We start from the raw sequence: 219,114 nt of genomic DNA on the forward strand, positions 1-219,114 counted from the left end.
ATGTAGTCACATTTCTATTGTAACCAGTCCTTTCATTAGTTGTCTAAATTTGGAGTGTTTCATTTTAAAAATTGCACATCTGCTTACTGACCATCTTGCTTGAAGAATCATGAGCAAGCGTTGCTGACTGGAAGGGAGGGAGGAGCCTGCCCTCTTCCAATGGGAGATTAATAGATGGCCAGGAGCTGGGAGCGGAAGGTGAAGAGTCCTCAGATATGGAGGAAATTGAAATGGGAAAAAAGAATCACTTGAGGTCTGCAAAGAGGAACTGATGGAGACAGAGGGAGTGGGACCAAGTCAATCAACATGAGATGAGAAAAGGGGAGTGTAGCAACAGGAATAAAAAGATCCAAAATAAGAACTAAAAAATATGTACAGACAGGATTGATTCGTACGATTCACTGTTATCCTTTTAATCCAGGTACCTTCACAACTGTTACAAATTCTTTTAATATTAAACCTGTTTTGCTAGATAGTGAAATTAGTTTTAGCAGACAGCAATTATGAAATTTTTGGGGAATTAGTTTAGAATTGCCCTTCAAATACAAAACTGATGCTACCAGCCCGGACTGGAAATTTGAGTTATTTTCTACAGCTCATTTGGTGATGAACTGTGATGCCTGAGCCACCGACACGCCCTTTCACGGTGCCCACTGTGACTAACTGCAAGCTTTTGAAGATAATTAGCTAAAGTTCAGAGTAGCGGATGTGATGATGGAACAGCTTTTAATGTGAAAAATGTTAGCGTATAGCAGCATTAAACTATAATGTCAACTCATATTCTTTAAAAAAGTGTACAAACTCTCAAAAACTGAATTCATTGGGGCAATATCCCAGGATATAAAAAAAGCCAAATGCCCAAAGTAGTGAGGCCTCAGGAAGTAGATTAGTGATGAGTCTGGGGAAGCTGAGCCGAATGGCCTCTTCAAAGCTGTCCTTATAACAGCTACCCTCCTGAAGCTGAATTACTTTGTCAAGTCTTTTCTCTTCACTCTCTGTTCAGTTTACATTAAGCATTTCTCTTTAAGGTGTTGAGAAGGGACAAAACATGGGCTGTGGTGTTGGGCAGCCCTGGGCTGGGATCCGGCTTCTGCCTGGCTCTGGGATCTTCTCAAAGTCACTATGAAATGTGAATAAAGACATCTACTTCCCAGGGCTGTTGGGGAAGGACTGGATGAAACAGCCCATGAAAAGACCATTGTCGAGTGCCTGGTACTCCACGGGTGTGATTTGTTTCCTGTGGATGAGTACAGCAGAATACTTCCAATACTCTGTGATTTATCATGATACCATCAGGCCTACCCAAAGCACTAAGTTGCCAGAAGACTTCCACTTCTCGTATTCTGGCTTAAAAAAAAAAAAAAGATTTTTATTGATTTCAGAGAGGTAGGGAGATAGAAACATCGATGAGAGAGAATCATTGATTGGCTGCCTCCTGCATGCCCCCTACTGGGGATCGAGTCTGCAATCCGGGCCTGTGGCCTCAACCGGAATCGAACCCAGGACCCTTTAGTTGCAGGCTGATGAGCTATCCACTGAGTCAAACCAACGAGGGCTGCTTTTTAAAAAAATGTCATATTGCATTTGAGTAGTAAGCATGTATGTGGGTACCACGGAATGTAGACACGTGAGGAGACAGCAATGTATCGATGAATAACACGCAATATGACGCTGTGACACACACCGATGGAAGAGCTGCTTAGCTGCATAAAAGAAGTAACATTAAAACATTAAAAAGAGACTTAACATAGGAACAAGCTATTTTAATCAAGCAAAAACAAATTTATATTCATTATTTCTAAAAATAAAATTAGACTTTTTCCAACCCTTAACATCTGCATTTAATAATATCTTCTAAACAAAATACAGATGCTAAACAGCAAATTACAATATATCTTGTACAGCATACAGTATGTTCACTGTTCACACTCACTTGAATTCTAGTTGGTCGTTATGTACTCAATGCATACTTGAACATCACTCAAAATAATGTTTTCACAATTAACAAAAAATGTGACAAGGCTGTCTTAAAACGGCTCTGCTATAAATTGTGTAGAATATACAGAATTACAAAGTCAAGTATTTTTTATCAAAATATACACCCCTCCCTGAAACTAACACAAGCGGTCAACGTTTTAAACGAATAATACAATTATAGAAAATATTTGCAAAATTATTTTTTTCATGTATAAATATTCTGCCATATTTACTTTGGTCTAGAATTATCAGCATACAAGTCCACTTAAAAAATATCCACATGTAAGGGCTGGGAGACATCACTACATGGAATAACTTCTTATTTGGAGTTACCTCAAATCAAAATGACTAAAATACACAATTATTTTTCTTGATTCATAATCCTAATTGGTAAAACAAATCAGTAGATCACAGGATTGCTTATTCAATATTCTAATTATTAATTCTTCAGCCCTTTGTGACTATCTTTTTAACAAAACCCAAATGAATAGTGCAGGTATACATATATACAATGTGTAAAATAAAGTTGAATTTGCTAGCATTTTTTCCATTTTCCTCTATTATATAATACTGTATGTAACTGAATGTGTTTGAACAAAAGATAAATGCAGATACAATATTGGGGTTACTTAACAGCAAAGTACTACAGTATTACAAGGTCAGCGTTGATCATGTCCTTTTCTGGGTGTTTAAATGCTCTCTTGCCCACCCAAATCCGTATTCATTCTTCTTCATGAAGACATCCCCTTTGGAGAGAGAAACTGGAGTCTTTGAGCTACTTCTTCGTAATGGTAACTCTGCAACCTTGGGTAGCCTTGGGTTTCCATCTATCAAATTCCATGAACATGAATGGCTGCAGGTCACCCTTGAGCCGATTTCCAGATTCTGCTCATACTGGTGATCAAAGGATAGGAATGCTTTCTCTCTGCCTCCTATGATGGCAGTTTAAAAAGTAAGAATCATGAGTTCCAGCTTCCTGGGACCTAGTCCAGATGATGGACCACCTGTGGGGCAATTAGACTTTGAAGGCAATGTTGATGGTGTGGGTCAACATAAAAGAACACTAAAAAATGTGGGCTTTTTTAGCAAGGGGCTAGAGGTCTGTAAACATGAAGACAAGGCATCTGACTTTGTGAATATATTTCTGAGTCACATAAGTGATCGAATCTTATCACCCCATATTCTACCTCCCTCACCACCCCCAAACAAAGCTACTGTTTGAGGCAAGGAAGGTCCGCCCTTCCTGTGGCCCACTCAAGTCTGTAACGGGTGGGGCGGAGTGTGTGTTTCTGTTGTCCTTTTGTTTTATACTAGTATCTGCTTGTGGGCTGCATACTCTCCAAGAAAACTATCATTGTAGGGATTAGGCTTTCTGTCCCTTCCCAGTGCTGGGCCCTCACCACTGCATGCATGCTTTGCGTTACATTTCCTAGACACTCCTTCAGTGGAACGGGAGGTGTCAGGTTTGGTTGATCCCTTGAGACGGGGGAAGTCTGTCTGGAACAGACCTCCACATGTATGGCCTTGTGATGGATGGGTGACTGCAGGGAGTTTCAGAAGAATGTGGACCTTCTTCATTTTCTGAGGTGAGGCCATTGGAAAGTAATACACAGCACAGGCAACCACAGATAAATCCTGGGAAGGCTTTCCCCATAGATAAGGCAGGACCTATGTTTTCTCTGACTTGAATAGGCCAGTTCGAATAACAGCTCAGCCATAACCTCGAGAGAACAGCATTCCATCTAAAAGCATAGACATGCTCTTTTAAGTCATATTCAAAATGCTTTCTACTGGTTTTTACACCAGTCCTCATTCTTTGCAGATCTATTGCTCATCGTTATAACTCTCTACAGGGGACATGGACAGTTAAAAGTTAGGGTGATTTATATATGTATTTTACAAGGTTTGTGTTGCAGAAAAGTAGTTCTGATATATGCATGTCCTACTTAGGTTACTCATTTCACACATAGTTTTTAGCTATATTAAGTATTTAATATGTATCCATTGAATTTAAACAATTTTCAATAGTGCAGAAGCTGAATGGGAATGACTGTCAGAGCCCATTGACCTTTGAACTTGCTTATGCAGTTGACATTTTCATGATGTCTGACCCTTTTCTCCAGTGACTAAAGACAGTTTAGCAGCCAGTTCCTAACAGCACTAACCAGAAAGTTTTAAATTAGGCTAAAGTTAAACTCTTTTCCCCCCACTGGCAGAAATACCACAGCTAAGAACTTCATAAACTTTCACACGATACTTGGGATATTGGCGGAGTCAGCTATTTCATTTTTGCGCACTTTGTAAGACGTTAACGCTAAAACCCAAAGTAGATATTGGGATCCTTTTTTTCTGAAATTTTCACAAATGAGATTTTCTTTTTTACAATTCACTCCTTCATGACTGTTAGGTGAACAAAACAAAACTAAACTTAAAACACACACACACACACACACACACACACACAACAGCTAACTAAAAAAACAAACAAAAAACCCCCACCAATTTATATTTTGAAGACTTTTTTTTCTGTGTCATCACTCAAAGGACATTTCCAACAATGGTTTGTAGATGATCCTTTTGGTCATTGTCTTCTGAATCCATGAAATGTGGATTCTCCAGCGGATTTGAGTTTTCGTGGTACATATCACCTTCTATTTTCTCCTGCTGACTCGGGCTTCTGAACAAGTGTTTCTTCTGGTGCATTCCAAGGGCAGCCGCTGTTTTGCAAATTTTGGGGCACTGGAAGCAGGCAAAGCCCTTCCCGTTGTGCTCCCGAATGTGCCTCTGCTCATGATTCCTTTTCGTGGAGAGGTACAAGAAACTCTGGAAGCAGAACTGACAGTGGTAGCGCTTCTCGCCAGTGTGAATTCTCTCGTGGATTTTGAGGGTCTCATTCAGCGTGAACGCCTTGTTGCAATACTGGCAGATGAACTCCTTGACGCCCAGGTGGATGCGTTCGTGTTTCTGTAAGTTTCCTTGCACCGAAAAGCACCGTCCACAGGTCTTGCACGGGTACGGCTTCTCTCCGGTGTGACACCTCATGTGCATCTTGAGCGTGGAAGGGTTCTGGAACTGCTTGGCGCAGAACTCGCAGGCGTATGGCCTGGCGGTGAGATGCCGGTGGGGCCTTCCTAGGTTCCCAGCCCCCAAGGCCTTGTCTCCGTCGCAGAGCTCACACTGCAACTTGGGCATCTCTTTATTTTCTTCTTCCTCGAAGGCCTTCTCCGGAGGAGCCTTGCCCACGGCACAGTCCAGTTCTGCCGGGTACTTATACTTGGTGCCTGGGCTCCTACTCCCATGCTCTTTCCTCCAGTGGGCTTTCCTCATTTTCCTCAACTGTCTCGATTTCTTTTTGGGTTTGTAGTTGTAGTAAGGGCGCCACGGCTTGTCCGTGGAGTCCTGGTCACTTGCGTCATCGAACATCTCACTCATTTCCATGCACTCGGACTGGCAGAGCTCGAGCGGGCTGTCGCCCTTGGGGTCCAGCTCACTCTCTTGTGGCAAAGCCTCCTCCTGCGCTTCGTACTTGGGTCTTCTCCCTCTTTTGTAGAACAGCTTGGACCCTAGGATATGCCTTTTCACAATGGCTTCATTCCCGATTTTGACAGTTATTTGGCAAAGGGGCGCGACGTTGCTGTTTGTGGAGGTGCCGGGGAGAGCAGGCTTCGCGATGTAGGTTTCGATTTTACTGGTTTCTTTACTGGCATTCGTGGTTTTGCTCAGCGACCCTCCAGGATCCGCAGCGTATCCTGATTCCTCTGGTGCCTCTCCCCTGTCACAGGGGATGGTTTTCTTTTTCTCTTTAATGCCTCTGTGTCTGCTGACCACTCTCCCCACCTTGTCCGGCTCGGGTTTGCTGTCCTCTTTCACGGCCTGACCGACAGCGGGGCCTGGAGGGGCTCTGTGGTTGTTGCTGGGCAGGGCAGCCACCGTGCCGCTGTGCACGATCACCGACGAAAACTGGCTGCTGTGCACAATGACCGAGGGCGCTGAGCCGCCGTAGCTGATCACAGATGCTGAGTTCTCACTGCCATGACTCAAAGACAAAGCAGGCACCCCCCCGGCCGGGAGGTCGGAGCTGACGGCGTTTCCAGAGAAGGAAAGGGACAACTCCTTTGAATAGAAGTTATTGTCAAGGTCAACTTTCAACGACTCCTCTCCCCATTTGGACCCCTCTGCGTTTGGAACGTTGGCAGAAGTGGGTCTGTTCTGACCTGTGGCCGCTTCCAGCGGGACAGCTGGACTGTGGGTCACGGTGTGCACGCCCTCGGGGAAATTCAGAGCCGGTAACTCAGAGCCGCGTGGATTCTGAACAACATAGGGACCAGCTGCAGGCTCATTCACCTGCCTGTTCTCCCGAGCATTTTCATAGGAAGCACTTCGGTAGCTCTTATAAGGGGCCCTCTTGCATTTCATGGGCAGTAGCCTGTACAGTTTATATGGATAGACACTAGGTTTCAGGCCTCCGTTTGCCGTTTTTTTACTGATGGAAAGTCTGTGGTCAATGGCATGGAAAGACTTCTGGTGGTTTTTGAGTATATAGTAGGTCATGAACGTTTCCAGGCAGAAAATGCACTGATACCGCCTCTCTCCCGTGTGCCAGATTTCGTGTCTGGTCCTGTACTCGGCCAGTGCGAACACTTTGTTGCAGTAATGGCAAGGGTATGTTCTTCTCCAGGAGTGGACGTTTGCATGTCGGCGGAGGCTGGATAAAGTCACATAACTGCGCTTACATACGGTACAGCTGTAGAGCATCTGCCCGTTAACCAATTTAACCAGGTGGTCCATCTCTGGCAAGGTACTTCCGGGACTGGAAAATTCACCAATCCTGTTTCCAGATAATAAAGACTCTGGGCCTGGGAAGGAACCTCTGTTTTGTCCAATGGTAGGATAGTTTTCTAAAAAGCACTGATTTCCTCCTGGAACGGGTATGTGGCTGGACCGCATGCAGATCTGCTCGTGCCGGTCCAGCCTGTTCGGGGTGCTGAACTCTTTGTTGCAGTACTTGCACACCAGGGGCTGCTGGGTGGGCTTGTGCAGCTGCATGTGGGCACCGAGCAAAGTGCTGCTTTCAAAGGACTTGGAGCAGGAGCTGCAATTGTAAACGAGAGGCGGGACCTCCGCTGCTGGCGGCCCAGGGACCTCAGAGGATACGTTTTCATCTTCCCTGGGGAGACGGACATCTCCTTCAGTGTTGGGAGATTTTGAGCCAGAAAGAACTGCGGCTGGCTGTGGGCTCCTTTCTTGATTAGCCTCCACGGTGGCTGCTGGAGGAGGTGGTGGTGTCTTTTCAGTGGCTGGTTCGGAATCCTGGGGTACGGAGAGTGCCTTCGGCTTCCGGCATGCGGTCGGCTTTTCGGCCACAGCTTCCCCGTTTTCTTCACGTGTCTTAGCAGGCGGGCTGCTGGCAGGCTCGCCTGCGGGCTGGGGCTGACTCCGGTAGGCCTCAGCCACGGAGGAGACGGCGTAGGAGTGCTCGGCCAGGGTCCGCACGGGCTCCGCCTCGTGACAGACATCAGTCCTCTCTAGGCAGAGGCTGGCGGTTCTCATGGAGTCGGAGACCTTTTTGAAACTCGCCCTCAAGTCCAGTGGAGAAAACATGTTATTGCTATTTTCCGTCTCGATGATGGAAAACGCATTTGTGATCCTTGGCCCGTTCGTGATGGCTGGTTCTTCATGCTGTCTCTTTTCGTTTTTTTCTTCTTTAACCACTCCCTTTTCAGTAATGCAGTACACATAGGGCCCGGGGGAAGTGGAGAAGTTGCGATTGGTCAGATCTTCCAAGAAGGATATTCCCAGCTTTTTCCCTGCAGCTGCCAGATCAGTGACCGTTTCCTGCCTCTTGACGACGACCGTGGAGCTGTAGATGTAATTAAGGATTTCGGTAAACACTTCGGCTTTGAGATCATCCAGCTCCAGGACGTGGCTGGAAATGCAGATGGTATGGCTCCAGAAGATATTTTTGAAATAAAGGCTTGAAGCAGCCAGGACATTGCTGTGGGCTTTAAATTTGGTGTCTTCCACAATGATAGTGACATCACACAAAATGCCTCGAATGCGCTGCTCGTTTAAAATGGAGAGCACCGTGTCACTGTGAAAGTCGTCCTTGAAGTCCCTGGAAAGGGACATGACTGTCATCTGAAATAAGAGGAGAGAAATGGTCAAAGACCCTTCCACAAGGACCTTCTTTGTGTCTATTTTCAACCTCTTTGAAAAAAATTTTTTTTGCATGAAAAGACAGGTTTTTATGTCATTCTGTTGTTCCTTCCAAGACTTGGAGTCAATAGGAGAAGCTAAATCTTTATCCCGCCCCAGCCTGTTTCTCAGACCATTGCTAAGAGTTGCATAGTTGGAAATCCTCTCGGATCTCTTTCTCTGAAGTTGCAGCTACATATACATGTCCAAAGTGGGGGGAGCAGGGTTCCCTCCCAAAATGTTAAGGGTCTCATCATCACTCCAGCCTGCTGCGTGGAATGATGGGCAATGCCATGGTCCTGCCACAAGCCTCCTATCATTTTCAAAGATGGCCTGATGATCTGATCCAAACAGAGTTCATGAAGTAGGACAATGATTTTTCTTTAAGTTTCCCCTAAGTAATCAGTGCCTGTACGTAAAGGTATCATTACCTACTCCGAGAAGAAGCAAGATCTGGGTCTCCCAATGAAGTGACAGCCTGCATGACCACATCTGACCATCAGGGGCGCCCTGCCCCTCTGTGGGACCCACCCGGTTCCTTCTCTCATTTCCCTTTCATTATTACAGCCAAAGGAGAGTAGGGTTTTCAAATAGAACTCTGTGAGGTACTGAAGACAAACAAAAAAATATGAAACCAGGAAAGTATGTTTCTGAGCCCACAATACTGAGTCTAATCACAGGCTCCTAAATTAGCACAATTTAAAGGCACAGTGGCTCTGGCCTGAGGATCCCAGCTCTGCTTTTCCCAGAGACGAGTGCTTGTTATTCTCCACACGTGTTCTATAATCAGCCTGGAATGGCCAGGGCCTGCCAACTAGTACCCTCGTGAGGGGCAGTCAAAAGCAATGGCGTTCGTATTGACCTACAATAACTACATGACACATCAGTGATCCAAGACACAAATGAAATTAAAACGTGACCCTTACTGTGTGTGACGCAGCCTGTTCTGTTCTATTATCTTTAATTATAAAATGCCAACAGCAACTCACTAAACTAACTGCACTGTACAATAAGATATCATCCCTGCAGTTAAAAAAAACTCCACAAAACCCCCCTCTGGTCCACAGGATACACTAACCAGCCATTCATTCAGTCCTCTATCCCTTGTCAAGTGACATCCAGAGAGCCACGGAGTTTGATGTATTTCTTTATCTCCCAGTGGCAATGGAGTCTTACAGTTGGCTCACGGCGCTGATTCAGTTGGAAAGGCCAGATGGCCACATAAACAATCTCTTTTTACCCTTTTGTAGAGCTGATACAAGCTGTGCCCATTATGTTACTCAACATCCTTTATGTAAGGGTCCATTTGATAATTTTTTAACCATTTGTACGCCATAAATGTACATTTAAATTCAAAATATCGTGGCGGTTAACTGGTTAAATTTCATTCAGCCAGAAGAAAAAGTACACTTCTACCAACAACTTCTTCAATTCAGATCATGAGAACAGTATATTCCCCATGTTTCTCTTAATTCTTCAGACAAGTTAGAATTAAGCTTTATCATCAGTTGTGGTAGCCACTGTGAGCCTGGGTTCCTGGTGTGACAACTGTCTGTCTCACTGTCTTTATTTAATGTTGGTTCTACTCTTGCTTACCCTGCCTTTACTTTTCATCTCCCATGAATCTTTTCTAGAACTCTGGGGGGAGGAGGGGTGTTAAATCTATAAATAAAAATGAAATGAAATCTTTATGGCTTCCTCTGTGCCCCCGAACAGATCACAGGAGTGTGTCCTTCACATTTACTAGGTTGTAAACCAATAACACACTCTGTCGATGTTTCTTTTGCCTTCGTTGGGGTCTCTCTGTTCTGGGCCCTGTAGGGTCTACTTTCTCTCCTGACTCATATATTCTTATGCAGTTTGGTTTCTGTAAGGCCCATACATTATTTCAATTCTTTTTATTTTTTTTAATTTTTCTTTCTTTTATTATTTCAATTCTTTATCCAGCCTGACTGGCTAGTCTCAGATCTGGTGAAACTCCTGCTATGTGATTAAAAAAGCTGCCTTCCATCTTGGCTTAGTTCTATGCTGTGTCATCTATTTTGTCCTTTCACCTCAAAATTACTGCTTGTTCCCAAACACCCCACTTCTCAGCACTCTGAACCTCCCACAAGGCTCTGCCTTCATCTGGGGAATACGGTATTTCACGTCGAGCTCCAGGGTGTCAGATTATAAGCCCCACTGACTTCTGTGGGATTGTCTGATCCTTCTCTTAGACTGTTCAGTTAGAATGGTTAGCAAAAGGCCAACTGTTAACATTGCATAAGATCTTAGTCTCACTTATACGTAGAATAACATATATAACTAGAGGTCCGGTGCATGGATTCGTGCACTGGTGGGGTCCCTCAGGCTGGCTTGCACCCTCTCACAATCCAGGACCCCTCAGGGGATGTTGGATAGCGGGTTTCGGCCTGATCCCCACAGGCCCGATCCAGACAGGAGGGAGCCTGATTCTGTGCGTTGAGTGTCTGTCCCCTGGTGGTCAGTGAGTGTCATAGCAACCGGTCGACTGGTTGGTTTGTTTAGGCTTTTATATATATAGATAGAAAGCATCATTATGTTTGTCATTGAAACATCCTCATAACTTTGGAAAATCCAAGTATGACATCTTTCATGGGACTATCTACCATTGTGTGGCAGAACCCTTTAATAAACTAGCACTTATCGAGTTTTAGTGTGGTATCAAAGAATGTCCACAAGTAACTGAAAAGATTATTAAAAAAACTCCTCCCTTGTCCAATTACCTATTCCTGTATGGCTGGATTTTCTTTACATACTTTGACTAAAATAATATATTGCAACTGAATCCAGAAGCAGATATGAAAATCCAGCTGCGAAAATGTAAGACAATACCACTTTTCCCACTATAAGTTTTGTGCTTTAGAAAGTAGTTATTTTTTTAAATAAAATGTTATTTTGTCAGACACCTGGTTTTATCATAGTATTTTTTCAGAAGTTAATAATTTTTTAACTCTCATTTTAAACTCTGAATATGGTAAATACTGACAGCTATAACTCAGATAAACAAAGCTCTTTGGACCTCATGATTTATAAGAATATAAGGGAGTTCTGGGACCAAAAAAAATTGAGAACTGCTGCTGTAGTCTATGAGAAAATGGTCAGAATACCTTTAAAAGAAATTATTTGAAAAGTATTTTACTCAATAAAATAAATCATATATACTAGTAAGACCAAAAGAACTGAAGACAAAGCGAATGCAAGTGTGGTAAAAAGGCAGAAACCCTCAGGAGACAGGAGAGACCAAGGACAGAGAAACACAGATGGATACACCCAGTCACATAGATACACACGCTAATGTTCCAGGTCCGAAGTATCACAGTAAAGTCCTCACTAACTCTCCAGAGCTCTTGCCAGCAAACACTGGAGGCCTTTTCAGAACAGGAGGGAATTCTAGGACCTTCAACCAAACTTGAGCTCCTGCCCCTTCAAGCTGCTCTCCTGACCTCCACCATCTCACTGCCCGTGAAAGCATAAGTCTGTCCCGACCACTATGGCCTTCCCACCTGCTTTTTCTCTGCCTCCCTCACTGACCTCCTTGCTGTTTCTTGAAGAAGCTTGGCATGCCCCACCTCAGGACCTTTGCATGTGCTATTCCTTCTCCTTGAATGCATGTTCTTACTAGATACCCACAGGGCTCCCTCAGCTGCCCTGCATCATCATGCATCACCTCCATGGTGAGGCCCACCATGCCCACCTTATTTTAAATTGCTCAGTGGATAGAGTATTGGCCTGTGGATTGAAGGGTCCTGGGTGCGATTGTGGACAAGGGCACGTACCTTGGTTGCAGGCTCCATCCCCCACCCCGGCTGGGCATGTGCAGGAGGCAACCAACTAATGTGTCCCTCTCACATTGATGTTTTTCTCTCTCTCCCCACCTCCCTTCTAATCTCTCTAAAAAAATAAATGGAAAAATGTCCTCGGTAAGGATTAACAACAACAAAATAATAAATAATAAGATAATAAAATTGCAACTCCTCAGCCCAGCACTTAATGTCATCGATAGGTTCTTGAAAACTGCAATTTTAAACAAGATGACATATAAGGAAAACAATTTTACCCTAGGCTAACGGATATAAACAAGAGTTAAGTTCCTCCAGCTTATTTCTGGTCACAAAAACATCACCGAGCTTCTAAATAGAGACCCAAGACACTTCTAATATTAATCATTAAAGTAAATGTGAGCTACACATACATTTTAAAGAGATTTATAAAAAATAGTAAGATCATTCTTTTCCAACCCACTTGCTTCAGTCCAGGGTGTCGGGTGACCAAGGCCTCTCCCTGCAGCTTAGGGCACAAGGCGGGACCCACACTGGACAGGATGTCCTTCCACAGCAGGGCGCTCCCACACCCACCCACGTTCAGGCGGGGACAATGTGGACACTTCACGTCACGTGCACATCTTCAGGATGTGGGCGGAAACCGGATCCCCGGAGAAAACCCACACAGACATGGGAGAATGTGCAAGCTCCACACAGACAGTGGCCCTAGCCAGGAATCGGATTTTTTCCCCGTCAGTGTTATAATGGAACCTTATTCGAGGACTTGCTGCACTTGAACTTGAGCATGGCTGAAAAGCCAGGTGGACAGACAGTCCTTTCCACACTGCACGCGGGTGCAGACTGTTCCTTGATTTGCAGGGCCGCTGCCCATATTCTGTTTGCGCCATCTATCACGGCTTGCGCCCTTGCCTCCATCTCTAAGATTAGCTTGATCGCAGCATTGTTTGCCTAAATGATTCTTTTTTTAAAAAAATCTTTATTGTTGAAAGCATTACATAAGTCATCCTTTTCCCCCCCATCAATCTCCCCTAGCCCACTCCTGTCCCTCCCACCCCCAGGCTGCACTCATCTATTAAGTTAGCCTTCTCCCCAGTATATCTATACTGCTTTTAGTACTCTGGGATTGAACTTGAAAACAAAAGAAACAAAGATTGTGGGTTCAATTCCCAGCCAGGGCACATACCTAGGTTGTGGGTTCGATCCCTGATTGGGGCGCACATAGGAGGCAACTGTTCAATGTTTCTCTCTCACATCGATGCTTCGTGCTCTCTCTCTCTCTCTCTCTCCCTTCCTCTCTTTCTAAAATAAATTTTAAAAAATATCCTTGAGTGAGAATTAAAACAAATTTTTGGCAATGATCTGACCAATTAAAGTCCAGAATTTCCAGCTTAATTAAATCTTCCTGCCGAAACCGGTTTGGCTCAGTGGATAGAACGTCGGCCTGTGGACTGAAAGGTCCCAGGTTCGATTCCGGTCAAGGGCATGTACCTGGGTTGTGGGCACTTCCCCAGTGGGGGATGTGCAGGAAGCAGCTGATCGATGTTTCTCTCTCATCGATGTTTCTAACTCTCTATCTCTCTCCCTTCCTCTCTGTAAAAAATCAATAAAATATATTTAAAAAAAAAAAATAAAAATAAATCTTCCTTCCCCCAATTACTCAAGGCAACTTTATTAGATACGCAGATGTAAAAAACCTTAAAACGATAGTTTTTATATAAATTCTAATTCTCATCATGCAAAAAAAACACACACACACAAAAACCAATCTTGAAAAACCTCTTTAAGTTGTTAACCAACATATCTACTATGTAGAACTTCACAGGGCTTGTTAATAAAATTTGGTGTACTTTCATTAGTACATTTTTTAAGACATGGCAGATAGAGAGTGAAGTAACCCTATCCCGTACGCATTCTTAGTGAGAACCAGAAGTCACTCATTTGAGGCCACGCTCCTGGGCCAGACTGAACCCCATTTTTCTGAAGCTTCTGATCAGAGGGAAAGGCCGAGAGTTCCGCAGCACCCTGGCCGCTCAATCCCTTATGCACGTACGTTCGTGCTAATAAAACTGCACAGACAGAGCAACTTTCTCCTCTCTCTCCGGCGAGTCCTTTTCTATAAAAAGAAACTTAGAAATAAAACCCAACTAAAAAAAGAACACGCTGCATTAGGATACTGACCTGGAGTCCTGCAAAAGTCAAACCCACAGTCCATTTCGGGCCTGTGCGAGGCCCATGTCGCAATGGAATCTACCGCCTGGGTCTGCTGTCCCCTGTGGAAAGTTCCTGACAACGGACACTGAGTGCTTCAGTGGCCCGGCTCCGCCTTCCCACACATCCTTGCAGGACATTTTCTCATAGTCATGTCGGGTGCCTGCGTCAGACCGCCCCACGTGACGGGGTGTTAGAAACACACGCATCAGATCTCGCAAACAGATTACAAAACAGAAGCCCTTTATAGAATTCAGCTGTGTCTAGGAAAAGGCAAATCCTCTCGGTTGGCCCTCTCCGGGCAGCCCACAAGGGGCCGAGAAGAGCTGCGTTTATCAGACCTCGATGCACTTAAGCTATCAGATTCAAGAAGGCGTAGTATGACAAGGGAATTTTGTTTTTCAACTGAAACCTGGGCCCTTCAAAAGGCTAAAACCAGGAAGCTGCTGGAGTGCATTCAACAGAGAGGGAAGCTGGCTCGAACGGCCTTACCTGAATATATTATTTTGAAAAGGTAAACATTCGCTCTCTGGACTTGTAGTTGTGTGCATATGGATTGTGAGAACGAGTATTTCCAGATTCATGAACGATGCAACGCGTCCAGCTAAATATTCAGGCTGCTTGCTGGAAAGAGGAAAAGGGGAGGGAAGTCCTTGGTTTCCTTTTTCTTTTGGAAAACACGGCAGTATTTCGGGGCGGCCTGTGTACCGTGGGTTCACCTCAGGATCCAGCTTGCCCGGACTCTGCTTGCTTAAGAAACCTGGCAAACAGGCTTCGAGCTTTTCTCCGAAGCCCTGGAGAGATGTAACTGTTTCTTGTCTCAACCAAATTCCACTGGCACTCCAGTCCCTGATGAAGGCATTTTCACTCTGAATACGGGAGGGACCGCGTTACCAAAATGGCCAGGACCGGATTCCTGACCCTTGGGACTTTTCATTTTAGGGGTGAGACCTAAACCAACAAGAATTGGTTTCAAGAGCCAAACACCACTTTCTTATGAACCGAAAGGGGGCCTGTTCCCCTCAGTTGCCCGCTACTTCGCAGGGAGGTGGAGGGAAGAACTGCTGTACGTTTTGGCTTCTGCACAGGAATGAACCTCCCTCCAGCTAGTGGCAAGGACGGGCTATCCTAAAGTGGACCAAGCACCAACTGCTTCATTTGTGTCAAACTATCTACATCCACCTCCCACTGCACCCTCCTTCCCCACCCACAACCCACTCTGCACCCTGGCTTTCTGGGGACTCCCGCAAGGCAACGAATCCACTTTAGCTGGGCTCTTCGTGATGTACCAGAAACTGGGCAGAGAGGAGTGACTGGGAGAAAGGTCACTACAAGCACACAGCACAGTGCTGGACACATAGTAAGGGTCCAGTGAATGTCGGCTGGAATCAACTCGAGAACCGACTGTCCGGCTCAGCGGGTGGCCCTGGAGAGAACCCTATGCAGGGTGCTCTTTTAAAAACACAAAGGAGGTCAAATTCCCCTGACGTTAGGGTAAAACCCAAACCCTTCACTGTGGACGGCAAGGCTTGCACCGTCCACGTGTCCTGTCCACTCTCTGCGCTCGCCACATAGGCCTCCCTGCACGTGCTCCACTTGTTCTACTTGCCAGGCTCCAGCGGCTCTGGTCCTTCAAACACTGGTCCCAGCACCGCCTGTGGCGGCCTCACTCTCCTGCTTCAGGCCCAGCTCAAACGTCACCTGAGGGACCACCCCAACTGTTTGCTCCGGCCTGGCCTCTACTTGCCCTCACACTGTCTGACTTATTTCCTCTGTACTACTTAGCCTCAACCTGCAATTATCACGTGGGTTTGTCTGCATGCTCACTGTCTACTCTGCCCACCAGAAAGGAAATTCCAGGAGGAAAAGGGCCTTAGCCGCCCTGTTTACCGCTGCACCACCAGGCCGCGGCATGGGGCAGGCACTCAGGAAATAGTTGTTGGATGAATACATGGCGTGGCTATGCACATAAAACACAAAAGCAGCCTGCTCCCACCTTGCACTCCTGATCCCCTGACCCTGCTCTGCTTTTGCCTCTCCCAAAGCACTCACAACGTTCCAGTAGATTATTTATTGTCCAGCTATCTGCCAGAATGAAGCCCTACAGGGCAGTAACGTATCTGCCCTGATGTATCGGCACGCTCTAGAACAGGCCTGACACATAGCAGGCCCCCAGTACACGTTCATTTCCTAAATGAACAATCTGTACTGCAAATAGAGATGGTTTTGTCAATGAGCATTCTACATGGATAGGCACCATAAATATTGCCGTTGCCATTTTCCTCTGACAGAATTTCTCCACTCCCCATATTACTTCATTGAATCCCCTTCACAATCCTGCAGGCATATAATATGGAGAAAGACTGCGTATTCACAGGGTTAAATGAATTACCGGAGTCCAAGCCCCACACACGCACGCACGCACAGAAGCTGACCTTATCCCACCCCCAGGGAAGTGCCTGGCTGGCGGCAGAGCCGTGCCTTCTGACGGCAGCGCCCTGCTCTGTGCCCTGCTCATCCCCCACCTCACGTGCACCTGCACATGCAGCAGCAGTGAAGTCAGAGCAGCTGACCTGCTCCATCCGGCGCACAACGGCCTTGCGCGAAGGCCAGCTCCAGGCTCACTGGGCAGGGTCAGGACTGCGGAAGCCCGCAGCAGGAATAGACCCAGGCTGAGTGAGATTCATGAGCTAGCACTGCTGGGGCAGCCAGCCTGGGTCACATGCCAGGAAGCCACTGAGAAATGCTGCCTGTTGTGAGCAGAATGTTCCAGAGAGGCCCCCAAGAAGGGCAGCTGAGGGTCAGAGTTAAGTAAGGCAAGCAGACCCCTGACCAGGGGCAGCGGGTACCAGGGCCACCTGAGCGCTGCTGGATGTCGAGCCTTGGGCCTGGGACCCTTTGCGGCTGGTCGGCACAACCGGCATTTTCAAGGTGCCACCTGAACGTGCCGTCAATCATAGCATCATCCACAGCACAGAATTTTCCCAATGCCAAGGCCCTTACACTATACCCATGTGTTGCCAACATAAAATTTTTAGTGTTAAAAAGTTGATATTTAACAGTTTGCTGCCAATTCAGTTCGAGCATTCAGGAGACAGAGGATCAGGATTTGCTAATCAGAAGCGAATTCATGTGCCTCCCCTCCCCACCACGAGTGTTGAACTTTCTCTCTCACTAGAGGCCTGGAGATGATGCAGCAGAGCCCGGACCAGGGGCTCTGCTGGGGACCTGTCAGTCAGGGCACAGAAAGAGGTCCGTGGGCATGAGCTTTGGGTTTGAACCTTCTCTAGGACAGAGGGACGGTCTCCCTGCCAACAGGAAGCCGAGATACAGTCTTCGAGGCTTCTTAAAACCCCAAATGCAAATTCCAGTATCTTTACCAAGGCTTGTGAGATCCTCTGACAAACATGTGCTTTTATCACAGGTACAGACTCTGCGAGGACTGCGACTGTTTACCGCGGCCTCCCTAGCTCCCAGCACCGCACGTGGCACATGCCAGGTGTTAGTTAACAAGCCTTTATTAGATAAAGGCAGCCAAACACTAAGCTTGACCCACCATCCTTGACACTGTCACCGAACTTTCTGGATCCAGTGTTAGGTCAATGCTATTTGTCAACTATGCTAAAAGGGAGGAATATACTCGATGAACATAAAAAAAGTCAAGAAGGCTATTCTGACCTGGTAAAAGGAAAAAGAAACACACACCCCCCCCCACACACACACCAAATCAACACTGCCTAAAGCTGAGCTTGACTAAGACAAGCCAGGGCCGTCCACTATCCCAAAAGTCATTACTCTTCAAACAAGTTAGAACATTGAAACACAACTTAGAAACACGGAAAATGTCTTATTCTCACTGCTTTGGCTCAAAGGAAGGCAGAGAGCAATTCAAGCTTTACTGATATGCTTTGTTCCGTTAAAGACAAGACAACAGGCCCCAAATGGAGTTGCTCAGCTCCTTCCTAAGCCTCCCTCAGGCCATCAAAACAAAACTTAACTTAGCTCTGGCTCTCCCAGAAATGGAGCCTTAGACAAGTCAATCAGAAACGGACTGACCAGCGTTAGTGAGGCCACCTTCCTGCCACACCCCCGCTGTCGCCTATGTGGAAGTAACCTTGCAATAACCAGCCTGCGTTTCGGCTCAGTGTACTTTCCTTGGCTTGCTCCCTTCTGCCTGTAACGTCTCTTGCCTTGTATCTTAGGAGCGCCTTTCAATTAGATTGGATGCTGCCCGATTCATGAGTCACTGAATAAACCCAATAAGACCTGTACATTTTACTCTGTTGAATTTTGTTCTTTACCCTTTAAACTCCAAGGATTTGGCCTTCGTCTCCTGACTGCCTGGAATGAATTGGCAACAGACTTTTTAAAAATCAACTTTTTTTTTTTAATACGAAAAATTCAAAGTTGGGAACACGTGGGTGTGGGGCCTCGGTGTGGGGTGTTTGTGAAGAGCTTCCTTCCCACACGATGTTTTCCCTTCCTGCACCCCAGGGGTCTCCTTCTCTGTACCCGCTTTTCAGGTCCTTCCTACATTTCCCTCACTCAGCCTCCTCTCACAAGCAGCGGATTGGGAGAAGGTGCTGGGCTGAGCGGAGCACCCTGGGCCTGGGCCTGCTTCTGGGTCCCTGACCTTGGGTGCTCGTGCTTCCAAGTGCACTGAAATGTGACCCACTCAAACCCTCTCCCTCCATCAGGCAACCAGCAGTCTGATGAAAAAGACATTATGACGCGCGCCTGTCGTGGCAGTTCTCAGCAGAGCTGCGTGTCAGACTCACTTGTGGAACCACAGAAGGAATAGGAACTAAGGGTCCCCCCAACACTGAGTCGGATTTTGGGAGATAGGGTCTGGGCAGGCGTGCTTTCTGCTGAAAATGACCGAGTCATGCCGTGCAGAAGAGCCGGCCCGTGGCTCCTAACTACACTAGGAAGAAGCAGGCCTAGTGATGGAGCCCCTCTCGGCAGCTTGCCTGAGGGCTGCTGGAGAGTGACACTGACATCCCACCACACTTGCGTCAATGTCCCCAGCGTGACTTACTCAGCTGGCGGGCGGAAGGTCACCTGAATGTGCCAGCCACGCGCCGTGCCTGATACCTAGCAGGCGCGTGCACGTGCCCAGTGCCCAGTGCCACGTACACACTCCAGCCCGTTTAAGCCTCACAGCCACCTCACTTTGCCAGCGAGGACACCGAGACCCAGAGAGGTTGTGTCACTTGACCGAGGTCATGTAGTGACTGTGCGGCAGAGCTGGGGTCCACACCTGACGCTGATTCAAAACCACACTCTCCGTTTCGGGTCAGGGGCGCCAGGAAGTAAACTTGGCTTTTCCACACCTTCTTACTATTGAAGCCTCATCAGCTCATGACCCGGGCCTACTCGCCAGAGTGTGCACGTTTAGTAAACTTGCAGCCTGGCCCTGGCAGGGCTGCCACGCACTGGTGGGCAGGTTATGCCTGTGTGTGCTGTGGGGTGAGGGGAGTGCGGGCAGTGACGTGCCCTGGGGAGGGCTGCATCCCCTGCCAGAAGGGGGCCACTCCTTTGAGATGGACCACCGGTGGCCCTGGGGTGAACATTTAACGGGAAATTGAGAATTTTCTGTAACATTCTCCTCTTATTTTCTTAAAAAATATAAACTTTAAAGTAATGTATAACGTTCCAAAATATTATTTTGATTTTGATCCACTTCCATCTCAAAATCATATTTATTGAATGCCTACCATCCACCAATCAGTGAGTATAACACAGGGGCTACGACCGGACGGAGGTGTAGAAGAGGTGTAATGGGAATACTAAAGCTACTGAACGAGGAGAACTGAGACCCCCAAGGCACTGAATTAGTCCATTCATGGAACAGGGCTCTCCCTACAGGTACTTTAGGGTCAGACGGACCATGTCCAGGCTGCACAGTGGAGAAGAGCCTGAACGTCGTTGTCAGGCGGACCTGGCTCTGCTCTGTCACCTCTGGCTGTGACGTTGGATATGTTTCTTTCTTAAAAAATGTTTTTGTTTGTTTGTTTTTACTGATCTCAGAGGAAGGGAGGGAGGGAGGGAGGGGGAGGGGGGGGAGAGAAGGAGAGAGAGAGAGAGAGAGAGAGAGAGAGAGAGAGAGAGAGAGAGGAACATGGAGATGAAAAAGAAGCACGCCTGTCTGGGGATCGAACTGCAATCTGAGTATGTGCCCTGGCTGGGAATGGAGTCACCACCTTCTCGTGTTCTGGAACCTACTGAGCCACAAAGCTCGGGCTGGATAAGTTTCTTCATCTGCAAAATGGGGCTAATGAAAGAATCTACCAGGGTTAACGTGACAATTAAACAGTCATACTTATAAAGTGTTTGGCATAGTGTCCTGCACAAAATCAAGCTTTAATACATATCAGCTATTATGGGTATTACTGTTACTAATTAATTCTTCTTAGTCGCCTTATCCCAGGCCCCAAATCTAGGGAAAATGCTTTACTTCTGTGGGTCCCGGGCTCCCACTGCCCCACAGTGCTTCACACCCCGAGGGGCTCACTGCGTTCCTCCCTGATGCAGAGGACGGTGACATCTGAGACTCAGCTCATATTTGGGCATTTCATTACAGTTATCATCAACCCTCTGGGAAACAGAGCAACAGACGCCCCGACTAACTGAGCCACCCTGCCAGAGCTATTTAAATTCTTAATGCCTTTTTCTGCATGCAAAGAAGAAATGTTAACAAACAGTGCACTGTTTGTTAACATTTCTTCTTTGCATGCAGAAGGTTGCGGGTTCAATTCCTGGTCAAGGCACATACCTAGATTTATAATTCAATCCCCAGTTGGGACTCATATAGGAGGCAACTGATCTAATTTTCTCTCTCCCATCAATGTTTCTCTCTCTCTCTCTCTCTCTCTCTCTCTCTCTCTCTCTCTCTCTCTCTCTCTATATATATATATATATATATATATATAATCTCCTAGGGCAGTGATGGCGAACCTTTTGAGCTCGGCGTGCCAGCATTTTGAAAAATCCTAACCTAACTCTGGTGCCGTGTCACATATAGAAATTTTTTGATCTTTGCAACCATAGTAAAACAAAGACTTATAATTTTGATATTTATTTTATATATTTAAATGCCATTTAACAAAGAAAAATCAACCAAAAAAATGAGTTCGCATGTCACCTCTGACACGCGTGTCATAGGTTCGCCTTCACAGTCCTAGGGTGAGGATTAAAAAAAGAATTTAAATAAAAAATCATTCAAATTGGTTACTTATTAGTCATTCTGGTAAGAAGCTTGACAGGAAGGAGACCAACATAATTTGTTGAAGACAAATACTTAAATCACTGGTAAAGTTCCATCATGTGTAGTTACTTGTCCCCCTGAGCCAGAAGGCCATTCCAATCTGGCCAGTTAAAACAAGGCTAGGTTACTGTTTATTGGATCATGTGCCTGTTGTATATAGCGTCATCTCCACCTTCATAAAAAAAAAAAAAAGGCTCCTTGGGCCCTGCTTCATCCCCTCTCCCATCTGTTTGCAGATTCCTGGCCGACCACTTGCTCCTCTCCGCTCACATCAAGGGGATTTTTGGAGGGCAAAGCCTTGGGACCTCTTCTCTCTGACTTTAAACCAGGACCTAATAAGATGTCAGTTTGGGTATGATTTCTTTAGTGAATACTGTGTTGTTTTGGTTGTTTATTAAGTCTCAGTTTAATGGATTCAATAGATTGTCGTTTGTTCAGGGAAAAATATGAAAAAAAAAATTTTGGTTCAGTTTGGGGCTTAGCACACTTAGGTGCTTATTTTGGGTTTTGGTTCAGGTTTCCACTGAAGCCCTGGATTAAAATTTCTGACAACTTGCAGAATTGGTCAATAGTTGCAAGCTTTCCTTTTCCTGCTCCACTCCTAGCTGGTTATCTCCGGCCTCGGAGGATAGAGCAGGGCCTCTGCTCACACCCTTCTGGGTTCAAATTCCAGTTCTGCCACTTAGTAGCTAATTACCACCTCAAGACCCATTGTTTTTGGGTTTTTTTCTAATCTATTAAATGGGAGAAAAGTGCAATTTAGTCCTTAATAGGATTAGATAAGACAATACAGACACAATGTAGCATCTCATTCTATTGCTCTTTTTCACCCTGATGATTTTCTATGAAAATTCCAGAAAACAAAACAATAGCTACAACTCTTCTCTAGCCCATCTTATTATGATAATAGCAACCAATTTAATGCTTGTTGGTTGAAAGGGTGTTGGAAGCAGGGGTATTGTGTAAGCGGGGATTTCCCTGCAGCTGAAGTGGAGAATGAGTGGCTTGGAGAGTCTCAAGCTTTGAGGTCTTCAGTGAGCCGGGGCATGCACCTTCAGGAGCCACTGGGCTCAGGCCAGGCTGACCCCAAAAGGAAGTCAGCTAAAACATGCTGGAGGAAAGTAAGTGCAAAAGCAAATATTGGGCCTAGCCGGGCATGGCTCAGTGGTTGAACATCAACCTATGAACCAGGAGGTTCAATTACTGGTCAGGGCACATGCCTGGGTTACAGGCTCGATCCCCAGTGTGGGGCGTGCAAGAGGCAGCTGAACAATGATTCTCTCTCACCATTGATGTTTCTCTCTCTCTCCCCTCTCTAACATGAATAAAAAATATGTTTTAAAAAGTAAATATTTAGCGAAATAAAAGAGTGTGGGTTAATTATAGATATGGTAATGTAATTGGAAGAACATTTACTTTGAAAGAGTAGGTACTTGCATCACGATAATAATATTATGATAAATAAAGCCAATAATTGTGCATTAACAGATACAAAATCAGTAACATATTGTTCCCGGGAATCCTGCATGCCCATTAAAGATGTTGCCTCCCCCCGTCTACCTCCCTGAAGCCCTACTGGGAAGAGTAAGTAGAGAGTAAGAACTCTGAACAGCCAGAGAGCTCCAGTCCCTTCGGTGGTTTCTCCAGGTGCTCCTTCCTGTCTGGGTAGAGGCACCGAGACAGCCCTCACACCATCAGCTTAGCCCCAGGCTGCATTATTACTACGTTTCTTCACACAGAGAAACAACGCAAACGTAGAGTTAGGAGACAAAGCTAGGGAAGGCAAAGCATCGTACAACCCCAGTGTTCTGTTCCCATCACACCTCATTCTGTTCCATCCTCAGCTGGCTGGGAAGGGGGCCTCTAAGCACGTAATCCAAGTTATGCTCTGAGTGGCAATCTATGCCAGCAGGGAGGAGAGAGAGGAGGCAGGGCAGAGGGGTGTCCTGGACCAGGAGAGGTGGGGCTGGAGGCAGGATACGGGCGAGGGAGGCCACGGACAAAGGGTTTGGGACTCCCTCCCTCTGTATTAACGCCCACCCTAATAAACAGAAACCCAATGAACAGAACCCCAGGTGCACGCAACTCATGGGAAGGTCTGGCTTACTGTGTCACCGAGCCTGCCCACTCTGCTCTTCCAGGTGCCATGGGTTAGTCACAGGCAGTTCCTAGCTCCGAGAGTGAGCAGCCCCTCTTAAAAACACGACCTTAGACAGCCTTTCCCTAGCGGAGGCTTTTTCAGGGCTGTGTTTTCCGGTTCCTTTACGTTGGATGGCCACAGCCCATGCCAGTCCCCAGTGCGGTGCCCACATGATGGTGCTGAGCCCACACAAAGAAATGCTCCTGTGTTCCAGGGAGCCGGGAATCCAGCCCCCGGAATCATTCTCCACATGGGCAGATGAGTAAGCGTCACTTCCAAATAAACAGACACCGGCTGTTTTCTATAACAAAGAGCAAAGTGCGTGCTTGTTGGTGGAGCGTGCACTCTAACTCGTCTTGATTTGCCATAAACGGATTCTAGAGATTCTTCAGATCAGGGGTGGGGGCCACTCCACCCAGTGCGGGAATTTCCTCCTGAGAGGAGCAGTATTCACTGGGAACAATCAAGGCGCCCTGAACAGTCACCTCTGCCACACAACACCGCTTTGAACATTTACTCTGTGTATCATACCCTGGGCTACGCACCACACATTCCTTCAACTAGTCCCCGGTAAAAAGAATGTTACTGACAAAAGGAACTTTACAGGATTTTTATTCCAATCCTATCATTTCTGAGATGAGAACATTAAAGCACAGAGAAGTTAAATGACTTGCCTAAGATTCCATGTGTGACCAAAACATGTGTCTAGACTTCTGGTTCCACACGCCTTCCTAGACCCTCCTCCTCCAATGGCTGGATAGCCCTTGTTTTCTTTTTCCTCTTTCACTTCCAGTCTTCCAAGGCTGACATTTTTAACCGAAACTCAAAAACTCCCTTCTTTATTCTGGTTAAATTTTATCTGGTCATTTAGTCCATTATCTCCAGTCTGATGGAAGGTTTACAATGTCAATTCTATCTTAAAATATATCTACTGATTCCTTCGACAGGTTATGCTCATTTCTGCTCTAGAAACTTCCAGGTAAGATTAGGATGGTGATGTCTGTGACAAAAAGGCATGACTGTTCTCTATGCTCACCTCCCACTCAGATCATTATTTCAAGATCAAGACTGTTATACTAATGACAACTTGGAAAATATTTTTAAACCTATTAGAATAAAAAAATAAAGCCTTGGTTTCATCTTTAAAGAGGAAGGGGGTTGAATCCACATTAGCAGGAAGTGACCCTGTGAGGAGCAGCTGGGGCCATGTCAATACATTCATATGTCTGGAATTGAGATGCTGAGACCACAGGGTGAGTGAGCGCTCGCACTGAAACCCAGGAAACGTTAAGAGCTGCTGAAAACAAAAATGATTGGGAATAACCTCAGAGTAAAAGAACAAGATGTCAAGTTCCCGGGAGCTGACCTGTGGTCCTTGGGCTGGTCCTTGAGCTGATCTGTGGTCCTTGGGCTGGTCCTTGGTCACAGGTGACCGGATCTAACCCCTGACGAGTCACATTCTCTCTTATTATTGCTTCAGGAAGCACAGCAAGCCTCTAATTTTCTGACCACTCTTCTCCATCCCTGCATCCTCCCTAACTAGCTCATGCCGTTTGTTTTTCTGGGGCTCTTATCCCAGCATCCTTGTACCCTACCTCAGCAGGGAGTTCAGACAGTCTGCAGTGGCCCAGTGCCCACATCCACGTCCCCAGCTGAACATGACCTTCCCCAAGGCCAATTTCCTGGACCCAAGCACCAAACAAACGCCAGAGTAGCTGTCCTTATTCCTGTTTAACCTTTACCATTTACAAATCCCTTTCATGCTCACTATTGCTTTTCTACCTCATGAAAACCTGTCCTTATTCCTGTTTAACCCTCTACCATTCACAAGTCATTTGCATGCACACCATCCCATTTTCTTTCTCACCCCTATGAACTGCGAAATATTTCCATTTCAAAGATGAAGACATGGAGGCTCAGAGAAATGAAGCCAAACCCCAAACACCACATAGCTTGTCATTGGCAGGGTTGGGTTTTCACCCCCCTGGTCTTGTGACTTTGGGTCACAAACTTTTCCCAGCACACTTAAAGGAGACTACATTTATGTGATTTCACATGTTAGTAGACATAAGTCACCAATCTCACCTTTTGATATGTTTTATGGTTGTGCTTGTTTTATACCAAATTTCATGCCAATAAGTGTATTTGTATTTGCCATTCAAAAAAAACCCCCAAAACACCTATATATCATTATATATATATATATATATATATATATATATATAAAATATATTTTTTTTGAGTTTATATATATATATATATTTTTTTTTACCAATAAAGCCGGTTTTTCCTGGTCAGTCTATTCATCATTAACACGCTGCTGGCTAGGTGACCATCTGCACATCCCACTTTGGGAACTCTGCCGTCCTGAGTTACCTGACTGCACAGCTTGTGCTGAATTCACGCTGTAGAATGGGAATGACTCCTAAGATGATTACTGTCATACTTAGATGAAGCAATGACTATCGAAACTTTAGCTATCGATGTGCAATTGATGATATTACTCACGTACATACATATGACCAGTACAGACTACTACTACCTCTTCATTACATTCATTACAACCAAATACTTTTGTTTTCTTAACAAGTGTCTGATGAGGTATAAGGTAGCAAGGTCCAATAACTCAGAAAAGCAGAAAAACTATTTCATCCCCTTGGCCTGTTTAATTCTTAGTTCTTCCCACATTCAGCAATCTCTGGAGTCCACAGTCCAGGGGAGAAAACAGGCAGGCAGCCTTAACGGCCCCTCCCTAATGACTGAAACGCTGTAGTGCAGTGGTTCTCAACCTGTGGGTCTCGACCCCTTTGGCAGTCAAACGACCCTTTCACAGGGGTCGCCTAAGACCATCCTGCATATCAGATATTTACATGACGATTCATAACAGTAGCAACATTACAGTTATGAAGTAGCAACAAAAATAATTTTATGGTTGGGTCACAACATGAGGAACTGTATTTAAAGGGCCAGAAGGTTGAGAACCACTGCTCTAGCGAGAGTGCCCACTGCTCTGGAGGAGGCAGCTTAACTGAGTTTGGGGAAAGGGTCAGAAAAAAAAGAGGTGGAACTGAGTCTTGAAAGATAGGGAGCATAAGAGAAATAAGTCACACAGAGAAAGAAAAATACCGTATGATTTCACTTATATGTGGAATCTAAAAACAAAATAAACAAACAAAACAAAAACAGACTCATAGAGACAGAGAACAGACTGATGGCTGCCAGATGGGAGAGGGATTGGGGGGTTGGGTGAAAAAGGTGAAGGGATTAAGAAGCGCAAATCGGTAGTTACAAAACAGCCCGGGAGTGTAAAGTATAGCATAGAGAAAATGGTCAATAATATTGTAATAACTTGTATGGTGCCAGGTGCGTACTTGAAATATTGGGGCGATTACTTTGTAAAGTATATGACTGTCTACCCCCTATGCTGTACACCTGAAACTAATACAAAATAATATTGACTGTAAACTGTAATTGAGAAAAAAATTTAGTTTCGTGGTGCCACCCCAGACTGGCTGAATTGGAATAGCCAGGAGTACGGCCCCAGAAAGCCACCTTTAGCAAGTTCCCAGGCGCTTCTGAATCAAGGCTAGGTTTGGACACCGTATCAGTTTCCTGCGGCTGCAATAACACATTGCCATAGACTTGGTGACTCAAAACAACACAAAGTTATTCTTTCACAGTTCTGGAGGCCAGAAGTCCAAAGTCAAGGTGCCTGCAGGGCCGTGCTCTGGTGGAAGGTCTGGGGACAATCCTTCCTTGCCTCTTCCAGCTCCTGGTGGATCCAGGAGTTCCTTGGCTCAAGGCTGCACAACGCCAATCTCTGCCTCCATCTCCACATGGCCTTCTCCTCGTTATGCGTCTTTCCTCTGCGTGTTTCTCACAGGGCCCGTCCCATAATCCAGAATGGACTCATCTCAAGATCCTTAACTAACTTACCTCTGCAAAAGGCTTTTTTTCCAAATAAGGTCCATTCATAGCTTTGGGACCTGTCTTTTGGGATGGCCACCATTCAACCACTGCCTATACCATGGCAGCAGTTCATGTGGATGAGTGTGAGAGGGGATGAGGATGCAGAGGTCCCAGCTAAGCTCCCTGACAGTGGCAGGGAGAGAGGAAGAAAGGGGGAGAGAGCCATTCAGGACTACTCAGACCCACGTCCAAGTCTCAGGGCACATAGAATGTACTACATGTGGGATGCAAAAAATCACCACAACCATAAATTAACAAAATGCTAGACAATGTTACCCTCAAAATATAGGGGAGAGCTTGTTTTCTTTTTTAAAATCCTCACCGGAGGATATTTTTCCCATTGCTTTTCAGAGTAGGAGGGAGGGAGGGAGGGAGGGAGGGAGGGAGGGAGGGAGAAACAGGGACTAGTTGCCTCCTGCACATGCCCCTACTGGAGACAGGGAGTGAACCTGTAACTCAGGTATGCCATTTACCAGGAATTGAACCCTCAACCCTCGGTAAGAGGGGTGACGCTTCAACCCAACCACTGAGCCCCACTGGCCAGGGCTAGGTGAGAGCTTTGAAGGGCTGAAAAGGCTTTTAGTTAATTCACTTTCTAAACTAAATTAATTTTATATGAAGTTAGGATTTCATCCTTAAGATACTGTGGACACTTTCTCCTCACCACCCCAGCAGCTTCCAGTCCAGACAAGTCACTGTGGTAGCAGGGGATTGGCTATTTCTGCCTTTCAAATTGTTTCCTTAGGAGCAGACAATATTTTTGGTCACCAATGTAAAAGAAGGACCCATTACACCTCCCTTCTCACCACCCACTAGGGGCCCCAAATCTTCACTGAGAGTGGATCGCCCCTCATTTTTACATTGATTCATGTGCTACCATTAAAGTCCTACAGTATAATTATTTGTGTCAGTTCCCAGACTTGCAAAGGTCTTCTGTTCTCTCACAAAGGAATTGCCCTGCTTGGCAACAAGGTTTGCAGGCCAGAAGGCCAGTGGCTGGAGGGGAGGGTGGAAAGGAATCAGGTTCTATGTTGAAGTTAAAGTCACAGGCAGGGAACAACAGCTTTCAGAATCAGATTCCTAGTGATTTCATCATATGTCCCTACAGTATAATGTAAAGGGCACACCCCCAACCCCTACCCCATAAGACTGCCCCAAAGCACCCCTTAGCCAGCAATCTGCAGGGACCAGTCTCTAGGCCACTCTGTCTCTGTGTTTGACCACAGCATCCACAGCAGAGCTCCCCAAATATTAACATGCACGAGTCAGCTTGGGATTATAAGTGCATTTTCTGACACAGTGGGTCAGGTATGTGTGGCCCATCTTCATTTATGTCAGGGGGGAGGAAACCAAGGTTCCTTACCTGCTGCTGAAATGATAGCTATAATGGTGATGATGATGCCAATGACAACAAGTGCTAATATTTACTGAACACTTTCCATGTGCTACACCCTGGGTTAAGTGCTTTACAGACATTACGACTCCCTTAGCACCAAGAGAGCTGAGGAAAATGGGAGTGGTTAAAAGATGTTTAGTAGAAAAAAAGGAAACATATTATAAATTCCAGGATGTGCAGGATGTCAATCAAGTGTCAGCAGAGAGAAAGGACGATTCTCACATTGTCCCAGTCCAGGACTAGTTAGGAAGTTCTAAGTGCTTGATATTCCAGAAAGCATCCTTGGGCCAAACAGGTCAATACCACAGACCAGGTATATTAAGATACAAGAGGTCCGGTGCACGAATTTGTGCACCTGTGGGGTCCCTTTGCCTGGCCTGTGGGGATTGGACCAAAACTGGCTCTCTGACATCCCCCAAGGGGTCCCAGGTTGCGAGAGGGTGGTTCTCAGGTGACGCACCGCGAAATCAGGCTCCCTCCTCTCTGGTTCTCGGTGTGTCACCTGAGAACCACAGCTGCCAAGTCACCGCAGCTCAGTAGCTCCTGCATTGTCTGCCCCTTGGTAGTCAGTGTGTGTCATAGCTACTGGTCAGCTGGTCACTTAGGCTTTTATATATATAGATGCCTGCTGTCTTTTGGTGCCATCCAGGTTAACCTCTGTGGGCTTGGCTCCATTCAGCGACCTTGGGAGTGACGTGCCCGCATAGGGAGGGCTTCCTTTGGTGGGCTCCTCTGTTCCATGCTGGGATGGGCACACTCAGCCCTGGGCAGCTTAATCAAGGCTACATCTGATTCTCCCCAGGTGTCCTCCAGATGTCCTTGGACATACATGCTGTGTTCTGCTGCTGACTTGACTGACAAACCACTTTGCCTGGAGGAGATGGACATGGTTTATATCCAAAGTGGCTTCTTTATTTGCTATGACTATTCCTTGGGCAGGGTCTTGGAGATCGTCAGACCCAACACTCTGCAGGAAAAGACTGGGCAGGCTGCCACTGAGGAAATCCAGACTGGTGGAGTGAGTCAGATGGTGTAACTCTGTAACTGTCAACTGCTGACCTGTTTCACTCAGCCCCACATTATTTTTCTAAAATTTCATGCCCTCCAGTTTGCCACAATCTAATCACTCTTCTTACACCCAGCCCACAGTGAACATTCATGTCCCCTTCCTGTCCCTGTATGTATCTGAATTTCAGACCCTAATCTATAATAAAATAAGAATAAATCATTTATAACTTTTGTTCTGCTTGTAACATTTCAATATCTATACAATGATTCATTGTTCCCCTAAAATGTAAATGATGAGGTATAAGTATTCAAGCTTTCAAAACAACCATATAACAGTTCTTCAGGACGCCACCAACTGTTCGTTCCCATGTCAAACATTTCTTAATACATGAATCCTAGGAGGCAGAGGGGCAAATACCAAACTCTTCACTTTGCTTCAAAAGTCACTTTAAGGACAGGGCCAGCTCAAGCTTTGAGAAGGACATGATACTCAACTCCTAATCACCCTCATCCTCTCAGAGGCACCCAGCTCTCATTTTTAAAGGAGGGTTCCATCTTCACTAGCAGGTGACGCAACGAGAAAAGCAGTAATTGCTGAGAATGCGCAGACCTTTCTCAGGAGCTGCTTGCTCGGTCAGAGCATTCCGAGTTGACAGCACGCTCCATCATTGCGACACGCAACAACAATGCCAGAAACTAGATCACAGAATTGGAGCATGGACTACCTGGTAGTTGGGACTTCAAACAATGGGGTCAACACAATAAAATGCATCCACCCAGATTACCAATGTCCTCGGGGAATCTTCCCGAAGGGGACAATGGTGGCCAACCCAAGGAAGTAAATTCTGCTCTAGAGGTGGGGGGGGGGGGGGGGGAGGCGTTGGTAAGAGGGCACACAGCTTGGTATGGAGAGCAGCCTAACATCTCGTGCTGGTGGGGACCCCTTGGAGAAAGGCTGCCTGTTCTGCTTTGTCTCCTCCCCCACGGTCAGCAAACAGCCCCACATTTGCAGCAGCTTCCCACCTGGTTCCAGGTGCACAATGCACAGAGATCATTTCTGTGAGCCTGGGCTCTCCTATACTCACCTGAGTCCTCGTACATACTTCCCTTGCACATTTCCTTCTCCCCTGTTTTCCACCATCCCTCCTCCTGTGTTTTCTATCTCTTCTCTTCCACCTCCCCTTTTTCCAGTTTGAAGCCACTGCTGGCAACACTGCAATCTCTGGAGGGAGGCCAGGCGTGCTTGCGGTTGAGGCAGCCCAGGAATGCGAGACAGCCACCCTGCCTAGGGGTCAGGAGATGCAGGTGACTGGCAGAGCTGTCAGCAGTCCAGGTAGGTCTGACGGACAATTAGAAGCACAACAGCTTTCCTACCGTGGAAATGCTGCAAAAGCTCCGGCTGGCCACACAAATGGATGCACACCAGTGGTTGGTTCTCAACCTTCCTAATGCCGTGACCCTTTAATACAGTTCCTCATGTTGTGGTGACCCCCAACCATAAAATTATTTCCGTTGCTACTTCATAACTGTAATTTTGCTACTGTTGTGAATCGTAATGTAAATGTCTGATATGCAGGATGTATTTTCATTGTTCGCGACCCACAGGTTGAGAACCGCTGGTTTAGACGAATGAAATCGACTGGGATAAGTTGTTGGGCGGGGAGAGGGAAGAATATTAACGTTCCAGTTAGCTTTTGACAACTTTACCCCAAAACAAATGTAATTAAAACGAAATGACGGTTTCTGGCCCTAATCAGGTGTCCAAACAGTTACCCTGTTCACCTGTTTTAGAGTGAAATTATCTGGGGGCAGGAGGACCAGGGAGCAATGACATAATAAGTTGTTTAGATTTTAAAAAGTTAAAAATTCCCCAAACAAACCCAAACCCACTGCAGATAAAAAACACACACAACAGGCTGTTTAGAAAAATTAGGCTTTAAATACACTGACCTGAAAACAATCTAAAGAACAGGCTGTTCTGTAGAACAGCTCGAGTTTCTGCTTGTGCTTTCATTTTAGAAAACAAACACTCAGACGCCACAGTGGGAGGAGCTCCACACGGGGATTCAAACTCACAGAAAATGGCCCCCGGGTCGGAAACTGAACACAACCAACAGGGCACTGGACGGACTCTCTGGGAATACAGGCCACTTACCTTTCACAAGAGTCATTATCTAGGGACAGAGATAACTCCCTCCCCCCAGCAGTAACATAAATCATGGTCTCCAAAGTGTTTGCTGGACACCACAGTGACTAATCACCCCACTTTTGTTCTCCCTGCTCACGGAACCTCCTGGGGGGCAAACAGGTCATTTTAAAAGCAAGGTAGCTGCTGGGTTTGGAGGTAAGACTCCCATTCAAACTAATAAAAGAGAGAAAAAAAAAAGACCTCAAAAAGTATTTTCTAAAGTACAGAGAAGGGCAAATTATCTTATCAGAAACTCATATCGTTAAATAGAGAAGAAAGTATTAAAATAGATCAGTCGGATGTGGCAAAAAGCTCTTGGTTATTTTTAAATGTCAAAATCAAAGACAAATATTAGGAGCATTAAATACACAACAAACAGACCCTGGCCAGGTGACTCAGTTGGTTGAAGCGTCATCCCGTACACCAAAAGGCTGCAGGTTCAATTCCTGGTCAGGGTGCGTACAGGAGGCAACCGATCGATGTATCTCTCCCTCTCCCCCCCTCTCTCTCTCTCTCTCTCTCTCTCTCTCTCTCAAATCAATAAAAAACAAAACAAAAATAAAAACATATCCATGGATAAGGATTAAAAATATATACACATGCAACAAACAGGACGAGTGTAACAGTAATAATTTTCTAGTTTATAAGTTCGTAATTTTAGGGTGAATTTTTAGAGTGACATATTAAGGGGCAGACTGGACCATTTAGGTAGCCACCTCCCTGTGTGCGTGTGTGACATAGATAAACTTACCCCATATTCCTTCTGTACTCCATCCATAGGAATGACGCATGTTACTGATAACCAGCTTGTACTTTGATTAACACTTGTGATGACGTATGTTACTGACAGCCACTTGGACTGTCGTGGGCCAGAACAGACTTAAAAAATGGGTCCCCGAATCAGGCATCGATCAACGTCCCCTATACTCTTACTCAGACAATGAGGAACTCACTTTGTAGTCTATATTCATTTAGGGGGGAAAAAAATGTTCTCTCGGGAAATTTACGGTGCTTCTGTGCAAAAAGTCAACCTACAGCGTGTAAGTGGCTCAAGAAACTCCAGAATTGCTCGACCTTGACTGGAAAAAAATGTTTAACCCAATTTATTAGCATAGCGCTCAGGGTAGGCCAGTTCTCTAATGTGTGAGTAAAACCCCATCCGGGGCTTCACTTCACTGCCACATCATCGCTTTTTCCGTCAATCCTAGTGCCTCTGCTTCCGCAAAATGGTCCTCCCTTCCTCTCCCTTTAAGGCAAAGGTGGAACTCATATAAGTCCAAGCAAAGGGCAGAACACACCACAGGCACCCAGGCTGCAGGGGTGACTGTGGCCACTGTGACACTGCTTCCACCGATGAGCATGAGAGACGGCAGTGAGCCCTCGAGAAACTGCTCTCTGAGTTCATGGCAGGGACTACAGGACCAGATAAACCGGCATGAAGCAGGGACAGACCAGAATGCTGAGTAAGTTTGTAAAAAGGAAATCTCACTTTGGTCTAGGAGCGAATGAATCAGCGTTCCGTTAGAGCTAATCAGAAACCTCCAAGCTTAAAATGAAGATGCACGTAAGCTGGGGGCGCCTGAGATTCGAACGCGGGCCTCTCGTGCCTGGTAAGGTAATACATTCAGCTCTGTGTTTACTGAATTGCTGGCCTTCTGATCTAACCGTAATCAACTCTACAAATAACCAGAAGTTGTTCTGACGCGGGTACAGGAAGAAGAACACAAACAAAACGGGGCCTAGAAACGCTAGTCAACGCACAAAGCAGGAAGTGACAGCTCATCTCCACCTGGCTAGCACACAGCGTGCCTTCACCGCTGCTGAAATGGCCCCAGGATGCCCCTCCAGGAGGTAAACCGTCACTGGATTTCTCACGAAAACGCACAGCGGGCTGAACATGGCTCAAGGCAGTAGACAGCAAACTGGGTTGTGCAAGCTGGGTCTTCTTCCTCACCCTCCCTGAGAATGTGTTTAATTCCTTTCACAATTAAATTAGTGTATGGCTTAGTAATTTTCATTTAAATGAAAGGAAAAATGCTTTAACAAAATAGGAAAGAGCCTTCTGCTGCTCCCAGTTTAAAAAGACATTTTCTTTACCACCTTAAATGGCAGCCATTCCAGAGCTTCAGCGGTTCAGCAGGATGGAAGTCTGCATCGTGGTGTCCACTGTGGCTGCGAGAGGCCCTCTCCAGCGGGACAGGCAGCCCCTCCAAGCTCTCTTGACAGACGGCCACCTCCCACTCTCCTGATAACCTGCCTTAGGACGGGACCTGCCTGTTTCTGCACAGCGTACGGGACTGGGTACAGGACACTGGGTTCTGCTCCCAGTTGCCCACTAACTGTGTGACCTTGAGCAAGTCCTATGACTTCCCGGGACTCCCATTTCCCAATCTGGACTGTGAGGAGGTTGGGCTAGTTTATGTCTCACGTTCTTTGTAGCCATAAAATGTGAAAACCGTGATTCCCCACCTCCCATTTTGCACCCTTTTGATTGACTCCCAGCTAAGTCTGGCTAGTACTAGGGCACCCACGAGGACAGTCAGAGGAAATCTTGAAATGGGGACCACAGAAGGCCTCGGATGTGGATTTTATCTGCTTTTTCTGCCGAAGAGGAAAGAAAATACTGCTGAAAGGAACCTTAGCCATCATTGAGCCAAACCTCTAGTGACAGGTGAGGAAACCACGCCAGCAAAATTCCTCGACTTTCTTTCCCAAGGTTGCAGATCAGGCAAGGGAGCAAGTCCAGGCCTCCCGGCTGCTCTCTCACACAGAGGTCTTTTCACCTCCCTCCGCAGGGCCTCAGAGGGTAATCGACAAACACTTACCCAACAGCTCTGGGCAATACCCCAAGGAACTCTTTTAAACTTTCAACTGGCCTGGCCACTCTGGGAACACTTAGACAGGCATAGGGACAGCAACAGCTCTAGTGAGACACAAGCTGGCTGGTTTTACCAGTGCAGAAATCCGTTAGCCTTCTGACTGAAAGAAAAGCTTGCAGCAGCACCTAGCTGGTAGATAAGGGCCTGTGAGGGAGACAGGAGGCCTCACGAGGGTGGGGTCCTGCCCTGGTACCTGGCACAGAGCGTTGATATTTACTGGACAGATTCAAGTCTGCACGATGCCTCCGCTCCATTTGCTTCTTGTAAAAAAATCTGAGCTTAGAATAACACCGGAGACCAGGGTCTCTAAGCCTCTCACCCAGCGGTTCTCAACCTGTGGGTCGCGACCCCTTTGGGAATCAAACGACCCTTTCACAGGGGTCGCCTAAGACCATCGAAAAACACATATATAATTACATATTGTTTTTGTGATTAATCACTATGCTTTAATTATGTTCAATTTGTAACAATGAAAATACATCCTGCATATCAGATATTTACATTACGATTCATAACAGTAGCAACATTACAGTTATGAAGTAGCAAGGAAAATGATTTTATGGTTGGGGGTCACAACATGAGGAACTGTATTCAAGGGTCGTGGCATTAGGAAGGTTGAGAACCACTGCTCTAACCTAAAAGCAGAAACAATGACCTACTGCATACTCTCAGTCTGTGGCTGGGAAACCACCCGGGGTTGGAGAGAAGAGGCAGGACTCTGGAGTCAGATAAAACCCAGGATGTGAAAATCTCACATTGGCAGCATCACGGAGCCTCTTGGCCTCGAGTCCACCACACCCGGTTACCCCGAGTTTCTAATAAGATGGCCAGGATCATGCACACAAGGTGCAGAGCCGACTCCAGGAAAGTCAGTCTGTCTTCTCCTCTTGGGAACTATGGGTATAAACCCTGTTTCTAGGCCAGGCAAAGCTCCAGGCCACTGGCATCCTCGTCCAAGAGAAGCGACCATCAACGGATGCCAACAACGTTACAAAATGACTCAGTATCGTTCTGATAAATATATTCCCATTAAGTCATTCGATTTTTCAAACACGTACAAGAAGCATAAACACAATTCAATATATACAAGTAAACAGGTTTTACATCCTCCATACATAGCTTAGACAAACATATATGTATGTTTCAACCTTTTCTTGTGAGTAAGCAGAGAGCTAGGACTAGGAGGGAAAAAATTATTTTCTCATCTCACAAAATGAGGTTGGGATAGATGAACCACGTGAACTACTAGCCTCAAAATTACATGATCCCAAGATGCAGAGAATGAGGGAACTACGATATGACAGATGTTTATTGACCAGAAGACACAGACTCAGATAGGTAAATGCACTGAAATGTTTTAATGGCATGACTGTACAATGTTGCTGCCATTATTACTGGTAATAACAGTTACTGTTAAGGGCCGCTGGCAAAAACACTCAGTTTAAATATGTCGGCTGAAACTCAGAGCAAAGGCAGAACCACGCCCTAGGGGGGGAGGGGGCCTAATCAAGAGATTGGGAGGCCACTCAGTTTGATCTTCCCACCCAGTGTTAAGGGGGTGGATCTCATGATGTCGCCAGGAACTCCAGGCCCACCCAGATGTGATGTAGCTTCCTGTTATTCGAGTATAAATAAATCTGCTTGCGGTGCTGATGCTCTCTGCGTCTGTCCCTCCATCAGAGGGCAGATGCCACACCCAGGCCCAGCTTTCACTCTATTTCTGTCTCAGTCTTGTGTTTTTTTCATTTTTCCTTAAACCTCGTTGCATTCTAAACAAGATTCATCAACCCCCACGTTTTCTCTCTCTTCGATGCTTGCGGGAAGAGAGAACCCCCTTCCATAGTTATAGCTACATTGGTTTTGCAAACTCTGAGCATAGGGAGAGGGTCTCACCACCCACTCCATAGGAAAGGAAGCTGATCTGCGGGCTGTGTGTAGCCCAGTGCTGCTACAGGTACAACGCCGACAGGGAAGGTGGGTATGATAATGTCGCCATTCCTTAATTATCTGGGGTCCGATCGTTTTTATCTTATTGCAAATATAATCCATAAACATTATGATACAAATACAGAACTTTTGAGCACAGAAGGTCTCTAATAGAAATTGGAGTTGAAATCAGCATATCAAGTCTCAAGTTTATCCCTTCCTAGCATGTGCACTTGTTAATCTTCATCACAACAGTGATCCTTTAAAATGAAAATTCCCAGGGGCCCCACCCTAAATCGACTGAATCAGAATCTCTGGGCCAGGGGTCTGGAAACCTGCATTTTAGCAAGTTCCTCGGGTTGGTTCTTATCCATATGAAACTGTAAGCCACCTGAACTATCAAGGGTAGATGAGCGATGGTGGGAGGTACGCTCTTTCTATGATAAAACTAACACATTAAAATAAGTCCCAAAGATAAGGCTTTGTGTATAGATGCACATTATGCAGAAATTTGCATACACACAGGAGGTTGTCAAGGGAAGGGAATCAACATTTACTAATTGCCTGCGATAGTATAGCTCTTGACCAAATTACAGTATGTGACTCAATCTTCAAAATAATCCTATTTGAGTTACGGATGAAAAAAATTAAGGCTTAGGCAGAGTAACAAGCCTGGGATAGGGCCCAGCACGGTTGTGAAACTAGATTTATCTGACCCAGTCTTCTCATTCTATTGTATTAAGCTCATATGCCTATGAAAGCACACACACACACACACACACACTCATGTCATAAGATAGCCATTGTTAGGTCGCAGAGAGCCCAGGATCGGATACATGCAGACATGTGACGAGATAATGGACTCCCCCTGGCATTTCTAACAGATCAGCGTGCCAGACACAGATACTGGCTTCTCCACGACCCCCACACAGATACTGACTCCTTCCTGAATACCTTGCTGACCCCCTGCAGCTGAAACTTCCTCAACTGAATACCTCAGCTCATGTCCCCGCCCCTCACCCAACTGCAGTATAAAAAAAGCATCCCCCTCCCTGTTGGCGTGAATCCACGTGCCCTGTCCTTGGGGGTACGTGGGTCTCCCGGGACGCAGAATAAACTTTCCTTCCTTCCTTTTCTGATCAACTCTCTTTATTTCCTTCGCCGCCTCCTGAGCACCTAACCTAATAGTCATATGGTAAGAAGGCATAGGAATTAAATTATTTTTAGAACTTCTTTGCATCAACAGAAATGTAGTTTTAAAGAACTTACAATATCAACGAATATTCTTTGGTCTATCTGCTGACAACAGAATAAAGGGTATGACTACTACCAAAACCACATTTAACAGCCTGAATGTTAGTAACCAGAAGTGTGTTTTGAGGCTTGCAAACTTAATGGCGATTCATGATTTGCTCAAGCTACAAATTTTTGCAAATGAAACATCTTCATATTCATTCTGTAAGCCGTATTACCTTACCAAGCAAAACGCCAACAAACATGGTTTAGCACATGTCAATCCAATGACCATTCCGGGCCCCCCCTGCCCCTCCAGCATCTGACATTCCAGGTCCCCTCCACTGGGAAACTCCCTTCTGCTGGCTCTGGGGTCATGTTCTCCCATGGTTCTTCCTTGCTCTTTTGCCAAAATTCTCTCTAGATCCTGCCTAGGTCCTTCCTTCTTTTCTCATAAGGCTCCATCCTCAACTTCTGCCTCCATATAGTCTTTCTGAAAACAATCTCTTCTCCCACCTCCTGACTTATTTGTATTGCAAGGACTCCCAACCCAGCCCCGGCCTTCCTCTGGAGCACAAAGCCCCCATCTGTCCGGGGGATGCCATAAGCCAACACTTCAAACTCAGCACCTCTAAAACACAGCCTCTCACCTCCCTCCAAGCTTCTTCCGCAGATATCGCTGCTCTGGAAATATGTTGGCGTTAGCTGTTCCTTTTCCACCGAGAGGGCAGATTGTGTCAATCCTTCCTTTTGCATCAGTTCCTTTCCCATTTCACTGCCATCACCCATTTCAGGCTTCCCCCCATCCTTTCTAACTGGTCTTCCTGTCTCTAGTCTCTGTCCTGCCTTTCTTCCCCATGTCCCCACAGCTACCAAAAGGACACACTCCTCATGTGCAGCCATGATACTCCACTGTCCAAATATCTTCAATGTCTTCTACTATTTAATCCACTCATACTTCCTAGCTTGGCATTCAAGACCAGTATCATTTGGTACCAAATGTTCTCCAGTTGTATTTCCCATCAGATGCCTCTATTGACCAGTTCTAACTCAACTGGACTCACTACCTTTCCCTGAATATGCTCCATGCTTTCCTATTCTGCTACTTCTCCTGTCTCAAATGCCTCCTCCTCATCTCTTTGATGGAAACCACAGTCTTCAAGGACTTGCTTAAATGTTGTTGTTTTTTTCCTCAAAAAAGAGTCCCCTGACTCCCAGAGGACCTCTTCCTCTTCAAATCACCAATATACATATGTATTTTTTGGCATTTACCATGCCGTTATTTTTGTGTATTTTATTTCCTCACCTACAAAACTGTCTGACAGGCCAGGCCCCTGTGGCTCAGTGGTTGAGCGTGAACCCATGAATCAGGAGGTCACAGTTCAATTCCCAGTTAGGATACAAGCCCGGGTTTTGGGCTCGATCCCCAGTAGGGAGCGTGCAGGAAGCAGCCAATCAATGATTCTCTCTCATCATTAATGTTTCTATCTCTCTCCCGCTCCCTTTCTCTCTCTGAAATAAAAAAAACACATCAAACACACACAAAAGGTCTGAGAGGGAAGGAACCAGATCTTTTTGATGCTGAATCCTCCGTTCTCTCTAGCACAGTGTCACACTCATAGTAGTTACTCAAGGGGGATTTGCTGCATTACATTTAGAGGACTCCTAAAAGTTTGCAAAGCACATTTACATTCAACATCTCATTTGTTCTATTTGGAGCTTAAGTTTATTACAGGTAGCATTCAAGACTTACAATCTGATTTCTGTTGCTAAATGCAATTATCGGCACTATCTCTAACTTTGTAACTTCATTATTTTTGTTGTTAATCCTCACCTGAGGATATTTTTCCATTGATTTTTAGGGAGAGTGGAAGAGAGAGGGAAAGACAAAGAGAAACATTGTGAGAGAAACATTGATTGGTTGTCTCCACACGAGCCCTGACCAGGGCCTGGGACGGGAGGAGCCAGCAACCAAGGTACGGGCTATGGACCAGAATCAAAGCTGGGATCCTTTGGTCCACAGGCTGACGCTCTATCCACTGAGGCAAACCGAGGCAAACCGGCTAGGACTATAACTTTGTACCTTTAAATGAAAGTATCTCTTACATTGCTTTACTTTGAACACTCATAGTGCCATGTGGCCTCTAAAGCTAAAAAATAGCATTTTGAGTCAAAGAAAGCCTACTTGCCAAACTGGTTTTTCTCTCTGCCTACAGGTTAAGTGCACAAATGAAAGGCCTCTATAAGCAGATGAGAGTAATGGGAAAATCAAAATTTTAAAGAGAAGTAAGAAATTCCTTTCTGAAGATGTTAAGATAAAAAAAAAAAAAGATTTTCCTGTCTATCTAGTTGGAATCTTATTTATGGGTCAGTCTCCAACATTCTTGGAGTTGCTATTCTAGCATATTAACAATAAAAAACCTCTAACTGTTGAACGATGATTCCTTGCTAAGAGACTGAATATGGCTAATAACAATGATGGTCTTGAATACCCAAGTGCCTTGGAGGAGCTCGATTAACATTTGTTGAATGAACAAGTAAATGAATGAATTCAGAGAAGGCCTTCCTATTTATTGTTTGTAAATTGAAAGTGTAAGTTTTCAGAGATGAATGGAAGGACATGTTAAATCTGAAAAAGTGGGGGAAAGTGCAATGAGGGGCAAGAATTGTGATATGTCAACTCTTCTTGTGATGGATCCTACTCTGGCTGCTGGAGAAGCAGGTGAAGGAGGGGCGGATGTCAGGCACTGCCCGTCTGACTAGATCTCTTAGGAGTTTAGGTTGCAAGTTCCTCCAGGGCAAGCACTCTGTGGCCCTAGCACTGTGCTTTGCATATAAAATGTGCACCATAAACGTAGTATGAGATGCAAAGACCTTCATGAGCTGCCTGTGCATGTTGACATTTCAGTCCTTCACATCTATTCTTCCTTACCTCATAGGAATAGTTAAAAATACAACACTTAATCCCGTAACACACACACACACACACACACATGTACTTGACAACTGGTAGTTGTTATCATCATCTTTGAGGCTTTGTATATACCTCAAAGGTAGCATTTACTGGACTGTGTTGTCAGTACTTGTCTGCACAGGTTGCAAGTGTCCTGGGGTAGGCTTTTCATCCTTTTACTAGTACGCTCAGTGCCTAGCACGGTGCTCACTCCACAGCAGGCTCTGAGGCTGGTTGCATGACTAAGCAATCGAGGTCCCGGTTCAAGGCCTGCCTCTATCCCAGCCCACTGGGTCACCTTGAAGAGTCAAACTATCTGGGCCTCAGTGATGTCTGTCGGTCCTTCCAGCCTAGAGAAGCTAGCAATCTATAAGGAGACTTACAGAAGCTCTCATGACAGTCACTGGCAGAACTGAGAGGAGAAACCAGTTCCTGGAGTCTCATTCACTTAGTTCACCCTTCGTCACAGAGGCCTCACACACGTCTCCTTAATAACAATTCGCTTAAATGTCACTGTCACTTAGTGTAATCCCCAACCCTGGTGGATCACTGGCACAAATCACACGCCCCTTGGGAGTCCTTCAGTCCCTTAGAAAAACCATTTCCTCTTTCATGTAGACTTCAGAGACACACAAATTTAGTTACCTCAGGTAGAACGGATCAGCCTTAACAAACTTAGTTTCTTGCGCTTTGGAAGAAATCACTTGGAAATCCTTGGTTCTGAGTCCTCCATCTCTTCCACATCAAGATCTAAAAAAAGAAAAGAAAAGCGCAGTGTCTCAGGATTAGCTGCCAGCATCTGATGTGTCAGCAACAGTAGTCATTACAGTTAGCATTCGCATTGAACACCTACTATAAGTCAGGCACTGAGCAAAGTGATTGACGTACGTGACCTCATATAGTCTTTAGAATACCCCTGAAGATGGTAGGCCTTCCCCACTTTACAGCCATACTGAGAGAGACTCTGAGAGGTCACAGAATATGCTCAAGGTCACACAACTAGGTTCTGTTGATCTGGGACTTAAACCCAGGTTCAACTGATTCCAAAGCCTGGCTTATTAACCTGTAAGTTGGGGTTTTAAAAATTTTTTTGACATGACCCACCGTTTTAAAAAATTATATAAACAAACTCCAAAATGTCAAACATCAAAACAGTGCTTACTCTTACTGTGTGCAATGCATTAAGACTCGATTCTTCTCTATATCTTTTCAAAAATTCCAAGAGTAACCCATTCAACTGATTTCACAATCTTCTAATGGGTCCCTACTCATTAGAAAAACACCTCGCTTAGATACAGCACCTCACTAGTAGTTTCTCTCAAAGCACGCACTAAACCCTCCGATGCTTTTCAACCTTGAGAACCTGACCGAGTAGTTGAGCTTTCTAATTAGGAGAAAAGTCTTTAACCGTTAAAATAGGTATAAGGCACCATAACGCATATCATCTATAACGAATCCTTAAGAACTATATTCAATTAGGGCCAAAGTCCAGAATGGTATTAATCACTTACCTATAGCAGAGTGGAAGTTATAAAGCGGAATCGCAGATGCACTAAAATCTAAGGTGATTAGTATACACTCTGCAAAAAAGTGGCTAACAGCCGGCGGCTGGGTTAGACCAACTGAGCAGACCTAACTCTACTGCAGAAGTAGGAGGCTGGGATTGCACCCCCACTGGGGGGCAGGGCCCTGCCTTTGCATTTTCCATTCAATTAAAGGGTTTTGGTGTTGAACCAGGGAAATCATCAAGTCTCCGTAGGGTCAGGTCCGGGGTCCGAGTCGCAGTCTGGGGGTGGGGAGGTGCGACTGTCAGCGCAGCGCCCGAGCCTGTTGGACCCGCGCCCAGAACGTCCCTTGGGTGCGCATTTCTCCCCGGCCCCCCGCCCCCCGGCACAGCTGCGCAGTTGGGCCGCTAGTTGCAGCGCAACCTGACCGACTCCGCAGCGGAGCCCCCTCACCGGCGGCGCAGGCCCGGAGCCCGGGCACCTGCGGGCGCGCGGTCCCTGCAGCGGCTCAGCTCCCGGCGCCGGCGGAGCCCATAGCCCGCGCCAGGCTCCCCAGCCGGGTCTCGATCTCCCCCCAGGGACGGGAGGGGCAGGCCGGCCGCGCTCGGAGCCCAGCGCCCACCGGCCGCGCACGCAGACCCAGCGACTGGCACTTACGGGGTTGGACTCCGCCGCCGCGCGCGCGTTTCCCGGGGGGTCCATGGCGCTTCCGGACCCGCCAGGCCGCCGCGCCGCGCAGCACCGCCCAGAAAATGGACGCCGGCTGGGCTCTGCCAGCCCGGCCCGCCCCCGGCGCTGGGCACTGGCCGCGGCCCGTCCGGGAGGAGGTCGGCCCGACCCTCTGCACCGCGGGCCGGTGCTGCAGGGGGCTCGCCGCGCCCTGGCCGGGCCCCGGGAGGGGAGCAGCGGGACCCGGGGGCACCCACGGAGGCCCCGCGAAGCCCCAGACCTACCCAGCGGACAGCGGCCTCCGCCTCCACCTTCTCCGGGGAAAACACAAGCCAGAACTCGCGGAAGGACAACCCGCTTAGGGGCCTGCCGCCGAGGAGCCCAGTCGCCATTAGAACACGGCCTGGGCCCGCAGCAGGGTCCCGGGGTCCCTGACCCGGATCCCAGACAGCAGCCCAATCCTGCGCATTGGAGAGAGGCAGGAATCGGAGAAAGTCAAGTGCAGTTGTAATTTAGTTAAATTCTCAGGACGAGGGATGTCACCTGCGCTTTCCCATGGCTGTCAGGGCCTAGATTGATTTTCCGCACATGGCATAAAAGTTATTTCACGCAAAAGACCCAGCTCTCTTCCTTATATAAAGGCTACTGACTGCTAGGCTCTTCCTTCTGAGACCCAGGGACTGCTCACTGAGAAAGTATTTACTGAGGGAGGCCTGCCACAAACTCACGTAGCTAACAGCCTAGTGCACTAACGTAAGGTTTTGTTTGCTTGTTTTTAAAAACCCATCCGTGTGTCCTGTGTCTTGGTAGTATGAGTCTTATTTTAAATTTTTCTTTAGAAAAGATTCACTCCCAGGTGACAATTTAGGATGGAAAGGCTGTTCTTTGCTTCGCTTATATCCTGTTTTTAGCTTGGAGTGCCGCGTTCGCAATTCTGCATCCCAGGTCCTGACTATGTTTCCAGTACGTGACCATTTTGATGAATAAAGTAGATTCCAACAGTAAATACAAAACCAATAAAACTTATTGATTTTAAATAATCAGGGAAAATATATTGCCTTAAAATCAAATTAAAGAGTCATGAAATTAAAAAAAATAAAGGAAGGATTTGGTGCCACAAATAAATCTTATCACCAGACCTCATAACTAAATAAATAAGTAGGCAGGGTTTTGAAGACTGGCAGGTTGGACAACATGCATACACATGTACACGAGCAGCTCCCACCCCCCTCAAAGCCCAGCACCCTTTATTCTCTCTCCCTAGGCCACATGTTTAGAAAGATCTATTCCACCAAATTGCACGTATTACCTAATGATTCATCTTCCCACTTAGAAAAATGATCCTGCAGTGTTTTTGTTAATGTAACTGCCAATCAGAGCTTCTACAAAACTTGAGCTAACCTGTTGTTAATTGTGGATTCCAACCTAATGAAACCTGTGGTTTGATTGCAAGTTTATGTGTTTTCATTGAGGCTTTTGGAAACGGAAAATCACATGGGCCTCCAACAAAATGGAGGCACCTGAATTAGGAGCCACGGGCAGTGCTCTCTGGGCTTCTCTGAGACTGGAAGGTGGGAGGTGGTAGAGCAAAGTAATTTGGCCTTTGGATTCTGTCTGCCTGGGTTTAAAGCCCAGCTTTGTCACTTTACACGGTCACTCACTATATAACTTTAGGCAAATTACTCACTTTCCCTGAGCCTTGGCTTCCTCATCTGTAAAGTGAGGCTACTTTTAATACAACACTTACCTCGTCGGGCTTTTTGATAATAAAATGGGATAGCACACAAGAAGCATCTACAGTAGTGCCTGGCACATAGTAAGTTGTCTGTAAGTGTAAACAGTTGTGGCTCTTAGTGCTGGAAGTCAAGTATGCAGAGCTCTAAGTCCAAGCGGTCAGAACCATAGCTTCAGTGTGTAAAGCAACCTTTATACCCTAGAAATTTTCCATGGGTAAGCTGCCAGGGTCACATGGTGACTGACATAAAGGGATTTAAACACAGGTCTGACTCCGCAGTCCACTTTCTGTGCTGCTAACATGTTCCAAGGTGGTACCTTGATCAGAAGCTGTCGACAGCTTGTTAAGGGTGAAATCGGCTCTGGCTTTCCTAAGAGGCTTAGCAAATGAATGACTCCTTACATCCACTTGGGAATTCACATACAGTGGCATTTCTTTCTTGTTAGAGCTACATGTTTCTCCAGAAGCGAGTAGATTTCCCCAAATTGTTATTAATAACTAAAATATCATGGCAACAGTTTTAAACACCACAACCTAAACCTTACATAATCAGCCTGTCCTTCGAAATTTTCCACCCTTCCTCATAACCAGTCGCAGATTCTCTCTCTTAATCATTCTTCTGACTATGGGGAACTATCTGGAAATTTCCTGGAACATCCCAACTTGTCACCATTTTATTCTTTTCTGGAAAGGTTTATTCTTTAAAAAAAAAAAAACCTCAATGTGATTTCTTTTTCTATAGCTTTAGAATACTTTTCATTGTAATAGATTTGCTAATCACCAAAAAATACCTAAGACTTTAAGATTCTCTCCTCTCTCCTTAAATTTATATCCATTCTTCAACATCTCCACAGCATGGCTCCTGATCCTTTTCCCGTGGCCTTTTTAGGCGTCCCTTGTTTTCTACCTCATTTCTTTTAATTCCCACTATTCCGTTATGTTACAACTGTCTGCTTGCACTTTTTGATTTAGGAATATTGGCCAATTTAACATTTATGGCCCCCCTTCTCTTTATTTTTTAAGGTTTCAATATTATCATTATATATAAATAGATGTAAGTGGTGTGTCTATTAAATCCACTTGCTTCCTTTGACTCATTCTGCCTCCCATATTTGCAGCACTCTGTGAACTCAATTTATTGTTTTACTTTTCCTCTCTTTCCCTCATCCTGGGCACAGATTCTATCGCTTGGCCTCCCTTGATGTGGCTGCTTATCTCTTTTCTTCAAGCATTTTAAGAAAGTGCCTGTCTGAACCATTTTCTCTAATCTCCACCACGTTCCTGAAAGCCCTCTTGTGATACTGTGTTGAGAAGTCTACCAAAGCCCAGGAAGAGACAGTGTTTAGAAAAGGGGTGTCAACTTCCAATGCCCACGGGAGCCAGCAGGAAGTAATGTGAACCGGGGCCAACAGGATAACCGGTGTCCCACCTAAATGGGGAGTGCGGGTGGTCACCACCCAGCCCCAGAGCAACTGTTGCCAGGTGGGAATCCCAGGTCCGCACAATTTTCCAATGAAGCCCAAACCAGGAATTTTATATAAAATATATGAAATGTCGATTACTTAAAAAAAAGAAAAAAAGAATCTGAATCTGATCAAGTCTCTACTTGTAACTAGCCATTTACAAGAAATTTCTGAGACAGAGGAACATGTAAAACAGCACCAAGAAACACAATCATCAAATTTCAGAATGTGGGAAACTATGGGACAAATGTTTTTTTCAACCAATTTTTTATAGCAATAGCAAGGATGAAAGAAAGGGCCCTAGCTGGTTTGGCTCAGTGGATAGAGCGTCAGCCTGTGGACTGAAGGGTCCCAGGTTTGATTCCAGTCAAGGGCATGTACCTTAGTTGCGGGCACATCCCCAGTAGGGGGTGTGCAGGAAGCAGCTGATCAATGTTTCTAACTCTCTCTATCCCTCTCCCTTCCTCTGTGTAAAAAATCAATAAAATATATATTTTTTAAAAAGAATGAGAGGCAGGAAAATCTATAGATTAAATGAAATTTGAGGAAATATTAATTGCACTGTATGAACCTTAGAACAAATTGTGTGTTGTTGTTTTTTTTTTTAATGGCCAAACTGGACACATATGAATGCTGACTATGATATCTGATGTTATTAAAGAATTATTGTTTTTGTTGGTGTGGTAATGACACTGTGGTTATTTTTGTTTCTTAGTAACCCACATTTTAAAATGTATTTTTTAGTAATCCACATTTTTAAAACTTTTTAAGAAATATTTCAGTTATAGAAAAGTTGCAAAAATAGTACCAAAAATACCTATTATACTCTACCCATATCTATTTATTATTTTTTCCTGCCATTTGTAAGTTGCAGACATCATTCTCTTTTACACCTAAATACATCAGCATTTATTCCCCCACACACACACACAAAAAAAGGGGCTTTCTCTTAGTATCTTTATCTTTTAGAGAATGATACAAAAATATTTCAAGAAAAACTTATATGGTCTGGGATTTGCTTTAAAATACTACAAGAGAGGATTTACATGAAACAAGATTGGCCAGCAGTTGAGAATAGTTGAAGCTGTGTGATGGCGACACAGGGTTCATTTAACTGGTTTGTCCATCTGTTTAAAATGTTCATAATAAAATTTTGAAAGATTATGTTAATGAAAGACTTTAAAATGACATAAAATACTTATGATATAAATGAGTAAAAAGATACAAAATTGTCCACAAAATATTATCTCAACTATTAAAAATATCACAAGGCATAGATAAAAGACTGAAAGGATACACGCCAAAATGTTAACATTCCAAATTATTGCACAGTATCATATTTTACTTTTATAATTAGGAGAAAGAAGTTAATACAATTACAATATTAGAGCCCTTAGCCTGTTTGCTCAGTGGATAGAGCGGCAGCCTGGAGATTGAAGGGTCCCGGGTTCCATTCTGGTCAAGGGCATGTACCTGGGTTGCAATCTCAATCCCTGGTGCCGAAGTCTCTCTCTCTTATCTCACCCTCTCCCTTCCACTCTCTTTAAAAATCAATGGAAAAATATATTCTGTTGAGGATTAACAACAACAACAAAAAATTAGAAACAAAAACAATGGTAACTGATTCAATTAAAACTATTGTTAAAAGTCAAACAAAATACATATGTGGACTAGAATGGCCAATGAGCCACCAATTTACAGGTTTTGACTTAGAAAATAAGTACACAAACTATGGTCTCTGGACCAAATTTGCCTGCTACCTGTTTTTGTATAACCTACAAGCTGAGGATGGTTCTTAACATTTTTAAATGCTTGGGGGGGGAAAACCAAAAGGAGAATAATATTTCATGACATGAAAATTACATGGAACTCAAATTTCAGTGTCCATAGGTAAAGTTTTATTGGGACCCAGCCACAGTCATTTCGGTATCTATGGCAGTGCATAGATTATTATTGTTATACTTAATATTACATATTATTATATTTTTAATTTCACCATTAAAAAGTTTGGGGAAATTTTTCTCTGTTGTCATATAAATACATACTATCTTCAATTTTGCCTTAATTCACAAAGCCTAAAATATTTACCCTAGCGTCAAACTATGAACCAGGAGGTCATGGTTCGAGTCTGGGTTAGGGCACATGCCTGGGTTGCGGGCTCCATCTCCAGCGTGGGACCTGCAGGAAGCAGCCAATTGATGATTCTCTCTCATCATTGATGTTTCTATCTCTCTCTTCCTCTCTCTTCCTCACTGAAATCAATAAAAATATTTTAAAAAATACTTACCCTTTATAGAAAAAGCTTCCAAACCCCTAGCTTAGAACTGGACTTCCTCTGTGGCCTAAAAGCATTAGTGGAAAGAGCACTGGACTAAGAGTCAAGCATGACTCCTTAACTATCCAATGATAGAGCAAGTGGGCCTGAGGTCCACACTGCAACTGAAGTCTGCGGTTCACATTCCTGCAAGAGCTAAGCGAGAAGTACAGGGGTGATGACAACATTCAGTGCTAGTGTGTCAGCCAGGTATGGTCTCCGGGAGACCAAAAAAAGACATTCGAAATATCCCCTGCAGATGGCTTGCTAGGCACTCAGACTAGGGACTGGAAAAGGCTGATGAAGAGCAAGGAAGGACCGGCTTTGGGCGCTGCAAAAGCAGAGCAACATGCCTGCTGTGAGCAACATGACTTTGGGGAAAAGAGTTTCTAAACTCTGCACCTCAACGCAGGAATTTTGGGTCTGTCTCCAGCCTGAGCTTCGTAGAAGACCAAAAGCACTAGGTCACAGCCCATGTGAAAACTCGGCTCATTTAATTTAAAGGTTAAACCAGATTTAGTCAAGCGATATGGGGTGGGGCTCTCTGGCATCCTCAGCATGCGGAATGGGGGCCTTGGGATGGAGACTTCCTAAGACTCGGATACACCACCTCCAAGACTGCAGGTCCTTCATAACAGCTCACGTGGGACAGTTAAGCACCAAGGCCAACATTATGACCAAAGCCAGAGAGAACAACAGAGCGCCCGGTCGGTCGCTATGCAGCAGGCCGGCAGCCTGCCTTTCAGGGGCTCTCCCAAGCCTTCTTTTCTAGTTGAAACTCCTCCCCATTCTTTCTCCCTGGGAGGGGGGGGCGGGCACACCCCCCAGCTTCTGGTGCAGCACAGCAGCATCTCCTTTTGTTCGCCCACTGCCGGCCTGCCTCCTGACCGCTCCCTTTGTTCCTTCTTTCTTAGTTGCTGCACCCCCTTGCTGTCCTCGCAGGCTGCGGTCATCTCCATCTCACCACTTTGCCTCTCAGATGACTGCCCTGTTCTGTTCTACATTGTTTCCTGATATCCTGCAGTTTCTAGAGAATCTTTCAATGGTGTGACCCTTTTCTTTCCCTACTAAAGGTTCCCCTCTTCTCTTCCACAGCTCAAGAAACGTGAGGAAGGGGGGGAAATTACAAGGGCACTGCCCTTCTGGGATTTAACCACATTCTCAGCTGGTGGCTTTTGTTTTCTCATCTCACTGGCTTGTAAGGCCCTCAGGGCAGGGACTCCACGTCGTGCTCAGCACTGGGGAAGAGGGGCAGGACTGTGAGGCCTTAATTAGAGCAAGGCCTCAGCCAGGGTAGAAGATTTTAGCAGGCAAAAGGAAAATAAATCTCAAAATATCCATTTGGCAGCAATGACCACGGGGCAAGGAAGAGAGAGGTTTATTTTATTATGTAAAGAAAATCATGGAAGATCTCGCTCTTTTCACGAACACAGAAAGAATATTTACACTTTACATTTTTAAAACAAAACAGAACCAGGAAACAAACCTCCTCTGCAGGCCAGAGACAGTGAGGGCGGACGCAAGTGCTAGTCTTGAACCCTGAGCAGGAATAGCTGCAGGAGCAAGGAAGCCATTAAGGGAAAAGATGTAGAATGAGTTACAAGATCAAAAGAGCAATTTTCTGGTCATTGAGACATTTAGGCCACGGAGAGCCATGCTGGGATCACCTAACAACGACAAGTGCTTTGGTGACTGGTCTTTGATTTACCTGCTGCCCACAAAGCCTGCAGCAGAACAGTCAGCAGCGAGACCCCTCACTGTCAGCCAGGGAAGGTGAAAAAACAGAAGCATCTTGCCTGCATCACAAATTCAAATTTTTGCATTCAAGGGCTTCTCAACTTAACATCTGCTCATGAATGCGAAAGAGTGGCAACCGTTATCCAGGTCACCTGGCAATGCAGGCAGGCCAGCCTGCAGCAGGGCAGCCAGGCATACGGTGGCTTATTAGGAGCCAAGACATCTTGGGGAGGTAATGAGGGCGAGACACTGTGTCCCAGGGAAGAACCATCCTTGCTATTAGTTGAGATGCCCACACGGAAGGCTGGCTTTCAGGGAACAGTATAAAAGGCCACTAAGAGAACAGCACACTATTCATTCTTTCTGGAACAGAGAGGACACATAATTGTGCCTGTCCGTACGATGTTCTGGCCTTGCGTAGGAACCTAGACTAGAGTTCCATAGGGAGTTTCATGTCAGATACCACTCTGCCTGAGTCATAGCAGCGTCTGTCACACAGCAGAAGCTCAACAAATGCTTGAAGAAGGGGACTGAATTGTTGGAGCTCCTTCTCCCACTAATGGGTGATACTCTACCACGAAGGACTAGAACAATCGTCATGCAGTGGAACGTTTCATGACTAGTCAAAACCAAAGTATAAAGAGTCAGCCAGGCCACCTCTCACGTGTGATTAGCAAAGTCCACTAAATTATGAATCCACTTTAGAAGACGCTTCTGAAACATATATATAGCAAACCTATCCTTTTGTTCTTGGGCCGTCATCAGGCAGTAGACTAACCTACAAGGCATGAAAGAGTTCTGGTTCTTAGGAAGAATTTTCTTAGTGTTATTTGCTGAAGTCGAGAAATATCACTCCAAGTAGTAAGGTCTTTAGAAAGCCACCAGCTGTCAAAGAGGTCTGCAGAACTGAAGAGTTTTAGGCAACGGGAGACAAAGACAATTTTTCGGCAAGATGGGATAGACCTTTCCGCCTTTGAAAAGAATTAAAGGTAATGACTAGCTCAATGTTTGGCCTTAAGTGTAAACTCTGGGATTCGTATGAAAAATAAAACAAAAGGCTTCCCAGAAAGTTATTTTGCTCTGAGGAGCCTTTCTTTGGTGGATTTCTTGAGTTAGCACTGAGCCTGCACCAAAATTTTATCGCCACCTGGGACTGCAATGCGCAGAATTTCACTGCACCTTCTTAGGCGTCTCCAGATGGGACTGGGGCACAGGCAATGACCCCACAGGCACCATGTCCTGGGAATTTGACTAAAACCAGCCAGGAGGTCCTGACCCACCTTCTCACTGCAGGGGAAGCTTACCTGAATAAGGCTCAGTCCACAAAGTCGTCAAACCTGGCTCTGATATCATGGTAGTTACACTAGGAAAGGAAAGTTTGCAGTTTGTGCATGAACACCCCTCTGGCTGGTAATGCTCTCTCCTGGCTGAGTCTATCCTACCATGTAGGTCTCCACTTAAATGCCATCTCTTTACGAAGGCTTTCACTGGCTCACCATTCTAAAGTGTCTCTCTTCCTCCCAACATGTCATATTGCTTTTTATTTTTTAAATGTTTCTTATTTATTTTTTAAGAGAGAGGAAGGGAGAGGAATAGAGAGATCAAAACATTGATGAGAGAGCAACCTCAATCAGCTGCCTCCAACATGCCCCCTTCTGGGGATTGAGCCCAAAACCCGGGCAAGTACCCTGACTGGTAATCGAACCAGTGACATCTTGGTGCATGGGTTGACACAACCTCTGAGTCATATCTGCTGGGGGTCACATTGCCTTTTTAATTTTATTTTTTGTCTTTGCACTTGTATTCTTTAATTCATTGTTTACATATTTATTTTCCTCTATCACACTAGAGCAGCCGTGGGCAAACTATGGCCCACAGGCCGGACCGGCCCGTTTGAAATGAATAAAACTAAAAAAAAAAAAAGACCGTACCCTTTTATGTAATGATGTTTACTTTGAATTTATATTAGTTCACACAAACACTCCATCCATGCCTTTGTTCCGGCCCTCCGGTCCAGTTTAAGAACCCATTGTGGCCCTCGAGTCAAAAAGTTTGCCCACCCCTGCACTAGAGGCAGGTCATTGAGAAGCAGGCCCTGGTATCTCTTCTTCATTACTGTATTTCCAGCCTCTAAAATATGCCTGGCATATATAGCAGGTGCTCAATAAATGTGTCAACCAGGAACTCAAAGACTTAGCATGATTTAGTACTAAAGAGAAAGGTGCTAGATCTTTGTCCAGATTCTTCTCCCTATATCAACCAGCTCTAAAACATGGCCTGGCTACCATCTGTCTATGAGGAAGCCACAGTAATGGTTGAGGTAGATCAACATCATTCTAGTAGGAAGAGATGAAATCTCTTTTTTTGAAAAAAATATTTTTATTGATTTCAGAGTGGAAGGGAGAGGGAGAGAGAGACAGAAGTATCAATGATGAGAGAGAATCATTGATTGGCTGCCTCCTGCACGCCCCACACTGGAGATTGAGCCCACAACCCAGGCATATGCCCTAACCAGGAATTGAACTGTGACTTCCTGGTTCAAGGATGACGCCCAACCACTGAGCAATGCTGGCTGGGTGAGATGAAATCCTTTAGTTAGAAGATATAACACAATAAATATCAACCTGGATGAATATATTTTGGATGACTAAATGTAATATTTCCCATTTACATGACTAAACAGATCATTACTAGAGACAGGTTAAAAAGGAAAAAAAGCCCAAGTTACGGTTTGGAAAAACATTTCCTATTTTCCAAAGAAAAAAAGGGTTGAGAATTTTATACTATAAATCATTCAGGCAGAAAACCACAGATTTTCCCATTTCATTTTGGTGAGAACAAAGCAGTTGTTTGCACATTCTTCATGTCGCACCTGCTCTGGCCTGCCCAGTATAAACATCTTAGCCAAAAAGTGTAAATTAGTTAAGCATAGCCTTCTGAACAATGAGAATGAGTAAGTACCATCCTTAATAATTGACAGGCAGTGTTTTTTATTAATCTAGCAAATTTAATAATAATTGTAAATGGGTAAGTTTAGAAAAGTATTGTGCCTTGAAAAGATTTCTGTGAAATATGGAGGCAAGACATTAAAACGAAACACAACAATGTAATAAATAATAATTAGTCTTGCATTCACTGCTCTATTTATTAGAATGACAATAGTACAATATACTTCAAGCTCCTTGAATTGTGCTTAAAATTCTTCTAGGCAAGACCAAGAACAACATAAATGAATAATGCCTCAAAAAAATTATTTAGGGATGAAAGTCTCCAAGAAGATGCAATCATGATGGAGTTAAAAAGAAAACGACTGACATTTTATAAAGAAGAAATACACTGTTGAATCTATCAGGCATTCATTTTTATGGTAAAACAATTCCATTGCATCCATCTAATCTTGTGATTAAGACTGAAAATTATTAATCTGTACCAGCCTATCAAAACAGAAGGCATTGTAGTTATATCTTTCTGAGTAGCAATAGTACATTAATTACAAATGCCTGGCTCATTATTTGCTCAAGAGCAAATGACAATTAGCTTGCTCCTATTGCACCTGTTAATGCTACTGGTATTAAAATAAGTAGGAAATACTGAATCAGGTTTCTGGCATTTCCCTTCAGTTTATGATCTTCTGATTGATGCCATATTAAAAATGTACTTAGTCATTTAAGTCACAGGCAAGAAAGAAAATGGCTCCTGAACAACCAAAAAAAAAGGGGGGGGCAGTGTTGAGGTGTTGCAGGAAGAATATTTTCATGGCAGCCCAAAGAACGAAATCACTGGGAGATGAATCATGATCTCATATAACTGAGCCAAACAAAGACTCTAAGCAAAATATTTAAGTTGGCCTCTAAACAACACAACAACAAACCTTTAGCCCGTAAGAGGTTAGATTTTACAGACAGTGCTTTTGAATATGACAAGCTGCTAGAATACAGCAACTGTTTGCACAAATGGTTCTGAATCTCAAGGTTCTTCACATCGGAGCAAACCTCAGGGAGGTTTGGGGTTTACAGCATCTTTCCCCGAACACATCTACAAGGACGTTTCCACAAAGGCTCAATGTGCACTACCATTGGGGTGGGCTGGCTTTGGGTTTTTCTCTATCGAGGGCTCCGAGTTACCAATGGAGGGATCAAGGAAAACAAGAGCCTAAGCATTTTCTGATTCTCAGAATTTCTGAGATGCCTTTTGTTTCGGTGGCGCTGGTGAACTCGTGATAATGAAACTACACCTTTGTACACAAACCTGGACCAGCATTCTAGAGCACATTTCAAAGAAAACCTTAATTTTGAAAGTACTGAGCACAAAGGAGGGAGGAAAAAAAGCTCTCACTGTGCAAGCTTTCTCTATATGTGCAGAAATATGTCTTGTTTTTAAGGCTTGAAGACCGCATTTTAAAAATGTCTAAAACCAGTTCAGACTCTATATCAGAGGAAAAAGAACTATAAATTTTTCATTAAACACTTGTTTCTTTTTTTAAGACAACCTTTTGCATATCTGTTATTGCATTTAAAAATAAGATTTGGTTACCAAGGAAACAGGTTCTGGCCCAGTGTTAATTTGAAAAACTAAAATATATTTGAGAAGTTAACCTCAAAGGAAAGAGCCCATGAAATTATTTTGAATAGTGCCAGAATTTGGTACTTGCAGAACCACAGCTGTATGGTCTGCAATGAGCCATCCTAGACACTGTTTCATTCATGAAGCTCTTTTTCTTCTAACAGGACCATTTACATTTAATATTTCCCCCTTTAAAATTGTAACTCTTCCTCTCCCTAGTAATAGGTATATAAAAGTGTATTTATTCTTGCATATTATCTAAAATTAATCTTTAAGTATATGTTATTTTCATCTTTCATATAACACGTTTAAAGACCGCTTCTTAAAATTTAAATATTTTAAATGTTTCATATTAAGCTTGTTTGCGCTCTTCGAAATTATCTCCAGAAACCCATTTATTTTTAGTTTCAAGCTAAAATGGAGCTGAATCAACAGACTTTTCCAAAAAATTCTTTTGTTGTCTAACGGCGCCACACCTACTATACATATGGTTTTTAAAAAAGAAATCATCTTATTGCAGAATCATTTTATAAGTTTATAAAAGCTATATATTTCTATACTATCTAACTAGAAAAGGCTATCCAATTTAATACCCCCCTCCAAAAAAATTACAACTGTCTTATTTAATTTTTGTTTTAAAAGTCACATTTTAATCCATAATATTCTTGCTGCATGGCTCAAATTCTATAAAACATGCAAATTTCAACCTACCTGTATGTATGTATCACTTAATGCAATGCTAGCATGACAAGACACTCAGCCATTTTTATGTGAAGCGATGGAGACCGATTTCTCCGTCTTCTTGCTCACAAGTTTTAGATGCAATTGTCACACACACAAAAATCATACGCAGAACAGCTTGGATGCACTGTGATCACGAGAACTGAATTTATCAACAGGAAAACAGGATTGAAAAAAGGAAGGTTCTCATCCAAGGTTTCTCTGAGGCTGCAACCAAGGAGGTGGTGTGTTGAATGTTTTCCCCTTCCTCCTCTGAGAGTTCAAAGCCCGAAGCTGACCACTGCAAAGGCCACTGTCACATTTGCTGAAAATCAAACCACTGATACCAGCACTGAAAATACAAATTTGAGAACCAAATTGTTTGCACACCATGGCGTGCATAAGAGTTAAAAATAGGTCCCACCTTACCTCCTACCTGCATAATAAACACGGAAGTTTCAAGTGTTTAATTTGATAGTCACATTAATTAACAATACAACATACATTATTTAAAAGACAGCAAATGCAAGAAGAAAGGGGAGACACCATCTGGTAGCAGAGTTTTGTTGTTGTTTTGTTTTTAGGGCTTTGAAAAAAAAAAAAAAAGGTAAAATCCTATTTTGAATGTGATGAAAAGCAAACATCCAGAAGCAAATGAATCGGAACTGAAAGGTAATGTTGAAATATCTAAGGCTGAAATGAGGCAAAAACAAGTCTTCACTACCAGATGATATGGCATACAGAGCATTTACATACTCACATCTGAAATACTAGGCAACGTGTAATGAATTCTATACACAGCATGCACACAGCACCAGCACAGCTAATCCTGCCTGCCATCTTAGGCTCGCAGGAGCAAGATACGCAATGCATGCAGCACACGAGCACTGGGGAAGGAGGAGGCAAGGAACGGCTCACCTTAAATGCAGTATCTGATTAATGTTGGAAGTGACATTGCATATCAGCCTCAGAGTCCTGGTTCAACTGGGGAGGAGGGAACAAAGAAAAATGTCATCAACTGGTGATGCAAGATGAGCCCAATCACTAAACACTATTTAGCCAACTCCAAATTCTGCAACCAGACAGTAGAAGGCATTTCATACATTTAAGCAGAGCTGCTGCACAATGACTGTGTCCTTCTGCTTCTGAGAATCAAATAATCCTTTTGCTAAGGAAGAAAATCAGCTGGAACGGATACTGTCATGTCATCTTCTTGAAGAAAGCTTTCAATACAGTATGTATCTGGTTTGGGATGCATTTTATAGACTGTTAATTTCATAGAACTGCTAATAATAACAACAAAAAACCAAAACTGTTAAGCTATAGCAAAGTCAAAAATAATATTATAAAAGGTGTAGCATTTCTAGATTATTTTTAAAAATCCTAATTGGTGCCGGCAGGCTTGTAGAAGAATGCATGATCAGCTGTCTGTATCAGTGCTATAACCTCTAACCACAAGCGTGTAAATGTATCCTGCTAAATGTATCTGCAGTACAGAACGGCAGATACCTCCTCAGCTGGAATGGTATTCTAATGTGAATAAATTTGCTTAAACTTAGAAGCAGAATACAATCAGGACAGAAAAATAAATTGATGCTGAGTTCGTTTGGATACATAGCTGACCAGCACGGACGATAAAAGCTAACCAGGATACTGACCTAAATAATGTTGACTTGCAGCAGCCTACTGTACTTGCTCAAAACATAGGATATGCAAAATTATATTTCTCCTCCCTCCCCCTGCAAAAGCTAAATTGTAAAGTAACAAGCCATTAACAGAAATCCAAAAGGCTATAGTTATAGAGAGGGAGAGTACATACTGTAAGAGAAGAAATGGTGTTGTGCTGAGATGCAACGTTTCTTTGTTTCACTTTGAGGCTTATCTTAGCTACGCTTGCACGACGACATTGACATCATGGAGGTCAGGGCTGACACTGGGGTGCTATCCGTTTTATGAGTGAAATGTTTTCTGAAAATTAAATCTCATCTACTCGAACACCAAATTTCATGTCTTCTTCAATACCACCTCTCTACCCTCGCTGCACAAGATTGATGGGATCTAGTTTGGCTGTATGTAATAAATTGGAATCGCCTTCTGTAGAGATTCCAATACATAATTGTAGGAATTAATTTTTTAAAACAAAAACCTTTAAGAATTCTTATGCATCCCCTTTCAATCTTTTCTATCAACGCACACACGCACGCACGCGCACACACACACACACACACACAATTGAAGCTCAAATTGCAATGAAATGTTTAACATGTGGAACAAAAAAATGTGGAAAGAGCTGCTTATTCAGGATTTTGAAGTAACGCCTAATAAGCAAATACTGTTTTGCTACAGAACCAGTGTCACCATGTCCCCAAAGAGAGGAAAACAGCATAGCTTGCTAGAAAAATTTCCTCCATTTCCTGCCGGCAGGTAAAAAACAGAAAAGCATTTACCACGCTGTATAAAACAAGAAGTCTTTTATTTTTAAGGAAACAGAGCAGATTATTTTCCATTCCTTCTTCAGCTACAAAAAAAACCATACCCACCCCCACCCTTAGATCCTGGACATAAGCCAACATTTTTATAAAATGCTATGAGACTGATTTTGAATACATAATATTTACTTTCCTTCTTCATATCTCTTCAAGGTCTTTCATTGCCTATTGCATCACTGAATATGCTAATGTTAGTTAATTTTAACTCGTGCAAAAAGAAATTAACATTTTCTGGAGTTGCTAGTTTTCCAGCGCCTCTATTTTCTATAAGGACTGGCTAAAAATAACTGGGTTAGCAAAACATTCAAACTCCCCAGAATTTTTTTTAAAGGAGAAAATGTATTCGAATATCTTACTTCGGTACTAGGTTTCACAACCGATCTTTTGTTTCTGGTTTTCATTCTGTCTCCTCTCCCAGAATCCAAGTGATTTTTAGCTCAATGTGTGGCAAGTACCCCGCCCAGCTCTATCCCATACATTTTAAAGTATCCGAATGGGGTTGTCCAGATGGTCGATCATACCTGAACCACACTGAGTCCTCTTCTCTTTGGAGCACATCTCTCCCTCCCACAACTATTCCAGAAATAAACGTGGCTCTAACGGAAACACCAATGGTGGAACCATCTTCCCCACCCCCACCTCATTGCCCTATGAGCTCTGGTTAGCATTGACAGCGACAGAAAATTAGAATGGAGTGTCCTTAGGCTAATTCCTGCTGCACCACGGGGGTCGGGAATTAGAGACTATCACTCTGGGTTACAAGGTACCAGTTTAATAGAAGGTCATCTGTAAAGCAGAGTCCTGAGAGTGGGGGCGGAGGAGGCTGAAGCGAACACCTCGGCATTTGGTTCTATTAGTGTCTGTTCAGGTATTCCCCATGAATAACATCTGAAAGCTAAACATTCACATTAAAACACTCACACATTATTATCATGTAAGCTAAGTAGTCACGCTATAGAATCAACTCTAACCCCTTGGAACTCAGTTGACGCCGCCTCTTCCTGGGAAAATAAATGACAGCGACAAGGACAGTAATCCATATCAGGCTCCCAGGAGATGAGTGAACAGTGTCATGTCCCTTTACAGGAGCAGGGTGGTGAATGTGGTCAGGTCCCCTACTGGTACTGGTAAGCCGATGCCTGGGCAAGTGGTCTCCAAACCTTCTTGTGGGGTTCTGTGTCCACGCTCTGCCAAAACGAGCCTAAAAGCTATGTGTTGGTTATTTTGTGATGTTCCCAAAACACTCCACGAGCTAAACGTGGTCTGTTCACCAAACCTGATTGTGTTAAATGAATTTGAACTGTAGCTGAAAGCACTCAGATGGATGAGCTTGTTTAGGCAGACATTCTCTGACTAGTAAATCCTGTTTTGTACTTTAAAAAAATCATGCGCATGCCTGAATTACGCAAGCTTTGTCATGATTACAAGTGGTAAGGGTAAGCATTCACTTATGATTTTTGTCTTTCTTTTATTTATTAAATTGAGTGGGGTGACACTGGTCAACATGAACATATAGGTTTCAGGTGTGGGTTTCTATATTATAAGATCTGTATACTGTGTGCCCACCACCCAAAGTTAAATCTTCTCCTGTCACCTTATATTAGGATCCCATTCACCCTCCCACCCCACCCCTTTCCCTCTGGCAACCATCACACTGCTGTTTGTGTTCATAAGTTTCAGTTTTATATCCCACATATAAAAGCTTTTTAGCTTTTTCTGACTGACTTATTTCACTTAGCATAATGATTTTTAAAAATTCATGCTCCTCACCAACATCCTCGGGGCTTACGCACAGACATTAATATAAAAGACAAATCCCTTTCCCACGTTGTAAATGTTGACCTGTTTTTGCACTGGGAACCCCAAATAATCTGGCAGGAGCAGGCGGGAGAAGGCAGAGCAGCAGCGAGGAAGCGTCTTTCACATAGATTAAGGCTCTCACTTGCTCCCCATCTCATTGTTCTGCCGTCTGAGCTCATTTTATTTTCAGTCCTGTAGGTTAAAATTAAATTGCATGGCTTACGCAAAGAACATAATTCAAGTACGAGCCAAGCTTGAGTCTCCATGTTTTAAAAAATGTAGTCAGGGCATGGAGTCCCAGAGGAATCCTTAGTTGATAAACATTTGGATCGGTTTGCACATTTCTTTATTCCACTCACTGCATTAAAAATTACAGCTGGTTTCCGTTTTTACCTAATATAGATATTCAACATTTGTGGGTAAGTTTGTTATCGGGTTAGGCTGTTTTGAGCTAAATGTTTAAAAATAAAATATTTACCAAATATAACATTTTTGTTTAAATTCTTAGAATTTAAAAGTTTAAAAATTTTTGATGAGCTTGGTTATTTTATCTATCTGTAGTGCATTTAGCCTTGGAAGTAACAAGGTTATAATCTCTCAATGGCTGAAAATGTGCTTTTGGATGATATTTTAGCCTAAATATTTTGGAAAGTCCAGTGCTACTTCGATCATCTACATTTTGCCTAGAGATCTGGGCAGGAATTTCTATTTTCTACCTTGATCAGAGCTGTCTATTAGAACGACCATTTATTGAGAACCTACTATATTCTCAATATTCTAGCTATATTATTTAATTCTAAACCAATAATCCTGCAAGGTGGAACTTAATTATTAGTTATCATCAACTTTAGGTGAGGAACAAATTGAGATTGCTAGTCACACAGTAAATAGCACAGTGAAGACTTAAACCCACGTCTGACTAATTCCAAAGTCACATGCTCATTTGTGGTCTTTCCACCAACTCTGACAGGATAAAACCTCCTTCTTCTACATTCTGCCCTGAGGTAGGAATTTTTTTACTGTGTAGATGACTAGTCGAGGGGAACGCCCTCCCTGAAACCACAACCACCCAGGTTTATAAGAACCAGCCTCAACTCCCCAGTTCCTGAGAATTTGGGGTACCTGTTATACTGGACCAGGAGGTGGAAAAGACAGAATAAAAGAAGAGGAATGAACTAGACTGTGTTGGAAAGTTAAGGTTAGAAAACAGTAACAAATAAGCAGTAACAATTTTTTTCAGAGGTTTGTTATAATTTGGAAATGTTTCATGAGGCAAAATAAGTGGAACAGCTTACATTTCCACCTGAGCAAACTACCTCCCCTGGTGAAGCCCAATCTTTTTATGTTACAGATGGGGAAACTGAGGCTGGGAGAGATCTGGTCATTTGCTTAAGATCACACACATAATAAGTGAGTTGACCCATTTGCTGTATTAAAAAGCATATGATCAATTAAAGAAAAATCAGTGTAACAATCAGGACTGACCTGGTTTTCACACATAGTGCTTTGGGCCTGAACAGATAACCCAAGTTGGTATTATGAGTTCCTTCCCCAACATATTTTGAAAATGGGTTTTTAAAAAGCCTAAATTTTGAATAAGAGAGTTTTCTCCATCACGGTCAGTGTCTCAACTGCATCATTTTACTGATCGACTCTCTGCTGATATCTGTACATTTTGCCCCTGTTTGGAAGATCCCTTCCACCTCTGAAAGTGTGTGATTCTAAAAATTCCAGCTCTGCTTGCTTTCTGGGTCAGTTAGGCCAAGCGCAGGACTCCAAGTCCCCTGCCGCCTGGTTATATGGCCAGCTGACTATCTCCCTCATTGGCAGTAATTTTATATGCCAACCAGATGGCTCTCAAAGGGGGCTTTCTAATCAACTCTATCAGCTCCACCCTGCCTGGGAATACGAGAGGAGGATTATCTTCTGTGCTCGTGAGGCAGAAGGAAGGGTTGGGTGAATAGGCCTGCCTGACAAGTCTGAATTCCAGGAAGCCCCTCCAGGTCTCAGACAGGAGCTTTCTCACTCCCATCCATGAGCATTCGTGTATAAGACGTGGGTGGGAAGGGAGCACACATTTGATGGCAAGGATCTGGCAGCAGGCCCTGGGGACCAAACTAAAGTTACCCTCCAGGAAAGAACTGGAGGGAGAAGGGGAATGTGGACCATGTGGTTTGCAACAGAGAAAAAGTGGTACATGACTTAGGGCTGCAAGGGCAACTGTGGTGGATACCATCCCACCCCAACCTAAATTTAGCTCAGACTCTCCTGTGGGAATATCCTCAATGTCTCACCACCATTTTCAATATCACTACCTCAGCTTTAGCAACAGAATAGTTCCGCTTTCATTTCTCAGTGCACTTGAAATGTGGCGCTAATAAAGACCTTGCATGCTCTCTGAGACCCAGAGCTTTCCTGCATCCCTAAGCACATGCTCATTTGCGGCCATGACCGTTTGCCACTCCCCAAATGGAGAGCAAGTAGAACAACAGGGTCTTCTAGATCTTGAATTGGCAAAAATAAATAAATAAATAAATAAATAAATAAATAAAAAACATATTCAGCAAGAAGATTGAGTTTCTTCTTTCTAGAGCAGTGGTTCTCAACCTTCCTAATGCTGCGACCCTTTAATACAGTTCCTCATGTTGTGGTGACCCCCAACCATAAAATTATTTTCGTTGCTACTTCATAACTGTAATTTGGCTACTGTTATGAATCGTAATATAAATATCTGATATGCAGAATGTATTTTCATTGTTACAAATTGAACATAATTAAAGCATAGTGATTAATCACAAAAACAATATGTAAGTATATATGTGTTTTTCGATGGTCTTAGGCAACCCCTGTGAAAGGGTCGTTCGACCCCCAAAGGGGTCGCGACCCACAGGTTGAGAACCGTTGCTCTAGAGAGATTGGCTACTAAGTTGAAAAGGGAGGGTGGGCTGTAAATGAAGGTGGAGAAGGAATAATTCTTACAGGTTAGTAAGATCCACCCCATGTGAGTGCATAATCCTCTTTGTATCTTTCTTCATCCTGGGCAACAAATATTCCAAGACTCCCCCTGGGAACAAACGCATTTGCTTTCTTTTTTCCCAGATAAATGACTTTGTAGTTCAGAAGGGCCACAACCATGCACCTCTTCTCCACAGAGCAGCTTAACAAGCTTCAGTGAATTTTCACTTCCTTTGGGCTGAAGATAAAAGCACACGAAGCTTATGTTGTATTGAATTATCTACCTTTACTCATATCTCAGGGTTGCCTCCGGCAAGATCTATGTATCTCCCACGGTACACAGAGCATTGACGGGTGCAACAAAGGGACTCATGTGGGAGTGCTCTTCACCGACCAACACCAAACTTGGGGGGGGGGGGGTTCCTCTGCTTCCACCGCTACCAGTGGAATCTTCAGCTCTGTACCATGAAGCTACTTCCTAGAATTAGAGAACTCACTCCGTGAGTTCAGGCATAGACCTGGGGACTGACAGTACCAATGGAAGTCTTTCAAACACTTAATCCCTGTTCCCCCAGGGGAGCCACAAGTAGTCTGGAAAGCTGACCACAGGCTTTGTTGAAATCTGTCCCCTCTAGAACAGGGAAAGGGAGACAGAAGTCAGAGTGACCCACATAGACATCAGCAATACCACTGCCTTCACAAGATGCCTCGACCTTCCCTCAGGCCCTCGGTGGCACAGCGTGTTTCACAGCATTTTATAGAGCATGTCATTGAAACTCTCTCTCTGAGGGAGGAGAAAGTTGGATTCAAAGAGCCTGTTGTTACAAAAGTTCTCAGCAAAAGCTGAGGATAAAAGCCATATTACTTAATTTCTGGCATTCTGCTCTTTATAATTCAACATACTGGCTCAACTTCTAAAGATTTTTATTCCAAACTTTCACTCAAATAGGTACTTAATAAATGGCAATAGAATAAGTGAATTAATGAATAGATGCCAATATAGAGGGCTTATAACTTATTTCCCAATTCATCTCAGAAGAAAAATGTTATACTTGTTTAATTTTGTTTCATAAAAAAAGCTCAATTAAATATAATTTTAAGCAAAATAGTAAATATTGGCCAAAGTATCACCTGGGACCAAGAGTCCCTTGAGAATATTAGAGATGTAGGCTTGATTGCTATATTAAGTCAATCAGATTAAGTTTAGCCAGCGGAAATAGCCTTTATCCTATTTGGTTTGCAAAGAAAAATCTCATGAGTTATCATGAGCAGCTAAAAATAAGTTGCAGGTTTCATTTTCCGTTGTTCAGTATGGTTTTGAAACCAAAAGGTACATAACTAGGAGATGCACCAAGACCTACTGAAGTTCAACAATTCAAACTGTTACCTTTCTAGCACACTGTCCTGATCTGCAACTCACAGCCAGCCCAAGAAATGTACACTACCGTCCATCTCAGCATGGTCTCTTGAGATGAGCCCCCCTAATAAATAAGGCATGGCAGGAAATTGGGAGCTGAGGCCAGTTTTGGGGGACAGTGGCTTGTGTATGTCTTAATATCCGGACAGGATGCCACATAGACATCAGCCCTATTTGCTCAGCCTCACTATTAGGTGACACTATGGACCCCTTTGCAGAGCCAGGGAGTTAATAAAGCCAGAATTTCATTAAGATGGGGCCCTAATGTCGTGAGCGCGGCAAGTACCCCTTGCCCTAAATGCCCATGGCCTTGTGCAATTCCATACTGCACACCCAGGCGGCTCACAATACGTTTAATTTCAAAACTGTCTTTCCAGGGCCAAGTCTGGCAAAAAGGTGTTTGACAGAGGCTAAGTGCCTCAAAGGGAAGGCAGCCATCTCTCACTAGCATTCAGCTGGGCACACGGCCCGGGAGAGAGCCGTGCAGTTAACAGAAAGCCCTCCGCTGAATGAGATGGAGAGGGGGCAAAGAAGGGTTAATCTGCTTCCATTAGAGGAGGGGCCCTGTGATGAAGGTGAAGAGAATAATCTGTACGAAGAGCAGAGAAGACAAAGCGCCATTCCGGAAAAGACATGATTGTGCAGGGCGAGAAGGATGATTTGTCCTAGATTTTCACCGTGAGGCCATTTCTTAGATCTGAGTCTTTACCTCACTTTGAAGTTACAGTCGCAGGGAGGGGAAGGGGGCAGAGTCACACTCAGGGCTGGAATACTTGAGCTTTGATTCTCACTGAGATGGGCGTCTCTGAGAAGCAGAGGGTGAAACCAAAGCCATCGGAGCGCTGCCACAGAAGCCTACCCATAAATCAGAAAGCGGCAAAATAAACAATAGGAGTTGCTTGTGAAAGAGAAACCAGTGGCCAATCCCTGTTTCCTGGGGCAGGGAACACCCTATTTTTTTTTTTTTAACTTAAAAAGAAGCAGCTTTTTAAAAATTTGCTTTTAAAAACTTTTTTGGAAATACTTTAAGATTCACAAAAAGTTGCAAAAATAGTGTGGCGATCATAGGCAAATCCTCTGGTGCCCAAGGCTGTGGAACAATGGGTGCAGCAGTTACTCTGGAACAATGGGGGCAGCAATTACTCTGGAACAATGGGGGCAGCAGCTCCCTTTGGGTTCTAGCTCCTGTGCTTCACTTGGTGCCGTCACAGGAGATGGATGTGGACTTGGAGATGGATGTGGACTTGGGGATGGTGATTTACAGAATCTGAACATAAAAGGGACTGTCAGCAGCTGAACAGTCTGGAGGTTGAACTTGAAAGTCAAATGATATGGTCATTTGGCCCCCAGAAGCTGAGGTAGTAGAGTAAGAAGAAGGGCAGCCAGATATTGTCAGGTGACCAGTGGGTGTGCTCTGATGGGTTTGAGCAGAGTTGTGCAGACAGGACAGATAGTCATACTTCCTTTTAGATGATGGTGAGAATTTTTTAGTTTGGTTGTTGTTTGTTTACCATGTTCTCTGCTGTAACAGAATGTTCCAAATTTTCATTTTCAGGTGCCTCTTCTCTGACCCATTGCCCCTCCTTCGGCCAGATGAGCTGAAGGCAGCCTAGTGCACAGCACCTTTCAGATTTAAAGAGGCAGGCGCATGATCATGAAGTTATGTAACCGGGGCTCCCATCGGTGAGGCTGAATCCATGGCAGTTCCCGTCAAGCTCTAACTTTGTCTTCTTTTCAACTCATGCCTGCCTTGACCTAAAATTTGCCCACAATGTGGGTCTTGCTCTTGCCCTGTCCTTGCTCTCTTGGCTTCTGACTCTGGACCCCACCTCTTACTCTGCTCTCCTGGCATGGATGTGCATGGCTGACTATGCCTTCCTCCATCTAACTTTAGTGTCACCACCTCCGGTTAGGACACACTGTGGGCTGACCTCTTTAAGTGACTACCATGGATGACCCCAGAGGGCTGCCCACACATGTCCCGAGATATGGCCCATCGGAAGGCAGATGAGAAGTCCTCTAGTGAGGCAGGAGCTCACTTCAGGAGTTAGTCTTCTTGCCAGTGCCTTCTCTCTGCTCCTCTGAGGCTGGGTGGATCCGAGAACCTTCGTCTAATCAAGTTCCAGTTTTACCTCTCCCACTATATCTCTGGATATCCACAAGGAGGTAAGTGAACTATTCTGGGTCTCAGTTATCTCATATCCTATATAATAAAAGGCTAATATGCAAATCGTCCCTTTAAGAGTTTGACCCACTGGGAATTCAATCACTTGCTATGACGTGTGCTGACCACTAGGAGGCAGCATGGAATGAAGGAAGGCCCTGGCCGGCCCTGATCACCAGCCAGGCCTAGGGACCCTACTCATGCACGAATTTTGTGCACCGGACCTCTAGTTTATAATAAGGTTTTCTGACTTCCTAGCTGAGACTCTTTTAACTATACCACGAATAAGGGAAAATCTAAAATTCAGAAGCCAAAAAAGAATCTTAAAGTTAAATTCTGGTTTAGATATACTAGCTCAGGGTTCTTTAACTTTTTCTCTAATAAGTAATTGCTGAAATGAATGTTGACTTGCACACAACATATCAATAGTTCTCAAGCTCAAATGTGTATAAGGATTGGGAGGCTATATTAAAATGCATGTTCCTAGGCCCTCTCCTTGGAGCGTCTGGGACCACTGGAGCCTAGGAGTATGCATTTTAACATGAGAAACTGAAGAGGATCTAGGATTTGAAATAGATACTGGTAACTTTTTAGAGGCTAATTTATCAATATGAATTAGGAACCTTAAACATAGGTCATTTGACCTAATGATTCAATTCTAGAAAATTTCCCTAAGATGTCCAAAAAGATTGAACTTTAAGCATGTTTACAAAATACTAGAGGAATCCACAGGCAGCGAAATTGCAAACATATACCGAAGGAATTTCTTCTCTGATACTGCTCCTAGGCCATTGGAAACTAAAGAGAAAATAAACAAATGGGACTACATCAAAATAAAAAGCTTTTGCACAGCAAAGGAAACCATCAACAAAACAACAAGAAAGCCCATTGCATGGGAGAACATATTTTCCAATGATATCACCGATAAGGGTTTAATTTTTAACATTTACAGGGAACTCATACAACTTAAGAAAAGGAAGATAAACAATCCAATCAAAAAATGGTCAATGGACCTAAATAGACACTTTTCGAAAGAGGACATACAGAAGGCCAAAAGAACATATGAAAACATGCTCAAAGTCATTAATTATACGAGAGATGCAAATCAAAACGACAATGCGGTATCATCTCACACCTGTCAGAATGGCTATCATCAACAAATCAACAAACAACAAGTATTGGAGAGGATGTGGAGAAAAAGGAAACCTTCTGTACTGCTGGTGGGAATGCAGACTGGTGCAGCCACTGTGGAGAACAGTATGGAGTTTCCTCAAAAAACTAAAAATGGAACTCCCATTTGACCCAGTGATCCCACTTCTAGGAATATATCCCAAGAAGCCAGAAACACCAATCAGAAAGGATATATGCACCCCTATGTTCATAGTAGCACAATTCACCATAGCTAAGATTTGGAAACAACCTAAGTGCCCATCAGCAGATAAGTGGATTAAAAAACTGTGGTACATCTACACAATGAAATATTACACTGTGGTAAAAAAGAAGGAATTCTTGCCATTTGCAACAGCATGGATGGAACTGGAGAGCATTATGCTAAGTGAAATAAGCCAGTCAGAGAAAGATAAATACCACATGATCTCACTCATTTGTGGAATATAGAGAACAACATAGACTGATGAACAGGGACAGATCCAGAGACAGAGAAACAGCGATCAGATTTGTCAATCCCCAGAGGGAAAGTAGGAGAGGGAGGGGGTAAGGGGGAGAGATCAACCAAAGGACTTGTATGCATGCATATAGGCATAACCAATGGACACAGACAACAGGAATATGAGAGCATGAGTGGGGGGTGGGGGGGTTAATGGGGGGATGAGGACACATTTGTAATACCTTAACCAATAAAGAAATTAAAGATAAAAAGTAAATTAATTTAAAAAAAGAAATAATGTTTACATATTTGTAATAACAGAGCACTAGAGGCAATCAAAATGGCCATCAATAAAAAGAATGGATAACTTAAGATGTATCAGTCCAATGAAAGCACAGTTGTTAAAAATCACATTTTCAAAGACCATTTAGTCACTTGGAAAATGTTTACAAATACCAGTTAAGTGGAGTGAGAAAAAGCATACAAAATATCATTTCAATAATTTTTAAAAGAAGAAAAAATAAATATACAAAAAATTGGAAAAAAATACATTGAAATGTCAATAATGATTTGTTTGTTGTTTAGTGGTTGTTTTCTTCTCAATATTTTTCTGTATTTTCCAGCTTTTGTGTAGTGACTAGTTATGGCTCTTTCTATTTGAAACACAGTGATAATTTTTTTAAAAAGAAAAGACAAGGGATTTGTCTCATGTAGAATGAAAATAGAGGGAAGAGCAGTCTCTTAGGAGTCCAGGCCAGCAATGGCCTGGCTGCTGAGGAGGGCTCACATGACGGACAGACTGAGTCCAGTGTCTGGAGTGAATTTTGAGCTACATTCTCTTTTGCAAAGTAGTTTGGTATAGTCAATGCCAAGGAATTTGGGTCAAGGAGAAAGTCATTTTCACTAGATACTACTTTCTGCTACATTCAAGGATAACAGATTATAGGATCTGAGACACAGTTGAAATGATGTCTTCACTGCTCTTGGGTTGAACTCATGCTTGCTGCCTCTGTGTATAATCCCCCCACCTGACACATACCCTTTCCCCATCACACCAAGCAGACAGACTGCAGTCATGACTACGGGCTTCGGACAGATGGTGGGCTCCTGTCTGGCATGAGAGACAACACCCAGGGTCAATGCTTCTATGGGGTGATTTCAAAGCCTTCTTTGGCCAACGCATTGGGAGATCCAGAAAATGCCAGGAAACAAATGTTTTCGGCAGAGAGATGTTCTCCTCACAGATTTCAGTGAGTCCTGGTCAGAACTCTCTCTGATAAGATTAGAAGACTTGTAGTTAGGCCTCTGGCCTAGAGTCAAACCTTTCCAAACGTCCTTGAAATTTTCACACCACATGCTTTGGTGAGTTAGGGAGTGGTGCCAAAGATCTCAGATGAAAGTCAATTTAGACAGACCAAAACAAAAAAATTAAAATAATGATACTTACAATACTAATAGCAATATCAAAAGCGAAAACACCAATGCTGACCATAATTATGGTAATTATTTTCATTAACACCTTGACTTGCCATGCATTTTTCTAAGTTGCCCACACCATTTCACATCTATTACCTTACTTACTCTGACAGAATCTCAGTTTTACATTTTTAAAAAATACCATTTCAGAGGCAGGAGGAAGCTTTAAAGTTCTCATGAAAATCAGACCCTTTTTGAGTTAAAAACAAAACCCTGAAGTCTTCATGTGGTGTTTTCCAACTGAGTTCTTGACAAGAAATCAGGGGATTTCAGCATGAGAAATTACGATGCCCTATTACCATGAATTCTTAACTTTGGGGATGATGATGTGGCCTTATTGCAAAATTCTCTAAAGGGAGTAATAGAAGATTTATAACGCTGACCCAGGATAAGAAGGGGGCTTGTACTTTTGTGCTATAAAAACTATAAAACCTCTGGGGGTAAAAAAGAACTGACTGGTTTGTGGGCATGGCCTGGTAGTTGCTACGCTCAGTCCACATCTGCTCACCGTGAATCAACGAGTACAGGCTAAGCCCCTTGGATGATCAAGGTTCTGAAAAGACAATGGTGCCTCAAATTTGAACTCTACTCCTCATGTAGAATTAAAAGTTTAAAAATAATAAAATTAAAATTTAAAAAGCTCAAGAAAATCTAGCTTCTCCCATGGTACCTACTTTGACGCTTTTTTGAAAATGTGGAGATCCAAATATTTACAACGTTGGTATTTGTTACCCCTGCCTTGCTGGTGTGTCTGTACCAACACTGCGGAGGGGTCATGGTGACAGTAGTGGAAGTCTGATTTGGCGGTTGCATACTTCTCCCTGCCACGCTATTCAGCTAAACCAGTGGTTCTCAACCTTCCTAATGCCGCGACCCTTTAATACAGTTCCTCATGTTGTGGTGACCTCCAACCATAAAATTATTTTCGCTGCTACTTCATAACTGTAATTTTGCTACTGTTATGCATCGTAATGTAAATATCTGATATGCAGGATGTACTTTCATTGTTACAAATTGAACATAATTAAAGCATAGTGATTAATCACAAAAACAATATGTAATTATATATGTGTTTTCCGATGGTCTTAGGCGACCCCTGTGAAAGGGTCGTTCGACCCCCAAAGGGGTCGCGACCCACAGGTTGAGAACCGCTGAACTAAACATTAGAAATCAGGAGGTTGACCTCACCCTACCTCCACCAGACACACACTCCTAGGTCAATTCCTGCATATTAAGTGCTTGGAGGAGCCATTATCACATGGCAGTTGAAATGAACAAGCTGAATGGACCCTGGCGCTCTTCCTCCTTGACTGTGGCCTTTGCCCTGCCTTTCCTGGTAGACTCCGTTGATCCGGGACTTTCAACAACAGATCATCTCCACTTGGCTCCAGCTTTTGAAACCTGGCACTTGTTCTCTACTTACTCCTTTGGCGGAACCCACCCAGCAGGCATTGCCTTCCCCCACCAAACTGGTCTCATCTGGAGCTTACCCCACTAGCCCAGCCGGCTCTAGCTCAGTGGACACTTTCAGGGCCCAGCAACCCAAGAAAATGGATTTTCAGAGTTGTGGCATTTCTGTAACACTTCAACTTGTTATTCAGCCCACACCGGATGGAGGGTGGGGGGGCAGGGCCTGGGCCAAGGCCAGGCAGCAGTAATAGGAGATCAGACATCAGACTCCATGAGAGCCTGAGAGGCTGTGTCACATCAGCCAGTAGCTGGCTTTCCCGCACGTGGACAATGTGTATTCTTCAGGGTGTGGGTGTGGGTGCAGGTGCCCAAGATGTCCAGTCCAGGGTGAAATTAAATCAGAAACCAGAGTGTCTAGCCAGATATTGACAACACAACTAGAGAACTAGGTACCAGACAGCTCAGGCAAAGCCTGTTGTCCACTTTTAGTACATGTGCTGCTGAAGCGAGCATATATAGTCCTCCACATAGTATTTACCAGGGAGGGGAATACTGCACTAAGACCCGCAATGGTGGAAAGGCTAAATAAAATATAAAATTAGTTCCAGGGTTCTCTAAACAGGGCTTATAACTTTATCATTCATTGTTTCAGTAAATATTTCAAACCTTGTCCTGAAAAGAAAAAAGCTAGAATTATATATCAAATCTTTAGGGTAGCAATAATCTCCCCAGCTTGAGTCTTTCTGGTCTACTTTTAAATTTTTCTCTCACAACTTGGTTTGGAGATCCGATCTTAGTCAGGGAGTCCCTCTCCTCCCTGTTTCCACACCCACCCTCCCCGCATGCCAACATTAAAAAGTGTGCCAAGATCTGGAGCAGATCAGGCAGGGTAGCGTCCCGAGCTCCTCGGGGCAGTCAGACCCTAAGCTAAAGAAACCACGAGCTTTCCTGTAGTCCACTGGGCTCCCAGTTGGGGGAACAGAATGCTGTTGGACAATTCCAACTAGCATGACTAGGCCCAGGACCAGGGGACAAAGCCAGAATGACTTACCCCAAGGGGACCCTGTACAGGAAACTAAGGGGAAGAATGTCCTTCCTGGCTCACTGGCCACTGGTGACATGGTGGCGCTCATGGAAAGACTCAGGGTCAGAATGGACAGAGGCATCTTGAAAAGTCTTACCCACTGCTCTTTGTCCACAGAGCCAGATGTTACCTACGAGTGTCAGTTAAAGAAATTCTAAATATCTGATAATTTTTTACTTCTCTCACTGCTTCATTCTGCTATCTTATCCTTGAGAATCTAAGTTCTGTATTATGCTGGGCCAAAGAGGACTACCTCCTCTCCAGATACTCTCCAGAGCATCTCTGGGAAGTGGCTCCCACCCCAACCCAGGGACTACATTTCTCGGACCCATTTGCAGCCAGATGTGGCCGTGTGATAGAGTTTTAGTCAACCGAATGTGAGTAGAAGTGATGTACATCACATGTAGGCATGGCCCATGAAAACCTCCTGTGTGCACTTTTTCATGCTTTTTTCCTCTTCTACTGAGAAATGGAAATAGTCCCACATGACCTTGAAAACCACATGCTGAAGAAGGTGGGGCGTCTCTCAATCTCTGTCTCTGAATGTATGAGAGAGAGAGATGCCCCACTAACTTGCAGTGTCACATGAACAAGAAATAAACTTCTCATATTAGCATAACCAATGGACATGGACACTGGGGCGGTGGGAGCTTGTCCTGGGGGGCGGAAGTGGCAGGGGAGGGTCAATCAGGGAAAAGGAGACATATGTAATACTTTTAAAAAGGAAAAAAAAAAAGAGAAATAAACTTCGATTAGAGCCATTAAACATTTTTCGGTCTATTATAGAAATTAGCCTACTCTAATTATTACCTATCCTTTTTATTTTCTTCTTTTTTTCTTTTTGGTTAATCTTCACCAGAGGATATTTGTTTCCAATTGATTTTTAGAGAGAGAAGAAGGGAGGGAGGGATGGGGAAAGAGAGAGACACATTGATTGGTTGCCCCCTGACTAGATTGGGGATGGAACCAGCCACCCATGTACAGGCCCTTGATCAGGAATTGAACCTGTGACCCCTTTGGTGCCCGGGCCAAAGATCTAACCATTGAGCACACCAGCTGTTATCATTGTGTGCAGAAGTCCCCATGCCTTCTCCCTTTACCCTAAATTTCACTGCAAACCAAAAGAACCGAATTAGTAAACTTAATTTAAGTAGCCATTAGATATAAATGACACTCACCAAGTTGGTGGTCACAGTATTCAGATCTTGTAGCCAGATGAACAGTTTAGCAAAGCCTCAACTTCAAAACAACCTGATATATTAAAATGAAACAAAAAGTAAAATGTAAGATCTACAGAACAGATATATTAGAGTGTAATGGTTAATTCCTAAAGGGAATTGCCAGTTTCCAAAGGAATTCACCACTGTTTTGCAGTAAACGACAAGCTTCCCCATTGCTTTTAAAATAAAATTCATTTTTAATATACCCTCCACACACCAATCATTATAAAACATAATTTATTTATTTTTATTGATTTCAGAGAGGAAGGGAGAGATAGAAACATCAATGATGAGAGAGAATCATTGATCAGCTGCCTCCTGCACACCCCACACTGGGGATGGAGCCCACAACCCAGGCATGTGCTCCTGGCCGGAATCGAACCCGGGACCCTTCAATCCGCAGGCCGACGCTCTATCCGCTGAGCCAAACTGGCTAGGGCTAAAACAGAATTTATAAAGAACAAGTCTACTAAGCCAAGTAAGCTATACAAAGAGTAGATGCTGACTGAGGGAATGATTTTGGAAGCTAGGAAAACTAGGTATGATTTCCATGCCTACGTGCTCTGCAGTTCTTTTATACACATTAAGACTTTTCTCTCAGGAACTTACCTTTCCTGGGTAGGAGCTTTCAGAGCTTGTAAAATTATAGGCTATGCAAAGGCTTAAGATTTTTTATAGGTGAAGTTAAAGCAGACTCTAGGGATACATTATAGTGTCTGTGTTTTATATCACCCTAGGTGGCACAAGAAAATAAGCTCTGCGTAAACAGGGCAATGTGACATGGAGGTGCCCGCACCAGGACAACCAGGGACAACCAGGGACAAACAGAGATGTGCTCTGTAAAGGCGGCAGGCTGGGGATGTTTTCTTATCAGAGCTGCCATCTTTTACCAGGTTAAGTGCGAAAATATCATTTGACGACACAGGGCACATATTTGCCTAGAACAGGGCTTATTTTTGTACCCGATTACTCAGTATAAGCTCCAGGAAGCAAACAGTTCAGAACTCTGAACAAACACTCTGGCAGTCCAACACAGAGCGCCAGGGCTGGCGGGAGGAGGAAGAGGAGACAAAACAAGAGTGGTGACGGGGAAGGCGCAGCTCGGGCCATTTCCCCCCGGGGTTTCAGTCTTGGTGTACAGAAATATTTTTGAGAGGAAATGTGTCCTTGCCTGGGCCTGTGGAGAAGAGAGAGATTAGATAGGTCCCTTCAGTGCTGTATTTGGAGGGTCCCCACTCACCCCTCTGGCCTGGGCCTGCTCAGCCTTAGGTGTCAGGGAACAAGATGGCACCCACGTGAAGGTGCCCACGTGAGGGGCGCGGAGTGAGGGGGCCCAGGCGGGCCTTCACTTACTCGGAGGTGCTGTCTCTTCTGAAACCCAGATGCTGCCAACTCCCTGGGCTCAGGAGTGAGAACCGCTTTCTTGCTCTGGGTTCTTCACTTCTCGTCGAAATCAGCTCCACATATTTTTCTCATGATGTCAACCATTCTGACTCCTTACGTTCTGAAAGTTGATCTACAAGTAAAACCTTCCATGAGGCTTTAAAAAATATATATAAAAAAGAAAAGAAAAGTGTGCTGTGGGGAGATGGCGAGGAGCAGAGAGGCAGTGCCTCCTGATTTTGAGGTTTGCTGCAGCTGCGAATGCCACTCCCCAGGCAGTTTCCTGGCTGCAGAGGGAGGCCAGTGGCCGGCGTGGGTGACGTCAGGGCCAGGCCTGAGTCATCACCAGAGGCCGGGCTGCCCTGCCACTCGGAAGGGGACAAAAGGAACCTTTGATGTCCAGGGCCCTCCTCTCGCTGTACTGAGCAGCAGGCTAGAACATTCCAGCCGCTTCCCCACCCCCGGCCACCCTTCCTCCTTCCGGAACAGTACCAGGCAACTCAGCAAGGCCTCCCCAAGGGATGTCGCCCTCCTGCGTGGCAGAGGCATGGCCGCTCTCTGTCAGAGAGAAGCAAGGGAGAGTGTTTCTCTGAGGATTCTCACCTCCCCCGCTTCCTGGTGGCGCTCACTCACCCAGGGAGTTGCCGGGGTATTAAAGGAGACGTGGCAATGTAGAGGATGGTCCTGTTGCTCTCCCTGGGCAGTCCCCAGGGGTCAGTGTCTATTCCTGTCTGCTTGTGTGCGATGGTCCTGGGCTTCCGTTCTCTTCTCTCTGGGTGCCGGTGTGAGCTGGCACTTCCTGGATTTAAGAGGGAACCGCTCTTTAGGAGGGGTATTTATATCCCAGGGCCCGGTGCGGGGCTCAGTAAGTACATGATGAGTGAATGGGCGATTATTTTAAAACGTAGTAGAGAACATGTATGGAATACTTAGGGTGAATGTTTGAGCTTTTGTGCCAGGTACTTCATAAAGATGATTTCATTTATTACCCTGTTATCATTTCCCGTTCTCTAGCTGAGAAAGTGAATGCTCAGAGAGACGCAGACATGTCTCTGAAGCCTCACAGCTGGTGAGTGGCAGAGCCTGGATGGTCTGGTCCCAAATCCTGTGCTCTTAATCACTATGCTGAGAGGCTGGAGTGAGTGAATGAAGAATGACCAAGGGCAGCCTGTCCAGGTGAGGGGGTTGTAAAGGTAATGATTGGGCTTAAAACCAAATTCTTCAAAAACTAGTGGAGCAATTAGGGATGACCCCTCTGGGGTAGAAGGCATCATGCCCTCTTCATAGGTCAACACCGGGTCTGAGGGTCGGTGGGATACCCACAGTGACAGGAGGGTCCAAGAGGGGATGAGAAGCTAGCATGAGAACAGAAAGCCAGGCAGGTCTGGTGACATGGGGTGGATGAGGAGTCACAATGGACAGAGTCCCTCAGAGGTGTGGCTGGAGGGTCTGTGCAGCTAAAGGCACAAGTTTGGGGCAGGCCCAAAGACTATATGATAGCTCTCTGAAAGCCTGACAATGAGAGAGAGACGGAACAATGATGTAGCTTCAAAGTGTGAGGTGGGGCTGGAAGTGACAGGGAGCAAGACGGGACCTGACATAACAGTTACTGTCCTTAACACCGTCCTGCCAGGACTCAGCTGCCTCTCTGGGACTGGGTGAGCGTGCTGTCAGTGGTGGTGCTCAAGTCCAGGCAAGGACGGGTGGCTTCAGTGGTACCTTCTCCCTCTGTGGTTTATGATTCTGTGGTTTGTACTTTTCGACAATTCTTCTAGGAAAAACCAGAAGTTCCAGCCCCTTACAGAAGGGGGTAGGGAATTGGTGGCCTCAGTAATGTCACGCCATAGCTTTCCTTCCCACAGTGGGGCCGATGGCTGGTCACAGGACCCCTCTCCTTGGCTCAGGAAATGGATGCAGTTACCTTGTTCTGGGAGCTCTGCTGGTTGCCACGCTGAGGAATTAAACTTGTGCTATGGGGCCAGACTCCCCAGCAGGTGGAATCAGCAGAGGTGAATTTCCGAAGGGAGAAATTCACCACCATTTAATCAAGAGAGTAGCAACAACTGACCAGGGTCACTGTCAACATGCACACAGAGCCTGACCTTGGGCTGAGCTGAGGAAAGCGCTTTAAGTTCCAGGCATTTTTGGCAGGAGGACTTGTTTATTCTTCTCTACTCTCTCTGCAGAAAATGCCTATGGGCACCTCCCCACTCTGTTTCCTCAAAGGCTCAGTGGCCTTGCTTGCTTCACATACACAGGTATTTATTCCTTGAAATGAACAGAGGCTGATTTTTTTTTTTTTTTTTTAGCCTCTCTTGTGGGACCAGGATAACATGAAGAGAAGAAGAAAGGAGAGAAGAAATGATGAGTGAAAGCTTAAGTGAGACATAGATCCTCGCACTGCATGCTCTGGGGTTGGTTGGAACAGAGGATAAAAATCAAAGAACTGGATAAAACATCTCTTTGAGGACACAGAGGAGTCAGTGATGACACCCTTAACCTCTACTCCGTCTGGAGAACCCACCACCTTGGTTATAAAAATGAAGTTCTACTGATAATTATAAAAATAAAATGTTTACAAGTTCAAGGAATTCCTTGGAAGACTTGTTTATACTTGCTGCCCCAATTTCTCTCATTTCATTCACTTAAAAAACCCCACACAATTTGCTAAGATATCATTTACACACCATGAAATTAACCCATTTAAAATGTGTCATTCAATGGATTTTAATATATGTATTTACAGAATTGTGTGACCTGTAATCTAATTTTAGAACATTTTTATCACCCCGAAAAGAAACCTTGTACCCATTATCAGTCATGCCTCCTTTGCCTCCACTCCCAGCCTTAAGTAAACATTACTTTTCTTTGTCTCTATAGATTTGCCTCTTCTGGACATTTCATATAAATGGATTCATACAATATTGTCTTTTATGTCTGGTCACTCTCACTTAGCATAATGTTATCCAGGTTCATTCTTGTAGATGATATCAGTATTTCATTCCTCTTTATGCCTGCATAATATTCCATTGTGTGGATATACCACATTTTGTTTATTCATACACTGATTGATAAACATTAAAGTTGTTTTTATTTTTGGCAGTTATGAATAATATTGCCACAAATGTTTGAGTACAAGTATTTATAAGGACATATGTGTTCATGTCTCTTGGGTAGATACCAACGAATAGAATTGCTGGGTTATAAGGTCACTAACTCTATGTTTAACATTTTGAGGAAATGACAAACTGTTTCCCTAAGTGCTGCATCATTTTATATTCCCATTAGCGATGTGTGAGAGCTCTGATTTCTCCACATCTTCACCAAAAATTATTTTTTAAAGTATACTTGACACACAATATTATATTAATTTCAGGTATACAACACAGTGAGTTGACATTTATATACCTTGTGATGTGATCACCACAATAAGTCTAATAGCCATCTGTACCTTACAAAGTTATGATACCATGGCCTATTTTCCCTATGCTAAACACTACATTCACATGACTTATTTATTTTATAACTGGAATTTTGTACCTCTTATTCCTCTTTACATTTTTCACCCATCCCTCCATGCCCCTCCCCTCACCTATACTCTTATTGTCTATCGTTTCTACTCTAGCCATCCTAGTGGGTATGATGTGGTATCTCATTTTGACTTTGATTTGCATTTCCCTGAAGACTAATGATGTTGAGCATCTTTTCATGAACTTATTGGCCATTTGTATGTCTTCTTTGCTGAATTATCTACTCAAATCCTTTGTCTATTTTTAAATTGGATTATTTGTCTTCTTATTTTTTGACTTGTAGGGATTCTTCATATATTCCAGATATACATACATATGCTTTGTAAATATCATCTCCCTGCCTGTGGGTTACCACTTCACTTTCTTTATGGTATTCTTTGAAGTAGAAAAGTTTTTCATTTTGACAAAGTCTAACTTGTCAATCTTCTCTTTTACCACTTGTACTTTTGGTGTCATATCTGAGAAACCATTGTCTAACCCAAGGTCGTAAGGAATTACACCTGAGTTTTCTTCTATGAGTTTTATAGTTTTAGTTCTTACATTTAGGTGTGTGATCCACTTTAAGGTAATTTTTATGGTGTATGGTAGGAATTCAAATTATTCTTATCATGTGGATATCCAGTTGTCCCAAAAGCATTTGTTGAAAAAACTATTCTCACAAAAATTCTGTACATCTAAAACTAAAAGTTTATTTAAAAAAAATACAGGGTGCTCCCATATACACACTTTAATAGCTGATACCTCAGTTGATGTTTCTTTCTTTTCAGCCATACTAAGCTTTGAACAAAGGAAATTCATCCTAAAATGCTACTGGGAAATTGAAAACACTGTTGAAGTACAAACACTGCCTTTATAATTATTTTGAGACACCCTCTGTCAGCTGATAACTCACTTAATTTTCACTCCTTTTCAGGTTTAACTGACTTCAAATAATGGGTGAAGCCAGACTAAGCTTTGAACAAAGAAAATTTATCCACTAGACTTTTTTTATGGAGATACATAAAAGATAAAGTTTACAGTACAAAACCAGCAACAGTTGACAAATTGAGGGTGTGGAAATACCAAACGAAATGATTCTTGATGTTTTTCGATTCCATTGCTTCATGTTATTAGCGGTGCCTGGACCAGAAGGGTCATCAGTTTGAAAACAGACATTGACCAAAATTTTTTAAAATTTCTGTAGATTATTTTAGATTTTGAAAAGAAACTGTATGTTAATAAACACTGACTTTATAATCAAAGTGTGTATATATATTTCTTAGCACACACTATGTATCCTTTTCCCCATTAAAGTGCATTGGCCCTTTGTCAAAAATCAACCAACCATGAATATTAAAGGTTATGTTTGGACTCTTAATTCTATTTCATTGATCTAGATACCTATTGTTATGCTAGTACCATGCTGTTTTTATTCCTGTAGCTTCATATCCATCAGCTTTGGCTATTTCAAGACGGTTTTGGCTATTCTGGATTCCTTGCATTTACATATAATTTTTAGGATTATCTTTTCAAGTTATGAAAAAAATCTAGCTGGGATTTTGACAGAGATTGTGTTCTATTTGTAGATAAATTTGGAAAGGATATCTGTCTTAACAATATTAAGTCCTCTGATCCATGAACCTGGGTAGCCTTTCCATTTATTTAGATCCTTAATTTCTTTCAATGTTTGGTCATTTTCAGTGTACAAGTCTTACAGTCCTTTTGTTAAATCTCATCCTATGTATTTTATTTTTAATTGATAGTATAATCTTTGCTTATGATCTTGTTAAGAGCTTATAATTTGGAGATTGAAAGACCTAAATTTTAGTCCTGGCTCCACCATTTATGGAAGCTCTATGTCCTTAAGACTATTTAGCCTGTGTCAGCCTCCTTTCTTTAATCTGAGCTAAGGAAATAATACATCACCTCATGGTTTGTTATGCAGATAAAATAAGATAATGCTATGCTGTCCTATTGAAACTATGAGCCAGTCTCAGAGTGGTGCTGCAATCTAAGAAACCCAGTCCAGTCACCAAGAAGTAATGTCAAATTAATTCATATTCCAGGGGTGGGCAAACTTTTTGACTCGAGGGCCACAATGGGTTCTTAAACTGGACCGGAGGGCAGGAACAAAAGCATGGATGGAGTGTTTGTGTGAACTAATATAAATTCAAAGTAAAGATCATTACATAAAAGGGTACGGTCTTTTTATTTTTTTTTTTTAGTTTTATTCATTTCAAACGGGCCGGATCCGGCCAGCGGGCCGTAGTTTGCCCACGGCTGTCATATTCAATACTTGCATTTCTCAAGCACCATACAGAGGCCCCTGAAATCCTTCCTAACGTGTTTTTCCCTTCTACCTAAGCCTCTTCATCCCACAGCTTCAGCCTCTCCTTTCTCCCAAGCTCCCTACAAAGTGTCTTCTCCAGCCCTAACCAATGTTTTTTGAGTCCTTCTCCTTCTGCCCAGTACTGATGGGGCAGGAGAAGAAACTGGATAAAGCCAGGACCCTTTTTAGTGGGCAGGAAAAAAGAAAAGAAGAAGCACTCAAACTTGATTTATGTCTCTTCACTCATATAGAGTGTTTAGTGCAATGTCTGATACAACATAAGGACTCAATAAATGTCCGGGCTTTAATTTTGTTGTGGTGGTGATTGCATCATGTCAGTCATTTTCAACTGGTGTGATGCAAGAATTTTTTAAATGCAATACTTGACTATTGAGTCAGAAGCACTGACCTCTTTTCCCTTAGTTTGTCAAATTAAAAAATGACAACAGCCAACACAACCTTAGCTGTCCAGTGTGAATGAATCAAAATTATACCTATCTTTTTGTAATATTGGCAAAAAACTTTTTTTTTTGGTGTGCTGCAGAATTTTAGTAATTAGTTATGTGTGCCATGAGATAAAAAAGGTTGAAAATTACTGCATTATGCCCATCTATACTTTGTTAATTGTGTGGGCTTTAGATCATGGCTTCTGAGAATCTAGCATAGAGGCTACTACCCAAGTGCCCATTCTCACTCATTCAGATGAATTTGGGTTGGTGTTCATCTTTTCTCCTCTTACAGCAAGCATGTCAAACTCGTGGCCTGCGGGCCACATGCCTCATTTACTTGGCCCGTGTTAGCCTTTGAGTTTGATATGCTTGTCTTACATCATTCCTCAGAGAATCACTCCCAGAAAATTGTTAAAAGTTTATCTTTACCCTAGCCGGTTTGACTTAGTGGCTAGGCAGGGGTGGGCAAACTTTTTGACTCGAGGGCCACAATTGGTTCTTAAACTGGACCGGAGGGCCGGAACAAAAGCATGGATGGAGTGTTTGTGTGAACTAATATAAATCCAAAGTAAACATCATTACATAAAAGGGTACGGTCTTTTTTTTTTAAATTTTATTCATTTCAAACGGGCCGGATCCGGCCAGCGGGCCGTAGTTTGCCCACGGCTGGGCTAGAGCGTTGGCCTATGGACTGAAGAGTCCCAGGTTTGATTCCCATCAAGGGCACATGCCGGGGTTACATGCTCGGTTCCCAGTAGGGGGAGTGCAGGAGGCAGCTGATCAATGATTCTCTCTCATCATTGATGTTTCTATCTCTCGCTCCCTCTCCCTTCCTCTCTGAAATCAATAAAATATATATTTTTTAAAAAGTTTATCTTCAAGCTTTCTGAGTCATGTTTAGGGACCTATCTCCATCTATCTCCTATTTTTTCCACTCACCCAGCACCAGAACCCTATGCTTCCTTCTCTCCTCTCACAAAACTTCCTAGTGTAGTGCTTCTGAAACTGCAGGTCAGGGGCTTCTGGTCAAGATGGTGGCATAGGTAAATGCAGTACTTGAATCCTCCCACAATCACATCAAAGATACAACTAAACTTGAGAACAACCATCATTCAGAACTGCCTAAAATCTAGTTGAATGGAAGTCCTACAACTAGGGAATTAAAAGAGAAGACACACTGAGACTAGTAGGAGGGGTGGAGACATGGGATAGATTGGTCCCACACCCACATGTAGCAATTTATAATTGAGAGGGATATCTTGGCTGTGGAGCTCCCCCTCCCCCCGCTTGAAGAGCAAGGGGTCCCAGCCCCATACCAGACCCCCCAGCCCAGGGTTTCAGTGCCAGGAAGAGAAGTCCCCATAACTTTAGGCTATAAAAACTAGTGGGTTATTGTGGCTGAGTGACACAGAGGCTGCTGGAGTCCCAGGCAGTTCCTCTTAAAGGCCCATATGAGGACTTACTCAAATTCCAGTGTTGGGCAGCAGCTTGAAAGGAACCAGGGACATAAAGGGAGGTACTCAATTGTTTAGTTATTAGAGTAAAGCTGAAAGGGGGCAGCTTTCTGCCAGACAAAAGTGCTGGCACATGCCACTGTTCCTTTGTTGAGCCCTCTCCCCCAAAGAGCCGACAAGCAGGTGCCATATCTGAGTCATTATCAACCTGGCTCACACTGTTTGCCCCACCCTGGTGATTCCCTGAGACCCTGCCCCAACCTATTTTGTGCTCATCTAAGCTGTTTCCAGTGGCTTTTCCATACAACTGGCCTGTCTTGGCTCATTCTTCAAATGTTCCTAAAATCTCTCAAACAAGCAGCATCTAGCCTCTGCATACTCTGTACCTCTTGCTAAGTGGCCCCGGGTCTGACGCTAGCGACAGTCGGTCTTGGTTCACAGATTAGCCTCTCCTGGGCAACTTCAAGCCCAACACAATTAGCAGGCATCTGTAGATCACTCTATAGCTGTGCCAAGTGGCCCCAGGCAGGGTGACTTTGCACCTCCCAGGATGCCCCAGAGCCAGGGCATCCAGTGGGCAACTTTAGACCACACTGGATCACAACCCTACTGCCTCCATGAGCAACACATTCAAGGGGCAAACTTGGTGAGCACCAAAGCCCCGCTGAAGCAAGTCCTGCTCCATAGGGTCAACTCCTACACAGCAGCTCTTCCCCTATAGTCACATCTGGTCCTCACAGCTGACTGGCCTGAGGGTTAATTCTTCCCAGTGATGCCAACAGCAATCAAGGCTCATCTAATCTACAACAGGATAGTACACACAGCCCACACAGGGGTGCACCTGGAGCTATCAGCTCAGTTGATGAGGGAGGCTGCGTCACTGGGCTCTATAGGACACTTACTACACAAGACCACTCTACCAATTCCAGGAACGATAGCAGCTCTACTTAATACATAAAAACAAACACAGAGAAGCAATCAAAATGCAGAGAAAAAGAAACATGTCCCAAAAGAAAGAACAGAAGAAATATACAGAAAAAGAACTAAATTAAATGGAGGTAAGCAAACTACCAGATTCAAAGTTCAAAACAATGGTTTTAAGGATGCTCAAAGAACTTAGTGATAACTTCAAGGAACTCAGTGAGAACTTCAACAGCATGAAAAAGGACATAGGCACTACTGAAAAACCCAGTCAGAAATGAACACTAACTAACTGAAATAAAGAATGATTTACAGGGAATCAACAGTAGAGTACAGGATGCCAAGAATCTAATCAGTGATTTGGAATATGAAGAAGCAAAAAATACCCAATCAGAACAGCAGTAAAGAAAAAAAAAATTTAAATCCCCAAATATGAAGTTAGTGTAAGGAGACTCTGGGACAACTTCAAATGTACCAACATTTGCATCATGGGGGTGCCGAAAGAAGAAGAGACAGAGCAAGGAAATGGAAACCTAAGTGAAAAAATAATTACAGAAAACTTCCCTTACCTGGTGAAAGAAATAGACATATAAATCCAGGAACTGCAGAGTTGAACAAGATGAACCCAAAGAGGTCCATACCAAGACACATCATAATTAAAATGCAAAAGTTTAAAGACAAAGAGAAAATCTTAAAAGCAGTTAGTTACCTACAAGGGAGCTCCCATAAGACTGTCAGCTGATTTCTCAAAAGAAACTTTGCAGGCCAGAAGGGAATGGCAAGAAATATTCAAATTAATGAAATACAACCAAAATTACTCTACCCAGCAAAGCTGTCATATAAAATCAAAGGTCAGATAAAGAGTTTCCCAGAGAAGAAAAAGCTGAAGTAGTTCATCACCACCAAATCAGTATTACATGAAATGTTAAAGGTCTTCTTTAAAAAAACGGAAAAAGATAAAAAATATGAATTATAATATGGCAATAAAACATATCTATCAACAACTGAATCAAAAAATTAAAATAAGTGAATAAACAGAACAGAAACAGACTCATAGAAAAAGAGAACATTTTGATGGTTGCCAGATGGGAGGGGAGTTGGGGGGGATGGGTGAAAAAGGTGAAGGTATTTAGAAGTACAAATTAGTAGTTACAGAATAATCATGGGGTTGTAAAGTATAGCTTAAGTTATGTAGTCAATAATCTATAATAATAAAAGGGTAATATGCTAATTAGACCAGAGGTCATTCTGGACATCATTCCAGGCATCCTTCTGGACGAAGCTGAGGCCGAAGGGAAGCCCGGGTCCTGGGTGCCTGCTGGTGGTCAGAGGGAAGCCACCCAGGTCCCCGGTGCCAGATGGCAGAGGGAAGCCGGTGCCGGCAGCCAGGGGAAGGAAGACCTACTCTTGCACAAATTTCATGTATCGGGCCTCTAGTATTCTAATAACTATATATGGTCTCTGGTAGCTGTGAGATTATTTAGGATGATCACTTAGTAAGTTTTATAATGTCTAATCACTGGAGTGTACACCTGACACTAATATAGTATTGTAGTCAATTGTAATGAAAAAAAATTATTTAAATAAAACTATAGATTAGGACCCATTGCTTACTGAGTCAGAACAAGCATTGATTCAAGTGACAAAATAAAACAGATCATAAAGTGTCCAAGTGCATTCATTATAAGTAAGACTTCTGTTTCAGTTTTGTAATGTGTGCATAAGCTGAGTCTCTCTATGAAACATTTCTTACTGTGGTTCAGGACTTTAAAACAAGTTTCAAAAACAGTGTTGGAGATCTTTCACTTTCATTACTTTCGGTATTACAATATTTAAACAACTCACAAGAGCATAAAATAACACTCCACCAAGTGGTCTGTCTATTTTGAGGCGGATCAAACCCTTAAGTCCCAGGGATGCAGTTTCAGCAGCAGTGAAGGATTTGGGGGCATCGAAGACTTTTCCTGTATTTATAAGGCCTAACTTTTTAGAGCTATGACTCATCTGACTGCCTGATGAAGAGTGTTTAAAAAGCAAATAACATTTTGCTCCCTTTCACCAAATCTAAAAACGCAGATTTTTATGGCACAAAGCACAAAGACAGATAGCTCCTCATGCCTTGTGGTTAAAAGTTACCACTCTTAACATCAAAGGCTATTTATTAAAGGCCAGGCCACCGGAAACAGAGACAACCGAGTCTGAGAAGAGAGGAAAACAAAGTTCCCTGAGTGCTCTGCTCTGTCCTTTGTGTGGCAGTGTCCCCTCTAGTGGCTCTGGAGGAAAACAGCTTCTGGAGAACACATTTATAGAGTCAATGCTGATGCAATCAGAGGATGTTGGTGCTTCCAGGGAGCGCAAGAGCACCTGGTTGAAGGTCTCCTGTCATAGATGAGAACTTGAGGGCAGAGCAGTGGTTCTTAACCAGGGTTGATCCTGCCCCCAGGGAACATTTGACGACTTCTGCAGACATTTTTGGCTGTTATTTGGATAGGGGGTGGGGATACTGCGGTCATCAATAAGTAGAGGCCAGGCATGCTGCTAAACATCCTACAATACACAGGACAATGCCCCATAACAAAGAATTATCTGGCCCAAAATGTCTATAGTTAGGTGGGTTAAAAAATGGTGTGATCTAACCTAGGTCTTGCAGCTTTCCCCACCAGCTTTATGAAGATACTAGAGGCCCAATGCATGAAATTTGTGCAAGAGTAGGCATTCCTTTCCCCAGCTGCCGGCACCAGCTTCCCTCTGGCACCTGGGACCCGGGCTTCCCTCACAGCCCCAGCTTTGTCCGGAAAGTTGTCCAGTCTAATTAGCATATTGTGCTTTTATTATTATAGATAATTGACATACAACCAAAGACTTGCAGCTTATTCATAGCTTTTGGCAGCTCAGGCTAAGTGCTCTCTTTTTAAAAAATTTATTTTAAAAAGTTGTTATTGGAATTGTGAAAAATTCAAAAGCAATACATGCTTATAACTTAAAGCAACATATTAAAAGACTTTCTATGCTTCCCATAATCAATGTTAGCATCCTTGGTGATTATTAGGTGGGACTATATTGAAATCCCGACTTTAGATCATTTTTGACTTACAATAATGGCAATTTCCTCTGGTTATATTTAAGATGTTCATCCACTTCTCCATTGTACACCAAACAAAAGGATACTTTTGATTTTGGTTTTTATACAAAAGTTGGATTAGAAACACACATTACTTTACAACTTTTTCTATTTAATAAATTGTAAATACCTCTTCAGATAAAAAATAAGGATCTCCTCTGTTTCCAGAAGTTTGGAATGCTCAGTAATATGGGTTCCAAGGAGCTAAGATGGTTTATGGAGAGGCATTCAAATGACACTGAGTCACCTGGTGTGTGTCTTTAATATTCATCTCTCCGACACTTGAGATTTCACACTTTTCTAGAGAGGTTGGCTCAGGATTAGAATCTTCTGTAGGCCATGCTATCTAAATAGTAATGAGTAACATCCTTTTTTTTGCCTTTGTATTTATTATTACAGGAACTTTCTAGTTTGATCAAGTAATGCTGGTTTTCTATTGGTTGTGGTATTATAAAACTTCATTTTATAACAAATTTACATGTACTGGTTAATGTTATGTGTCAATTTGACTGGATCACAGGGTGCCCAGATATTTGGCTAAATATTATTTCAGAGTGTGTCTGTGAGGGTGTTTCCGCATGAGATGAGCATTTGAATGGGTGGACTGAGTAAAAGCAGATGGCCCTCCCCAGTGTGGGTGGGCCTCTTACAATTCGTTGAGGGCCTGAATAGAACAAAAAGGCAGAGGCAGGGGGAATCTGGCCTCTCTCTGCCTGGCTGCTTGAGCGAAGTCATCCTATTCTCGCACCCACAGGCTGAGGTTTACACACTTACACCATGGTCTCGCCTGGTTCTCAGGACTACAATGGCTTTCCTGGGTCTATAGCTTGCCGATGGTGGAACACTGGACGTCTCAGCCTCCACAAAAGTGTGAGCCAATTCCTCATAATCAATCATCAATCCCCCTCTCTCCCTCCTGGCCTACATTTGTATATGTATCTATTAGTTCTGTTTCTCAGGAGAACCCTGGAGCCAATTCAAATAAAAATGTTTTAAGACTGATTTAAGTTTGGTTAAGATGGATATCAGTACTAACTGAACAAATAACACATTTTTTTTTAAAGGGGCAAAGAATATGAACAAGTAATTTGTGTAAAAAAAATAGAAATGACAAAATATTATATAACAGATATTCAACATCGGCAGCATCAGGGAAACAGAGAACAATACAATGAGGGCCATCTGCCTATCAGACAGGCAAACATGGAAAAGACCGAGATTATCCATAGGTGTCAAGTGTATGGGGAAAAGATCTCACATAAATAGTAGTGTTGCATATATATTACAACATATATAATTTTTTCAAGGGCAATTTGGTAGGATCTAATTATTTTCTACAATGAACAGTAGTACATTCATAATTCCCAAGTGAACTTTAAAAAAGCCAGTCTTAATGATTAATGAAGGAAACCTCAAATCCTTTCTCAATTCCCTCATTCTAAGAGATTTCTATAGAACACACTTTTAGAGATAATTTTCAGGTTGTTCCTAATACTGAGCAAGGAAGCCTGGCAGTGATAGTCATCTTTAAAAGCCCAACTCTAGCCCTAGCCAGTTTGGCTTAGTGGATGGAACATTGGCCTGCAGACTGAAGGATCCTGGGTTCAATTCTGGTCAAGGACACCTGCCTGGGTTGCAGTCTTGATCCCTAGTAGAGGGTGTGCAGGAGGCAGCCAATTAACGATTCTCTCTCATCATTGATGTTTCTATCTCTCTCCCACTCCCTTCCTCTGTGAAATCAATAAAAATATTAAAAGAAAAAGAAAAAAGCCCAACTCTATCTAAGTGAGAATTCCTTTTAAGCATTCTCCGTATTAGCCTGGAGCAATATTAGTCCTGTTACCTGGCTCTTAACAGGGTGTATCACCCACTGACTGGCTGTCCGGGAAGAGGAGGATTGAGCGGGCAGGGGAAGGAGGGTGCAGGATGAGGGCTGGGGGAAGGGGAGGGGAGGATGGGAGGATCTATTGTGTACGGGTTTCTCTCGCCCTGGCTTCCCTCTATCAACATTCAGTTGTATAAATGATTTTTGTTTCCCTGCTGTTTGACTGAGCTTTAATATAAGGCTGGGTCTTAGAACAGAGTTTTAACAATCTTTACTGTCAACCAAATACCCAGGCTTTTCCTGAGCCTGGCACATTCGCTTAACCCACTATCCTTTCTAAACAGGGTCTTACCAGCCTTATAACACCTTTCTTTATATGAGCTAGAAAAGTGTCAGCCAGGCTGCAGGACTCTGTGAGGGGAGGGAGTCCAGGCCCTCTTGTTCCTGGGCCTCTGTACTAGCAATCCTGTTCCTCACACCAGCCATAGTCCAACTGCTGCACAGGAAATCTTTGCAAATTGCCATTTCCTCATCTCAAATGGTCACAGGACACAGTGGCACCTGCTACAGTTAATGCTGCAGACATGTGGCTCAGGTTTCTTTCCATGGCTTCTCCTTCTAAGGGGCCCTCTGAGATTTCATCAGGGGTCCTCTGTTAATGCATTTAGTCCCCCTGCCCCACCTCCATCACACACACTAACACACCCCTTACACTACAGGCTCAGTGTTCACCCATGAGACAGAATGTGATGGAGAAGTTAACTGGTATCTCATCCTTTTACTGCTGAGCTCTTATCAGCAAAGAGGAATGATAAGGTAATTTGCTTCTTGGCCTTGAGTTTTAAGTTCTAGGCTTCCCTTCCTCAGGGAAAAACAAATGGCCCTTTGTGTTTCAGAGTCTTAAACAGAGAAGTTTCTAGGCCCCTCCATTCAGGACAAAGCCCCTCCACTCAGATCTTTGTTCGGAAACTATATTTATTACGAATTACTCAGGATGTGGAAGACAGTTGCTGCAATTAAAGAAGAGAAGTGTGACCCAGCCCTATGGTGCTTCCCTGAGATGGAGAAATCCCTCTGTGTGTGTGTGTGTGTGTGTGTGTGTGTGTGTAGGGGTAGTGGGTGCAGGTTTCCTGGGTGGCAGGGGTCTGTGTACCCCCACCCCTGTAGGAACTCAGGTGGGAGACTGGACACTACACACTCCTGCTTGACGGCCTGGGTGAGGGTTTCCATGGATAACCTGTGGCCAGTGGAGAGAGGAGCACAGCACCAAAAAGGTTCTCCAGCGTCCTCCCAGGGCCTTCCCTGACTAGCAGAAGAGGCTATCACATGGGTTAGAGGAAGAAGCAGTGGTAACCATGGCACCCACCATGGTACCCATCAGGATACCCCCACTGTCCTGGGCTCATGAAAGCCTGGGCTCATGAAATCTCAGAGGGCCCCTTAGAAGGAGAAGCCATGGAAAGAAAACTGAGCCACATGTCTGCAGCATTAACTGTAGCAGGTGCCATTGTGTCCTGTGACCATTTGAGATGAGGAAATGGCAATTTGCAAAGATTTCCTGTGCAGCAGTTGGGGACAGGGTGAGGGAGACCCTGTAATCCTGATATATTAAGCTCTTCCCCAACCTTGGAGAGTAGGAACTTGAAGCCAAGTTTAATTTGATTTTAGATACATATAGAATGTGGCATGCTTTGCACCTGGGTACTGTGTAGCAATTCTTATCTGTTACCCACATTTCTCTCTATAATGTAATCTATGGAATGTCTCCTTGGAAAGAGAGGGGCTCCTGCATTTTGAGCAGAGCTTCCTCCACTCCTTCCTCTCATCATAATCTTTACTTCATAGAAATTCTCCCTTGTCTAAACAACAGATATAGTTATGCATATTATAATATGCATATATTAATTTATCAGAAATACGAGTTCTCAGGACCTTCCCAAGTGTTCTAATCCCCATTTAAAAATAGATAAAAACAGATCTTCAAGAAAAATCATGAAAATGCGGCCTGAAATTGGGGCCCGCCAACCTACACCTAGATCTTGATTATACTAGCGATTCTCCCAGTGCCCAGTAGGAACCAACTGGGGAACAACTAAGTGGATTGCAAGTCCCTAGGCAAATGGATTGAGTTCCTTTGACTCCGAGTTTTAAAGTAACAGCACTACACAAAAAGGCAAAGTGCTAGGCACTCTGGAGATACCGAGAAGAAAAAGACATGAGTCCTGCCAGGAGGGAGGCCCCAGCTCACTGGAGATATAAGACTGTGGACCATGAAGTCCTCAATGGGGCTGAGCTTGTAGGTAGGACATGGGAAACTTAGAGAGCCAAAAAGACTGGAGGAGTCAGGAATGTCTTCCTAGAGGAGGGGTACTGGGAAACAACACTTGCCCATCCAATGTCCTAATTTCAGTTGGCTGGAAGAGAGAGTGGAAGGGAAAGAGGAGGACGTTTCAAGGACTTGAACAAAGTGACATGTGGGAAGAGTCATTGCTTGGTTATGAGGTAGACAATGCATGTTGGGAGTAAAGGAGAATACATGGAGTTAGACCTGGAACGTGGGACCAGCTGTAGATGGCTTTCATCCCGGTGCAGAAAAGTTCAGACATAAGCAGTTGGGTTTACAGCATGGGAATTACATGATGAGCAGGATTTAAGGGTGATTAGCAGGCAGCTCCCATGGGAGATACCAAGTGTTAGCAGTTCTCTGAGTCTGTAATGATTTCTTTGTAATAATGCTTATGGTGTTTTTTAAAAGTTGACTTTGAGATGCAAACATTGTGTGTGTTTGTGCAGAGAACTTCTAAAGAAGTTTATACCATGATATGACTTAATCCACATTATTAGTAAGAGAGAATGGAGGGATTATTGACTTATGAAATCAACAAGTGCAATCAGGCGGAGCTGGGTTGAAGAAATTTGGGAGCTAGCATTAAAGACCAGGTGCACAAGTATTGACTTCATTAGGAGGTTATGAAAAACTGCAGAAGTTGGCTGACGCTACGTTGTTCTATAAGATGACACTTGCAGGAGGAACAACTGGAGTGTCCCTAGAGGCAACTGCTGGAGTCCAGAATAGCTCCTGAGAAGCCATCTATATATATAAAAGGCTAATATGCTAAGTGTCTGTCCGACTGGTCGCTATGATGCACACTGACCACCAGGGGCAGACACTCAACACAGGAGCTGCTGAGCTGCAGTGACTTGGCAGTGGCCTGAAACCAGAGAGGAGGGAGCCCAATTCCTCGCAGGGCCGGGCAATTCCACCTTTGGCCATGGGTTATGTTGTTGCTGGGCACCGTTGGCCCCGAATCTGGTTTACTGCACACTTGCAACCTGTGGGTCGCGACCCCTTTGGCGGTTGAACGACCCTTTCACAGGGGTCGCCTAAGACCATCCTGCATATCAGATATTTACATTACGATTCGTAACAGTAGCAACATTACAGTTATGAAGTAGCAACGAAAAAATTTTATGGTTGGGTCACAACATGAGGAACTCTATTTAAAGGGCCAGAAGGTTGAGAACCACTGTAAGGGGGTGAGGGTTGGAGGAAGGGTCTTGGTTTATCTGAGCTGAAGTAAGGGATGCAAAATGGAACAGGCTGGAGAAGGGGGATCACAAGATAAGATATATATTTTCAGTGACTATTAGCCATACAGCAAACAATATTTTCATTGCATCCTGTTCTCTCAGGATGCAATATCTCCTTGGGTATCTCTGAGAATATTAATTGGAGGTTTCTTTCTTCTCTTCTGTTTTGTATCTTTACTCTTTCCTTTGGGTCACTCTTGTGTTGATGTTTACGTATTTTTCCTGTTGTGGTCTTTCTTCAAATATTACTGGTCATCCTCAATTGTCTTTACTTCAAAATGAGGCTATAAGATGCTAAATGATATTTTGTGCTTTTTGCACCTGGGAGGGGCTTGTTAGTTGGGCCTTTACTTGTGATGCTTTAGCTCCACCAGTTCCTTGCTGTGTGGTGTTAGGCAAGTTATCACAGCCCTCTGTGCTTCGGTTTCTTCCTATAGTTGCTGTGAGCATTAAATGAATTAATATATATTTACTATAGTGCTATGTAACTATTTGCTGCTTCTATTAGTTGTACTATGATTATTTGGCAGACCCCCTGCTGTTAACTAAGGAGCTCCTAAATGCCAGTATGTCAGGGGGTTTATCCTTGGGACCACTGCATTTTTTTAGAGAATAAAGCTGTTGTGTTTTATTGGGGGAGGGAGGAAGGTAGAGGGGAGAGCCCATCTGGCTGCCAAGTGGGGTGAGAAGCCCACTGCTCCTTTGTGCTATTCTGGCCATCACCATAATGTCAGTCCCATCACTCACTCGGTTGATGTTAATGAATTGCCTAGTGTCCCAAGTTCTGCTTTGCCAAAGATTTCCTTCTCGTTTTTATCCTTCTCCAACCTCCCACTTACGTAATAAAAGTTTAGCTTCCTCTGTTCTCTTTCTTCTGCCACTGCTCCTCCATCCTCTCTTTACCCACCAGAAATTCTTTGAAATCTCTTATCTGCTGAGAGGTCCTCTGCCATAACTGGGTATATATCACCTTTTAAATGCATTTATTATCTTTTAGGGGCATCTGGCATCGTTAATCAGATAGTCATATACTCTCCTGACAGACACAGGGCCAGGTCCCATGTTTGAAATCCTGGCTCTTTTACCTGCTACACTTGTGAGATCCTTTAAGCTTGGGCAAGATGAGGAAGGGAGGAGAGAAAGGAAGTGGTAGCCAAAATGACTTGCTTTTGTTGAGGGCTCTTAGAAAACAGTCTACTAATGCATTCCCCTCCTGGAATGATACAGTCAATATGAATTTGCAGTTAGCAGGAGAGAGGGTTTTAGGCAAAGGTTCAAGAAAGATCTTGCAAGTAATGATCAAAATAAATCACGTAATGAGGGAGATATAAATTACTTCTGAGTTGCAAGTTATTATGAGCATTTTACTGTAACTACTACCCGGTCATTCCTCCAGGATGTTACTGCTGGAAGCCAATATGTATATCAACTCAAGAATGGATGTGGGCTATGTCTGCAAAATACAATAGTAGTTCTATTATCAATAACATAGTAATGGCTTAGGGCTCACTATTTCCATTACATTTATCATATGAACATATTGAGTAAAATTAGGACACTGCTTTGAAGCTCTAGATAGTAGAATTTCACACACATTTATGAAATGAAAGTATTTTAAAAATCTTACCGGCAAGTAATAATAACTTCAACCAATTACAAACTACCCTTCGAACAAACAATTACAGATAATAATAGACTGGTAACCACAACCCTAATTAAACAGTTTGCTAATAGCTAATCTATGTTAAAGGAAAAGGTGTTTTACTGGTAAGCCTGACACATGTTAGCAGTCAGGGTCTAACCAGAATAACAGAAACCACGAACATATTGATAAAAGAGGGAATCCAGTGCAGGGGATTGGTTACACATTTGACGGTGACCTACGGAGTTTAGTGACAGTGGGAAGTCTCTCCCAATGGTGGGCAGAAGAGATGGTGTTACGGGAGCCCAGGGGTGGGCGTCACTGATGGCAGCGGGAGCCACAGAGGCCTTTCTGGCTGGGGCTGGAGCCTTGCTACAGCTACTGTGAGAGGTGTCATCCAAGGGCAGGAAGCTTATTGAGAAACACCCTGGCCTTTCCCTTCCTCCACTGCTTCTCAGAGGTCAGCTCCCCTGAGACACAGAGCAGAGCAAGTGAAGGTGAGAAATGGATCTGAAAGCAACTGGGCCCACCACCTGCACAGCATATACATAGTATTCTACACAGTATGAATATTCTTTAAGATAGATGACAAGTGTCGATGTATAATATAAGTATATGTACATACACTTCTGCAGCTCTATATGTACTCAGGTTAAATTGGAGCCATAGTCTTGGTCAGTTGAGGCAGGACTATCTTAATGGATTAAGATCTGGTTCAAATGAACCATATGTTGGCAGCAAAACGAAAACAGCACTAGGTGTTGTAAGAGAAAGTTTATTTAGAAAGTCAGAGAGGTAGAAGAAGTGAGCTGTAGAATAAATGGGCTCAGGAAACAAGTTACAGAGGCTAAAGAAGGGCCCTTGGAGCTTAGGAAAGAGAGAGGTGAAGAAAACATTCCTGGGGGGAGGGAGCAAGGGTAGGGAAAGGCATGAGCATGCCCCCCAAGGGAGAGCTGCACTGGGTCCTCTGGCTTAAGGGTATTTATCTGGAGGTCTCAGGGGAGGATCCCAATCAGCTTTCCAGGTGTGACCTTTCAGGGTCCTGGTCTCCACTTGGTCAGCGCCAGGGCAAGGGGTCATTGTTAATGGAGCTGGTCCTGTTAGCCATGGAATCGCTTGCCTGGTTTTGCTGCTTTTCTGGGCCTAAGGCTGAAACGCAACTGAGGCCTAGATGTATTTGATGAGGGTCAGAACCTCCTTGTCCTGGGGGTTTAATGCATAATGGCTATTCTCCAGCCCTCCCATTTGTTCCCCTCTAAGGGGGTCTAACCCACATGACTAGCAACATGCCAAGGGAGGAAAGGTTAGGGGAGGGTCTGAACCGTATGACCAGAGATATGAAAGGTCAGGGAGTCTAAACCGAATGACCCAGTGATGTGCTGGGGGGCTGGGTTGGGGAGGGGAGTAAACCTGGGGCAAGGGCCAGTTTTCCCAGTTTTGCCTGTTTCTAGGCACCTGGAGCTTTCTGTCCTGGTGACTTTCTGTAGTGGCCCATCATACTAGCTCTGCTCATGTCTGTCTAACTGCCTACCCCACATAGACTATTGCTAATATATTTATCAATTAAATGACAATTTATTTTTTTAACTCAGGAAACACATCAACCAGCCACCTTTGGACATGGCAACTTCTCCTTCTCTCATTTTATCTCTAATCCTACACTAGGGGCATATAGTCTAAGATGCAAAACTACAATTCCCATAAATGCCCACCCATATAGAACTCACAGGCTATGGCTTTTAAAAAAAAAAAAAATGGTTGTTTTTTATTGATTTCAGAGAGGAAGGGAGAGGGAGAGAAAGATAAAAACATCAATGATGAGAGAGAGACTCATTGATCAGCTGCCTCCTGCACGCCCCCCACTGGGGGTTGAGCCCGCAACCTGAGCATGTGCCCTTGACTGGAATTGAACCCGGGACCCTTCAGTCCTCAGGCCAACGCTCTATCCACTGAGCCAAACCAGCAAGGACCTGTATGGCTTTTTAAACCAACATTACCTACATTTAAGATTCTTTGATAAACTTCATGAGACTATAAAATAATGATACTCTGAATACTTTTCACAAACAATAAGAAGAATCTTTGATTCCTCCTTTATAAATGCGAGTGGTGGAAGTGCTGAGCTGGCTGTTTTCCCACACTCATTTCCTCCTGGCAGATGGCAGAATAAAACACTCACAGTAGACAGTGCCCTCTTTCAGAGACTTGGAAATATACGGGTACGTGGAGAAGGCTTGAGTCTTGGTCTCCTTCAGATTTGAGCATAAAGTCATAAAGGAAACCTGGAGAGTTTGAGAAATGCCTTCAACCTGTGCTTTTTAGAAAGTCGGCTGGCTGGCTACGTGGAGTGGCCCAGGCTGAGCCCAGCTGGACACTGACTCATTTCCTATTTACTCTGAGTCGAGCATCTCACCCCAACTTTCCCTCTGCTCCCTCGGCTAGACTTAAAGCCAAGAGGAAACAAAGACATTAAAGAAGCTGTAGATTGTGCTGCCTTTTCATTCACCTTTTGTTGCAATGAAATAATAGCTTGGATGAACAAAAGGGACCTGTACAATGAATTCTAAATAATTATAATAAAAATGGGTAGAAAGGAAGAAAGAAGAAAGAGTAGAATAAATTAAAGGAAGGAGCTAATGAAAAACTTGGCCAGTCAAAGGGAAGAGTTTATTTCAATGCTGCTACCCTCACCCTCACCCCAGCCTGAACACTATTCACAAAGGAAGCTTCCTGGTAACTGGTCACCAGGAACATGGAAACAGTTGTTCCAAGCAGTTCAATCAGATTCTCTAGGGTGAGGCCCAGGTGTCAGTATTTTTTAAGAGATCCTCTGAGGTGACCCCCCACCTTGGGTATAGCGTGGCCAAACGTGAATTTTGGAGGTGATTGTGTTAACTGGTAAGAGATCACAGTCGCCGAAACCAGTTTGGCTCAGTGGATAGAGCGTCGGCCTGCGGACTAAAAGGTCCCAGGTTCGATTCCGGTCAAGGGCATGTACCTGGTTGCGGGCATATCCCCAGTAGGAGATGTGCAGGAGGCAGCTGATCGATGTTTCTCTCTCATCGATGTTTCTAACTCTCTATCTCTCTCCCTTCCTCTCTGTAAAAAATCAATAAAATATATTTAAAAAAAAAAAAAAAAAAAGATCACAGTCACTATTTAGAGCAATGGCTTCCATTTGGGAGTTATTCTAGAAAATTTTTCCCCCACACGGCGCCCTCAGTAAGCCAGAAAGTGCCACCCCCAGCCCTGCTGAGGACTGGCATCGCCTTCCACTCACGTGCTCTGAACAGAAGTGCTTAGTAGGAATGATCCTGTCCCCAGGAGGCCTTGGCAACTCCCCTTGGGGCTGTTTTTAGTTGCCAACATAATTAGTGGGCCAGGGATGGGGGAAAGCCAAGCTGTCAGAATGGGTGAGGGCAGGGCCTCAGAAGGAAACTAACATTGGAAACCTATTGTTTGTTAGGCACTATGGATGGGCCCTTGAGAGAGGTCCACTCTCCCTCTTCTTCACCCCAATACACACTCACACACCTCACATTATGCAGCTCTCCTGAGTTGAGGGAAGAGTAATATGCCAGTGCAGGGAAGCTCAGAGATGGAATGCAAGGAAGAGATGAGAGAACACTGTCCTTGCATAATAAGGCCAGGATAATTATGCACATGAAATAGGGTCAAAGTTGAATTTACAGACGCCCTGTGAATCTCAAATGCAGATGGAAGGGGTTGGGAAAAGAAAAATCTATCCTGCAGCATGAGGTCTGCTTCATTTTTAGATACACAGGACAGCATGAGCTGGAGCCCACGCAGAACTCCATCATTCTTTAATGTTCACATCCCTGCATCCCCTGCGCCAGAGTTCACCGTTTCCCACACATAGTCCATTACCAGCTGCCCAGGCCCATACATTCACCCACAGGCAGCCCTGTTATCACTCTGTACCTGTGTCCCCAGGACTGACCCTGATCACCCTCCCCAAAGCCTTTTTTTATTTTCTGCCATCCTAAGAACACTGCATCTTTCTTTCCCACGGAAACCACCAGAGTTTTTTCAAGGCCAGACATCTATCCAGAGTTGAGCCTCATCTTTTCAACTCACCCAAACACAGTTTTATCTAGTTTCTTTCTTTTGCAAAAGCCCTCAGAAGCACATCGACAGGAGGTTGCTAACTCTTGACAATATACAGTAAATTCTAGATCCATGATTACAAGAAGGGTCTAGAAATACATCAGGTCTGCCTATCCTCTTGAGATGATGGGAAATTACCTTTATTTCTTCCCTAGGATTGGCAAAAGCAGCTGTGGTAGGTAGAATAATAGCTCCCTGGAGATGTCTACATCCTAATCTCAAGCACCTGTGAATATGTCACTATATCTGGAAAAGGGGGCTTTGCAGACATCATTAAGGTCATGAACCTTGAGACGGGGGATTATCCTAAAGTCAGTGGTCGGCAAACTCATTAGTCAACAGAGCCAAATATCAACAGTACAACGATTGAAATTTCTTTTGAGAGCCAAATTTTTTAAATTTAAACTATATAGGTAGGTACATTTTTATTAACTTAATTAGGGTACTCCTAAGGCTTAGGAAGAGCCACACTCAAGGGGCCAAAGAGCCGCATGTGGCTCGCGAGCCACAGTTTGCCGACCACGGTCCTAAGTGATCTGAGGGAGCCCAATGTAATCACGGGAGTCCTTAAAAACAGAGACCCTTTCCCAGCTGTGGTCAGTGAGAGGGAAATGTAACTATGGAAGAAGGGCCACAGGGACATAACATCACTGGCTTTGAAGATAAAGGAAGAGAGCCATGAGCCAAGGAATGGGGACAACTTCTAAAATTTGGGTGGGGCAGGGAACCGGATTCTCCCCTAGAGCCTCCAGAAAGACACACACAGCTCTGCAGACTCCCTGACTTTAGCCCAGTGGGACCCACGTCAGACTTATGACCCATAGAACTGTAAGATAATAAATGTGTGTTTTAAGCCACCAAGTTCACGGTGATTTATTAAAGCAACAATGGAAAACTAATGCAGAGTTGATTAAAACATGGCTAAAGCTGACCACAGTTTGAGGTCTCCTCTACTGCTATAACTAAAATACAAGTACACTTGGGTCCTAAGGTAAATGAGACATGTAAATAGATTTGTGCTTTGGACTTACTGTGAGAGCCATGTAAGCGGTTTTGAAATAGTAGATTTTAAGTAGACTTATTATTACTTAATAATAAATCACCTGACCTCTCCGGGCCCCAGTGTCCTCAGCTGTAAATTGAAGAGAGGTTTGGAGTTTCTACTTGATCATCTCTAAGCTTGTTTTTACTCTAACATTTAATAAGCTTAATAATAACAAAAGTCAAGACCACTCCTGGTGGCATGCTGGGCTAAGGGCAAGCCACTACGAATAACCGGCATGTCTGTTTTTCTTGCTGCTATGCTCCCAGTACAAAACACTGTGACCTACACACAGTAGGCAATAAACTAAATTAATAGCTCTATTCAGTCCCCATTAAACTCATTAAGTCCCATACCTGTAAATACGTTGGTGACTCCTAAACTTATCTCTCTAGCCTGGACTCTTTTCCCGATGGACTCATTGCCATCTTAGCACTTCCATCTCCAGGTCTAATCTTAATGTGTCAAAAACAGAACTCTTGCTTCTCCACCTCCCCAAACTTGCTCCCCTACTCCCCACCCCAGACCAGGCTTTCTAATCTCAGTGGATGGTACCACCTCCAATGTAATGCTCAGGCAAAAACCTAGCAGTCATTCTTAACTGCTCTTCTTCAAGGTTATAATTTATCAAAAGGCCTTACCAGTTCTACCTTCAAAACATCTCAAATCCAATCACATTTACAGTTGACCACAGCTGACCACTCTGGTCCATGACGCTATCTTCTCTTCCCTGGATTCCTACGGAGGCTTCCTAACTTATGTCCCCGAATCTAGTCTACTCCACCTACAATCTTTTCTTCACACAGGAGCCAGGATGATTCTCTAAAATCTGAAGCCAGATCTTACCACTCCCCTGTTCAAAACTCTCCAGAGACTTCCCATCACAGTCAGAATCAATCCCAAGTCCTAACCGTGGTCTAGAAAGCTCAAGTGATCGGGGCCCAGTTTCCTCTCTGATTGCCCTCCACTTCTCTGCTTTGCCAACTCCAGTCTGGTCTTACCAGCTTCTTATGTTCCTTGAACATGTCCAGCAGGCCCTACCTCAGGGCCTTTGCACCTACTGCTCTCTGCCTGCAACATGGCTCACCTGAGACTGCAGCATAGCTCACTCTCTTGCTTTATTCAGGTCTCCTCCTCAGGGAGGCCTTATCAACACCCTTTCTAAAGAAGCCTCCTCTGCAGCTCACTATTTTCTTACTTTGCTTTATGTTCCTTCGTGGTACTTAACAGTCCCTAAATTACAGTATGTGTTTGCTTACTTCTTAATTGTCTCCCTCACTAGGATGTAAGCTCTATGAGGACAGAGATCTCATGTTTGTTTATTACTTTGTTTACTGCTATATTCCTAGTGCTGAGTACCATTTCCAGCACGTTATACAGACTCAATAGATACTGTTGAATAAGTAAATAAATTGATGGATCATTACTACTCATCTGAGATCAAGCCCAGGGTTTGTGCCCTGGCTCTCCACTTACTAACTAAACAGATAAATCACCTAATCTCTCTCTGGCTCAGTTTTCTCATCTATAAAAATGAGCTCGTAATACCTACTGGGAAAGACTGCTGTGAGGCTTAGAGATGGGATGAAAGTGCCTGAGATTAGGCGCTCACTTCACAGACAAATAATTAACCATGAAAGCAAACATTCTTCTTTATGCATTCTTTGGTTAAGGGACCAAGATGATCATCAAACCTGCACTCTTAGAGCCAGAACTTATTGACAGAAAGCGGCACATGAGAGGCTCGGGCAGGAAATTAACCCGTTTTGGTGCAGGAGACGCAGGGCTGGATGGATACAGCAGTTGGAGTACCCGAGCTTAGAGATGCTACTTCAGATTCAGGTCAAGGCACCGCTTTGTCCTGGGGACAGCAGCATGGTTAGAGGCAATGATTCAAAATGACCTCAGCTTTTGTCTAATCCGGTCCTGTGACTAGACTACAGGGGACACCTCACCCAGGGTAGCAATTTCCTCTGCAGCTCTCACCAGGAGACTCACCGACACGGTAAAATACGGTGCTGCTGCTACAAAGCTCAAGCTGAGATGAAACGCACAGTACACACACACACCAAGAACGCTCCACTATACTTGCTTGGTATACAGGTTTCTATATGTGTATGTAAACATACAGAAAAAGGCCTGGAAGGATAGAAACTAACCAGTGACACTCATTTCCTCAGAAAAGTGACGAGGTTATTAGAACTGGAAGCAGCTATCAAAGAAGGCTTCAGCTTTATCTGAAATAGACTTTTTCAAAAAGAATGTATTTCTTCTGTAAGTAACCAATTTTTAAAACTGCCCAAACAAGATGATACCAAAACACCACTTTTAAAGTAAAGGGAAGCAATTTACTTTCCCCTGACTAGCAGTCCTCAGATGGGGCATCTCACCCCAGAGGGTGTACAGGAATGCTTGCTGGCAGTATTTGACTGCCAGGCTGCTGGCATTTAGTTCCCCAGAGGCGAGTGTGAGAGAAAGTCTCACTCCACAAGGTAGCATGCCAGGCACAGCAACAACAACTTGGCTTGGTTGTACTTATAAACTCATCTGTGACCCCTACTTAAGAATTTCCTGTCTGTGATTTGAACTACTGAGATGCCAGCCCACGTTCCATCCGGACATATAAAATGGTACGTTTTATAACAAATGGGCTAGAGAAGTGAGTTGAAAAGCATGGCAGGTGCTGTGGCCAGGAAGCCCAAGTGGCCTGGGCTTTATGCCTCCTTTCAGGAGTGTGCAAAAACGTTGGGAATAAGGGTTGTCCAGACACCATCCTGCAACTTTGTACTTAGCAAGGGCTTTAAGGCATATGTCCCAGTGAGCAGTAGTCAGGCAAAAGCTGAGAGCCTTGGAGAGAAAGTTGGAGGGCCCTTCCCCGGTGGTTAGCTGTTTTCACACAGGACTGTCTGCCTTCAGACCCCCAGCCCTTGGGGAGCAGCTCTTAGCTCCCAGTAATGAGAGACAGAACGGTGATAACAGGCAAAACAGAAGAATGTGTTCTTTGCTCCCTTTCAATTCCATACTCTCTGACACTACTGTGGGATATGCATCCAACAACAAATATTTATGGAGCATCTGCCAAGTGTCTGGCACTGTGCCAGGTGCTGGGACACAGAGAATGGGACAGATACGCTTACATTCTATTGGCGAAGGCATCATAAACCAGTGATGGCGAACCTATGACACGCGTGTCAGAGGTGACACGCAAACTCATTTTTTTGGTTGATTTTTCTTTGTTAAACGGCATTTAAATATATAAAATAAATATCAAAAATATAAGTCTTTGTTTTACTATGGTTGGAAATATCAAAAAATTTCTATATGTGACACGGCACCAGAGTTAAGTTAGGGTTTTTCAAAATGCTGACACACCGAGTTCAAAAGGTTCGCCACCACTGTCATAAACAGATATATGTAATCAGATGATTTAAAATTTGTTGTTTTTGTTGTTAATCACTTGAGGATATTTTTTCCCATTGATTTTTTAGAGAGTGTAAGGGAGGGGAAGAGACACAGAGAGAGAAACATCGATGTGAGAGAGACACATCGAACGTGCCCCGACCAGGGCCAGGGATGGAGTCTGCAACTGAGGTATGTGCCTTTGACCGGAATCTAATCCAGGACCCTTCAGTCTGCAGGCTAACGCTCTATCTGTGAGCCAAACTGGCCAGGGCTCAGATGATGTTCAATAATGATAATTGTTATGATGAAACCACATGAGTAATGTGACTGACAAAGACTGGCGGGGACAGCATATGATAGCGTTCAGCAGAGACCTCTCTGGGAGGGGAGCTGAGGCCATGGCCTGGGTTCTGGGGAGAATGATAACTGTGCAGGGGGCCACTGTGAAAGGCTTATGCCTGTGGGGGCTGTTCGTGTCTCTTCCAGCCCAGCCAGGGCATCCAGCCATCTGGGACAGCAGATGTGGCTCACATCTTGTGGGTGGTCTGTGCTCCTGGGCAGTTCATTGTAAACTCATCACAGGAACATTCATGCTGCTGCTTATTTTATTTGCCAGCTGATTCCACCCACGATTTCACACACATCTGAGAAAGCTGATTTCATATGAATCAAAGGTGTAGGAATAGAGTGTACTGGCAGGTAACTGGCATGGGATTTCAAAAATTATTGTTACTTTAATAATGAACACTTGTATGGCGCTTATTTTGTATCAGGCACTGCTCTTAACACGTTGCAAATGTTAAATCATTTTGTTGTCACAACAAACCTGAATGCCAGACACTGAGGAGTATTATTATCCTCAGTTCTTGCATGAGAACATGGGACTGTTTCTCCAATCATGGTCCAGCGTCACTACCCTTTATGTAAAGATGCAACTTTGGCTGAGGCCTCATATTTTCTGTTGCCAAAGCAGAGAAACTAGCCAGCAGGCCCCATCCTATGCTGCAAAGTCCATACTGTGAGGAGGAGATGAAGTCTTGGAGGAAGAGCCTTAGAATCATTGATGAAATCTGGCAGTGAAAATATTGGCTGCAACATCACTGTACTTGCCCAGCAGAGGTGCTCAAAACCCGAGCAAATTGCAGTCCCGTGTCTGTGTCCATGAAAATGCCAGTCAAGGGATCACTGCCACTCTCGGCACGGTTTTCCCACCGCACTTCTCTTGTGCTGGACAACCAGGGCTCCCACCCTTCACCTCCTGCTGCTGGCCTGCCCCATCTGTGCTTCTTGACCCTGTGCAACCCCTCCCTCTCCACTGATTGGGCAGGAAGTGAACCACTTAGCACGGACTGCACCTAGTCAACCCAGGATTGCCCTCGTTCAAATGAGATCTGAGAGGTGATCTGATGGCAGCAGGCTCTGCAGCCAGGAGGACCTGCAGTCTCTGGGCTGGTGGCCACCATAGCACACAGAGGTGGATGAATGACAAACAGACAGGCAGAGAGAGGCAGGGATGCAGGGAGCAATCCATCTGCTGAGTGGCTTTCCCATCCAGTGTTCCATGCCTGGGTGCACCTCACTCACTGTCCTAGGTCTCCTTTACCTATGTCCTTATACCACCACCCCCTCTTGTTATGGAGCTGGTTGGCCTCGGATTCTGTCTCTTGCATACAAACATGGTTTTACTGGAGCAAACGGTATGAGGCCTGGACTGTACACTGTTCCCTGTGTGCCTCACACGGTTCCCTGGGGACTCAAAGGCCTGTGAAGGCCTGTACTGAAGAGACAGGTCTTCTAACCACTTAGATGATTCACTGTGAAGCTTCAATCACTTGTCGCCAAAAACGAAAACTTCTAGAATTTAGATGGTCTTAGGCAAGTCCATTTGTCTAAGAAATCCCATTCTACAGGACAGATATTTTTTCTTGGCACTATTATAATGCCAACTCTTTGGGCCAAATACTTCCTTTGCTGATGGCTTTTCAGTGCTACCTGCACGCTCTTTAATGGCGAGCATGATTTTCTCCTCCCCACATTAGGCATGGAAATAATAATAGTGAGTCCAATGGTTTTTGAATTTTTAGCACAGAATCTTTTTTTTTTTTTTTAAATGTTACTTGAAATCTCAGTACAGAGCAATATAAGACAAGCCACCTCTGGGTTTCTTCTCTCTGTACCCATCCCCCCACTCTCAGCCAAAGGTTCTTCTAGAACCTAGGGGCTCTGGGAACAAACATTTGGTACACTGCTCAGGGTGGGAGATCCTTTCATCCTATCTCACAAATACCCAGGGGCACCCATTACATGTTATAGACATACTATAGCCCATCCCAAGCTCTGGAAATGCTCTTGAAACAGTGAAATGAAAGACATGTCCCCAACACAAAGGAGAGGAGGGGCAGATAAGATGCCAACAGCCCGCAAACAGAGCCTGTGCCCAGTTACAAGGCGGTCACAAGTACAGTTAGGCCTCCAGGCTCAGAGATGGGAGAAATGGCCAGAGTTAGAGCAGTTGGCAGCTCCACAGAGCTAGTGGCGCTTCAGTAAGATTTCAACAGATTTACATAAAAAGAGAAAGTAAACTGAGGGGTGGGGGTAATGGGTGCATCCAGACAGGAGGAGAAGCAACAATAAGGGTGAAAAAGGGACCAATTAGCTTGTGAATTAGGTCAGATAAGAGGGCATTCCAACTGGGAAAATGAGAAGGGGCCATATTTTGAATGACAGGTTAGGAAAATTCAACTCATCTGGGAGACCAGCAAGAGCCCTGCATGATTCAACTTAGGAGGAAAAACACATTAGGAAAAAGAAAAACAAGATAAGACCAAAATTAGACATCAAGCTGCTCAGATGTGGTGTTTGAAAGACGAAGGGTCAACGGTGATGACACATTTCCCCATTGCTGACTCTCCCCCCAAAAGGGTAACAAGCCTTCTGGACTGGCGGAGGCAAGCTGCATCATCTTCCCCTTACTCATCGGGCATCGCAGAGCATGCTGACTCATTTGAAGCCACCCATTTGAGGACTCTGGGGTCCTGACTCACAAGCCTTCCCAGAAGAATCCTCTCCAACAAGAACACCTGGTCACCAGGCACGTGCTCAGCAGCAGTGAGAACAGTCTGCGACCCATGCTTCTCAGATCTGTTTCCTTCTGTTCAAATTGGGGAAAGGGAAACACCCAAACTCTCTCCCAGCCTCAGCCTGAGCCAACTCTGAAACACTTAGAGCCAAAGAATTCAAAGAAAAATGGCCCAAACTATCACAGTGGAGCACACATGCAAGTGCACACAGTCATCCCTGAAGCAGGCATGAGCATCCTTGCTGAACTGGGAAAGGTGGGGGCTGCACTCTATCCGGCCTGCCCCGAAGAAAGGGCCGGATGCTACAAACTTCTGTGGGAATACGGTATAAAATGTTTCCTCACCAGACACAATTTGATGGTGACACATTTGGGCTGGCCAGCTCTCTCTCGCTCTCTCTCTCTCTCTCTCTCTTTCTCTCTCTCTCTATTTCTCTCTATCTCTATCTCTATCTCTCCCTCCATAAGCGAGAACCCAGAAACATGAAGAGGGCACATTTGGGAGTGGAGATAAGGCATCAAAAGTCTGAATGCCCTACACAAGGCTCACGGACAAGGTGGTGCACAGACACCCTCTTGTCCTAGTCCTCCAGTTCCAGACACTGTGTTCTAAGAGCTCTGCAGGGCGGATGAGAATGACATCATCAGAAAAGGGGACAAGGCAGAAAGAAGAGAGCTGCCCGTACATCCTCTATCAGCAGGGGAAGGTTTTCCAGGAGGTCGCACTGGACTTCCCAGCACCTCCCTCTGAATTCACAGGAGCCTGTTCCTGAGGCTCTGGGGGCCCAGGGGCGGGAGCACCTGTGGTGGCCTTACAGTCAGGAGAGCGTGTCAACCACAGTTCAGCCAGTGACTCAGCACTGTTGGGAAGCTGAGACCACTCTGATGTCACCAGCTGCTGTCAACACTGGACCCACCCGGCGCCGGTCCCACACGCAGGAGGAAACTGTTAAACCAACTTCCTGGTGACTGAGGCCCTCTTCCACAATGAACATGCCATCTCTCCTTCGCTGGTTTTCTGTGCCAATTAGTTTTCCAAAATTTATTAATACAATAATGTATACCTGGTGTGTTGTTTTTTTAAAAATTTCAAACAGAGCCAAAGGCAGTCCAATGGAAAGAAAAGCAAGAGTTTAAGTATAATTTTCTAGTTCTTGGTGCATCCATTTAAGGCAGCATCATGTGACTTCATTTTTGTAGACGAAGAAATTAACCTGCTTTGCACGTTCTTCCACTTCTGCTCTCTTCCATCCTGTCCTGCTCCTAACCGCTGGCCTCTTTACCATCACTGCTACATGGCACCGAGGTTTACAACTTCTACGTTCTGTTCTAGAAATATAGGTGTTTGTACTTCATCTAGAGCTCGATTTATTTATTTTTTTTATTCCTCACCCGAGGATATTTTTCCATTGATTTTTAGGGAGAGTGGAAAAGAGAGGGGAAGACAGAGAGAAACACTTCTGTAAGAGAAATACATCAATTGGTTGCCTCCTGCATGAGCCCCAACCAGGGCCCAGGTGGGGCAGGAGCCTGCAACGGAGGTGCATGCCTTTGACTGGAATTGAACCCGGGAACCTTTGGTCCGCGGGCTGACGCTCTATCCACTAAGCCAAACCGGCTAAGGCTAGAGCTTGATTCTTAAAATTAAAAAAAAACAATCAGCACTTATAATATTTTGATTGTGCCAGTTGCTCCCTCCAGAGGCAAGTGGAGACCCTCAGAGGAAGACATGCAGATGAGTCACTGAAGTTGTGCTGCCCAAAGGGAAATAAAACAAACTGAGTTGGGAGGAGGACTTGAGGAGGGGATGGAGAGTGTATGAAAGTTATTTTTCCTCAGAAGTTGAAAGCATTTCTCTAACTCTGATCATGAAGGATGGAAGGAACAAAACTAGGGGCCCTCATTTACATATTCCTCTGTATTTTTCAAGCACCAACTAGGTGCAGGATACAATGAGAAGCACTTAATATGCATAGGAGAACATTTCTTGCCTACAAAGAGCTCCTAAGGAAGAGAAAGGAAAATCAGAGTGTACAAAGAGTGAAAGTTCCTAGAAGGCAGGATTTTTTTTTTCTATTTTGTTCATTGTTGCATTTTTTGTAGTTAGACTAGCCAATGACTTAATGAATGAGTGAATGAATGAATGAATGAATGCCAGAGTTAATAGTGGAGGGAGGTTAGGGAATGTGGGAGGGAGAATGAGGGAAGGGGATACCTATGACATCAGTAAAAGAAGGTCTGGAGGGCAGGTGATTCAGGCTTGAATGCTCAGAGACCGTTCCCAAAGAGAGTTTGGGTTGAATACTGAAGGCCAAGTAGGAGGCAGAAATGGGAAGGGAATTCCCAGTAGTGGGATAGAAGCAGAAGGTGAGTATGGGAACATGGCAGGAAATGAGGGAGAATGACAAGAGAGAGCATTTCATGACAAGACTGGCTTTACTCCAGGGGTGAGAGGGAGAATCTTGGAGGACTGTCAGCAGGGGAGCAGCATGGTCAGGTCTGTGTTTTAGAGACACCCCTGCTTGGGCAGGGTTGGGGTAGATGGGGCTGGAGATGGTAGTCCAGCCAGGGGATGAAGCTGTCTCTGGAATGAGACAAGGTAAGAAGCTGAACTAAGGCCTGAGGTTGGAGAGAAGAACTCAGCCCTGAAAAACATGTAGAAGGTAGAATCCGGACAGTTTGGTAGCTGAAGGGCTTTGTGGGTGAGCTCCTGACCTGATGGGGTGGTGGCATCATTCATAAAGAGAGGGAATGAAAGAAGAGCAGTGGGCCCGACCGATGTGGCTCAGTGGCTGAGCGTCGACCTATGACCCAGGAGGTCAAGGTTCGATTCCTGGTCAGGGCACATGTCTGGGCTGCGGGCTCATTCCCCAGAAGGGGATGTACAGCAGATAGCCAATCAATGATTCTCTCTCATCATTGATGTTTCTATCTCTCTCTCCCTCTCCCTTCTTCTCTGAAATCAGTAAGGACCACTGTATGTTGTGTACATGGGATATTCAACTAGTAATGTCTCTATTATTTTTTATTTTTATCCTCAACTGAGGATATTTTTTCTATTGATTTTTAGAGAGAGTGGGAGGGAGGAGAGGAAGAGAGAGAGAGAGAGAGAGAGAGAGAGAAACGCCGGGGATTGAACCTGTAACTGAGGTACGTGCATGCCCTTGACCAAGAATCAAACTCAAGACCGTTTGGTCCGAGGACCAAGGCTCTAATCACTGAGCAACCGGCCAGGGCTAGGGATGTCTTTAGACAGGTGTATCTATTTACATATCAGAGAATTATTGGCAAGTGTGGTAGGTAAAGCCATAGGCCGAAAGCTGTAGGGTAATATGAAAGTGAATGAGAAACACTACCTATCCTATGAGGATGGGCAGACTCAGAGAAGTCCATGAAGTAGACTGGGATTGCTGAACTGGGAGAGGGTGTCACTGATTCAGTGCAGGGTGTATGAATGAATGAATGAGTACAGTGTGGGACAAGGGTAGGTTTATAGTTGTGAGTACTCAGAATACAAAGTTTACTATTGTGTTATTATTTATTAACTACTGTATTATTTTCTATATGAACAAATGTAAACCTACTTTTGTCCCACCCTGTATATCTCATCCCTGCCTCTCCTTCTGGGTTTCCCTCCCTGAAGTAGCTTCAAGCACTAGATTGTAAACTAGAATCTGTCCCGGATGTGATTATAAAGTTTCTCTAGGATTTTCAGGAAATGCTGGAAGTCAAGCATGGTTTCTCCAACCATGGGTTTCTCTGGTACTTTGTTTGGGTTTTTAAAAAATGTCTTTTAATTTTAAAATAGTTTAGGTACAGAGAAAAGTAGGAAAGACAGTACAGAGAATTCCCATATATCCAACACCCAAGTTTTCCTATTCTTAACACCTTACCTTGGTGTGCTACCTTCGTGTGCTAATTAGTGCACTAATTCTGATGCATCCTATCTAATAAAAGAGAAACATGGTAATTAGCATACGACCGCTACCCTTCCTATTGGCTAATCAGGGCAATATGCAAATTAACTGCCAGCCAAGATGGCGGCCGGCAGCCAGGCAGCTTGAAACTAACATGAGGCTTGCTTGCTTCAGTGACTGAGGACTCCAACGTTCCCTGCCTGCCGCTGCAGGCCTCTGAGCTGCAACTCTAAGCAACTATGTTACAAATATAGAAGCTAAACAAAACCCCAGAAACCTGCTTTAGTCCGCCGGGCTTCAGCCAGCAGGATCGCAACATTGTTTCAAATACAGAAGGTAAACAAAGGCCAGAAACCTGCTTTCAGCAGCGGAGGCCTAAGAGCTGGAGCCAAGCCTCAAAGCTAAAGCTGGCCCAGAATAAAAAAAGAAAAAAGAAAAAAAGGAGCGGTTGGGAGCTTCAGTCACCCGCCAGCCTGAAAACAGCCCTCAGCCCCTCACCCAGGCTGGCCAGGCACCCCAGTGGGGACCCCCACCCTGAAGGGTGTGTGACCAGCTGCAAACAGCGATCATCCCCTCACCCAGGCTGGCCAGGCACCCCAGTGGGGACCCCCACCCTGATCCAGGACACCCTTCAGGGCAAACCAGCCGGCACCCACCCGTGCACCAGGCCTCTATCCTATATAGTAAAAGGGTAATATGCCTCCCAGCACCGGAATCAGCGGAGCCGAGAGGCCTCCCGGCACCGGGATCAGTGTGACAGGGGGCAGCGCCCAAACCCCCTGATCGCCCTGCAGCTCTGTGTGTGACAGGGGGCGGGGCCACAACCTCCCTATCCGCCCTGCTCTGTAAGTGACAGGGGCAGGTGCCCCAACCCCCTGATCAGCCCTGCTCTGTGCCTGATAGGGGGGGAGGTCCCCAACCCCCTAATTGGCCCTGCTCTGTGGGTGATAGAGGGTGGCGCCCCAACCCCCACCCCATGGGCACTACTCTGTGTGTGATGGGGTAGAGCCATAACCTCCCCATTGGCCCTGCCCTGAGTGTGACAGTGGCGGCGCCCCAACCCCCTGATCCGCCCTGCTCTGTGTGTGACAGGGGGCAGTGCCCAAACTCCCCTATCAGCCCTACTCTGTGAGTGACAGGGGGGAGCTCCTCAACCATCTGATCGGCCCTGCTCTGTGCGTGACAGGGGGAGCTCCCCAACCCCTTGATGGGCCTTGCCCTGAGTGTGACAGTGGCGGCGCCCCAACCCCCTGATTGGCCCTGCTCTGTGGGTGATAGAGGGTGGCGCCCCAACCCCCTGATCCGTCCTGCTCTGTGTGTGACAGGGGGCGGTGCCCCAACTCCCCTATCGGCCCTACTCTGTGAGTGACAGGGGGGAGCTCCTCAACCACCTGATTGGCCCTGCTCTGTGCGTGACAGGAGGGAGCTCCCCAACCCCCTGATGGGCCCTGCTCTGTGCATGACAGGGTACGGAGCCCCAACCTCCCTGATGGGCCCTGCTCTGTGCGTGACAGGGGGCAGCGCCCCAACCCCCTGATTGGCCCTGCTCTGTGCATGACAGGGGGCAGCGCCCCAACCCCCTGATTGGCCCTGCTCTGTGTGTGACAGGGGGTGGCGCCTCAACCTCCCCATTGACCCTGCCTTGAGTGTGACAGGGGGCGGTGCCCCAGCCCCCCAATCGGCCCTACCCTGAGCGTGACTGAGGGTGGCATCGCAACCTCCCTATCCGCCCTGCTCTGTGCATGACGGGGCAGTGCCCCAACTCCCCAATCGGCCCTGCTCTGAGCCCAACCAGGGGCTGCACCTATGGATTGGGCCTGCCCTCTGCCACCCAGGAGCAGGCCTAAGCCAGCAGGTCGTTATCTCCCGAGGAGTCCCAGACTGCGAGAGGGCACAGGCCGGGCTGAGGGACCACCCCCCCCTCCCCCGAGTGCACAAATTTTTGTGCACCAGGCCTCTAGTTATCAAATAACGTCCATACATTGTTCAAATTTCCTTAGTTTTTAAGCAATGTCCTTCCGTTGTTCTAGGAAAGCACCCAGGACACCACATTACATTTGGTTGTCATGTCTCCTTGGGCGCCTCTGGGCTGTGATAGTTTCTCACATTTTCTGTTTTTGATGATCTTTCCAGTCTTAAAGAGTACTGGTCACGTTTTATAAAATTTCACTCAGTTTAGATTTTTCTGATGTTTTTCTCATTATCAGACTGGGGTTATAGGTTGTCAAGAGGAAGCCCAAGAGGTCAGGTGCCATTTTCATCATATCATATCATATCATATCATATCATATCATATCATCATATCATATCATATCATATCATCATATCATGGTATATGAGCAGTTGATGTTGATGTTGGTCACCTGGTTGAGTCCTGTCTGTCAGGTCTCTCCACTGTACAGTTACTCCCGCCCCCCCCCGCCCCCCCCCCCCCCCCCCCCCCCCCCCCGCCGCCAACACACACTGTGCTCTTTGGAAGGTCACTATGTGCAGACCACACTTATGGAGTAAAGCGTTTCCTTTCCCCTTCTTGAGGGGGGAGGAAATTAGCTTTCTAAATCTCACCCTGCCTTGCCCTGGCCGTTGTGGTTCAGTTAGCTGGGCATCGTCCTGTGCACCAAAAAGTTGCCGGTTTGACTCCCAGTCAGGGCACATGATGGGATTGCAGGCTGGATCCTTGGTTGGGGGGAAGCCTGGAAGGATGTCTTGTCTAGGGGCCCATCTGGTAAGCCCTCCTGAGTATATTTGTTGCTGTTCTGGTTGTCTACTGAATTGTCATGCATGAGGCTGGCCTAACTTAAAAGTCAGGAATAAGTTAAGAACCTCCAAAAGGGGAGGAATCGGAAAGAAGTACTTGAAAAAAATAATGATGTGTCATTGTGTTTTGCAGATAATGTCCTTCTTTGTTACATTAACAGCACTCACTTCTATAAACCAAGAGTTTCAAAATAAAGGCACACAATGTGATCAGAGACTATATCACTATAAAAAAAGTAAGGTAAAGAATTTCACCCTGGCCAGATGGATCAGTTGGTTGGAACCTCATCCCATACACCAAAGACTGCCAGTTTGATTACCAGTCAGGGCACATATACAGGTTGCAGGTTGGGGCATATATGGGAGGCAACTGGTCGATGTTTCTCTCTCACATCAATGTTTCTGTCTCTCTCTCCTTCCCTTCCTTTCTAAAAATCAACAAACATATTCTTGGGTGAGGATTTAAAAAAAAATTTTATACCAAGATTGTAGGAAAGAAGACTGTAATTTAAAAACACATGAATGTTTTTAAATTGGCAACAAAAATACTTGCCATGTGAGTAAGGAAACTTAGCATAATAATTTTTTATAATTTAATAAAAAAAATATTGTATTCTGGTAAGATAAGACCCTATCATCCTACTTTGGTTTCCTCCGGAGTAAGGAAAAGCAAGGAGGTAACAAACATAAACTGTTTTTCTTTTTCACTCGTTTTTCCTCCTTATTGCCTGGACTTTGAAGTTCAATGTCATGTAAACATTAACCAGCTTCTTAAATAAAACCACAAAGAGCAAACTGTGACCTGAGCATATGATTTATCTAAATACTTTCCCATGAGCTCTAAGGATTCTAATTTTCTCTCTGCCAGCCTGTCTCTATCGCATAGAATTAGCTTTAAAATAGTCTTGACTTATCATCATCATCATTATTGTAATTGAAGTGTTTTCTAAAGAATTTCTATCAGAGATGATTACAGATGAAAATATCTATTAAGTTGCTTTTTAAATATACTTCAGGTAAAAAGTAGTAACTAGATTTTTTTTTTGATTTTTTTTAAATTTAAAAAAATTTTTTTTTTTTTTAAATAGCAGTACAAATGGGCAAAAGTGATCACACTGGCTGAAGTTTGGAACCCACTTGCATTAGTCAGTTTCACAGGTCCAGCTTACTGCACACAGAAAGCCTGAATCATCTTCTTATAACTCTGGGAAGAACCCACAGCAGCTAAGATGGTACTTTTATGTGTTTTTGCTAGTCACCAGTCACCATCTAAACCAGCGGTTCTCAACCTGTGGGTCGCGACCCCTTTGGGGGTCGAACGACCCTTTCACAGGGGTTGCCTAAGACCATCGGAAAACACATATATAATTACATATTGTTTTTGTGGTTAATCACTATGCTTTAATTATGTTCAATTTGTAACAATGAAATTGGGGGTCACCACAACATGAGGAACTGTATTAAAGGGTCGAGGCATTAGGAAGGTTGAGACCCACTGATCTAAACACATTAGCAACAGTTTTCCTTTATAATACAATTGTCCTGATTACTAGAGTCTAAATCACTCAGGCAAATCCTTGAAAACAAATCACATGCCTCATGAACACAATCTTTGCAAGACGGGTCTGAAAAAGGGAGGTTTCTCTGCATTTGCTTTGGATATGTTTTTAGATTTCCTCCTAGGCTACATTTTATTTGCCACAAATTATAAAATAATATAAGATTATAGTGACATAGCCTAACATTAGTTATGTTGTGGAAAAATCTAACCCTTAGTTTTAAGATCTTGGTTTTATAAAAATGATCTGTCTCACTTGTTCCTCTCTACCTCCACCGTGGTGGGGTGTTCTTTTGTGATGTATGTGTCATTTAGAGTTGGCCTGCTGGACCTGAATTGTGTAGCCCATATGATATCAAATAACTGCAAGGCTAATATTAAGAAGATGCTAATTTCCTTAATATTTTATCTGCACCAAGATGGTTTTCTTTAACACATAATTACATATGTTTGGACGTTTGGTGAATTATTATGTGGTTAATCCCTCTCAACTGCAGGAAGCCTAGATATTTGTAAATTTCCTCGGTGCACCATTTCTGATTAGTTGACCTTTTCTAAATACCAAACCGACCAGTTGCCATCAATTCTATCACCTTCCTGATCACCTTGCATTTATCCATAAATAAAGCTCTTGGTTGTTTTAATTTGCTTTTGAGAATTGGGCATAGACAAAACAAATGACTATCACATCACAGAGTTTTGAATTTATCCTAAAATGTAACCACTGTTATTTATCGTTATGCCTAAGTTCCAGACTATATTTGTTGCTATTCTGGTTGTCTACTGCTCTTTTACCTGTATAAATACACCCTTCATTTTACAAAGTGACTTAATTTGTTTTATTGATTCTAGGTGTCAGTGACAATGGACTTGATTAACTTTGAAAACACAACTGTTATCGTCATATTATTTCTGAATAATACATTCACATCCTTTCCATTCATGCTAATTCTTTAAGTCTCTTCCTCTCTCTCTTTCCCTCCTACCTTGCTTTCCTTCCTTCATCAAACATTTATTGAGAATCTACATGTCAGGCACTATGCTAGATGTAGGGAATCAATGATGGATAAACTCTCCGTCTCCCATGAAGCTATTTATTGATTTAACACCTTTCTTTCCTGTTTATTCCAAAGGTCATGTGTAGAAAATACACTAATGAAATTCACGGGAAAGAAAGCAAACATGGGCAGCTTTCACTGAGTTGGAAAAAAAAATAATAAGTCACCAACCTTTAGCTGTTGCAGAGTAATCTTTCTTCTGTTGGGGCTCTGGTTATATCAACAATTCTTTTCTCCAAGAACTGGCCCTGGGGAGGGCATTCCTCCTCTTCTAGCATAAATAACATTGGGTGGGAATACTTGGATGGACACCAGTTTGATGAAACCCAGAGCAGCAGGAGAGCCTTCCTAGAAAACGTAGATGCCCACACTCGTTTGGTGTGGCTGTTTGAGGCCTCTGGTAGAGAGCTCCTGTGGAAAACCACAAATGCACAGGAAATTGGACAAAATCAGATAAAGGCAAACCATTAAATGACACACGTACAGAAAGGAAACAGTTAAGAATTAACCCAAATTCATTTAAGGCTATAAGAGCGAGTGGTGCAACGGTTTAGTTAATAAATAGCTAGTCTCCAAAGCTAGCGTATTTGAACCAAATGACTAAGGGCTTTCATAGCTATGAGGGGGCAGGTGGATGGAGAAATGAAACCATCACAGAGAGAATCATAAATTGCTGTGAGAAGTAGGAGCAGGCACTGTAAACTAGACCATCATAGATCTGGACATCTATTGCTCTCTACATAATCATGCATACATCTATTGATAATTTCATTAAATACTTGTTGAGTTCTACTGTTTTTAGATTATGGTGTTGAGGATACAGCAGTGAGAATGCCCTCATGGACCTTAAAATTCAGCAATATGTGGAAGGCACACTGAATAATCAACTGGAATTTAGGTAGAGATTCTACAAGGAAAATGGCAATGTTCAAACTTGAGTCTGAGTTTGGCTAGTGTTTTGAATACCAGAGCTCCAAAAACCTTCCAGTGGAACAAGCTGTCTCTTACCTCCTCATCCTTTCCCTAGTCTGAGGTTGTCTCCCCGCCCCCTTTTTTTTATTCTCTCAGCTTAGAAAGACCTGTCATGTCTGTAGGCTCTGGTCCATCTGTACTCAGGCCTCCAGTCCCCTAATTTCTAATTTCTTCACTCTTTTTGACTTCTACAAATTGAATTCAAGTTCCTGGACATCCAGATTCAATATTTTCCCAACATCCTCTATTTAACTGATCAATACACATGATCCCACTCAAAACACCCTAACCTAGCCCTGAAGAACTGGAGTGTGGAGTATGATGGCCTGGGCAGTGCCTAGGGAGTGTAGCCGGGGACAGAGGTGAGCAAACCCAAATGTAAGAATAGTTCATAGGAATCTATTTGTAGGGACATGTTGCTTCTAGGAAGACATTCCCAGAAATACTTCATCCTATATTGTGGTTTGGAGATACTTTAGTGGTAAAAGTAAATAAAATTAGAAAAAAGACCACTTGTAAATTCAAACAAAACAAAAAATATAGGATGGAAAACTACTTGTGGAAAGTGACCATCACTGAAGAGAACAGAGAAGGAGAAACTGAGGAGGAGGGTTTTATCATTGTGTCTCCAATACTATGCAAGTGGGGAGATGACTGGTCTTCTGGTCCATCTGGAAGGCATATCCCATACAAGAGACATGTAATATCATAATTTAATTCATTTATTCATTCCCCTAGTTTTTGTTTTGTTTTTTGAGCATATACTGTGTGGTCCAGATCCCATTGAAGATAACCCACCAGACAAGATAATGTCTTCCCTCTTTGAGCTCACAGCCTAATGTGAAATGCAGGATTATAAACAACTAATTAAAATACTATAAATTAGGGTTTTTGATTCAGGATTCCTTGGGACCTCAGAAGGTAGGCAGTCCCATACTTCGCAGAAAGATCAAAGAAAGCATTCCCAAAAAGGAGACCTTTCTGTAGACTTCCAAAGAACAGGGTTTTTCCATGGTGGAATTTGTTGTGTGTGTGTGTGTGTGTGTGTGTGTGTGTGTGTGTGTGCGTGTGTCTTAGCTCTTCCCAATGGGAAAAGATTGTTTAGAACTAGTCTACACGAATAGTACAGTTTTCTTGGCAAATATAGCTCTCATTGTTAAACTAAAATTCCAGTTCATTTTTAGAATCAGTATGGAAATCACTCACTTGGGCCAGAATTGAAAAAAAGTTTTTGAATCTCCAAAGTCAAGGGCTAAATCCTTAAGCAGCATTAGAAGACATAGTAACTGAGAGACCTGGCCTGATTGGCCAGACATCCTTATTTCTCTTTCCCAATTTATGATTGGTAACTGGCTCAACCTGGGAGCTTTAGGGCCATGTAAGAGCAAGCTCCACATTTCCTGAACAAAAAGTAAAATGTGTATGGGCGTGCAGCAGGGGCTCTTCCGCACTTAAAGGAAGCACTTCCAAATAGTTCTCAATAATAGCGGGAGGACTTGAATTAATTTTTATTTTCCCTGGTGCCTAAGCCTTCATACCTGAAGGCCCTGTCTTAGTTTGCTAGGGCTGTAATAACAACATGCCACAGGTTTAAACAACAGAAATTAATTTTCTTATGTTCTTGAGGCTGGAGGTCCAAGATCAGGTGTCAGCAGGGTTGGTGTCCTCTGAGGTCTCTCTCCTTGGCTTGCAGATAGCTGTCCTGTTACTATGTCCTAACATGGCCTTTTTCTCTGTGTGTACACATCCCTAGTGTATCTTTTTGTGCTCAAACTTACCCTTCTTATATAGAGACAGGTAAGTTTGAATTGGGGTCCACTCTCATGGCCTCATTTTAACGGAATCACCTCTTTAAAGGCCTATCTCCAAATGCAGTCACATTTTAAAGTACTAGAGGCCTGATGCATGAAATTCATGCAAGAGTAGGCCTTCCTTTCCCCAGCTGCCGGCACTGGCTTCCCTGTGGCACCTGGGACCCGGGCTTCTCTCTGGCCGCCAGCAGGCACCCGGGACTCGGGCTTCCCTCATAGCCCCAGCTTCCTCTGGAAGGTCATCCGGAAGGACGTCTGGTCTAATTAGCATATTATGTTTTTATTATTATAGATTAGGATTTCAACATGTAGATTTGGGGGGGACACAATTCAGTCCATAACAGCCCGCCTCTGCAGATTCTTGCTGTCTGATAGCCTTGTGATTCATTGTGTGGAAAGCAATATGAAGCACAGAGAAAGCCAGTGACCATTGGGCCCTCTACTTCATGAGAGAATGCCTACCTCCAACCAAGAGGGAAGTGGAAGTCTTGGGTTCTGCACCCCTTATGCATACCTGCACTATATTGCAGAGAGAACCTCCTTTCATGGCCTTCCAGTATTTGGGGCATCTCCCTGACAGTTTCTACTAGAAACAGTTCAAATGTCTCTGTATTTTATACCTTAGGACAGGGGTGGGCAAACTTTTTGACTTGAGAGCCACAATGGGTTCTTAAACTGGACCGGAGGGCTGGAACAAAAGCATGGATGGAGTGTTTGTGTGAACTAATATAAATTCAAAGTAAACATCATTACACAAAAGGGTACAGTCTTTTTTTTTTTTTTTAGTTTTATTCATTTCAAATGGGCTGGATCTGGCCCGAAGGCCGTAGTTTGCCCACGGCTGCCTTAGGATCACATGGGAAAGATACAAACAATGACTACCAGAGGCTTCAGACTAAGGAGTCTTCAAAGATCTCAGGTTGGTTTTATAAGCAAACTACAATGTGCAAACAGAGTCAAGGGGAGAGGAAGTAAAAGAACTCTGCAAGGCACAGTTAGCAGCACTATGAAAGTTACTGTTTCCTGTTTGCTAACAAACCTCATTCTTCCACAGGGGCCTTGCTCAGCATTAACAGGTCCTGTTTGCCAGTGGCTCTGGGTCAATTTACTGAAAACCAGTTGTTTCCATTTCACCTTGTAGTCTGGGCCAATCCCACCCCTTCCCTTCTTGTCCTTCCCAACAAGTTCTTCATTGTTTCTAATCCTTCCATTGTCATGTGTTTTCACTTTCCCCAATCCTTTCAAGTACTTCTTGGCTTCTCAGGCCTTTGTCACTTTCCCACTTTCTTTATCAATCATGGTCCTAAGTCACTCCCAGAACCACAGATCCCTCCCTTTACACCCCAGTCTTTAGCCCCTCGCATTAAACCCATTTCCTCTAGTCTAGACCCTTCCATTACATCAAGCATGTCAAACTCACAGCCCGTGGGCTGCATGCGGCCCATAACGAATATTTTTGTGGCCCAGCCAATATTATGGTATGTAAGAAATGTTTTAATAAAAATCTTGTAACTTAATTTTTACAATATCCTGTTATACATTATTAATAACGAACCACAACGTTCGCTAATGACTGATTACTATAATCGTGGTGCATTCATTTCCCTTACGTGCCTTAAAAGCGCAGGTGCACCATTTCTCTCCACTAATACTAGCAGCGAATATTTTAGCAGCCGATTGCCACGTTATTAGTCTTGGACTGACTTGTTTGGTGTGCACAACAGGAAATATTTCGCTTTCGGAGAACAAGAAAATTAGGTCCATTTGCGTTACGCTTATTAATCTGTGCAGTTATTCAGTGTCTGGTAAGGTAATGTTCAAGAAAAAATATTAATTTTTATTAAAATGTTGTATTATTTAATGTTAACGATTACTCATTTATTTCAGCTCTTTGTATTCAGCATGACTCTATTGAAATAAACCTACGTTTCTATAAAAATTGAAGCTTTTTTTTTTGCGGCCCACATAAACTTAAACTTTGTTCATTTGGCCCGTGTTAGCCTTTGAGTTTGACATGCTTGCATTACATGCATTCCCCTAGCACCTCCCACTAGTCCTTGACTCTCCCACTACCTCAAAGGGAACACAGGAATTTTAATGGTGATAAATAAAGCCCAATTGCCTATCAAAAACACTGTACCAATTTGTGCTCACATCAACAGAGAATTAGATGAAAGGGCTTGATCTCAGAAACCTCTTTACCAACACTATTACTCTTTTATAACTAGCTGATAATATTTTTGTGAAAATAAACATCTTACTGCTGTTTTATCTTGTAATTTTCTTACTAGTAATGTTGAAAATCTTGTCATATGTGTTTTGGTTAACTGTATTTCTAATTCTGTGAATTGCCTGTTCGGATTTGTCCATTTTTCAATTGGGTTGCCTTTTTTTTTTGATTTATATATTTGGATTATTAGACTCTTATCATTTATATATCTTATGAATATTTTCTCCTTGATGTCCCTTGTCTTCTAACTATCTGGGCAGACAGGCTAAATATTCCTTAAAATGCTATTAAATGAGCCTGGCTGGCTTGGCTCAGTGGTTGAGTGTTGACCTCTGAACCAGGAAGTCACAATTCAATTCCTTGCCAGGGCACATGTTGCTTTGCAGGCTCAATCCTCTCAGTGTGGGGCATGCAGGAGGCAGCCAATCAATGATTCTCTCTCATCATTGATGTTTCTCTCTCTCTCTCCCTCTCCCCTCCTCTTTGAAATCAATAAAAAATATATTTTTTAAGAAAGGATTCCATCCAGTATGAATTCCTGTAAATTTTATAAGGCAAAAGAAACAAGTAAGTATGGTGCATTGATCAGTGAATTGGATTTCAACAAATGGGTCTGCTTCCTTTCCAGTATATCTGTCTTAAAATCTCACAACTGCATTTCTTAGTTTTATATATGCATTTCCCCTTCATATCAATTACCTTTCTTTTCTTTTTTAATCACACAAGCAAAATATTTTATTGTGGAAAGATTTAAAATATGCAAATGTATAGACAATAGTAGCAGACATTTTTTTCTGCCTACCCAATAGTCATTCCCCCTTCATCCAGCTCAGATTTTGTTCAGGCAGCCTCTCAAACTTGTTAATTCGATTATGTAACTCTCTAGTTTTACTATTTGATTTATGAATTTCTGAAAAAGTTACATTAAGAAGAGAGGTGGGATAAATCAAAAAACCTAACCTCAGGTCCTTCAGTGAGACTGAGGGGCCTGGAACTATGGGGGGCGGGGGGGGTGAGCATACAGGGAGAGGTTTACATTTAACAGTGTAGTGAGCCTGCCTTTGTATCTGTTGTGGTTCCACTTAGAAGGTGCTCAGATAAATTCCTAAAAGGGGTCTAAAATGGACTCTGAGTGGGGCAGTTTTCAGAACTGGTGGACTGGCAAGCCCAGTAGACATCTACTCTTATGAGAGTGTTAGGGGAGAGAACTTGGCATGCGATATGACATAGGACAGATGTTGGTATCTTGCCTGACCCTAGGGAAGACAGGGACTAAGCCAGAAGCAGAGAACGTCTTTTTATGAGGGACTTTGTGTGACTTAAAATGGCAGTCTTGTTAATGTGGTGAGATTGCCTATGTGGCTAGAGGTCTGGGGACTGGCTCTCAGGTTACAAGTAAAATATCACAAATATGTTGCAGACACAGATTCAGAGAGCCATGAAATGTGCACAAAATTCTTTAGAGCCAAAAAATGCACATTCAGGTCCAATATAGCAGAGGAATATGCTGCAAAATAGGCACGATTCTTACATAGAAGAAGTGGATTCTTCTTCCACGTGTTCTTTTAATTTTTTTCTTATAAAATATTTCATACCTCATATAACTTAATATGTAAGAAATAAAGAAGGCTAATAAACATCAATCATCTGGCTTGAGATAGAACATTATAAATCTCTTTGAAGACCCAGGTATGTTTTTTTATTTAATACCCTAAACTGAAAACTGAACCCCACATCTTCACTTTGTATGTCATTGGCAGAGCTGCACCACATGCTCATACCCACACATATTATTTCAATGGTGACAGGACCATCAGGATTGCTTAAACAAGAGTTTTTTAAATTTTTTGGTTTGCAGACCCCTTTACATTCTTAAAAATTATTGAGGACCCCAAAGAGCTTCTGTTTATATTGGTTATATCTAGCAGTAATTACCATATTAGAAATTAAAACAGAACTTTTAAAAATATATTCAATTCATCTTAAAAATCCAATAATAAATCCAATACATGTTAATACACATGTGCATGCACACACACACATTAAAAAAACACACACATATTTTCCAAAACAAAAAATAATTAGTGAGAAGAACCTCACTGTTTTACATTTTTACAAATCTCTGTTTAGTTCGGTATCTGCTTCTGCATTCCAGTCTGTTCTAATGCTGTTTTGGTTGAAGTACATGAAAAAAATTTGGCCTCACAGGGATATGTAGTTGGAAATGACAGGAGTGTTTTAATAGCCTTTTCAGATAAGTATGGATACTCTTTTTTGATACTATGCCAAAATACAAAAACAATAGCTTCATTCTGGTTAGTAGCAAGGTGGAATCTAAAACTGTATCGATGAGCTTTTCAAGCTGTTACAACAAAAACCCGCTGGGCCATTTTGAATTGGAATACAGTTTTTATCCCTGCACCCTGGTTCTGTCATTTCATGAAGGTCGTTTGGGAAACACTGGGTGACTAAGTGACGTGTTATTAAAACATGCCCACTAATTCTTGGTACCCTTCCCTTTAAGAGGCAGAGCGCATTTACCCTCTCCTCGAGTGTGGGCTGCACATATGACTCACTTCTAATGAACAGAATGTGGTGGAAATGACACGGCGTGTCTTCGGAGAGTACATCATAAGGCTTCTAGTTTCCTCCCTCTCTCTCGGGTCACTTTGCTCCGGGGGAAGCTGGCTGCCATGTTGTGAGGATACTCAAAGCCCCGTGGAGAGGTCCAGGTGGTGAGGGACTGAGGCCACTTGCCAACAGCCATGTGAGTGTGCCTCTTGGACGCAGATACTCTAGCTGCCTACAGCCAAGCTTTCAGATGACTGCAGCCTCAACAGACATCTTCACTGCAGCTGCAGAAGAAACCCTAAGTCAGAACCGTCTACCTAAGTCAAATTCTTGACCCACAGAAATTGAGAGATAATAAATGTTTCTTGTTTTAAATCACTATGTTTGGAGTAATTTGTTCTGCAACAACAGATATCTGAATTATGCAGATCTTCCCAATGTTGGCACATTATTCAATGTAAGAAAAGAAAAATCACACTTCAGATATCATCACCTAGTTCATCAGAAGAATCTTCTAAACATTGGGAAACTGTCAAGTTATGTGGCAGATGTGGTTTTCAAAATTCTAATTTATGCTTGAAAGGCCAAATTTTATCATTAGCAACAAATAATGTCAGTTATTTCCCTTGAAGTGACAATCTCATTTTGTTCACTTGGTGGAAAATGTCTACCAAACACCAAGTCCAAATAATCACACTGTCAGTCATCCCAGTGAAAGAGGTGTGTTTTGGGAGTGCAGTTCAGCTGGCATATTGAACAAGCACAGGATTGCTCTTCGCCAACCAAGTGATACCTATGGCTACCTCCCCAGGAGGAGGACTCCCACTGCCAATAGCATAACAATACCTGCCATCAGGACCAGCAGTGCCAGGGCATCAACCCACTCCATAGTCTGCAGGTGTTGGGGTTGCCAAGGTGGACAAGACTCACACAGGCACTGGATGGAGCAACACTTGACTCACCTAGAGAAGAGAAAGAGCAAGATCAGCTTCAATAGGGAATTTCCCCCATGGCCAGCATGCATGCACTGCATGTACGCCTCTTTGGCTGCAACTGAAGGCCCCCCCCCCCTTTCCCTCCCTACTAGGAACAGATAGAGCAATAGGGCTGGTCAGGTGCCATATGACACACATGCTTTAGCAGGAGGAAGTACACATCAAGTTCAGAACAGGGAAAGATGTCCCCAAAGAGAGGTGGCCAGCACGGGCTGTGAGAGCCCTTTCTCTTGGTAAGGAAATGCTCTAGGCACAAGGCATATTCTTATGCAACTGTACAGGGGTTGAAAGACTGCATACGTGGTTGCTTTTCCCAGCACTTTTCCTCAAGACAAATATAGAACACTGGTCTGCAGCAGACTCGCTTTATGCCTATTTTTCATCCTGCCACACAGAATATGGAAGGACGTGTACTCAAGGTTCAAAGTTTAGTATAATGACTACTTTTAACAGCTTCACTAAGGACATTCTTAAGTGAAATTGGCTCTCCCTCCCTCCATGATCATTGGTGAAAAGCACAGTAACTGCAAATATAGCTCAATGCCCTTGCCTTGATTCATGCCAAGGTGCCAGCAGTTTTACATACCATTTTATTTATTTAAAAAGTTTTCTTTATTTATTGATTGATTTGAGAGAGAGAGGGAGATTTGTTGTTCCACTTAATGCATTCATTGGTTGATTCTTGTAACTGCCTTCACTGGGGATTGAACCCAACTTTAGTGAATCAGGACAATGCTCTAACCATCTGAGCTTCCCCACCAGGGCCTACATACCATTTTATTATTTTTAAAAAATACGTTTTTATGGATTTCAGAGAGAGGGAGAGAAACATTGATGAGAAACATCAATTGTCTGCTTCCTGCACGCCCCCTATTGGAGAGGAGAGTACACATCATTTTAAACCTAAATGTCAATACAAGGAAAAATGCAAATAAATCTTTGCATTACTGTGAAACAGTTTTAATCTTGCAGATCCCCTGAAAGGCCCCCTGGGACCTCCACCGCTAGCACGGAGGAGCGTGGCAATGTTGAGAAACCTGGAATTACTAGCAGAAGGCGGGGGAAGTGGTTGGAACTCCACAAGCCCACGGGCAAGTGTTGACTGCACTGGAAATGTCTGGAACAAAACTAAAGGACTGACTCCTGTCTCTCATAAAGACACAGAGCTCTGAAAGATGTGTGCATCCGCTGCCTGCCTAGCGATGCACATATTTCTTCCCTCTGAGATCCACAGTGCTGACAGGCCACAGCCCCTCACTCCTGCACCCGGTGCCCTAACCCTCCTCTTCTGGCCCGGTAACTTTCAGCCCAAATGCCCCGCAGTGGTTCCCTCTCAGTCCACTCCTTCCTTCCGATGCTCCAGGCTCCCTGTGTCCATCCCAGTCCCTCAGTTGCTCATTTCCAGGTCGGTGACCTAAGCGGCCTCTGAGGGGGAATGAGACACAGGCAGGAGGACCCCAGGCGCTGCCGGGGTCTGAGGAAGGAGGCTTTCTCCAGGACCCGGGCCTCTGAAACGCAGCGGACGGGCTGGATAAAGCCACCGGCCCGTGTCACAGGAGCCATAGAGCTCCCCCCTCCCCGCTACTGTCCACACCGCCCCACCCCACGGCTCCCACTCCTGCGGCCATGGCTGCAAGTGGCAGAAGAGCTGAGGGACTCACACGTGGAGCCCTGTGGGTCATGCCCTTAGGGCCAAGGTCTTCACTTCTTCCCACTGGGAAACAGGCAATGCGGGGCTGGGAACAAGGGGTCCCAGGAAATATGTGCATGAGCTCTTGGCCTCTGTCTCCAGAGACGCCCGGAGGTGGGCAGAGAGTTTGCGGCGGCTACAGGCCGACGAAGCCGGAGCAGCAGGCCGACTGCGGGGGGCTGGCGCGGCGGAGGGGATCAGGACACCGCGCAGCGGAGCGCGGGAAGGGCTGCGGCCCGGTCCTTTCCCGGAGCTCGCGTCTCTCTGACTCAAGCACGACCCCTGGAGGCAAATAGGCCGCGGCACCTCGCAGAGTTATGCGCCTTCAGAACCCGTCTCTACTGCAAGGTTTGCCTCATTTCCCGCCTTGGAAAAAAGAGCGCAGTTCCGGAGTAGGGACTCCAGGAGAGTTCTGGGAAATGGAGTCTAGGTCAAGAGGATTCTGGGAGTCGTAGTTCATGCTGTTCATTGCTCATGCGCATTTCTGTTTTTACAGCGGGGATTGTATTGCTCTGGGGCGTGGGGCAGGCGGCCAGGGACAGGAAAGAGACCTGTGCATCCAAGCCGGGCCGGCCTCGGACCGTCTGCTCTTCAAGTTCCTTGTCCAGTGGGGAGGGGGCCCGGGGTGGAATGTGACAGATGGACTTGGGTGCCTGTCAATTACAATGGCCAGTTACTAGTATAATTGGGCAAATTACAGCGGCATGTGATAACTCAGAGATGCAGGACCTAGCGGCATCGTGTTACTGTCCGAAGAGGCATCTGAGCCGAAATTTTGGTAACATAGGCTGAGGGGAGACACACCCAAATTCTGGGGCCTCGAGAGTGCAGTCACACGTGAGCAAGGCTATGACCTTGAAAGGACCCCTGAGACACAGACTGTAGATGTGGAGATGGGCGCTATCCCCTGACATTGTAAAGCTGTTGTTGGTTTAGGCAGGGGTGCGCTGTGACCCTAACATCATATTACTGAGGTCACCGTGGCTATCCCCTTCAGAGAGTCTGCAAATCTGATATGCCATGTGATGACACTGACACCCCTTTTTCTCTCGCCCAGTGTGCAAGAAATGCAACACTGCCGTCTCAGTACAGCCCCTTCAGCGTTGTACTATATTGCATGTAATGAAGCTGCAGAGGTAAGTGGGAGCCAGGTCATGAAGGGCCTTGTGAGTCAGCTGAGGGAGCACAGATTTTCTCTAGAAGGCAGTGGAGGGCCAAGGATTCTGAACAAGGAGTGGCATGGTTTGATTTGTGCTGACACAAATGTACAACCTATATATGTTGGAGAGAAATATTGAGTATATATTTAGTATGTATTAGTAAGCCATCATACGTCCTTAAATTTGGCCCTCTGAGAAATGTTTACTATAATGGTACAGGAGTCTCCTACTTATCCGTGGTTTCACTTTACAGTTTCTGTTACCCATGGTCAGCCATGGTCCAAAAATATTAAAGGGAAAATTCAGGAAATAAAAGATTTATATGTTTTAAATGTCCCACTGTTTTGAGTGATATGGTGAAATTTCGCACCATCCTGCTCCATCTCACCCAAGATATGAGTCATCCCTTTGTCCAGTGTATCCACTACTCGCCTGTAATCTCGGTTATCAGATGGACTGTCGTGGTATCACAGTACTTGTGTTCAAGTCACCCTTGTTTTATTTAATAATGACCCCAAAGTGCAAGAGTGGTGATGCTGGCAATTCAGATATGCCAAAGAGAAGCCGTAAAATACTTCCTTTCAGTGAAAAGGTGGAAGTTCTCGACTTAATAGGGAAAGAAAAAAAATTGTATGCTGAGGTTGCTAAGATCTCTGGTAATAAAGAAATTCATGCTAGTTTCACAGTCGCACCTCAAACTCAAAAGTTGAAGCCACAGTGCATGATAAGTGCTTAGTTACGATGGAAAAGGCATTACATTTATGGGTGGAAATTTTTTAAAAATTACATGTTTGAGAGAGACCACATTCACATAACTTTTATTACAGTAGTATATTGCTATAATTGTTCTATTAGTTATTGTTAATCTCTTGCTCTGCATAATTTATAAGTTAAACTTTATCATAGGTCTGAATGTGTAGGAATATACTATAGTATATAGGATGCAGTATTATCCATGGTTTCAGATGTTGCACGTGACCAAACAGTCCCAAATGGTTCAGAGAGGCATTTTCATATCTTGCTTAAGAATATGGTCTTTCAAGTTAATGGACAACAGCTTTGAGTCCCAGCTCTGAAGCATACTAGTTAGCTATGTGAAACCTCAGATTAGTCACTCCATCAAGCTTCCCCATTTCTATAAAGTCTAACAGTGGCATCTAATGCATGTCAACCCTAAAGTCATCAACTTGACCCAGTTTGTCAGGAACTTTCGTATTTTTAGCACTGGAACTCCTTCATCACTCAGCCCCAGACAAACTGAGATGACTGGTCGCCCTATTAAACACATCACAAAACTACCATACCTCCTTTACAATGGAAGACTGGGTCCTGAAGGCTAAAAAATTATATTTATTACTGCCCCCTAGTGGCTGAATATAATATAACACCACTGCAAAGGCTAGATTTACATATTAAGCTTTTTCTTAAAAACAGCAACCACTGCCCTAGCCGGTTTTGCTCAGTGGATAGAGTGTCGGTCTGCAGACTGAAGGGTCCCTGGTTCAATTCTGGTCAAGGGCACATGCCCGGGTTGTGGCTCAATCCCCAGTAGGGAGGCGTGCAGGAGGCAGCTGATCAATGATTCTCTCTCATCACTGATGTTTCTATCTCTCTCTCTCCCTTCCTCTCTGAAATCAATAAAAATATGTTTAAAAAAGAAAACAGCAACCACTGACATTAAGAAGCAGGGTAAGGATATTGTCCTAACCATTTAGTTTTAAATTTATAACTGTTGCAACCCTACTATCTACACTAATAAAAGACAAACATGCAAATTGACTGTACCTTCACTATGCCTTAAGCCACGCCCACCAGCCAATCAGAGCGACTATATGCAAATTAACCCAACCAAGATGGCGGCCGGCAGCCACGGAGCTGGAGCAAGCAGGAGGCTTGGTTGCCCCAATGATGGAGGAAGCCAAGCTCCCCTGCCTGCCGTGGCCAGCTCTGAGCTCCATTTAAAGCAACAAAGTTTCAATGATAGAAGGTAAATAAATCCCAGAATAAAAAAGAAAAAGAAAAAAGGAGGGGCTGGGAGCTTCCATCGCTGGGGGGTTTGGCCAGCCTGAAAACAGCCCTCAGCCCCTCACCCAGACTGGCCAGGCACCCCAGTGGGGACCCCCCACCCTAAAGAGGGTGTGGCCAGCCTGAAAACAGCCATTAGCCCCTCACCCAGGCTGGCCAAACCTCCATGGGGTGAGGGTCCCCACTGGGGCGGGGCTTGACCAGCCTGCAAACAGCCATCAGCCCCTCACCCAGGCTGGTCAGGCACCCCAGTGGGGACTCTCACCCTGAAGGGGGTGTGACCAGCCTGCAAACATCCATCAGCCCCTCACCCAGGCTGGCCAGGTACCCCAGCGGGACCCCCATCCTGATCTGGGACACCCTTCAGGGAAAACCAGCCGGCCCCCACCTGTGCACGACGCCTCTATCCTATATAATAAAAGGTTAACATGCAAACTGACCCTAACAGCAGAAAGACTGGGAATGACTGGTCACTATGATACACACTGACCACCAGGGGGCAGACGCTCAATGCAGGAGCTGCCCCTGGGTGTTCAGTGCGCTCCCACAGGGGGAGCTCTGCTCAGTCACAAGCCAGGCTGACGGCTGCCAGTACAGCGGTGGTGGTGGGAGCCTCTCCCACCTCCTCAGCAGCGCTAAGTATGTCCGACTGCAGCTTAGGCCTGCTCCCCACTGGCAAGTGGGCATCCCCTGAGGGCTCCCAGGCTGCCAGAGGGATGTCTGACTGCCAGCCTAGGCCCAATCCCCCGGGGAGCAGGCCTAAGCCAGCAGGTGGTCATTCCCCGAGGGGTCCCAGACTGCGAGAGGGCACAGGCTGGGCTGAGGGGACCCCCCCCCCCCCCCGAGTGCACAAATTTTTGTGCACTGGGCCTCTAGTGTTTTAATATTCACTGATATTCACCAGCAAATATGGTATCTTGCAGGGCTATTGGATTAATAAATTTGCGTTACTCTCTGGGCTTTGACTTTTCCTTTAGAAAAGTGATTTCACGCCTCTGAGCTCGTTCCCTCATTTGTATTAGGGGTAACAGGACCTTCCTCAGAAAGTTGTTTAGATTGATAGACATGCCTTTACTACCTCCGGCCATCACTCTGTCAGGGGCTGGAGCTCTGCAGCTCCATGCTGGCCCCTCAGGGACATACCTTCTCCTCCTCCTCAAGGACACTCCCAGCTCTAGAGACCAGGAAGGCCTGGCCAGCCACTCTGGTGAATTCAGCTGGTTCCTCTTAAACAGAAGCTATTCTTAGTCACCTGAGCTGGCCACTGGGCAGCCACTCTGCAGGCGTATAACCCCAACACTCAGGTCAGTGGCCTTGAGCAGTGGGAGCTAACTGATGCCCAGGCCAGAACTCTGTGCCAGCCACTATCAAAGCCAGGACTACAGTGTAAACCCCACCTGTTTTCTGCTTTCTCCTGCGGTTGTGTTTAAACACACTAGGTACAGCCACCATGGCCTGGGCTGCTAAGTCTATTCTGAAGGCTTCCTGAAGACTCAGAGAAACAGAAGCCTGCATCCCTGCAGCTCCTGCATCAGTCTCTGTGAGCTCTACAGAAGGGAATCCCTCAACTCTTTCAAAAGCCTAATTCTGCTATAGCTGGGAAGATCCTCAAAAAGGCTTAATAGCAATATCAGATTAAGTCCTTCGATTTTGTTTACTAGTGAAATTGGAGAAATACACCGCTTACATTAGTTAATACCTATAGCTACACTGGAAAGGGGTTAACTGCTCAGTTAAGCTAGAAAATCAACACATACATTTGCTGGCCTCTGCTTTGTTCTGTGTAACTTTGATCAAAAGCCTTGTCATCCTGTTTTGGTGCCTTGGTTTTAAGTTTCAATTTCATACATCTTTAAAGATTTAAAAAATGTTTCATCTCTATCATGAAATATTATACGGTGGCTATAAAAAGAGCTTATTCTATCTATATCTATCTATCTATCTATCTATCTATCTATCTATCTATAATCTATCTCAATGTAGAAATATCTCCCAGACAGATTAAGAGAAGCAAGTTAATGAGAAACATGCCTAAGGCACATTATTAAAGGAGACAATCAGATAAAAATATTGTTAAGGAAAGCAAGTCATAGAATATATATAAGATGATTCCTATTTAAAAATTATACATTTCTGCATCTGCATGGAAATTTCTGTAAGAATATCTGCCAGGGTCTCACAGTGTTCCCTCTGGAGGAGGGATGAGAAGAGAATTTCACTTTGAAGTTTTCAGTATTATTTGTTTCCCAATGTGCATTGTGTTAATTTTAATCATAAAAAACAGGAAACTGAATATACCCACGTACACACACTTGCTATGAACTCAGCCACTGAGCCCATTGCCCAGACACCAAGAATGAAATCCATTCAGCTCAGCTCAATGCTCAGTGTTCGTTTATGGAACGAAATGTCTTACAACTTGATCTGAAGGAAGATATTTTAATGCTGTGCACATACAATGTCTTGGGAGGCTGTGTTGGAAAGCTGGAACTGGTATATTAAGAATAGTATAGCCCAGCCACGGTGGCTCAGTGGTTGAGCATCGACCTATGAACCAGGAGGTCACGGTTCAATTCCCGGTCAGGGCACATGCTTGGGTTATGGGCTTGATCCCCAGTGTGGGGCATGCAGGAGGCAGCCGATCAATGATTCTCTCTTATCATTGATGTTTCTCTCTCTCTCTCTCTCTCTCTCTCTCTCTCTCTCTCTCTCTCCCCTCTTCCTCTGAAATCAATAAAAATATATTAAAAATAAAAAATAGAATATAAATGTCTCGTCACTATGTTGTATACCTGAAACTAGTATAATATTGTATGTGAACCGTAATTTAAAAAATAAAAATTTAAAAATCTGGGGGGGAGGGGGGAGACACACAGATTGTGGTCTGTTGAGCGAGGAAGCACAAGCCACCCCCACAGAGGCAGCAGGTAGCTCCCCCAGCATCCAAGAGCTCACTTTGGGGAAGTGAAACCCACCCATGGGCCGTTTTGATTGAAGGCGCAGTTTCAATACATCCACACAAAGGAAGTCGTCACAAGATTTATTACTTACAGATCCCAGTTAAGGGGGTGCAACTGGGGGAATGGCAGTCCTCCACCGGGTCACGTGCAGCAGGAGACAGAGAACAGCGGAGGAAACACCTATAACCTATAAGGCGGCTGGGGCGGAGGCCACTGACTCTTTGCAGGCATAACTCTACGTGGTTATGTTAAGAGGAGCCCTGGAAAAGTGAAGCGGGAACTGACGGTGGGCGTCCTAAGCTCAAGTTCTTACCTAAGTGTTCGGACTCTGGGTGTGAGCAGGACTGCCACGTTGTAAAAGGCCTTGGCAACAATTCAGAAAAACAAAGCTGTTTTCCCTCAAAGGTTGTTTTTCTCATCACCGAGGCAAAACCTGTATCTACAACACTTTCAATGTGGGCTCTTAGCCAAAATATTTACCTTTACCAACAGGTGTTGCAAATTAATTTTTAAAACATCTTCTGATTCAATTCTATGTTCTTCAAGCTGCGTTTAGCAGCTCTAATTCAAATACTGCGAGAGAGAAAAAACACCTGTGTAGGCTTTAAATACTTCAGAGACAACACAAGGTGGTCAGCAATAGAAGCAGGTAAGATAAATGTTCACTCAGCCCCAGGCCACCAGCTGGGACGCGTCCTCCTGGCCCAGCGAGCTCACTGCTGCCCTGAGAGAAGGAAGCAGGACGTCCCTTACCGTTGTCCCTGCTGGGCCCAGCGCAACCTGTCAGTGGCCGCAGCGCACCATAGGGCCTGGCCCTCCCTTCCCCACATGTGCTGTAGAGTTTTCTAATTTAGCACATTTTCATTTATACAAAAAAAAAAAAAAGGATAAATTTTAAAAATATTGGCACTCACTTGGAAAGAACCACAGTGACTTAGAGGTACAAACCGTTAGTGGTACGTACAAGTATTCATCAAAATTTATTCATAGAAACGTATTTAAATGCAACACTGGGTAAAAACAAAGAGAAATGATGGGGATATCAATGACACTGGAGAACCTCACTTGCATGTGACATCTCTTCGCACAGAACTAGCACCATTAGTTCAGAAACCACAGATTTAATCACTGCTTCTAATATACAAAATACCTTATAAAGATTATTTAACTATCTAGTACCAAAGTTCTTCCAAAAAACATACTTAAAAATCAGTTAGAATTTACCTTTCAAAACTCACAAAAAGGGTTTAAAAGTTGATCCAATCCTACAGCTTGTCCAAGGGAATAAGCCACAATTCATTTTATTGGAAGAAAGTGCCTGTCGTCAGCTTCTGGCTCCCTTCTGAACACCAACCAGGGGCAGCAAATGGAATATTACAAGGGAATCAGAGCACATCTAAAACGGGTCTCAGAAAATATTCTCCTAGACTATAAAAATACCAAATGGAATACAAAAATTTCAGCATATACAGCAAATAGACGACAGCAGACAAATGTTCAAAACATCCTTGAAACTATCATACCACAATCATCATGAACATCAAGTATTATTCTGACAACTTTTCTGTGACTCCTTCTGGTTCAGTGTGTACTTCCCTTTGTTTTGTTCTAACAGGTACAGACCAAATTCTGTGTTGCTAGCAGAAGTGACCGGAGGCACTGCTGAGTAATTCTTGGTATCCACCCGGTTCTCAAAGTGCTGAGAGTGCAATTGTAGTAGAGCCCGTGTTTTGGATCAGGGGCCAGCGAGCCATCGCCCCAGGGCCACGCCTGACCCACGGCCTGTTTTGTGGACCTGTGCACGCTGGGTGTACCGTCTGTGGTTGCTTTCCCGTGACAAGAGCAGAACGAAAGAGTTGTGGCAAGAGACTGTGTGTGGCTTTTTGGTCTGCACAGTCTAAACTATCGACTCTCTGGCCTTGTACAGAAAATGTCTGTCAAGCCCTATTTTACATAAATTACTTGGGGAAATTTTTCACCGAACAAGGACATGGTAAGATGGTCCCAGATTAAGCACATTTGGGCTGAGGTCTGCGGGTCCCATGGCACAGTACCACTGGCAGGTCAGAAGAATACACATGTGGGCTGGCAACTCTGAGTATTAAAATAGTCTGGCATAGTTAAGCAAAGTCTGGCTATGATAAAGTACCTTCCTCTTTCTGTGAATTGGTCATTGTGCATCAAGTAACACCCGAACCCGAATTCAACAATGTCCTCATTGTTCAACCGAAAACCATCTGTGTGGCTCCCAAGCACAGTGTCTAGCCATGGAAATCAATAACCTTGTACCCTTAGCGAAGGCTGGAACGAGAAGTGTACCTTTCCCACCCCTCTGTTTCGACATAGACTCTGTGAGTGCTGGACTCTGCACCTCTTAGAATCCCTTCCGGTGACAGGCATCATAATAATTAGTGCTACCAGACCCCAGGGCCACCAGCATGTCCCTTCTGACGAAGCGGACCAAGTTGTCGAGGGGGCACATGGGCTTGGGCCAGCGCCGGCGGTGGTCCTGGCAGAAGGAGGTGTGGAACGTGACGTCGACGCCGTTGTAGAGAACCCGCACCGCGTGCTCCCTGGGCTCGTCCCTGTCCTGCCAGAGCTCGAAGATCAGCCTGGCCGCGAACCTCGGGAACCTGGCTTCCGTCAGGCCCAGGGCGCTGAGGACCGGGGACAGAGTGACGTCGTGAGCAGAATAGAGGGCGAAGACCTCTTCGCTCCTGCCCTCGGCGGCTCGCAGCATGCGGCCGACGGTCTGGTTCAGGATGGGGTGGGCGCCCAGGAGCGCATACCCCAGATACAGTTTCTTCTCCCGCCTCTCCCTCTCGTCCTCCATCTGATGGGTCTTGATCGCCTTGAAGTGCTCCATGTCGATGCAGCCGTTTCCGGTGCAGGGGAAGCTGAGGTTGTGGCAGAAGTGGCAGAGCAGGGAGTCGATGGGGTTGGCGGCCCGCAGCTGCTTGGTGGGGATGTCCACGACCTTGGCCATCTCCCCGTAGGCCCTCTCCAGCTGGCCGTTCTTCAGGCGTAAGAGGTACTGCCGACGCTGCTCCTTTTCCAGGTAGTGGTTTCTCATGGGGCAGTAGCAGCTTCCGGAGCAGAACAGAGCGCTGGGCTGGTGCCTGAAATAGACCTTCTTCCAGTCGAAGTCGGGGAGAAAGCCATACAGCAGGGCCAGCCCGCTCTGCAGCGTCCGGCTTTTCCCCGTGGTCTCTAAGTAGAGCTGGTCGGGGGACCAGTCACTGGGCAGGAGTTGGTGTTTCTTCAGGTAGATGTCCCTCAGCAGCTGGCCATTCTGCAGATGCTGCACAACTCCTGGAACAGAGCGACACAAGCTTTCCTGACCAGCAGCTCAGCCAAGGGAACGGCAAGGGAAACTGAGTCAGTGCCCAGCTCCAGCCACCTGAGAGCAGTGGGAGATCATGTGATCGAGCCTGCTGCCCACTGTGTGGAGGCTGTGAGAATGGGTTCACGCCAGCCTGACGACTGGGGGGCACCTTGGAGTTATCCGCTAAGAGATGAGCAGAGTGAGCCCTGTCCTCGGACCCACAGCCATTCTGGGGAGCACCATGACCATCTGCCTCAACCCTCCCTGTAGGCCAGCCCCTTCCCTGTGGGAGACCCTGTGACTGGCAGGCCTCGGACAGAAGGAATCACCCGCTGGGGTGGGGGTGGGGGGGTGCCCAGGCTGTAGGTGTCACAGGTCTAAGGGGAGCTTTGTCCCTGGCCCCAGGGACATGGCATTCCTCAGCCCGCAGGGAAAACTCCGGGAACTCAATCAGGAAGAGAAAAGGCCGCTTGCTGGCTGCTTAGTCCTCTCAGTGCTGGGAAGTCCCCTCTGCTAACGTTTAGGTACATTCTGCCTGGCCTTGCTGGGGCTTTCCCAGTCGTCCATAAGGACACTCTCAGAACGAATATGGGATGATTTCCGAGATACACAGAGAATGTGCGGGAAAAAGCAAAGTGCAGGACAGTATGTTTTTTTGCTCCTTTTAAATAAAAATGGGGGGCCCTGGTTGGTGTGGCTCAGTTGGCTGGAGCATCATCCCATACACCAAAAGGTTGTGGGTTCGATCCCCGGTTGGGGCCCATTTGGAAGGTAACCAGTTGATGTTTTTCTCTCATATCGATGTTTCTCTTTCTCGCCAAAATCAGCAAATAAAAATGGGGGAAAATAAGAATGTATATTTGCATTTGTCTGTGCTCTGCAAAAGAAACTTGGGATGGATGCACAAGAAACTGATCTCAATGGTTACTTGGGAATGATGGGGGCACAGAAAGGGTGTGGATGGAACATGGGCAGGAGCAAAAATTTCAAGTTTATCTTTAAGATGTTTCAGCGTTGAACCCCAGTACAGTAATAAATGGTCTTGTAAAAAAAAGCCTTCTCTTCAAGCAAGAGAAGGCAATCCAAGATAAAAGCAAGCTCGCCTGCCAGCCAATGGGATGCAATTTCAGTAACAAATATGCATTCTCTGAGAGTGGGAACCATATGCGGGCCCCATGACCAGCCATATCACTTATTCAGATGCCCAAACGGTTTGAACAGCTCCACCGCCAAGATGAGACAGCTTAAGGCTGAAGTGCATGAGGCAGAGGGCACTGTTGGCCCAGGAAGGGGAATAGCTCAGAAAACGCCCCCAACAAAGGATGTCCTGCTCTGAATGAAGAATATGGATTGAGAGCAGAATTCCCTCCGAGATCGGGGCTGGGGCGAGCCTTAGCATGTCCCAAATGACTTGCCAAATGAGGCAAACCATGAGTGAGGAACATCAAGAATCTGTATCTGGTTCACCTCTGCGCCTACCTCACATTCTTAGCTGCATATATTAAAGGTGGAGTGCTTACTGCGGGCCAGACCTTTCTCCTTTAATCCTCACAAAAAGCCAGTAAAGACTTACCATTCTCCCCATTTCCCTTATTTTCTAGGTGAGGAAACGGAGGCCCTTCACAGTTGAGAAGTAGCAGAACTGAGCCCCATGTGGCCCCAACCTTGTGCTTAGTCCCTTGTCACAGTCCCGACATTTTCATGCAGAAATACTAAGTTCTAGCCATTTAGGACTTCTTATACTCTCCACACACAGCTGCTATTCCCGCCCTTCACCCTCCTCTGCCCAGAGCAACCCTCCTCCTGCGCCGGCTCCACTCCTGCCTTCCCTGTGGTCTTCCTTCTCCCTCCCCCGGGTCACACGAACAACTCCTTCCCCTTCCCACAGGCCGCTGGACCTCTGGGCCGTTAGCAGCATTCACCGAGCCTCGCACAAGGCACTTTCCACATGCTATCGAATTTCACTCACCACCAGCCCTGTCCGGAAGATATTAGCCCCATTTTACGGGGCTGTCTTATCTTCCAAAGCCTGTGCTTATCCTATACGACCCTGCGGCCTGCAGCAGTAGCTGGTCTCCGTGTGTGTGCCGTTCCACTGCAGCTGAGGGATCCCCTAGGACAGGCAGGGGAGCATCTTGCTCACCCAGGCCCCTCCCCTCCCCTCCTCCACACCCAACAGCTGCCACAGCACCTTGAACAGAGCAGGCACCAGTGATCAGTTCCTACGTAGCCTCTGTGGGTGCCAAAGTGTGCCAGTGACAAATGACTGCTCTAACAGCGAGGCTTTCTTAAAATAAAATTTAAAATAGAAGATGAAATTGGCCATTAAGAGAGAATAAGGGACCAGGAGCAAACAATACTGCAAAAATAATTTCTAGAGTAATACTAATTTAGAATATGATAATGATGACAAGAAATCAGTGAGAAAGGTCAGAATGAATGACTGTCAGTACGTGTGTGAACCCCTCAGACCCACCCCCGTCCCCCCACTCTTCTCAGGGGACGGCCCCTGGACCCAAAGGCTGGGTCCCACTCTCAATGCACAGTCACCCTGACCTTGTAGCCAGGTGATGGCGCTGACCCTCAAGGACCCCTTCGGACTCTCTCTCTCAAGAATGTGGACGTGCCAGTCCAACTGTGGGTGTGGCTAGGACTGTCACTCTGTTGACAGACACCCGGCAAAACCACGGAGGCAGCGACAGGCAGACTTTTTATTCCTGGATCCAGTCTCCGGAGGCCTGCTCACATTCTCGCCCTCACAGTCGGCGAGTCACTGTGAACCCCTTATAATAGAAGTCACTGTGAACCCTTATAAGACAGCTTAAGGTGAAGCCAAGTGACTGTCCGCTCTGCAGCGCACGCTCTGTCTTCTCCCCTGTCCGCTGTCTGCTCGGACAGCGGACAGGGGAGAAACTGTATCTGGGGTATGCGCTCCTGGGCGCCCACCGCCGGCGCTGGCCCTGTCCAGCCCATCTCTTCCCTTATGGAAGAGAAGAGAGAGCATGCGCTTCTCGTCCTGAGGCTAAAACGTGTAATATTTCATCCTGAGGCTAAAACGTGTAATATTTCTCAGCAAGCCGGGGTCTGCCCTCAGGGAGGGTTTGGAGGCTGAGCTGTCACAATAAAATGGGAAATCATGTTCCTGGCACCAGTGGGTGGTGGCCAGGGCGCTGGACAGTCTTCACAAGGAACTGTTCTCGGTCCCATAAGACATTCCCACACGTGAAAAATCTGTTTATATAGCCTAGAACCCACTTTAAAAATATTTTTATTGATTTCGGAGAGGAAGGGAGAGGGAGAGGGAGAGAGAGATAGAAATATCAATGATGAGAATCATTGATCAGCTGCCTCCTGCCCGCCCCCTACTGGGCATGTGCCCTTGATCGGAATCGAACCCGGGACCCTTCACTGAGCCAAACCAGCTAGGGCGAACTCACTTTTCTTGAATCTATAAACACAAAGTCATTTTTGCGTAACATTAACATCCAATGAATTTCTGAGAAACCTGATATTAATTGCGGGACAATTGTATTTTGTTTTCATCAGAACTTGTAAAAACAAAACATGTTCCGCCGTAACCGGTTTGGCTCAGTGGATAGAGCATCGGTCTGCGGACTGAAGGGTCCCAGGCTTGATTCCGGTCAAGGGCATGTACCTTTGTTGCGGGCACATCCCCAGTAGGAGGTGTGCAGGAGGCAGCTGATCGATGTTTCTCTCTCATCGATGTTTCTAACTCTCTATCCCTCTTCCTTCCTCTCTGTAAAAAATCAATAAAATATATTTTTAAAAAATGTTCCAACACTTGGTATTAAAGTCACCAATACACCTCTCAGTCAGTCTGTATTGGTAGCTGTCAGTCAGCAATCTATACTTACATGTAAGCAACTGATTCTGTCATTCCCGTTTCTAGTGTAGGTGTGCCCAAGCATTTACATTGAGGCACATAAAATTCTATAATAAATTAGTTTCCCTTTCCCCTCCTTTCTATTATAGTTAGGGCATCTGATATATTGTAAGACTATGTATGTAGAAAGATTATATTATATTCGAATTTCACTTGAGAATAGTTAAGGGAGCGCCTTCACTTGCTAATAAAAGGGGCGCTAGATCTGGTAGGATGACTCCTGTGTTAATCCAATGCAGAATCTGTATGCATGGAACAAATTATCAAAAGCTTTCGGAAAAACTCCTTCTCCCAGGCTGGCCCTCCAGAGCCTTCAGCTTGCCCCACTCTGCCCGTCACTACCATTCTCCCCGCGACAGGACGGAGACCTTCCTCCCATCAAAGCTGAGGTCCTACGATGCTGGGGAACAAGAAAACAGAACATAGCCAATAGGTCCTCCCATTTCTTCCCCAAAAGCTGGCACCAAGCAGAGGTCCTCTGAGGTCCCAGACTGAAGTAGGAAACCGGAAGCTCTTTCTTTCTCTTCCCAACAAAGGGGATCCCACAATTAACTCACCACAACTCTGACAGCGAGCTGGCTGCACAACAGTACAAATAGGGCTGCAAGAGAAAGGTGGGCTGACCAAACAAACTGCTCGCTCAGCGGAGATCTGCCCTGTTTCTCGCTGACACCTGGCACGCTGAAACTTACCAGGTGTTTTGCTTGAACATGGGATTAATTGTATAAATTATGGCCCAGCCATAGTGGGATAATATGTAGCAATCAGAAATGGTGTTGTTGATGAATAGGGAAAGATGATCACAATATACCAAGTGAAAAAGTGGGTAACAAAATTGTGTGTTTAGTAAGATACCACTGTGAGTGTGTGTGTGTGTGTGTGTGTGTGTGTGTGTGTGCGCGCGCACGCACGCATGCATGCATGAACACAGAAAGAAAACTAATTGCTTTGGTGGGATTATAGGTGCTATTTTTCTTCCTTTTGCTTAATTGTCATTCCTAATTTCTCTTCCATGAACATATACTGCCTTTGTAATAACAATAAAGTTTGTTTTGTGTTTTTTTTTAGAAATCAGATGTTAATTAGGAATGCTGGTGGACTCAGAGCTGCTGAGTGCCAGTCCTTATCTGCCCTATGAGCCCACAGCGCCTGGCCCCGGAGTATTCGCTATTCGCCCCCAGTGTGTGCGAACGGTTGTCACACGTACCTGTCTGTGTGAGCTCTCCCATCTCACAGAGCGGGTGATTGGGGAAAAGAGGCAGGGAATGTAGGGGGCTTTCGAAAGAGGCTCCGGATCCTTTTGACATGTGACTAACGAAAGCTTCCAGCTTCGGGTGATACGGTTTCCTAAAGAGACAACACAGATCTAGAGGTCAGCATGCTCTTCAGCGTCTGCAATGGTCTCAGCTTCAGCAAACGAAACCCCAAGTGTGTGCCCTTCCGCCCCCACAACAGGCGATCGCTCAGTCGCATTTAAATTCCAATTTCGTGATCACTCAACCACCGATGGCTACGCATCACCCCACTCTGCAAGGCCAGCCGGCGCCTCTCCTCTGCTGAAGTGCCCATCCCCCTGGGAGTCAGCTCTGCCCTCCACTGTTGGTTCCCAGCCTGCGCCCCTCCAGGCTCCCTCTCCAGATGCCATGCCTAGGCTGGGAGTCCTCCATCTGTCCTTCCCCTGCCCCTACACAGGCCACCTGCCCCCCCCCCCACCATCCTGCACACATGTCCTCCAGGGGCTGCCCACCTCTCTCCTGCATCCCTGCAGCCACCAGCTGGGTTCTGGCTCAGGCAGCTTCTGTCTGGATGGCACGGGTTCCTCTTTGGACTACCTGCAGCCTAATCCTGCCCCTCTCATCTGCCTTCACTGCCAGCGCGATCCCTTAAAAGGCAACCCCGACTCGTCACTGCTCTTCCACATGCTGCCTTCTGGAAGGGGCCACGCGTGCCTGTTGGTCTGTTCTGGCCCCACCTCGCGTTGAGGCTCAGGGATCCCCAGCCCTTTCCACTCTAATGCTGAGCTACGGACACACACAGCCACCAAATGACTTCTGTTCCCCCAACACACTTGTTCTTTCACGCTTCCAAGACTTGCCACATGCTGCCTCTTCCTCCTAAAAACCCACCCTGTCCGCCGGTGTGGCTCAGTGGTTGAGCGTCAACTCATCAACCAAGAGGTCACTGGTTCTATTCCGGGTCAGGGCACATGCCAGGGTTGTGGGCTCAATCCCCACTAGGGGGCGTGCAGGAGGCAGCCAATTGATAATTGTCATCAATGTTTCTACTTCTCTATCCTTCTCCTTTCCTCTCTCTCTCAAATCAATAAAAACATATATTTTTTTTAAAAAAACAACCCACCTCAACCTTCACCTGGGTAACTCTTAGTCCTTAACTTATCTGACCTCTGGGAAGGCTCTTTTGAAGAAAATTAACTGATTAAGAAAACCAAGATCTCTGTAGTTCTCTACAATTCCTATGTCTTTTGCACATACAATATGTCATTTCATGTGGGGGGGAGGGGTCACAAATAGCAAAACAATAACACCGATGTGTTTATGAGACCTGACTTTTTTTTTATATATATATTTCTGCCATGGAGCACATGTGGCAAATCAAGATTTAATTTATCTTTCTCGTCACTAATACACCATTTCCCTGAATAATGAAATGACCTATGAATAGAGACACAATTCCTCTGAATGATGAGATGACTTATGAATATTTACACCTTCTCTTTGAATAGTAAAATGGCCTATGAATGTGTATACATTTTCCAGCTGAACAGAAGCGGACAGACTAGTCCCAGCTAAACCAAATCAGCATGAAAAGCAGCAAAGAGAAATTGCTCTAATGGCCGACCCCTGCTGTTGAGAGCCCAATTGACATGGACAATGCTTGAAAAGGCGCTGCCAGAATAGGTTTAATATCTTTCAGAAACATAAAGCTGAAAAAAAAATCCGTCTTTTATAAAATAGGCTTTGGAACTGGAGAATGCTAATCCTGTCGTACAGGACGGCCTGGTACTTTACCAGGACTGTGCCGGGCGGGCTGTCTCTGCACGCAGACAGAGCCTGCGCTTTTCATCCTGAGGCTGAAACGTGGAAATATTTGCAAACTCGGAAATACAATTTCCAACGGATAATGAGGCTGCCGAGAGGAATGCGCATAAACAAAGGCCACGCATCCCCAGGAGCCAACCGCTCTGCTGCGGGCCACTCTTTCAGGCTGGCGACGGTGTCTGCGGATCTGGGAGAGCGGGGCTGCCAATTTTAGAAACAGAATTTCACGACTGGAAGTGTTTGCTGAGATGTCCCCGGTTCTCAGGGAATCCGACTGCTTAATGAGGCGTTTCTCACCGCATTCCTGAAAACGTGCTTGTGGTAGGGCGAGATGAGGATTCACGGGAGAAAAACGTCCCTGACGGAAGAGAAGGCAAATGGCTGATGTGCTCTTCCAAGGCCCCCTGAGGGCAATCACCTTCTTTAAATCCTTAGAAGCCCATTCTCCCCTTCACTCCTCCTGTTCAGCCGCGTACTTGTTTTAGTGTTACTCAGACATGCCCAGCTCTTCCAGCCTCAGGCCCTCTGCACACGCTGTTCCCGCCATCTGGAACACTCTTCCCCCAGATCCTCACAGGGCCGGCTCCTTCACTTCCTTTAGGTGCCTGCTCACATGCCACTTCCTGGTACATGAGCCAGGTACATGTGACAGCACCTGGCACACGACATGCATTTAAGAATAAAATTCATTGAATAAAAATACTGATTTATTTTTTTCTTCTTTGGATGTAGAAAAGAGTATCGAATTCATATTCATGAATGCAAAAGAAACCACTTACTAAACATAGTATGTTAATGGCTAATAACAGCCTTACTGCTGGCTAAACATAGTCCCATGAGGGTAAAGAGAGCACCTTTGTCATGAGGCACAGGGCATTCATGCAGACACAGCTTCTGCTACAAACACTTCGGGAGCCACGCCATGTGTCACTGTGAAGGGGAACACTGGGGTGACCGTCTTGAATGGACATCCGGCTCCCCGCTGTGCACAGCCCAGACATCCCCCTTCACTGGGCTAGAGTAACAGCCACACTCCAGGACTCACTGCCTTTTAGGAGGCCATAAAAATGAGTAATTCCTGAAGCTGCACTAGCACCTGGGGAGGCGGCAGGCACTGCTGGTGACCCCGATTCCACGGTCCCAGGGGATTCAGAGGCCTGAAGTGGATTCAAATGGCTGGGAGTCCTGTCCACTCTTGTGAATGGACATTTATTGTTTTTATTTAAAGACGGACTTAATTACATGACATGCATGAATTAAACATGCATGCCCCACCCACTTTCTGCAAAGAACTTAAAAGTAGATCCTAAAAATACAGAATGTTTGATCAAACTAGGCCACAAGATCAAGGCCAGGGACAATGAAGGCAGAGGCAGCCAGGGCAGCTGGTCCCCAGAAACGATGCCTCTCAAATGGGAGCCCCAGAAACGGCCCCATCCGTGCACCCTGCCATCGCCCTGACAGAACGAGGGGCCCTGGGACCTGTCCTGGCTTCATGACCACGGCCACTCAGGGAGGAAGAGAGGCTGGCCCTAGGAGACCTGCAGGCTTCTGTGCTAAATGACACGTCACCCCGTTATCAAGCTCTTGGCATGGACCAGGCTCAGGGCCTCGCTCTTCCACCTTAGTGGGAAGGGAGGCCTCACTACCCCCGCACTCCAGGTCTGCACACCGAGGCTCAGAGAGTGAAGAGACCTTCCCCACACACAGGCTAATCGGCCTCACAGGACTCCGTCCTGAGACTTCAATCTGATAGGCGCATATGACAGGCAATTATGACTTGTGATTCTCACTTAGATCCTGAATTCATTCTGCAACGAAACCCGTCCAACAACTATTACATGCCAGGCTCGAGCTGGGCATGGATGATACAGGAAGGAGAAGCTGGTGATGTGGGGAGGGCAGAGGCAATCACGCTGGGAAGGCAAGCTGTGAAGTCCCAGGGTGCACGGGGGGAGACCCTGCCTGCTGCCCGGTGGCCCTGCCCAATGGGCCCCTTTTCTGGGATCGACCAGAATGGCCCCCAGAGCTTCAAGTGCCCAGGGACCTTCTAGCAACAGTGACTGACCCCTAGTCTGAGCCTTGCCTCTCAAATTCTCACTTCTGAGAAGGTGAAGCGCAGATAAAGAGGACCAGAAGCTGCAAGTAGCCAGGGATAGAGAAGGGCACTGTCCCCGAGTCCTGGAGGCTGTCTTGGGTCCGGCCAGCTCAGAGGCCCAGTAGCCTATCTGTGCCCGGGCTGTTCAAAGGGTGGATACCCAGCCAGCAGGCAAAGGTAGGACTGTGCCAGCTGCTAACACAAAGAAACTCCGCTGTGCCCGATCTAGCAACCCCACGTCCCTAAGCTGCCTCCCCTGCACCCCACCCTGTGCCCTCTTACCACTCTGGATGCTCTAGCCCAGGGGTGGGCAAACTTTTTGACTCGAGGGCCACAATGGGTTCTTAAACTGGACTCAGAAGAAGGAGCTGCGGCCGTGTTTCCCGACGTTGCCATGCTAACACTGCTGCTGGTGAAGGAGCGGAGGGGAGAGCAAGAGAACCCTCCGCTCTTTCGGCTCCACGGGCCGGATAGAACAGCCGAACGGGCCGGATCCGGCCCGCGGGCCATAGTTTGCCCATGGCTACCTAGCTCATCCCCATGATCCAGGAACTGAACAGTTAACACCAGCACAGCAAGTAACTTCCACCCTTGCCCTAGTCCTCAGGCCCGGTAAGGTCTGATGATGAAATACTTTGTTCAGAGACCGTTCCCATGTATCTTCCTGTCCAGTTTGCAGGAGGCACTGGCTGTGCCTGATACAAGCCGAGGACCCAGTCTCACACGCAGGGAGAGGTTTCCTGGAGGAGCCAGCATCTCCGGGGGCCTTGAAGGAGCTGTGGGAGTGGGCCAAGCAGGCGTGGGGGACAAACAAGCCAGGTGGCAGGTGCAAAGGTGGGAATGGCAGGGGCAGAGGGTCCCAACGGGAAGGCTGACGCAGAAGGTTAGAGACGGGAGGAGGAAAGCCAGTGTCTGCGTGGCAACGACACGGGCCCTGGGACATGCCCCCATGCTCGCTGAGCACAGAAAACACAAACACCCAGACTGCGAGCATCGTGACCTCCAGCAGGAAATGAAACAACACAGGAAAGCCTGCAGTCGCTCAGTATTTCACGTTTTTACCAAAGATGGTTCACTTCACCTTCTCCATATTGCTGGGTAATGAGACGGCCTGAGATTCGAATAGTTAACCTGAACCTCCCGGGTTCACACTGTGGTCCACTTGGAAAGAACAGCCCCGGCTGCAGGGGGGCAATCCGTGGTTCCACCAGGCTGCCCGGGGCAGGCTGGCAACCGGGAGCATGCCATCAAAATAACATCTTCCCCACTGAGCACCCCCTCCGTCCCCTCTCCTCATTCGGCACATTCCGTGCGGGGTGTTACACATCCCCAGACACGTTTGCTGAGGCCTGGCCCATCATTTTTATTGCTAACTGTGCTTCCAGTTTTAGAGCCATGCCATTTCCATATGCACCGTTCCCACTCTTTTCAATTATTCTTCATCCAAAGGGCTCTCAACCAAGAGCAGGCTGTCTCTACCCCTGTGGATATTTGAAGTAACAGCATCCATTTATATGGCTTTGCAAGTAAATGATAGTGTTCCTTCTCCTCTATCATCTCACTTACTCCTCACCCCAACTCTGCATGGTCAGCGTCGCCATCCCATTTCAGAGACAGAAGACCGAGGCTCACAGAGACCAAGGGGCTCACCTGTTGCCCTGAATGGAAGAGCTGAGCCAGGTCTGAGGCCTCCTAACCCAGTGTTCACTGCACCACGTCCAGCCACTTCTCAAACTGAGGAACAGCAGGGTGGGAGAGTGGGCCTCAGACTGGCCAGGGCTTTATCTGCTGTGTGGCCTCACACAGGTGTCCTCGCCTCTCTGGGCCTCTGTTTTCTCAACTGTGACATGGCAGCAACATGCAGGATTGTCCTGGAGATCAGACTCCTGGTGAACAGTACTCCCTCCACGACAGGTCACTCCCCATCCTGTCCTTCCCCAGTCAGCATCATGATTAGGACAGAGAGAACAGATTCTTGAAAGGAACTTTTTTTTTTTAAGTGCAATTTACCTGTTAGCCACTAGAGTGCAGTCAATTTCTGGTCGCTTTGTTTTGGGAATGACATACAGTGGGTATCTGTCCCCATGTCGGATGAACACATGCACCGAGACCAGCTTAAAATGATGCGGAGCATGACCTGCGAGAGACAGACAGACATAAAGAGAGAGACAGACACATTGTACTGTTATCACTCAGGAAGTGTCAACTCTTTTCACTGCACTGACGTGAGGAGGGGTATCGGGGAGCAGGGTGCGGAGCTGGGGTCCGGGTGGGGGGCCTCTGAACAGACTCGCTGGCAGGGCAGAGGGACATGAGTGGGCTGCTTATGCCCCAGGCCCCCAGAAGTCACGGGGAGGCTATGGTGGCCAGCTGGAGGCCCGGGAAATGTGGGCAGGAATATTCCTGTGTCCTCGCTCACAACCACAGACTACGGGAGGCCCGGAAACAGTGAACAGTGAACACATGTCTTCTTCAAATCTCTCATCAAACAAGGCAGGGCACGAACAGATTCAACATCATTCCTTGGTACACTCTCAAAAAAGCAAAATTCAACGTGGAAATCATATTTTTCCCACACCTTTCCTGCAAGACACCAGCAGGACGTCCTAAGCCCCAGAGAGCCTACTCAGGAAAGCTGGGGGTGATGCGCTAGAAGTGAGGAAGCTAAGACCTGGGAACTCACTCAAGGGCACAGCCTAGTGGCAGCTGCAGGCATTGCGCGCAGGCCGGGGCGCTCCTCACCACCACGCTGTGCTGTTTGAAGAGCCAGTCCCCAGAGGGGTGTCCGTCCAGGTACCAGGCTGGGCAGAGCAGGCAGGCCTACCTTCCATGCTGCGCTCGGCCACACTGGGGATGTTGCAATACAAGAGAGCTTCGTAAAGCGGGTCCATCCCGGGGGGCTCCGTCACAGGGTCGGGCATGATTCTCTTCCGACTCTTGCTACTCACTCCATTCTTAGCCACGGACACCGGGATGAGGTGGACTGCAAGGGAAGGCAAACAGGTCACGACACATGCAGTCACCGGGGGCACCGAGCATGGCTGCATTTTCACCTTGAATAACTATTCTCTCCCGCGGCACAGACTTCAGTGTAGCAAGAAGTCAGCGTTCCCTCCAAGAACTGCTTCTTGAGCCCCCACTGTGCCCTGCCTCTTTCTCGATGCCATGACCCTCTGCTCACTGATAATTATGTGACACCAGGGGGGCCTCACTCACGGTGGGGAAGGAAGAACTAACTTCATTCAAACGGATGACTTCCTTCCCAACACCCTCTGGATTCTATGAATACGAAGGAAGGAAGCCACCAGCTTTGAGTTTCTACGAAGGGCAGGGCGAGGCATGGGTGTCTGATGTATCTCATTTAATACCATCTGCTGTGCCCTGTGTGGCCCCCAGAGCCCAACCCCAGCACTACGCTCATGTCCGGAAGGAGATGGCTCATCTCAGGATGATTTGCTTCTTTTCATTTTTGTTTATTGTATTGATGGTCCCCACGGAATAGAGAAAAGGAGAGAAAGGCAGGGCCAGGACCTAGCCCACAAGCCCCGCTCTGGCCTTGGGCCGCAGGCCACCTCAGTTACTTCCCCAAACTCAGTGATCCACAGGGTCCGCAGGTAACGTTACAGCCAGGTGTCCGCAGCCAGCTTGTTAGCTGGGAGTCATAGACTTGTCCAAAGACAGGCCAGCGTCTCTCCTCCAGGGCACCAAGCCAATGCCCATGGTCTCTGGCTCCTCTCCCCATGTCAGGGTCTGGCCAGGGGGCAGAGGACACAAATCTAGCTGCATACCTGGCCTTCTTCATGCAGCTCTAGCCTGAAGAACCTGCTGTATGCAAGCCCTTTATAAGTGCCTCAAAACTGATTTTTCCCCCTTTAAATATGTTTTTATTGATTTCAGAGAGAAAGGAAGAGAGAAAGAGAGAAACACTGATATGAGAAACATCGATGGCTGCCTCCTGCATGCTCCCTATTGGGGATTGAGCCTGCAACCGGGGCATGTGCCCTGACAGGGAATTGAACTGGCGACCTTTTGGTGCATGGGACGACACCCAACCAACTGAGCCACACCAGCCAGGGCTCAAAACTGACTTCGCTAGAGCACTGTGGGGGCCCCCACCCCTGGGTCAGACCACCACCCCTCCTTTCCTTTGGGGGAGTGGCTCCTCCCCGAGGCCAGCTGCCTGGGGTGGTGGGGTGTCATGCTGCTCCTCCAGGGCCCTGTGCTTGCCATGCCGACTGCTCCAGGGATGGGGGCCTGACATGAGCCAACTGTGCCAATACAGGCCCTTTCCAAAAAGAGAGGCTTCCCACGGGGAGAGTCCGTGTCACAGGGAGTTAGGCAGCCTCCAGACCCCTGCCTCCTGCCCTCCGTGCCTTAAGCTGTTGTTTCGTCGGACAGCTCTTGTCTGATCACACAGACACCTGGCAGATTAAAGGTAGCTGTTGGGGATCCAGTGAAGGTAAGCACAATGGGGCTAGAGCAGTGATGGCGAACCTATGACACGCGTGTCAGAGGTGACACGCGAACTCATTTTTTTGGTTGATTTTTCTTTGTTAAATGGCATTTAAATATATAAAATAAATATCAAAAATATAAGTCTTTGTTTTACTATGGTTGCAAATATCAAAAAATTTCTATATGTGCCACGGCACCTGAGTTAAGGTTTTTCAAAATGCTGACACTCCGAGCTCAAAAGGTTCGCCATCACTGGGCTAGAATGTGGGCTCAACTCTGTCTCGATTGCTCTGGGCTCAGGTGTCCCACAAGTCACGCCACGGACTGCACCAGAAAAGAGCGTGAGACCCAGGCGAGGCCCCACCATCGGCTTTTTACCCTCCTGGCTCCCGGGCCTGCCTCACCCTCACCCTCAGGCTGAGCTGGCTGCCTCCTTGGGGGTCTGTAGTCACCTCTTCCGTGGGGCTCCTCTTTTCCAGGGTCATCATAGCCTGTCCTCAGTCCCCTGCCCCACAGCTGTCCATGGTTCTGAATGCAGGAGGCAGTGTGGGGCTGGGGGTTCACAGTGGCGAAGACCTGGGGTCAGGTGCTGGCTCTGGTCCCGCCTCGCTGCGCGTGACCTCAGGCAGGCATTCCTGCTTGCTATGTGTCATTTCCTTCATCTGTACAATGGCCCCCAGTGCTGCCACCTGATTTCCCTGACTTCTTCCTCCCGGTAATCTACAGCTCTTCAATTCCCTCTCCTTCGCCCGCCTGCCAAGGAATAATGATTTGTTCTCACAGGCAATTCCCACAATTCCCTCAGTGCTCTTCAATCCACTAAGTTGCCTTAAATGCCCAATCTGTCTGTACCGTGCCCTGAATATAAAAATGTCTGCGTGTAATTCTCAAGTATCAACCAGAACCACAACACCGGCGCCCACAGCTTTGTTATCTGCCTTCGGTTATTTGTTTTGAAAGGCCTGGGTGGGAATCGGGTTTACAGGTAAAATGTGAAAATCAAATCCCCATCTGTACACGCTGAGACACTTGGTTTTACACAGACGAGATGGAGCGGGGGAATCCACAGTTCCCACTGTGACCTACCCACTTTGGGCCACGACAGAAGACCAGCCTTTTCTTGTTACCCTCATTCCTCATCATTCCCTGTTTCTCACTCGTGTTGCCTCATGGGGAGCCACTGTCAGAATCCAGTCAGTGCTTTGGGTGCCAGTGATGAGAGCCAGGAAATCACAACAGGGGTGACTCCCGGGGTTGGGGGCTCAGCTCCTGCCCTAGGCGGTCCCCAAGCTCTTATCTCCGGACATCTGCCATTGAGACCCACGGGACCGCCAGAGTGCGGGGCAGAGCCCGCCGCGGCCTGCACCCGAGCCATGTGCAGCCTCTCGGGGGGCCACTGACAACTGGCCTCGACCTAACGGGGTCCTCTGGGTTACATGATATTCTCCAAATCATGACAGAAACCAGCATCACAGAGATTCCAGGACAGGACCCCACCCCCTCCCCAAATAACTGTGGAAAGAATGTCAGCCTCCTTAACCATCTCAGGGCATAGATCCCCTCTGCCTCACCTTTGAGAGTCTCATAAAAGCTACTGATCCTCACCCTTGAAAAAGGACCATATATGCAAACTTTTGATTTTGATTTCTGGGGGTTCATGGGACCCCTGAAACCACACGAGACAATATGGACATCTGTGGACTCAGGCTAAGGACCAAGCTCTCTGTGTGCACACCTGACTTTACCCTCTTATTCAGGATTCAGATTCTGCCCTCATGGATTAAAAAAACTGTGGTATATATGTACCATATACATATATGGAATATTACTCAGCCATAAAAATATTAAATCTTACCATTTGTGACAGCATGGATGGACCTAGAGGGCATTATGCTAAGTGAAATAAGTCAGCCAGAGAAAGACAAACACTGTGTGATTTCACTCATAGGTGGAATCTAAAGAACAGAATAAACTGATGAACAGAATAGAAGCAGATTCATAGATACAGAGAACTGGTGGTTACCAGAGGGGAGGGGGGTTGGGGCACTGGGTGAAAAAGGTGAAGGGACTAAGAAGCACAAATGGGTAGTTACAAAACAGTCACAGGGAAGTAAGCAAAGCAGGAAATACAGTTAATAAGCTATTACAATACCTATTACAATAACTATTACAATAACTATTGCAATAACTATGTACGGTGCCGGTTGGGGTGCCGGAAATATCAAAAGAAGCACTACGTAAAGTATATGATTACCTAACCACTAAGCTGTACACCAGAAACCAATAGAAATGAAATGTAAAGAAATAAAAGAGTCTGCCCTCAAGCCCTCATTCCTGATCAGCTTCACACATTGCCCCGTCCAAATCCTTCCCTCAAGGGGGGGGGGGGGGAGGGGGGGCTGCTGCAAGACCACAGGGGTTCACTCTGATGACCGCTTGCTGCACTCTATATGGACTTTCTCTCTTTCTCTCTCTCTGTTAAAAATGCCATCAGCTTGGAACAGGAGCTCTATGGCCAAGACAGCAGGGAGTGGGGTCCTGAGCTGGTCAGCGCGCGCAGTGAGGCAGCTCCACCTGGGCGGCTCCCCGTGTGCCTGGCTCGCCCCCTCGGGGGTTACTGCCATGTAAACACGTCTGGAGCGTTCTCTCCTAAGCTGGCTCTCTTCATACAGCCCGGCGATCCGCAAACACTCCCTTCACTAACACTCTCTAGTGTTATTAGTTTAGCTCCTCTAGATGGGAGATCCCTTCTTCTCAATGCTGCTGACCACCCGTGCACACGCAACACACACAGGTGTTCCCACGTAAAAGTTAATATTTTATGACAAGCTTCCAAGTCGATGGAGACAGGTCTATGTAATCGCAGAGTAAAGGATGCAGGAGTGTTTACTATTGGACACTGGTTGCCTTCTCCCTTCTTCCTGTTATAAGCAAGGCCGCAATGAACACCTGTACTTAGCAGAAATTCTCTAGGATCAGAAGAAAGAAAAGAAAAGAAAAGAAAAGAAAAGAAAAGAAAAGAAAAGAAAAGAAAAGAAAAGAAAAGAAAAGAAAAGAAAGGGAATTGGAGGAGGGAGGGAGGGAGGGAGGGAGAGAGGGAGGCCACCTAGGAAGAAAACGAGCAATGACCCACAAACATGTGTCCGAAGGTCCTGCTACATGATGTTCCCACCCCCTCCAGTGTAAGTACATGAGCTTAAAATGTTGTGATGGAAGTTGACTCGTCAGAATTAATTTTGTCGCTAATCTACAGAATTTTCTTCACCCACAGACACTTAACTCTATGTGGTAGCTGCACATGAAGCGTTCAGAGGAAACTCAGAAATTAGTCGGAAAATAAACCTCCAAGAAAAGGATCAAAGTTAATTTAAAAATACTAAATAAAACATGTTAGTGATGATGATGCTATGGGGATATGACAGAACTCTTCAGTTAAAAATGCAAGTCCTCATTATTAATTCCCCATTCTATTCAAATCGAACTCACCAAAATAAAAACCCGGGAAGCACCTTATTATAGCTTTGAAAATAGAGGAGACAGAACATGCCACCCTTGGTGTTCTAAGGGTTACATTCCCAAACCTTTGCCACCAAAACGTAGCAATATTCATGAATCCCCAAGTTTGCACATACCCCTGTGGAATATGTTTTTCTGCATAAAATATACACCTGACACAGAGGAAAGAAGGACAAAGTCCCCCGCCTGGACGGCGGGACCTGGCCTGGTGAGCAACTGAGCTCAATCTCGGCTATTGTCGCCAGAATTGGTGCCTCCACCACATGCCTCGGACCTTCAGGGACGCCCACAAGTAGTTGGAGCTGCAAACGCTAAGGAGAGCGACCTTACAGAGCAACGGAAGCTGAAGCAGCCAGGGTCTGAAGGACCAGGCGTGGTGTGTGTCCTTTCAGGGACCCCGGCTTTCCTATTCAGAGGCAATTTTCTTCTATTTCTACGCTATTCTACCAAGCATGGCGGTTCGCCTCCTGAGCATATGACAGATGCAAAGCAGCCTAAGGCGGGGATGTGGGGGCTGGAAGACACAGGAAAATGATGGCTCTGCAGGGAAGAAAGGTGCTGAGGGACTACAGAACACACACACATAGCCCACATGCACACACCCACGACATGCACACACATACCCCACATGCACCCCCCCACCTCACATGCACACACGACATGCACACACATACCCCACATGCACACCCCCCACACACCCCACATGCACACACCCATGACATGCTCACCCCCACACACTCCACATGCACACACACAAACCACATGCACACACCCCCACATGCACACACACCACACATGCACACACACCACACATGCACACACATACCACATGCACACACCACACATGCACACACACAAACCACATGCACACACCCCACGTGCACACACCCACAACATGCACACACATACCCCACATGCACACACCCCACACACCCCACATGCACACACACAAACCACATGCACATACCCCCATATGCACACACACACACCACACATGCACACACACCACACATGCACACACATACCACATGCACACACACCACACACACATGCACGCACCACATGTACACATGCAAACCACATGCACACGCACCACATGCACACACACAACTCAGACTCACCACACACACATCATTCACACTTACCACACATACACCACCCCAACACACGTACCACCCACTCCCACACCACCACACATCACACACACATATACACATACACATATACAACTGAGACTCAGCACACACACACATCATTCACACACTCACATCCCACATACACCACCCCCACACACAGAGCTGGGTAAGCTGGGCTCCTCAGCTGCCCACCTGAGAACTTGGGGTAGTTGCCTGCCTCCCTTGGCTCAGGGCCCCACCCCTCCGCTGCTGTTCTGTCTCCTTCACGGCCTCTCTGCCTCCATCTGCCCAGATTTCCTCTTTTCCCTTGATCTGCATCACCAGGCACAAACCCCAGAGATGAGCTGAGGAGGCTGGGAGGGTGGGAATGTGGAGAAAGAGAGAGCTCACACTCCCGAAAGGGCGGCCCCACCCAGCTGCTCAGGGACTGTGGGTCTTGGCTTGCTGGGCAGTCTGGTTTTTAAAGGAGGAGTTGGAGGTTTATGTGAAATTGCCTAGCTTTAAAACATTGGTAAATAAATTTTAAAATGTGAAAACACGGTTGAGCCAAACAAAAACAAACCTACAGGCTGTCGGTCTGGAGTGGCTTCCACATGCTCCTGGGAGACCTGGTCTCCCCAAGAGGATACCAAGTCCCCAAATAGGGGCTCCGGACAGGGGCTCCTGGGCTCAGCCCCTGAAATCACCCGCTGGCAGGACACCACACCATTCACACCCCGCCCACGTGGGCCTTCAGCACCTCCGGTGCCCCAGCTCTTCCTCCTGCTCTGCCCCAGCTCCTCCAGTTGTCGGCACCTCATCCTGCCTCTCCTCTTGCTCCTCTTGCTCTCCCTGGGCCTCCTCGCCCTGCCCCAGAGAGCCATCAGCCCTGCTGGGTGACCTCCTAGCCTATGTCCGGGGCGTTTCCTTCAGCCTTCAGCACACGTATCCCATATGGACATGAGGCGTTTATGTGAGCGAATGCGTGAATGCACGGGTGAAGGAAGCATCTATTGAACTACCCAAGCCAAACTCCCACGTGCCCCCGGGTTGCCTCCAGCATTGCCCACTCACCAGCCTCTGAACAGGTAGCACCTAAAATTGTGTTCACTAGACTCACCCCGGGGGCCTGTTATGAATGCAGATTCTGGGTCCCACTCATACCAAGACTGCGAGTCTGCAGCGAGGGGTCCAGAAGGTGCTCTCTTTTTTTGCTTTTGGAACATGCATTCTACAAGCTCCTGGGCCGCTCTGATCAGGAGACCACACATTGGCAAACGCTATACCAAACTGGGGTCTTTCCAAGACACAAATCTGATGGTGTCTTCCCTGCTTCCGTGGCTCCCCGCACCTGCAAGATACAATGTGATGGTGGCGGTGCCCTGGCCTGTGTCCACCTTCACAGCTACACACAGGTGACTAGCCTCAGCTTCTCTTGCTCTGCCTTTGCATTCCCATCTCCGTCAGCCAGGAATGCCCATCCCAGCTTCCTCCTTGGCCAACTCCTACTCATCTCTCAAGGATGAAGCTCAGATGAACCCCTTCTGAGAGTCTTCTCTGACCTCCAAGGTCAGTTTCTTGTCCTCTACCCTCCCATGTCACCCTGCCATAAATTCTCTATTTCATTTTATTTAACAAACACGCATACAGTGATTACTGTGTCAGGCACTATTCTAAGTGTTGTATAAATATCAGTTTACTTAATCCTTTGCCAACCTTATGGAATAGGAACTCTCATTATCCCCATTTTACAGATGAGGAAACTGAGGCACAGAGAAGGGAAATAATGTGCCACACAGCTGGCAAGCGGAGGACAGGGATTCGATCGAGGCAGTCTGGCGCCAGAGTCCATGTTCTTTCTCATGCTGCCGCCTCTGACGGGTCCTAGCGCATTGCACACTGTGTCCTAGGCACCTGCTCCTGACTCTCCACTAGACAGAGAGCTTCTGCAGCCGGGAGAGATTAACCTCCCAGCCCAGGGCCTCGCAAACTGCAAACTCAGGGAAGCTCCGCTGAAGGACAGAGCTGTGCACGCTCATGACCCGGGATCGACAAGGAACACACAAGTCTGAAGGAACCTGAGTCTGAAGTGACTTCAAATGGGATCAGGTGCAATGAGCTGCCTCACAGTCTACTCTTCAGAGAGTGGCGCTCCAGAGGTGGCACACCACCCGCTCCACCTCCACGGACGCTTGACTGAGATGTGTCTCCATCGCCACGCAGAACAGGCCCGACTCCTCCTGCAGGAAGGGCTCTTCCCTATTGCACACAACCCTGGCTTTACTTCTGCAGGGCAATTACCTGGGGATCGGATTCTCCCTTGGAACCTGCTCTGGTCAATTGGGCTGAGGAAGGTGACCCCAGATACAGGTGCCATGTGCCAATTTAGATTAACTCCTACCACAGCCAATGAACTCAGATAAAAAACAAATAAATGTATGATGTATTACACACACACACACACACACACACACACGCACACACACACACACACGCACGCACACTCACTCAGCTAGAGTTAACACAAGCCTCTGCAGCCTCTGAAGCAGCAAAAGCCCTGGTTTCTGAGGGCGGTGGGACTCTGTACTGCTGCTGAAAAGGTTTATGCTGATTAGGCTTCCGGAGCCAAGGGGGTTCCCACAAGCTCTCTGTTCTCACACCAACACTGCAAAGCAACAACCATGATAACAACAACCATGATCAACTCCATTTTACAGGAGAAACAGAGGCTCCAGGAGGTCAAGCTTGCCCAAGGGCACGGCCCAAGGGCACACGCTGCTGAGAGGCAGAGCACCCTTCAAACCCAGGGCGCTGACTCCAGAGCCTGCCTGCTCCTGTGCCGCTGCCATTGGGGGAATGCGAGCTGGAACAGTGACATGAGCATGAAAGGAGCGCCCAGGAAAGGCTGTGCGGGAGCAGGGAAATGGACGATTACGCATGAGCAGAAAAAGGAAAAACGACGAATCGTTCACGAGTCCTCACAGCCCGACGGCCTTTCCCTGTTGTGCTCAAGGAGTCCCTCAATCTGCGGTGTTATTTCCCCCCTTGTGCTCACTTTAACCGGAATAACTAAAGATATTCATGCCTAGTTGCTCCCTTCTACAATTTAAAAATCAGGAACTTTGGAATGTCTCTATTTCAAAACTCAAAAACATCAAGGACTTGAAAATACAAACGGAATGATTTTCATTAAAGGCTATTAGCATATAGCAGATATTAGTACCACTTAAAATAAACGTATTTTGAGAAACTATGAACTGCATCTTAACCTTTTTTATCCTTTCTCTACCACCTCTACTCCTGACATTTAGAGAAATGCCTAACACACATAAGCACTTAATAAATATATGTGAGTTCACAAACACACTTTCTGTATCAAGGGAGAGAAAAATGCTTATTTGAAAAACCCGATTTTTAAAACTGTAACCTGTGTCATAACTTTCTCATGTTCAAAACATCAGAAAAAGAAAATTACCAACAGGACAAAAGAAAATACACAATCATTTGCAGAAGTAAAACTGTACTGTTTACTTAAAGCATGAGAAAACCAAGTTATATCTGATTGCCTCAACCATATCCCTTAAAATAATTGTAAGTGCTAATTTGATATTCAAAAATTAGTAAAAAAGAAACGGTGAAGAAAAGTCCCTGTATTTCAGGGTAGGAATAAAAACGTAAGTGGTACTCAAGCATCTATCTTCGTATCATAAATTAGTGAAGTTTCTAACACCATAAAAATTAGCAACCAACCAAGCAATTAAATAAAGCAATTACACTCCATTGCCACAGACGTGGGTAAATGCCAAAATTACATGTTACCTAGAAGCAGAAGAGCAGTCAGAGCATCCATATCTCAACAGCTTTCCGAACGGCAACGCATCCAAGAAGGAGAGAGCTCAGACCCACGCAGACTAATTTGCCCTGAAAAATTTTCCTTTCAGAAAGTATGGCTGAAAATTGGCTCTCCTCAAACAGAAGGGACTTTCACAAGAGTTATATAAGCAAAACACACAGGCCAATTCAGTGACGTGGGCACCACCTCATGCAAAAGCAACGCAGCCAACACAAGTAACCCCCATTCACGTCCCAGATCCCAGCAGCTTTTCAGAATAAAAATCCAGGCCGATTGGAACCTCCCACCTCTGCAACCCAAGGATGGAAAATTTTTAATGAAAAGTTACACACAATTAAACAACTGAGAGTCCTAGCACACTTTTTGGAAAGGATTCCTACTTTCTGGTTCGTTAACCATCTGGAATATCTTTAAACTTCCTCTGTGCGCCTAATCTTGAAGGCTTTTCCTATTCTGGACGGATAAATGAGTCCTTTAAATTCTTTCTACGGTTAGAGATAGGCTGTCATATGCACCCGATGGGTGCATGGAGTCGGCCACAAACTGGAGGTGAATCAGGGAAACTTGCTCAAAGCCTCCTCTCTTCAAACCACTTTTTCCAAATGCCAATCTCTCCCACGTTCATGGAACACCCCACTTTCCAAGCCACCTGCTCGGTTCCCATCATTCAAACTGCGGCAGAAACGCCACCTCCTCACAGAGCCATCCTCGGCGGTGATGGGTGCCAACCACTTGTCTCCCGCCCATGAGGGTGAGGAAGTAAATGGAGGGAAGGCAGGCGACAGCAGGAACACCATTGCCAGCATGGCGCAGACGGGGAGAGGGAAGCAGGGTCAGCCAGCTTTTCAGAGCAGGCGGAGATTCATTCATTCACCTAACAAACAGCATGAAACACCTACTGTGTGGTGGGCAGTGCAGTTCCTTAGGTACCGAGGGAAACAAGGTGTGGACCCCTCACTCAGAGAGCAGACAGTCGCTTAGGAGGAAAAGATACAAGAACTGAAAATGATGATAGCGCACGGTTAGTGCAAGAAGGAAACTGAGTCAGGACGATGTACATCAAAGAAGCACCAGACTCGGCTTGGGGCCCTGGAAGGTTCCTGGAGGCGAAAAGGGCTGAGTGAAGGGAGAGGCGGGGAAAGGTAGGGAGGTGAGGAGGAGAGCACTCCAGGCAGAGGGGCCGGCGGGATCCGGGCACAGAACAGGCTGGATATGGAGAGAATGCCAAGCAACTGGGCAAGGCTGTGTCATCAAGTCCAAGGTGAGAGAGGCCACAGGATGGCGAAGGGCCTCCGACACCATGGGCCATCGGTGAAAGGTTACAACCAAGGGTTGTAGGGCCAGATCTGTGTTTGAGGACGGTGCATGGATCTGGGCCCAGCCTGTCCCAGTGAAGGGCAAAGTGCTGGGCAGGGAGGTCTGGGGCCTGGCTTCACTGGCCGAGCTCTCGCCTCACCACACACAATTTCCCTGCTGCCCAGGGGGCTGAGTTTCATACCTAATGCCCCCACCCTCCCCAACAACTCCCACCCACTTCCCACTGAACATAAAATAGACACCAACCCGCCAAGAACCAGCCAGAAGGTCAAATACCTCAGCTCGGAGTGGCTTGGCATGACGAGAAAACAAGCTGGGCCACTCAGTGTCTCTGGGAAGCTAAGAATCCGGGAATAACCAGGCAGTTTAGGAATCTGTGCAGAAGCCAAAAATGGGCCACAAGGCCTAGTGAGCGCTCTTGTCCCTCGGCCAAGAAAGATGCCGGAACAATTCAGGGGTTTAGGATTCCTGCTCCCAGCCATCCGCCATTAGCTCCAGTAATAAAAAGACTCGGTTGTTTTCAACCCCACTGTCCACTTGGACGACAGAGGCTTTGGGGCGGGCCACTTGCTCACCTGGAGGGCTCTGTGTTTCAGAGTGAGACCCCCCCCCTTCCGGATACTCACAGAACTGCAGGCTGAGGCTCAGGAGGGCCAGCAGCGCAGCGAGCGCCAGCAGCAGCAAGAAGCGATTGCGGAAAAGCATTATTATTTGTTCTGTCTCCTCCTCATGGTTTCACCTCAAACCGGGAACATGCCCTGTGAACAAAGCAGAGGCAATAAGCATGTGTTCTGAGTTTGGCAACTGATGAAAATAATCCAATTAGCCCAGGCCTTCGGCAGGCAGACGTGAGTCCTAGCGGGAGAACAATGGGGAGCTTCGGGTTCTGTCTCTGCCCCCAAAGGAGGCCGCCAAGAATGGGTCTGCCAGATTAATAAGAGGAAACCAGTTCGTGAATGGCTCATTTATCTGATATCAACAGGGAATGAGATACTTTACAGCGTGACCTTTCCAAAGAAGAAGGTAAAGGAAGTTTATTGAGCACTTACTAGAACAGTGTGCCAGACAGTGTTTCCAGGACCAGCTCACGCTCACCCCATTTTGACCCCCAACTACTATCTGTCTGTCTGTCTGTCTGTCTCTCTCTCAACTACCCTAGCTTCGAGTCTTATGTTCTTTTTTAAAATATATTTTTATTCATTTCAGAGAGGAAGGGAGAGGGAGAGATAGATACATCAATGATGAGAGAGAATCATTGATTGGCTGCCTCCTGCACACCCCCTACAGGGGATTGAGCCCACAACTCAGGCATGTACCCTTGACTGGAATCGAACCCGGGACCCTTCAGTTCCCAGGCTAACGCTCTATCCACTGAGCCAAACCAGCTAGGGCTGCCTCTTTTTTTTGATGAACGTTTTGCTAAGATGACTCTGGTCTTTATTTTTAACATTAACCTGAACACCAATCACTGCGATGTATGCCACAGTAACGCCCTTAGGGGCCGGTGGGGTGTGCCTGAGGACTTGTTTCTACAAGCAGCCCTTTCTGCTAATTAGAGGCCTTCCCGCCCCCCTTGACCATTGAGCTATTTCAGCTGCATCTACAGGTCTTCCTGCAGCCCCACCCACCTCAGAGCTGTGCACAAGGGCTCTAAAAAAATGTTGCAGAAGGCCCTACATGACCCTGCTGTGAAGGAAAGAAAAAGTGAATGTTCCTTATAGGTTTTTCCCCGTCACTCTTAGATACCAAGTTTATTTCCTGGTCTCATTTGCATTTGAAGTAGAACTTGAAAACCACACTTTTCAGGAAAGGGTCTTCAACTAGAATAAAATTAAAACAGTCCTTTCCAACTGGATTTTATCAGCAGAATCTTTTCCACCTTCAAACACAATCTCTTTCAGAGCCCAGACAGACATGATCAGATAAAAGCTCACCTGCTGACGTGGTGAGTGTGGCACCACTTTGTGAATATACGAAAAACCACTAAACTGCACACTAAGTGACTTGTACGCTATGTGGATTCTAGCTCAGTAAAGTTTTTTAATTTAATTTTGTTTTGTTTTTAAAGCCTATTTGCAGGGCATGAAGCAGCAGCCAGAACCCTGGAATCCCCTGGTCCCCATCCCCAACCCCACCAGGGCCCTGCAAAGGAGTCTGAGAACCACTCCTGTCAGGCTTATGTCAGAGAACATCTGCTAAAAGATTGACGTAAATACACATGTATCCCACAACGGGGTCTGGACATCTGGCAACCAGCATTTCTGTTAACAAATAGATCCCAACTTTACACCTTCAAAGGAACACTGCTGCTGGCCCCTTAGTTACTGCCGCCCACTAAGGGCCAGTGCCTCGTGTCCCAAGACGTCTGCACCTCTTCCTGGGACACTCCCCTCCTTGCCCGGTGGTGTCTCTTGCTTCGGCACCTCAGAGAGCAGACCTGCCTCTTGGTGGCTCTGCACTTGGGCGTGGGAGGTCAGGGCTTTCCTTCTGGTGCTGGGCCACGTCCGGCCCTCAACCACTTCCTGCCTCCAGTCTCTCGGAGGATTTTCCCATCACACTTACTGGCAGCTGTGGCTACTAGAACGCCGAAGCCTGCGCCCTTTGGTTTTAGCAGACACGGCCTTTGCATACGAGGATGAACCGCAAGATGGTCAGAGTTGTCTTCACGTGGGCATTAGGTGGAAACAGTGCTACTTGCTGAGGAACATCCCAGGCTGACAGCACGGTGGATTCGTTGCCGTGATGACCCCCAATTTGTTCGTGCCTTTCTGGATCAATGGCCTTGTGTAGTCTCCTCCCACATGGACGCTAAGCCTTGGCCAATGGGACAACAGCTAGTGAGCGACTTGGAAAGTCCTAATGTATTGGGGCTTGTCCTCCCTTGCTGCTTTTGGAACTCTAAGACCACCATGTGCCGATACCGGACTAGCAGCTGGCGGATGACAGACCAGGCGCAGGCAGGGCTGCAAACAACCAGCCTGCCAATCACCACACACGTGAGCGAGGCCATCCCCGAGCATCCAGCCCAGCCACGCCACCAGCAGATGGCTATCAGGAGGGTCAGCCCAGACTAAAAGAACCATGAAACCAACCCACTCAGCACAAGCAAATGTAATGGTTGCTGTTTTAAGCCACTACATTCTGGGAGCTTGATATAAAACAAAGAAACTGATACAATAAAGAGGAAATGCCTAGCGTCTTTACTAGGAATTTCTTCTTTTTCTTTTTTTTAAATTGATTTCAGAGAGGAAGGGAAAGGGAGAGAGAGAGATAGAAACATCAGTGATGAGAGAGAATCATTAATTGGCTGCCTTCTGCACACTCCCGACTGGAGATCGAGCCCGCAACCCAGGCATGTGCCCTTGACTGGAATCAAACCCGGGACCCTTCAGTCCACAGGCTGACGCTCTATCCACTGAGCCAAACCAGTTAGGGCATTAGGAATTTCTAAGCCAGGGTCTAGTCCTCACATCCTCATCTGCAGGCGTCATTTACAAAGCTCCATCTTGTCTGCATTCTTCAATACGCTGAGTGCTCTTTGGAAAAAAAGGGCTATATTTAGTTCTAGACTTAAAATACTGAGGACGTGCTGGGTTAACCAGATGGCTGGGATCACGTGACTGCCTCACTGCTTTTAGTTTTCAGGCTACTGACATCTCTGCGTAGCTGATGCTGTGCACTTGATGACACAGGCCTTGATCTGGGAGCACCCCCCTTCCCCTCGACACCGTCTGGGTTTCTGCGCCCCACTCCCCTTCTGGCTCTCCCTTGGCAGCTGCCAAATGCCGGGTAATGGTCAGAGTCTCGCTGCCTCCGCTTGTGGGAGGGACCAGCGTGGTGTGATAAACACAGCCCTGGAGTGATGAGCACATGCTTTACTCTGGAGCCTAGTTCCTGAGGTAACTAGGAGAGGAAGGCCATGCTTTGTTCTTAATTTTTAAAAAATGACTATAATGATGACATAATCCAAAATTCACACGGACTGGAAGATATTTGTGTTTGCACCTGGAACTAGGACGCCATCCAGTGTGAGTGTGTGAGTGTGTGTGTGTGTGTGTGCACACGCGCTCCCTACCCTTGTTCACGCCCAACATGGAAACCGGGGACGCGGTTCTGCCCTGGGGTGTGTCTTCACGGGGAACAATTCCTTGGTGCAAGAGGACTGTCAGGAGCCCTTGACATGGCGGAAAGGGGACTGGCAGATCTGTGAGCATTCCCAGCTCGGCCACTGGGTTTCTGGGTGCCCTCCTCACAGTGGACTGACTTCACTTCTCAGGCTCTAGGATCCGCTCTTTAAAAAAGAAGGGGGTTAGGGCATAAAGAAGCAGGAGGGTGGTGAGGAGCAGCTGTCGTCACTCGCAGACCCGTGGCACGGAGTCGCTGTGCGGTGTTGGACTCCCCAGCTCTGGAGGAATCACAGGGACCCAGGGACTCAGTACCATCATCAACACACAAAGATCGGCCCTTTCCCCGAGCCACTGCTTCTGTCCCAGGCGGTTCCTCTTCCAAACCCTGGCCACTGGCCACGTCCCTACTCCCCGGCCCAGCCCCAACGGTCAGGGCAGGCAGCCACGTTTGCAGCCGGTTCCTGGCAAGCCTTCCCCGGGCTGACTCAGCTGTGGTGCCCTGACACTGCCGCAGGTCCTCCTGCCTGGAACATCCCTGTCAACTGCTGTTGGGCCCCATCCTAAGAAGAAGAGATTACCAATTAAAACCCTAACTCCTGTAAATGGTGTACAGAATTTACGGCTTTAAATATGACCATAACTGCTTGGAAGAAAAATGTACATTCAATTATCTCTCATTTGTGTCATTAAAATGCCATTACCAAGACAGAAAGGTGGTACTAAAGAAAATGCTTTAGATGTATTATGTACTTTTATTTTACTTCTTTTCTCTCCGTCTCTGGCCCAAGCTCTGGCCCCACTCTCCACAGTCCCCTCTCTCTTTTTCCATCCATAGCAAGGAGGCTCGTGCAGCCATTCAGGAAGCCACACAATCTGTGGGTCCCTTCTGGCCATATTCCTTCCACGGGGGTCTGCATGCACACCCCTGGGACACTCTGTCAGACCTGTCCAGTCATGCAAAGTGACAGCCACACCTCTGGGACCACAGTCTGCTCACGCGCAGCCCAGAGAATGAAGTCTCTGGGAAGATGCACTGCCCCCTCAGCAGGCAGAGACGCTGGGATTGCCACCTACCTCAGCATGGCTCCCTCATCTCCTAACCCCAACACCTCTCAGGCCCCAGGGCCTTGCATGCAAAAGGTGCTCTAGACCCAGTATGGCATCACGACCAAACCCTATTCCTATAAATACTTCTGTGGAAACAACTGTTTTGTGTCCAAGGCTGAACATACAACAGTGGCCAGTCATCCGATGTGGACTGGGCACAGCCTTAGTCTGATGTGCTAAGCTCACCCAGTAAAAATATCTTAAATCCAGAAATAAAATTGTTACTCCGAATTCCCGATGAAATGGCAAACAATAAAACAGGCAACTGCAAAGCAACTTTACAACAGATTTGAACAGTAAAAGGAAATCTTTTAGAATATAATTTTTTGGGGAAAAAAGTACTAGTTAATAGGCATTCCCCCATTATATTATGGTAAATAGAATTTCTGAATCAAGAGGAAAAAGGAACACCTCAATGGCATTTGTACAAGCTACCATTCTGCCACCAGAGGTTTCCACAGCCCACACCCTGTCCTGGTTCTCACCATGGAAGAGCTAGAAGTGACACGCCCAGTGACTCTGGTCTCAGGGTCCCCTTGGATGTGGACAGGAGTCAGGGTTTGAACTATGACCATAACTGCTTGAAAGAAAAATGTGCATTCAATTATCTCCTCTCATTTGTGTCGTTAAAATACCATTACCACGATAGAAAGGTGGTATTAAAGAAAATGCTTTAGATGTATTATGTACTTTTATTTTATATTTTTGGTCCCAATCATTTTGGCCCAGTGTTATATAATTAAAAACAAAACAAAACACCAAACCCAAGTCTATAATTGTGAAATAAATATGAACTTAGCAAAGGTAAAGTCTCTATCTTAGTAATCCTCCCTGTCCAAGGTCACCTCAAAGTAGGGTTTAACCACAAAAGCAAAGCTGCCTGGCTAAGAATAAACCAACTGTAAAGTCTGCTGACTGACAGATTCCAGAGCCTCATGAAAACCCCAGGCTGTGGGACAGGCACCAAGGAGGCCGTGGGCTCCCAGCAGTTCCTCCCATTCCAGTTACTCCAATCCCAGCTAACTCGCAGGCTCCGTTCTAAAGGTTGAAAGCAATTTGTTCATCTATAGTCAACCAGTCGAATCAAAAGAACGTATTTCCCAAGAGCCAGTATGTGTGGGGCAGCACCCGAAGTGCTGAGGACACGGGAAGAAGGACACTGAACACAGGCTCTGCCATCGTCGAGGGCGCAGCTGAAATGTACTCAAGTATTTATGGCAAAAAGCACAGGAGAGCTAGGAACTGCTTTAAAATATCGGGAGGGGGTTAGGGAGGAATTAATGAAACAAGATCGGCAAAATGTTGGCAACTGTTGACACTGGGTGAACACTGAAGGTGTGTTATACGATCTGTTCTGCTTTTGTGTTCACTTTAAATTAAAAGGTTTTTTTTAAAAAAAAAAAGATGTAAAAAGAAAAGGAAGCTCACAGACTGATCAGTGGAACAGCGAGTTAATATAAGTAGACCCTTAGGCCATATGAAACCAGGGGCAATGAGAGGCTGGATGAGGGAGGGGAGGAGGCCTACCCAGTCCCAGAGAGGGTGGTAGGTTTTCTGAGGAGGCTCAGCCAGAGCTCATTCAGGCCCAGTGCTCTCTGATCCTGCTTTTTAGGGCTCATTATGATCTGGCCATACCCCACAAATCCCACTCCATGTCCCAGTCAGTCCGTCCCTTACCACACAGTTAGCGCATGGGCTCAGGGGTCAGCTGGCCAGGCCTAAAGCCCATCTCCAACCCTTACCGAGCCACAGTTTTCCCATCTATAAAATGGGAACAAGCACAGAGTCCATCTCATAGGTTGCGTACGGGGAGGTTAACATGTGTAAGAGACACAGCAGAGTACCTGGCTCCTAATAAGCGCTTGGTAAAAGTCAGCACTGACTTCTCTTACGGCTTTACTGCCCACCACCCACGTATGAAGTACTCACCTTTCTTCCCCTGTTTTTACCCCCACTCGGAAATAGAATGCCCGTGGGACCATGACAGACAAGGTCAGATTCCGAGAGGTTCTAAACACCACTTGGTTCAAGTCCCTTGACTGAGCAGAAGAGAGGCCAGGCCAGGTCAGAAGTAGCCCAAGGTTCCAGGTGGCGCAGGGAGCCTGGCTCTCATGGCTTAGAGCTTCTTAGACCCTTGCTGCACACCAGAGGGTGGCACCCAGCACTCTGTCACATTATTCTTCTTCACTGTAGAGGGCACACTATCCACCAAAGTCTATTCTCTCCTCCTTCCTAAGAGAATCCTCTAGGCTTTAGCTGGGCACAGGGCCACCCCACTAGAGATCCTATTCCCCAGACTCCCTTGCTACTAGTGAGAGGGTTAGCTTGACACCCAGGCAGGCAGGGCAGGGGCCTGACCGCAGAAACCAACCATGCAGGAATAACAAAATGTTTTCGGACGCAAAGCGGGAGGCATGTGAATCTAGGGAGGGACTGCAACAGTAAGGTGAACTGACGTAGAAACAGGGAAAGCTCAGGTCCGTTGCTGGGCAAGAACAATTAAGGCAGTGGTTCTCAACCTTCCAAATGCTGCGACCCTTTAATACAGTTCCTCATGTTGTGGTGACCCCCAACCATAAAATTATTTTCGTTGCTACTTCATAACTGTAATGTTGCTACTGTTATGAATCGTAACGTAAATATCTGATAGGCAGGATGTATTTTCATTGTTACAAATTGAACATAATTAAACCAACGTGATTAATCACAAAAACAATATGTAATTATACATGTGTTTTCCGATGGTCTTAGGCAACCCCTGTGAAAGGGGTCGCGACCCACAGGTTGAGAACCGCTGAATGAAGGGAATCAATCAGGTGGCGACACAGGTAGATATAGAGCAGGCTTGTAGCAAATATACACCCCTAGACGACAAGGCTTCAAGGGGGGCCACCCATTATTTGGGCCCCCTCCTCGCGGGAAGTCTGAATCTGCTTGTAATGAATTTCCCATGCTTTTGCATAAATCTGGCCCATGGAGCTCATTCTTCCGCGTAGTGAGACAAGACCCAGGGGGTGAGGCGGGGGGGGGGGGGGGGGGAGGGAACACCATGGCTCACGGTTCCGATTATCACTAGTTGGGTTAAATGACCAAGTCCTGGCCAATGGAAGAGGAAGGTCAGAATCCCACTCTGACCTTCCTCTTCCCCTTCCGATCCTCTGAATCACTGGTGTGGGGCTGGGCCAGCTTTCTTGAAGCACATGGAAGACATCCTAATGGAGGACCCCGTGGTGCAGGCCACCCGTTTCCTGGACTGCCTACTATCTCAGATTGTTTTGAGAGAGAACAACCCATCTCACAATCTTTTTAAGTTGTTATTTCAACTTCCGTTATAGCAGCCAAACCAACACCCTCACCAGAACTGGCCTTCACACTAGGAGCACTGGTCCGCTCCTGGGGCCCCTCCCGGGTAGTGATGAGTAAGCACATACTGTACACCAGTGGTTCCCAAACTTATTTGGCCTACCGCCCCCTTTCCAGAAAAAATATTACTCAGTGCCCCCTGGAAATTAATTTTTTTAAAATTTTAATAGCAACTAAACAGAAAGATATATGTATTAATGTTTCTACCTTTTTCGTAAAATATAGTAAAGAAAGGTGTAAATTAGAAACATTGAAGTTTGAAATTATGAAACTATTTATTGAACTCAGAATAGAAAGGTAATACAAAAAAAGTTAAAACAAATGCACCTGTGGCCATCACCGCCCCCCTGGATCGCTGCAGCGCCCACTTTGGGAATCACTGCTGTACACAGTCACAATGAACTGCACTAGACAGGGAGTCACTGACCAGGCTGAACCGTACTCTTGGGTGTGTGTGAATGAGACTTGGTCATGGTAACCTTTGTTCTTTTGTTGTTGTTTTTAATCTTAATTCACGCATCTATGACGATGGCCTGGCTACAGGTAACAGGAAACACTAGCTAATGCAATGGGACTGGTCAACGTTCTCACACCAGGAGCCACAGTATCAGCAAGATCAGCCCTAGGATCAGGGAATTCAGCAGCTCAAAGCATCACCGGGAAGCCAGGCTCCTTCCGCCTCTGGGCTCTCTGCCATCCTCTGTGTTTGTCCTATGCCCAGCCGCCCTCAGGACCGTAAGGCTGTGGCCACACAGCCACACTTGGCAAGCTGCACGTTTCTACTGGAAGCAGGAAGCCCTTCCAGAAACTCTCCAGCGGACTTCCCCTCCCGTCTAAGGGCCAGCGCTGGGTCACGGGCTCCTGCCCAAACCAATCGCTGGCCCCGGGAGCCGGCCACAACAATTGGGTGAAACCCACCGGGATTCACCTCCTGGCGAGGCTCACAGGAGAGAGAGGGTGGAGACCTGAACAGAATGGGAGTTCTGTTAGGAACAAGGGAAGAGGGGATGTCTGCAACAACCCGCACGTGGAGAAGACTTGAGAACACACACAATTGTTCTAAAAACTTATGCTCAAACCCAGCCATCTGATGACAGTCCCAGTACTGTTCAGACCAAAGCACATACAGTCATCTATACTAATAACAGAGAAATACACAAATTATCCGTTACAGCGTCACGTCATGACCCGATCAGCTGCATCCCCGCCCTCTGCTCAGGCAGCTGCAAGGCCTGGGGTAGGATAGGGTAGGTTAGGAGGGGATAAGAAAGGAGAGTGAGAGGAAGGCAGGCCTGCACGCAGACAGGCTGAGAGGAGAAACAGAAATACAGAAAAGGAACAAGAAAAAGATGCAGGAATGGAAAAGGGAAGGAAATGCAGGGCTGCACGTGGGAGGGGGTGGTGACCGTGGGGAGGAGGGGGGGAGCAGGTGCGCCTGGTGAGGTGCTCCTGCCCCGCCCAGACACGGGAGGAGGGCTGTGGCCCTGGGCGTGGGCCATTGGTGGGGAGGCGCCCACGGGTCCGGGATGGTGTGGTGGACGGTCCGAGGCCTTCTGGGTGGAGGTGCTCCTGCTTTGAGGAAGCAGCAGCACCTGGGCTACGCGGGCCTCAGAATGGGAGCAGGACGGTGGCGAACACCTGGCCGGGGCTAAGCCCTGGGCTGGGGGTTAATGCCCCCTGCCCCCCCACCCCCCCACCAGAAGCTTTAAGAAGGGAAGGAAGGAGGGAAGACCTTTATAAAGGAGTCAGCAGAGAGCAGAGTTAAAGAAGGAAAGAGGATGTGTGAGCGAACTGTAGGCGCTATAATGAAAATCAAGTATAGTTGTGTACTGGGGACAGATTTTAAAAGGAGGAGTCAGAAAAGAAAAAAGATAAATGATAGTGAATAATTAGGCAGGTAAATAGAGAGATATTAAAACAGTGGAAGTAAGTAGAGAAGAATGTATGGGAAAGGTAGGATGAGAGAAAGAGGAAGGGAAGAAAAGTTTTAAAGGGGAGCTGGTAGAGCTTAAAAGGAGAATGGGAAGAAGGAAGAAATGGGGGAGGGAGCAAAGCAAGTCCGACGGAGGAAGTGAAGAAAAATATTAAGGTGGGAAGGAAGGAAAAGGGGGGGGAGGGAAGGGGTAAAGATAAAGGAAAGAAGAAATGTGGGGAGGGATGGAGGGTAGGAGAAAGATGGGAAGAAGGATGATGGAACAGAAGTAGGAAATAAGGAGGAAAGAAAAGTTTATAAATGATGAGTCAGTAGGAAAAAGTGTTACATAAAGGAGAGAGAAAAATTGTGTGAGAGGGAGAAGCCAATAAGGAAGTCAAATGCAATTGTGTGTGAAGGGGATAAGATTAAAAAAAAAAAATTAATAGGGGCAACCAGGCTAGCAGGGGAGGGCAGTTAGGGGTGACCAGGTCAGCAGGGGAGGGTAGTTAGGGGGATCAGGCTGGCAGGGGAGGGCAGTTAGGGAGATCAGGCTGGCAGACAGAGTGGTTAGGGCAGGCAGGCAGGTGTGCAGTTAGGAGCCAGAGGTACCAGATTAGCAGTTGGACATCCCCCAAGGGCTCCCGGATTGGAGATGGTGCAGGTTGGGCTGAGAGACCCCCCCCACCGTTCCCCCCAGTGTATGAATTTCGTGCACTGGGCCTCTAGTAATTATATGTTTAAGAAACATCAGTGCTGTTTTGCTCAGGCAGAACTCAGCAGTGACAAATGGCAGAGCAGCATCCGCCAGCCTACTGATGATACACATCCTACTAACAAGGCCTTTGATCCCTATCTTACATGTGTTTAAATGTGCAGCATGAATTATTTACCAACCATTTCTCTCCAGAAAGGAGTGGAGGCAGGTAATCTGCAGATTTAGATCTCTGAGACATTAACGTTTCTTCCCTTCATGTGTGAACAACACGTTCCTACCACTCTCTCTCCTTTGAGGTTTTTTTCTGGTTCAAGGTGGCTGAGCATTTCTTAGCACCAGACCAGACTGAAATAACTAATTCATCAAGCCAGGATTTTCACTTTTATGTACTTCAGTGTTCCCCCACCCCTCCAACCCCTTGACATTTTGGGAGAAGCTGTGTTCCATCTAACTTCGCTGCTTTGTTCTTAAGTTTTAGAAATAGCTACATATGAGACCGACATTCTTATTTTAATATGCTGAGGACCACTGTGAGTACGTCAACAATAAAAAAGAAGAACACGCAGTTGGCAGGATTTACTCACCACAAAGCCACTTTATAAATATGGCTGATTCTTTTCATTTTGCAGAAAACTGTATCAAAATGTCAAGGAAAACACAAGAGGATTAAATAGGCAGGGCCGTAAAACCACAAATACAAGTGGCGTACAATGAATATCCATGTGGTATGAGCCACGTTTTTAAAGGCAAAAACAAAGCGCTTACTTACCAGGGCCTGAGAATCACAGCTGTGCAAGGTGAACCAGGCACACCTGAAAGGCCAGGCTGCCAAGGCCACTCTGAAAGCTGCATTTCCTATGTTAACAATACCACACAGAAATGGGATTTTGCTCTGGATGGATACGTGATCAGGAGCACTCATGCACGCCACAGATCAAGGCATTCCGCCCGATCTTTTTAAGGCTGAGAGCACACTCACCTACAGAGCTTTGACAAAACCCTGTGCTCCCTGCCAGCCCATTTCAGGGCTTGATCATGACAAAGCATGGGCTCCGGGTTGTCTATGGACAGTGATCAATGCTGGTGCCCGCGGGCAGGAGCTCCATGCCCTTAAAATATCTTTTAGAGAACGGCTGGATGGTTCGGTGGGAGGCTGGCAGCATCGGTGTCAGTACAGAATGAGCCCTCCTGCCCAAAGAGGTAGTGTGGGCAGCTACTGGCTGGGGTGCTCTGGGGAGCTGACATGGGTGACCTCTAGGAGCCCTCCATGTGCTGAGATCCAAGGATTCTCTGATTCAGATACCAAATCAAGCTTCTAAAACCTTTTCCCCTGACTTTGCACTTATGAAAAGATGGGTAGAACAAAGAGAGCTAAGAGTGATGTCACATAGGAACCACAGACATTTAGCTTGGGAAGGAATGCAAATTACTATCTAGCTCCAGCTCCCTTACAATAAAGCAGGGAAGAACACTGTTATAAGCTCCAAAACTCTGATTTAGCTTAGGTTAAAGCTGTAATGAAACACAGGCCTCAAAATCAGTGGTTCTTATCATACACAGTGGTGAAAAAATGAAAGCTTTTCTTCTAAGATCAGGAACAAGACAAGGATGGCCACTCTCACAACTTTTATTCCACAATAGTGTCCTGGTGCACGGATTCGTGCACATTGAAAGGAAATTAATTAGAAGAAATATTTTAAGATCGCTATTCACCCTTTATCTATAATAGAAGTTTCAACTAAATTCACATCGAAAATGATAGATTGAAACACACGCGTGCAGTTGGCGCCAGCAAGAGCTTTATATGTATCGTGTATGGACGAGTCAACTTAGCCTTTAATATATATATAAACTTGCTTAATTAGACCTGCTTTCTGATTTAGCTAAACTTTTTCCAGCCCAGTGAAGCATCTCAACTTCTCTTTCAGGTAATTGGCAGCAACACAGCAGTACTAGTAAATATCAACATGAAGTAGATTATTATTGTAGATCATGCAGGGAGAACAAAGGGTAAAATACTTAACTGCAGCAGTGTCTGATATATTCTGTGCAGTGAGAAAACCTGAAGTCATTTTCAAGGTCCACCATTTCTTACTTCTTTTCAGTTGGGTCAAGTTTCTAAACTTTCTAAATCTGTTTTCTGGCTAAGGAAAATAAAATAGGATTCCAACGAGTCTCCTATCCACCTACTCCAGGACTTCTGTGAGGATCAAATGAGATGAGGCATGGGAAAATGCTTCACAGACATTTGGTTAAAGTGTAAAATGTTTGCACCTGGCTATAAAGCAAGTCAGGTTCCTGGGCTGAAGAAACTCCAAGGAGGCTAGTCACTAGGGAGAGGAAGCCGGGTGTTGTTATGTGACATCATTACCTGGCCCCCACAGCGACCATTTCCGGGCTGGGCTGGGCTGTGGCAGCATTTTGCTCCGTGGGGTCTCGGCACCATTGGCTGCGATTTGGGGGGGTGTCGCTCCAGGGTGGTGGCGGAGCCTGTGTCCCACTTGGGGGAAGCTGAACATTGGTTTGTCGGCGCCAGGTCTGTGGTGCTGTTTATTTTTAAATGGCCAGTGTGCGTCATGACAGCTCCTGAGCTGAGCATCTGCCCGCTGGTGGTCAGTGCGCATCATAGCTACTGGACGGATGGACAGACACTTAGCCTCCTATATATATTATTGGAAGTACTAGCCAGAGCAATTAGGCAAGATAAAAAAAAATAAAAGGCATCCAAATCAGAATGGAAGAAGTAAAAAGGTCTCTATTTGCAGATGACATGTTATATACAGAAAACTTTAAAGACTCCACCAAAAAAAATCCAAAACCTGTTAGAACAAACAAATTCAGTAAAGTTACAAGACAAACATCAATTGCATGTCTATACGCATTTCTAACAATGAACTATCAGAAGAGAAATTCAGAAAACAAACCCATGCCTGGCCAGCATGGCTCAGTTGTTGAGCATTGACCTATGAACCAGGAGGTCATGGGTCGATTCCCTGTCAGGGCACATGCCTGGGTTACAGGCTTGATCCCTAGTAGGAGGTGTGTAGGAGGCAGCTGATCAATGATTCTCTCTCATCATTGATGTTTCTATTTCTCTCTCCCTCTCCCTTCCTCTCTGAAATAAATAAAAATGTATTTAAAATAAAGAAAGGAAGGAAGGAAAAAAGGAAGAAATAAAGAAAACAATCCCATTTATAATAGCATCACAAAGAATAAAATACTTGGGAATAAATTTAACTAAAGAGTTGGAAGATCTATACACTGAAAACTATGACACTTATGAAAGAAATCAAAGACACAAATAAATGGAAAGATGCTCTTTGCTTATGACTTGGAAAAATTAATATTAAATGTCCATCCTAACCCAAGCAATTCTAACAAAATTCCAATGGCATTTTTCACTGTAATAGAAACAAAACTATCCTAAAATCTGTATGGAACAACAATAGCCAACGCAATGTTGAGAAAGAATAAAGCCAGAGGCATCATGCTTCCTGACTTCAAACTGTATTACAAAGCAAAAATCAAAACAGTATGGCACTGGCATAAAAACAGACACAGTTCAATGGAACAGAATAGAGAACCCAGATTAAAAAAAACAACACACCACACGCAATTAACTTAGGACAAAGGAGCCAGAAATATACAATGGAGAAAAGACAGTCTCTCAGATAAATAATTTTGGGAAAACTGGACATTCAAAAGAATGAAATTGGACCCTTATCTTGTACCATAAATAAAAATTAACTGCAAATGGATTAAAGACTTGAACGTAAAACATGAAACCATAAAACTCCTAGAAGAAAACATAGGGGTAAGCTCCTTGACATTGGTCATGTCAATGATTTTTTAGATTTGACACTTAAAGCAAAAATAAACAAGTGGGACTGCATCAAACTATAGAGCTTCTACACAGCAAAAGAAATAATCAACAAAATGAAAAGGCAACCTATGAAATATGACAAAATATTTGCAAATCATGTCGGATAAGGGGTCGATATCCAAAAATATATAAATAACATATACTATTCACCTGCTCTGTGTGGTTCAGAGGTTAAGCATCAACCAATGAACCAGGAGGTCATGGTTCAATTCCCATCAGAGCACATGTCCGGTTGTGGGCTCAATCCCTAGGGGGGCTTGCAGGAGGCAGTCAATCAATGATCTCTCTCATGATTGATGTTTCTATCTCTCTCTCTCCCTTCCTCTCTGAAATAAATAAAAAAATATATATATTTAAAAAACATACTACTCAATAGCTCCCCACCACCACCCCAACAACAACAACAACAACACTCTGATTAAAAATGGGCAGGAGAACTGAATAGACATATTTCCAAAGATGGCATAAAAATGGCCAACAGGTATATGAAAAGATGGTCAACATCAGTAATCCTGAGGGAAATGCAAATCAAAACCACAATGAGATACCTATCATACCTATTAGAATGATTATCATAAAAAGCAACAAGAGATAACAGGATGAGGATGTGGAGAAAAGGGAACCCTTGTGCAACTCCTGGTGGGAATGTAAATTGATGCAGTCACTATGGAAAACAGTATGGAAATTCCTTAAAAAAAAAAAATAGAAATACCATATGGTCCAGCAATTCCACTTCTAGGTACAGATCTGAAGGAAACAAAATTACTATCTCGAAGAGATATCTGCACCCCATGTTCACTGCAGCATTACTTCCAGGAATAATCACACCCCTTTCACTCACCCCCCTCCTGATACCATTGTCTTGGAACCACACTGGACTGTTTTTATAAAGGAAAAATAATCTATTATGTTAAGCCACTGAAATTTGGGGAACTATTTGTTATAGTAGCTTAACATCAATACTAAGTAATACGTGTCCATATAAAGGCTTGTGATAAAGATTAAACAAAATAATATATCTTGTTATATATTGTTATTTTGTTATACCTGAATCATAATATTCCATTCATGGTCTTCCAATCGAGTGAAAATACACCAATAAAATAAATTTTGTTGCTTTGAAGTAACAGCTTTTTAGAACAGATTTAAATGTAGAGATTGGGGTGACCCCTTTAAGCTTATTATCAGGCAACATTAGGGAAGAGCTCTGATCACTTACATCTTTAAATCACTGTGATCTGGGCTATGACGCTTACCTTGAAACCTAACTTGAAACGGAGATAGGTAGAGATCCTGAAACTAAGAGAGCCACCTTACTCAGTGGATGATGGGCCCTTTCGAGTTTTCCAGAGCAAGTCATACTGACCTGTAAATCACTAGGGGTTCTAGAAAAAAGTCAACAGAACTTAATGAGACACGTGGGGGAAGAAGCTGTTGACGCAAGTGATTCTGAGAATGCCAAGCACTGGGGTGGTCATGATCCTTGTTTCGACACCGTTTCCACAAACCTAAGCTAAATGAGCAAATACTTATGCTGCCTCACCACCATAAAATGTAGTTTCTAGGTTGTGTATCTGAGGATGTGTGCTAACTAGGGTAAAGAGTTATCCTGCAATATTTAGAGGGTGTTTTTTTTGTGTGTTTTTTTTTAACAATCATCGTCCCAGGTCTGTTATGGTGCTAGTTGGGCACTGTTCATTGTCAACGGCTGCTTTATTAGTTGGGTGTTGCAGGACATCATGTCATCGATTGTGTCTAGTAACGGTCTGGGCCCAGTCCACCTCCAGACCAGGAAGAGAACAGTAAAATGCTGGTTGTTTGAAGTCGCTGAGTTTGGGATGATGATTTGTTATGTAGCAATAGTGAGTTCCATGATGCAGGAACTTGGTCAGTCTTGCTTATACTCTTGTATCCCCAGTGCCTGGCCCGGAGCAGATACTCAGTCAGTATTTGTTGGATGAATGAATAGAATAGATGAACGATGGTGCTGTGAGTTCTGTTGGTTACAGAATGGACTGGCTCTGTCCACCAACCTTGTGATAACTAACCACAGACTGCCACTCACGGGTTCAATCAGGATGGAGATCTACATTTCCTCTTCCCAAGTTAGGAACACACCTGAGAGTCTTCTTTTGTAAGAAAAAGAAATCATCCTAACAGATTAATTTTAAAACATAATGCAAAATCTTGTTCCAGAAGAACTGACTTCTTTGTTTTCTCCATTGAGGTATAATGGACATAGAACATTCTATTAGTGCCAGATGCACAGCATGACCTGATATTTGTATATATTTCAAAATGATCACCACAGTAACTCTAGTTAACATCTGTCACTATACATAGTCATAAAATTTGTTTTTTCTTGTGATGAGAAATTTTAACATCTCTTCTCTTAGCGACTTTCAAATATGTAATAGAGTATTATTAATCAAGGTCACCATGTTGTACATTTCATCCTCATGACTTAATTTTTTTTATAGGTGGAAGTTTGTACCTTTTGACCTCCTTCACCCATTTCACCCATCCCCATTCCCTGCCTCTGGCAACCACCAGCCTGTTCTCTGTATCAATGAACTTAGTTTTGTTTGTTTGTTCACTTGTTTAGATTCCACATATACGTGAGCCCATAAGACTGTTTTCTATCAACTTCCCGGCAGGTGGCATCAGAACTCTACCCTTTAGGGGTTTCTTCTGTGTTCCTAGGATAACCATCAACCCCTGCCCACGGCCTACGAGGCCCCACTATCAGTCCAGCCTCACCTCAGGCTCCCACACCGTAACCTCCAGCCATCCTGGCCATCGCTCAGACCCACAAAAGAGCCTTGCTCTGTGGGGACTGGGGGCCTGTGTCCATCCGTGCATGTCCTCTGACAACCCAATTAGGAAGTGGGTCAGTGGGGCAGGCACCCTGGGTGCCGTCCTCAAGAGGCACCGACCCCCTACAAGAAAGGACCTGAGATGAAGAAAACCGTGCCTCTCTGATCTGCTTGGGATGGGGGCGTGGGGACGAGGAACAGGCTGGAGCCAGGATCCAAGGCCATCCAGCCTTCCTGCGAGGACTTTGTTGGCCGCGGCAGGCAGGAAGATTTGAAGCCGAGGCTAACATGCTCAGGAGAGTAGCGGGTGGTCGTTTTAAAGCACCTTCACAAATTCTCTGTCACATGCCCCACAAATTCTCTGTCACATGGGCCTCCTGAGCGGGCGTTGGGACCACCTCGATGAGTAGAATGGGACAGAAATAATGCTGCATAACCTCCGAGGCCAGTTGGAAAATTCCAGGCAGATTCTGATTTGTTCTCTCCTGGGATCCCAGCTTTGGAGCCCTGAAGCTACCATGCTGGAGAAACCGTGCCAGAGGCCACCCAGAGGCAGGTATGCGAAAGCAGCCTGCACTGTTAGAGTCTTCCCCGCCCAGGCTCCAGGCACGTTAAGTGAGGGAACATTCGGATGATTCCAGTCAAGCCACTGCCTGTATAACTGAGACCTGAGCAAGAAACACCAGCTGGGCCCCCCCTCCCCCAGACCAGGAAGAGAACAGTAAAATGCTGGTTGTTTGAAGCCACCGAGTTTGGGATGATTTGTTATGCAGCAATAGTGAGTTCCATGATGCAGGAACTTGGTCCGTCTTGCTTCTACTCTTGTATCCCCAGTGCCTGGCCCGGAGCAGACACTCAGTCAATATTTGTTGAACAGATGAACAGAGGAGAGGCTCACTACAGTCAACAGCAGCCCATCTTCTTTGCCTTCCCCCAGCTAGCATGCTACTTCTCCTCTGACCCTCCGCCTTTCCCGTCTTGCTGACTCCTGGTCAGCCCTTGACCTCAGCTCAAAGACCACTTTCTCAGGGAAGCTGCCCTTGAACTCCCCTGTCTAGATCAGCATCCTGCCTGACACTCTCAAGTCACCCTGTATTTCTCCTTCATGACACTTCCCAGGACTATCGTTACACAAGCAAATAATCGCGTTGAAATTCTTGGCTGGCTGTCTCCTGCCACTAAATCATAAGCCACCCGACAGTGGTGATGGTGTCGGCCTGGTCACAAGCATATCTCCAGCGCTGGGCAAAGCCTGCACCGAGCTGGCTGACCACGTCAGGGCATTTCTGGAGACCAGCAACACAGAGTTCAGCTGTTTCCACTCACAACAGTTCTGGCACCAAATGTGTGGGTTTCCTCTGTCTCCCACCAACTGATTGTCCAACTTTCTGGGCACCAGCTGGGTGCCCTACATTTCAGTTCAATTCTGGCACTGACTACCCCAACTTAGCATCAGGCTCCACAGGTTTAAGGGCTCAGTCCCAAAGTCAGCCCCCACTTCACATGCCAGTTGCAAGTATGGGATCCTCCTCAGGTTTCCTACTTCTGTCAACGTGGCTACAAAGTCTGGGGAGGGAGGGGGGCGATTTCCCACAACCCCACCCCCCACCCCTTTCAGGTTCAATAATTTGCTAGAACAGCTCACGAAACTCTGGGAGACACTTTACTTACTGTTGCTGTAGATTTATTATAAAGGATACAACTCAGGAACCGCCAAATGGAAGAAATGCACAGGGCAAGGTGTGGGGCAAGGCAGAGCTCCCATGCCCTCTTTCCTGGCACCTCAATGTTCACAGCCCCGGAAGCTCTCTAAACCCTGCTGCTTAAGGGTTTCCATAGAGGTTTCACCACGTAGGCACCATTAATTCAATCACTGGTCATTGGTGACTGAACTCAACCTCAAGCCCCTCTCGCCTCCCTGAGTCTTTCTGGCAACCAACCTCCATCCTAAAGCTGTTTGGGGGCTCCCAGCCTTCAGTTATCTCATTGGCATATAAAAGACCCTCTCAGGACTCTGGCAATTGCAACGGTTTTAGGAGTTGTGTGCCAGGAACCAGGGACAAAGACCAAAAATTAATTTTATATGATGCCACAATAGCCAATTCCATTAGCAGAAGGTGCTAATTCTTAGAATTCCCATTAATGTTGCGCTAGAATTGGTCTCTAACTACTTGTCTATCCTCTACCAGGTTTTCCACACCTGCACCCAGGTCATCCTCACCGCACAGAACCCGACAGGGTGAGTGTCTTCTTCAGGCTTACACCACAGTCAGGGGAAGAGCTAGAATTTGGAGCCAGCTCTTCTGACTTGCCAGTTCAAGACTGCTTCCCTTACACCACACTGCCTCCTGGGTATTTTTGTGGTGGGCAGTTGGACAGACATGAGCAGAGCAAGAATGACTGGCCAGGTATAGAAGGTCATCAGGGTGGAACGTTCCAGGTGCGTAGCAATGGGCAAGACTGGGAAAACAAGGACCTGGCCGCCAGAGTAACCTTTCCTCCCCTAGCATATCGTTGGTCATGTGGTTTGGACCCTCCCCTGACTTTTCCTCCCCTGGCATGTAGCTAGTCATGTGGTAGACCCCAGAGGAGGAAGAACAAGGGGCCTAGGAGTGGCCTCTTTCGACTCCCGTGCAGGCCCTTGCATGACCTTTCCCTTAAGCATTAACCCCCAGGAATAGGAATAACATCTAGGCCTCAGCTGTTATTTTAGGTCCAGGCCCAGAGGAGCAGTAAAATTAGACAAGCAAAGCCATGGCTGACATCAGGACCAGTATCACTGACTAAGGACCCATTGCCCTGGTGCCAACCAATCAGTAGAGACCCTGAAAGGACACATCTGGAAAGCTGATGGGTAGTCTATTGGGATCCTCCCCTGGGACTTGCCCTGAAGTCCCCACCCTTAAAAGCCCTCAGGACAGCCGAAACCGGTTTGGCTCAGTGGATGGAGGGTCGGCCTGCGCACTGAAGGGTCTCAGGTTCGATTCCGGTCAAGGGCATGTACCTGGGTTGCGGGCACATCCCCAGTGGGAGATGTGCAGGAGGCAGCTGATCGATGTTTCTCTCTCATCGATGTTTCTCTCTCTCTCCCTTCCTCTCTGTAAAAAATCAATAAAATATATATATATATTTATATAAAATATTTATATATATATAAAGATCTTTGAAGATTAATATAAAAATATTATATAAAATATTTATATATATATATATATAAAGCCCTCAGGACAGAGGATGCAGCCCTCTCTCCCTCTCAGGAGCATGCTCATACCTTTCCCACCCCCCTCCTCTTCCCTAGGTGTGTTACCTTGATCTTTCTCTCTCCTAAACTCCAAGGGCCCCTTCTTTTGTCTCTGTAACTTGCTTTCTGAACCCATTTCTTCGACGGCTCACTTCTACCTCGGTGACTTTCTTTTTTGTTGTTGTTAATCCTCACTCAAGGATATTTTTTTCCCATTGATTTTTAGGGAGAGTGGAAGAGAGAGGGAAAGACAGAGAGAAACATCAATGTCAGAGAAACACATCGATTGGTTGTCGCACGCACCCCGACCAGGGCCCAGGCTGGGGAGGAGCCTACAACCAAGGTACATGCCCTTGATCGGAATCAAACCCGGGACCCTTTGGCCAATGCTCTATCCACTGAGCCAAATGGCTAGGGCTCTAGCTCTGTGACTTTCTAAGTAAACGTTTGCTTGTAGTTTGAGTCTTGGCTCTGAATTCTTTCCTCAAGTACCAAGATTGCTGAACCAAGTTCCTGTCTGACTCCACAGACCTAACACCTGGTGCTATTTTCACCGCCAACATTTTCAATGATGTTAAATGCTCTGGAAGTATCACAATCCCTCCATCCAAACAAACCAGCCGTGCACTTTTCATAATGGATACTATGAAAAAGGCGAAGCTTCTTTAACGTACAGTGTTCAATGTCTGTGTATAACAAGCGTTTACGGCAATATCCTAAGCACTTCCCTGACAAATGCCAGAGGGCTAGGCCCCTGAGCAAACATCTCATTCAGATTTTAATTTGATTCCTATTTCCTGGACAGAGGGTGCTCCTGCTTTCCTGCTTTCCTGCTACTGGTCATTTGCAGGATCTTTGAAGATTAAAGACATACGCTAAGGGAAAGAATGCTCCAGGTGATTGCAACAGTTCAGTAAGACAGCAGCCCTGAACAACGGAGGTTTTGAAGACAAGGCAATGCCCTGGAAAAGAAAATGTGAAAACTTTAATGTGACTTAATGTGAAAAAGGAAAAAAAAGGATATGGAACCATGCACAGCATGACTATGATTTTTAAAAATGTGTTTATGTAGCCCTCGCAGGTTTGGCTTAGTAGTTGGAGTGTCGGTCCGAGCACTGAACGGTCAAAGGTTTGATTCCAATCAAGGACGCACATCTCGGTTACAGGCTGCATCCCAGGTCAGGACGCATGCAGGAGGCAACCAATCAATGTGTCCCTCCCCTTCCCTTCTGCACTCTTAAAAAAAACAAAACAAAAACAAAGAAACCAATGGAAAAAATACCCTCAGGTGAGGAATAAAAACAAAAATAAATACATAAATAAATGTGTATATGTTTAGAAAACTAGGATGGAAAGATATATATAAATTTTAAGATGACATTTCTCATGCTTCAGATTGGCAAAAAATAAAAACATCATCCAAGTCTAGTGAATATTAGTATCAATGAGGATGAATTCTTTTACACACTGCCGGACTCACAGCTGGCCAGCACAGTGGCAGTGGCGGGAGCCTCTCCCACCTTCGCGACAGCACTAAGGATGTCTGACTGATAGCTTAGGCCCGCTCCCTGCGGGGACCGGGTCTAAACCGTCAGTTGGACATCCCCTGAGGGGGTCCCAGACTGCAAGAGGGCACAGGCCGGGCTGAGGGACTCCCCGCTCACCAACTGCACAGATTTCGTACACTGGGCCTCTAGTATTGTAATAACTATCTGTGGTGCCAGATGGGTACTAGACTTATTGAGGTGATCACTTTGTAAGTTATGTAAATGTCTAATCACTATGTTGTACAACTGAAACTATATAATATTGTGTGAGAACTGTAACTGAAAAAAATATTTTTTTAAAAGTGAAAAAAATACACGAGTGTATAAGCATCAGCATAATAGATACAGTATGATCTCATGTAGGTAAAACACACGCTTGCATATCTTGATATATATGTGGAAATTTTAAGGAAACATATAAACTTACAGAAAAAGATCTGGAAGGAGACAGCCCCCAAATTAACAGTGATTATCTCTATTATGGACTTTTCAGAATTTCCCTTATATGTTTAATGCCTTGTTTTTACAAGGTGTTGTATACAAATAACAAAAAATAAGATTTGTAATAACAGAAGAAAATGTTACACTGTTAAATCAAAACTTCAAGCTACAATACATCATGTATGGTTGAACCCGAATTATGTTATAAAAAGATATGTTACAAAACTGGACTGAGTGGTTTGAAACAGGGGTGGGAGTGGGACTTTTTATTCTATACTCTTCAGAATTTTTGAAACTATTACTATTTTTTAAGGTGAGTGAATGTAACAATTCTTTTTAAACTGGAAAGAGAAAATATGCCCTTAACGTTATGTATGGTTATGGCTGGAATTACAAGTAATTTTAATTTTCTTTAAAACAAATTACAAGATGTAAGGTTGATTTATAACCCTTAAGCAGGTGATAGGTTCCTGGAAGATTTATTTTCTCATTTGTAGATTTCTGCATTTTCCAAATTTTCTTAAACAAACATGTATTACTTTTATTTTATTTTTCCATTTTATTTTTTTACTTTCACAATCAGAAAAAAAGAAAGCAAGCTGTAAACTCATTTAAATTATTTTTAAAGAATGTAGTCAAGCAAGAAGTCACCAGGCAGGTACATGATAAATTATAAAGAGATCAGATGTTTTGAAAGAGCACCTCCTTTTAAAACTCAACCCAACCAGGGACCTGATGTGTAAGAAAGACAAACGCAGAGTTTACTGGGCGGGGCCTCGTGCCCCACTCACACCTGCAGAACCCAGGGCTCCAGGACACCATTAGGAAGTGCACTGTTACAGACAGACTGAGGCTGCAGGGGCTGGGCGCAGGCTCTTAGTGCTGGGATGGTCAGAGGGCTTCAGGGAGGAGGCAGAAACAGTGTGAAAGCTAACAGGATGTCAGTGGGCAAGCCTGATGCGAACAGGCATTTCGAGGAGGAGAAATGATGTGCACACCAGTACAAGCCCTCCCCTCCCTGCACTGCTGACTGACAGCAAGTTTTATGCAGTGACTCATCTGTGATCAGGGCGGAGAACCGCTGGGGCCAGACTGAGTTCCCTCTAGGAACAGGGAGTCACAGAAGGTTCCTGAACACATGCATGACAGAACGAAGGAGCTGCTGATGAACATACTCCTGCATATCCATTCCCTCCCCTCGAGCTATCGCCAGGCACTGGCAGCCAGAAAACAGGCAACCTTCGAGGCCTTGATGTCTAAGGGCCTGCAGCGCACTGTTACACAACTGATGGGTTTTGCCAAGGCTGTGCTGCACTTGGTCAGAATGACAGGCCAGACAGGCCAGGGACCTTCCTACAGTCCTAGCCTCAGGCAACCTGCATTCTAAGGGCAGCCAGGCTGGGTAGCCCAAGTCACAGCTCATGGTACGTACCTCACTGGGACTGGGACCAAGGCCTTCTGCTCCACTACGTAGCAGCTGTGGCACCTCGGGCAAGTTACTCTCTCTGAGCTACAGTCTCTGCTCCTGTAAATGGCGATTCAATTATTCATACAAGAAGTATTTACTGAGCATCTGCTATATGCCAAGTACAGTCATAGAAAATGGGGGTCAGTAGTGACCAAATCATTCCAGAACTCCTGCCCTCATGGTTATATTCTAAGGGGATGTGAAGTACCCACTTCATGGGGCTGTGAAAGAGAATAGATGAGACATTTCCTGGAAAGCACTGATGGCAGTAACAATTCTGCACCTAATTCCAACCTGTGTGAGGTTCTCCCAACTCCCCACTGACATCACCACCAACCAAGTCTCTGACACCAGCTGGGTGTCCTGCAGTTCAACTCAATTCTGACACTATCTACCTGGAGACGGCATGAGATCTCACAGGTTAAGGGCTCAGCCCCACAAGACTGCCCCCTCACCACAAATCCAGTTGTGCCTGTACTTCTGACCAGCTAGCTATCGCCTAGACCAGTGATGGCGAACCTTTTGAGCTCGGCGTGTCAGCATTTTGAAAAACCCTAACTTAACTCTGGTGCCGTGTCACATATACAAATTTTTTGATATCTGCAACCACCGTAAAACAAAGACATATTTTTGATATTTATTTTATATATTTAAATGCCATTTAACAAAGAAAAATCAACCAAAAAAATGAGTTTGTGTGTCACCTCTGACACGCGTGTCATAGGTTCGCCATCACTGGCCTAGAGTCTCCAATAACCCCCTCCTTGGGTCTGATTAATTTGCTAAGGTGGCTCACAGAACTCAAAGCAACATTTACTTACTAGATTACTGGTTTATTATAAAAGGACATAACTCAGGAGCAGCCAGATGGAAGAGATGCATAGGGCAGGTATATGGGAAAGGTCGCATAGTCTCCATGCCCTCTCCCGGAGTGCCACGCTCCTCAAATCTCCACATGTTCACCAACCTGGAAGCTCTCCAAACCCCATCCTTTAGGTTTCTAAGGAGGCTTCATTACGTAGGCATGATTGATTACCTGGTAAATCACTGACCACTGGTGACTGCTTCAACCTCCAGCTCCTCCTCTCCCCAGAGCTCTGGGAGTGCGACTGAGTCCAACCCTCTGATCACAAGCTTGGTTTTCCTGGCAACCAGGCCCATCCTTGATGCCTTGCTCAAAGTCACCTCATTAACATAAATTACACCATTATTGCTCTCATCACGGGAAATCCCAAGGGTTTTTGAAGCTCTGTGCCAGAAACAGGGACAAAGAATATATATATATATATATCTTACTATAAATCACAATATCAAAGTAGTAATTTATTATTATGCATTCCCTGCAGCCCTTTGTACCAAGGAGGCATCCAGCAAACACCAGAGGTCTAAAAGTTTTCTACCCAGAAACAAAGTGCCCTACAATTAGCACTGGCCCTACTTAGACTAGCTCCATGGTCCTCCCTCTGCACTCCCCCCCCCCCCCCCGCCCCCGTCCCCTCCACCGCTTTGCCCTGCCCCTAGCACTGTCAATTCCACACTGATAAACAGGGCAGGGCACAGAGAATGAAGGCGATCACCCTGTGGCCATTCACCACAATAAACGCTGCTGCCGGCTCTTAGAAACCCTCTCAGCCCTCAAGTCCTCAAGGAGAAGGAGTAAAACTGCGGGCCGTCCCTTCTCGGGCAGCTCAGGCAGTGCAGGCTATAGACCGCAACTCACTGTCAGGGAACCCTCACGACTGCAGGGCAGCATCTAGGGGCCTCATGCAGGTGACCTGGCCCCTCCAACCAGCGGGCCCATGGCAAGGCAAGCCCTCACCTGGTGGGTTTCAGCGTTAAAGATTCATTCCAATGCGCTCACGGGGTGGGTAATGGGCACAGGCAGCACATATTCTGAGCCGAGTGGTCAGAATTATTGGTATGAGTTGAAAGGAAAAAATAAATTGTAAGCCAACTTCAGAACCGTCCTTGGGGTTCCGAGAAAGCACTCCATCAAAAAACTTGCTGGCACGTACCGTGCTATGTAATGACAGTTTCAGCTTTCCCCACCAACTACATGCTGGTGTTCTGATGCCAGCCTCTATTTTTACAGCCTGAGTAATGCCTGGGCAAAGGACCAGATGAGAATCGGAGACAGAGGGGCAAGGCAAGAGAGGTGATGGCACAAGAAATGGGCCCCAGATCCTACTCAGCCTCCAACAGCAAACTCTTTGGAGCATTGTTAGGACAGCAGCCAAGGGCTCCTCAGATCCTGGCGAGCTTCCCCTGCAGCCTCATCGCCCTTCGAGCCCCAGATCCTGAGTGCCCTTTTGGCTGGTACCTTACCTGCCTTGTTCAGCACCGTCTTAAATGAGTGAATGAGCACCCCGTAGCAGCCCGACTCCGGGACGCTGCTCCCTGTAACCCCACATTCCCCTTCTCATAACTCAGAGTCTGTGTCCATTTCACGCTCTTGGCCCAGATGCCTTCTTGATCTGGTTAACTCCTGCTCATCCTTAAATTCGGCTCAAATGCCACCTCCCCCGGGAAGTCCTCCCTGACCCTGAGGCTGGGTGAGTTCCTCCAACACTGAGCAACCACAGCCCTCCCACAACCCTCATCAACACCACAGGCTCGAGTCAGCTTCTTTGCTTGCCTCCCCCAGGGCTGGGTGGACACAGAGCTGAGTCAACAGCAGGTGCTCAGCAGGGGTGTGTGGGAAGGAAGGGAGGAAAGAAGGGCACCCAGAAGGAAGCTGTCACAGAAACCTACAACAAACTGAGTAAGAACACATCATTTAAACCCAATAGGTCAACGGATCATTCATTAATGCTACTGGGGAAAAACAACAGGAAGCAGTTGGGCAAATATTTGTCAATGAATTTGAGTGGGAAGCAGAGGTCATTGTTCGCTGTGACCTCACCTCTGAACCTCTGTACCCTGCACCCAGATGTGGGCCGGGGCCAGGGCTGAATAGCAGGAGAAACTCAGGAAGGCTGGGTGAGTAGGGGCACTTGCAGGCTCAAGAGCAAGGAGCTCTCACAGGCTTGGCGCTCTCAGGGGCTCCTCTGGCCTTGGGGGTGCCGGAGACCTTTTTTTATTTTCCTGGGGTCATCTACAGCTGCTGCGGGACATCGATTGGAACTCATTCCCACAAAGCTGTGAAGAACATGCATGCCCTGGTTCAAGAAACGGGGATCGTGAGGACCTTCCATTGTCCTGCTGGCCCAGTTCCCAAAAGTGGGAACAGAAGCAGGGATTGAGGACAGATGATCTGGGAATAAAGCCTGTTTTTGGCTGGAGCCTAGTTAGCACAGCATTTCCTTCTAAGACAGGCACGCATTTGCCCATCAGTATTCATTTCTTCCTCCTGGCTAAGAGAATCCTGATTTGGGGGCGGGGAGAATGGTGTAACAGAGATTGCCAGCTCATCATGAAACCCAGATCCTCTTTCTCCTAAGCACAGGGCTGGGCCACCTTTCACAGCCTGTTGCAGGAGGTGTGACCATGTGACGGAGCCCTGGTTAATGGAATAATTCACCACCTCCACGCCTGGTCCGTAACTCCTCTCCGGCACCATCCTCCACAGGCCTTCCTCTTGTGCTGATTAATGCCAAGGAGCATGGCAGCCTTAAGAGCCTGGGTCCCTAATTCACCTCTGGAAGGAACAGCCATTTTGAACTTGACGTGAACAAAAAGGAAATGCCTATCATGTTGGAGCCATTAAGCATTTTGGGGTTGCTTTTCAGCAGTGAGTCTACCTAACAATTCTGTGCAGCAATGTGCCTACAACAATGTGGCTAAATACTCACACGGCCCTTTTCATTAGGAATGGCCATGTGACAGTTCTGGCCATGAAACGTCAGGGGAAGTCTGCTGCGTGTCTTGAGGAAAATGTCTGCTTTCCTGATAAAAGGCACCACTGTGGCTGGAGCCTCCTTCCTGCTGTAGTCATTCTGCCATCCGGAAGGAACAGCCAAGGCACTAACAGAAGCGCCAGCCCAGACAGACATCAGCTGTTGAAACCAATGCCAGCAACCACCTACCTTCGGACTTCTTATCACATGAGAAACATAAACCATGATTTGCTTAAGCCACTGAGGCAGGGCTTTCCGTTACTTGAAGCCAAACACAATCCTAACTGCGTTGCAATCGCTCATTCATTCACCCAACCTTTATCAAGGCCTATTTCATGCCAGTCCTTGTGCTAAGGATTGAAGACTTAGAGAGATGAGCTGGGGTGGCCCCTGCCCTCCAGGAGCTCCCAGTCAAGCTGGGGGGGGGGGGGAGGCCCCTGAGTGGACAATCCTAATGCGGTGGGAACTGGATACCGTGAGGACACACGTCGTCCCAGGGAAGTGTGAGCATTGGGTGGTGGGTGGGCAGAGGCAAGGAGTTCCCAACTCCCTTTCCGGCATTCTGCACACACAGCAAACAAACACTGCTCAAGCTAAAGAGCAAGTGAAAAGAATGTGCTATGCTCAGTCAAGCCAACTGCGCTTACTCACTGTACATCGAGCTGTTAAACACCATCCATTAACGCAGCTGTTTCAAAATAATCAGCAGTCAAATACCACATGATCTCACTCATTTGAGGAACATAGAGAACAACGTAGACTGATGAACAGGGACAGATCCAAAGACAGAGAAACAGCAATCAGACTATTAATCCCCAGAGGGAAAGTAGGGGAGGGTGGGGGTAAGGGGAAGAGATCAACCAAAGGACTTGTATGCATATAAGCCAAACCAATGGACATGGACAACAGGGGGATGAGAGCATGAGTGGGGGGGAGGGGGAGGATGGGGGTTAATGGGGGGGTGATGAGGACACATTTGTAATTCCTTAACTAATAAAGAATTTAAAGATTAAAAAAAATAATCAGCAGTCATTAGAGCAAGGAGAAGAAGAGGAGGAAAAAAATAATCACATACCATTAACTTAGAAATTATGTGAACAGAGGATGAGGCAGCCTTGATTAGATCTTGCTTGCTGACATTAGCCATCATCCAAAACAGTGGTTCTCAACCTTCCTAACGTCGCGACCCTTTAATACAGTTCCTCATGTTGTGGTGACCCCCAACCATAAAATTATTTTCATTGCTACTTCATAACTGGAATTTTGATACTGTTATGAATCATAATGTAAATATCTGATATGCAGGATGTATTTTCATTGTTACAAATTGAACATAATTAAAGCATAGTGATTAATCACAAAAACAATATGTAATTATATATGTGTTTTCCGATGGTCTTAAGCGACCCCCGTGAAAGGGTCATTCGACCCCCAAAGGGGTCGCAACCCACAAGTTGAGAACCGCTGGTCTAAAATATAATTTCTTTTTCAAAGAAGATACACTAATTTTTCACTTAGAAGACAGTAAAATAAAACATACACACACACACACACACCACAAAACAACCAACAACTGTTCATGCCATGACCTTTGACCATAAATGTCCAAGCTTTGATCATTCAGGTCTGTGTTTCCATTAGGGACTTTGATGGAGACAAATTGGCGACAAAAGATGACCTGTCTGGGAAATCAAGAGGCAACCGAGACCAGAGGTCAGAGCACCTGGGAACTGTTTGGCAACTAGAGAAAAGGTTTTCCTCCTTTTAATTCAATTATGCTTTCATAGGAATAGACGTGGTTTTTTTCTCTTTAAATGAATGGCATTATTTGCCATTTTTTAAAAGATTTTTAAAAATTTGATGTTAGAGAGAGGAAGGGAGAGAGAAACATCAGTGGTTGTCTCCCCCACGCTCTAACCGGGAATCGAACCTGCAACCTGGGTAGCTACCCTGACTGGGAATCAAACCCACCACCTTTTAAAGATGTAGGAACGATGCTCCAACCAATCGAGCCACATCGGCCAGGGCCGATTTGCCATTTCTTTATTTTCCAAGTGTGGGGTAAGTATTAAAAAAAAAAAAAAAAAGACAAAGCCTCATTGACTTCAAAGTCCAGTAGATTAAACACGAATAAAAATAAGCAGGCTCCCCATTAAGAGACCTGCTGATCAGGTTTCTGATCTGACTGCTCTCTTATTCGTCTGAAGCACTCCAGGGCCGAGCAGACGGTGGTCTAACCACACTCCCAAGGCAGAGCAGCGATCTGAGGCAGCGATCACGGGAGGTCTCGCTAGTCCTCAGCCCATCGCCAAGGCCCTGTGCCAGCTCTGCGATGGCAGGGGTGAGCTGGGCAGGCTGCCATCACGAGTGTCTTTGTAGGACACACGGAACAAGCGAGGGCGAGTTCTGAGGAGGAAGGACCTCCCTTTCCAGGACCAGTTTACGAAACCCACACCAATCAACATAGTTTCCCAGTGACCTTCATGTCAAGGAGGTTCCGGCTACGGCAGACCCAAGAACTATGGCTGTCTGGCCTTCCGCCTCGGGCCCCCTTACCTGCCCCCGGGAGCAGCTGTACCATTCCTCACTCCGAGAACTGGGTCTCCGGCGGTCTCCTGGGCTTCTGGGGCTGCTGAAGAGCCAAGTCCAAAATGCGGTCAGGCCAGCATGCTGTTGACCCGGACCAAGAACAGGGCTGGCAAACCAGGTAAGTAAATATTGAGCTTATGGTCTCATATTACACTTCCCACTAAACAACCTTAGGCCAAGAGTGATAGTTAAAACATTAACAACCAGCATGTGTCAGACACATGCCAATCAAATGAGTGCCTGTCTTAAAGAGCTGGCAAGGCCACATCCTACTAGTGTGTACCAGGTAAAGATCAACACACACCACTGTCCGCTGTTCCACGAGGACAGAGACTGTGTGTCTTATCCATGGTCACATATTCATTATATCAGTACAGTTGGTCGCACCAAGGATGTATTTTTAAGGAACGAATAAATAGTAGTAACAGCTAACGTTTTTTTTAAGCACGTACCATGTGCAAGGCACTACTCTAAGTCCGGTCATGTACAATCTCATCTCAGCTTCACCACAATACCATGAGGTAGGTATTATCATCATCGTCCCACTTTTATAAGTGAGGAAACTGAGGCACAGAACGGTTAAGTAACTTGCCTAGTACAAGATCAGGAATGGTAGGTCCAGGATTCAAAGCCTGTCTAGCTTCAGAGTCTGCACTCTTAACCCCTGCAATGCGCTGAATACACAACCAAACGCAGGTACTCTAGTATTAGGAAGTCATCAACGGAGAACATCTGACAGCCACAAACCCGGAGACATCCTCCCGGGAGGTTTCTGGTGGTGCTAAGCACACACTGTTTCTGTTTGTTTGACTTTTAATGAAAGCTGACACCTACGCAGGAGACCACCTGTAATCTTCAAATAACTATTTTTTTTTTTTTAAATATATTTTATTGATTTTTTACAGAGAGGAAGGGAGAGAGATAGAGAGTTAGAAACATCGATGGGAGAGAAACATCGATCAGCCGCCTCCTGCACATCTCCTACTGGGGATGTGCCCGCAACCCAGGTACATGCCCTTGACCAGAATCGAACCTGGGACCTTTCAGTCCGCAGGCCGACGCTCTATCCACTGAGCCAAACTGGTTTCGGCCAAATAACTATTTTTTTAAAATATACTTTTATTGATTTCAGAGAAGAAGGGAGAGGGAGAGACAGATAGAAACATCAATGATGAAAGAGAACCATCGATCAGCTGCCTTCTGCACGCCCCACACTGAGCATCGAGCCTACAACCCAGGCATGTGCCGTGACTGGGAATCGAACCAGCAACCTCGTGGTGCATAGGTCAATGCTCAACCACTGAGCTACTCCGGCCAGGCTCAAATAACTATTAAGTATATTTGATTATCAAGCCACTGTAGCAAGAATATCTAGGCTCAAAATACATGAATTCCAGGGGAAGTCTTTTAAACACCCTGTGGTCCTGTTTCCCCATCTCTCAGAAGGTCCCAGACTTGCTGGAAGGATTGAACAAGATCACAGAGATGGCTGCCTATTTATATGATAAGGTATTACAGAAGCATAATGGATGATCATAATAATTAGTGCATTTCAATACAATGATGGATCAAAATTTCTATACTCATCAATCTATACTTGTCAAAATTCTATACTTGTCTATACTACTCTGAAAGTTCCTATTTATCTCTCCACGTTTTAGTAACCATGTTTAAAGCTTAACAATTTATTTCTACAAGCTGGTTTCCCTTTATTATTATCTCTGAGCTTCCATACATTTCTACTATAACTTTAATAATTTTTCTCTACCTTAATGCAACTGCTTCATTCACCTAAGAAGCATAAAGAGCTGAACAGCGTGGCTCAGTGTTGACCTATGAACCAGGAGGTCACGGTTCAATTCCCTGTCAGGACACATGCCCAGGTTGTGAGCTCGATCACCAGCAGGGGGCCTGCAGGAGGCAGCGAATCAATGATTCTCTCTCATCACTAATGTTTCCCTCCCTCTCCCTTCCTTTCTGAAATCAATAAAAAGATGTTTATAAAAAGAAAGAAGCATAAAGAGTTAATAAGGCAGTAAATGTTTTAGTCTAACTTTAGATTCTCCTATATTAGCAGATGACAAAATTAGCAAGCAAGAGCTTCATTTCTTAAAATATAATTAAAAAGCTCAAAGCTCAAAATGATATTGCTGTAGCTCTGAAGGCCTGATGTTTGGGGTTGGACCCAAGAATGAGGTAAGTCTAGGAAAGTCAGCTGTGGTTCTGTTGGTTGGAAAGACATGTGTCTGCATATAATTGAGGGGAAGGAAAAATCTTATTCAAACTATTCATAAATTTGATATAAATGATACCTCTAACCACATAAAGGAGTGTAGAAGAGGGGAGGGGTGGGGGTGTCAAAACTAGGTACAATAATTTTCAACTAGGTCTGTTTTTTAAAGTTCTGGTGTCTAAGCTATTAATTATAGCTCTCTCTAAGGAAGTCAGTTATACATGGAGGCAGAGAGTGGTAAGCAGATGACAAAGGGATGCCTAATATTACAAAAACATGAATGTATAAGTTGGGGAAGTGATTGTGCAAACAAACAGAATTTTCAAGTTCCTACTGTTGCTACCACTAGGTGTGTGAGTTGCCCAAACTCTCCCCTACCCCGAGCACCAGCATAGAGACGGCTCCGCTGATGTGTTAAGTGCAGATGGACAGGGCTGGGGAAGAGGGAGGAAGGGAAGGGGGAAGGACAGAAGGATGCACAGATGACCCAGCCAGGAGGATACGGGTGCAGGTGGCCTTCCGGCTGCAAGGCCCCTCCAAGTTCTTTTCTCAGCGCCTTGGTTGGGTATTTTCTCCATTGCTCTGCAGACAGAGTAGAAGGGAGGAAGGGGGAGAGGGACACACACACATCGACTGGTTGCCTCCCACTTGGCTGGAGCTCTAACCACTGAGCACACCGGTGGGGCTATCAGTGCCTTTTTAATCCTTAACTTCCTCCATGCTCTGGAATAAAGCTGACTGGCCTGTTCCTTTCCAAAAGCCAGTGGCTGCCCCATTGAAGGCCCTAGCATTCAGAGCAGCTTGCTGGTTCTGGGGGCGGTGGCTAGCAGGCCAGAGTCCGTGGCTCAATTAGGCTACCCTGGCCCACCTACCTTTTGGACTCAAAGCAGACCCTGCAATTCCATTCCTGCTTCGCAGGTGCTTCCTCTCGGCTGCTTGGCAGTATCTCCAGGCCACAGTCCCTCTACAAAACTGCCCATCAGATTCAAGAAGGGGCCGTGGGAGATGACTTCTGTCAAAATGCCACAACCCTAGCAGAAGGCAGCTGGTGCCTCTTCTTCATCCACTAAGTGCAGATGCACAAACCCTACTGGCTGCTTCTCCCCTTGCCAATCTCCCTTCAGCATCTTAGGTGTAAGGCGCCTCCCCCACCCCGACAGACCAATGTTGCACAAGCCATCACTTCCAAAGAGGCCACAACCCTCATTCAAAAACTTTAAATGGCTCAGTGCTCTCTCACCTTGCTAAGCTCAACTCTCAGCTGGCCTTTCAAAGCTTCTAGAAACCAAGAAGGTGGGCCCAGCAAACCTTACTGCAGGGCCACCCCCCCCCCCCCCCCGTGACTTTGCTCCTAATGGTAACCCCTATACCAGAATGTGGACGCGGTCCTAATCCACCAACCAGGATCCTTGTTCCAGGGTTGAAGTCTTCCCCTCTGAGTGTGCAGGACGACCTCATGCCTGCCCACCTCCAGATAGCAGAGTCAGTCTCCCTCCCTCCCTCCCTCCCTTTCTCACCCACAGCTACAGGCATTAATTAAATCTCTTGTAGAAAACAGCTTTTCACCAGCTTCAGGAATCCTGGGTAAGAGCCAGACCTGGAGACAGAGACGGTCTGGGTAAGAAAGATAAACCCACCACAGCGTGAGCCTGTGGGCAGTGCAGGTTCCCACATTCAAGTGACTGTTCTGAATTCCAGCTCTTCCTGGACCTCTGAAAAAGGGGGCGCTGGGGGCTCCCCCGGCCCCCGCCCCCCCTCTGGCTGTATTCTCTAGAGCTGACCTTGGACAGGGGCAGAAGCGCTGCATTTGGCTCCATCTGCCAGTGGTCACAGTCACCTCTGACAGAAACACCATGCAAAACCACCTCCTCCTCCCCCAACGGAGCTGCAAACCATACTGCCAGGCCCGTGCAAGAAGGGGCACCCCGGCTCTGCCTGGGGGGCCATTATTTGGGGTGGGCAGTGCCCACTGGAGTAAAGATAGTGCGATCAGAAGTAGCCAGCAGGCTCTACGAGCACCCCATGTCCCCAAGTGCTTCCTCCATCATGGGCAGGGATGAGGGATGCAGAAGGGGGGTGTGGCCACAGCTCAAGGCCCTGTTGGTTAAGCTGGGAGGACTCACCTCTCAGCAAACAGCCGTAGCTCCCCAACGGGCCCAGTTCTGTGATAAGGACAACTAATTTCCTTCCTGGAAATGCTGGAGTCCCCATTGAGGTTAGAGACCCATTGAGCTCTCTGCCCCAAATACAAACAGAAATAAGTTTGTCTCTAGTAAGACAAGTTATGTGTGTGTGTGTGTGTTTGATTAATTTAAGGATAACATTTTGAAAATAGTGCAGCACAATGGAAAAACATGGGTTATGGACTCAGACTGGATTTAAGAGGGTGACCCATTTTTCTAGACAAACACCGAGTAGCAGCACTTGGAGGGAGCCAGGGGCTGGGTGCAGGGGCCACAGAGATAGTTTCACCCCATCTCTGGCCAGTGGGGCACCCAAGAGTCAACACCTTATCACAGAGGGGCGTGGTGAGGGCTGAGGAGATGCCCACCGGAATTTGTGGACACTCAGAGGGAGTCTTCTGTGTCCCATTGTGATCTGGGGCTAATTACTCTATTCATTCACTAGCAGGGGTGAATGGATACTGAGCTAATTACTATTCAAGCCAATCAATAAAAATAAAAAATAGTCGCTGGTTCTGCAGTTTCACAAATGCTTAGCGTGCGGTGCACCAGAGGCAGGTGGGCCAGCCTGTCCTGGTGCCCAAAGGCAGCCTCCCACGCATCAGTGAGGGTGGGCTGGCCAGGAGCCAACCCCTAAAAGAGATGTACCCCCTACAGGTCATTCTCTGCAATAGGCAATTAATTCAACCCGAGACCTAATGAAAGCCAGGAGAAGGGAGGGCTGAGATTCGGGCGCCGGCTTTCAGGCTGCAACCAAGCATCTGCACCTCTCTCCCGGGAGCACGAGCACGAGGCTTGTCAAACCATCTGTTTAAACTCTTCCCGCAGAAGTCCAGGCTGGGCACCAACACCTCTGAGGAGGAGGAGTTGTTGCCAAGCCCCGGCCGCGGTCACGTCACGTTTGTAAGGCTGGGTTGGGCACTACCAGCTCCGCAGACCGGGGTTCATCCGAGGGCATTCTGCAAAACTGTCCCCACGACGACGACGAGAAGCCCTCTGAGGCCCTCTGGGCCGCTCACCTCACACTTCCCTCCCCCTTCGCACCGATCGAGGCCATGTCTCTCCTGGTCTTACTTTTGGAATGCGTGCACAGCATCCTTGCTTCCCTACGAAGGCACTGGACACGCAGGCGGGATGGCCTCGCTCTTTTGCTACCAAACGCCCAGCCGAAGCGGGGAAATATGGCTCCCAATCCCCTTCCATCGTTAATCCTTTAACCACCCACAGGTACAACTTGGAAGACCGCTGCAGCCACAAAGAGAGCAACCTGCGCTAAGCAGATGCAGTTCTGTGAGTGGGAGACAAAAACCGGCTTCTTTAAGAGATCGCGACATATTCGCGTGGAGCAGCAAAAGCACGCCGTGGGGTCGGCCCCACGCAGTCCTAACCTGAGCTCCCGGGCTCCCAGCCCGCGCACCGAGGGGCCTCTCCGCGGGGCCCCCGGACGCCCGCAGGCGCGGGGCGCAGGGAGCAGCCGCCCCCAGAAAGGCCACGGAGAAGTCGCCGCCGCCTTCTCATCTGGAGGCGAGCGGGCTGGGCACTGCCCGGGAATGGGGTGCCGGGGAAGGGGTACCCGGGGAGCTCGAGTTCGGGCTAGAATCCCGCGGCGGGAGTGCGGGGGCCGAGCGGGAGAGGGTTGGAGGGGCGGGGATTCGGGTGGAGGCTGGCAAGGCAAGAGGGCGCGGGACTGGACCGGGAGGAGCGGGAGGCGGTGGGTGGGCGAGGCGCCAGCAGGGAGGTAGGGGGCGAGAGCTCGGGGAGAGGGCGGCGGAATCGCGGGCAGGGTTAGGGGGCGCTGGGCTCGGAGAGGGGGCGGGGGCTGGGACGAGGGGCGCGCGGGGGAGGCTGGAGGAAGGGGGTGGCTTCGGGAGAGGGAGGAGTAAGGCTGGGGTTTGGGAAGGGCGCGGGTAGGGGGAGGCAGCTTAGTTGCGGGTCCAGACCCGCCTGACTGGCTCTCCCACGGGAGACACGGGTCGTCCCGGCCTCGGAGCGCCCAGAGGAACCCTCGGTCTCCCCACCCCGCGCCCCGGGACGCCTGCCCGCCTCCAGCCGCCGCGCCGCTCAGCTTCAACGGCGACCAGCCAAGCCCGGCCCGGCCCGCGCCACGCTCACCGCCCATAGTCCCGGCCCCGACTCCGTCGCTCCGCGCCGCTTCAGCGCTCGCCGCCTGCTCGCCTGGCTCGAAGGGAGGCTCGGACCGCGCGCACGGACCGCGGGACAGCGCGGCAGCCCACAGCGCCCCCTGCCGGCCTCGCCGCGCCCCGCGCTCGGCCCGCCCCGCGTCCGGCGTCCCCGAGCTCCGCCCCGAAGGCGGAGAGGCGGCCCGCGCTGCCCGGCGGGCGGGTAGGTGCAGAAGGGCTTGTGGAGAGGACGCTAGCTCTTGGAAGCTGAACGGAGCCTCCCAAAACGGTCCAGTCTGCAGACGCCCCCGGTGGACGAAAGCTACGGTCACGGTCGTCTGAGCGCACGGAGACCGCGGCCACCTGCGTGCAGGGCCGCTGCGCGCCACACGCCGCCAGACTGGCATCTGGGGCTGTGCGGACGGACGGACGGGATACACCGGCCCGGCCCGGGGCCTTAGGGTGGGTGTCTTTGGGCCGTGCGCGTGGCCTGGCGCCGCCCTGGTCCCGGTGCCGGGCTTGGCGCGCATGTTTGGGGTCCGCCACAGCTGGGTACTGCTGCCGCGTGGACTCAAACTGTTACAAGTCTCGTCCCCGTGTCTCCATTCCCCCTCTCACCTACTCCACGCTTCTCTTCCGGCGCCAACCACATCCGGCCGTGAGTCAACTGGAGACCTCCCTGCGGCTCTGTCTCCGGACCGTCTGCAGGCGCCTGGGGAGGTCGCGGCCGAGCAGCCGTCTCCCCGCCCCCTCCCCGTTCCGTGGCTTCCCCCAGGCTACTGAAGACTCACAGAGCATTTGGCCTATTTCTCTAACTAACTTGGGCATCCGAGCGTTGAACTTGATTTGATAGCATATTTGTGGGTCATTTCTTCCAAGTGTAGGCCTTCGGTGTCAGTGGGAAGTCTACAGTGACCCTATGCGCCCAGCACAACTGGCCTTGAGCAACATAGATCCTCACCAGGATCACTCCTTTTTCCCTTCCGGGCGCACTTTCTGGAGCAGCTGGCCACTGGCTCCCGTTTCACTCCTGCACGGGTAGTTCCCAAACCACACACTACACCCGCGTAGTTTACCCATATTCCTACCTACTCCGGTTTTCTGCTAAGAACGTCCCACCTCAAGTCAGCAAGTTCTCTCTCTGCCCCAACACCCGACTTCATCTACCCTGTGGTGTCGCCATCCCCCCTGCCACCTGGGACGCCTTCCTCACCTCAGGGCTCCATGGCCAGTGTTTGCTTCCAAACTCCGCTAACCTGCCCGTCTCAGGTTCTTCCCCTGGTGCCACGCTGCCCTCAGGGCCTTCCTGCCCTGACTACTGACACCCCCTCCCAGGGAGCCCTGTATCTCCCAGCACAAAACCTTTCACTGTCCCTTTAGCATCACCCCAGACTTTCCCGCCTGGCTCCCAGTCCACCCACCACACCCAGCACTTCTCCCATGCAGGCTTCTCCCAGTGTCCTCCCACTAAGCCCAGGCTCTCCCCCTGGCTGGCGCTGCCTCCCTCTTCCCTGCAGGCGTCAGTCAGGGCACCTTCTGCTGTAGATGACAGACAACCCAACTCACACTTGCTTAAAAAAGAATTAATTGACTCATGTAAATGAAAGGTCCTGGATGTAGTTTCAGGGACAGATGATTTCAGGGACTCTCCATCTCTCAGTTTTGCTTCCTTCCATGTGAGCTACACTCTCGGGCACCACGTGAGAGCCTGGCAGAGCCAAGCTCACAACCTCACAGCATCAAGTCCAGCAGAAAAACAGCTTCTCTTTGCCAACCATGCCACAAGCCTTGGGCCTGGTTCGGATCGGCACCTATTGAGTCACCTGTCCATCCTGCTCCCCAGCCACTGTGACCCCATGGTAAGTGGTTCCCCCTCTCTCTCAGCTACCTCCTCATCCCTCACAGGGAACATGTGGCTGCTCCTGGATCCCTTCTCTGTTACGGGGACTAAAGGTGACTCAGGGACACCGTCTGGAACCTTTCCCCCACAAAACCTACCACACCACCACTTCACTTTGCTGCAGCCCTTCCGTGTTGGTACAGGGCATCCTGGGGTAGAATTCCAAACAGGAGGTGGGGCACAGGCGCTCTCTGCTTTCATCTTTCTCCTCAAACTACCTGGGATGTCTGTCTTTGTACCATATGCCTCCCTTGGTGGAGACCTAGCACAGAGGTGGCCTCAGGCCCTTCAGGGAGCCTGGCATATTCTCCCCAGACTCTCTCTCCAGTCTCTTTCCTCATCATCCCTATTTCCTGAGAGCTCCTATGCCCCTCCCATTCTGGAGGAGGTGTCCACACCCTCCTCCCTGCGGACTTTGGGCTCTGAGTGTACCCACCCTGCCCCTTAGAGCAATAACACCTCATGGCTGAGCCATAAAGGAGGAAGGGGCTATAAGAAAAGGTTCCTATGGGGAAATATATATATATATATATATATATATATATATATATATATATATATTTATATATTTATATAAACTAGAGGCCCTGTGCATGAAATTCATGCACTCGGGTAGGGGGGGGGGTCTCTCAGCCCGGCCTGCGCCCTCTTGCAGTCCAGGAGCCCTCGGGGGATGTCCGACTGACATGGGCCTAAGCCGGCAGTCAGATATCCTTAGTGCTGCTGCGGAGGCGGGAGAGGCTCCTGCCACTGCCACTGCCACTGCACTCGCCAGCCATGAGCCCAGCTTAGGGCTTGTGACTGAGCAGCGCTCCCCCTATGGGAGTGCACTAACCACCAAGGGGCAGCTTCTGCATTGGGTGTCTGCCCCCTGGTGGTCAGTGCACATCATAGCGACCAGTCGTTCCGCCATTTGGTCGATTTGCATATTAGCCTTTTATTATATAGGATATCCCAAGACCATTACCTCTGTCAAACCTCTTTCCTTTGTTGAGGAGGCAGGTAGCCAGTGACCATCTGGCTAGCACCTGCGGAGGCTGTGTCAGAGATTGTCGCTGACCCAAAGGAAAGCAGAGTCAAGAGATAGGCAGCTTCCTGTGGTGCCTGAAATTAGGACCTGGGTTTTTCAATTCCATGTCCCATAAATCCCCCATACAATTTAGAATTGGTTTTTCTGTCACTTTTAAGCAAGAAAGCTTAGAGTAGTTCAAGCCCATAGCTCAGTGCCTGGCGCATTGGTTCCTGCAAAAATAGTAACTATCATCATCATTATCCATGTGATAAAGGAGCAAACATGCCCGTTGATGACTGTAAAACAGTAGCAAGGAGAAGTGCAGTGTCTTTGGCTTATTGCCATGGTCTCCCCTTCCACCCCCAGCCTGCTGCTTTGTCCTTTCCACATACACATGTTGGCCCCAGGGAAAATCTCAAAATTCACTGGAATCTGAACCCACCCATCTTGTAAAAATAATCCCAGGCTCACCCAGGTCATGCCTATGCCTTTTACACAAGCAAACCTGCCTAGACAGGAGCAGGTGCCCATCTTCAATTCAGTTTCGAGCCACTGAGCAAAAATTAAGCAAATATTTGCACAGCCTCCTTTGATTTGTGCTGTAGAGTTAGAGAAACAATGGGCTTCTGTCCTCACCATTAAAGGGATTTACTATGGGGGGAAACAAGTAGTCTAGGACACAGATGGAGGTAACAACAATACCAGGGAGTCCTTCGGGGGAAGGGAGTGGGGTGCTTTATTTGGACCAGGCCCTAAGTTCCAAAGTCTGTGCTGCCTGCAATCCTGCCTTACAACAAAGGTACACATCTGCACAAAACATTTTACTTGTGTCTCCTACAGTATCGAGCTTACAAATATTTTAAAATTCCTTTTACCATGGATTTTGTTTCTCTGATTATAAACGGAGTGCCCATTTCTTATTTTAAAAAAACCTTGGAAAAAATATAAAGTTCACAAAAATAAAGGTGAAAATAAAAATTATCCAAAATAAATTTGTGTTGATTAATATAGTAGAGAATATCAAACTAAGATATTTTTCCACACCACTGCTGGCAAAACCAGGGTCTTGGGGGAAATAGATATCTTGTAAAAGGCTGAAGGTCACTTCTTAGGTTCTTGCAAAAATGCTGGATTCTCCCTGGCACATGTATATGATTAAAGGCTGCAATCTGAGCCTCCCAGCTCCAGGGTGGTCTGCTCTCTGTTATGTATGCATGATTCATTTTCCCAGCTACCAGCTGCAATCCCTTCTCCCACCCCCAGCAGGCTTATTATACTAGCCCCTTCTCCTCCTGAGAGCAACTAGGGAGGGCAAACTCATTTTACCATTTTTCTGGGTGAAATTTAATTAGAAAGGCAAATACAGGAAAACAGAACACAAAATGACCATGTTAAATAGAAATAAAAGATGGCTCTCAAAACTGACCCTGAGGGAAAAAATCAGAAAGAGCTGAAGCAATCTGCTGAATCATAGGTCTAAATATGCATTTTTGTCCTCTAAACTCTGAGCCCAACCAAAAAAAAAAAAAAATGTTTCTAAGGAAAAAAGAAACAAGCACTAGGTGAACTCACAAAAATCTCACTGAAAAATCATAAAAGGACAACAAGGATTTGGGTGATTTCATCAACAACAGTGCCTGGCACATACTATATAAAAATTGGCTGAACAGACGAATGAACCAAGAGTCCATCCCTCTCATTTTACAATTAGAAGCCAATCAGAAAGGGAGACAAGAGGAGAGTGGGAATTTGCAGCCTCGTGGCCCCCTGGGAGACAAAAACTGGAGTTCCCTGTTCATGAGAGAGCTGGGAACCAGATAACACCCCAGACGTCCAGATAGGACCCCAAACAGACAAGATGGACGCTTGAGAACAACCTTCCAATGCTGAAAGAAAGTCATTGTCGATGCAGAATTCTAGAGAAAGCAAGAAACAGTGGGTGATCTACTTGTTCAAAATCAATCACAGTGGCATCATGCAAGAGCCAGGACTAGGATCTAGGCTTCGTGAACACTTCTGTAGCCTAGAGAATTCCTGTTGCAACATCTCCTTACCAACACTTAGGTGTGTCAGTATTTTAAATTTCAGTCATTCTGATGGGTGTGATTTCTGACTTGGGAAGGGGGTGCATGTAATTGTCAGGCACCGAGATAAGGGAGACAAGGGTCCTCTGAAGAGAAAAGGCATAACAAGAGGGCAGACTGAAGCCCAGCCAGCATGGCTCAGTGGTTGAGCGTTGACCTATGAACCAAGAGGTCATGGTTCAATTCCTGGTCAGGGCACATGCCTGGGTTGCGGGCTGGATCCCCAGTAGAGACAGCCAATCGGTGATGTTTCTCTCTCATCGATGTTTCTATCTATCGCTCTCTTTTCCTCTCTCTCTAAAAAAATCAATAAAACATAAAAAAAAAAGAATCCATTTGCAGATCAGAACTGTCCAGTGTGCACATCATGACACGATTCTTCACCGGGGTCCTTCGTTCAGGTCCCAGGTCCCTCAGGGTCTGCACCACCCGGAGGTCAGCGTCCACATGGCTCACGTGGCTGTGACTTGTCACCACAGTGCGCCTGTCAACTCCTCAGACGCCTCTCTGAATCCTGCAGAGTGCCTTGCACATGCCTGGCAATCAATGTCTGTTGATCAAGTCGCTGTTAATGAATAGAGATGGCTTCATCAGTGAATATTGATGAAATGGGACTGCTGCTCCCTCTGGACAGCAAGCCAGGGCTTTTGCAACAGAGGCAGCAAAGAATACCCACTAAGCTGGGTGTGTTCCAGCAGTCCTCTCCATGGACAAATCGTTAATCAGACCTGGGGGTGTGGGGGTCTCTCTGTTGTCATGGTGATTCTTAAAAAAAAAAACAAAACCCAAAGGATTCTTCTTTATCAGCATCCCAGACATCAAGACTCTGAAGTAATGGCTCTTTGAAAATTGAATCATATTAATAAGATCTGCTCGACTGAACAATGTGTTTCTTTCTTTCTTTTGATTAGATGCATTATTAACTTGGCTAGCAGCAAGACCTCATCAATGCAAAGTGCCCATTCATAAAGAACACCACTCCCAGCGTGGAATAAATAAGGATGCAGCTCACCAGTTTCAGAGATGCTGGCGGATAAGGAATAAGCTCTGTGAATGGTGGTCTTTGGGCTGTAGGTACTTGAAGGGCTTGGACTGTGTGGGGGTCATTTCTGTTGGATGAATCTTCAGACGCTGGGGCAGCCCACACAGGCCAGCAGATCAGGCTGGTCACAACGCCTCAGAGGAAAGCCGAGAACAAGGAAATCTCACATTAGCTGTACATTGTGCAAGAGCTGAATTGCAAGAATCTTGGGATTTTACTCCTCTCCTGTCCTGGTATCACCTTTTGACACTTGGATTTCATAATAGTCAGTGTTTTTTGAGCTAATAATGTGGTGAATAGACTTTAAAATGGCCCCCAATGATCCTAACTACTGGTGTTCACACCCTTGTAAACTCCCCTCCCCTTGAGTGTGGTCAGGACCTGCACTTTCTTCTAGCCAACAGAATATGGCAAAGGTGATGAGATGACACTTTTGTGATCAGAATACATAACATCTAACTTCTGTCTTGTTAGCAAACTCTCCCCCTTGCTGGTCTAATGAGGTAAGATACCATACTGTGAGCTCTTCTATGGGCGGACTCCAGCCAACAGCCAGAGAGGAACTGAAGCCCTCAGACCAGCAACCCACAGGGAACTGAATCCTGTCAACAACCACAAGAGCTTGGAAGTAGATTCTTCCCCAATCAGATCTCCAGATGAAACTCCAGCCCTGACCAACACCTTGATTGACACCTCATGAAAAATCCTAAAGCAGGGTACTCAGCTAAGCCAGACCTGGAATCCTGACCCACACAAACTCTGAGATGATAAACATGTGTTGTTTTAAGCCACTGTCGTTGTGATGACTTGTTACACTACAATAGATCTTTAATACAAGCACCCACTGATGTTCCAAATGCCATGGACACACCAGTGAACAAGATAGGCAATTCCCAGCCTTTATAGACACTCCCTTCTAGTTTATTTATTTATCAATAAATCAATAAATCATTGCCAAAAAAGAAAGAAAGAAGAGGGAAGGATAGAGCAGGAGGCAGATGGTATTTTAGATAGGGTTGGTGAGACGGTTCTCTATGAGGAGGAGGCATTTGGGCAGAGAACTGAAGAAGTGGAATATCAGAGGACATTCCGGGCAGAGGAAATGGCAAGTGCAAAGGTCCTGCCTGGGGTGAAAGCAAGCTGGGCAAGTTGAGTCCCAGTGAGCAGAGGGAATGTCATAAGAGATGAGCTCAGTTAGTAGAGTCACATCCCAGACGGTCCTGCAGGACCGCGAGAGGCGGCGGCAGAGGCTTCTGAACAGCCGAGTGACTTACTGTATGTTTGAAAGAATGATTTTCATCTAATATCCACAATATGAATTGCACAGAGGCTGCACAGGGCCTGGGAAGTGACAACGAGCCTCTCATCGATTGCCTGCAGGGATTCTTTCAGAAACCCCCTGGAGCAGATGGGGCGGGTGCAGGAATTCATTCCCAACTTTGCATCCCTCTAGTTCAAAATGCTGGTCTCTGTGGCTGGACTGCTGGGTCCTTTCCCCACACTCAGGAGTTATTAGTATGGAAGCAGGACAAACAGTGAGTCATCCAACTCATGACTGATCATAATGTCAAAGAGGCTCTGAACATTTGTGTGGGGGATGAAACAAATGAAAAACAGTGATTCTCAGATGCACAGTGTTTGCAGCCAGAATGTTTAGTGGGTGAAATCTTTTTCTTTCTTTCTTTCTTTCTTTCTCTCTCTTTCTTTCTTTCTTTCTTTCTTTCTTTCTTTCTTTCTTTCTTTCTTTCTTTCTTTCTTCCTTCCTTTCTCTCTCTCTCTCTCTCTCTCTCTCTCTCTCTCTCTCTCTCTCTTTCTTTCTTTCTTTCTTTCTTTCTTTCATTTGCAGGCATCCTTTAAAAAATTCTTTTTTCTTTTTGCTGTTCTGAATGGGTGTTTTCTGCCACCTTGTCTTCTGAATAGTTGATTCAATTCTTTGCTTCATCGGTCTGCTATTAATTCCTTCTAGTGTATTCCTCATTTTGGATATTGTATTCTTCATTTCTGACTGGTTATTTTTTTATGGTTTCTATGTCATTTTTAATGCTTACTATGTCTTTGTTAAAGCTCTTACTAAGTTCCTTTTGAGCATCTTTATAACCAGTGTTTGGAACTTTGTATCTGGTAGCTTGCTTGTAATTCCATTTCATTTAGCTCTTTCTTTTGGAGATTTCTTCTGTTCTTTCATTTGGGGCATGCTTCTTTGTCTTCCTTCTCTTCAGCTGGTCTTAAGATGGTTATCCAAGTGGATTGTTCTATAATTTAGTTGTAATTTTGTTGTGGTCATGGGAGGAGATGAGTACAATATCTACCTACTCTACCATCTTGATTAGATACCTAGTCGGTAGGTATCTTTTTGAAATTTCAGAGAAATAATATCTTGAAAATATTTCTTGTGAATTATATTGGGCCCATTACTGTTAACCTAAAATGTTTCAGATACCATTAAGATGTTGGATTGTTGTGTGTGTGTGTGTGTGTGTGTGTGTGTGTGTGTGTGTGTGTTTTAGTGGTGGTCTCTTTATACAGGGTGAGGCAAAAATAGGTTTATAGTTGTGAGCATTCGAAACACAAAGTTTATTCTTGTATTATTATTTATTAATTATTGTATTATTTTCCATGTGAACAACTGTAACCTACTTTACCCAACCCTGTATTATTCTTTTACAGGCTTTATAAATATATTCCAAGTTTTATATATTCACATATACTATTAACTCTTTGACCTTATTTTTTGTAATATTTGAGTCCCACACGTACAATATTTTTATCAATGTAAACCTCAGGTTTAAAAGAGACACCTGTATTATTATCTCTGAAGTTCAAGAGATTAAGTAGCGGACCTCTATGTTTTCTTAGTGGGCCACAGGAGAGGAGGGAACAAATCTAACCTTAGTGGAAGATAAGTGACTGAAACTTCACCCCACTCTCCATCTACTCCCTCATCCATCCATTTACCCACTTAATTCATACATCCACTCAACCATCCATCCAGCATCCATCCACCCATCTACCCACCCATTCACCCACCCACTCAGGCAACAAATATCTATTATGAACCAAACAGAGTCAGCCATGTAATAGAAAACATTGTAGTAGAAAACTGGAGGCAAGGCAGACATGGCCTCTGTCCCCATACAGTCTAATCTTTGTTCTCCACACCAAGCTGGGAACCTTCCATATAGCACCATTTCCTCCACTTCTCTTGAGCTCCCATTTACGCAATCACACATCTCAGCTTGCTGGGTCATGTCCAGGTAAACTTTGCTCCCCAATCTTTGGGAAGCAGACTCAAAGCGGTCCCTTCAAAGCACTCTCTGAGTTGGATGTGGTCAGAGTGGACACTCAGAGATCTCAGCATCTGGTCAAAGTCCTTCTGGTGCCTAATTCATGGGAGGCGCTTCCAGGTACCACAAAGCCTCCCAAAAGAAACACTCACGGATGTTGGCTAATTGTCACATATTGGGAAGACTGCCAGGTATGTTCTTATTTTCAAAAAGTACATGGTTCTCTCTAGGTCCTGCTTCTCTATCCACTCTGCCTTAGAATTTTGATGTGTTCCTGGAGATAAAGTTTTCTGTTTTATGGACCCTGAGTGATCTCATCCATTTCCTTTACCAGATCTGAATCCTAATCTCCTGAGCTCTGGATTTGTGTTTATCTATTTTCCTTCTGGACTCACATGTCCCAAAGGAGATAGAAACTCAACCTGTCCTAAACCAAACTCTTATGGCAAGTACCCCAGAACTCTAAGATCTGATTAATGTAATCCACTGGGAAAATCTCTTGGGCTGACCAGATTAGTATAGAGCAGTGGTCGGCAAACTCATTAGTCAACAGAGCCAAATATCAACAGTACAACGATTGAAATTTCTTTTGAGAGCCAAATTTTTTAAACTTAAACTATATAGGTAGGTACACTGTTATTAACTTAATTAGGGTATGCCTGACCGACCGACACCCCCCACTTCTTCTAACATCACTTCTTCAAAATAGACTCACCCAGGCCAAAAACTGACTTCTGCGCCTGGGCCACGAAGTTTCAATTGCACTGTACGTGCGCGCCTGCACGTAGTATTTTGTGGAAGAGCCACACTCAAGGGGCCAAAGAGCCGCATGTGGCTCACAAGCCGCGGTTTGCCGACCATTGGTATAGAGAGACCATAACTAATTCAGGAACATGAACCTATCTTAAGAAGCATACAGCAGAGAGAGGGTGGGCAGCAGAGAGAACCTAAGAGAAAACTATGTTATTGTCCAGGGAAGACAGACCCTGGATAGAGGGTCCTGGCAGTGCTGCCACTGAAGATGACCTCAGTCATGGAGTGGGAGATTATTTTAGGACTTTCTGGCTCAGGGTCCATGCTTCCTAAGCGGCGGAATAATTAAGACTTTGCCTTCTCAGCACATTGACACATTGAGAACCTTCCCAATTTCATATCAGGGTCCCAATGCTGTGAATACATGCCCTTCTGCAGGAGGCAGTCATCAGTGTCTTATGAGGATGATCAATGTGAGCCAAACATGGAAAGACAGCATTCTGAGTGGCCTGAGAAGCTAGCCCAGGCCTGGCCTGAATCCCCAGGTGGTGCAGGGAGCCACTGTGCATTGTACGCGGCACTGATGCATCCAGTTGACCCATGTATCTACCAGGGGGGCACACCCACCTTCTCGCTGTGATGTCCAGGTCCACTGGTTCTTGCCCTTCTCTTGCTTACTAATTAACACCTATGAGTTCACCTTTAGGAGCCATCACTCCAGTAACTAAGGGTTTCATGCCATTTAAATGAAGTTTGTGGATGGGGTATAAACTGGTTCAATATTGGGAAACTGACTGGCAGTACTTACTAAAGATAAATACCTACTCCATGATCCAGAAATCCCAATTCTAGGTATATATTCAGGAGAAATTAGTGCATACATCTGTCAAAAGACATGTATAAGAATGTTCACCACAGCCTTTCCCATTATAGCCCAAAAGGAAAACAACTCAAATGTCCATCAATAGGAGAATGGATTTAAAAACTGCCTCAGCTGTTTTGGGCTGGAGCTGGGGAGTTTGTATTCTCACAAATGCCCCAGTTGTCCCAGTTAGTCCTGATGCTCAGTAGGTCTAGGATTGGCCCTGCCTCAGGCCTCACTGCCTCTCAGGGATAGAAGCTGTCGCTTCCCCTGGTACAGCAGGGAGGAGGGGCCACTCTGTTGGCCCGGGCAGGGCAGCTGCAGCCCTGCATGGAAGTCTGGCCAAATATGAAAAACTCAGAATCTGCTGAAAGGTGCCGGCAGACAGCTGTGTCCCTTTGCTATTCCTGCCCAATACCAGTTTCAGGGATTGTTACTTTGAATTTTTTGTGCATTCGACCAAATATAATCATTTTTCTCATCTATCCTGCACAGAGAAGCCAAGTTAAGCTGCTGTGCACAGCATCGGCCCTCATCATTCCACTTGAACACTTTCATGGGCTCCTTCCCATCCAGAGGTGAAGCTCCTGGCTCCAGGGTGGCATGGCCTGACCTCTGCTCCTGCCTTTTCTCCAGGTGGTCCCTTTCACAAAACCCCTGGATCCTTGCTCATTCTTCCTTTTCTTCCCCTCCATGACCTGCAATACCCGAGATCTTCCTGATTCTCTCCAAATCCTACCTCAGCTTAAACATCCCCTCCTCCAGGGAGCCCTCCCTGACCGGCTTGGCCCACAGTCCTTCCTGGAACACTCGCTGTTGTTCTTGTCTCCTGCTATGCTGTGTCCTGTGACCTTCACACATCTGAGTCCTAACAACAAGAAGAAGTCACTTCTCAAGGTCACCAGGCAGTTCTTGAATGTCTTCTTGATTCCTTACCTACACTCCCCCGCTGTGCCCCTGAATTATCCTAATAATACCCTTTGCCCTTCTTGACCTGCCCTCAAAACTGACCTGCTCTGTGGCCCTTTACTCCTCTATGAAACTGATAAGCCAGTTTGTAATCATTTAATCAGGCTACTTAATTTTTCATTTTATTAGAAGAGGAGCTAAATTTTATGGATCCTCTGCCGTATGCTATGTGCTTTACCTCAGTTATCTTCTTCATCACAAAAATCCTCTGAGGTAGGCGCATTGCCCAGTGTATTAATGCAGAAACTAACATTCGGGGGAGTTTAGCGATGTGCCCAAAGCCGCACAGCCAGTGAGCAGGGGAGTGAGATCTAAGCAAGGCCGTCAATTCTTTCTTTCCTGCAGAGTTAATAACAGTCACTAGATGGCATCGCGAGGCGACCACGAGCCAGGCTTCCTTGGAAGTAAGGTAATGTTGATGGGATGCTGGGCCTGAGGTGCCCATATTCACCACCAGGGGGCAGGCGGGGAAAAGAAATGGCACATAGGGCCACAAGGGTCAGCCTAGCTGCAAACAACTAGGGACCCCATTACCTTCCAACTGCGGAAGGCCAGAGTAGCTCACTGATGATTTCAGTTATTCTAAACATACTTTTCAAAATGTGTTCTTGAAATCCTCCTTACATATAACGAAGCACTTAAAGTCACCAGTGTAGTTAACAAAAACCAGAATCTCACTGTGCAATTTCCTGGCTTGAGCAACAAAGAGGGCCATTAATTACCTCCCAGTGCCAGAGCTTTACATGCTTTGTCTCTTTTAATCTGCACATCTTGGAAAGGTTCTGAGAGGTGAAGAAACTCGCCCAAGTTTACACAGCAGAACCGGGATTTCAATCCCAATCAGTCCAACTTCAAAGTTTCTTAGCCTCTTTGAGTCTCGATAGCCTCATCTGTTAAGTGGGCATAATGATAATAACACACATCCCAGTGCTGAATAAGATAATGCATATGAAGTGCCTCAGAGAGGGCACGGATGTGGCTGCTAAGTAACAAGGACCAGGGCTACTTGCTTGCTGGACCTGCTGCTCCAGCCCCTGTAACACTTTGCAGCCCCAGCATTCCTCCCGGGCGGTTGTCAGCCAGACACATGCACACGTGAGACAGGTGTGGGGAGCTTTCCTTACAAGCTCTTCTGTGCCCTTGAAGTAGAAGATGCTAGTTACCTGAGGTCTGTCACGCAGTGAATTCTAAAACAGGCCCCCATGCAGTCTCCCTTCTGCAGCACCAGTAGCATTATCGATTCTGATGGCAGGTGTTTTCGTACCTGATTTACTCAGAGAAACTGAGGCACAGAAAGGGAAAGATTTGGCTGAACTTTCTGAATTGGAGGTGTTCATTGATTCTCATTGATTCACATACTTGATGTTTTTTGAAGACTACCATGTATCAGGCCTGTGCTAGGCACTGGCATACAGGGATGACTCACATACTGTCCCCTCCTTTCAGGTGTTCTGGGGAAAGGATGATTGTCATGATCAGCACTATGTTCTCATCCTCACTGCCCTCTGTAATGTCACCTCACTCATACATCCATTTATTTCCCTGTCTACCAATTCACCCTTTCATCTACTCACCCATCCACCCATCTACCAGTCTATTCATCCACCTATTCACTCACCTGAGGTCTTCATCTATCTACCTATCTATCCATCCACACATCCACCTATTTTTTTTAAAATATTTATTAATTTCAGAGAGGAAGGGAGAGGGAGAGAGGGACAGAAACATCAATGATGAGAGAGAATCATTGATCTGCTGCTTCCCGCACGCCCCCCACTAGGGATTGAGCCTGCAATCAGGGCATGTGCCCTGACCCAGAACCAAACCGTGACCTCCTGGTTCATAGTTCAAGGTTCAACCACTGAGCCACGTCAGCCAGGCTCCACCTATTTTTCTTTAATTCATTCATTCATTCATTCATTCACTCACTCATCCATTCATCCATCCATTCATTCATTCACTCACTCATCCATTCATCCATCCACCTACTTGTCTGTACATCCATCTAAACAATTGTTTGAGTATTCTTTCCGCTGAGTGAAATCTCTCCTTAATGCTCCCACAGTCACTTATGCTTACCCCTGTCACATCACTGATTACTTTGGCTGTAATAGTCTGTTCTCATGGCTGTATTTCCTTCTAAACAGTGAGCTACCTGAGAACAGGAGACTGGAGCATGAGACAGTAAATGCTGCTGAATAAAGCAGAGAAGCCCCAAGTGGGAGCTGGCACCTTAGGGTTTGTATAAGATGATCCACTGGGATGCAGGAGGATAATATTAGAACTCCCATTTGCATTTCATTTTTGAGTAAATAACAAGAGCATAATTAATCATCTCCTGATATTTAATATCCTGATTGATAATGGCACAGCTGATATATTGGATAGTCCTGCATCGCTGGCTTTCAAGCAATTGCAAATGCAGTATTTCTTCAGCCATATTATGTCACTGATGTTAATTTTATAAAAGCGAGATTTTTAAATATTAGAATATTTATGTGACTTTGTAACAAGATGTCAAGTGATTAACATTTTTTAATTAGCTGGTGTTTAAATGTGTTTAACAGCATCCCCTGAATTGAATATCAAAGGGCAAAACTGGGTATTATATTTACCAAAACAAGAGGGTAAACCAAGATGGAAAACATGGACTTTAGGACACAGCATAGCAGGGCAAGGGAGTCCAGAGTGGCTAGCTACTGGGCAGCAGGTCCCAGAGAACAGCCAGTTCAGATGGCGCTGATGGCCGGAGAACTCAAGGAAAAGGACTTTTGGCAAGCCTGATGTTTAGACAGGATGTGCCAAATGGAGCACTGCTGAATTGGTTGTTAAATAGCAGCTAACATGAGCCACGCTCCTTCCACTGCCAAGTCTTTTCCTGGGGTCCCCTGGACTTCACCTCAAGGCAGATCCTGAGGAGTTAATGCCTGGCAAAGCAGGGGCTTCCCGCACTCTGCCCTGTGCTTTGGTGGTGGGGGCTTTGTCTGTTCTGGTTGCTCTCTGCTATAAATCAGAGAGTGATTAAATATTTTTAGTGTAATTCGCTGGTGGTTAGAACATCTGATATGATGGAAAGTTTGAAGGAAAAATGAGAATGTCTTATAGGCAAGTAGGACAAAGAAAACAAAGGCAAATAGAAACTCCAGGACAAACAAAAAGCTTGCAAGAAAGACAGTGTGCTCATAGTATGGTACCCTACCTTGCTGAACCCCCATCGATATTTGCCTTGTGTAATCATGTGAGCATTGCTTCCGGATTTTCAGTTCTTAGACTCAAGCTGTAAACAAAGAACAGAAACCATTCTTGTAGTTACAGAATGAAACATTAATCTTGGAATCATAAAGTAAAGCTGACCAGGCTTGGGAGGAAGAGAAATTAAATAGGGAGAGAAACTAATCTCTTCACCTCTCCCAGGGAGAGTCGGAGAGATACTGTGGAAGGATGGTGGGCCTATGAGTAGAAATATCAGAGTATTTACACTTACAAAGGAATGCATATGATAATTTAAATTCAGGCTAATCAGTAAGCTAACCGATAATGCCTAACACTGATAAGTCTAAAAAGCATCTTAAAATTATATTTTCTGGGGATATGGAGTGAACCACCAGCAAGAGCTTGGAGTGGCCCCACTGGGAGCCGATGGGGAGTGTGTGTGTGGGGGGGGCTTTCCTTACAAGCTCTTCTGTGCCCTTGACTTTTAAACCAACCGTGTGCATGTGCTAAAAATTTAAAACTAGCAAGGGCTTTCTTGTGATTAAAGTGGATAAAGTAGAGGCTATTTGACAACACTCCATTCAATGGTGGTTCTTGAAATCTAAAACTTATTGATGCTTTGCTTAGAAATCTGTTGCAACTCAAGACTCTACCCCCCAAAACCTTGCCCTCTCTCTCCCTGTTGGGCCTCATCAAGTGAGGTCTGACAGAAGTGGCCAGGCTGGGTCCCAGGGCTGGGCGGCTGCTGCTCAGGTCAGAAAAGAATTGAGGGCTCTTGCATAGTGTGTGGGGGGGCAGGGAAGGAATCAGACCAGACCCCACACAGTAGGCACTCAGCAATCCAGCCTCCCCCCCATCTGCTCCCACCCCCACCCGCGCACCTCCTACACACCCCTAATTAGGATAAAGGGCAGGGGGAGTACAGGTGAGGGTCATTCCTGACCAGTGAACAAGGACCAGGGCTACTTGCTTGCTGGACCTGCTGCTCCAGCCCCTGTAACACTTTGCAGCCCCAGCTCTCCTCCCGGGCGGTTGTCAGCCAGACACATGCACACGTGAGACGGGCCTGTCCATCTGCAGGTGGGAGGGCAGGCCCCGGAAGGCCTGCTCCTTCTCCCCTCCTCTCCTCCCCATCCACCCATGTGAAGAGCTGAGGACACTAATCTGTACTGCACCCTCCAGCCCCTCCTCCTACTCCCCTTCTGCCCACACCAGGCTCTGCCCAGACACCCAGATTCCTCCCAAGGACAAGGCCCCTGATTTTAAAATAATGCACCACTACTCCCCACTAAACCCCCGACTCTCGGGGCCCTGCTCCTAGTTAATACAGAAACTTGCAACGCAAAGGGTGGTTCTTGGACCAGCAGCACAGGCACCACCCGACAGCTTATTGGAAATGCAGAATCTTGGGCTCCATTCTAGACCTCCTGCATCAGAATCTGCATAAAAATAACACCCATGTGATTCACATGCACATTAACGTTTGAGAAGCAGGGAGTTAGAATACACCATCTGATAAATCAACTTATGCTGTTACAACTAGCCAAGATTTCAAACTCCTTCCTATGTGCCAGGCTGTGTGCTAAGACTTTTCAGTCATGTTTAACTTTCACACAACTTTACACGGTAGGGACTCTATTGAACCCACTTCACAGATGAAGAAGCCAAAGTTTGAAAAAAGATCAAGCAGCTTACCTAAGGTCACACAGCAAAGAGCAGGGATCTGAAGCCAGGCGATCTGACTCTAGAAAACTCATAGGGCTCAAGACTGAGGTGAAGCCTGGCCAATGTGGCTCAGTGGTTGAGCATTGACCAATGAACCAAGAGGTCACGGTTCGATTCCTGGTCAGGGCAACATGCCTGGGTTGTGGACTCGATTCCAGTAGGGGGCATGCAGGAGGCAGGTGATCAATGATTCTCCCTCATCATTGGTATTTCTATCTCTCTCTTCCTCTCTGAAATCAATACATACACACACACACACACACACATACAGAGAGAGAGAGAGAGAGAGAGAGAGAGAGAGAGAGAGAGAGAGAGACTGAGGTGAACTCAAGAACCACTGTGACTTTGGGCATGTCAATAGCCTCATCTGTGGAATGAGAATGATAGCGTCCACCACTGGGGGTTTTATTTTCCAATAAAAAGATGTGCAAGTCCCTAATCCGACAGACGTTATCGGGCTCTCATGTTGGAGGCCGGCCTGGGCCAGGGATGTAGATGTTGATGGGAGATGACATCCTGCCCCTGGAGAGGTCAGAGCCCTGGGAGAAAGTGACATATGGGCTGGTTATGGCACGGGGGCCCTGGGGGTCAGAGCAGAGATGTGCTTCTTGGTCTGGGCAGGAGGAAACGCTTGCCTAGAGGAAACGCCTGGGTTGAGTTCTGAAGTTAGGCTGGTGGAGAAGGGAGAGGCAACAGCCAGGGCTGGAATGGCAGCGAGGGAGTTTGCAGACAATAGTACCCAGCAGCCAGGCCCCGAGGCCCGGGGCAAGGCGGTCCCTGCACCACAGAGCAGAGCAGGGGAAGGCGGGCAGGGGTCAGAGAGCAAACAAACGGGCAGTTTACCTGCCCTTCCCCACCAGCCTGCTTCCTCTGATTTTTCTTCGTCTCTCTTGGCTTCCAGGCTCTTTCTCGCTTCTGGTTTTTAACTGACACGTGTTTGCTTTCTCCTCTTCCTGCTGCTGGATTTGGAGATGCAGTTTTGGGGGCCAGTACCTCAGACCCCAGTTCCGCTTTCCAGCTTCCTCCTCATATCTGACTCTGGTCTTGGGACCATGGGACCCACCCTCAGGGCTGCCCACTTGGCGGGTTGGTACCTCCTCCTCAGGGCAAACCCTGGGCCAGGATTCACAGATGAGCAAGCGGACTGATCTCTGCTCCACTCACCCTGCCGTGGGAGCCTCTGTGCAGAGCCAACCTGCGCAGCCACACCTGGTGTCCTGATGCCCAAACTCCTGCCCCTCCGCTCGGACAGGGAGCACCTGGAGGGCAAAGACGCTGCTGTTGACCTTAAATAAATAGGTAGCCAGCGACTTCTCCAGCAAATGTAGATTAGGGACATGCGGTCCATTGGCAAACCCTGCAGAAATCCAGAGGAACACAGAGAAGAATGTTCTTCCGTGGACTTGGGAGAGGCTGTTGTAAGCGAAGAGTTCATTGGAGGAAGCGAAAGTTGGCAGTGTGGTGACTTTCCATTGGCAGAGTTATGGCGTCTCCCATTGGCCGAGCTGTGGGCAAGGAGGAGTCTCCTTTTCCTGCTGAGGTAGTGGAGTACCACTTCCTGTGGGAGATGCACCGCTGGTCTCCCAATGTTAGGGTCAATCATGTGCATTGGGTGACAGGTGTATGTACTAGTATTAGCCTCCCGACTTTAATTCCCACACGGCCATATTCATTTCTGACACTCAGAGTCCAGGAACGGGGCCTGGCACGCAGTGGGGAATGGATGGCTTCACATCCATACACAGCCCAGCAGCCAAAGTAAGGGAAGGAAAACCCATGGCCTGCACCTCCCGGCCGGCCCGGTGGTGCCAGGGCCACAATGGTTCAGTCTCCAGCTCTCCTCAGCCTGGGCTCAGAGCACCTCAACTCCCCCACTTCTGTCCTCCAGGAGGACCCAGTCTAGGCAAAGTACCTGAGGCTGGGATGGGAGTGGGGCGTTCCAGGCCTTTCTGCCCAGAGGAAGATCTGCTCCCCACAGCAAAGGGGGGATAAGGGGCAGACTCTGCCAGGGGGGAGGGATACCCCCGGTAGGGAGACATATGAGATTTATGATGAGAACACACACTGAATCATTCAAACCCACTGATCGTTTCAGGGCCAAACCCTCTGCTTCAGGCCTCCCAGACTCCACCAGTGAGGTGTCTACTGAGCTCCTGCCTGGGAGCCCTGGGAGACGCCTGGACCGCCTGCTAGAAGCTCGAGGGCTCTTTGAAATGACTTGTTCCATCTGAAAAATTCATGAGAATTTTGCACTCTACTTCTGGGCTTGTTTTAATGCAACATTGTGAGTTAAATTGCTTTCCTCATGAATGACATAGAAGCTGTAGACAGGTGCCTGAGTGGCCCCGTGACTTGGCAATCTGCCGGCACAGGCTTGGTGAGGAGACAGCCCTTCTGTTGTTCTTCCTGTCCGGCTTCCATCACTTTCTGGTACCATGGTCCACTCTCCTTTTAGGGGAATTAACCCTCCTCTTTCTTTGTCCACAGGCAGACTCTGCCCTCTGTCCTGGGGGTAGACCCACAGCTCAGCTACATTCCTCTGAGCACAGTGATTGCTTCGGGACTGAACGGGACACGGAGCATCAGCCCGAGGGCTTCTGCTGCTTCCTATTAGACCGACCGTCCCAAAGGCCTGTTGCAGCTCGGATGGTTAGCTTCTGGGAAATAGCCTAGAAGCTTCGAGGCCACAAAGGACAGAACAGCTGCCTTGGGAAGGAAGCGACCCAAAGGAAGGCAGAACTGAAACAGGGACAGAGGCAAAGTCCCAACGGACCACATATGTCCCTGGGGCTAGCTATGCCCAAAGCCGTGCAATTTGTTTGTTTCTTTGTTAAACTGGTTTGCATTAGGTTTCTTTCGCTTGTAACCCAAAGAGTTCTGACTAATTCAACTGGTGGACACACGGCCCGGCTTGGAGGCCAAGGCGTGTTGGAAAGAATTTCAGAGCTTTGGCACGGGAGCCAGAAGACTGGATTTGGGTCCTAGCTTTCCCGCAAACCTGCTGTGTGACTGTAAGGGTTGGATTCGATCGTCTCCAGGGTTTTTTCCAACGATAAGATCCTCTGCCTGAACATTTCAGGAAATTTAGCGAAAGGCAGATTTACCCTGGACCTGTGATGGGACTCCGGGGCTGCAAAGCTGGAGGTTCTGACGCTGCATCTGGGCGGGGCTTAGAAATCGGAGAGTTTAATGCCGTGTCCAGGTGGTTTGGATACGTGGCCAGGTTTGGAAACCACTCAGATGCTTACATTCTTGTCCTTAAGGCAGCCATTTAGGGATCCATCCAAAAGGAATTTACTTAGCACATACCATGTGTGAGTGGCACCTTCGTCTGACAATGGCCTTCTTGTTGTGCGGGGAGGGTGACCTCCATCCGAACGCTGGACTTTCTGTAAAATCCCAAAGCTGGCTCTGAGAAAGAACATACTTCACTGGCACCACACTTCCTCCAGTCACTCAATTGCTTCATAAATAGCATTTAAAACTTTTATTGATGAATAAGCTATTCACTGTCCAGTTGGTTCATTTATAAACAGCAAGTAGGTGAATGTGTGCATTTATGTCGCTGTTGCTGTTGACGTCTCATTTAAAACCTTAACAAGGCTGTGCCATGGCAACCGTTACTCCCATATTACTAGAATTCAAATGGCTTATTATCAAGATAAACATTTATTATATTAAGGTATGCAATATTAGTGTCATATTTTATACATGGTTACTTGTAGCATGGTTCAGCTTGGGGCCAACACCATATTGAATTATTTAAAGCCATTTCTCCTTGGGTTATTAAAAAGTTCAGTAAAATATATATTAGTGTATAAAAGTTTAATGCATAGTTCACATTGCAGTGTTTGCAAGCTCTTGGCCTTGAGAAGAGGGAACGAGAGGGAAACCAGGCTCCAAACAGACGGTGGGTTTGAGAAGGTGCTCGGTGTACTAACCCTAATCCTCTCAACCTTAATCCTCACCGTTATCACAGTTCCCCGTACATCAAAGCCATGAGACCAAACACAGCCTGTGCGTGGTCTCAGCAATGACCTCCAACCTGCCCGGCCCTCTGATACAAGTTACAGGTGAGGAGGTTAGAATCAGGGGACAGTCACCCATCATGGCTCTGGGAGGCCTTCAGGTCCCTAATCTCAGTGACTTTGGCCCCTGCTGAATTGAATACAGGGAAGTGTCCACCAATTCCCTCTGCTATGTATGACCCTATAACCCTGGGGTCACTCAGGTGGGCAATGAGGCAGGCGTTCCCCACGCTGCTATTTACCCATTTCATGAGTGTTCCTTTTTTTTTTGTCCCTGAACCACACCTTCCCTAGAAGAGCTAGGGGTTGGGAGTGGAGTACATGTTTTTAAAAAGCTAACAAATGGGGGGGCCTGTTATTGCCACGGTTCCCTTCTATCTGCCCAGAGACCTCAACTCAGGGTAATAAACTCTACAAATGTCTGGTCACACCAAGGTTGGAGCTGGTGGCCGTCAGCCGGAGCAGATTACTGCCTTCCTCTGAGCCCCCGTTTCCCAAGTAAATACTTGACGCTATGAAAGGAAGACACACCACGCAGGCTAGGTGATCCCCAATCATTCATTCCCACTCCACGAATGTGGATTCTCTTCCCCTGAGGTCTGGGTCATCAGCAACTTCTCTTTATTTTTCTTATCTCCCGATGGCCGCGGATCAAGCTGGACCTGCAGTGGGTGCTCGGTAAGTAACTGTTCTATGGCAGCAAAATGGGTCGTGTTGTTCATTTCTCGTCTCCTCTTCACACTAGGAAACTCTCAGAAGGAGGAAAAGGGAGTTTTCCTTTGGTAACAGACGAGGGCAGGCTGGGCCTGCACTCCCTTGCCTCTGGACATGCATGTTAAGAGCTTTGGGGATTCAGAGCCGGAACAGAAACTCCCAGGAGTATTAGGTTGGGTCCCCAGAAGTAGATCCTGAGACAAGCATTTGGGGACAGTCTGGGAGGTGATCCCAGGAGTCACTGACAGGAAAGTGGCGAAGTGAGAACACAAGGAAAAGGGAGCCGATGCAGGTGAGTGAATGAGCAGGTTACACGCTCCGGGGTCCATGCTGCTTGGGTGACTGGGAGGTTGTGGGAAACACAGCTCTGTGTCATCCCACAAGTGACGATCAGCACTTTGGCCCCTGCTGAATTGAATACAGGGAAGTGTCCACCAATTCCCTCTGCTATGTATGACCCTATAACCCTGGGGTCACTCAGGTGGGCAATGAGGCAGGCGTTCCCCACGCTGCTATTTACCCATTTCATGAGTGTTCCTTTTTTTGTCCCTGAACCACACCTTCCGCCAGGAGCCAAGTGCTGATCGTCATTGGCTGCAGTGGCTCCCAGCATCAACACATATTAAATACTAAGAGGTGAATCTCACACAAAAAATAATGTGTAAAACTTATCTGCTAACACTACTAAACACCTGTGAGGGAAATTAAAGAAGACCCAAATAAATGGGGAGATCTATGTTTGGAAGACTCAGTATTGTTAAGATGTCAAATCTTCCTGAATTGATTTACAGAGTCAATGCAATCTTTAGTGAAATCCAAGCAAATTTTCTTTTCAGGAAAAATTAACCATCTGATTCTGAAATTTACATGAAACTACAAAGGAACTAGGATAGTCGAAATGAATTTCATAACGAATGAAGTTAAAGGACTAATACTCACTGATTTTAAGACTTATTATGAAGCTACAGGAGTCAAGACAGTGACTACGAAGTATTGGCATCAAGGTAGACAAATAGATCAATGAAATAGAATAAAGGGTCTACGAAAAGACCACACATATTTGGACAACTAAGTTTTTACAAAGATGCAAAGGCAATTGGTGCTGGAACATTTGGATATCTATATGCAATACTATGATTTCATCAATGCCTTACACAATATACATAAACTAACTTAAAATGGACCAAAGAACTAAATGTAAAAACCTAAAACTTTAAAACTTCTAGAAGAAAACATAGAATAAAATCTTTGTGATCTTGGGTAAAGCAGAGATTTCTTTAATAAGACACCAAAAGCACAGTCTATAAGAGAACAGATTAGTAATTTGGACCTTATTAAAGTTAAATACATTGCTAAGAGAATGAAAAGACAGCTGACACACTGGGAGAAAAATAAAGCATACATCTGATAAAGAATGTGCATCAAGAATATATAAAGGACTCTCAAAAATTAATAATGAAGACACACCAATTAAAAATGAGCAAAAGATTTGAACAGATATTTCAGCAAGGAAGATATATGGATGGAAAATAAGCACATGAAAAGATGCTCAGCATCATTAGTCAGTTGGGATCTATAAATTAAAACCTCAATCAAATACCATTCAGCCCTGTCTGTGTGGCTCAGTGGTTGAGCATCGACCTATGAACCAGGAGATCACAGTTTGATTCCTGGTCAGGGCACATGCCGGGGTTGCAGGCTTGATCCCCAGTAGGGGGCATGCAGGAGGCAGCCAATCAATGATTCTCTCTCATCATTGATGTTTCTATCTCTCTTTCCCTTCCTCTCTGAAATCAATAAAAATATATATTTTTAAAAAGAAATACCACTTCATACCTAAACTTCTAAAGGCTAAAGGCTAATCATATCCAATGTTGACAAGGCTGTGAAGGGACTGGAACTCTCACATAGCTCTCACAGAGCGGAAAGGTAAAATGACTGAATAACTTTGGAGAACAACTTGGTAGTTTCTTTAAAAGTTGAATATATATCTACTATATGATCCAGCATTCTACTCCTGGGTATTTTTACCCAAGAGAAAAGAAAGCATATGCCCACATGTGAATATTTATAGCAGCTTTATTTGTAAAAGCCCCAATCCAGAAGCAGCCTAAATGCCCATCAATGGTGAATGGACAAACAAGTTATAGTATATCCATCCAATGGGATGCTACTCAGCAGTAAAAAAGGAATGAATTACGGCTGCACAATAAAAATATGGATGCATCTTAAAATAATTATGCTGACAAAACAA

General features: G+C 45.9%; 2 protein-coding genes and 1 long non-coding RNA gene across 19 annotated transcripts; 1 reads left to right on the forward strand and 2 right to left on the reverse strand.

The window, feature by feature from the left end:
- Window positions 1-392: 392 nt before the first annotated feature.
- ZBTB38 (zinc finger and BTB domain containing 38) lies at window positions 393-125,231 on the reverse strand. 12 transcript variants are annotated; one of them, XM_036332380.1, is made up of 10 exons: window positions 124,875-125,231; window positions 123,065-123,180; window positions 114,806-115,045; window positions 75,486-75,651; window positions 74,823-74,985; window positions 73,428-73,500; window positions 56,767-56,832; window positions 41,788-41,892; window positions 4,477-8,115; window positions 393-1,703 (listed from the first exon to the last, which is right to left on the reverse strand). In XM_036332380.1, the coding sequence occupies exon 9, from the start codon at window positions 8,113-8,115 to the stop codon at window positions 4,516-4,518; it is 3,600 nt and encodes a 1,199-aa protein (XP_036188273.1). In that variant the 5' UTR covers window positions 41,788-41,892; window positions 56,767-56,832; window positions 73,428-73,500; window positions 74,823-74,985; window positions 75,486-75,651; window positions 114,806-115,045; window positions 123,065-123,180; window positions 124,875-125,231; the 3' UTR covers window positions 393-1,703; window positions 4,477-4,515. The 12 variants fall into 12 exon arrangements, with proteins under 12 accessions (XP_036188273.1, XP_036188274.1, XP_036188263.1 ...); XM_036332381.1 differs by lacking the exon at window positions 393-1,703 and adding an exon at window positions 1,743-2,981; XM_036332370.1 differs by lacking the exon at window positions 393-1,703 and having other exon boundaries at window positions 1,743-8,115.
- On the forward strand, window positions 56,858-79,099 carry LOC118668113. Its single transcript, XR_004971535.1, has 3 exons — window positions 56,858-57,082; window positions 66,065-66,675; window positions 77,162-79,099. It is a non-coding gene; the product is annotated as an uncharacterized LOC118668113 (long non-coding RNA).
- A 5,883-nt stretch (window positions 125,232-131,114) lies between the features above and the next one.
- Window positions 131,115-195,398, reverse strand: PXYLP1 (2-phosphoxylose phosphatase 1). Of its 6 annotated transcripts, XM_036332386.1 has the most exons (8): window positions 184,639-184,915; window positions 183,350-183,562; window positions 182,278-182,370; window positions 158,317-158,448; window positions 146,259-146,417; window positions 145,445-145,571; window positions 139,485-139,624; window positions 131,115-134,360 (listed from the first exon to the last, which is right to left on the reverse strand). In XM_036332386.1, the coding sequence occupies exons 4-8, from the start codon at window positions 158,393-158,395 to the stop codon at window positions 133,423-133,425; spliced, it is 1,443 nt and encodes a 480-aa protein (XP_036188279.1). In that variant the 5' UTR covers window positions 158,396-158,448; window positions 182,278-182,370; window positions 183,350-183,562; window positions 184,639-184,915; the 3' UTR covers window positions 131,115-133,422. The 6 variants fall into 6 exon arrangements, with proteins under 6 accessions (XP_036188279.1, XP_036188278.1, XP_036188277.1 ...); XM_036332385.1 differs by lacking the exon at window positions 184,639-184,915 and having other exon boundaries at window positions 183,350-183,650; XM_036332384.1 differs by lacking the exons at window positions 182,278-182,370; window positions 183,350-183,562; window positions 184,639-184,915 and adding an exon at window positions 195,267-195,398.
- Window positions 195,399-219,114: the final 23,716 nt, after the last annotated feature.

This window comes from Myotis myotis, unplaced genomic scaffold (genome assembly GCF_014108235.1).
Source record: "Myotis myotis isolate mMyoMyo1 unplaced genomic scaffold, mMyoMyo1.p scaffold_m19_p_13, whole genome shotgun sequence".
Lineage (NCBI taxonomy): Eukaryota > Metazoa > Chordata > Mammalia > Chiroptera > Vespertilionidae > Myotis > Myotis myotis.

What these genes read in the sequence shown, in the direction of transcription:
- PXYLP1 (XM_036332384.1), bottom strand. Translation starts at nt 158,395, where the DNA reads ATGCTTTTCCGCAATCGCTTCTTGCTGCTGCTGGCGCTCGCTGCGCTG. An exon ending in GAGCCTCAGCCTGCAGTTCT is followed by an intron (nt 146,418 to 158,316) that starts GTGAGTATCCGG and finishes CTTCCCTTGCAG; the next exon opens with TCCACCTCATCCCGGTGTCC. An exon ending in GGCCGAGCGCAGCATGGAAG is followed by an intron (nt 145,572 to 146,258) that starts GTAGGCCTGCCT and finishes TGTCTCTCGCAG; the next exon opens with GTCATGCTCCGCATCATTTT.
- ZBTB38 (XM_036332380.1), bottom strand. Translation starts at nt 8,115, where the DNA reads ATGACAGTCATGTCCCTTTCCAGGGACTTCAAGGACGACTTTCACAGT.